The 288,358-nt window shown below is 39.0% G+C and overlaps 1 protein-coding gene and 3 long non-coding RNA genes across 5 annotated transcripts; 3 read left to right on the forward strand and 1 right to left on the reverse strand.

Moving 5' to 3' along the window:
- Window positions 1-540: 540 nt before the first annotated feature.
- ADCY8 (adenylate cyclase 8) lies at window positions 541-130,108 on the reverse strand. Of its 2 annotated transcripts, XM_065054417.1 has the most exons (18): window positions 128,038-130,105; window positions 98,222-98,371; window positions 77,713-77,843; window positions 74,981-75,092; window positions 63,760-63,887; window positions 51,004-51,162; window positions 46,714-46,984; window positions 40,736-40,933; window positions 34,037-34,137; window positions 29,276-29,477; window positions 25,810-25,899; window positions 24,320-24,492; window positions 20,516-20,597; window positions 15,683-15,841; window positions 11,927-12,073; window positions 4,788-4,880; window positions 2,391-2,505; window positions 541-1,100 (listed from the first exon to the last, which is right to left on the reverse strand). In XM_065054417.1, exons 1-18 carry the CDS (start codon window positions 128,965-128,967, stop codon window positions 613-615), a joined length of 3,729 nt encoding a protein of 1,242 aa, XP_064910489.1. In that variant the 5' UTR covers window positions 128,968-130,105; the 3' UTR covers window positions 541-612. The 2 variants fall into 2 exon arrangements, with proteins under 2 accessions (XP_064910489.1, XP_021154535.2); XM_021298860.2 differs by lacking the exon at window positions 40,736-40,933 and having other exon boundaries at window positions 128,038-130,108.
- Window positions 130,109-130,293: 185 nt separating this feature from the next.
- LOC135578710 (uncharacterized) lies at window positions 130,294-138,940 on the forward strand. The gene is made up of 2 exons (XR_010470808.1): window positions 130,294-130,551; window positions 133,014-138,940. It is a non-coding gene; the product is annotated as an uncharacterized LOC135578710 (long non-coding RNA).
- A 65,341-nt stretch (window positions 138,941-204,281) lies between these two features.
- On the forward strand, window positions 204,282-222,566 carry LOC135578855 (uncharacterized). Its single transcript, XR_010470999.1, has 3 exons — window positions 204,282-204,369; window positions 213,844-213,893; window positions 220,723-222,566. It is a non-coding gene; the product is annotated as an uncharacterized LOC135578855 (long non-coding RNA).
- A 53,657-nt stretch (window positions 222,567-276,223) lies between these two features.
- Window positions 276,224-281,880, forward strand: LOC110364965 (uncharacterized). The gene is made up of 3 exons (XR_010471000.1): window positions 276,224-276,378; window positions 276,772-276,847; window positions 277,111-281,880. It is a non-coding gene; the product is annotated as an uncharacterized LOC110364965 (long non-coding RNA).
- Window positions 281,881-288,358: the final 6,478 nt, after the last annotated feature.

A 288,358-nucleotide genomic window follows, 5' to 3' on the forward strand; every position in this document is an offset into this window, starting at 1 on the left:
CTACAGAGCAGTCACCCATTTGTGAAAAGGCCTGAGGCTATTTTAACAGCCCACAGCCAGTGGACTCAATGGAATCAGTGGGTTTAGGCTAAAATCAACCTAATCTATCTCCCAGATAGATACGTCTTAAAATCCTTTTGCTTCATCGACTAGCTTTTCCCTGGCTGTTATGGACACCAGGCAACTAGCTTACGTGCATATAACTGCTTGAAGGCAACCAAAGGTGAGAAGGACATACTCAATCTCCTTATGCCTTTTCTTTCACCCAAAAAGTGTGGATGGTATTGCCTCCTTTCCCTGTGATTAACTCCCTATATAAATTTGTGTTCTAAATCTCTTCAGTCAGGGGTTTATTCTTGACCCTTTCTACAGGTAACTGGCACAACAGAGTGGTGGCTTAAGGCTACTATGTCTGGAGTTCCAGAAGTTAATCACAGCTGAGGGGAGAGATGGGGGCACCATTAGTTAAAATGTAGGAATTAAAATCTCGTAGAAACATCACACCAGAAAATAATCACACTCGTTCTAAAAAAAATTAAATCGTTTTTATTTGTATATTTATTTTTATATATAAAAGAAATACAAAAAAAAAGAACACAAACAAAATGCTGATTATGGCAATTCAGTTTTGTCAGCCCCCTCTGCCTGGACTGCTGCCTCAGATCCACCGGGAGTGAGCAAAGTCCTCCGGTTGTAATGTCCTTTTATGATTCCAGAATTATTGTTCTCATTAAGGATTTGCTTCTGTTTTTGCCTGTTAAGAGACTGTACAAGTCCTAGTACAACAGCTGCTAATGAATACTGTCCAGTCAGTTTTCTTGGTTGTAAGATTAAAGGATTTGGTTGAACTCTTCCTAGAAGAAAATACGTTTTGATTTTTCCTTCCTGTTCACTGATACCTTTGACATAAATCTCTCCTCGGTAGTCGAAGGCAAATCCCCGGTCCTTCAGGATCAGATACGTTTCTTCAGGCACTTGTATTCTGCCACTAACACCTGTGCTGTCCATTCGACTTGCTAAATTAACTGTTTTGCCCCAGATATCATATTGGGGTTTCTTAGCACCGATAACTCCTGCTACAACAGAGCCATGGCTAATCCCTATTAAAAAAAATTGAGAAGAGGTAGCCAGTTAGAAAGAATGGCTGAAAACCATATTTGCACTCAAAAAGCAGGTGAAACCTGGTTCAGATACGCCTATCACTGAGCTTAAGGAAGAGACGTATATACAAAGAAAGTAAGAAAAAAAGGTCAGGACATTCATCACAGTGGAATCACAATACTTATGTATCATCTGTATTCAGCACACTATTGCCAAAGCTCCTGCAAACTGATTCTTATGTAGCAGGAAAGGTCTCTCTGAAGGATCTTTCTGTGTCTATAGTTATCGAAGGCAACCTTCTTAGTGCTATACAATCAATAATTTACATTCCTATGTTTCATGAAGTGAAAATGTTAGAGTATTCTAGGAAGTTATTGAAAGTCTATATCTTGTAAGATTATTGCATGAACTAAAGACAAGCAATAATAAAGAGGAAGCTTTTTTTTTTCTACATCAGTGATTTGAGAATATGTTTAGTGATAGTGAAAGGCACATATTTGGGAAAAGTATCTTAGTTTTTTACATTTTTTTAAAGAATATTTTTTTTTAAATTGGTAAGGGAAGTGGCTTCGAAACGCTGTTGCATTCATGCTCTATGAAATCTTTGCCAGTGGTCCATACCTACTTAGATTGGATGCATTTTGCCCAAGAAATCTTGGGAACTGAGAGTATCCTGTTTAAAACTGTTAGGAAGCCCAGATCACAGACAGTGATGCTGCGACCCTTCATGCTGTGGCTGACAAATATACTTCAGCTTTTCTTTATGGCAGGGTAGTACATAAAGAACACATTTCTTCTGGTTGGCTTTTTGGTTTTGGCCAGTGATCCAGTCAGCATGAGAAGCTGTGAGATTTGCTCCTACCATGCTGCATATATTCAGGCCACCTTTTCATGTCCCTTCTTACTACCAATCCAGGATTTCCCATCCAGGATTTCCCATCCAGGATAACAGGTTCTCCATCACAGCAATTCAGAGCTGCTGCCACTGGGACAGGTCAGGTCAGAACTGGCATTCAGTTTTTCTGCAAAACCAAAGTACTACTCTAAAGGTTTAGTAGAAACTAAACCTTAGAAATTCTGCAGTCCCCAAACCAGGGCCTATGATCTGCAAACAGAGCAATTCTTATTTCTAACTTTGCCTAGGATTAAGTCAGTTTGAAAAGAGGAGCTTCAGTATGTGAAGTATTTGAAATTGCACAGGTCATTGCAATGCTCCTGGGGTACACTTACAGAGCCGGATCCTTGCAGACAAAACCACATTTTAATTCTCATGTTTGAACTCTGCTTACCAATACGGAGTTCAAAGTTGTTGAATGAATGTTTGTTGATCTCCTGTATGCTTTCATTCAGAGCTATGGAGAAGTCGGCCAGAGCACACAAATGCCCCCATTTGTCTTCACATTGCTGAGGATTAAGTTATAAACCAACATGTTAGAAAGATTTTGCAATTTGCCCAGCTCCCACCCATCCCTACCAAGTGTCAAGTATCTTAATTTAGAAATCATAAGAACAGTCTCAGCATACTGAACCAAGTAGGGCATTATTAATGGTAATGCTTCCCATTTACATTATACTTGTATACCTGGATATATAGAACTTAGCATGAAGTACCAAAGAAAGTAATTTCCCGTCAATAGTTTGACAGGTAAACATGGGAATTAATAAGGCATGTGAAATCTATCTAAGCCTGAGCAAGAGAGTATAGAGAGGATTGAGTTAGCTTAGGTGCAAGAGACAAAAACTGGTGAGAACCAGGGATGAGCAGAAGAAGTGAAAGACATAACTCTCCTTTACTGAAACTGTCACGCAGGAAAAGCACCAATTCCAGTGCTGTCAGGGATGGAACACTGACAGGAACAACAGGGTAAGCCAGCCAACCTGGGAATGGTTATGTGGAGAGAAAAGGCTATTCTGTAGCTGATCAATCACCTCTTCTTATAGCAGTCAAGTCACTCCCTGCTCCTTCCCCTGGGTTCCCATTCCTGTAGGGAAATCCATATACAGATGGGGACCAGGAGTGGGTTTTGGTCTTCCCAGAACACCAGCAGGGCAGATGGTGGGGCAGAGACTCTCGAGGACAGGGAACTCCCTAATTGTTTCTCTGAGTGGACAGTGGAGTAAGGAACAGTTGTGGTTTTGGTGCGATAATGGTGTGGTATCATCTTATCTATTCTGAAACTAGTAATGCTTTTATCAAACAAATTTCCAGTCCATAGGAATGAAGCATTCCAAGGCTCTCCCTGGGCCATGCAGTCCAGTCTTTTGCAATTTTTGTCATCCATAGTTTTTAATCTGGAATATAAACATCTCTCTGGCATTACTCCATTCTGTTCATGCTGTGCTCACTCCTTGTCCTCAGCCTCAATCATTTCACAATGTGCCAACCTCCTTGGCAGCCCTCACCTCTTAGATGCTGACAAGGTGATAGACATGTATGTATGGAGATCAGTATATTTAAAACATCCATAACAATTCCATTAGGCTATTATAGTTCAAGAAAAATTAATCAGTCTTGGAAATGCAGTAAAGATTTTCTCCCTTTGAATTTTTACTCACATCAGGAGCTAAAAGAAGCAGTTAGGAGCTGTGTAACCAGCTACCTCCTTGTTGTTCAGTCTTTCTTTGCTCATCTCTGTACAGAAGCATTTTGAGTTGGAACAAACAAAATCTCATGCATGCCTAGTTTTGTGGATTTCTAGCTGTCATCATCACTCGTTACTCTGTAGGTGGGAGATGCTCAGCTAGTTATACTCCACATATTTTATAATGTATTCTAAACAAACAATGGAAATTTTCTAATTTATAAAGCTCACATTAATCTGGCTTTTGCTTTTCTGGCAGTTGCAATCTATGTGGGCAGATCTGATTCCCACTTTGTGGTTGATCTAGGACAGCACAACCTTTTTTGTGGTGCTCTTCCTTGGGGAGAGGCACCGACTGCCAAGCAAGACAGATTTCAGCAACAGCCAGATTCTTGCTGGATGTATTTGAGAGCCTCATCTTATTCCTTTGGAGAGCCACTTCAGGCATATCCTTGGGTGTAATTATGAATGGATTTCTCTCATCTGACTTATCTGAGGTTTATGGCAGTGACTGTGCATGTGTCCCCTGTGGCTGATTTTTCCCCCAGCTTGGTTTACATCTCTGTGATGAGGGCAGAGTGCAGATTTTCATGCTTTGTGATGTTCTTCAGTTGAACGGATGAGTCTGCTTTCTTTTTGATGTATAGTTTATCAGGCTGCCTGTAGATATACAGCTACATAATTAAAAAAAATGTTTAAATACAACCTTACACTTCCATACGTATTCTGTCAGTTAATAGATCCTCTCTCTTCATAGATTTTTGGAGGCTGTCAGCCAGATTCTGGTCTGAGTTACAGTGGTAACTTTAACTTCCGTCCAATGATATAGATAGACCTGCTCTAGATTCACATCAGTGTGACTGAAAGGAGATTCTTTTTCTAAGCCTGAATTTGAGGAAGGAATCCATATGGTTCTTGTTCTGAGCACAAGATGACATTTCAATTCATCAAGAAGTGCAACTGTTGTCTGTCAGAAGCCCCAAATGTCTATTTTATTTAGCAAAGGCAGCTCTACAAATAACAGAAAGATAACGCTAATGTTGTCTAATATGAACAGTGGAACATGCCAAAAGCTTTGTTTCTTAATGAAAACTATTGTCTTACCTGTTTTTCAGGTGATAATCCTGACACGGCCATGTATGTGCTGCCAATCGTTTTAATTTTTTCAATATCTTGAAATCTCTCTTCACCTAGTAACTAATACATATGTCAAAAAATGCTGTTACTTCTGTAATTCTTAATGCAAAATGCTTCTACAGATATCAAAATGAGTCATTATACTCATAGAATCCTCCAGTTGGATTCTGAGACATACTGAACAAAATTATCTACTCATAGAGCATTCAAGCTAAATTGTACTGTTCGGTAAATCACATAATGGATAATATAACACACGGATATTCCAGCATAACTCAAATTCAGATGAGTCCTCTGTTTTCTGAGGGATAGTCACTGAAAATTAGTGAAGACAGGCTCTCTATGTATCTATGGACAAATATAAGTAAACGTGATCACTTAAAAGTGTTCCTAAATCTCTTTTGGACGAGCTCAGTTTACAAATCAAGTGCTGATACAGCAACAATTCAGATGATGAAACCAGTGTGAAAGAGAATCCAGTTCACTTGCAATGCCCGTTTTAACCATCTTACACAGTCAATGGATGGAGACAGATGACTCCAAAGAACTTCTGTGAGAGTTTAAGTTCTCCTGTACTCTGTGATTTCATCTGCTACTGTCAGACCTAACACTGGTGTGTCCATTGGGTCATTCGGTCTGCACTTTTGTTATGTATTGTCCCCTTCTACAAAAAACACAGGGAACCAATGGGAAGTGGTAAACTCTCGTATCTATTTGGGGTAGCTATAGGTGCTAAGTAGGAATCAAGAATTTGTCAGACTGAGAACCTGCAAGAAGAATAAATTTAGTCTAGTGACTAATGCACTAGTGGAGCGGGAGTGACAGTGTGGTCCTTCTTCTAAGTCCATATTCACAGTTTAATTTTGGACTTTCCATGAAATAGAAGCCAAAGCTTTATATTCTTTGAGAGACATAAGCAGAGTTCAGGTTGTGAACTCTATCAGTAACAATAGTTTTATGTGGGCTATGGGCACAAATGACCCCATCACAGGCTTTAAAAATGTGTCTTGCTGATTTTAATACCGAAATACCCCAGTAAACTTCATGATGCTTCAGTGTGGTATCTAATAAATTTAGGTATCAATATGGTTAGGCAGTCCTGGGAGAAAACAAACAAACAAAAAAGCAGTTCATAGACACAAGGAATTTCAAACTTTCATCTCTAAAGCCTCAACTTAGTTGGGATTTGAACGAAAAAAATTCTTGCTGTGGTCAAGCAAAAATTTAATGAAGCATTTCCCCCTTCTTTTATACACTGCCAGGCATTCTTTTTCCATTTTGTGGGTTTGAGTTTCCTGTCAATTAAAAACTAAAGGGATTATTTCATTCAAAGAGAGAAACATACCAAAAGCATAACATGAAATATCCCCTGCCATTGAACAAACCACAGCGTACGTCAGCCGGAGCGCTGGGGTCTTGGAAGCTTTGCTGTTCGTGTGCAGATATCGCACCATCTGTCTCTAATGGGAGGCTGCACAGCATCGCGCACAGGGAACACAAAGCCATATGGTTAATGGCTCCCTTCCAAGTCAGGAAAGTCCAAAATCTTGACCTGCTTCTCATTTTTCTTCAAATTGCCAGAAAAGCCCATTATCTGCATTTCCCTCCTACAAGGGCAGCTCTTCCAACTGCTCTCTTAAAGAAAAAGATCATTTCTTGCGGCTCGGCTTTTGTGAGCAGTTTGAGAGCACCAGGTTTGTGGGCAAGGGGAGAAAATGCTTGTGGTTAAAAACAGGCTATATTTTCATTTCCAGATGGTTGCTGGAAGCAACAGCAAACAGCACAGTAATTTAAAATATGCGATAAATATCTGAAATTACTCTTTTTAAGAAAGAAAGAACCTGCTGGCTGTGAGGCAATTTAGAAGAAATAATCTCATGTTATCTTTTTTCTTCTCATTCATTATTGTTTCCAAATCTGTTTTTTCCAGCTTTATCCTGTCTGATAGATAGATTCTTTCCTTCTTCAAATAATGTTTTATTTACCAACTACTTTCTTCACAGTATGACAGGATGATGGATTTTGATATTGGGGAAAGATATTCCAACTCAGTCCTAAATGAGCTGCTATTTTTTATGACATTTTAAACAGGCTTACTAATTTACCAAGATAATTCAGGGAACATTTTCAAACACTTGAACGTGGTTGGTATCTGAGAAGCAACTAATGGCATGATGTCGACATTCATGTACTGCCAAGGTCATATGGAGGTAGCCCCTGGGATATACACATGCAATGAAACATGTACAAAGTAGTGCAAAAGAGAATGTTCCAGGACATGGAACACAATTGCAAAGTAATCAGCAAAGTCTGAAAGCAGGATCTTGTTTTCTGCCAAAAACCTCTACTTGTGGCAACACCATATATTAAATTTGTTGTCATAAACACTGTGTAAATCACTGCAGGATAAAGAAAATGGCAGGAAAAAAGAGCCCATGAACAAGAAAGCTCTTATTAAAGCACAAATCCCAACTGTAATATCACTATGATACATAAATGGTAGATTAAAAAGGCTAGAAAAAATATTACAATCCAGAAAAAAAAAAAATCCTTCAAGACTCATAATCTTCAAGAGAAATGTTCCAATATTATTTTTGGTGTGGCATCTCTAAGAACGGGAGTTTAACCCTGTATGTGTCTTAAGACTACACTAATATAAAAATGTGTAATTATGAAAATAGGTTTTTCAATGTTCATGTTTGTTTGTTGATGTATGAACTGTCATGTCAGCACCACTGTGCTTGAGTACAAAATAAGAAATCATATAGAACTGTATTTTATAATGATGCTAAATATATGTATATATCTGTATCTATAGCTATATCTATAGCTATATCTATCTATATCTTCTTTTCTCAGTCTAGCAACCAACACCTCTCATTCTGCCTCAGTTGTCAGGAAGCCTGGATAATTTGGAAACTGAGAGATTTGTGAGCCATCAGGGAAAAATAACCCTGAGCAAAGGCAGTGTTTTGAGAAAAGTCAATCACCTACTCTCCAAGATGAGTTTTTGGACAAGGTTCCCCTGGCTCCCTAAGAAAGACCCAGTCACAACCCGCATCCTCTACAGGCTCCTACCCTGTGCAGTTGTTGACAGGTTCTGTTCCATCACTCACTACTTTTTAATGGACTGCCTTTGACTCTCTAACACAGATCCACTAGCTGCAAACCAAAATAACATCTGGATTGTAAACTTTGTTTTGTAGTAACAAGGAAACTCCTCTAGAAAGAAGAAAGAAATAATCCAGATATTCTTGTCATGGGCAGATCACATTTTCCAAATCAGACTGATTTGTATCTTTACCACTGCTTTCCTTCAGAAACATCTTCCTGGCTCTATGGACACAACATTCCTACTACTATTATCTATGTAAGGAAAGGAAGGGACTCAAAGTATAGAATCTGATTCAAGATCAGGAACTCAATTCAGTTCTCTAAACACAGATGTCTCTTGTCATCTAGAGCATGCTTCCCTGAAAGATCTCCAATGACTTGCTCCAGAAGAGCATGAGTTTTTGATGGTATAGTATGGGACCTGACAATCCCATGTGGGTGTCTCAAATAACCTGGGATATCTCAGATGGCGCGAGGTAGTGATATCTCACACTCCTGTGCTAAGAGTTCTACACTTGGGTATCTCTACAGAGGTGTTCCCATGATCTTGAGGAGTAAAGTTTTCCCATGGCCAACAGATCTGCTGTGCTCTAAAGCTGTACATCTGCATTTGACTTCCAGAGCTGTAACGAGACAGCAGACAATCTTGGCAAGGAACGTCATGAAAAACAAGGAATAGTGACATTATGTTGTTTCATTTACATGGAAACATCATTTGCCCTGAAACACCGTATCTGAAATGACTTCTGGTTCCTTTTCCATGGGTAAGATTACTGACTTCAGTTGTTCTGTCTGGCCTATCACCTTTCAGACTGCTCAGACAGAATAAACTAATGGCATGACTATGCTGGAAGTAGGTTAGCAGTCAGCAGGGGATCACATAATTTCATTTACTGCCTGTACCAGGAACATATCTATTTTTCAACTAAACATGTCTGGGACGTAATACAGTCCCTAATTATGTCCTTTATTAATTACAGAGCAGGTGTTAGGGCCCTGAATATAGTATTGGGTTAGCATTTTGATGAAAACCTTGTCTTCAGTAATTGCCATGGCAGCAATGGAATTCTGTTGTGAAGATTATATGAACACGCATGACAAAATGTCTTAAATTAATTCATAGCAATAGGCTTTGCATTAAGTATGAACCATAATCATTTTAATTAGATCTGGAAAGAAAAACAGAACTATTAATCAAGAACTGTGCTGACAGCTGTGCAAGATCTCAGAGAAAAATGCAGGTATTTATACCTACAGAAAAAGCAATGAAGGAACTTAGAAGGTGACAGAGCTCTTCCCGTAAGAGAGTAGTTTTTTCTTCTACTAACATGCACAGGGATGCATCACCTGTGAATCCTATTTTCCATTAGTAATTTTCCTATCCGATCAATTACATGGATAAATTCCCCCTTTCATTGTCTCTCAGAGTTTGGTAATCTTAACCCTGGTCCAGTTTCTATGAGCTTCCACTCTGTAAACATTCCCCATGCAGAGGTCCAGGATAAGGAAGGATGACGGATGAAATTAAGATCCTTATCTAGGTTCATATTTACATTCTGATATGGGTACAGATATCTTTGTTTTAAAAAAAAAAGAAAAAAAAAGAAAAGCGGGAAAATCAATTACTCCTTTGTGTCTTTGTTTTCCACTTATGAAATTAAGATGACATAGCTTTTATCAGAGAAGCAAATTGAAAATAAATTCTTCAGAACTTGTGAGAGGCCTTTGGCACTTGCTGCTCAGGATGGAATGAAAAAAAGAATTTATTTTTCTTTTTTCTAATCTCTTTTTTCCAGTTATATGCCTGCCACTTTCATCTTTTCTTCTAGTACCTTCCTCTGAAGCCCCTGGAGTTACTTTCTCTTCAAAACAAAAAACCCAAACCAAAAGAAAAACTCTAGGCTAGATCCTCAAAGGCTGATAGAATTTTAAAGTAGGGCTAAGGTAGGATTTATTAAATAAAAAAAAAAAAAAAAAAAAAAGAAAGACAGCAATTCTAAAATCTTCATTCAGCTCTATTTTAAACCCTGGAGAGGTCTGAACTCTGCAGATGCTTGATTTATTTTTTTTAAACAAAACAAAACAAACCCCAAACATTTTCTGTATGCTTAATCTACGGACAGAATTCTAGTCCAGATGCAAAGAGTAAGTTTGCCTTCTTGTCTTCTCTAAAAAAGCTTTTGCATGCTGGCAATGCTTTTTGAGTTGAGACCCAAAGTGGTAAAAGATGTTCTCTTTTTTTCAAATCTAAGTGGAGTTTTTCCCTTCTCTGTTTTAGACAATTGTTCCATGGCAACACAGTTCATGTGGGATGCGAGATCCAGATCCAGCTCCTTTTGAGGAAACAAAGTAATTCTTTCGTTTCTCTTGAACTGCATATTAATTTTCTGCTGACAAAACACTAATCACTTCTCCAGTCAATACTCTACTACAATAGAAAAATTTCTTGGGATAAACAGAGCATGAGTTCCTTGGGTAGGATATTTTATATTTTCCCAAAGATTTCTCACTATCCATGTGCCCTCTCCCCTGGTGTCGAGATTAATGCTAATCTTTTCTTGCTCAGCAGAATTCTGAAAATAATGTCTTTTTCCTACTTTTTCTTTCAATATCTTCTCCATTAAACAGAGTCACAGACCTATGATACCGCTACCATCTGTGACTTTCTTCTCCCTTTTTTTATCTGGACCATTCCAGCCTGGCACACAGACCCAATCTCACTGTTAAGTACAGAGGTGGGTCAGATTCTGCTTCTACCACTTGGGGATCTCAGGAGGGCTACAGAGTCCTGAAAACTGCTTGCAGTGTAGACATTTAAATTCCTCACAAGGGATAATTTTGGCCTTATTTTTTCACCCTTCCTAGTTCTAAATTTTTTTCAAAGCTCTTTGATGATCTGTGCTTTGTCTCTTTTCTTAATTTATCTTGGACTCACTGCAGGACATGATAACACCTGTCTAAGCTTCCTTGCTAACTGGCTGGCGGACTCTGCAATACCAACCATGGACCTTGCTCCTGACTTCCTCTTCCACCTGGCAATATCTACATTGGGGATCTGACTTTTCCTGTTTATTTTATTCCTTCCTCATCTCCCTTTCTGAAATTAACTGGACAGGATACTTAAATTTGTTCTTTTTCCTTTTTATATCCTATTTTTTCTTTTTATTTTTTTTTTGCATTTCCCTTCACCTCTGCATTCCTCAGCACAATAAGCAAACTTACTTCATTTACCTCTGTATGATGTATTTGACCAGACAATCTCCTCAGTTAATATGTCAACACCTTTCATTCTCTATCCAACTTTTGATTCTAAGCTGTGTGCTTCCCATTCAACTTGATGCTATTTTACCTTTAATATTAATTGAGTCCATTTGAATAATGTCTTTGAAACAGTCTCTTTATCTTTTTGGATTTAGACCACTGCTTTCCAGGACTGTTGCAAATACCTTCACCCTTCTTTCTTCTACAAAATTAAGGCATGATCTACTTCTAGATACACTGGTGCAGATTGTAGGGTTTCTTTTGTTTGCTGGTTTGGTTTTTTGTTTGTTGGTTTTGTTTTGTTTTACTTTTGTTTTTGTTTTGTTTTTGTTTTGTTTTTGTTTTGTTTTTGTTTTGTTTTTGTTTTGTTTTTGTTTTGTTTTTGTTTTGTTTTTGTTTTGTTTTTGTTTTGGTTTTTGTTTTGTTTTTGTTTTGTTTTTGTTTTGGTTTTGTTTTGTTTTTGTTTTTCTTGTTGCTTTTGCTGTTGTTTTTTTAATGTGTGTTTATACTCAAGTAACTATTAATTTCAGTCTCTATCTCACTACATCATTCAGACTAAAGTTTGGCAAGACCAAGTACAAAATTTAAAATAGACAATTGTAATAGTAATTGAAGTAAAAAGATATTGGAAGCAGAATAGTTACTAAATTTGATAATTTAGGATGACATACTTGGTATTTGGGAACTCATTGTTTAAGTGCTATCATATTTTCTCTAGTAGCTGGTATTACCTCATCAAAGTCTGCAATGATTTCATTTAGCAAGCGCAAACATTCTACTCCTTGTTTATTCATCTCGGTCTGGGAATAGAAGTCAGCAAATCCAGGAATAGAAGCAAACATCACACCAACAGCATCATAGGACTGAGAGTATAATTCCTAAAAGAACAGAGAAGAAAAATGTGTTGAAGTGGTAATATAGGGATGAGAACATAATTAGCTGCAATTAAAATAGGTTTCTTATCTTTTTTCATGCGTATGAGGTTAGCCTTAGTATATTAAGTGTTAGCCAAATTCAACAGGAGAAAGCTGGCGGCTCTCACATTTTTATCATGGATTATATGCAGGGTTTGCCCTTTCCTTGAAAGCCTGTGTTTTCTGCTTCTGAGGTCAGAGTCTACACCAGCAAACCTAAAATAGAATTTTTCATTCTGATTTATATGGGGAACCACTTAAAGAAATGAAGGATTCATTTGCAGCTATGAATACCAGAGGATCAAACACTGTTAAGCAAGTAAAAGGAACCTAATGTTTATTATTTATTGTTTAAGTCTGTGTTGCAAATGTTTGTAGTTGACAATATTTTTCTAAATTTGTTGATTAACAGGGATCAGATGGGGCCATATAAAGCGTCTAATATGACATCTTCGTAGGAATTCCCCTCAGCACATTTTCAAATGGATAACTTATACTTCACAGTACTGCAGGTCTTTACAAGTGTTTTTTATTCACAGGTTTTCAGAGAGCCCCTGCTCTTGCTCTATGGTAAACTGTGGTTCTCCTAAGGGGACTATGGAGCCATTTGGTTTCCTGGCGCTGGGAAAGTTTCTGCTATTAGGGTTTGGAAGGAGGGAGAAACCTAAGTGAGGGTGATAAGTGAGCAGTTACTGGGCAGAAAGCAGCTTATAAAGAATTGGACGCAGGAGGCTAATAGGATAAAGTCTGTCCTGGGATAAGCTTCTACTTGTGTTATTCATATAATTCACTCTGGTACTAACTGACAGATTCATTTATGGATGGGGTCTTGTCACTACATATGTGAAAATGCAGTCAGTTCTTCACTGAATGCAAATAAAATTTTAGTAATAAAACTAACTTCAACTTTAGAAGAGCCTAGGACATAGTCCCCAACAACTCCTAGTGTGCTTTTCTAGTGACTAATTTACCAAAACCACATGCACTCTCTTTTGTTTAATTGTTTCTAGCTTTAGCCTCTGTGGTTTTACCCAATGGCAGATACTTCAATTTCTGTGACTTCTCTCATGACATTCTGACCTGGAGTAGTTGCTTCTCAATGTTCTTATCAGTGTGCTTTAGGAAATTTTAGTGCTTTGCTCTCATGGTAAAAGGAATTGATGCTAGACGCTGTATACCTACTGTGAACACCTCAGGTTCCTCTTCTTCCTTCATCCTGCTTCTCCCTAGAAAGCATCCTGAACTCCTGCCCTGTAATTTACTCTGCTGCTAATGTTGCTCCTTATCTAGACTCTTTTACAATGTGGCCTATAGTAAAAGTGGGAAAATTCTGCTGGTTTCCAAGGATACTGCAAAGCTTTGATTGAGAAAAAAACCATGACTGACTCCCTTCCTGACTTTACACTTTCTTTCACTGAAGAACATCTGCAGGGTCATGGAAACCATACTCTAAGGACACACTTATTCTCTTTCCTAAGTATAGAAAATGTAATACACACGTTAGTTCATGGATGCTTATGGAGGACTAGACAATATGTGCTAGGAGAAGCATATATGCATTCAGGCATACACTTTCCCCAGATCATGAGGACAGAAAACAACTGTCTGAGCCTTCAGCTGCTCTATTTTTGGTAAGAAGCATCAAAACAGAAATAATACATCTATGAGAAAATGCTTACAGTACATATTTGGGAATTCATTTTTTGAGAGCAGAGAAATTAACTTAATGGCCAGACATGAACGGCAGGATTGATTGTACTGAAATCTGGTAGATGTTACAGCCAGCCGGCTCACGCATAAATCATCCCCAAGTATAGTCACTCTGGAAATTACCTTACAAAAAGCAGGGGTGGTAGAATTCAATTCAGTGGCAAATTACTGGAGCATCAGCAGTGATCCATGGGGCATTTGTCTGCGTTCGAAGATTATTGCGCATGTGAGTGTATGTAAATGAATGTGTAAGAGAGGACATATATTCCCTGAAAATCCATAATGAGGATATGCCAAAATACACTCATGGTTGATATCAGGGTTGCTCCATTTGCCATGAGGCATTTTAACCTGGTTGCTTTCACACATACATTTTCTTATGTGCAGAGCAGTGTTTTTATGGCAGTTTATTACCCACAGAGTATAAAATTCCTCAAGAAGCTGATTTCTGAAGTGCTTTTCCTTGTAGCTTCTCACTATGTTGTCTTTCCCTAGGTGATATTTGAAATCACATCTTCAGAACACAATGCAGTCATTTTGCAGTCTAATTCTTCTAGCTATGTCTGTTTCCAAAATGTACAATCAGAAAAGGGTAGCTTTGATTCCCTTTTTTCTACCCGATAAATAGATATAGCAGTACCTGAATCTTGCAGCACTTGTGACCTCTTCATTTTAAAAGATAATTCCAACATTACGTAAGAAAATTCCAGTTTCATCACACAATAGCTTTTATTCACAGGTAATATGATACCATGCATTTGCCTAATTTCATGTAAAGAGCGAGTGCCTTACTGCTACTTTCAGAAACAAATTCTGGAATTTCTTTTATCCCTTCAGCAACATCTCTTCAAACTCCGTCTTAGGAATACTCAGAGATGCCATTATCCAGCCTTTCTTCGTGTATTACAAACACTTTTTAGGAACATACCCACAAACTATGTTTCTGCAATGGATGCTTTGTTAACTGCCCCAAAGGGGCAAATCGAGGGTAATATGAAATGGTAAAAATGTTCTCTTGGGTCTGGAGATACAAGGGGCTCAGGTCTGTTGCTTCCCATTGCACAGATTCCTCCTGTACTAACTGATGGGGCTGTAATAATGCTTCTACAATACTGGGCTGCCTTAAGTTTGCATAATCATTCTGTTAAATTCACATATCCTTTTTAAGAATACTAGATTTTCAAAGGCTCATGGATTGGAAAAGACCTCTGAAGGTCATCTAACACAGTTCCCACTAAAAGCAGGGCCAATTAGGTCAAGTTTCTCATGGCTTTGTTCATTTGAGGGTTGAATATCCCCAAGACTGGAGATTTCACAAGGTTTCTGAGCCTTGATGCAATACTGCTTTCCCAGGGATTTTTTTTTTTTTCCCTTGTATTTGGCTGAGATTTTTCTTCCTGCAACTTGTGTTGTTGCCTCTTGTCCTTCCACTTGCACATTGGAGAAGAGTTTGGCTCTGTCTTCTCTATAAACACCTGTTACGTAGTTGAAGAAAATGATAACATCCTCTTTCAGCCTTTTCCTCTTAAGTTGGAACAATCTCATTTTTCTCAGCCTCTCCTCATATGCTGTGTGCCCCAATTCCCTGGTCATCTTGGTTTCCCTCCACTAGACTTGCTCCAGTAGGTCCATGTGTCTCCTACTGGTGAGCCTGAACCTGGAAACACTGCTCCAGATGTGGTCGCAGAAGTGCAGAATGCTTTACTTTAAAACATGAATGTTTTTTAATGTGAAACAAATGCCAAATATTGGCAGTATTTGTGTAAAGAATCTTATTAGGAACTAAGTTCTAAGAATATCTTAGCAGATTTGGTTTTATTTTGCTAATTAGAAAAAAGTATCAGAAATAAAACTGATACATACTTCATTATCCCGATCCTTCTCCAGGAAGTGACGGGCAACGTGACTGGGTAAAATATTCCGTAGCATATTTTCATTGTGTTCTCTTAATTCCTTCATTTCATTGATTTCTTCTTTTGCTTGAACACGCCACAGAAAATCCAGCCTTGCTGTGTATTCAAGCTGTAGTTCCAGAAAGAAAAAAAAGGCAACAATAAAATCTGATAGGGTAAGAGTAGAGACTGTGTTGTCATCCTCGTCAGGCTGCTCCTGCCATGTAACTGCCTTCAGTGCTGCTTAAGCTCTTTGACTCTGAAGTAATTCGATTTCATTGCCAGAAAAAGAGGTTATTTCTTTGTCTTGTGTATGGTGTCTCATAGGAACCTTAGTTAGTGGCTAGAAAATTTCACAAAATTATTTTCCTTTTAAACAACTCTTTATTAGTTAGATAATAGAGTCAGACAGGAGATAAGGTATTGGAAGATATCGGTATCAGTATGAAATAAATATGTTACCCTCATATGCATTTTCAAATGAAATGGGTTTCATAAGAAAATAGTGTGAGGGTCATTCTAAACACTTTGCACAGATGAGTAGTTTATTTCTCAAGGATGAACATCTTTCAGCAAAACTATATATAACAGCCCCACACAGTCCCAAAGAAGACTTTCAAATTCGTGGCACAAAAATGAGGTATTGCTACTGCCTGGACATGAGCTATGTGTCATTTCAGTCCTTTAAATATAGTGAAAGACATGCTATCTGATACCCCCTCAAATACGCTGTCCCTGATGTGGATCCAGGGTCTGCATTGACAATTTAGAACATGCACAGTGGCCATGCCTGATTCCCTCAGCTACAAACCAAAGTCAAATGATTTTCAGTGCTGTATGTATACAGAAAAAAAAAAAAAAGGAAGATTCCTGCACAGCCTATATATGCATATATACGTATATTGTGTATTTATACAGATATACATATAAATACATATTCATATATACATAAACAACAAATGTCTGCAAGCTGAAGTGGGGAACATATTGAAACATCATGCTGTTTGCCTGAGAGGCATGTGTGTCAGCACATGGACAATACCAACCCTCCCAGAATTTTTGGTGCATTACACTAATAGATAGCTTTAATCAGTTTTTAAGGCAGGCTGATACTATGGCTTGCACAAGGGGCGACTTGTTAAGATACATCCTTGTTGAAAATGATGAATATATATCTGTGCGTAGTAAACTGAAAGAGCAAATATATTTGTGAGCCTTGAGATGCTTTAACCGGAGATAATAATCAAAGGCGCAGAAGAGAAGCATATTATACCAGCAAATAAATGAATTTTACAATTGGGAGAGACATCAAATATTTTACCAAAAGATGCTGAGGTTAAGGAATTGGTTGGGATATAAGCCATATATCAAGCTGAAATAAAGGGCAAACCAGCAGTGGGTGGGAGTGACTAAGAGTGGGTCAGGCATTGTTCAGTGACTCATTTTGTTCACACTTTTCATCATCAGTGGCCAATGGTGGTGGTTCACCAGAGAAACCAAAACGCCTTGCAAAGGGGATTACAGGTTGACTGTACTTCAGGGAGCTTTCCTCTTAAAAACCGAAAGAAACTCTGGCTTGACATAAGCTACCAAAGTTTGTATGCAATTTAGCAATGATTTACCTTTCTAGACAATCTTTTCTCTAGTTCTAATATTTTGATTTTCTGTCTTGTGGCTATTAATTCCCTAAATTAACTACACCAAAAAAACTGTCAGAAAAAAGTATTTTTAATCATTTTTTTTCAACATTTTTCATTTTCCTTCACCCTTTTGTGCTAGTAGACAGAGCCCATATCAGATCATAACTGGCTTTTATCTCTACCAGCTCACTGAGAAGGCAACATTGACTATAATTTCACAAGGAGTTCTAAAGGTATTTTTCAGGTTGGCTTGGAGCAGGAGCTGCTGGTGGATTCTGAGTTCTTTGATGTTTCACATATTTAAAGTACTACAGTAATAGCTTTGCAAAAAAGTACAGTTTTTCACAGCCAATTTTTTTTATGCTGCGGTACAGGAACAATTCACATCTATAAACCTAGCTCAGAATAGCAGCAGCTAATCTTTACATTTTAGATAATGCAATTCTGGTTATTTATAATCACATAGTAACAAAATATTTTTCTTTCAATATCAATAGACAACTGAGATGACACTGTCAGTTCAGATATAAAAGTGTGTGCTACATATGAGGTTTGAAAATAGAAAGTTTTGAGAAGATGCTTTACTAAGTTCTCATATTTGTTAAAACTAACAAAATTATAGGGTTGAGTTTTGAGTTTATTTTTTGACTGTGTAAAGAAATGTTCCTGGGCACAGTGATGCTAATAAAAATTACTGTCTGCAACATAAATCTTAAAATGTCCAGGTGTTCTTCCCTTGATATGTAGCTCTACAAACACTCTTATTTCCAGTAGTGAGTGAAGAAGATGAGGAAGATGTATTACACAGAAAGCCTAACGCTACCTATATCCTCTAAATGCTGTACAAGCCAATCTCTCTGCAGACAATTGCCACATGCAAGGAAAACACAAGGTAAGCATTTGAGGGACAAAGTATTTTTCCTTAAAGAACAAGAAAAGAGGATTTACATCCCAAAGGGGCACTTTCAACCACCAAAACCAGTCTAACTCCAGATAAAATAAGCAAATATCCTTTCTTCCCTTCACTAAAATCTGAATAGGAAAAAAAAAGTAGGAAAAAAATCTTCATGAAAATGGTTGTCGGGCATTGGAACAGGCTGCCCATGGAAGTGGTGGAGTCAGCATTCATGGAGGGGTTTAAAAGGCATTTAGATGAAGTTCTTATGGACATGGTTTAGTGCTAGAGTTTGGTTATGGTTGGACTCGATGATCCTGAGGGTCCCTTCCAGCTGTAATGATTCTATGATGCTGTGATTCTATGAATATAGAAAGGATAATGAAGAGACCTGAAGCATAATGCCAGAATTAGGTATCTTTCTTCCTCTCTTTTTCTTTTTCAACTGGATCAATCCCTTCTTTGCATTTCCTCATTACTCCCACTTTTCCCAAGCAAGAAGAAGGTTCAGGGGGTCATGTTTGTTGCAGATAAATTGCTGTGTAGGGATGTCAGTCCTTTCTCCATTTGATAAGGTTTTGAGGGATAGTTTATGTTTACACAGAATGTTCTGCTTCCATAATTTAAAAGATCAAGGAATAAATGAGTAGATTTTAAAAAAAAATAAGTCCAGCCTCAAAATTACCCACAACACTTCTGTCATGTCCTTTATGTCATGCAGTTCATGTCAACTTTAGTTTGCAGAAACACTGCTGTATAATATATTACTTGTGCTAAAAAGATGTGCTTCCAGATGAAATTTAATTTCTAATAGGGAATTAGCCATTTAGCCTGATGTCATGTAACAGTAACACAACTACTTTTAATTATGGGTTTAACACCAAAGACCCTCGACATCAGAGACCCTCATTGGCTGAACTACAAGTAAGATTTTAAGAAAGCTCTGAGTCTGATTATACAGTCTCACACAGCTTTTTGTCAAATCTAACTCGAAATTCTGTGTGCAAAAGTAGTGATTAACTTCAGATTATAATGGGTAAAGAACAGTAGTTAGTTGTTCCGAAATTAAAGGTCTATACGTCTGATCTTATAAAAGTCATCTTTTTTGTACATTCAAATAAAATGGAGCAAGTTGTTAGATATTCTACTACAGAATACTTTTGCAATTTGTGAGAAGCAAAGCTGTGCTGGAGGACAACTTTATTGGATTTACTGTGCTCTTCATCAGTTCAGACTACTGAAGCAAATTTTTTAATATTCTCTGGACAAAATTTGTATATATATTTTCAGTTTGTATTTAGACAGAGACATTCAGGTTAAATCTATAATAGGAAATTAAACAATACAAGTAAATGTTCCTGCTGTTGGATATTGTTAAATTGATATAGTGGTCCTACGAATCGTTTGGGAGAAGACGCAAGAGTTAGCACATCTCAGGGACCATTTCCAAGGGCAGTTTGAGTACAGCTACCCTGTTTTATGGAACAAGCAAGATAAATAGGATGGAAAAAGAATGTGTTGTGCTAACAGACCTCCAAGCTGGAAAATAGTCTTCAACATCCCAGATGAGGCTTATGTAGAAGACAGACTCAGAATTGTGATTCTGAAGAACATTGCCTGGATTCTGCCTAATCCTTGCTCTACTTCAATTCCTTTAGTGCTTTCTGTCTTAGTACGTACTCTCACTTGAGGCCATTTCCAACCTTTAGATTTGTATTTGCCTATGTTAAGAATCATTGGGAATACCGGTTATGATCTAGGTCCACATAATAGAATTCTTGCAAATGGACCATGACCCAAATAAGTTAGTGTTGGTGCTTAACCACAAATTTTCCTCATTTCCTCAAATATAGTGTTTTTCATCTATGAACTTAAAAAGCTATTTCATGGAAGTTTTATCATTTACTGTTTGTTATTCCCTTTCTTCATTTTGGTTTTATGCATACTCAATGCACTGAAGCAGTCAGACGTCACTAAAATTGCATATGTACCCAAGATAAAAGAAGTCCAGTTTGTTCCTTCAATTTCTATTAGAAAATGTAGCACAACTTGCATATTGCTGAATATAATATTGCACATGTTCTTTAAGAATGCTAGGCAGTGTCAGATGTGGTCTTTCTTTAATCAGATTCTACACATGGTTTATTAAATTGTTAAAGGTCATATGCTCAAGTGGATAAAAAGGCAGTTGGTATTTTGAAAGTAATTATTGTCACATCCTGCAATTGCAAGTGATATAGGGAATGGTTAAAGTAAATGTTTGCATTACCTGTTGACCATGATAAAATACGGCTAAAAGGAACATTGCCATCAGTAGTAAAGATGCCTCCTTTGTACCCAGGAAGTCTGTGCTGGAAAAAAAAAAAATAGAGTAAAATATAGTTATTGATTTTTCAGTATTGTAGTTATTCAGAATTTTCATTTCATTGTCACCTTGGTACTTTTTGTTGTTCTTTAAAAAAATGCCCTGTATTTGAAATTTTAACTTAGCAATAGTTAGTTCAAGAGAACAGGAGTGTAATTTGAGTGCTGACTGTTTGGAGACAAATTAATTAAATAGTTAAATTGTAGCCTACAGTAGGTACACAGAAGGTGATAAGCTTTTTCTTTCAAATGTGATATGCCAGCTGTGTGTCAAACCATTCTCTGTTCCTGGGAGCTTTGTAAACAACCATAAACACCACAGCTTCTGCAGAGTACAGGAGGTGAGATCTGCATGGGAAACGTTGAGACTGGAGCTGGAAAAGGGAAACTTCCAGATTGTTGAAGTAGAAACCCAATGAATGGGCCTAGAGATAAAAGATGGACACCAAGGCAGGTGCTGAAAGTTAAACATCCCCATATTGTGAGAAAGGTTTGGAGAAGATGACAGGCGAGTTAAGGAAGAGGATCAAAAAGGAAACAAAAAAGTGGCATACAGTAATTCAGACTGGTTTCACTGGGCCACAAAGAGGAGAGCAGAGAAGAAATGTCTACCTATGACAGGGGACGTAAAGGAAACTCTTGCAGATAGTAGGGAAGCAATGAAGATGAGCCAAGAAGGTACTGCGTGTATGAAACCTGATGTATAAAAGCACTGATATGCTGTGTGTGGAGAAAGAACAAAGGGTGACAAAATAAGGTGAAAGGGGTCCAGAGAAGTTAAAGTGGGTTTCAAATAGGGGAAGGAATAAGTTATGTGGAAAGGTGACAAAACTGAAGAAAGTGAGTATCTCTGTAATACCAGGGAGTTTAAAAAAACATATTTTCCAGGAGGAGAGACATAAATGGAGATGTAAGGCAAATCTTATAGTAAAACAAAAGGGAGAAAGAACTAAATTTGGATGCAAATGAAACATGGATACTTGACAATTATTTTATTGAAAGAAGGTGAGGAAAGATGAGGAAATGGTTAAGAGGTGTCTAAAGCTGGAAGTTGTGAAAAAAAGTAAACAAGGAGCAGAAATTGGAAGAGAATTTTAGAAACTCTTCTATCTGCCTTGAGATCTAAGAATAAAGTCCCTACCCCAAATCCATTTACTGCAGTAATTCTGGAAAAAGATCAGGTGATATTTGTCACAGGAGGACAGAGAAACTAGACATAAAGATTGGAGCTTGATGGAGACTAAACCAAATGGAAACTTTCTTGTAAGAGAGCTAACAGAACTGACTTTGTGGACCTTAATGAAGAATTTACTGTAAGGAAATATACCACTGTGAGATGAGTCATCAGTAGAGAGCAAAAGACAGGCAGGAAGCGTCTTTGTCATCTACAAATATTTTGGAATTCAAATGTTTCCCATTTTGAAGTTGTTTGAAACACAACCTCCCAAAGATTTCATTCCAGAAGGACCCCTTGTACGCTGGCTAAGGTCTCAGTTATGAAATAGTTCGTTTTTAACATATTTTGATAATGTAACTGTAGCCACAAATGTATCACAGTATCACAGTATGTTTGGGATTGGAAGGGACCTCAAAAAATCATCTAGTCCAGTCTCCCTGCCGGAGCAGGAACGCGTAGGTGAGGTCACACAGGAACATGTCCAGGTGGGTTTGAATGTCTCCAGAGAAGGAGACTCCACAACCTCCCTGGGCAGCCTGTTCCAGTGTCTGTCACCCTCACTGAGAAGAAGTTTCTTCTCAAATTTAAGTGGAACCTCTTGTGTTCCAGCTTGATCCCATTACCCCTTGTCCTATCATTGTTTGCCACTGAGAAGAGCCTGGCTCCATCCTCGTGGCACTCAGCCTTTATGTATTTATAAGCATTAATAAGGTCCCCCTTTAGTCTCCTCTTCTCCAAGCTAAAGAGACCCAGCTCCCTCAGCCTTTCTTCATAAGGGAGATGCTCCACTCCATTAATCATCTTTGTTGCCCTACACCGGACCCTCTCCAGCAGTTCCCTGTCCTTCTTGAACTGAGGGGCCCAGAACTGGACACAATATTCCAGATGTGGTCTCACCAGGGCGGAGTAGAGGGGCAGGAGAACCTCTCTCAATCTACTAAGCACTCCCCTTGTAATCTACCCCAGGATGCCATTGGCCTTCCTGGCCACAAGGGCACAGTGCTGGCTCATGGTCATCCTGTTGTCCACCAGGACCCCCAGGTCCCTTTCCCCTACACTGCTCCCTAATATGTAATTTCCCAACCTATACTGGAATCTGGGGTTGTTCTTGCCCAGATGCAGGACTCTACACTTTCCCTTGTTACATTTCATCAGGTTATTCCCCACCCAACTCTCCAGCCTGTCCAGGACCCGCTCGATGGCAGCACATATAAGCTAGACCAGTTTCTTAGGCAGTTGCAAAACTTTTTTTTCAAATAATTGGTATAGCTAAGAAAACAGATAAGTTTCTGGGCACACATTCTTGAACCTCATGCTCGCTAATATGGGAGCTGAAGTTCAGATGTTTGCCCCCAACATGGAACATCTCAGCTGAGTCTGCTACATCCTTGGCTGTTGGCTGTGCTAAAGGATATTCCTATCTCTTTCTTACTCTCTGTGATAAAAGTCACTGGAGAGTTTTACTGACATGGGGAACAGAAACTACTCTGAATTATCTAAGTTTTTCACACAAGAGAGTACATTTCTTTGCCATGCTTGATTAATGACAAAAACTAAAGAAAATGATAGCGATTTCTACTTCTAGCCACTTGGCTGAAGTATTGTTTACTGTCCTTCGTCATATTTGCTGGGCTCTGCTGTGAATAAGCTAAATGTTATATCTTTAGTCTGTAAGAGCATAAGTAACATTAGTAAAAGGAATTGCATCCCAAATCTTTAGTATGCTGCTATGGTAGGAAGCTAACAAGGAAAGATATGCATGCAGAGCCTTATTATGTGTAAAGATGTGGCTGTTGTGTGAACCAATTCCACTGCAAATCTTTTGTGTCATTCAGAGGATCTTAATCTGGCACACACTTACAAGCAGAAGCATCTGCAATGTTAAATTGGTACTAAAGACTGAAGAAGTGTTTTTCTGAATGAGCTAAATCACTGCTGTGCTAGATTCAGTTACTGAAACACTTAGTGCCGTCTGTCTCTGCTGCAAATTGCTGTGGCTCTTTTGTCCTCCTCTTCAACTCCTCTTTCTGGGAAGGAAGCCTGGAAGGAAGAATCTGATCTTGTAAGGCCCTCCTACAAAATGGGATCACCCCTGTATTCCTTGCATCTTTCATAACTATATGTTATAATTTGAAATTTATACAGTTAAAACCCTGCCCCTAAAAATAAATCAATTGTTCAGTCCTGTTCTCTTAAATTCAGGTGAGAGTTTAAATTGGTATCTCTTGATAGAGATAGAATAGAAGCAACCAATATATATGCGTTGTACTGCATACTTTTAGTAACTTGGGTAGACTAGTGGAGACATAAGAGATAAAACCTGCTCAATATTTAAAAGTCCTCGTGAAATGAGCGTTTTAATAAAAAATCCTGAGAAACAATCACATTATAAATCTTTTTTGATTAGTCATTGCCTCTTGCAGCCATCACTCCATATTTTACTATGGTGTTATTCAATAGTGTATACTGTGGCAAGACTTGACCCATTACTGTATTAAAAAGCAGTTCCTAAAAGGGGTTGTGAACACTTACTCTCCATTGTGGTTTAACTTGTCATATTGCAGAAAAAGGGAAGCATAAACGGTCTCAGTCAGCAGAGAATAGATTGCGATCATGATGAGAAGCACTGCCAGCTTCAGGACAGAGTTGAGACGAAGAAATACTGCACAAGTTACCATTGCCAGCACTCCAGTGAAGACAAAATACTGAAAAGAAAATAGCAATGGTTGCTTTTGGTGATCAGTGACTACCTATACACTCCATAAATATCTACATAAATCATTGAGTGATCAGAAGTATAAAAGAAATTGCTCTGGATTTCAGTGCTCAGCTGTTTTCTTAGGGTACAAGGCACTTTGAAAATAAAAGTTTTGCTAAAAAAGAATGTGAAATTGCAAATTATTGATTTTACATGGTACCTCCAAGTTAGCAGAAATTGTTCTCTGAACCTTAATATAATTTTCATTGTATTGGAAGAGAAGGGGCATCCTGTACAGTGAAAAGAGGAAAGGAGCGATGTGGCATGTAGTAGTTTGTTAATAAAAGTCAACTGAGAGAAAAAAAAATTATACTGTTTTTGATTCTCAACTTCCACAAGACATCATTAATCAAGATGTCAGAATCATATTCCTGCCTTAATACTTTTCCCCATGCTACTTGAAGAGAGCATAAAACCACATTTGATTTTTTTTTTTTTTTAATAGTGCAGGTCTAGATTAGTTGCATTTCTCTCTTAAAATGAGATGCCTAGAAGTTGTATTCATATCTCTTTTTCTAATCTCTTCATTGTCTCATTTTTCTCTATGATTAGTCATCTGTCAAATGTAATCCATGCAACTGATACTAAGATATAGAATGACAATCATGGCCATGAGCCATTTGGATTTAAAATAGCAACATCAACACCCACAGCCCAAATGTAGTTTAAATTAAGTCTTATCATAGAGCTTTAGGAGACATAGCATTCATTTTTTCTGAGTAGTTTTTCTTTAGTATAGTTCCTCTGTAAGAATGTCTGCATGATATCAGCAGTATCATGACACTGCCATATGACTTTCTAAGCAACATGCTTCTTTCATCTGCACATGGCCAACCCATTGATTTTGTTGCCTTCTGTCTCACCATAGAGTGGATTTTCTTTTCCCAAATACAAATTTGAAATAACTGTGGCAGAATCACTGCTGGTTTTGCTGTGTAAAAAGTACTAGTTTCCATTAGCTTCATATGAATTGTGTGTTTTATTTCAGTAGGTTCACTGAAATATTGCTGGATGTGTCTCTAGCATAAAGACACTGTATGAAGCTCAAAGGTTGAAACTTGGTTGTAATCCCCCAGTAAACCATGAAATTACTTCCTTCTGCAACCTGCCTCTTCTTTTTCTATCAGTATATGGGTAGATGCAAAGGTTCAGCTTCACAGTGTTGTTGAGGCACCACCAGTACATAGGGCATTGAGTCCAGGTAGTGGTTGCCACGTAACCTTTGTGGATCCATGCCTCAAATTCAAACAACCCTCAGAAATACCTCAGGGTAGGAACAGATGTCTGGAAAAGATGCAGATGAATTGAACGTCTGGTTCTTCAGGGCTACTGGTTTCTCCAAATCACACCACAGCTGTGAAGAAAGAAGAAAAAAAATCAGGACTGTATTGTTCACTGGTGACTGTGTGGCTGCCTGGATTCAGAGGTGGAACTGGCTGATCTGCTGCTCTCCATGCCAGCTCCACAACTGGCGATAAGGACTGAAAGGACAGCAAGAAGACACACTGTGGAGATGAAATGGAAAAGCTATTCCCGCTACAGACATTCAGCATTTGAATAGCTTTCCTATGCTCTCCTCTTGCCAAAGGGGAAAGATTAGGTCCTCCTCTGGGAATTTCAGAGGACTGTTGGACTCTTAAGAATTACACTCTCTAAATGATTATACTTTGCTATAAACTATAGAAAAATATTAAATTGGGAGCATAATTGTCTGCTAGCAGTTTTTTTCTGCGGCATTGCTATGGACAGTGTTATCCTTCTAGTGTGGGACAAAACCCCATGGCATCATGCAAAATTGGTTTGTAGTGTGGACCCTGTGATGCCTAGAATAGAAAGGAATGAAAATTCATTAATGATACAATTGTTTTGAGAGTGTAATACTGTCTTTTGCTGTTGTGACCTGAATTCATTGTAATGGTATTTCAAACCAACTGTACTAAATATAAACAAATCAGTAGTGTTGAGTTGCAACATACATCATGGTCTTAGAACACAGGAAAAAATAATTAATGGTTTCATATTTTGAAAGTTAAAGCAGATGGAGTCTCCTCTTACACATAATAATACAATCTGGATGTTTATATTAGGTCATTTCATCAACCTGGTGTGTACAAGCCAGTTCCCCTCTCTGTCTTACCAACAGAGTTAGAGAGTTTGTTTAATGAGGCCTGGTTTCTTATAAATAAATTCTAATGGATTTTGAACTTGGAACTCTCGTTTGTTCTTTCAGCAATTCAGTCATGTCTGCAATGCAGCAACATTTTCTAGGTTGTCTGTGCAGTCCTCTGTGACAACAGATAATTAATGGTACCTTCTGCAAGTTTGTGAGATGTACAGCACCTCTCTGCAGGACAAAGTGCCCTGGGAACCACTCTTGGTGTCTTTTTAAAAGAACTTCTGGATCAGAAACTTCATTCTCATTTTACAAGAGTAAGAATACGCTTGATATAAAGAACCAAAGAACCACAAGACTCATTTGACCCCCTGGTGAAAACAAAGCCTTATGGCCGTTGTTAGAAAGCATCTGAGACTTAGTCCCCTCCAAGTGGGTGAATTTGAATTCAGCAGAAGATATAACTTAAGGGTGAGCTGCATTACCTGTTTTTAAATACATGCAGGTCCCTCCTGAATGCTGCAGTCCACTATATGGAGCCTCACTGGCCGCTGTGGAACCTTTTTTTCAGTGGGGTACAGGAAGTAGTTAAAAGTAAACTATTAATACGGCAGGATTTTGACATATGAAATAATGAGGTTATATGTGGTTTCCTGTAGAGGTTAGGACTCAGTGACTCAAGTCATTGCCATTCTGAATATGTGACAATAAATATAATTGTTTAGTGCCTTATAGAAGCACATTGGTATCAGAGTAAAAAGAATTCTACTTTGACTGTTTTTGGATTAGCCATACCGTAAGATTGTAGTAGACAAAGTCTTAAAAAAATAATCCAGAGTCATGGAGAAATCTCATTATTGTCATATTCATAGCAAATTGTTAGGAGAGCCCTTTGGAGGTCATCCTAAAGAGCAAGATGAATTTCACTACAGTCTTTCCCAACAGATATTTGTCAAATTTGATTTAAAAACCACTAAATTCTACAATACTCCTTAGTGATCTACACTATAATATGGGGCTGTCCTTATCTTCAGGAAGTTTTCCTGTCGTTTACTGTATTTGTATTTTCTCTGTAAGGATAGCAATCAGTGGCTACATTCTTCTTTGTCTGGCTAGCTCTCCTGTCAGTGACTGCATAATATCACTAAAAAACCAAGATAGAAGCCAAATCCTAGCACATTTGCAATCCGAATTCAACCATGGAAGAATGAGAGCAATAGAATGTAATAAAATCTCATATCTGTTAGCAAAAGATGAGGCAAATCCTTGAAGTATCAGACTTCAGCATACTGAATGTAACGATATAATAATAATTATTATTACAGGATAATTGTTATTGCTGTTGTGTTGTTACAGTTTCTATTGCTATTACTGTCACTAGATGCTTTCTTGGACTCATCTAGAAGGAAATAAATTTTTACAAATAATAAAGTTCAGATTAAAAAGCACTGCTACATCCACAGCCAAAAGGTGCCCTACAAGATGGAAGAGTGATGAAAATGTTACTTTTAGTCTATCAGTGAGATATTTACCTTCTTCTTGGCTCAGGCCTGAACAGCTGCCAGGTTGTCTGATGTGATAATCTGCCTAATTCATGCAAAGCTGTCTCATATTTCTGAAGATATCCAGATAATCAAGGCCCTATTGCATTCATATTTGTTTTATATGTTTTACAAAGACCCTACTCTTATACCATGGCACATTGTACAGAGCCAGGCCCGCAATATTCAATTACCAATATCTTTTTCTAACCACAACTGCTAAGCAAAGCTTGGTACATGAATTTTTCTCACTTATATATAAGGTATAGGTATACTGATGATATAGATATACTGATATATATCAGTATATATCAGATAAATTAATAAACTTTGCTCTATATTCATCACACTTTAGGGTCTTATTGGACATATATATACTAGGAACCCAGACAGACTAAAATCAGTGTGGGCAGTAGAAAGAAGAAAATATCTTTATTGAGACCAGTATGATCAGAAGAATTGTTGGGGGATGTTTTTCTGTTTATCTGCACTGACCATAAAGCAAGCTGAGAGTAACTATGCCTATTTTTTTGGTACATACTTAAGGTGAACCTGGACCAAAGGTTTTTTTAAACCCTTTCATTTTTTTTTAAATGAGCAAGGCATGTTTAGAATTTATACTTCCTAACTTCTTTTTACATGCTGTGGTTACTGGCTCAGCTTTCTCTGCTCAGTCCTTTTTTAAAGGTGTTTGCTGGGTTCATTGACACTTCTCATCTTTTTTAGCAATATAATTAATAGGAGAACTGTGAGATGAAGAACTTGATATCTATAAGCATTACTTGGACTGACAGTTTTTAAGAAAGTGTGGTCCTCAAAGGGTAGATATATTGAACAGAAAGTAGCAAAAGGGTTTTAAAAATAGATGATACTCATAAGGAAGGAATAATTAGCTATTTCAGAAATATACAGTTTAAGCAACAGAGACTGAATTTCCTGAAGCTGTGGTACTTTGCCTTTTACATTTAAACCATAGCTGCCTTATAAACACATTAGTTAACAAGTCCTGCAGCAAGTTTAATAATTCATAAATCATCTTTCCCTGTACAAAATTCCCCAGTTCCGTATAAGCTTACAATATTGATGATGGCTCCAAGAAAATTAATCAGAATGGATGCAAATATGATGACATTCCTGGCCAGGTAGGTCTCATTAATCCAGCAGCAAGTTTTCCGGAGCATTAAGGGTAAACATTTGTAATCCTCTGCTGTGGTGATTAACACAAGAGCGGAGTGCAGCATGATCAAAATAGAAAACTGAATGACCATTGGTATCACCCTGGGAAGAAAACAAAAAGAGAACCCAGCATTAAACCTCAACACAACACGACTGCTAATAAAAATAAATGTCTAAACAGCTAAGACTAGGAAAAGCCAGTTGTAATAAATCTGAAACAAGGTACTCTATGATCCAAACATGTTTAAATAAAACATGTTATTTGGCATACCCTACAAATTTTGTTCTTGAGAATGTGACACTTAATTACGTATTTTTAAGTGCATACACAGGACAGACAGTTCACAGAATCACAGAATGGTTAGGGTTGAAAGGGACCTAGTCCACCACACCTGCTATAGCAGGTTCACCAGAGCAGATCACACAGGAATGTGTCCAGGGGGGTTTGAATGTCTCCAGAGAAGCAGACTCCACAAAACCTCTCAGCAGCCTGTTCCAGTGCTCTGGCACCCTCAGAGCAAAGAAGTTTCTCCTTATGTTTAGATGGAACCTCTTATGCTTCAGTCTGTGCCTCTTGCCCCTCATCTTATTGTTGTGCACCTCTGAAAGGAGTCTGGTCCTATCCTCTCGACTCTTGAGATATTTATGAGCATAAATAAGATTCCCTCTCAGCCTTCTCTTCTCCAGGCTGAACAGACCCAGCTCTCTTAGCCTTTCCTCATAATAAAGATGCTGGACCCTCTTGGGTAATTCCTTGTTCTTCTTAAACTGGGGAGCCTAGAACTAGACGCAGTACTCCAGATGTGGCCTCATGAGGGCAGAGTAGAGAGGGAGGAACAACCTCCCTTGACCCACTGGTCACACTTTTCTTAATGCATCCCAGACGCCATTGGCCTTCTTGGCCACAAGGGCACATTACTGGATCGTGGTCAACCTGTTGTCGACCAGAGCTTCCAGATCCTTCTCTGCAGTGCTGCTTTCCAGCAGGTCCATCCCTACCCTGTACTGGTGCCTGGGGTTATTTCTCCCCAGGTGCAGGACCCTACACTTGCCCTTGTTAAACTTCACCAGGTTCTTCTCTGCCCAGCCCTCCAGCCTGTCCAGGTCTTGCTGGATGTCAGCACAGCCTCTGGTGTGTCAGCCCTTCCTCCCAGTTTGGTATCATCAGCAAACTGGCTGAGGCTGCACTCAGTCTCTCAATCCAGGTCATTGATGAACAGGTTGAACAATTCAGTTCCTTTAGTAAACCATTAAAGACCATGATTTCTTCTAGTCCAACTTTCATTTTGTTTTTCTAAATTTATTCCTTTTTCTTGCTAAAATGTGGGACCTGGAGTCAATGGAGTTACTGACATGGCTGAGAAATATGGCAAATTGTTTTACTTTGCTGAGAAGAAAGCACTCAGCACTTCACAAGTCAAGATTTTGTACCTATTTTTGCCAGTCATATTCTTCCTGTGTCTCCTTACCCAAAGATCAAACCCATGCAAAATAAAAACATCTTCACTGCTCCTGCAGGTCTCTCCCCTCTTCATTCTGCTTTCCCAATGCCTTTTTGCTAGAAGGAGAATGATTGAACTTTAGGCTTTGAATTAGGTAATTAAAATTTCTAATAACCTAGTTGTATACATGCCAGTTCAATACAGTGGTTTAATCATATTGTCTCACAGAAAAAAACCTTGAAAGGGGACTATCAGTGTGCTCCAGGGAGACTTTGAACTTCCAGGTGCCTGAATGTAGGTTAGCTGTACCCTGCTCAAAAAGCCTTTCGTAAACATATCTTTTGTCTTATTGAAAACATGAAGTTTCAGATTTTACTATACAGCAGCATTTAAGGGTGCAAGTTGGAAACAGAAGTGAAAACAACACAGCTTTTCTTTCATCATTTTTCAGCAGGTCAGTCAGATCTACTCCCTGAATCTTGAATGGATAATAACTTGACCTAAATGAAATTCTTCTCAATTTCAGGCTATTTCAGTTTGCTTTTAGAAAAGCAAATTCTAAACTCATACAGATCTGAACTAAAATCTGTTTAGGATACAATTCGTCTCGTTGCACAGAAGTCTTAGATTTATTCAGGTCCACTGACTAGCCCATTCTCTAGTGGCTATACTTTGAACCCATGCTATACACACTGACAGATAATCGTGAGACTAATTCCTTGTTTCCCACACTACAGCAGTATTCTTCAACAGCCTTCTTGCTTTGCAAAGCCAAATAACTGAGATCCTCTTTGGAACTGATAGTTTCTATCTGTATCTCTGATATATATAGACAGTCTATATATGTAGATGTAGCCTACCAATTCTGCAGACCTAGCCTGACCCAGATCTAAGTCAAACTAAATTAAGGCCTTCAAAAAGATTAGGGTCAAGCTTCAAGAGGTCAAACATGAGGACACTAAACAGGAGTTGTTATTTTGGTCTGCCAGACTCTACATGTAAGGCCCAGTGCTACTGAGTTAAGGTACTATAAAGGGAACATCTAGGGACCTGAGTCCAATATATCAATCCAAAATGCAGCATAACCTGCTTAGGTGCCTGAGAAACCACTTGCATTTGTTTGTAATAAATATATAGGCAACAAAAATTCTTCCACTGTAGCTATTCAACTGAACATTGCTGTGTTTTTCTCTTGTCTAAGACTGTTTGAGATAAAAACAAAACTGAAGATTTCACACCGATGACCTCCTAGAGGATCAATCCAGTATCTGTGCTAAGATTTTGTTGGCAGCATGCTGACAGGATCAAGTACAGCAGAAGACATAGCCATGGTTAGAGGAATAGGAACAAACAGCTGTAATACTCTTCTGTCCATGGGCTTCTTCCAGAAGTAGAACAAATTTTTTAGGGGTTCCCTTATCGTCAAAATAAAGCGAATTTTGAAATGGAGTTTTTGCCTTATCTCTTTCTCGTGTATAGTCTTAAATCAAGAGTGGAGTCAGAAGGAAAATTTATGTAAAACACAAGTTGCAGAGGTTTGAATGAACAAGTTTGAAACCTGTTTTTATCCCCTCCCAAGAATAACCTAGTGAAAACTTCACAGAATTAAGAGCAGTTCAGCAGCTTGCTCTAGTACGAACCACCTCTCATGTGGGGGTATAGAAAGTTCATTGCAAGAAATTAATCAAACTCCCAGGCCTCTCAGATGGACAAGATGAATCACTGCAAGGTTGGCAACGTAACTTAATGGCTTCATAGAGGATAATTACAGCAGAAATATGACATTATTTTATGTGACTTAAAGTAAATTCCCCAACTCAATATTTCAAAGAATGAAAACTATTGGAAAGACTTTTGAATTCAGTGCCTACACTGTCAGAAAAATGTATGAATGGATCAGATATTTGTCCTGCAGGAGTCAGATATAAACTGAGATAAAATTCTGAAACTCCCATACACAGTAGATGCAATAATAGAAATATGATTCCCTTCTTTAACATACAAACTAAGGCAACCTATCTGGAAAACTCCCTGAAGATCCTTAGTAAGATACATTTTTGATTATTTAAATAATATGTTTCCTTCCACCAAATTCCTAGAAATCCCCAAAAGACTCCGGTCAGAAAATATTCAAACATGTACTTAAGCAAATACAAAATTCTGTCCTCATTCAACAGGGCTCTGAAGCATTCACTGAAAGACACTTAAATGTGTCGTTAGGAAATGCAGAAGTTACCATGAGGAGTGTAAATCTTCTTGTACATATGGAGAAAAAAAAATAACAGCTACCAGAAGTGAAGAATTTTGAATGTGTATTGGGAGAAGAAACTTTAAAAAGCAAACAAACAACTAGTATTGGAGTAACATAGCACATAGGAACAGCAGGTCTGTTAATGCTCAAGATACTTTCCCAGCTAAGAACTACAAAATACAAGGGACATGACTGCTGCAGAGTGCAGTTACCTGCCTGCATCTAACTACCATTTTGGTATTCTTAGACATAAACATGGTGAATCAGGTCTTCCAGAGATGATCCAAGAAATATTGCTGCATTATTGTAACACAGTGTCTTATTTCTTATATAAACACTGGATTTTTCAAGGTTATTCTACAGGCAGCCATAAGTTAAGGTTCATCTGAGTGTTAGAAACGACCCAAGAATTGTGTTCTTCTGGGCATTTCCATTTTAGCACATGTTTTGCCAAAAAACAAATGGGACCAGGGCCTGTTTTAGTGTCAGTCATGTTCTGCTGGCTCTGCTGTGATGCTAGAAAACTGTTCTTAATCCTTGTACACACTCTTGTGTTCTCACTATTAAACAGTAGACAAAAATGCCAATTGATGGGTTTGACTGTGTGAAATGTGGACACAGAGGTCTCAGCTGTGTCGCGTTTTCTTCTACCTTGATAGGAAGTTGTTGCTTGGTCAGCCCCATATAAAAGCAGGAGTGGGAAAAATTCTACCTGATCACCTCCTTGATTCTTCTTAATGGCACAAGGTTGTTTTCCCCAGCTAGGTAATATGTATCATCAGCAACAAAGCACAACAGTACAGTGTTCTTGTGTGGCATGTAAGAAACAAACCCAAGACAAATATTTCTGAATACTTTTGGAGAACAAGAAGATTGTATTGGTTCATTGCATGTCACTCCTTGAAGAGTTATCCTGCTGTTTCCCCAAAAGTTCATTGAGATATAGAGAGATACATTTCTTTATTTACCTGGAAGAAGGAAGTAAGCTTTGGATAGCGGTGATAAATACAAGAACAATAAATGCACACACCAAGTTTGATTTGAATACTTCATCCCGCATTTGAGAATACTAGAATAAAAAAGAAACAGAAGAGTAAATTAGCTGTTAACCCATAAAGACAGATGCATAAAGGACACCTTGGGGAAATCAGCAGAGCTAACAAATCGATAAACCTGAAGTGGTTTTTTGAAATGAAAGACAACAAATAAATCATTAATAAGCTGGTAAAATACTTTATCCAAGAGAGCAAAACTCTGTAATTTGCAATACAAAGTTGATTTACTTGGTTGCCTCTTCTTCAAAATTATTGGATTTAAAAATCTCCAGGTAGATACCAGGGACTTGTGCTGCTGACTAGAATACTAAATACTGAACAGCTTAACCAGAGGAACCATGGGTTTCCTCGCTTGAAGACAAACACTGAAGTCAGCTGTGACTCATGATGTTGGGGAGATTTCTCCATGCTTGTCAAGCTGAGACCATTCTGTTTTATTTTTCTTCCTTTAAAATTTATTTATTTATTTTCAAGAAAAGTATGTCGTTTGGGACATTCTGTGACTATTAGGGATGTGAGTCATGATCTCTGTATCCTGACTTATCCAGAGCCTCTGCAGAAACTTGGTAATATGGCCACTCTCCAAGGAGAAAATGAAGGTAGTATTATGTAAAAGACCATTCAAGGTACATTATTATTATTATTATTACAATTTATTGCAAAAGTAATTTTCTCCATGGTTTCAAACCCCTGAAAATGCTAGCTGGTTCCCCTTTTATTTGAGTTACCAAAAAAGGAGTAATGGATACATGGGTGTATCAGTTGAAGTGGAAATGTTACCCAAGTCCTCAGCTGCTATTTATCACTGCTCATTCAGTAAAACTCCCATTGTTTACAGCAGACAAAGATTGGTCTATAGACATATTTTTGTAAATCACTTTGTTCTATACTGATGCCACTACATTTTCTTCACACAATAAAAAAATCCCGCAGATGCCTGCCCTGGTCATTTTTCCTTCTCTGAACAAAAACTCCTACAGTTTTGAAGTAGCTAAGAGTTGCATGTGCAAAACAAAAGGAAACCAGAGTCAAAGAGACATCAGACTCTTACCCCTGCAATTTGGAAAAGAGGAAAATTACATGCGTAGAGAGCATTATAATTGAGAAATATGGAAAAAAAATTAGAAATGTATAAGGAACATGCATTAAGAGAGTTCATCTATGAATTCTTGCATTTTATAGCTAATCTGTTCTTAAAATAAGATTCTATCTAGACTTAGACCATATTCACTACATGAACCTTTGGCAGGGATGTCATCTCAGTTATAAACCTCTGGTCAAAACAATCTCAAGATCCTGAAATGATCCCAGTCACATTTATTATGAGTAAGAGAGGGGCTTATTTGTCAGCCAAAATCAGACATCTATCATTCCGAATCCTCCTTTGCAGTGATTTACCCTGTGTTTGCCCTTGGCAGAAGCTGTATGACTTTGATGTGATTTTTGATGGTGCTCGCAGGCAACTCCACTTCATTTTCCTGCTGGAAGCACAGAGGTACTGACCTTGATTTCGTGTGCAGCAAAACAGAACTGCATCAGTCTGCTTAAATAATGGACCAGGGCTTTTTTGGTTGTGGCATAAAAAGAACCAAAGGGAAAAAGAAAGGTATGTTCCTTAAAATATAACGTGAAATCCAAACTGTTCCTTAGGGAAATTATAGCAAAATAACTGAACGAAACACAAACATGGAATTGCCTTCTGTGTTGAGCATTATGTCAAAAGGATGAATGCTGTCCTCTAATCAGTAAAAACGTGATGAGAACTTGTTAGCATGTCTGAGGCAGCACAAACACCAATGATAAATGTCGCACTTCTGTAGCTGTCCACTCCTTAATGACTTGGAGAAGTAATTGAAGGATAGGCTAAACCTCAAGGCACTTCCATAAGTATGGGAAGGCATGTACCCAACTACAGCCACGCAGAGCGGTAGGAAGAATCATGATGTGACCTACTCTGCAAAGAAAACCTTTGCTGCGGCATCCTACAGACCTACTTGTGCTGGCGTGACTTGCTCGTCGTGTAGCGAGGGCTCACGCTGCTTCCCATGGGGCTGGAGATATTTACCTGTGCTGGTGGAGGGGACGCTTTACCCACTGGCTCCCCCAGCCAGCTGAAACTGAGCTTCTGTAAGAAAGGCCAGCTTTCCTCTGCCAAGTAATGCTGCTTATTCTCCATGGCTCTTTGAAAGGAGAGTACCATTAATAAAACGGGCTTTACATGTTGAACTCAAGAATGTGTTTGTGCACCAAGGAGGAAGATTTTTCATCTTATCCTCACTGTTGATCTTTCACTCAGATAGGATCTTATGGCTGAAAAGGGAGACCATGGCTTTTTCTCTTCAGAGCATTGGTGTTTGTGCCAAAGAAGACATATGAGGAAGCTTAAGGCAGGAGAAGAGATGAATGAACTCCTGAGAAGACCAAAGGGTAGAAACAGATGCAGTTGTTGACTAATGACAGAAAACAAGATGCCAAACAAGCCCAGAGTTTTCTCAGTGTTTTTTGAAGACCTTCTTGCCATGGGAAGTTTCTGGGCTGAAGGAAAGAGGTGAGGTCTATGTCTGCAAGGTTACAGCATGGAAGAAGGGCAAAATTTGTTTCTTACTAATTTATTTTCTATTTATCTCACCCATCAGAAATTCTGAAATAGAACTCAGATATGTAAATCTAATGTTTGACTTAAGAAAATCTGTACCGTGAAATGCAAAGCCTTTTTGATATTTTCAGTGTGCTCACCTCACAGAAAATGTATAGATGCTTCATCTGTAAGCCCAGTCTGATTTACTATCCCAATACACAGGAAGACTTAGAGTGTCTTCATACAAGTCTTTACATTGGAAACTTTCATTAACAAAAACCCTACCAGAAGATAAAATTCCCTGCTCTGTTACAGTTCTTTATCTTATATGAAAGTACATGGTACTGATATTTCTGAGTCACTGCTATTGAAGTAGAACATCATAATGATATCTTTTAATTATTGGAAATCATCTAAAGTAGTATCAGATTTTCCTTATGAGCTATTACATATTTGGAAACCCTTAGTGTATTTTTATGCTACTATTAGAAGTACTCTCCTGTGATGAGTCTTTTGCTCTATCTGCCTACATCCTATTTGTGAAAATAACCTCTAGCAAAATTGAGAGTGAACTTGTCTCTAAATGAGATATCAAGTGCTATTGAGTAAAATACAGGTTAATAATGACTAGTCCATTTAGGTAAAAAATCTACAAAATATACCAGGTGAGGATCATGCACAAATCCTCTTAAAAAATAAAACATTACAAAATTGATGTGGAAGTATACCTTCTGTCTCAGGAAGTTAACATATTCATTAATGCAACCATTACTGCTTTCTGTGGAATCTACATTTATGCTGTCACCAAGAGAGACACAGATTGGTGTGATAGGAGAGGAGTGGGAAGATGCACCAGTGGTTTAATGTGCTGTGATATACCAGTCTGTTTAAACCATTGTGGAGCTGTACTAGCTGCCATGGTAGTCTTGGGAATGATGATTCAAGATTTATTTTTTTTTTTTACCTTTTGAAACCCTAAAGAAAGCAAAACAGCACTGTCATTGCTAGCGTAAATCTGCTGTCTGCAATTGTTTTACAGTGAAACAAAGAAATGAAAAAACCCAGATTGTTTGAATAGAAGTCCAGTATGACATTTCAGATCTATTCAAGTCACTCCAAAAGATTTATGATCCCATGGGATAGTAGTCCTGTTACTAAAGCTGGAGGAAGAAATATTGTCTATTGTTCCTACGGTTACTCATTTCTCTGTGGCTTGAGGTACAGAGCTTTAACACAATTCTCATTGAACAAGATTAACGTAACACTTCTTGATCAGGAATTTATCTATGGGTAGTGGTTGTTCTGTCTAGAAAATAACTGTATAGTCTGGGGCGAGAAGTACTTACAAATGAAAGAAATAAGTGTTAGGCAGATGCCGGAGCTGCCTGAAAGTGAAGGAACAGGATTTTACACAGGAGAATTTACTTCAGATCTACCTCTGACTTGAAGCTGCCACTGGTCTGTACAGAAAGTGACTGGCATCAAACAGTACCAGCGGCGTGAGATGGGGGTCCACAGACACACTCTGTCTACTTGCTCAACACTGCGGGGAGCAGCTCAAGATGCTGATGCAGAAGGTCATGTAAGCAGTTGCAAAATGTTAATGACTAGAAGAAAGCATAACTCCAGACTGAAAGGTTAGGGGTACGGTGGGGAGAGCAGAGGGAAAAGGCTTCTGAAATAGCTTTATGAAGCTCCAATTTAAATGAGTTTGTTTTGGTTTCTTTCCTAAATGGGCAGGAAGGGAGAAAGTGATAGATGTATAAGATAACTTGGAGGAAAGAGTTACTTTCTGTAGGAAAACAGTTTACACATTATTTTTTTCAGACTGACTGTAGATTATGGTTTAACACTGAGGCTACTGGGGCAAACTTGTAATTACTGCACAGGCAAATGAGGAGGGAATGGACATTTCCCACGTTGTCCCACAAGAGGTTCCCCATGCCTATAATGAAGATGTGATTCATTTTCCTTAAGCCGCATAATCCCTTTACACCCTGGTGCATTCTTACTCCTTCTCTGAGCACACCCATAGTGTCCCAGCACCCTGAGCACAACCAAGGAGGTTGCTGACCAGTGACTAGCCAACTGTTGGAAGTGGATGAACCAGAGCAAGTAAAAAAGTGCTGATATTTTTTAAACATTTATTCTTCTGTAGCTCTAAAAATGAGCATGATTTAGAGGACAGACAGAAGATTCATACTACTTTACAAAAATGATTTTCTATTTGTATTGCCTGTGCTTACCAGCTGGGACTAACACCTAAGGAAATATTGAATGAAAGCACCATTTTCTCAGCATTGCAGTGCAGGCTGGTACTGGAAATATCATAAAGAGGAGAAAATGTACCAAAACGGCTCAAAATGTTGACTTTTAAATAGACTTTTTGTCATCCAGATGCAATTCAAAATGTTATTGATATTTAAAATCTGACCTATGTAATGTGATGGATTAGAGCATCTTTTTCTTCCCTGTGGCTTTAATTGTTTGTAAATGAAAATCTACCCTTTCTGTATAGATTCTCCTTGTGGCTGCTAATTGTGAAGTCTAAAATAAGAAGAAGGTCTGTATTCTGAACATGGGATCTGGTTTTGGGCAGTGTCCCTTTACTCCAACCCATGCTCAGGCCTCATTTTTATTAAATAGTAATGTAAGACTAAGTGAACCATTTACTAGATTTTCATTCATCAAGTTGTTTGTGCTCATGCCGTTTCTTCTTTTGCACAAGAAAATCCTAATATACCATCCCCCACCTTCTAGGTTAAATGCTATTTTGTCTAGACTTTTTCACTTTATCTTTTGACCTTGTGCCTTGAGAAGTTTAAAGATTACTCATGGATTTTTTGCCTTTGGGTGGTAATTCACAGGATATCAGAAATCTTGGATTTCTCTTCCTCTGGTTCCCTGACAGATTTGCTTGATGACTAGATTGAAATAAATATTATATCTTCGTATCTTCTGTTGCAGCAGTCATGGCTAATTCGATTTTGGGAATTCTACCTTGTGTCCCACAGTCATAAATATCTTCATGAAGAAATTGATTTTTTTTTTTTTTTTTTAATGAATCTTTCTTTTTCCTTCTACAGCATTGCTTGTGAAATAGGGGCTTAGATACACTTCAAACGGAATTCTTCTTTTCTAGTGGTTATATTTAAGGTCTCACCACTGATACCACCTGAGGACTAGTTTCCCATAAGTCAAGTTAAAAAGTGTATTTTCTAGTGGAGGTTAAAGTGAAGATGGAGAAGTGAGCCTCCATGCTTGCAATTCTCTGTTATTTGTCTTTCTTTTCAGTCTAAGTGCACATCCTGTTGCAAACCTACTGTTGCTGCATTGTAATAGTATATAAGTCAATAAAATCATTTGAGATCTGTGCAACCCCACCCCATGTCATCAGTTTGCAAGGAAAGTTGTCCCATTGGATTCGCTTACATCTGGATGTAGACTGAAATAAAAATTAGTGAGATCTTACTGCTGTTGAGAAGCAGTAAAGACATGAACAATATTTACCTCTTAGAAAGAAATGTTAAAAAAGGATGTTTAAAACAAGGAGTTGACAAACTAGTTTTGACTTGAAATAAACATGGCAGCTGTCTAGAGGACATCAGATGGGTTTTATGACTAAATGAAAGAAACATATCTATATAAATATAGATATATATGTTGAATAGAAGTGTCAGTTTATTAATATACTCAATCACCGTTTGTGCCAAAGCAACTTGTCGTCTGACAGAAAACTGCTTGTACTCTACAGCAAATGAAATGGGCAACAGGCTGTTGTTGTTTTCAGAAGCAGAGTTTGCTCAGTGTAGGCATTTTCCAATTGTAATCATTGCAGCACTATAACCCCTCCATCATGACATTGTTTATTATGACCTCTAGCTAGTCTCAACTTCTGAAAACTGAAACAGAATTAAGAAGAAAAACAAAACCAGGAAACAAACAATGCAGGCTAGAACCTACAGCTTCTCTACTTCAGCAGATATTTATTACAGTTTGAGTTGCGAATAATGCAGCTACCAAGACCCAGCTACCTTATGCTCCAGGCTGGAGTCTTTAAACATCAGTGAAAAAGGCTTGATATGCTCTCTTCTCAATTTATCGCCACTCCGTAAGTCGATGGTGTGCTCTATTCGCTTGTTAATTTCCTCAGGCCCAGACTGGACATGCAAAGCTTGTGCAAGATGGTTTGGAAGCAGATTTATTGAATTTCTTGTTAGGGCAGCCAGAGTCTAGGGGAAAGCACATGCAAAAAGAATAAACCTGCTGGTCCCCTTGGGTTAAAAATGCAATGTTTTAGATCATGTTGCATTGCAAATCAGTACAGCATTCCATGCAATTCATTCAATGAAATCTATTGAAGTGTAAAATAATGTCTGTTCCACTAAACACATACAGTACCTCAAGGTGAGTACGTTAATACCCTCTTTTATACAGACTAGGAGGTTTGCTGCTGCACTGAATGCTAAGAATACGTTCCCCTTTTCAGATTCTGCTAATTAATTATTAGAGCATGCATGAATGGAGTACACACCAAAATCACAGCAGGGTATCTAACTCATTGGTGTGTTTTAACAACTGAGAACATAAGCTACAGGAAACAGAAGTCAGAAAACAGAAGTAACAATGCTTTTCTTGATCTTAACGTTACTGGATGTGTGTAGTTAAGGAACAGATAGTTAGGCAGGAGTGAAGAAGATGAGATTTCTGATTACTTCAGCATTGGTTTTCAAATAATATATTCTTCTTCACTACTGGTATATTTCAGCCAGTCTAGATTACAGACAGGTTATATGATTTAATTTAACTGTAAGTCATATTAATATTTTAAATATTATCTCAAATGCATTATTCCTTTCGTGTTTTGTTAACTAATCAAAAGAAAAAAGAAAAAGAAAATACTTTTGCACAGCTTTGCAAAAGAAAGCTAGCAAAGATAGTACAAAGGGTGCTTCACCTTCAGGAAAGAGGTAGAGTTTGCTTTCATAAAGAGAATGAATCAATCCAGTTTCATGGTATCATTTCAAGACATAAACCACAGTGAAGCAGCACTTTACCACTTGAATGAGAAAATAAACTCTACTACTTGTGATATTCCCAAGGATTAAGAAATGTTAATGAATTGAAAGAATATAAACCTTCATACATCACAGCATAAGACATTTTAGAATGATTATGGATGAGAACACAGTTCTGTTTGAGAAAATTTATCTCATAGGTCATTGCTGGAAAGATCTTTTGCTATACCTTCTGCTGGGCACTGCTGGAAACAGGAGTTTGGGATGGATTTGTCACTAGATTTCTCTGGAGAGTCAGTTCTTTTGTATAATGAGATTATGTACAGCAAATGATATAGGGAGATTCCCTTTTTCATATTCGAAGTATGGTCAGCAATTATTTTCAATGAATCTTGGTTATCACATTAAAACACAGGAAGGGTCTCAAGTACCCACTGTCAAACCCTCGTTGACAACTTTCTTTGCAGTCCAAAAGCAAAGTCCAAGTACTCCATTGTCACAGACAGTATTTCGTTTTCTCGTAGTCCACCATTTGGTGAGTATCTGAAGACCCCAATAAACAGGCAGAAAAGGATTGAAGTCTTTTGTCTGTTGAAGTGAAAAGCAACTTTCTTGTTTGCTTTAGTAGAGAAAGAACTTAAAGAGAGAAGTTTTGGCAAGCCACTCTACTCATGTCTCCTCATTTTCCCATCAGAAAGTCTGTATTATCAACATTTAGAGAAAAAAAAAAAAGGGTCAGGCAAACTTTTCTTATACTCAGGTTTCAGATATCCCTGAATATATATCTCAGCTTTAGAGCTAAGATGGAAACTCTAAGGTTAGAGCCAAATTCCAGATCGACTGTATTAATACATAATAAGGTACTACTTTAGTTATTACTATGTCTTCTAAACTGAGCTCTGCAGAAAAGTAATTATCAGTTTGTGGTGGCTGAAATCTTACAAGAGGGTCTGAAGCCGCTGTTAAAGGACAAGATCAAGTCAGAAGCTGTCGTGTGCATTAATTCCTCAGAATTAGTCCATAGAACTATAGCTCCACTGGAAATGAGGGTAAAGAAAGTCCCTAATGTTTTAAGTGGTCATTGTGTTTCATCAACATGAGGAGAATTCTCTCAATTCATTCTATTCAGTGACTAAATTTTGCTTCAAATTATATTTTAAAATTTGATTAATATGAAGAACTGTCTTCTTGCTGAATGTATGAAGAGGTTTACAATTCATGGTAGAAGAAGTTGACATGAAATCACCACTATGGCAATGGTGCCAGTAGTATTGGTGCAAAAATGAACTCAGAAGTTGCATTTATTTTCAGAGGATAACAAGGATATTCATATTTGAGTTTAATGGAGTCACCTCACTCTCATACACATACTCAAGACCACTGATTTCCTGTAATTAGTGAAAACAATGAAAAATATCATGCAAATTATTGTCCCAATAATATGTTTTAACCGCATTTTGTCTCTGTATCCCTCTCTTTGCTCTGCATCTTTTGAGACCTTTTCATAACAAGATAAAAAAATATTGGTTCTCCCTATTACCTCATTTACACTTTTGTGAACAGCTGTATGGAAGATACAGTAGTGAATCCTACAATGGGCTTTTGACCTTTCCTGTTGCTCACAATGACCATTCGTCATACAGGAACACATACATTATTCTGTTAGGAAAAAACCCAGCCAAGCTTGTGTTTGACACTAAAAGATGGGATTAATTAAAACAAACAAATAATAAAACTCCAACTTTAGAGATATTTTATCGAGATTTAAAAAAAAAAAAAAGTGTAGGTGGCATTAGATTTTACTTCCTTTCCACAAACTTTTCACACAATGAGTCCAAGCATCCTGACCTTAATAAAGAGGTGAATACTTAATCAGTGTCAAGAAGGTTTCACATTATTTTTTTCACACTGCAAACACCAGGTCTTGGAGGGATATAGGAAAACACAGGGTCATATTTATAATGTGTCAGGATACAGGTTGGATTTATTTCAAGAGGAAGACACCTAAATGAAGGTGCCCAGGTGCTCGCTGTCTAAACATCTATTACTGGCAATATACATTGTGGATTTTTAAATTGCCCAATCATAGGCAGCTATTGTCAGCTGAGATGCCCTAGGGTGTCCTGGACAACAGTCTGGAGCAGGGAGATATTGCACAAGACCTAGAGGAGCCCCATGTGCTGCTGCTGGGTGGTGGGGCCCAGCTGTGGTGTGCAAGGTTATCTCAGGCTAAGAAGTTGAATCAAGCTCTTTACTCAGTGTGTTTTGGTGTAGGTGTTTAGCACTATTTGAGACATCAGAGTCTCTTGCCTGGCTTCTAACTGATAGTCCAGATGATTTTATAGGCCTCTTATAAACCCTTTCTCATATGGATGTTTCAGGCACCCTAGAGCACCACAAGCAGCTCTTTAGTAGGTGAGCTGTGTAGGAGATCAACACCTGGGACAGTCAGTAGATAGACAAATGCTGGTGCCTCGGTTTTGAACTGAGTTCCACCCTGTTGTTTATACTTGCCTGTCATTTGGCAGTCTTTAAGTATAATTTTTGTGATAACTGGTAAGGGTAATTCCAGGCACCATTAAAATACACTTATACAAGACATCGACATCTTAATATGCTTTTGTCCTAATTCATGTCTTTACAGGCCCATCAGGTGCTTCTAGGACCACACAAAGTGACCATATAATGCTTTCAGATACTTTTGCAAGGCCCGGTCCAACTTTATCAGCTACTAATTTTAGAGGAGGAGGCCTTCACTCTCTTAAGACAAGATAACTTCTATCTGACTTTTTTTGCTTTAGGAAAGAAGCCCAGACACTTGTTTCAATAACAGAAAGCTCCATCCATATTGGGCATGGGCTGAATCACAGAGCAGGCGCTTCCATCCTTGGCTTATCTCACCATTAGAGCTAAGGCACACGGTGCTAAATGTGCTGTAGGTTATTCTGCACCTTATTAATATCTACACAACTTCATTTCATTGACTTCAGCTGCCCAGAGAAAATGACTTTGAGGTAAGGAATATGAACTGTGACAAATTTGAATTTGGCAAGAGAAATCACCAGAGCCTTTGTCATTGCATATTCTTCCTAACATAACTACAGCTAAAAGAAAGACATGTGAGCAGAGTTGCTCAAATTTTGTTGTAACTTATATCAAATAAAGAAATAATTTAAATGCTATTGGCAATTTTTCAAACATATGGAGTGATTTATTGTTGGGTTGCTGCTACTTGGATCCTCAATGTCTGCTGCTACCAGTGACCTTTAGGCTGCATAATTAATGTTATTAAATGTTTGCTTTGTCCAAGGCTGACACACTTCTGGAAAAAGGCTACTACAGCCTAGTATAATTTAAATCTATCATCTCAGTGCTGAAATACTTTATAAGCAGTAGTGTTTGTTGTCTCAACTTTAAAATTGAAAATACATAATTGAATCACACATGGAATAGCAGACTTTTAAAATCTTATTTCCACTAAAAGCTTATTGTAAATCTCTGTAATATAAAACTATAGCTATTTCCAGCAGAACAAAAAGTTCTGAAAAAGCGGTGAGAAACTGTTCTAAAAATGGATTTTTATTACCCTAAGACAAGAATTTGCTTTAAAACAACTGTTTAGTTAGACCTATTTCAATAATTTTCATGGACTTTTTACTAGTTTATTGAGTGGAAGTTGTTCAATGATTAAATGAAAAACACTAGTCCTTTATTTCATTTGTCCTCTTTGTTAGTATCAAAGTCAGGTTTAGCTGAGAAAATGATCAATGAAATGATAGCCTGCTCTGCACAGATATTTTGGACTACAGAAATTAGATTTTCTGAAAGGGAAAGAAGAAGAAACAGAGAGAGATCAGAAGATGTTCACAGCAGCACACACCCATACCTCCATTCCTAATTAAATGAGAATATAGAGACAAGTCAACGAAATACAGAGAATACTAAAAGGCAGTGTACATGCAGATACACAGATGTACAGAACATATATAAAACAAGTGTTTTATATAACAACAAACTATGCCATGCTCTGGTTCAGTCTGAAGAGACACACCGCCATAATTGATTGTGAAGGCTTATCGCTTCTGAGCAGATTTATAAGCAGAAGATGGTTGACAAAGCAAGACCTCCACACAACAACACTTGAAGTTCAACAGACAGTGCAGACAAATAGGACTAAGAATGTGCAGTAGAATTAAGGATATATCATGTCATTACAGATCCCTCAGAAAAACAGAAGAAAACTCCAGCTGACCATCTTTCATAAAGACTCATCAGTCTTTAAAATGCTATGAAACATGTGGTGTCTGAGTGCATTTTAACCTTTCCATCTTTAATTCCTCTGAGCCAGCAGGCTTCACAAAGCAGTTTTTGTGACTGTACAAGAATCCCTGCTTCCCAGGATGCTAGCAATTAGCCATGCAGTGGTTTTGGAAAAGATCTGATCAGAAGCAGTTGTTCTCATTTCGTGTTTCTAACAAGCTACACACAACATTAGACTAACTCACCTGCTAGTGAAGCTTAATTATGTCTTAAATTTTTATTTTTTTTATAAAAAACCAAAACAGAACAAAAAAAAACAGAATAATGAAGAATGGGCAAACTCTTTTCACAAGGTGCTTTTTTTAAGGCAAACATTTTTTCTTTCGCTTGTACATCAATAACCTACACTATGCTTTTTGCTCTGGCAAAACATCCGTAACATTAGCTTTAATTTTAATTTATTTTTTTATGGACTAGTTCAATTAAAACTAAACTGTGTAGTATTTAATTTCAGTTGGGAAAAAAAAAAGGCAAAAACCTCTGGTCCCCTGGCATTTCCCCAGTTTGAATCCATGATTTATTTCTGCCCTGAAGCAACTTTTTTAATCCTCTGCTATTAAAGTATGTGTTAGAATAAAGGCTAAAGATGAATTTGTCTCCTCTGAGTTTTCCATCATTGAAATGCACTCAAGCATGCATTTGTATTTGATGACATTAAAGAAAGTTTGACTTACATTCTGTTTTCCCACTATGTTATCAAATGGAAGTTCAGGGCTCCATGATCCTTCTGTAAATGTTGCTCCACTGTTTCTCCTGTCAGAGGAGCTGACAGCCTCTTTCACAATATCTTCAGGCAAAGTCAACAGGCTCTCCTCAGGTTGCTTAATTAAATAAGTCTCAATGTTATGTTTCCTCAAGAATTCATTACGCTCTTTGCCGTGGCCTTCTTCAACTCTATAATCCCCATTCAGGCAGTCCAGAGTGGCTTTAGAGATGTGAATTCTCCTGAAGAAGTGAAATAAGCTGTAGTAAATATTGATTGTGCTCTAGTATACATAGGTAGGAAGTTTATAAACTCTGTATTCACTTTAAACATGATGGGTAAACATGAAGTTTTCTATTGTATATGATGATTTCTGTAAAGGAAATGAAATACTGTATTCAACAAAAATGAGCTTCATTTGAGGACAAATACTCTCAAGGCATGTTCACAACAATAGGATCTTGTGGATGCACAAAGTCCTGTCACAGGAAAAACACCTTGATATTCACACCTGATACTTTTGCTCACAGTAATAGTTTAATGGGAGACCTTACTGAGTAAAATACTGTTCAGAGTGAAAGAAAATCACCACTTCAGGTAAATATGGTGAGAGGAAAATTTATGGTATGCATTAGAGCAGTTTGCGTGAATGCGCTTTAATTTTCTTCAGTTACCTGAAGTAGCTGAGACTGAAATTAGCGGTCTGATTGTATCTGAAGTGAATTAGGGAAATAGGAAACTATATAAAAGCAGGTGGGGGTAATAATTTCTGGTAAGACTAAGTGATGATTCAAAGAGCTTTTGTGAAAGTGAAATTGAATCTAAGAGAAGATGTACAAAAAGCTCAAATTTTGTGAAAGCATCATAAGGGTTTGGAGGTCTTCCAACCAAACCTGGAGGTGTCTGGTATTTGGACTTAACCATAATTATTAGTGTTTGAGAAGGACAGAAAGAAGTTTAAGTGAAAAAAAAATAGGTTTTATTTCTATTTTTAGAAATTTTCAACTTCCTACATGTACACTACGTTGCAGACACCTCTAAAACATATCCACGTTTTTAGCCATGCTATGCTTTATATTGAAGCATCATAAATGTAGAAAGAGATTTTTCGTTAGGCACTTAGATAACTCAAGCAAATAAATGTAGTGACTACATTAAGATACTGTAAAATCATCTCATTTTTCAAATGTTTATGTATGGTACTTTCTGTCAGTCAGGCTTGCAGACAGATTCAGTCAGTTAAAATTCTAGATCATTTCTTAATGACACATGCTGAGGCATTTTTCTCAGGCACCACAAAATGACTTGTCTCCACTGAAGGAAGTGGTCCTAACATACCCCCTGTGAAATTTCTTCTGGAACTTTCTTTTGGATGTCATTACATAGTTAAAATGCATAAAACACTGCTGGAGTAGAAAGACTATAAGCACATGTGTGATGTATATGTATTGCTAGAAAATAAGATGCTAGTTGTCTTTAAGCATTGTAGAGTACCCAGGAGTATCAGAATTTAGCACAAACTGGGTCTGCATAGAATACTAAACATGAGTATATAAGTAAAAGATAGAAAAGTTTGTATCTCAGCCAGTTTTTAGTCTGTTTCAGCTTCCCTCTAAAGTCAATGTGGGTTTTGTGCAACATTTACTGTCTGAAGTCATGCTGTTATGATGTCCACAGAGGTTAGTACTCTTTTGTAGTCAGCATCAGTAAAACTGACAACAAAAAATCCCCCCAAAATTTCTCAAATATAAGCAACTATTGGCGTGGACTTTAAAACCAGATCAATTGACCTCTCAGAAAGAGAATGCATTTCTTGGCTCTTAGAAAACCAAATGGACTAAATTGATTTAAGTAAAATACTAATTGAGGAAAAAGAAGGAAGGAAAGAAGGAAGGAAGGAAGGAAAGAAGGAAGGAAGGAAGGAAAGAAGGAAGGAAAGAAGGAAGGAAGGAAGGAAGGAAGGAAGGAAGGAAGGAAGGAAGGAAGGAAAGAAGGACTATCTTTGTGTCATTTCCACTCATATAATTTGGGAAGATTGTTTTATAAAATCCTGAACTACGGATATTATAATGGAAATGATAACAGCTTCAACCAGAGTGTGGAGCTGAATATTGATGTAATACCCCTAAATGGACCAAATATTAATAAATACTTGGTAGATTAATGATATTTTCTATTTTCACCTTTTGTACAGCTTACTTAGAAAACTTAAAATCCATAGTGCCAAATATGTCTTTCTAATTTGATATGAATATAGTAAATTTGGAACCTGAGCCCTAAAATAAATCAATGTAGCCTAGCCTGCTGTTGAAAACATATCAGGCCCAAAGCTTTAGATCATACCTGTCATTGATACATCCTAGAATATTAATTATTATATAGACATGGTGAAGAAATTTTTTACAGTGAAGGTGATGAAACACTGACCCAGGTTGCCCAGAGAGGTGGTAGATGCTCCATCCCTGGAGACATCCCAGGCCAGGCTGGATGGGGCTCTGAGCAACCTGATCTGGGTAAAGATGTCCCTGTTCATGGCAGAGGGTTGGACTGGGTGAGCTTTGAAGGTCCCTTCCAACCCAAACTGTTCTATGATTCTGTGATTCTATGACCATTCAGAACTCCAGAGAAGTTTTGCTGAAAAAAACAGAGGAAAGCAGTGCAGCTCTGTGAATGGAAATGATCTCGGTATTGAGGATGGCAGAGGGATTTGAATGTTGGTGGCACGGAGAAATAAGGAGAGGCTGAAGTGAATTTATCTGCTCTATTAAATCTGCTCTGTGCACTAGGAAAGCCTGATGTAAATCACTGTTTTGAGGGACCTGGTGAATTGCTGTCACATACAGGCTTTGTTCTGTTGGCAAACTGACATGGAGGAGTGGAGGTCACTCTGCTGTGATAGACTGCAGCCTGGCCAGGCATTTAATCAACAGCAGCAAGGTGATGCATTCTCTGGGTTGTTCGTTAATAGCAGTATTACTTGCATGCATTAACAGCAATAAAGTAGACTGTTTGTAAGTGTGGGTGGTGAAACTTAGATGATTAATTTGCTCATGTTAACAAAGCAGCATGTGACCTTTCTTAGTTATCTGGGGTTATCATGTGGGATACACAGCAGGCAAAGAAAAATTTTGTACTGTTCTATAGGCTAGTGATGTATGCAGAGTACAGGAGTTGTTTTCAGAGCCCTCAGTTTTTCATTTTCTGCTGATTCTAGGAATATATATTAGTATCAAAGTCTACTGTGGAGAACAATGGAAGGGGCCTACATTTGCAAATACAATATGAAGCAAATATCTTTCTAACTTCCTGGGAACATGACAGCTCTGACAGATGGTGATGTGTATAGTGAGTACAGCACATGACTCTGATTTGATGACTTAAAACCTCTCTCACTCACGATGACAGCACCACTTAGGCTTTTTCCACATAAAGATATCCACTGATATTGCTTCTGTGTTCCATGGCCAAAAATTAAATTGTTGTAGGAGCTCTGTTGTAGGAGCTCTTTTGCTACATCTTTCATCAATGGAAGGTAGAACTGGAAGTGAACAGAGGATTCCTGAAATCACTACTGTTGATTCAAATTTAGGATTTGCAACTTCCAAACTACCATGAGATATAGGCCATGTCAGGCAGAAATAGCATTCAATCTTCCAGGTGAATCAGATACCTCACACAAAGGAAAAGTAGGCAGCTCAATGGAAAACCATATATTTTCACTTATAGATAGGCTGATATAAATGTCTCAAAACACCTACCAAAGATCAAATTATTTAAAAGACTTTCTAGAAAGCCTGCTGTGCATAACACCTTGTTATTAGAGTAATAATGTAAGAACACGTAATTCTTCCCAAACGTTGTGCATTATGGAATAAAATAAATTATGTTCTTGTGCCTCACAACCGCATTTGAATGGAAAAAATGAGAAAGTGAAGCCTGGAAAAACTCAGAAATGTTTAACACCTAACTGGGAAATTTGGGCTACCTCTGAGTATTGTATGGGCTGAATACAACCACTGACCTCTTCAGGAAATAATAGCTGTCAAAGAAAAAGAAAGATTTTTTTGTCTTTTCCAATGCTTCTGCAAGCTGACCATTTCTACCTTTCTTGACTGTAGCCTCACAAATCCTTGCAAACCACAAAACAGAAAAATAAATTCATATTTGATGAAATAATGTTAGGCAGTTAATCTGTTGACAAGATTAACAGTGTACTGTGTTGGCAATGTTTTCTGACTGTGTGATATACACGTTGCCTTACCCAGGAATTCCACCTGACTCGAGTTTGTTTGCAATATCCACGTCCCATGACCAGACATCAAACTGCCACTTTCTCAGGCCCAGCACTCCACACAGAACCGATCCCGAATGTATCCCTATTCTCATGTCAATATCGTGCTTCGTTCTTGACCTAACATATCTGTAAAATAAGAAAAAAAAAAAAAAGAAAGAAAGACAAAATAAGAAAAGAAAAAAAGAAGACTCATGAAAGTACATATATTGCACATTTTCATATCTTTTAGAAAATGTTACAATGTAAAACACAATGTCATTTGTTGTAAAGAACCACTTAGTCTGTAAAACAAAGAGATAACTTTCTAGGTAGCAATGTACATGACTCTAAAAGCCAGATTATCATTAAGTGCTTAATTGCATGCATGGTTCAGTGGCACATATTATTATTCCTATCAGACGGGTAGACAAAGATAGGAAAAGAAAAAGATGTCTGAGTGGAATATCTGGACTCATTGAGTCCTTTAGCTTGGAATTATAAAAGAGCACTCAACATTACAAAAAACATCCAATCTGCATATATTTTTATATTCTATTGTACTTTTTTGAATAATTTTCAATATTCAAAAAATGTTACTTTATTGACTGTAATTTTCCAGAGTTACTTTTTGTCCAAAGGTAAATTATTTTCAGATTATTTGGCTAGAACACCATTTGCTCTGTTATGATAATGGTGTGATCCTAAAATCAGTTTCTTCCATTGTGTGATGGCAAAGACCATTTTACCTCTTCAAAAATAAACACATGTGGGCATATTTGTTAACAGTCTCAAAAAAAGGACTTTGTTCCAGCACAGTTTTTAATTATCTTATCTATTGGTTATAAAGGGAATTCTATTGTGTTACAGTAGTACCTTTTCTCGTACAAGACAACATATATAATTTATAGCCACAGACACCTTAGTAGTACCTTAGATCTCTTCCAAATCAGTATTGGGATACTCCAGCAGATCAATGTGGGAAGCTCACAACTAAAATAATTGAGCTGTATCCACTGGGGTGAGAAAGAGAGCACTTTTCCAGTTCTGCCTGTGTGACAACAATTATTTGCACCAGAAGTACTCTTAGAGCTAGTGTTCATTAATATTTGAATAGCATGCTCAGAACAGGAAAAGCGTGTTGCTGCTGTTGGTCTGCAAACAAGGTTACTGTTTCTTTGTCAAGAGTCCTGGTTCTACGGTCACCAAAGTCAATAGCAGCACAGCAAGATCACACAACAGAGCAGGAAAAGAATAAACAGCTCTGTTTCACAACTCTGAAGCTAACTACCATTGCCTCAAATGCCTCAGTCATCACCTTGACAGGCCCTCTCCAGGGGAGAAAAGGGTAAATTGCTCACTGCACTCAACAGTTGGCCTTTCATTGTGGCATTGGGGCATCAATTCAGTTTGGGGAAAAAAAACAAACGAGTTTCAAAATGGAGAGCAACTGGTCATATAAACATGTGAGGAATTGAAAATAAGCAATTCATCTTTATTTCTCTTTCCTGCAACCATGGAGAAAACATATGGTATGTCCCAGTGCAGTTGTTTCCCCACTGCAGAAGATTTGTTCATATCAGGAAGCTAATATATTTCAAGTATCTAAAAGAAAGTGATTTAAAATTTAATAATAAAATTAAAAAAAAAGCCTTGGGAAGGAATTTATCTGTGTTATGAGACACTGATTTTAGAGTTTTCATCTACAAATTCTTTATTGGTTTGCAAGCAAGAGGGCTTGAAATATCAAAATTAAACAAACACCTGTCTCTGGAAGACAAGACATGGAAACAATTCCTCCACACTGAAGTGGTGCCTTAAATGTTGTGAGAACAGCTAAAAGAAGCAACCACACTGCAATTTGTAATATGTTTTGAAGATTTGTTATAAATATGCTACAAAAATAACTAAACTAGCACTTATAACTGTAAGAGGAATTATCATGCAACTCTCCACAGGATCGTTTCCCCAGTCTGCCTTTTTCTTTTGTTCAGACTAAGATAATTATTTCTCATTTTGTCTGATTTCCTTATCTTGAAATAAAAAGCTAGTTGGATCCGGAGGAATAATTAAGCAAAAAAACTTTTCATTGAAAAATGCACACAATATATTATCTCTCTCTCTATGTATAGATATACACACACACTATTAGACCAATTTAGATTTTTGAGTACTATTGTATTTAATTGCTAATAAATACTAGTATTTAACATTAGATAAATACTAGAATTGGGCAATCATCGATGGCATGAAATTTAATGAGTCCAAATACTAGATTATATACTGGGGTAACACCAGGCACAAGTGGGAGAGGAGTGGCTAGGGAGCAGAGAGGGATCTGGGGGTGCTCACTGACAGCAGCTCCATACAAGCGTGTGCCCTGGCAGCCGAGAGGGCAAACCCCATCCTGGGGCACATCAAACCCAGCATGACCAGCAGGTCAAAAGAGGGGATTATCCTGCTGTATTCAGCATTGGTGTGCCCTCACCTTGAGGCCTGTGTGCAGTTCCAGGCCCCACAATTTAAGAAGAATGTTAAAGTCCTTGAATGTGTCCAGAAAAGGGCAACAAAGCTGGTGAAAGGGCTGGAAAGAATATCCTTTGAGGAGGGGCTAAGGACTCTGGACTTGTCCAGTTTGGAGAAGAGGATGCTGAGGGGTGACCTCATTGCTCTCTACAGCTTCCTGAGGAGGGGAAGGGGAGAGGGAAGTGCTGAGCTCTTCTCCCTGGTATCCACTAACAGGATGTGTGGGAATGGTTCAAAGCAGTTCCAGAGGAGGTCTGGACTGGACATTAGGAAGCATTTCTTTACCAAGAGGGTGGTCAAACATCGGAAGAGGTTTCATGGAGAAGTGGTTGATGCCTCAAGTCTGTTAGTATTCAAAAGGCATTTGGTCAATGTCCCTAACAATATGCTTTGACTTTTGCTCAGCCCTGATTTTGTTAGGCAGTTGGACTAGATGATGGTTCTAGATCCCTTCCAGCTGAAATATTCTATTCTATTCTATTCTATTCTATTCTATTCTATTCTATTCTATTCTATTCTATTCTATTCTATTCTATTCTATTCTATTCTACTCTACTCTACTCTACTCTACTCTATTCCTATAACTTACGGCCTTGTATTTGTACCTTATACAGGAATGAACACACAGACATCTCATTGAAGAAACCAAGTACAAATGATGGTGCAACTAAGCTATGCATCCTTCTGTTTCAAGACTGTTCGCTATGGATTGTTGAATTTTAGCATTCTCTTTGTCTTAAAAATATGATGATGGCCTGAAAAGGCTTCAGCATCTTCAGTCAGCCACATAGGACTTCTACATTTGTTCAAAACTGCACATAACTGTGCTGTCCACGCTGCCTCCTACATGACACTGCAGACTCTAAACAAGGTCTCATCCCCCTTGATTCAGCTGTTGTCTTTCACAGCCTCCCAGCAACCTCTTCCCGTGTGCTGCTCAGGTGATACTTGATCTCAGCTCCTCACCTGCAGTCAGGGAGGATTTGGCTACCTGCCTGCATCCTTTGAGGGTTGATCCGTTTTTCTGTCAGCTGCAGTGCTGGTGCACCTGCAGAGCCCCCATCTTCACATCTTCCTCTTACTCGCCCTTTGCAGCAATGTGCTGGATATTTGGATAGTCAGGAAACTAATTGCATGAGGGGACCTGACTGAATTGAGCCACAGGTAGTCTAAGATATATTTAAACAGGCCCTATCCAGAACACGAATCAAAGCAAAACAGAGATCTAATGCTGCTCTCACTGCTTTATTATTTGCAAAGCAAGACTGAGATCAGAGCTGCTGAGAACATGTTTGTGGAGACATTAATTTTCACCAAACATTTGTTATAATGCTTTAAATTGAATAAAGAAGAGATGGTTGTAGTTGAAAAGTGAGGTGCTTGATTAGTATTTAAAAAACCCATGGAGTTATTATTTTTCTTAAAATTTGGAATGATGTGGAGTGAAACAGATTTTTGAATTACATAGAGAAAGGGACTTCACCATGGTCAAATCCATCTCTGTAGCAGCCAGACTGCCACATATCTTAAGAGGCTTTTTTAATATACTCCCATAGGAAAACAAACAAACCAACCAACAAACAAAACAAAAACAAACAAAACAAAACAAACCAAAACCAAAACAAACAACCCCCCCCAAACAAACAAATCACAGCTTCAAAACTCTGGAACATCTTCATCAATAGGGGTACTTCTCATTTATTCAGTAAAAAACTCATAAATAATAATAATAGTATTTGCTTCAAGTGTTTCACAGGCTCTCTGCAAATACTTTGACAAGGCACATGCATGAAGCTGCATTATTGGTGATCTATAAAGAAACCCTGTTTACCTCACAAACTGTCTGATATCTTATCCAAGATGAGACAGTTGTGACTGATGCTATTCATGCCATATCTCATTTCAGTCAAGTCGGTGATAAAAATTTTATTGATTTTAATTGGATCTTTGTGTTTCCTTCTGGCCAGCATTCTTTGATGGATATTTGATTTTTGTGCTGCTACTTGGAGGCTTTCCTATTTGCATGTAGAAGATGAACCAAAAGTCAAAAATCTGCTTTTCAGCCTTTTCTGTAGCTGCCAAAAATTGGAATGTCCTAGAATTCATGCCTTGCGGGTTCAGACAGTGACATGCATCTGTGCTCACCAGTTTAATTCTACAAGGCTCTGGTTACATTTTGAAATACTTAAAACTGCCCCAGATTTTTTTTTTCCTGGCCAACTAGCTCTCTCACATCCTATTCCCAGGTTCAGGAGTTCATGTATGTCATAGACAATTTCAGTAGGCAGTTTGAATGCAACTGCCTGGTTTTGGAGGTAAAAAGAGTTGAGAAGAAAGGGGTTAGCCAGTTGGTGTCACTTTTTCTTGGTGACAGCTGTTATTCCCTGAGGCTGTTTAATTTACCTATCAAGACACAACCATTATTATCCTCATGCAGATGTAATAGGAAAATGTATGTATTCTGTTTGAAGTAAATAAGGGTCATAGCTGAGCCTGCTTTGAGCAAAAGGTTGGACTAGTGATCTCCTGAAGGCCCCTCCAGCTTGAAGTGTCCTATGATCCTAAGGTTCAATTACCTGGAAAACTTTTTGGTTGGATGCAACAGATTTGTGGAATTTTCCTGAATGAGCTCAAATGTTTTTTGGTTCAGACATTAAAGAATAGTAGGTGAACTCAGGTAAATGACCTTTTCTAGTGTGATTCTGGGAACTATATCATGCTTGCACATGAGCCATCCATTATTTTTAAAAGCTAAGTAACAGGGTGCACTAAACTACTGAACAGTTCAAAGAATACAGCTAAGGTACGATGACTCACAGGATATAGCACTTTGTAGGTGGACTTTACACAGCGCTGAATTTACAATTTAAGGTAGATATTATCCCAAGAGATCAGTTTAAAAAACTCTGGTTGAGTTTACCTTAGTATTAGAGCTGGATTCCAATGTCAGCAGAAACTATTATCTGGAGAAGTTTCATATCATCAGACTTATCATTAATATAACTGACTTGCTCTGTGTTCAGATGGATACTATAGCTTATGGACGAAGTAAAGCCTCTGCTGTATTCCTGTTTCTATGTCTGTCTGCTCTGAGAGGCAGGAAAGTGAAATAGTATTACAGCACAAGGGACTACAAACAATATTATCACAAGTCTGCATTTTAATTTGAAAAGTATATTATAAAAAGCTATGCAATTATTTATACTCCTATGCCATCTGAGCAATGTAGCTTTGATTGTATTTGGTGGCACATTCAAAGAAAAGAGGTCTCAGAACTTATTAATCTTTACCCAGTTCAATTTATATGGACACTCAACAGCACAAACAGGGAAAAGAGACACTGTCCTGATGCTCTATTTGTTCACGGTCAGTGGCTGAAATGGGCACATGGAGGTGACAATGTGATCAAGTCTCAGTGTGAAACCTTTCACTCTGTGGCCTGTCTAAAAAGTTCTGGTTGAACTTGTGAATATCCTGCAGTGCCCCTTCCACCATCACACAGAAGGCAAGCAATAGGTTTTGGTTTTGTGAAGCATCATTTTGTCTTCTGTAAATCATAGCTTGTGTAACATAGGCTGAGTCTTGTACGATATACAAGAAATAATCTGTGGAAGAAATCCTGAACTGGATCAATTCTAGTTTTATATAATTATATAATTAGAGAACGATTCATTAATTGTAGAATATGAAAGCAATTCCTGGCTGTTTCACTGCTTAAGTAACTGCTTTAACAAGCATTGATCACTTCATATATATATATATATATATATGTATATATATGTTTATTTTTTAACATCCAACAGAAGAAGTTAAAAGCTGTTTTTCCTGCAAAAGGCACGAAAACTGCCAGGTCAGTCACTGAGATAATGTAAAATAGCAGTGGTGAGTTTTTGTTTCCGCTCGATGTTTTGTTTTTTGGTTTGGTTTGGTTTGGTTTGTTTTGGTTTGTTTGTTTGGTTTTTTGTTTGTTTGTGTGTTTTGTTTTTTTTTTCCCCCCTCTCTCATGAACTGGTGTTAATATTAGTAGTTAATTGCAGAATTTTAATGACAACAAACTGTTATCCAATGTCTGGAGTTTAGCTTGTATTTTATGCTGGGACTACCTTCTCTGTCATAATAATTACTCTTTCAGCTGGTATTTTAGTGGGACATAATCCAAGAGATGACCAAACAAATATACCAGCATAAAGGTTTGTTTGAATTTCCACTCTTATGTGGATTGTTGTTGGATTTCCGACGTTATACCATGTGAGTGAGACCTTAAGGAGACGGACCTCACAGAATCTCTCTCCCTGCTCTCTGTCCAGCCACAGGGATTTTAGCAATAAGGACATATGAGAAGGTGGTGGTGAAAGCAGCAGTCTTTAACCCTTGGAGGCACCTCCTGGCCCTTAGACTGCTGCTGTGTCCCAAGCTGAAGAGCTGAAGGGATGGTTACATTGTCCACCATGATACCCTGTGCCACATGGGCTGATACATTTTAGCCACTTGTGTTTGTTTATATTCCAGTAACTTGTGCCTGATGGAAGTATTTACTCTAGGAAGAAATTCAGTTTTGATCTGAAAACAGCGAGGGACAGAAAAGCCATCACTTCTCTTAGTAATACCATTGCCCATTTGTAAATACATATTTTTCTACCCATAACATTTTTTATGTGCTGCTACAAAATAGGTTCTCAGTCTTTTTTTTTTTTTTCTCAGCTAAAAACATCAAGCTTCTCAATTCTATTATTTTAAAGGCACTTCCGCCTCACAAGGTATTTTTGTGACTTTTCCCTGTACTCTTATAAATATGTTTAACAAGCTTTTTAATATGAGGCCACCACAAGATTCTTTATTCTCATCTCAGTCCTGACATTGATAGACTGTGCTCTATAATTTACACTTTCGAAGTACTCTCTCCTCTTGTTTATGATTATTTCATTTGCCTCTTTCCACAGTCCTTCCTCTGCTTCCACTTTTTGTCACCCTTCCTCCTCTCCTCCTTTACCTCATTTCCTCTCTGAACTTTCCTCACTATGCTCTACATAGGTATTCCTCTTCTCACAGCCCAACCTAAAGAATGGAAAAGCCCAATGAACAAGCATGTTAATTTCTATCTGGAGCATAATGTGAGATTTAGAAATTATCTCAGTTCAGCTTACTTTTATATTCTGTATCTTTCTGTTATGTATTTTATATCCATTTAACATAATTGAAGAAATGATTGTCTTTGATAGGACAAGAGGAAATGGCCGTGAATTGTGCCAGGGAAGGTTCAGATTGGATATAAGGAAAAATTTCTTCACTGCAAATGTTGTCAGGCATTGGAACAGGCTGTCCAGGGAAGTGATTGAGTCACCATCCCTGGAGGCGTTTAAAAGATGTGTAGATGAAGTTCTTAGGGACATGGTTTAGTGCGAGAGGTTATGGTTGGACCTGATGATCTTAAGGGTCTCTTCCAACCAAAATGATTCTATCATTCTCACCAAATCTATCCTCATTGTTTTGTTAGGTCTTAAGCTCATGTTCCATATATGACTGTCAGCAAATAGATAACCCCATCTTGAATTTATCGTATAGAGCATCCATAATCCCATCCAGCTGGCACTCCAGCACAGCCTTGGAATTTCAATAACATGCAATGAAATGCTGATGGCCACTTTATTCTTACAAATCTTTCCCTCCCTATATAGACATAAAGATAAAGATAAGATAGTTGCTCTTTCTTATAGGTAAGAACAACTGCAGATTTAGTTTGCCTCTGTGTTATTGCTGACACTCATTTAACTTGGATGATAACCACTAAAATGAGACATTATCATCAGATGACTAAACATTCCACTAGCATCTAATTTCTATCAACTGCCACTGTAGACAGACATTAATACAATAAAATACAGAAAGTTACACTGTATGTGAAAAGATATGAGAAACAGCTGAATAAATGAACCCTTGCAAAGATATTTTTCTTTTTATTTTAATTTGCATTTCTAACTGCAGATAAAGACAGTTTACAGAAAGATGGGTTTTGCAAGACAATCAGAGCCCAGATTCTTACTCGTACACAAATGTGATGGGGCAAAGTTCCTTGCTTTAGAGTAAATATCAGGCTTCATGGAACCTTCCTATGGCTGAAAGTTGTATTTCAATTGTACTCAATGGTTGCTGAGTCTGCTATGTGGAAAATTAACTCCATCTCTGTCAGACTCATTTTAGAGGGCAAAGTAAAAGAAGACAGAGTGGAATTACAAGAATAACTTTACTTTTATAAGATTTGTAACAAGACACAGTGATGACAAAAATCACTACAGAGAAAATAATGATCTTGGATTGTTTTGTTGCATTCTGAACAGTTCCTTACATCTGCAAAGAGATGAGCAGAGCAGCAAGACTCAAGTCTAGATCCTTGGTGTATGAGCTCAACATCAAGTTGTAGAGGCCTAGTTAATAATAAATTAACACTTTATGAATATGAGCTGTATTAAAACACTCAGAAGTCCCTTGTGAGTCAATCTGTCCATGTAGATTCATTTTATGTTTTGTGTAATGAATAGATTTGATGTTCTTGTTCAATTCCTGCTGACCATGCAGTCATCAAGAAGATTAGAGGGAAAAGCTAGTAATGGTACCCTGAGATGGCAGATTTTGGGGCAACACCTCACCAGAATCATTGGTACTGATCTTTGCAACATTACCAACTACCTGTTGTTGATAGAGAGAACATGAATCTTGCAGGACCTGGGTAGGAAATCTGTTCTACCTAATTTAAAGTTCTTTATACAATAATTACTTAAAGAGCTTAAGCCAGTATAAGAATCAGGGGGTGTAAATGTAACTAGATTGCTCTCCATTATTTAGGTGCCTAAATCCCAATTATAGGTGGGATGTTGTAACATAAATACTATTTTATATTTTAATGTCTGATGCTTAAACTATGCTAAGCACTAGAGCTAAAATATAGCTAAGATTTAAAAGCTAAGATATAGCTTTGTAGGAGGGAGAAGAAAAAACTGTTTACATAGGTTTTATAAGTAGTGAAATTTCTGAAAGTTTGTAAACATCCTCTGATTTGCAAGAAGGTTTTGAGTGCATCTATATAACTGTGAAGTCTAAGACTGTGAAGTCTAAATGATGGCTTCATGTATCTTGATTCATCTCCCTATTATTTTGGAAACACAAAATTATTATTTTGTGAAATGTTAAGATGAAGGTAAAAAAATGTTATAATCATCAAAATATCATTTTGATCTGGTTTTACATCTGGTGAATATTGCAGTGACCAATATAGTAGAAACTCAGTTTTCTAAAGAAGTGGATTTTTTTGGTGTTTGTTTTTGTTTTATTTTTTTTTTCTCCTCATTTTAATTGTGAGAGATATCTACTAATTTAAGTTCTAATTAACAGACTGTAGATAACTTCAAATTCTCGCAGAAATGTGGAGTGAAATGTAATCAACAGAATGGCCTTCTATGAGGCATGACTGGCTGGGTAAATAAGGGAACAGCAACGGATGGTATCTACCTTGACTTCAGCAAGGCTCTTGGCACTGTCTCTCATAACATCCTCATAGGTAAGCTCAGGAAATGTGGGTTAGATGAGTGGACAGCGAGATGGATTGAGAACTGGCTGGATGGAAGAATTCAGAGGGATGTGATCAACAGCACAGAGTCCAGTTGGAGGCCTGTAGCTACTGGTGTTCCTCACGGGTCAGTACTGGGTCCAGTTTTATTCAACCTATTTGTCAGTAACTTGGATGAAGGAACAGAGTGGACCTTCAGCAAGTTTCCTGATGATACAAAACTGGAAGGAGTGGCTGACACACCAGAAGGCTGTGCTGCCATTCAGCGTGGTCTGGACAGGCTGGAGAGTTGGACGGGGAGGGACATAAGTTCAACAAAGGCAAGTGTAGGGTCCTGCACCTGGGGAGGAACAACCCCACGTACCAGTACAGGTTTGGGGCTGACCTGCTGGAAAGCAGCACTGCAAAGAAGGACCTGGGAGTCCTGGTGGACAAAAAGTTAACCATGAGTCAACAATGTCCCTGTGGCCAAGAAGACCAATGGTGTCTTGGGGTGCATTTGGAAGAGTGTGACCAGCAGGTCGAGGAGGTTGTTCCTCCCTCTCTACTCTGCCCTCATGAGGCCGCATGTTGAGTTCTGGGCTCCTCAGTTTGAGAATGACAAGAAACTACTAGGAGAGTCCAGCAGAGATCTACAAAGATGATTATGGGACAGTTTCTTATGAGGAGACACTGAGAGAGCTGGGTCTGTTCAGCCTGGAGAAGAGAAGGCTGAGAGGGAATCTTATTTATGCTCATAAATATCTGAAGAGTGGGTGTCAAGAAGATGGGGCTAGACTCTTTTCAGTGCTGTCCAATGACAGGATAAGGAACTATGGGCACAAACTGAAATACAAGAAGTTCAAGCTGAATATGAGGAGAAACCTCTTTATTTTGGGGGCGACAGAGCCCTGGAACAGGCTGCCCAGAGAGGCTGTGGAGTCTCCTTCTCTGGAGACAATCAAAACCAGCCTGGACACATTCCTGTGTGATCTGCTCTGGTGAACCTGCTTTAGCAGGTGGGTTGGACTAGATATTTTCCAGAGGTCTTTTCCAACCCCAACCATTCTGTGGTTCTGTGATTCTGTGATCAGTAATACCGCATGGAAGAACTGATCCTCCCTGCAAACTCTGTGAGCGCACATCAAGATAAGTAACATAAGGCTCCTATAGTCTGAACAGAAAAGCCTGGAGAAAACGTCATGCTCACTGAATGGCCAGAAATTCAGATACTGGGATTATCAAATAAATTGGAGGTGGTCTGAACTGAATTAGCCTGGGATGACCAAAGTTCTAATGGATTTTAATTTCACAGTTCCCACAAAATATAACTGTCACTTAAGATGGTAAAACCACGGTACTATTTCTACTGGATTACCACCTTTGAGACCCAGTTTATAAAAAGGCACTGGGGTGTTAGAGATTTCACATGTGTAACGAGATTCAGATAAATATACTATCTTAGAAGAAAAAAGACTTACAATGGGTTCACTGCAGATTATATTACCAAGCAAATGCAAATGATTTGATGTATGTCTCCAAGAATTTGTAACAATGCTGGTAGCTTTTTTCATCTGTGTATGTTCTCTAATTCATGTTTCACTTTCACTGTGGGGATTCCAGAAGCAAAATATTGATTAATTTTTGCAAGATTTAGTCTGCGATAATTGAATCCAACCTTCTTAGGGATCATTGTCGCATAATCATTATTCAGTTACATTTTCCATTAATTAATTTTTGTCAAATTCTTTCTCTATTAAGATGCAGTAATGCAGCTGCAGTACACATTAACTGTCTGATCTAGGTAATGAGAGACACTCAGATTAAAGGAGGAAAGCAGTCTGGAAAAGAAGCAGACAAAGAGATGATTGGACAGCAAAACATCCATGGAAAGAGGAGAGTGCTTCCATTAAACAACACTGTTTTAGGGAAGACAGGAACAGAAGAAGGATTTGGAGAAAGGGTACAGAGCAACATTGATACAGAGGATAAAAAGATGGAGAAAACCTCTTTTGAAGAATTAGACATTGGCCACTGTTACAGTAAATCAGTGGATAAGCTCTATACATGGACTGCTGAAACATTGTTATTATTAATCCTGATTGCATCAAATTACAATAATCTATCAGCAAAACAACTATATTTACATCATATGAACACATCCTTTAATTAAAACATTTAAGCAACAATCTAATTTAACAAGGAAAATTTACTCATCTGGCAAACCTTAGTGCTTATGAGTTTGTGAGGTAGTTTCCAAGCTAAAGTATTGACACATATGTTTATTTAGTGTTCATATTGTCGTGTTTTTTGGGTTTTTTTAATTATTATTAATGGGATTATAGGAAGCAATTCAGTATCCTTCTCCTCAGCCTCCTCTTTAAAATGACAACAGTACAAATTGAGAGCTGTTAAGAGCTGCGAAACCTGTCACTCGTAATGCACACACAGCTATTGTTTTACATGCTCTGAAGCAGCACAGGTTAATAAAATGCATTTACTATCTGTTCCCATGCATCACGTGGATGGAAAAAATCCTGCCCTTTTCACAGCAATAATCCCGAGGTCTCTGAACCACCGTAGGAATTACTTGTCTAGTAATAGCATTCTGAGATAAGAAGTTCAGGACACAGTCAGAAACAATGAAACAAGAAGAAGAAGGGGGAAAAAAAAGGCATTACCTGATAGTTTTGATCATGCTGAGCCCCATTTCAACACAGCAGTGTGCATGGTCCTCACGAGGTTCTGGAAGCCCTGACACACAGTAGTAACAGTCCCCCAGGATCTTTATTCTGAGACAATGATGTTCCTATATGTAAAAGTACCAAAGAGGAAGAAAATATTTGCAGTTTTGTTTTCATAATTTTAAGATGAATGTTAAAGTCATTAAAAAAGGACTAAAAAAGAAAAATAAAAGTTTTGTGCTGGGTGTTTCCTGCTTGTGATTAGCACAATCTTGATTTATTTCACTTTTTCAATAAAGTACATTTACATTTTCAGTAAAAGAAAATATATAGTGATTTTCGTATTATGTTAGTCAGAGTTGTTCTTGCTGATGGTGAGAAAGGTTTTGTCAGAGTTAGTCTGGAAGCTAGGCCAAGGATTCAGAAACACCAGCTGAGATAATGAATAACTCATTTTAGACTATATTGCTCCAGGGCATTCTTTCTGTCCCCTTTTTACACTGGAAAGAAATTAAAAACCTCTTCCCTCCCACTGATAATTCCTTCCCACCTAAAGTTTCCACTGCCACACTCAAGCATTTCCAACAGCTATGGGAGCTGATCAAGTATCTGCATGCCAAGGATATCAAAGAAGGTGCCTTTTATTAGGCTTGCACTGTGCGGAAATTTCATTTATTTGACATCCAGCTAGAGACATCCTTTAGCCTATGAGAAAATACTGAATTTAATTTCTTAAATACATATTAGCAATATCGTTATAGATTGACACAGCATATCACTCTGCGACTGGATCATTATTTTGGAAGATTCATTTCTGTTGAGCAGAAGTGCCCGAGTTACTGAAACTTTTGCAGTTCCCAGGTAAGCAAAACAAATCAGCCCGAGATTAGCTGTAAACTTGACCTATGTATTTTGCTGGCTTGGCCCTCACAAGAGACAATCAGTGCACAGGCATAGAGACCATAATAATTTGAGGACAGAGCTGCAAGTGTCTTTGGGCAAAAGGTATTACAAGTTGAGTCATGGAAGCATTTTTATGGTGGAGAATCATTGAAATAATAAGTACAGTGTTAACACCTAATCAGCAAAGGCTGTGATGGCAGAACATTAAAAGGAAGACCAGTCACTACTGGAGGACAGGATAAAGATTTGCAAAACCAGTTCAGTAGATGGCTGAAAAATTTGGCCTATGGTATTTATCTCAGCTTTTCTCTTTCTCTCTGGCAACCTGTGATGGAGGCTGTACTAATTAAGGGAGCAAGGATACACTGAACCCACTGGGGAAGAGAAAACTCTAAGTAGGACATAGGAACAAATGTGAACACTGACTGTGCCTCAGGAATTGAGTACTGGCCAAATGAATGGGACTCTAGCTTACTGTTCAAGATTTTGCCTAGGAAGACGGAAGCTTTGTAGTCAACCTCAGACAAGTCCTTACAAATCCCAGAGTGGCAAAGGGAACCTACACACTTGTACCCAAAGCTTTTGCAGTAGTCAAGTGAAGTTTTAAGCATGCCAGTGAGGGAAAAATCTGCTCTGGGCACAGGGCCAAAGTAAGCTGATTCACCCTGAAATCTTCTTAAACCATCAGCAGGAGCTGACTGTGTTTGAAGCTTTGACTAAGTCTTCAGCTAATACCATTGCTGGCTCTCAATGCCTCGTTGCCCAAGTTTCACAAGGAAATTCTAGACTAAAGTCAGGCTTCCAAAATGTCTAAATTAATATGTAACTCTCCACATTCCTTGTCCCTTTCTCTTCAACCCCCCTGCAGACCCGCAGAAGTGAACATCAGGTATTTTTCATACTGTTGCAAATGAAATAGTACATCCTAAAATCTACCAAAATATTAGTTTTTGACATGCTTCCTCCTCAACTGAAAGAATTAGAGATTTTATTTTGCCATACTTTCCATCTACTTTTTTTTTTTTGTAGATTTTCCATCTTTTAATGGGCTTCCTTAAGCTTCTCTTTGTGTTCCCTGGTTAGACAAAAGGCAGAGATAAAGGTACTATAAAACAGACTCTGAAGTTCTTTGGCTTTTCTAATAGCGTCATTCAATTGATTCATATTCTAATTGCCAAAGTAAAAGGAGAATTTGCAATGCCATATTGGTCTGAGGTGGAGTAAAGCAAAAGGCAGAACTTTAACTCCATTCAGACTCACTACAAATACACCACAACTGAAAATCTCATAGTAAAATACAGGAAAAAAGGGAAAACCAGTCAATTTACAGGAAAGGAAGAAAGGGAAGGGAAGGGAAGGGAAGGGAAGGGAAGGGAAGGGAAGGGAAGGGAAGGGAAGGGAAGGGAAGGGAAGGGAAGGGAAGGGAAGGGAAGGGAAGGGAAGGGAAGGGAAGGGAAGGGAAGGGAAGGGAAGGGAAGGGAAGGAAAGGAAAGGAAAGGAAAGGAAAGGAAAGGAAAGGAAAGGAAAGGAAAGGAAAGGAAAGGAAAGGAAAGGAAAGGAAAGGAAAGGAAAGGAAAGGAAAGGAAAGGGAAAAGAAAGGAAGAAACATGCCTCAAGTAGTATTTTATTATCATATTTTCATATTATATTTTCATATCATATTATCATATTTTAGTACTATAATTTACTTTTTACGTTTATCAAGTGGTCTTGCACCTGTCATTACCTTCCTATCTGACGATGTGAGAATCCCCTATTAAGTGAGCATCTAATTCAGCACAGTTACAGAACGTAGTCTGCAAAAGAAAACAACCTCAGCTGTTTAGTTCTTAATGATTCATTTATACTGGCTGAAGTGCTGATTCCATTAAAGTCAGATGAGACCTCTGTCACCTGGCTGCATGTCTGATCTTTTGCTGAAAATCAGAACAAAGCAGACCACTTCAAAAAGATGTGATTTTGATAATAATAAGAAGGAAGGATCTTAATGCATAACAAGAGCTGCTAATGAGGGTTCAATGTAAGCAAACCTGTGTGTCTGTGTGTGTGACACAGGAAATCCTTTCAGTTGCACAGGAATTTGTACTTTTTCTTGTCATGATACATCATCTTTACACTCATTTCCCAAAGCTCAGTAAGTCATCTATAGGGTGAGATATCCAAGTGGAGATAACTATATATAGGTGTCCATATGTCAGTCAAGGTTGCCATTACAAAGGAAAGCCAGGTAACACAGTCAGTGAAGCTGAGGGACTGATTCAGCTCACAGACAGAGCAGCTGGCTGGGATTCAGTTCAGTTCTCAACACAAAAAATCTTACAGTGCGTTGGTAAGACCGCTGAGTACATGAGGCACCCATGCAGGACTAATAGACACGACATAAGGTATAATGTGTGTCCCTCTGGAATGGTGCAAGGACCGGGCAGGGTGTCTCTATTAGCACCAGAAGCCACAGGGAGCATTTCAATAACTCCGCATCTTCTTTATTTTTCCTCTTAGTCAAATAATTATGACTGTTAAACATGGACTGTATCACAGTCTGACTATATTGCCCTTAGCCTTCTATTCTTCCCTTATTATTCCCATCATACCTATTTCAAAAGTAAACTGTGAATTTCTCATCACTGTAAAAGTTTCAGCTAGAAGAAGATGATTCGACAACTGCCTGAAAGGACAGAGGACTAATGGTATTTGCCTTTGGCAGAGGAGGGTTGTGTGGGCTCCTGAGATTCCCTCTGATAACTGTAGTTTAATCACATCTACAGTTTAGACTAGGTGCTTTGTCAGGCTGTTTTTATTAGTACGTTAAGGTTAGATTCATAGCTAATGTGGGCAGCCATGCTGTAGTTGTAAATAGGAGATGGAGTTTTGTAAGGGCTTACCTATTTCTCAGTGGTATAAAATGGTAAAAATAGCAGTCAAGATTTTCCTCACACTCTAGAGCTCAAGCCCACTTCGTAAAACCATCTCGCCACAATGATATATAACAGGTGCAAGTTGATGTTAAATGAAAATGAATGAAAAATATAAACATGCATGAAGAAACTGTAAAATAAGTAAATTATTTAAATAATATAAAATAGCCATAGAGGAATTTTGATGCAGCAGGTAGTACACTACAGTGTTAAATCCTTACACTGTCATGAGGCTGTTATGATTGCCTGTTTATTTTATTAATTCATCTTCTCATAAGCAATTCCAGAAGTTGTCCTTGGGCATGTGAATGAGAGCTGATATTATACAGACATTCATATCAGTATCCATCACCCTCACATCCCTCCCCATACTTACTCATTAATGACATTTACTGAAGGTATCAATTAATTTCTCAGCATGTCACAAATAGGAGCTTTTTTTTTCTCTTTATTTGCAGCTTCTCATTTGCTACAAGTGAAAGATTAAGGGGCCTGATTCTACCTAGATCAATTTAAATCAGTAGAAATTTTGCCTGGGGATATTGAGCAAACTCAAACACTCAGTTATTACTAATAATAATTCTAGATTAATTCAGTAGCAGTTGATTAAAAATCTTTTTCCAAATCACCTTAATCCAGAGCAAAAGAAAATATGCAGATTTTTCATAAATAATTACCTTATACGTGTGAATTATTTATATTTAAGCCTATTAAATACACTCAGTGACTGGAAAGGAAGCTGAAGAAATGAGTTGCTGAAATATCAAGTTACTGAAAGACACAGTCAGAAATTTCATTAGTGTTTGTTATTTCCTTGGCTTAAATTTATGACAAAAGGAAAAAAAAAAAGCAACTGCGTGTTAGAAATTATGCCACTTTTTCAATTCTGCCTGTGGTGAATTGATCACTTCACCTGTTTTTGAAGGGAATCCCATAGGCCAGTGAACAGCCCACAGAAAAGTCCACACTTACAATTTTTATGATTTTATGCTAAAAATTTAGAACACTGTGGATGAGAAATTACTGGGGCTGAACTGCAGAACAAAGAGATCATAGACATAAATCTCCTTTTAAAAGGCAGCCAGAGCAGGGGGTGGCACAGACTTGGCCTTTGTGTACAATAGCTCAGTTCCTGAAACACTTGCCAAAGGTATAGGAAACTCAGATAAAAGGCTTTTCCCAGCATGAGTGAGGTCTAGGCCAAAGCTCTTAATCAGCAGGCTGTTTTGGGGTTTTGGCTGGAGAGAGATGCATCCAAATTCCTCTTATTGCAGCTCTGTTGCTTTGGAAAACAGAGCTGGGACCTTGACAGTGCCAGTTGAAGGGACGTTCTCAAGTCTGGTGATAGGGGCAGAAAGCAGGATGCGATTTGGGTCACAGTTGCAAGGACTGCTTCTGTTTTTTATACACAGAAAGGGAAAATGTGGCAATATTTCATTCTCTGCCTGGGCCAAGTAATACTTAAATATAACCCCATATTAAATTGTTTTTATTTAGTTTAACAGATCACATAAGGAATGCTTTCTTCTTTCTAGAATAGCTATAACAGGGTGGTTAGGACTTCTCCAGGCTGAAATAAAAGATGAGTTTGAGGCCTCCCATGTTGCAGAAGGAACTGAGGCACCTTCTTGCCTGAGTTTTCTAGGTATATTATATCAACACTTGTGCTCCTTGACATTCTGTGGAAGAAAAACAGCTGTGGCTGTTGTGTGTGGTGAACAACCGTCCTCACCAGCTGCTGTTAAATAGTAGATTATGCCATAAGTGTTTTTAGTGTTTTTAGGCACAGAAATCCCTGTTAGAAAGATTCAAGGTGTGTTATTTTCCTGCTAAGGCAGGAGCAGTTCTGCATGGAAATTCTGCCCCTTAGGAATTTCTAGGACTGCATATACATAAAACATGAGGTAGACATTTCTCAAGAATATACTTGTGAAGCTAAATCTCATTCAAATTCCAATTTAGGCCATAAAGTTTTTTTGTTTTGTTTTGTTCGTTTGTTTGTTTTTCCTTAGGTTTGGATTTACATAACTCTTGGTTCCTAAATCACTGAGAAATTCTGAATCTGAAATTTAATTTAATCTCTCATTTTCATCTGGCATTTTTCATAAAATGCCTGCAGACTATCACTTCTAAAAGTATTTTGTGGACTGGGCTTTTATTTGACTGTGGAGGTCTTTTGATGTTTTACTGGGCTCTTCAGTAACTGAAATATTAATACTATAACTTTAGTAAGAACATTTTTTAACAGTGTTGTTTATTCACTAATACTAGGCAATTAATTATTGACACTGATGAGGAGGGAAAACAGCCTAGAATTAAACACTGCAAAAAGAGCATTCACTTCCTCACATTACTATAAGTTTGTACAATGTCCTTAGAATTAACTAAATATCACATATGCACACTTATAATCCAGTTAAGTCTGCTTCTTAACACAGTACCTCAAGCATATACTTATGAATAAATTCTCACCTTTATTTACTGGCATGTATGTTTAAGCAAAGAGGGTTTTTTAGGGAGCCTCTAGAGTCCTGTGGCTTATGTTCTTGAAGATTACTTCACAAAAGAACAAAGCACTGCTGGCTCAGAGGTTAAATGTGGCAGGGCACAACAAAACACTGCAACAAGAGTGTATTTACTGAGGAGACAAAACAGCCTTTAACACGCTCTTCTTGCAGGTGCAGGTAATGTACTGGGGCAATACCATGACGTGTTTTTGTGAAGCTTTCTAGTTAGGCTGGTTTCCATCCCTGGAAATGCTGGTCACAACTAAGACTGGCAATAAATACACCGTTAGAGGAATTTCTGGCAGGTTGTCTGCCGTCTCCCAAGAAAGAAGTTAACCAAGGTTGCAGAAAGAGACCACCTCTCTTAGAAAATAAAAAATAAAAAAAATTAGACACTTCTTTAATTGTTGAAAGCAACCTGTGATTCACATTACAAAAATGACTCTCTTGCAAACACCAGGCTAGTGACAGAAAGAGAAAAAAACACTCATATTAAAGCATGAATTTTCCATTCATTGAGTAAGAAGCACTAGTATTCTGGTTATCACATGAGAGCTGATGAGACTGTAAAGAGGTGAAGTGTCTTACAGGCCAGCCATTGTGTTCTTACATTAAAACTACGGATTTTAATCTTTCAGAGAAGATTTCTGTGCATCAGTGCATCACATTAAAGATGGGCCCAGACTCAAACCTAGGGCTCCCTGTGTGTTCATCTTTGTGTGTGTGTCTAAATTAAAATGTTGTGGTTTGGTTTCACCTTTAGGTCTCAGTGATGCAGGACTACATTTCAGCTGCTGTTGCGACAAACCTTACAGATGTCTGCTCCTCTCGTTTTACTCTTTCCTCTTTGTCATATCTGAAACTGAATCTACACACAGTGTTGGTACATTTAGAAATAAAACAAACAATTTGAATCATAGTGTCGGCTGACATCTAGTACTGCTGAGAAGGCAGGGGAGAACGAACAACAAAAATAACTATTATTTCATCAAATCAGGACCTTTTTTAGGGTTAAGTATCTTATCAAATGCCATCTTATTTCCCTTCTCTCCTCAAAATTTTTGCAAAAAGAAAATATTAGTATCAATTTCTGTTTAGGCCTTTCAGTAGATTGATATATAAGGAAATATTTTTTTTTATTCTTCCTTTCCTCTTATTACTTTTATATTTAGTAAGTATCAGTCTTTCACAAATATCAAGAGTGATTAGAAAGGGGATGTATCCGTATATAACATAATATTTCTTATATGAAATATGGAACTGAGTTCTAATTTTTATTCAGAGTGTTCTGTGGTAATGATACCGATATTATGGAATTTTCTGTTATTAATTATATGCATCAACATATGCCATAATACTTGAAGAAACCAACTGAAGATTCAGAAAAACCCCCGAGCTCTTGTTGCTTCTGCATTGCACAAGAAAAAGGAAAGCTGAATACGAGAAACAAGAAACTAAGCTAGATTACATTATTTAGTATGTTGTGCCGTAGTGTCTTCTTTAATATTATATGATTTATATAAGAAGATAGATCAGATCAAACAATCCTTTATATGAGATTATACAATAGTATTTTATGTAGAAGTAAATAGGGATTTATAAGGGTTTTCCTTAAAAACTAAAGAAACTGCCTCAAGCTTTCTGCAGTTGACCTCTGATGATAATTCTTAGCAAAACCCAAGAGTTTGAGCAACAGTGTCTATTTTAAAGAGTTATGATGACTCTAGTTAAGCTGATTAAGAACTAGATAAGTGATAGATCTGGAATCTAGATGTGGATGTGTAATCCTCATTAGTGGAAGATCCCTCTAGGGAGGTTTCAAAAGGGCCACTTTCCAAAAAGACTGTCAAGGACTTACAGGCAATTATGAATCCATTGCTAATAACATTTGCAGAAGGAATAAGACTGAACAAAACAATATGTTTCAGTACAATAATGTCTTCACTGTACATTCAGAAACATGTGATCAAGGAAAGAGGGTACAGGAGGAACAGTGATGATCTGTCTCTACCACACTAGTTGGGGTTGGTCCAGAAAGTCTGCTTTCAGTGCTAGTACCTATGTCTTTAAAGAAATTCTGTAAAATGTGAGGGGTCCAAAATAATTTTACAAAGAAAAAAGCTTTACAATGTGCTTGATCTATTTCTTTTATTAAGAGCAAACCTGAAAAGTGGCTTGATCAAAGCACACAAATCTATTCCTGGAGAAAATCAGTGGCTACAAGGTAGCTCTCTTGTCTGGGAAAAATAGGTCACAGCAGGAATCAAGGGACGTAATTCAAAGTCAGAAAGAATCAAATGAGAATCAAGCCATGCCGAATTAACAGTGAGAATGCTAAGGCACTGGAGTACACTCCCATGATACACAAGTATTTCTCCATATCTTGGAAACTTCAGGTGAAAATGGGGCATTTTTCCAAAAGAGAAACCTTTACCAGGTGTGAAAGCTTCACACAGTATCAGCTGGGTATGTTGATGGCTCCATGTAAACCACAAGTCCTTAAAATTCTGGTCAGTGTCCACTTCCAAAATTTCCCGAAGGCAAACATTAAGTCCAACACAGGATTTAGACCCTTATATTTTGGGCAACTGGTCCCTTCTTGGGTTAGACAGAAACACCAAAAGCCAAGTAGAGCTCCTGTTCCTCTGTAGGGCTGTTGGGCATCTCTATCATCAGAACATCAGGCAGGTGTCATGACATCCAAGTATCAGAAGCCAAAACCAAGGAACACAATCAAAATGCCTTTCTTTGTAATTAATTCTAATTAGTCATAGTTAAATGACTCTAATATTTGTTGTCTAATCTGTTCAATTTCTTTGGTGATTCTTCCCTGCATCTTCCACCTTTCAGTGGATTGTTTTAAACAACTGGATTAGTCTAGTCAACGATGTGTGGAAGATAAAAGCAAATTCACAGACTAGGAAAGAAGATGCACAAAAGAGCCTGAAGTCTTGAGTTTAGTGACTGGAACATTCACCTGAGGGGTGACTGTCCTGATGATGAAGTTTTGCGTGCAGAGTTCTTTCATCTCAAACTCTGAAAATTTCTGAGTAAGAAATTAACTTCTTGGCTATGTTAGATAAACTGGCATATTTGTTACTGTTTCTTTAAAATAAATGCACCTACATTTTTGGGATATCCACTCCTATGTGCGCACATTCAGTGTTCTTCACGAAGATTTTTCAGTTTAGGACTGTGACAGAAGGATTTCTAGAGTACGACATGTGTGACAAATCACAGAGAAGGGGGAAACTCCTGGGCCTTTAAAGATGTAAAATTTTCAGTTCCTATAAAATATTAAAACCAAGCAGGGAGTTTTTTTCAGGGTAAAGTGGCAAGTGAGAGGAAATTCTCTGGATTACACTTTTAGATGTAAATGCCTTCTTTGTTTTTAACTCCTTTATTGGATCTAGTAATTCTATACAAAATATCTATTGGTTAAATATAGTTTATTGAATGTCAAAAATATGCTTAATTTTCATGAAAAAAATAATCTCTTCTACCAAGAATGTTAGGAAAAACTGAAATGTAAAGCAAGGCTATAATTTACACTGTGTACATATTCTGCCTAAAATACTTCTGTGACATTCATACATTTAATTTGGTTTAAAATATGTACCTTCAGTTCGGGTAGTTATTTTAGTCAAGATATACAGCAGCAAACATTACTCCTATAAGCTTTCTAAAAGGCAGGACTGAGGTAATTTCTTTCACCCTGCTTGCTTGTTAATGTAGATCAGAGTTAATGGGATTATTTTGTTTGAGAAACAAATATTGTAGGTTGACCTTATTGCATTTACCAATTTACCAGTGTCCGGGCAATGGCATACAGGTTATGGCATCACTTTGTACATGAGAAATCACATTGATATTTGAGATAAAAATAGCTGACTCCAAAGAGCTTTGAATAATTACAGAAGTCTTGCCTGTCTTGACTTGAATTTACAAGCTGAGAAGACACCAAGAGTTTTACTGATGCTTGTGTCATATTTGCACAAATACTCCATAGCCCTGCATAAAAATGCATAAAAATCAGTGAGGGATGCAGATTTGTACATCAGAGCAAGTCACTATAGGCTCTTTTTATAGTAAATAGAGAGCAAAGTCAATGACATTCAGACTGTAATTCCTGTTTTCCCATAGTAGGTGCCTACATTCGGTTGTATAAATTATAAGCTAAACTCCATTAAATGTACTTCAATGCCTACACGAGCAACTTTATTAGCCAGCTCAAGTGTTGACAGCTAAAGATAGTCACATAAAATGAAACTTTGGCCAAAGAAGAGAAGAAAATGTAAGCCTAGTAAAACTGATCATATGTTCTGCTTGTATTTCTGTGCTTTGCTCTTCTTCTAAGCACTACTAATCAAGTAGCAAATAATTTGCCTAAGGTAACAAATTCCCCAGCAGTTTTTAATTAATTTTGTTGCTGAGTTAAATAGAATCCAATCCAAAGATTGCAAACCAACCATTGCAATGACTGTGGTGACTGTTTAGAAGTCCTTTCAATGAACAGGTCTTTTAACCTTCCTCAGTTCTTAAAATAAAAGTATAAATAAAACTATAGTCTTTAAAAAAAAATCATTATCCAGCAAGGACCAGAACTACAAAACTTCCTTAGAAACTGTGGTATGTGATCTGTTTTCATGCCATTCTTGGTCTAGCACTGCAGAAACATGAAGTTGGAATGACTATCTGAGCTTTCACTGGCTATTGGAAGCCATCCTTTTTGAAAAAAACTTGTCAGTGTCTTCCAACCTCTATATCTGTATAGATGCCCAATGGGGAAAATCTGGATGAATATTGCTCAAAGTAATCATAAGATATTTCCCGAAGCTCAAAAGTACAGAGTTGACTTCATATCTTTTTGCAAATTAATTGTGTTTAACTCACATGTGCTAGTCGATCAAATCTGGCAAAGAGTTCATTCAGCATTCGGACCAGTTCCTGGGCTGACAGAGTTGTGGAGAGGTTGGTGAATCCTTTAACATCTGCAAAAAGAATACTAAAAAAAAAAAATAAGATGTATTAATATTGAAGCCTATTTCCTTTGCTGACTGAATATGTTAATTTACCTTATAGTAATTTGCTACTGAAGGATCATTTTGAAGTCATGCTACCTTAGGGCTACACTTCTGGAGATTCTAGTGTACTGAATACAAATATCGAAGGAACCAAAGAAATACCACCAAGTATGAGAAAGGGTTTTGTGAAAAATATATGTTATGTAATTTTGGATTTTCAAATCATTCAGGAAGATATAGTTAAGCCTTAATAAGTGCAGTTGTCGTCATTTATCAGTGAGAAGATGGAAGCGTTGTGCACCCATAATATAGAGGGCTGCATAAACAGATAGATTTGGCACTCAGCTGTCTGTTATAGCATCTGACAGTACTCTTTGAGGATGGGTTTATATATAGCTGTTGTTTACAGTGGGTTTGACCTCAGTGATTTCAATTTTTAGTGCTATTTCAGGCTTTACTTAACTATGTGCCATACAAGATCCAAATCCTAAGACAACAGATTCATGACAGTCTTGATATATACCAGGCTCAGGCCAGCTTTATTGCATCTAACTTTAGGGACTTGACAGAAGTACCTGAGCTAGACATACAATACTCTCTATTTAAGTTATGGATCTTTGTTTGGACAATACCTTGTTCTTTCCATTGACTTCACAGGGAGTGCAGTGTGCTTAAACTTTGAATTTAGGTGCATCAGACTGGGTGTCTGAAGTTATGGTAGGATCTTAATCAAACAAACTAGTTGCAAACAGAGCTCTAATTGATTTTTCAGCAGCCAGTGAATTTTATAGCTATGCAAGTTTGGCTGTTCATTATGCCCACAACGAGCACATGTGAATATAGAGAAACACACACACACACACAAGTAAAGCACATGTTGTGCAAGCTACCATCTTGACTAACAGCTCAGTACTTAGCAGATGAAGAAAGGAAAGCATCGTCTACTTTAAAATTTAGTAACATTCAAAAAGACACATATTGTGCTGGCACAGACTGGAAATAGTCCAAATGAACCTCATTAACACTTCACAGTCAACTAATAACTGGTGTTACAATCTGAATAGCTGAAGATCTTTTATTTGTGTTGAATGAGATCATTATTTGACAACGTCCAAGAATCATCAAAGTAACCGATAATAAGTATAGTAATGATGAGGTGCTCATTGCAGGGAGGTTGGACTAGATGACCTTTAAAGGTCCTTTCTAAGCCAAACCATTCTATGATTCTATGACAATAAAATATGAGCAATGATAATTCAACTCATTTTCAAAAGTGTGGCCTGGTAAGAGTATGGGTGAGGATAAAGTAAGAGTCTCATAAACTGGGTAAGATTTTTACTAGTGAGAAAAAACCAAAATTGGAATGCAAAGCACCAAACTACCTGAAAATAAATTAATATTAATGATAGCTTAACTTGACAGAAATATGATTTCAAATGACTAATTTCTACAGTTTTCATTATCGAAGCAACAAAAAACCCTAACAATACTAATTTTAGGGATTCATATTCAATCGGTTTAGGCAGTGTTCAGTGCTCAACACTTAGGAAAAAATAGGGTGAAATGCAGTTTTGAAAAGATCTGGTCCCTAGCATTTGTACTCCAAAGCACAGAGAATTTTAATTATAAATCTCTTTAAAGTTTTTACCCCTGACTAAACCCCTTTTCTATTTAACCAGAAGGGCCATCTTCTCCCTATTTCGATTCTTCCACAGCAACACTTAATCTGAGAATTAAAAAGAGTAATGGAAGACTTTTTAATCTAGTGCAATTCAAACTTTTTGTGAGGGTCCTTGATACCTTTCAACAAATTTAATAAGGCTACAGGAGAAACAGATAATCAATTTGCTCTTTTGCAGAAGTTCAAATGATGTTTCTCAAACTTGTCCAGACAAATTTATATTTGGGTTTCATCAAAAGGCAAAAGACATGTTTTCCTAGCAAACCATGTCTCATCATATCCAAGGATGCTTGTCATTTGTTAGTCATTTGTCCTTGTGGTTTGTGACAAACTTATGTAAAATTTTATTGGCTTAGCTAAATATTCTGATGATCAGGAACCACAATAAAATCAGAGATTCTGTAACATCATGGAGGACTTATTAGCATGAGTAGCAGCTCGTAGGATAACTATCACCTTCCCACTGACTAATTTCAAGAGAGATAAACTTTAGATAGAGGAATAAAAAAGGAAATGGAATTAGGAAAATTATAACAAGGATGATTGAATGAAAATGGCTACTAAACAGAGAAGCCACATGACATGTCCATGTCTTTGCAGATTGTTGTGGCAGAATATGTGTTCACATGCAGACAGGGCTCCCCTTTCTATGCAACCCTGACCACTTAAATAAAGTGAAAAAATATATAAATGGTCCAGCCCCCAGTGTTCAGTTCAAATGGGTCTTGCCATGGCAAAGACATCCAGTCATCCTGATGAGTAAAGAAGCCACTAAAGTGCTTATCTGCTCAGCACTTAAACAGGGGTATGCTAATTTTCTAATTTATGAATGGATAAAGCAACAGAAGGGAAACTCTCAAACAAAAGACACTTCACAGCATCTGAGACATTAAACGTTAAAGAGAAGCTCCTCCACTCACCTGACATTCTCATAACGATGAATGTAGATCTTATGAAACTGATGTTGCAAATGTTCGCCTTCTACGGTGCTCATATCATTGATCATTTCCAGGACTACAAACCGTGGTAAGACAGAAAGCACCAGCCGTTCCTGAAATGAAGAGGAAACCAAAGTGTCAGTATGAGTCTGAATTAGTCCTTCACAGGAAACGGATTGAGCGCTGCCCTATTTAGGGATCTGTATAACTGGCAGTTTAAGATGTGACCATCCCCTCTGAAATATCTAGCTCAGACCACTTGTGATAACTCACATTATCAACTTGAGTCCAGAATATGGACCCTTCTCTCTTCCCTTCCTAGACATTCTTACTTCTAATGCTTTAAGCTTACTTGTTGATTATTTAAAGATCCATCCTACTTATTGCCTCTGTTACAAGCTTCTGTCTAAAGTTGACTTATGAACATACCAAGAACTGCATTTCAAGCAATGGTCACTTGATTAACAGATAGAGGTCAGAGGAATTTTAAAATCCTCTACAGCAAGTAGAATCAGATTTTAATTGTTGCTTATCTCTCAGAAATTACATACTGTGTGTTAGCGCTCATAAACTGTATAATTATTAATAAAGCTGGAGAATAAATCAAGCAAAAAATGCGCAAAGGAACCTGACTTCACTTAGTGAAAAAGATAGCATTTAGATGAAGCACTTCAATATCACAAACTGTTGAGATGACTCTGACATTCCCCAGTCACTTTAAAATGTAGTTCCTGTTAACTATTGTGATGATATTAACATACAAAATAGTCCATGGCTACATCTTTCCCAGCTTGAAAATCATGTAAGCTTGAAAACTCTATATGTAATCTCAGAAATAAGCATTGTATGATTCCAGGATGACTCATTTGTCTTGTGGCCCACTTCACCTCTTTTTTGAAGATCCCCCCAGGACAAACTGTGGGCTGAGCTGTTCTGCTGACCCAGAGCTGGCTGTTCTTTTTCCCAAAGGCCTTGTATGACCTCCCTGTCCCATAATGGATTACTCTGTTTGTGTCATACAGTAAGGACTGTACAACAGCAAATACCAAAACAGTCCATGGAATATATAGCCTTCTCCTATGTCTAAAAGCATGTGGAAGTGGGGAGAATGGGTTGCCCTGCAGATGACAGCCCGCTCCTGGCCATCTTTTAGGCCCTAAGGAAGCAGATATGTTTTCACTCGTTCACTGTATGGACATTCATGGCAGAGTGCCTGTTGAGAAAGAATAAACCAATTCATTGGGATATTTGTATAGGTTGATGTGGACAGTTGGTTACTGGTGGTGGTAGGAATTTCCATTGCAAGTGTCCTTGTGTCAGTGTCTTTAGCTAGGTCAGCAGAGACTTCTCACATGACTGTTCTGCTCAGTTCTTATAGCCTGGCTGGCCCATGATCATGTGTGACAATCCCAGTCCTACATAATTTACCACTGTTTGTATATTTTGGCCACATACTAAGCATTTCTTAAATATTTAAGCTACTTACAAAAGACTAGTTCCTAGACAATTTCTGCAAGGACAGTTTCTGTTGGGTATTTAAAGAAATCACCTAGCAAAGGTCCTGGATGGGGCACTCCACCCAGAATATTGGTTAGCACACTTAAACATAAATGGAACTAGACAGAGCAGAAGGTGAATCTGGGAGTTTCTAGAACTGACCAAAATTCCCAGCTCCTATAAGGGTCCATCAGTGTTTAATTGTGGAGGTTAAGTCAACCTCCTGCTTTCACACTGGTTTCAGGTTAGTTCATTGTATCCAAATAGCCTGTTATCTCATTTATACAGAGTACTAACCAAGAAGCTGCTGGATCACACAGAGAACTGGCAACGTAAGTCTAATATGTGAGCAAACACACACCCCTCAGGTGTTAGGTCACAATTATGAAAATCAATTATTTAGTTATACTTGCAATTCGAGTTCCTTAGCTGTGTTACACAGTTCTACTGAGAAGGGTTTACTCTTCTGATCACGTGTAATAGTTCCAGTCATGTGAAGTCAGCTTAGGCTCATCCTTTGCTACTGGAGGAAGGTGCAAGAACTCCCTGAGCGGACATTTGCAGATTGTACATCCAGGACTGAGGGCTAGCATGTCTCTTGACTGACTGATGTAGGTAAGGAAGAATACAAATTAATTTAAATAAAGCTATTCAAGCTGACCCTCTCTACTAGGAAGAATGGAGAACACATTCAGCATTTCTAATTAGATTTGTCTGTGTCTCAGCAACATTCAAGCTGAATAAACATCTGAAACAAATTGATGTGACATACATGCACATGTTTATTAATAAGGTATGTTATTAATGTACATTACTAGAGTATTAATGTATATTAGTTTATTATTAGTGTGTACACACAGTACATCAATGTATATTTGTGTTCATACACATATAGTGCTAGTGTATAAGTATATATATATATATATATATATATATATATGTACAAAAAACTGCCGTTTTCCAGACCCTGTCATAGTATAAAGACTAACAGCATTCAAGTAGAGCCAGGCAAGCCCTTGAAAGTTTATTGAATTCTTTCATGAATGCCCTAGATCATTCCCTGAGAGATTTTACAGTGTCCTCATTTCAGTGGCTCATCATTTTGACAGCTTTGGCAGATTTTGCTAGTATTCCACCCAAATCTGTTTCTCTGAAAATTAAGCTTTCTTTTTATCCTTTCAAAGTGGGTATGGATAATCATTGCTTGCCACCTTCTCTGTAACAATATTTCTGTACTGAAATACTGTTATTGTGTCCTCTTGCCCTCAGCCTTTCTTTTCTAGATTAAGTAGATTTGTCCAGTATTGGAATATATCACTCCAAATCACTCTGAGGCAAAGCTGGCAGTTTTTCACTGAACTGGCTTCAAATTATTAACCATCTTGTGCTTTACAGGATTGCAAAGAGTGAAATCTTCTTGAACTAAAGAAGAGAATGCCATTTCTGTAAGCTACTTATCACCAAATTTCAGTTTACATTTTGGGGAATAGGATAGGTCTAGGGAAAGTCAGATGTGAACTTCCAAATCAGGCACATATGAAGACTGTAAAGAGCTGGAAGACACCAATGAAGAAAGTCGTCCCAGGCAATGCCGATGGAGGAAATACAGTGCAGTGTGCATCTCTTCTTGTAATTTCGAAAGACTTTAGTGACACTACCATGGTGAAATCACTTATAAACTGCCAAGTCATACAGGGGCAGAAGTGGTTCCAGACCAACTCTTCTTTTTCATACTTAGGAAAGGCAGCTATTTCCATAAACCCTTTCTCCATCTCCTTCACCCCACCCATCACACTTTAAGAAAGGCCCTTTGCAAGTTTGGGAACTGAGATCAGTGTTGAACCCAGACATGAATTGGCATCAAAAAGATATCAAGAAATCAGTTTCAGAAAAGAAAATGTCCAAAGGTTTCAAAATCTCTTCAAAATCCAAAAATATGAATGTGGAATAAAATAAGTAATTAAATATAAAGTCCTATAAATATTTGATAAGAAAAAACATGAGTCCTGGAAATAGATTTATAAGTTTTAAGATGTTCAGATATTTTAATAGATTGCAGCTTTTTTAAAGCTAAGTCTTACTCAAGCTTTAAAACTGTACGGAAACAAATGTTTCATTACCACTGCTGTCAATAAATTCTTAACTAAGCTCAATTCCAGAGGAGCCCTGGTACAGGACAAAACCCATATTATAAAATCTGATTACTAGTAGGAAGTTATCACAAACATGGTAAGTAGATGTGTTTTGTTCATGACAGTTGCTGGGCAGGCTTGATACAATCTTTACATTAATCTCTGATTTTTTCTGTGGTTGTCTTTTTTTGGTCAGCTGAACCACCCTGATCTTACTTTGTGTAATGTTCCAGACAGGAAGCTGAAAAGTTTATTTCGTCATCAATGCTTTGCAATGGTCACTCTCTTTGATTCATATTGTCTTAACTTGGTCTGAAGATCTTAACTTATACATCATTTGCATTTCCTATGCATATTTCTCAGTTATTCATTACATCAGGAGCTGTCTTTTTCTCTGTACCTCACCTCTCAGACCTTACAAAAGTTTTGGTCTCCTAAAGGTCTGTTTTGGTTCACTATCTGGAGAAATATGAGGATAAAAGTCAATTTTAGGTTTGTTTATACGAATATGGTTAATTCTTGTATCAGCTATAAGGAGAGCACTATCCCTGTGGAGTACCATAGAGTAAATACAAGTAAAAATGCACTCTACGGGCAATACAATGCTTCTTGGCACTGAAATCCTAAATCTTACAAAAGGGAAGGCTTTTGATTCAGGTTGTCCTATCACCAAAATGGTATCTTTTAACAGATTTCTTTCTGGCTGCAGTTGCTTACTCTCATGGTTGTTTTAGCACACTTCAGTGAGATATTTAAGGATGAAGACTGTACCACTTTTCCTAAGTGCCAAAGTGTGTAGCACCCAGGAGTCCTGGCTTCAGTTCCTCTCTGATCTATCAGTTTTCTTGTGGAAGATTAAACATGTTATGCACACTTTCAATGGGATTTGATGCCAGAATGATTAGACGCTGTGGATGAACTATAGCTATTAATGAAACTTCTGAAAAAATGAATGAGCCTCTCCCAGTATTTGTAGGAAGCAAGATAGCTTTTCACATAACTTTTACAGTGAAAATCATAAATAATTCCTACTCTGAGCAGCCTTAGCAGTTGGTAAACAATCCTCAGCTACAATGAAAATGCATTGTGGATAGACACTTTCATTAGTCTAGATGGCAGCCCCAGCTGAGGTGAACTGTACATTTACTTAAGAATGCAAAACACATTCTGTTAACAGCTTCTGCTGGTGTGGCAGTGGGCAACACTGCACCCTGAGACGGCAGCTTTCTCCTGGGCTCCTGCCTGCTAACAGGGAAGATGACAGACTAGAGACTCTACTAATCTTTAATCCACCTTGTCCACAAACATTTACTAAAGCAAGGGCTGCCTTCATGAGGGGAGAAAAAAAATGCTGCAAGGCAGTGACAGCTGACACAGAGAAGGCAGTGAGATATCATACAGCAAACTCATCCTTTATTCTGGTGAAAAAAAATATCTCACACCTTCCATTTCCCCATACGTGGTGTACTAATTTTAGCACGTTTACATTGTCCTGACTTTCTTCCACCCTTCCCACCTGGGAATCCTCTTATCCTCCCTTCTTCTTCTGATGTGTAAATGCTGGATGTGGGGTTTGTGGTAACAAGAAGAAAAACAGTCTCTCAGGAGGTCTTTTCCACTCCTGAAAACCCAAGTTATCACAGGAATGTCTATCCCCAAGGTAGCTCCACTCTCAAACAAATGTCCCATGGCATCATAAAATGGCATGTTTGGTAACGGATGGTGATTGATATTCCAGGAACCGGAAATATATCTGATATTTGATGTCCTTCAGCCTCCTATAACTGAAGGCACTTAGGTTATATATTCTCTTATTCCTTCACTATTAAGATACATTTCTCAATATGACTGTATAATAAATCCACTCTTTGAATTAAGGAGATCAGTCTTTCAGGGAGCCATATGATTAAAGTGTTCGATGAGAGCCTGTGAAGATACTTTCACAATAGCACAAAACCTTTTCACTTTAAAAAGAAATATGTTATTTCCTACCTTATCCTTGTAGCAGATAAATAGGAAGACAAATTCAACAAGAAAAGAAGATAAAAGAAGGAAAGCAAACATGAATCTTGGTTATTATTAAGCTGCTTATGAAATATATGATAAGAGAAGATAAAAAGTGTCATTTCTTCAAAGATATGTGGCTAAAATTAAGAAAGTACTTTTTTTTTTTTTACAACAGGAAAATCTCACTTTCCTTGTTTGCATTCTCTTAAGAAGGTATCAAGCAATGGCTCTAGAACATTTATTTAAAAAAAAAAAAATAGTCCACTTGGCACATGTTCATTAAGCCGTGAAAAATGTCCCCAGCACATTTGACGTCTTAACCTTCATGCTACTCATTTAGGTAAGGCAAATGTTCTTGACTGCACATTAGATCTGGCACTGACCTGTAAAAACAGAGGTTAATTAGTACGTCTCTGCTGCAGTCCTCCTCTATTATTACTGCAGCATGTGAAGAGATCTCGTCGGGATCACTATTGAAAGCATATATACAGTTCATGTCACTTCTCTGTATTATGTACGTCGTACTGCGGAGCAAGACTACAAGGAAAAGAATGTCTAAGTGTGTATGTGTGTCTGTCTATATATAATTTTATAGGGTAGTTCAGCCACTGGTCAGTTCTCTGGTACTGAAATATTCAAAGAACAGAAAATTCTTCCCTCTATGTGCATCAGCTGCCTTTTTCTGTTCCAAGCTGCTCTTACTCTGCCAGACTGACAAGGTAGTAAGGATGCTGAACCAGGTCATTTCCACAAACTGGGCACTGAGAGATGGACTCTGATATAGAATGTGTCTGTCCTTTTCCTACAGCTGATGTTAATGTTCTATGGACCAGGATACATCCCGCTTGACAGGCCTTTCACATCACTTTGCTTCAATCCAGCAGTTAAGAAAGTCCCCTTTATATAAAGATCCTTCCTACATAACTTCCCTTTAAACTATAAACTATTATTCCTATTTCACAGATTTAGGTACTTTGTCACATAAGAACAGTGCAAATGTGGGAAGGTCATGTGCAAAAGAGCAGTATCAGATCACAGAGAAAAAATTGCAAATTTTTAATAGTCTTCTGTACCTCACTATTCGTATGACTAGAGTCCTCACATTTCTAGCCATACTCTCCTAGAAGGTATTTTCAGAGGGAGACGGGAAGACATGAGAAAAAAATCATTACCTTTTCAGAGAAAGGCCTAATAAGGAAGTGTCATGAGCTCTAAGGTGAAGGAAACTACATTATCCAGCTTTGTTGAAAGCTTGCTGGTTGAGCAATTGGCTAAGCGGAGACAATTCAAAGCTGAGCAGCAGTAGTGATAAGTGGTTTGAAAAGAAACAGAGATATATTTGTTCAAGAGAAAGTCTGTAGAACAAAGAAGATAGTAACAAAAGTATTTGTAAAAGAGCTGATGATCTATTCTCCTATTAACCATCCTTGACATGAACCAGCCCTAGTCTTTAAAATGTAACAGTCACATTTTAGAGTAAATAAATGAAAAAAAGAACCTTTAACCCAAAGAATACCCAAGTAAAAGAATAGTAGAAATCACTAAATGTCACAAACTGATGGTAGAATTCAGATCTGGATTCAGACACCTGATTTTGGCAGCTACAGTGCAGGTATGCCTGAGCTTCTATTTCATCCAGGGAGTCTGGAGAGGCACTCAACAGATCAAATCTAAATGACTACTTTGGTGTCACTACAAGTCTCTTCAGGCTCCATTGTCTGTTTGGACTAGATCTCAGCTGACTGTAGCAGAACCTCAGAGGTTATAAGAGCATGTACTCACCCAGTTTAGGTGCTGTCTAAATATGTAGCTGACTACTACCCAATCTACTCCTTCAGGAAAATGTAGGAACCGTGCAATAAATCCTGCAGTAATAATGCAAATTAACTTCATGCGTCACATATGTCTGTTTGAAGTCCCAAGACTGTACCATTGATACTTTCTCTAATGCCCATTTCTTGTTTTATGCAGCTGCAATAGTCATTCTTTGTTGAACAGCTTCCCTGTGGTCTCCATGAACTGATCCCTTGTGTCCCTCATACTGAAATCAGGAGGAATCAACAGTGCTTACAGCTGCATGAATGTAGCTAAGCACAGTGATGGAAAAGTGGGACGTGTCCCTGATGAGTAAGTAACAACCTTTGGAACATTTTTTTGTGAAGAGTCAATTAACCAGTGCACGAGGTCCCAGTCTTGTGAATAAAAACTGAACTGAAGACCTTTGCACTGGTCCTGATCAAAGAAAACAAAACACCACAAGCACAAAACATCATCAAACAACCTGGGGCCTGCAGGAGGTTGCCAGTAGGAAGGTCAAATTCACCAAGGTTTCCCTGCAGACCATGTGAGGCATCATCCCTACAAGGTCTGCTGTCTGCATAAGCTCCCTGCACCGTCTCCCCTTAGTTTGTACATGGCAAACGACAAAATGCTGCCTGTACTGCCCCAGGATTTTCCTTTGTTTCTCAACCTGTTTATCAGGGTTGACTTTCCTGTGGGGTGAAAAGCCCCCTCTTGAATGACGCTTCAATTCAGGTTTTGTTTTCCTCATCTACACATACTTTCAGATGGGTGAACTCACACCCTAATCCTAACCCTAAACCTATACCTTATGTGAGGAAGTCTTTGAATTGGGGAATAAATTGGATATGACTGTTCCCAAGATGCTTCTGCAGAACTGAAGTAGACATCCCCCAGAAAGGTTTATCCTGGCAGGGACTCTAGAGAAACTGCTCCACACTTCCCATCTTGTTTTTTAAGAATCATTTTGCCAGAACCATCAAGCTTGGTTTTAACAACATGACCAATTACTATGATAGAGGCTTTATTGTCTTAAGCACTGAACTTAAGGAGGCTGAGAAAAAGGCTGTTCAGGGCAGAGATTTTAGCCTTTCCAGGACTCATGAGCTTGTTGCATTTCAGGGAAGTAGAAAAAATGGTTTTGTTTTCTACTGAAAAAGTTACAATGCTCCGAATAGTTGTAATTATTGTAGATGCCACTCTAGAAAATGGCAATTAGCACTTCTCATTATGATGAACAGCTCTAAAGATAAATTCATTCATTCTTACTTAGTGCACAATGGACAGTATATTTGCAGCTGTTTTTTCTTGTGCATTATTGAGGCAGTGGCAAGTAATTAAAAACATGGAAGGAACTGCAATATCTAATACATTCAGACTCGTGGGGTTATGAGTTCGCTGTATGCTTTTACTACTTGCTGCTGTAATATGTGATACAAGCTATATCATCTTTCTTCCATTTGAATTCAGGCAATTACCATTCCAATTCATCCCATCCTTGGCTGCATGTTCTATTTAGGCATCTGCTGTTCTCAAAGAGAAACAAGGCCATATCACACAGGAGGTTTTGGAGTCTCCTTTTGTTTAGCTATTGGCCATGAAACATAACTAGAGCCTTATCCAAACTGATAGCCCAGTGTTTATGAGAGTCATGTCTTTTTATTGTGGTGCCCAAATAGTTGTTAACGGAGATATTTTGTAAAGCTTTTGCTAATGCAAGAAGGAAAATGCTTCTTGCACACAATTCTTGTAGGAAGCATATTTGTCCAATTATTTCCTCAATATTATTGTCGAGAACAGCATGAGACAATATATGTAGCATATACTGAAGAGAAGGACTGTAAGATACTGTTGGTCCTTTGCTTTGTTTGGATGATGAATGGTTTAAAGATTCAAGTACCTGAAGCCACATCACAAAATCTTGGCAGGGATGATGATTACCGGTTGATTGCCAGGTGCCTTTCTCATCGGCCAGTTGGCTATGTAAGAATGTCATAATCATAATGCCTGCTTGCCCTGTGCTCCCTGAGCAGTAGATTGATTCCAGGGCTGCCAGTTTGTATTTTCCTGCCTTCCCAGTGTCATTTTGGCTTCATAAGCACTTAGCTCAGCCTTTAGCATGCTGGGAAGTGGTGGAACAACTTTCCCTGTCGATTCTTTTTTGCATGGTACCTGTTACCACTGCTGCATGTATCTTTTGAGTGAAAAATTGTATTCCTTCATAACACACTTGCAAAAATATTTATTAAATGATTTTTAAAGTGACATGATTAATCATGAAACTAAGCGCGGGTGATGCCTACACTGTTTGGTACCAGCACAATGAATCAGCTCACTGTGAAGCCACATGAGCGCCAGTTACTTGCACAGGAGTGGGTGGGAGCACGTGTCTGGGGATAAGAGCTGCAGGGAGTAAGTCTGTGTTCCCTGCCAGCTGTGGCCAGCTGTTCAATCTGCTGGGCTAGATCACAAAACAGTCTCCTCACACTGCTTTGTCATCTGAGCTGTCTTTTAGCTTAGGCAATAGGATCTTCAGGTCTCAAATTCAGTGCCAGTGTCTGCATTGAGTACAAGCAATGGTTTAATAAACCAGGAACTTCTGGATCCTAAAACACATGATCTTTTACCTCCTGAATGAAAATCATGTTAGACTTACATTCCATTGTAAAACCCAACCATGCAACAAAGACATGGACAAATAGTAAGAGTTACAAAACGACTTGTATTACCACCCTGCCTTGTTGATATGAATGCTTATGTTTACGAGTGATGCTGCCCAGCCCTGTAGTAATCCATCAGACATTTCGAACAAATAGAAAGACAATTTTTACAATTTTGTAAATTTGTTCCTTCCAAATCTCATGAGCATTTTAATTTTTTTTTTTTTTATTTTGTGTTAAATTGTTGTAGAACAGTAAAATATCCAGAGCAAAAACATTTATATAATAATAAGACACATATCTCAATAAAAATTGCACTGTGTTCTAGTATATTGGCTTCTACAAATTCTAGTTAGTTTGGACTGGAAGGATGAAGACATACCTTAAGAAAAGAAGATAGACACACCTACTGGAGACTGATTCCATAATGGTACGCTCTTAAGCCATTCTTTATTTTACAGGAATAGAAAATGAGAGTAAAACAGCTCCTATGATTTAATTTTTTTCTAAAATATCTGAATGGCCCCATCTGACATCAATGTCTGTAGTACTCAATGCACTTTTACTTTTCTAGGACCACTTTGACCCATCTGCTGTTGAATCTTCATGTAATTGTTCTGCCCTGTTTCTACATTCTATTAATTTAGATGTTTGTTTTTCCATTTTGTTACTTTTTTGCTGGTTTAGAAACTACTAATCAACTTCAGCAAAATATACATTTCTCAACAGTACCAATTTTGCAGCTAATGACATGGAAAATGGAAGAAAGCAAGCTTACTTGCCACTTATTTTTCAGCTTTATATGACTAAATCGCTGCATAACAATGAGGAAAAAAGCTAGGAGGTCATCTATTCTGCTCAAAACGAGGAATACACCTTGTTAGAGTCTTACAAGACTACAATATTAAAGAGTACAACCTGAATAAAACTAGCCATGGGAACTTTGTATAGGTGGGAGTAATGGTCTCTTTCAGAAAATCAAATCCCTTTTAATATGCTTGTAGGTGGGTACTTAAATACTTCAATACTGATAGCGTGAAAGACCTTCAGCCTATTCATAAAAGTGAATAAAAAAATTTATCTTACCTTGAATTATCTCAGCAATGGCATCAGTGCCTTGACCCTGGCCAGCTTAGAATTGGTACTGCTCATGGTCAGATAATTTCAAGCCATTATCTGGACCACAGAGTCTCTTTAGTGATTGTGAAGCTTGTAAGGATTTTAGAGTTCTCCTACAGTTATTTCAGGGTAGTCAGGAAAGTTGGTATAAACTGACTATAGTACTCTCAAAGTTCTGATACTGAACAAGAAAGAAAAATGACTTTTACAATGAGTAAGTATATTCAGAGGTCAGGAAAGGTACTAGCCCGATGAATCTGGAGCCTGGAGTTCTTTATTTGAGCAGAGATGACTGTACCACAGAACAGCTGGCAGGAGTGTCTCATCACTATAAGGGATTGAAACTATTTCATTCCCTGTACTCATTTCACCTTTGTTCACTTCCCCGAGATAATCAGCAAGGGTCACTAGGCAGTGGCAGCTCTGATAATAGCTTTTTTTTTATTATTAGATGCCTCTCTTTAGCAGGGAGCTGTGAACATGGGAGGCACAGGCCACCGAAACCTGATCAACAACCTATCAGACCCATTCACTATCGACCAGCACAGCATTTGAATAGCTTAGTTTAGAGATATAAAAAACCCCGAAAACAAAACACTCAGGTTTTCAGAAAGTAGTTTTACCACTAGTGTATCCAAAAGCCATCTACTGGGGAAGGGAAGCAGAGCTTACCTTCTCACAAATCTATTCTAGGGAAAGCTCCAATGCCTGAAGTCCTGACATTCTTGGGGATAATTTTTCCCCTGTATAAATTGCAGTTCAGGATCTGATTCCCATCTTTCTGTCACTGGCTATAAGTCTCACTCTTCTGTTTGAGTTTATGTGATTACCCCAGATTTGCAGGGAATGGGAGAGAAGGCAGAGGTTGACTTTTATCTTGATTTTACCTTATATTTCTATTTGAAAGCAAAATGTGGGGATTGTGCTTTGATGATAGGAAACACATCAGCAGCAAATGTGAAGCATCTAAAATCTGACAGGTAAAATGCTGTTTCCTACTGCAAGTGGGTTGAGCAGATGGGGTGTTTTTAGACAAGCAGATGTAGAAAATGAACATGCTGGTCCTGTGATGTCTTCCCTGGTACCTATAAAAAAATATGTGCATATAAATATTCGCTTCTCCCCACCCCAATGAGGCGGAAAAGCCTATCAATAGACTTAGGAAGCATGTTATATACTGAATAACAATACAGATATGGATAATGAAGAAGAATATAAAGTTTTCATATTCCTTTTCTTGTTGGATTAACCAGTATGTTATACTTTGAGTTTGATCCTGTAAGTACCAAAGGAGCAAAGCCATGAAAAAATTTCTTTTGGAATCATGGTTCTTTTGAGAAAGGCACCGAAATGAAAGAAAGTCTGGATAACTGTGGAGCCATTCTGAGCATCTCACATTCAACAGATTGTTTGCTATAAAGAAAAAAAGCTGTCTAAAATGCAAAACCTAACCAGAGGTTTACACAGAACTTTTAATTGTGGGGGTGTTGTTTGCCCTTTAAAAATAAAGCCTCAATTATTGTAATAATAATTTTTATTTATGAAGCATTTGAAACTACTTTTATAATGAAAAAGGAATGTCACATGATCTCTAAAATTCAGATTACTTTTTTTTTTAAAAACCAAATCTGGACTTTATCCTCTTACCAATCTAGAGGGATTTTCATATTCTTAGCAACAATATGTAAAAAAAAAAGATGACTTCACAGTGTTTAACCCTCTTAAAGTGTCCTTTCTAATCCCAGTCCAATCTGCTCTTACTGTAGAGGTTACAAAGTACTGATGGTTGATTAAAATCTAGATTTGTAAGATCTCGATAAAACCTACACAACATGTAAGCTTCTTTAAAATCAAACAAACAAACAAAAAACAAACCAAACCAAACAAAAAAAAACCCCACAAAAGCCAACCAACAACAACAACAACAAAACAACACAGCAAAACCAAACCCAAACAAAACCAGCACAGAATTAAGTTATTTGTAAAGAGCTTTTTAAAGCTGGGGGAAATAGAGATCGTTGCAGAGGAAAGTGTGAAAAAATCCTCTGGAAGTAGATGTAGAAGGGAAACAAATGTTCAAACAGAACAGTTTCCTAAAGGAAAAGGAGATCAAGACAGGATTATAGTTTTTCCACAGATAACAGGCAGAAGGGATTACATATGCCAACAGCAGACTGAGAGGTGTCTTCTCCTTCTACATCCCTTATACCCACACTGGAACAAAAAAGAATATGTGCTCATACCCAAAAAAAATGCAACCCACTTCTCACCCGGACAAATGGTTCTTTAGCATGGTTGAGTTCAAATCCTTTGTGGAAGTCAAATGAAATAATATCCAAACTGTTTTAACTTTCAAAATGAACTTTAATTGAATTTGTGGAATCCCCTATGAGAAAGAGATTAGCTGGGAAGGTGATGTCCAGTTAGCATGGACGAAATGTCTGCTAGGGTGTTCTCACAGAGGATTCTTCTCATTAGATGATTTAATGAAGAAAAGGTTTTTCTTGTTCCCAGTGATCTGACCAAACCTATAAATCGGCCTGCAGTTGCCTGTCTTCGTCCCACCTTGATGGGAAGCATTCCATTAAGCCTGGTGCCTAAGGCGTGATGCCAGCCTGGACCTTCTTGCTGGAGTAATCCTTGCAAGACTAGAGACAGACACTGGTTATTCCCTGCCAGCTATCCTAGTTGCTCCTTCTTCTACCCTTCAGCTATTTCCTCTTCCAGTGTGCTAGACACCCAAGAAAATATTCATGAGGTTTAGGGAAGACAATGAGAAGTTTTATTTCCATATAAGAGGACTTTCTCTTGATGATGCCTGCAGAGAAAGGGCTCTGCTTGCTAAAGACTGTGTTGGAGAGTGATGTAAACAACACAGGTGAAGAGACTGATGCTTTGTGCTTTTACTACCTTCTAGAACTGAAACTGCACAAATGTAACCCTAAAGTAGAATAATTTTCTCTATTTGGCTTCTCATGGCTTAAAAACTGGAGGATTTCTTTATGATTTGAGTTTAGTCCCTCCCAACAACTCAGTGCAGCAGTGCCAGTACAGCTTTGCTGGTGAACTCTGCACACCAGGTAGGGAGTTTTCTTTTCATGGATGATGCAGAACCTGCTACAGTGACAAGAAGAATGAACACCTCACCAGAAGATTAATATAAACAGCACACAGATCTAGACAGATTTCATCTGTCACCTCAAACAACTTCAGAGAAGATTCTTCTTTCATAAGATGCCAATTACATGTTTTAAATCTACCAGAAGTAATGAAAATAAAATGTTTCAGAGAGGCTATATGTATTGGGGTTTTTTGAACTGTATCAAAAATATCATGGTCAGCAGGACAAGGGAAGTGATCCTTCCCCTGTACTCTGCATTGGTGAGGCCACACCTGGAGTATTGTGTTCAGTTCTGGGCCCCTCAGTTCAGGAAAGACATTGAAGTGCTGGAGCGGGTCCAGAGAAGAGCAACAAGACTGGTGAAGGGACTTGAACACAAGACCTATGGGGAGAGGCTGAGGGAGCTGGGGTTGTTTAGTCTGGAGAAGAGGAGGCTTAGAGGTGACCTCATCACTCTCTAGACCTACCTGAAGGGAAGTTCTAGCCAGGTGGGGATTGGTCTCTTCTCCCAGGCAGTCAGCAATAGGACAAGGGGGCATGGGCTTAAACTCTGCCAGGGGAAATTTAGGCTGGATATTAGAAAGAAATTCTTTATGGAGAGAGTGGTCAGGCATTGGAATGGCTGCCCAGGGAGGTGGTGGACTCACCATCCCTGGAGGTTTTTAAACTGAGATTGGACATGGCACTTAGTGACTTCTGTGATTCTGTGATTTTGTGGACACTACTCCAGTCAACAGGTTATTAATGTAAAAATAGAGTCCAACAACTCTGCTTAGCTTGAAGGCAGCCTCCCACGCAGATTTCCCTATTCCTTTATCCAGGTTTAATTAGTCTCATTGGCCTAGAGAGGCCTTGAATGGAGAGTAGAAGTGTGTCTGTGACAGGAGAAGTTTCTTAATTCTAAGTGAAATTACCTTTCTATGAATAGCAGTCCTGAAACATTGCAACCTTATTACAAGAAAATAAGTAAGTACTGGACTGATTTTTAAAACCATCTAGCTACTTAAATTCTGTGATGTCCCCTTCCTAGTAATTTTAAATCTCTGTCTCCAGCTTCAGTCATAAGAAATATTATAAGTCAAATATTAACCTACTTGCACAATATTTTTTTTCAGATATGTATAACTTAACATATTTATGTATGGTAGAGGAAAAGGCAGAGTGACAAAGCTATTTGGGATACTCTTTGTAATTAAATGGTAATATTTTAAGGTTTAAAATGTTAGACAAATTTCAACTGAATATGAATTGTTGGAGAAAGAGCAGGTAAGGACACCAGAGATATATTATCAATTCAGTTCTTCATAAAGTCATCATTTCAAGATGTGTTTGGATTTAATATGTCATTCATTTAAAACTTAGGGATTTTGTATGACAAGAAACAAAAATGAAAATGAAATTTACAGAAGATTCCTTCTCTTCATTAAGGCAACTTCACAGCATTTTCACAATGAGGGAAATTACATACTAATTGTTTTTAAAAGTTTTCTAATAAGAAAGAAAGAAAGTTATACTTTCTATTTTCTTTGCCCAGATTTGATGAAAGCAGAACTACCTGGTATGTCCTTACAGTAAAATAAAGGTAAAAAGGAAGACAATGCTTTTGAAGTGGTTATTAACATAGTACAGAACTAGGTGCCAGACTTTTTGAAACACATAGGTATCAAACAAAAAAAATTACCTAAAATTTCAGATGGGTAGGGGAAAGTCAAGATATTGTTGGGATGAAATGGACTTAAGAAAACTCATGTTTGTTGTTTATTTGTAATTACAATGTGTTGAAAACAAAATTGGAGGACATTTTATGGCTGCCATTTTTGGTTGGCTGATATAACTACACATTTTAAGCACAAGCAGTTAACTACATTTAATAAGAAAATATTTAAATTAATTATTTTCTTGATAATTGGTAAACTGAAACTGCTTTTATGACAAATTATTTTGTTTATGCTGCCTTCTCTATCTTGGTTCTCTGATATTTCTGTCTTCCTATGACAGTTTTCCTGCTACTGATGAGAGTATATTCTCATTTAACTAAGTCAAGCTCTGAAATGTTCAAAATCTTCATCAAAATTTGAATTTTGTAATGAAAATTGGAAAATAAATAGATACAGATGCTCTGTCAGTTTCACAGAGTGCTGGGATTTCCAAATCGCATCACACAGACAATACCTTACAGTGAGTGCATAAACATCATTAGCAATGACTGCTAGAGTATTTCTCCTTTGTAACCACAGTCACGTTTTAAAAATATGACTAAAACTCCTTACTTTCTGAAATACTTCTGAAAATTTTGTTTTAAACTCTTGTTGAGAGTAAATGGTGATGGGGGATGAAGGATGAAATAAAAGATGTAGGAGTTGTATTGTACAGAGTTTTGGAAAAATGGAAACTTGAACTTCCGTCACTTAAAAGCCTAAAAAAACTTTGGCCAGTCTTCTTGAAGTATTTTCTGTCATTCAGGCCTGTACTTCACCCTCTTCCTTCCTGTGCAGTAAGTGAATTAATTGCAATTATTGTAAAAGCTGAACTTGCACCTGAGGGCATTTTCCGTGGACAATGAACTGATAGAGATAATTCAGATTCACATATATTCAGCTGAGACCATAACATGGCACACAAAGATTTCTACAAATCAAAATGGCTGTGACTGTTAAACTGAAAAACCCCACAGAAACAGTGAAACAGAGCAAGGAGTCCTTAAACTCTGAAAATCCCACAAAAGGAAGAGATCATGGACTGAAGGAAAATAATGACGCCTGGAAAATAATTTGTCGTATCTAACTGTCCAAATTTAAGGTCATAGTAGCACAAACAACAACAACAAAGAGTTTTTTCCACTAGTGGGATTTTTGTGGCTTCACCTATTCTCATCACACTCCACAAAAAGACATGGTGGCAAATGAATGAATGAAACTGCTTTCACTGAAAAAAGTTCAGCTTGTCTATATGCATTTTCTCAGGAAATAGGGAACCATCTCTTCCTTTTCATGGCAAGAGACAAGCTGATATGGTAGAAACTTCATATTTGTATTCCAGAAAATATGCAAATATTCATTAGTCAATTCTTAAAAATCTCTGAAGCCCAAACAGATTCTTACTTATCAGTATTATTGTCTCCTTGTGCTGCCCCACATGTCGGATGCTACCTCTTACTCATCTCTAAAATAGAGATTATAAAATGTTTGATTCAAAATTGGATGGCTTTCCATCCAATTTTGGCATGAAAAGTCATTTTAGGCATTACACAATACTGAATGATGATCAGAATAACATTTGTAGTTATTAGAGTGATAGATTATTAGTGATGACAAATCTAAGGGATACTGAGAAATTGGAAGGGTCATTTTAAGAGTGCACAAACTTGATTTCTTAGTTTTGACAATGCACAGAAATGAACAAAAGTATATCTGAAGCATTTGTATAACCTTGATAAAAAATTGGAATATTTTTCTGCAATTACTTATGGAAGAGCATACCATTCCTTGTTGCTTGTTTTAAACTATGTTGGGTTTTCTTATTTTAATTTTATTGATGTTCTGATTTAAACAATGTACAAAATCAAACCCTGTGGGACCTATTTGGCAAGCTATCATGCTTTGTATGACATGTCATGTGTATGACATGTCATGTGTATGACATGTCAATAGAATTAACCACTGTAATTATCTGTTATTTACAGTGTGAGAAGTGGAAGCTGTGTGAGGTGGAAACAAACCTTAAGAGACAACAAGTTAAGACAGTTTATGAAAAGTGGAGGAGAAATAAATCAAAGTGCAACAGAATGGAGAATACCTAGAGTTATTATATGGAAGAATTACACAAATAATTATTCTTCTATTTTCTCTGCAAATTTTGAGCTTTTCAGCCGTATTTTTAGAAATCTTCAGAAGCCACATCACTACTATTGGCCAGCACACATTTTCCTGCCCTTTTCCATCCCTTTCTTATACCAGAGTTATTGTCTAGAAAGTCATAGAATTAATTTATGAAACCTCATGAGGATTTAATGCTTACTTCTTAAAATGTGGTATGCATTAACAAGTAATATGATTTTTACATTCATGTGAACTACAGATCCCCTGTATCATGAAATATATGTCTTCAAGACAGAAAAATGGTAGCAGTCACTAAATTAATGCCTGTCGATACTGATCAAGTGACCTTGAACAAGCTGCTCAAGAAAAGCAGTCACCTAAAATATGACATTGCCAGTAGAAAATGAAAGACTGAGGGAAACAATCTCCCCATTCATCAAAACAGTACATTATTGGAATATTTTGTCATTGTAATTGCTCCAAATACAAATAAAAAGCTGAAAAGTATATTATGTGTACTATATATGTATATTTATAGGTGTGTGTAACAACACAAAGTTCAACAAAACTAATGAGAAGTATTAAAAATGTTTTGTTCCTAAATTTTAGGTTAGTTTATCATTAAATTGGGTTTTAGAGGACATCTTCCATTTGGTGTCCTGATGTCTGTATTTTTCTCTTGTGGGCATTTTTCTTGGCCTGAATGCATTTTCCCGTATGCATTTCCATTTGTGCAATGCTTATGACACACTGCTTTGGTTACAGGTGAGTCTTAGCTGCAGTGATGTAACTCTCCAGGAAGTTCTGCCTTCAGGGGACAGCATAGCCCTGATGCTCTGCAAGGCACTGGGCCAAGACAAAATGGACAGTTCAACATCTATTGATTAGAAAAAAATATTTCAGATGCAATCCTTACTTCCCCTCTTACAAAAAAAAAAAAAAAAAAAAAATCTGATTTTTTCAAACCTACCCAAATGGAAACAATTTATCTTCATTTTTTCTAGCAAGAAATAAAATTTCAGCAAAATTGAATTTCTCAAAAAAAATGTTGTCTTCTTAGAAATTTCATTTTCCATGAGAAAATAAAATAATTCTAATGGAAAATCCTCAGAGACATCTGGAACAGGAGAATCTTTTGATGTTGCTTTACAAAGTTTTTTATAACAAATTCTACAAAGCAATGATCAAAGTAAAGCTTACAAAATACTAGTTTATAAAGAATAGAGAAGAAAAATAATGGAAATCAAAACCAAACCCAAACCCAAACTCACAAAAAAACACCCACAAAAGCCATAAAAATGTGATCCTGCAGTTAAAATGATAACAAAGCATCGTAAATAGCATCCCTCAAAGGTTCTTCAGTCTCTGAAGAGATGTTCTGGCATAGGTAACTTGCATTACTCAGCACAGTCATGCATTTGTACTGAGTCATTAGTCAGTAAAGTCTGACATATGTCTTCCTAGATCTCTATATAAGAGCATGGCTTTTGAGATGTCAATGAAATAAAATTGAGAAGCAATACTCATATCTATACAAATGGACAAAATCAATAGCTAAGTAAATTTGAGAACGAAATAACAACGTGTTATATATGTATATTTATATATATAGAGAGAGAGCAGGTGAACCTTCTGATATTTCAGTGGGAATGTAAAATATGCACAGTATGTTACATTTCATTTCTGCTGCCTTGGTACAAAATAATAAACAGCAAAGTTCTTTCTATTCTATGCCTCTTATACTAGATTGGAAAAGTTGATGTATCTAAGAACAACCATAGCTGCTTGGATGGATAGTTGATCTCACCCAGTGTTCTACTGGGCACAGCAGCCAAGAGATTTTTAGGGACGAGTTTAAGAACATAGCAAGAACAGAGTAATATCTCTCTGCAGTGGCTTTCCAGCTCCAAAATTTCAGCTGTGAGCTAGATGTGATATTTTAATATCTTCCTTGCCTACAGTTGACTCCTATGAACATTATTAGTTTTCACTTGACTGATACAATCTTCAGTATCCACAACACTTTGAAACATTAAGTTGCCCAGTTTAACCTCTTTTGTGTAAAGACCCATTTTTGAACACCGGCCAGCTGCTGTTTCATTTGATGGCCTCTTCTTCTTGTATGGGAAAAGACAATGAACAGCCATTCTCTAACCATCCTGTTCCCCAGTGAAAATCTTTAGGTTGTTGCATCAGATTGATACACACCAAGAAAAGAACATCATGAAACCCACTTAACCTGCACAAATCAGGTGATATCACACGAGGCTACAGAAGCCCAGTCTTGTCCAATTATCAATTCCACTTAATAGAAAAATAGGATAGTTCCCCCAATACCTGTCGTTGATTTTCTGTCTCTAGTCTCAGTCTGGCTTCTACACATCTTCGGGTCTCCAGGAAGGCTTGACGTTGTGCTCTGTCTGATAGGTAGCTAATGAAGATTCCCGCGGTGTTCATACACATAAATAACACTGCCTGAGCCGCTATCTGCAAGGAACAACAAAGAGGATTTGATCAGAGAGGAAAACCAAACATAGCTATTTAAAAATAAAAAGAGAGAGAATGACTGCTAACTAAATGGTTAGGAAAGTTTGTATGAAATAATCTCTTGGATCTTAATTAGAGGCATCAAACGTGTAAAATTCTCTCTGCCTTGAGGAAGAAATATGCAGTATTTAGGGGCATTAAACTCTAGCTGAACCACAAACCATGTTTCCAAGAACTGACTCACAGGGCTCTAGTCAAGAATAATTACAAACATAATTAACAATTTGTTTTTGCACTGCCTCTTCTGTAAAAGCAACTTTGTGATTTGTTCCATGGCTTAGTTTGAGAACAAAGCCACATTAAGGAAAACAAGTGTGTCAGTTAGCTAAGGATTAATATCAGTGATAATAGTTATTCTGTTATTATTGACCAAATTAAATCAATTCATTTTCAGCTGATGCTGAAGCACAAGCTTGCACAATCTGAAACCTGAACCATTCAGAGGGGAAGCTGAAAGGATAACCAAATACTTGCACAGCCTGTGCCTGTGTACACAGACCTTTTCTTCACTAATATCTACATAAGACCTGCACTTTTTCCTTGTACAAAGTGAGTCACAGCTTCTTCCTTTGCAATATGAACTTAAAAGAGGAAAATGGGAGTGGATCCTTGGACGCTGTAAATTCCAGTCACTTATTTGTCTTTCATTGATTCCTCTTTATGATCTGCACATTTATAAGGCAGAGAACATCAACACCATTGAAGTGAGGATTGTTCGGGAAACCGAGTAAGAAATATATAATATTTGCATTCACTAGAGACACAACACAGGCCAGCAATTTCAGCAACTTTATCCAATACTTCATACCTCCTGTATATTACAAATTAATGTGAACTCCAGTCAGTTCCTACTTAAAATCATAGCATAATTTATATTGGAAAAGACCTTTAAAATCATCAAGTCCAACCATAAGAAGTCCAGCTGTAAGCCTAACACTGCCAAGTCCACCACCAAACCATAGCCCTAAGCATCACATCTACACCTCTTTTAAACACCTCCAGGGATGGTGACTCAACTGCTTCGCTGGGCAAGCCTGTTCCAATGCCTGACAACTACTTTGGTGAACAAATATTTCCTAATATCCAAACTAAACGTTCCCTGGTGGAACTTGAGTCTATTTCCTCTTGTCCTGTCACTTGTTACTTGAGAGAACAGACCAACCACCTCCATGCTACAACCTCCTTTCAGGTAGTTGCAGACAGCGATAAGGTCTCCCCTCAGACTCCATTTTTCCAGGCTGAACAGCCCCAGTTCCCTCAGCCACTCCTCATAAGACTTGAGCTTCAGACCCTTCACCAGTTTTGTTGCTCTTCTTTGGACATATCAAATTATTCATTCTTTTAACTTGTGAGAGGGTCAAGAGTGAAAAATAAGTCCAGAAGCCACTAAGATTCCTCAGCTTCAACATTTAGGGCCGAATGGCTCTGACTCCTACCTTATCTAGAGAAGCCATCAGGGTGCAGTGAATCATCTGAAAGTCTGCAAACTGCAGCTCCCTATCTTCCTGCCAAGGTCCTGTCACAGACACCCTGCTATGAGATCCCACTGAGTGCACCTTGTCTTGCAGGATCACATCTCTCTCCCAGTGGCAGGAGAGCAGGAGGGGGTTACATTACCCTGCAGCCACATCACCTGCCCAACAAAGCTGCCCATGCTCTGCCAGCTGTGGACCATAATGCTATAGGTGATACATAAAGGATCATGAAAACATCAGAACAGCCACCCCAGGACAGATAGTGTCCATCATTCAGGATCCTATTTCTGAGAGCAGACAACAGAGTGCTCAGGTAGAAAGATAAAACAGTAGACTACTAGAAAAAAAACAATCATCCAGATATATTTTGTCAAAACAGTCTTGAACACTTCAGAAACTTGTGGTTGCATAACACTGTGGGCTAGAGGTTCCATTTTTGTATAATCAGTCTCCCTAAAATCAGTGTTGCTTGTCCTAAGAGAGAAAATGTTTAGAAGAATTCCCTAGTCTTGTTGTTTTGCTGTGCCTCAGATCTGCAGGTCTTGCTCCTCACATTCATGTGGGTTTGAAAGTAAGATTTGATATCAAACCAAATGTATCTGGCAGAAACTTCAGCTTCATATATTCCCATATTTCTGAGTCTGGAGTATTGTTCTATGATAGTACAGGGAATTCCTTTACAATTTATATGCCATGATTAAATAAGAATGCATATCCTGGCTCCAACTAAAGTTTTGTTTAATCTTTGCCAGTAATAGATGTCTAGGCAAAGCTTGTGAGAAATAGGGTATGATTAGCATGATCCTTGCATCTTCCTGGCTTCCAGGATCCTGTTGTTTACAGCACCTTTGAGCTGGAAATGTCATACTCTGTCTGCTTAACCTTTTCTGACACCTTTCTGAAGCTAATTGTACCTTTGACCCTTATGGCATACAATGAGAGATTTCTGCAATTTAAATAGGCACTTTATTATAAAAAATGTTTATTTTGTTTACTTTAATTAATGGTTTTATAATTTCTCTGAATGCGATATCATGATTATGTTATGGGAATCAGTGACTAATCATTCCCAACTCATCTTCTGCTTGCCATTCCTGGTTTTACTGACTTAGAGGATTAGCCCTCTCATCTTTTATTTTTTTTTTTTAAGAAAGGAATTTGAGACTATTTAGTCTCACTGCATTTGTTCCTATTCCACCTCTTCTTTTCCCTTGTTAACTACCTTACTCTGTTTCACTGGAGACACATTGCCCCGGACCTTCAGAGCTTCCCACAGAGACTTTCTGCCATTGCTCCAAGATAAAACAGAGAATGCAGTAATTCAGCCCATGAGATAACTCCTTTCTGGTGCAGGCTACTAAGAGGCATGTGATGAGCTGACGTGAGATAAGACCAGTTCAGAATTACATTGTTCAGCAGGACAACTGAAGTCAGCTGTGGGTGGCTGGAGGAGTCAACGTTTCATACCTTTTTGACTGATGTGAAGATAATCAATGCTCACACACTAGGAAAGCCAGAGTATAGAGTGAAAAGAAAGAAAAAGAAAAAGAAAAAGAAAAAGAAAAAGAAAAAGAAAAAGAAAAAGAAAAAGAAAAAGAAAAAGAAAAAGAAAAAGAAAAAGAAAAAGAAAAAGAAAAAGAAAAAGAAAAAGAAAGAAAAAGAAAAGCCTTTCACAATATTTGAAATGTGCATTTCAGCAGTGAAAACAGTGGCAGGATGCTGTAGTTTTCTTGTAAATTTAATTGCAAGTTCCTCATGAACCCAGTTCAGTCACCCGTCTATGCAGATACTCAGGACTAGTGCCACTCACTTCAGCAGATCTCCTTAGAGAAAATGCAGTAGAATTTGCCCTTCAATTAGATTTCATGAGCATGTAATTTGATTTGGAGAAAGCGAATTATGGAAAACATGTAACAGGTAAAACAACAGCTTACTCTGAGGCAGAATCTGCTTTTCTTACACATAGTAGTCTGATTGAAACCAATCTAAAGAGTAAAGCACTATGCCTTGCGATGATATTAATCTGTGGCTCTTGTTAATAAAAGAATAAATAAAGACAGATAATACTTGAGTCTCTCATTGCCAATCCTTTTTTCTACTCTTTACTGTGGCCAATTCCAGAGTCTTGCAGGTTTTTCTACTCCCTATTAAGGACACAAGCTAGGGAAGACTGATTTTATATGACATACAGAGTTTCATGTCTTTTTGACTGAAAATAATCAATGCTCACACAGCAAGAAAGCGGAGGTATAACGTGAAAAAAAAGAAAATATTTTCACAACATTTATAATCTTTTTAGTCTATTTGTACCTTGCACAACACTCAAATAAACAACTATAGCAGACACAGCAAGGGATCTTAAAAAGCCATGAGTGTGTTTTCATATTGAATAGGGCTTTGTGGAGGTCTGCTTCTTGAATATTTAAAAAATACAAACAAGAAAGTACCCATATCCATCCTGATTGGGAATATCTGTGTAACAGGATCAGCACTGTCCCCACTGAACCTGCAGTTGCACATAATCACATAATAGGATAAAAAGAGCTAAAGAAAGTTACTTGACAAGATCATGCAGGTAGCTAGAAGCAGCTGTTAAAATTTTTGCTCCAAAACTCTGCTTTCCATATTTCTCATAGGATGTGATTAAGAGCTTAGTTCACAGAGAAATCATCTGTCAAATAAATTTACATTTAGAAAGTGTTTGTCATGCAGGCAACTTGGAGCCCATTGTAAAATTGTTATGAAAACTAGCCAAAAACAACAGCAATGAAAGGAGAGGATGCATAAGTCAGAGAAGAAAGCTAAGTTTTAATTTGACAGTACACACTGATTCAAAAAATTTCATTTTTATCTGTCACTCGTATAAAAAATGCTTTGCCCAGACAGCTGAAACCAAGATAATATTTTGAGTGGATTTGAGGACCACCAGATCTCAGACAAAGAAACAATTAAAAGGCACTGGACACAGCTGGTCAGGAAGAAGTATCAATCAAAGTACGCACAGCATAGGAATGTAAGAGAACAGGAAAAGAAGAATTCATTTGAAAGGCAGTGAAGTAACTCACAAGTCCGTTGCAAAGTGGTAGGTGAACCACAGTTGCAGACAGCTTACCAAGACAGAATTTAATCTAGTTCAGGAGACAGGAATTTCAGAAAGTAAAGGTGAGTTAGTGAGAGCTGAGCTGGACTACGCATAATAACAGGGATTTGTAGGCATTTCTGCTAATAAGAGCACCTAATTGATTTTGCCTTGTTTTGGAGTTTATACAGATTCCTGTGAGTTTATGAACAACTGGGAGCGAGTTAGAGATGGATTTGCAAATGCCAGAAGTTTTAAAACTTCAAAAATCTTAACTGAAGTGTGTTTTATTTTTGCCACGAGTTTCTTCTTTGAAAAGGTCAATTGTCTGTCAGGAAAATTATATAAAGCCATAAGGCCAGCTGTAGAGTCTCCTAATTCAGTGCTTTCTAAGACCTGCAAGTAATAAACATTTATAGACTGTGTAGTGATAGAGTTCAGCACTTCTGAAGAACCCATAACCTAAGGAAAAGTGAATACTTTGGAACATTCAACAAACCAAACATATTGAAAATACGTTGATTGATAGCTAGTCCTGAAAGGTAGTATCTGCCACAGACAGTCTCTGTCATGAATAGTTGAACAATGTATCATATATTCACATGGAAAGCACAGTAAAGTTGGAGGAGAGAAAGACAAAAAAGTTTAGAAACAATTTTGAAAACCAGGAGGACACTGAGCTTGTGTGTTACCACCTCATGAACAGAAAGAAACCCTAGGGTGCTCTGCAGGAATAAAACTTATTCTCCTGTTCAGCAGGTAATTCTGTTCTGCTGTGCAGAAACAGAGCAGCGCTGGGGCTGATCTCGCCAAAACACATCTGAAAAGTAGAAAAGTGGTTTCCAATGTAATCTGTAGTTGGACATTCTCAAAGCAGATCAGTCCTAAAGAGCAGCAGTTCCATTAGTTCCTGAAACGAGGCTGCGGAAAATAATTACATTATTTTCATATTTTGCTTTCTAATTTTGATTTGGCTTCAACAGTGGATTAGAGTAGTTCTTGTCTGGTCTTGGGAAAACTGGGAATGTAAAGATGTTATATTTCTTTAAGAGTGTTTTCAGCATGTGCCACATAAAGAACTGGTTGCTATGGTAATTATTATTGGGTAATTAGGTTTGGAGAAGCATTTTGATTCATCATTAGTTTTTTAACTAAAAATAGCAGCTCACCACAATGTTGTTTTTTGTAACTAAAATGTCTCAGAAATCCCATTGCCCTCTCTCCCTTCTCCATCACCCCCTTGCTTAGGTTACTTCAAAGAAAAATAACTTATGCTTTTATAAGAACTTGTCACCAGGAATGAACTGAGAATTGCATGAGAAGTGTGGGGATTTGAGACTTTGTATAGAATAGGAACATCTGGCAGCACAGACTCTACCACTCTCTCACTGCTGGGCTAGAGAAAGCCTCTGTCTCCAGCTGAGACCATGATTTTATGAATCAAAGCTCCTGGCAGCGAAACAATTAAATACCTGTATCTCTGTACTGCCTCTTGCCCACCTTGATCCCTCAGCACAGCTTCCCCTTAGTCATGCCAGATCAATTATTTGTGGGACCATACTGTGAACTATATCAGGGAACTTGGCCAACTTAAAAAAACAAACTTTTGGTGCTGGCAGTGATTTTCCTATCTAGAGTAGTTGTCTGATTGAGTTCACAGCACAGCCTCCACAGGGAGAGGAAGCACGTGAATGTTCATAGTTGGTACTGCTGCCAACTCATTAAACTGAAATCGTTGCTGCCTTATTGTTAAATCACCTTGTAAGAAGTTTTTTTATTCCCCACATTTACTCCTTCTGACTTCTCCTGGCTCTAGCTGTTAAATGCCAATGGTCACGATAGAGGTTTCTCTGTTTGTTTTAAATTGTGAGTGCTTCTTCATTAACATTTATTGGAAAGCAATCTGGCACACAAAGGTGCCCAAACTACTGCCATTACTTTTCAGAAAGCTTATCTGTCCCTAATCCTCTATATTGTCTAACCTATATGTAAAATGGTTCTTTAGCTCTTACTCATAGCTGGAGCAAGCACTAACTCTTTTATCTCTTCTACATATACATAGCTTATCTAAAGACAGGAATATACCATACATCTGAGAAGGTAGGGGTGGAGACAGGTATATTGTTCATTCATGGTAAATGTAGTCAAGTACAGATTATGATGGCTAAGAGCGGTGCTTTACCCCACCCACCCCCGATTTACTAAATGTGAAAGGAGCCATTTGTATCAGTTTCACCTCCTGATTTTGTGTTTAGAACCAAATTTTGTGGTTCAGCTGTGCACAGCTCCCATGGGAACATTGGCTGATTCTTCAAAAACTTGGATCTTATTTATCTTATTTATTTAGGAGAGATGAGATCTTTTAAGATACCTGGTCTTAATCCATCCATAGTAGGCATTAGAGGAATTCACTATATACTTAGGGACACAGTCTAACATGTTGCTTAATGTGCATGAAATCTGCAGCCTGCAAGGCAGGTTGACCCTATCAAAACACAGGGTGTACCCCAAGGAATTATTAATTACCACCAAAGAGAGTAACTGGTGTCAGACACGGTTTTTTCCATCCTATTGCAGAATATCCTAACATACCTATTGCTTCTGAACTGCTAATGATTTAGAAAACAAAGACCATTTTCCCTCTGAACAATGACACGTTTACATATAGTCAACTGCTCTATCTCATTACACATTTCAGAAATGTTTATCTTTAATATTCAGAACAGGAGTTTAATTTGCTCTTAGAAGAATAGCTGTCCTCTTCTTGCTCTTTCTCTCACTGAATCCATTAGAAAAGTAGAAAATTGGTTGTCTGATTAAGTTGTTCATAGATAGCTCGAACCATGCAATTTGGTAAGTCAAGCTACCAACTATGGCAATAGTCTTGCAACATGGTGTGATACAAGAGATCTTTCAGGTAAATCATGTCATATCAGACAAATAAGGGCTGACATAGCTTGAGTGATGCACAGAGGCAGTCAAGCAAATATATAACCCTGCTAGTGCCGTCAAGGAGCCCTAAATGGCAAATATTTTCCAGCAAATCTCTAACGCCCTTTGAGTTTGTCTAAAATTTAGGATTCAGACAATCTTTATTTTAAAAAAATCTATTCGGGGACTTTGATTAATCCTTTTTTGGTGCTTTTCTTTTTATAGATGTTAAAATGACTAGGCATGTCTGGGACAATGTCAGAAGTGGGTCATAGCCCATGCATACAGGCAAATGGACAGAGGCAGGTAAATGATCTTCAGTTTTTAGTGACTGTTTTCCACGGTTACAGGGCATTCTGCTGAATTCTCTGACCCTCATCAAGGAACTGATCCCGAACTACACCATGAAATCTGGTGATTGCTTCTCCTGTTCAGTCAGAAGCACTCTGCTTTTTTGTCATCATTTTGCACACAGGATGCTATCATGGATACCTGAAATATTCCTATTTAGAATGAATAATCTTATCCTTTGACAAGAATAACCTTCCCCATTCAGTGTTTTCTGTGTGCTGGTTGTGTACCTTCTGCCTGTACTCTGAGACATCTGCATTGCAGGGTAATTACAAGGAGACATCTAAAGACAAACATTCCAGATGTCATCATTTTATTGTCCAAAAACTTCATCTCATTTGGTGTGTTCAGGTAAATGTGAAAGACTCAGACAGGAATCTCCGTTTTCTTCTCCAAATATACGTAACCTTGAAATCATAGAGCATGTTCTACAGAATTATTTTAAATTACCTATGCTGTCAAATCAGGAATGTATCTTGCAACAATACACAAAAACCAGCAAAAACAAGGCACAGCACAAAAGCATGTGCAAAAGACAACATGCTGGAAGCAGCCCATGGCAATCAGGTTAGGTTAGGAAAGGGCTGAAATGATGTTCACTGCTCACAAGGGAGTGTAAAGCAGGTGTGGAATTTCCCTTTCTGTACTTCCATATTTCAGCCTCATGAAGCTCAGTCTGACACTGAAATATTCCCTACCCTTTTTTATGTGGAGACTGAACTCCCCTACAAGCTGCACATTAACTGTTCAAAATAAATATCAAAGTAATTATGTTCAATAGAAGCCACATTCCATTTAAAGCCACTAGAGAAATAAGTTACTCCTAATAAAAATTACAGCAATTAAACAAATATTTGTAATGAAATAATCTGAAACAGGGAACCACACTCACAACATCCTAGATGTTAAGAATTAGAAAAAATTTCTGGGATTTTGTTTGAAGTAACCCTTACCAAATACTAACTTTTCCATTAACATTACATACATTGATGTCTGAATTGTAAATAACTGTCTCCCAATACAGATGCACCAGTGTTTGGGGACCAGGCACCAGACATCATAGATAACTTCTCAGTGACAAAGCCTTCTATCTAACATCCAGTCTGGAAATGTCTGAGAGCATCACTGGGCCTGGACACCATAAAATTAGGATCTCCAAACTGAAAGTCACTTTTGTAAATGTTCCTCAAATTATCTCAGTAGTTCTTCCTAGGTCAATGCAATATAGCCATGGCAGAACAACTCCCTGTACTCCCCTTCATAGATTATACAACTGATTAGGAGTAATGGTAGGGGAAAAAAAGATTCAACAAAGCTGCTATGCAGCATTGGGCAGAGTTTAACTACATTTTAAGGAAAACAGAATTAGGTAGTCTGCATTTCTGCTAAATGAGATTGGGGTGCTGTTGTGCACAGCTGTTTTTATTGCTCTAGATAGTGGCTCTTATCCAAAGTAGGATGTCAAAACTGAGAAAGCAATAATTATGTTTGTAGAGCTAACAGCAGTTTATCTTTTCTGACACACTTCATCGCTGTTTTCGTCTGATAAAATGCATGCATACCCCAGCAATTACCTGCAGTATGTACTCCATGTCTCTTCCCAATTGAACTGGCAATCGTTGTGATTTGTGTACACGTGACCCTGCTTTGGTGCATTCTGCAGAGTTATAACAGCAGTCTGCACAATAGAAGCTTTTAACTTTTCTTCCCAGCTATGCTAAGCCCAGTGATGTGTGTTTTCCTCTGAATTATCAGCTTGTGGCCATAGATGGAGGAAAGAAGCAAGACTTTGCGAATAATTTTTTCCTCTGGTATTGCAATGAAAAAAGAAAGTAATAGCAAAACATAATAATCTTAAATTACTCTTGGATTTTTTATCAAAAAATAAAGGCAGCCGTATGAAAGCCACTACAGTTTGAGTGAGAGTAAGAGTAATATCTATTAGAAAGTAAATTGATTTAATTGAAATACTACTGAAAATACTGTCAATGAAAAACAGACAAGAGATATCATAGCGTTGAGTGTCCTTTTCCAAACAACCCTTGTCCTTCAAAGCCTGCTTCTACTCTGATGGCAAGCTCTGCTGATCAACTGTTAGTCTTTATCTGTTACACCTGCTGGTAAACAAACCAACCACCACAGCTGTACTTTTTTTAAAATGAAAAAAAGCCAAAACAGTGCTGGGAACAAAGGCTTTACACTTTATTATCAACATTTTTAACCACAGACCAATGGCAGGGCTAAATTTTTCACACAGTTGCGTGTGTACGTGGTTGTCATTTTGCACAGATGTCATTAGAGACAAAGTTTGCCCATTAAATCTACACTGGATTAAAGTGTGAGACCACGAGAGCAGACTTACAGATCCCACATTAGGCTGTGGGTTTGCTAGCCCAGAAATAATAAGGAAAATATCTCCTCTCTCCAAATTTCCCATTATGTCTGCTCTGCTTCAGTTTTAAATTATTTTTGGAAAAGTGACCTGAAAACTTCAGTGGAAGCAATTTAATATTCCCTGTGTTTATTTTTCCCTCGGTTTCTCATTTTGTTGTTGGTTATGATGATCCCCTGAAAATCAAGAAAAGACAGAATCAACAATTACATTTTTAGAACCCTTTCCTAGCAAAATATTTTTTAAAAAAAGGTTAACAAAAAACCTGAACACCTACTTTCTTGTCTATCCCTGATGCTAGCATTGGGGTGTAAACATAGCAGATCATAGCACCTGAGGCCTGCCTACGCTTTAGAGAAATCTTGGGCAGCATAGATGTAGTGGATTGTAGTCTAAATTCAGAGTACACAGAATTTCAGGTATCTTTAACCACACTGAAAGCCACTGCTGATAACACCTCGGGAGACCACAGGAAATGGCGAGCCCATGAAGATATAGATAGTTGGGGATGGGGTAATAGGGTCCAGGAGCCTTTGTCCTGCAAAGCTGAGCTGAACACAGATTAGGCACAGTGGAAGACATGAATAACTCTTTTCCAAGGTTAAATTGGATTTTTATTGACAACTATCTAACGTAACTCAATATTCTCTTTAAGTCTGATTTATCTCAAATTTTTAAACTCTTATTTAGGAACTATCCTGGAGAGAAGATAGGGAAGGGACATGGGAGCAAGTGGAAATGTACCAGAAGTAAACCATGGGAGGTTGCAACACTCCAGACCAACTGGATTAAAACTTCATCTCAGAGAGTTAGGCGAGGACAAACATTTTCCTTTGTGAAACCTGTGGGTGTTGTTTTGCTATTAGTCACGGTGGATGCTTCAGTGTGGTGAGCTAGAAGAAGTCAGACTGACATCAAAAATACAGAGAGTGCTGTGGGAAAAAGTTGACTCAGTCCTTTGGCTGGCAGAAAACGCCACAGACAAATAATGAAGGATTAGGTTTCTTCTGTCGCTTCACTAGCAGAGGAGATATATAGCACAGGATTCATTCTGCATTGGCACTGGTGTGACCTAGGACTAACTCCTTTGAAGGCAGTGGTTTATTCTGGTATAAAACAAGGATGGGATTAACATCAAACCCTGGTATTTACCATGGGCCAAATTATCTTTGTCTGACAATACAAGTCATGCCTTTGTTTTCACTGCTTGTGTAAGCAAGAGAAAATGAAACTGGACTGTTCATGGAATATTAAATAAATGGTACAAGACTAAATGACTTCTGTCTCTGATGTTGAGTGATGAATCCTGTTGATACCAGTGAGAGCTGCTGGAGAGTATTAAATCTTGATGGACATAAAATAACAGCAGAAGCCGTCAGATTATTTACATTAGCATAGCTGTGTTTCAGTTCGTTGAAGGTTTGATGCAATGCACAGCCAGGAATGCTGTCCATATTTTTGCAGTTCAGGTTGTTTAAAGGCACCCACTCAGTCTTAACCTGCTCATACAGAAACATACAGGATTCAAAGGGAAATTTGCTTGAGCCAAGCAGTATTTGGTCTTAGTGAGAATTTAGTTCATGTATATACTAATGCTATTCAGATCAATTTAGCAGCAGTCATGATACATAAACGTTGCTCTCTTTAGGGCACTCAGCAGATGAGTGAGTGTTTGAAAAGAAATTGTGTGTGGCCTTGGACATGCTGGGCTACGAATACCATGGCTGACAATGCTGTGCTCTGTGGCACGAAGAATGTGCCATAATAAGTCAAAAATTAGCCAACATAGTGGATTTCTTGATGGAATTTCAGGCAGTGGGGAGAACACGGTTTCTGAGCCTTAAAAAAGAGAACCAGGGACAAACTGTTTTAGCAGCTGTCCTGCCTGATTGGTTGATTTTTTTTTAGAACCAGACAGCGTTAATAGTTAAATTCATGAAAGGGCTCAAGGAGAAAGGACACAGTTAATGACAGGGTGAGACATTTTCTAGTGTTTAATGCTCGATCCAAAGCCTGTTCTGTTTGATGGAGATATGTCTGCTGACTCTTAAGGCTTTTTAAGCAGTTTTCTCCAACAATTTTTCTTTGTTAGCTAACAGAACACAAGTGAAACGAAGCATTTCAGGTATCCTAGGAAATCACTTCTGTCTTCTTCTTGATAACAATTTGAACTCTTTTTTCCCGTAGAAGGATGAAATCCATTCATAGAATGTGAATTTTGCCACCCAGCCAGTCAGCGTTGGCTAGATACACCCTTTCCCAAGTGCACATAAAAGTTTCAAACTGCAAAAACATTAGCTTTTCTATTCTTTAAGGAAAAAGAAAAAGGCCCTGGCCAGGCCCCACTGTTCAAATTATTTTCTCTTTGTTCAGATAGGGCAGTGCTGAAAGCAATTAAAATTGTGTCTACAGACAGCACTTCAAACATGCTAGTTGTAAACATCAAGTTGACATCTGATGGCTGACACTGTACAGTAACCACACGTGTAACCTATATTAAATTCTGGGTTAAAACAAGAACAAGCTCAAATGACTTCTTCATGTTGCCCTCTTCACGAACATCCATATCCATTTGTTAAAGTCAACTCAATTATGTGAACATAAAACTAACATAACCTTGCAATAAGTGCACAATGTAGTTGTATCATAGATAACTTTGTCATGCATTCTTGCCTTCTAACATGTTCCTATGTATTATTTCCACAAAAAGTTTATAAAAAAGAGAAACAGTCACACCTGTTATTTTTTAAGGAGAAAAATATTAATAAAAAAGGAAAACCCAACAGAGGACATGCTTCATAATATGGTATTAAATATATATATATAAATTTGGGATCAATATCTGGAGAAAGACAAGACAAATTTGGATAACCCAAAAAGTTTTATGAAGGGCTATGTTAGCAAGATTCTTTAATGAAAACCAAAATGTGTGTGTGTTTTAAAATTTTCAGTTCTCAGCAGATGCTAAAAAAAACCCAAACCACATTTTTTTCTCTTCCTGTAGTTAGTAGCAAAGTGGTGCAACTGATGCATTTCTGGGCAGCTCGGCCTTGTATGTGTGCAAACGCCTTTCTAAGCCTCATACAACTCTGGTGGCACCCAGAAAAGAAAATGTGGTTGCCTAGAGATATTTAGGATTCAGAAGACACCTGTAGCATGGGGGCAGCCTTTGGTAACTCTCAACTCCTTGTTTCCACTGAGTTCAGCTGGAAACTGAAACAGAAGAGTTACTTCCACTCAAAGTTGGAAAATCCCTCCTCTGGGAGATGGAGGCTCCTGCTGACCTCAATATTAAAAAAAAAAACTTCTTTGCTGGATCACAAGTGCAGACATTGCTGATCTGCAGGATTTGTAGTTGTGAGAGGTGGTAGCTCAGCAGCCAGTCCAGTCCAGGGCTCCTGGGAACACAGCAATACCACTAGATTTGGCTGGGATCATCCAGACATCCCTAGAAAAATTTATCCTAGTCCAAAAACTGTCAATGTGAGTAACATCAAAATGATTATAATGATAAAAAACCCCAGGATGACCTACCTCTGCCTACCTCCTATACTTTCATTAAGAAGATGAGAACCTGTATTTCACATGTGTTTTATACCATTGTCTACTCTGAACAGAAAACCCAGCATGAATTCGCAAAGTATTCATCTTTCAAAGACATTCCTGTATCTGGCAGGAGTAGAAATGGTTGTTTAAAAATCTTTCATTAAAGGCTTCTGTATAGTTGCTCTGAACTGCTGATACTTATTTTGTAGTCTGGAAATAAAGGCATTTTGCTGAAAGACTGAATTGCCCTTCCCGACAGGAAAAACGTGACTAAAATATCCTGGCAAGGTCAGAGTTTATTGCCCTTGAAGAGAACATTAGCCACCATGTTCCCTGAATTACAATCATGTGCTGCTAAGGCCTTTGTCTTTATTGGAGAAGGAAGGGAACATTTTATGTCTGTTCAAAAGTAAAAGCTCAATTCCCTCCTTTCTGGCAGAGTGGGATGCTCAGCCCTAGGAAAGGTGCTTTGCTACTCTAGTGACACAAAACAGCCTCAGATCTAATAGATCCATTGTGGATGTTATACATGTAGAAACTTTGCAAGAGACAAACTATCCCATGAGGCTTCCCACTGTATAGGCTTGATATGAATGTAAAGGAAGAATCAGGATCCTTCCATCTCCCAATAATGTTCCAGCTACTCAGTAAGCATGAAGTAATCACTACAATTACTTATGGCACTGTATGCCCATATTGTTTCCATTATTTTAATGTGTACTATATATCTAAGAACAGTTCTAAAGCCAGCTATAGTCCCACAGATTTCTGAGACAATATCAATTTCTTTAAATGCACACAGGTACTTTCATACTTTGCTTAGAACGGAGACAGGTAAATTCTTATTATATATGATCAGATAAATCCTTATTCTTTTTAATTAGTTGGCATATGCATCACAAATATATATAAAAAATGGAATACACAATAAAGATGATGATCTCAATATATTTTTCTATTTTTATATATATAATACATATATTTATATATGCTTATAAATAAAGCAAAACAGATCAGATTTACAACACAGAAGGCAGAGGATTGAAAGTCAAATAAAATGGACTGATGATGACCTGAAAAATATTTTCTGCTGGGTAAAAATGGCCCCTCCTTACTCAGCAGATTCACTCTTTACTGTTTCTTTTCCTCCAACAGGACTTTGTTAACAATACAGTCCTTTCACAAGTTGTTAGCCTCTTGGAAGAGACAATTAGATTCTCTTATTTTCTTTCACTATCGGCAATATTATTGGGTAATGGTTCATACAAGGTGTCCTTAGCAAACCACAAATATAAATCCTTGAACCTGTGACATTTCAGGCTACCTAAATGAAGCTATTTCAGACTAACCCATCAGCTTCAGTGTAGCAGTCATGAGAAATATAAAAATGTTTGCTTCTTTGGAAAGTGGGGGTTGAGAACACTTTGCATCTTAGCCAGAATTAGGAGCCAGTATCATTTAATTATAGAAAGTAGGGCATGAAAGGACCTTGACAGGTCATTTGACCCATGCTTCAGGTCCTGGATATTTTTAAATCACTCCTAAAAAAATGCCTCTCTAAACTGTTTGATCATGCCTCAGGGTAAAACCTCACAAGAAAAATTATGTTACTTAAGTCATAGTTGGTAGGTTATTGTTACCAGGTTTCTCCTACTATCTAATGTAAATATTCCTTATAATAACCTAAGTTCATAATCTCTTGATAGCTATAGAAGAAAAAACACCTGATTTCTTCCTTTCTGTAGCAACCTCTTCCATATTTGAAGGCTGTCACAGTCTCCCTTCAATCTCCCTTCACTCTGGCAGCTCATGGCCTGGATGGGTGTTCTCTGTGATGGATAAAGAACTGGTGGGATGACAGGGCCCAAAGAGTTGTGGTGAATGGAGTCACATCCAGTTGGTGGCCAATCACAAGTGGTGTTCCCCGGGGATCAATATTGGGGCCAGTTCTGTATAATCTCTTTATCAATGATCTGGTTGAGGGGACTGAGTGAACCCTCAGTAAGTTTGCACATGACACCAAACTGGGTGGGAGTGTTGATCTCCTGGAGGGTAGGAAGGTCATATAGAGGTTTTGTTGGATTGTTGGGCTGGGGCCAATTGTATGAGTTTTAACAAGGCCAAGTGCCGGATCCTGCACTTGGGTCACAACAAACCCAGGCAGCACTACAAGTTCGGGGAAGAGTGGCTGGAAAGTGCCTGGGAGAAAAGGATCTGGGGGTGTTGATTGACAGCAGCTGAACATGAGCCAGCAGTATGCCCAGGTGGCCAAAAAGGCCACCAGCATCCTGGGCTGTATCAGGAATAGTGTGACCAGCAGGACTAGAGAAGTAATTGTGCCACTGTACTGGGTGCTGGTGAGTTCGCCCCTTGAATCCTGTGTTCAGTTTTGGGCCCCTCATCATAAGAAGGTCATTGAAATACTAGAGAGAGTTCAGAGAAGGGCGATGAAGCTGGTGAGGGGTCTGGAGCACAAGTCTGATGAGGAGCAGCTGAGGGAACTGGGGCTGTTCAGCCTGGAGAAAAGGAGGCTGAGGGGGACCTTATCGTTGTCTACAACTACCTGAAAGGAACCACCACTATAAAATCTCACTACAAGAAGCAGTGAAAATGAGCAGGATCCACTGCAACTGAAAACACTTATGTTCAGAGATTTTCAGTCCTTTGTTGGGAGAAAGTTTCTGTTTGTTTTTTTTTTACAAGAAGGATAGAATCAGTTGCTCAAAATATTGTCCTAGCATTGGTAGGCTGCCTAAGGGTAAACCTGTCTCTAGCTTTCTTTGGCAGCTAGACCTGTTGAGAAAGCCCTAGTGAGGCCACGGTTCACACACTGTATATCAGATATGTCCTAGCACTTATGTAGCAATCTGACTATCTGGAACTGAATGGATGGTACTGGTGGAGGAGCTCTTTCTGCTGATGGAAAGAAAGGACATTTATTACTGATAGTCTTCAAACTCTTCTACCTGTCATATTGCACATTTCACAGAATTGTTCCCCTAAAGAAGTACAGACTGTGAGTGTGCCTGATGTTTGCTGTAAGCTCGTGCTCCAGGACTGCCTGATGTTACCAGATGGGGATGGGGAAAGAAAGGATGCTGCTTGAGCTTTGGACCATATGATGGTGATAAGCCCATAGAACAACTCTCACAACGAAGTGATGTGCCATGCCAGGTGATGATGTGGTGGACTCCGTAGTGTTAGGTTTGCAGTTGAACCCAATGGTCTTGAGAGTCTTTTCCAGACTAAATGATTCTATGACACAGGCCTGCAGTTAAGTCCCACAGTAGGACTCAAGGCTGGAATGGAGTGAAGTGAGAACAGAAGGCACGTCACGTCACTTAAGCCAGATCTGGCACTGCAGTCACAGGAGCTGTGCACTGCTCTGGCTGTGTGTTTGCTTCAGGCTGGGTTCAGAGAAGTAATTTCTGCCCTCCAGGTCCTCAGCAGATCTTCAGATTTGTCTGCTTGAAACAATATCTGTACTGCTATCATAGAGTCACAGCATAAGTGAGTTTGGAAGAAACTTCTGGAGACTGCACAGTCAAATCTACTTCCTCATAGCAGGATCACTTAAAGCAAGTTGCTTGGGGTCTTGTCCAATCAGATTTTGAATATTTGCAAGGGTGACAACTCCACAACATCTATGGACAACCTGTTACAGTGTTCAAACCCCCCTAGGGTAAAAAAGGTATTTTTATGTTCAAATGGAACTTACTGTGTTTCATTTTAACCCCATTGACTCTCATCTTGTCATTAGGCACCGCTGAGAAGAGTTTGGCTCTGTCTTCTTTACTAGCCTCAGTAACGTATTTATACATATTAATCAGATTACTTCCCCCTCACACACACATCCTGAACCTTCTCATCTCCAGGCTGAACAGTTTCAGCTCTCTCAGCCTTTCCTCATTTGTCAGGTGGCCTTTCATTGCCCTTCTCTGGACTCACTCCAGCATGTCCATGTGTCCTGTATTGGGTAGCCCGTCACTGGGCACAGCAGTTGAGATGAGTTTCACTAGGGCTGAGCAGAGGAGGAGGATGACCTTCTTCCCTCTGCTGGGAATGTTCTGTCAAATGCAGCCCAGGATGTTGTTGGTCTTCACTTTGCTGGTTCACAATCAATTTGGTGTCCACCAGGACCCCTAAAGCCTTCTCTGCAGAGCTGCTTTCCAGCCAGGCAGCTGCCAGTCTGTCCTTGTTCATGGGGTAACTCCTTCCCAGGTGCAGGACTTTACACTTCCCTTCTACTGAACTCCACGACGTTCCTGTCAGCCCATTTCTCCAGTTCTCTGAGGTCTCTCTGGTCAGCAGCATGATCATCCAATGTACCAGACACTCCTCCCAGTTTTGTGTTGTCTGCATCCTGTAAGATTGCTTAACTCTATTGAGATGGTGGGAGCTAGTGGGACTTAAGGAGTCCAACAAGATACTCTTACAACCACTTAAGTTATTTAAGTAGTCCTTTAGCTTGTGGAGTGTTGAAAATCTCACTTGCTACCTCCTTGTACTTTTAAGTCCCTAGATCAAATTGAAAAATAGGCTTAAGGCCAGATGACTATCCTGGAAATAATTGCTATGACCAGCTATCCTTCCATGTTTTGTAGACCACAGGGCTCATACAAGGTCTTCGTGTTTATCATTTGGATTTTTAATCCATTCTTTATTTGTTGAATGCTCTAGAATTTTCTTATTTTGTCTGAGATTCTATCCATTGTCATTATTTGGTAAAGGCCACTAAACTCTGACTAAGCACCTTGTAAGTTCTTAACAAATCTGCAACAGCTGAATCCATATTGATGTTAGCCAGAAGATGACAGTCTCATTTCCAGATCATAGTTTGAGTTTTTAGTTATAGTAATTAGAATAAAAAGTCTCTTAATTAATGGTGTGTGTATTTTGCGTTTTTAAATTGCACCTATAAACTCCCTTTAGATATACACAGATGTTAGGAACATAGTAAATATTATTTTGACTTGCAAATGTAATTACTGAACCTGAAAGCAAGTTACAAAAAAAAAGAAGAAAACATGAAATTCCACAGCATTGCCTTTGCTGAGTATTTGTATCTATCTAATACCAATATATGTAAATCTATAAAGTGGTTTGAATATTTAAAAATTTAAATGTGAGATATTATTAAATTTTATTAGATATGTTGGTTGCTTTTGGATTTTAAAAAATCAACTATGTTGATTACAGAAGCCTTTTGTTGCAGAAGAAAACCAGAAATGGTCTCAAATACTCTTCCTTCTTATAAATAATTCATAGAGCTCTTTAATAAATGACACTTGGATAGACCATTTGTGAATTCAATAAGGAAGTTAGAGTATTCTGGTGCCATGGAAAGCAATCTGGCCAACAAAAGCTTTGTTAGCTGCTTGAAGAGGAAAGAACAGCTACCTTAACAATCTTTGTACTAAGTTTTATGGCCTCAGACTGTCAAATACCTTAAACTTATGCATATCTTTAGGCATATGAGTGCTTATCTTGACTTTAAAATAACTGACATAATGTTAACATGCATTCTTTCACCCTTCTCCAAAGTCACATTAACTCTGAGAGCCCCTTTTTAAAGCTTGTAAATTTCATCATGTTGATTGTTGATGGGATTTGAAGTAACTGAATGCTTACAATACATATTCTACTATGGAAGAATAGCAAAGAGGAGTGTCTGTCATCAGGTAATGTACATAACTATCCCTTAAGAATAAGGAGGCACAAATACATTTTTATAGGAAAGAAAGCGGTAAGTAGTTGGAAAAATCATTTCTAAGCATGAAGAGTTATTAAGATTTTAAGAAGGTTATTGGAGGCCCTATCATCCTGTACTATCACATAGAAAATGGAACACCTCACGTATTCTGCCATTTCTACTGCCCTCTCAGGTAGCTAATGAAACAGAGCAGACAAAAGCAAATACATTAGAACACATGAAACACATATAATAAATTCTTCTTCTCTTACCATTATTGTCAACAAGCTGCTATTACTCTAGGGACTGGGGAGAACATGGGAACTATCACAGCATCAGTCAGAGTGGCATTTAGCTACATTCTGGAAATGTCAAAACCATTTTTACAGTAACATCCTTGGGTAAGATACATATGAAATAAGTTCTGCCTAAGTCTCAAGGAACAATTTTCACTAGTTATTCTCAAGGACCTTCAGATCTTGGAAGAATCTCATATAAAGCTCACCAACCATTTTGAGATACACTGCTCCCTCAATGCTCCAAGTATAGGCTACTATATGTGCTTAACACCTTTATTAGGCAAACCAGGTACACACCTCCCACGCAGCTTCATTGTGATTCAGAGGAGGACAGACAGGCAGGGAGGCTGCATCCATGCAGTGAACTAAACAGCATTGAGGAACGTCTTTGGAATGCATTCACTTAAGCTGCTAAACCACCAGAACAGTCCCAGGTGCTGTTCTGGCCTTGATCAACCAACCTTCCCTTCACAATTCCAACATGTGGTTTAGGAGTCATCATAGATGTGGTTTTCACAGAATCATAGAATAGTTTGGGTTGGAAGGGACCTTCAGAGGTTATCTCATCCAACCTCCCTGCCATGAACAGGGACATCTTCAACTAGATTAGGTTGCTCAGAGCCCTGTCCAGTCTGGCTTCGAATATCTTCGGGGATGGGGCATCTACCACCTCTCTGGGCAACCTGGGCCAATGTTTCACGACCCTCATTTTCAAAAATTTCTTCCTCATGTTTAACCTGAATCTCCCCTCTTTCAGTTTATGACCATCACCCCTTGTCCTGTTGTAACAAGCCCTGCTAAAAAGTCTGTCCTTGTCTTTCTGTTGGCCCCTTTTAAGTACTGAAAGACCGCAATAAGGCCTCCCTGGAGAAGGAGGTCTTTCAGTACTCTTCAGGCTAAACAACTCAAGTGTTTCAGCCTGTCCTCATAGGAAAAGTGTTCCATCCTTCTGACAATTTTTGTGGCCTCCTCTGGAACATCTCCAACAGGTCCACATCTTTCCTGTGTTAGAGGGCTCCAGAACTGGATGCAGGACTCCAGGTGGGATCTCACCAGAACAGAGTAGAAGGGTAGAATCACCTCCCTCTACCTGCTGGCCATGCTGTTTTTGATGCAGCCCACTGGGCTGCAAGTGCACATTGCTGGCTCATGTCCAATTTTTCATCCATCAGTAAGCCCAACTCCTCCTCTGCAGGGCTGCTCTCCATCCCTTTGTTCCTCAGCCTGTATTGATATGGTGGTTGCACCAACCAAGGTGCAGGACCTTGCATGTAGCCTTGTTGAACCTCATGAGGGTCACATGGGCCTACTTCTCGAGCTTGTCCAGGTCCCTTTGGATGGCATCCTGTCCTTCAAGTGTGTCAACTATACCACTCAGCTTAGTGTCAACCTCACATGTTGGATGCAGGCACCCCATTTGGAAGGGGTTAATATAGACTTGGGGAGAGGGATGGACTGAATGCTGAAATGTCCTAACTTTGACTTTGGGCAGAAGAGCTCAACATGAGATGCACATTCCCTCTACATTAAATGTATTCATTTTTTAACAAAAACCATGTGTGTCTGACAGAAGTCAATAGAGTATTCCTCTTTTGATGCATCATAGATAGTGATGGGCATGTTTTGCACAAAAATCTCAGAGCAATTAAATGTATTAGTCATATATTACAGCAACTGAGAAAGGCAAATTTTCAAATCAAATGAAGCACAGAAACATAAAATGATTTGTGTGGGTCAGCACAGGCTGATGATAAATTTAGTGATGAAATGGGAACAACCCTCATTCCCAGTCCCTACCTGAAATCTGTGGTGATTATCACTCCTTCCTCTAAAAGAGTATACGTATCTGGCACATTAAATTAGATCCATACTGAGCACATGTGAGATGATTTCTATGTTAATTATGACCCTATCTAGTATGCTTATGAAGATTATTAATACTAATAAGCATTAGAGATACTTTCATATGTGACAGGGAATTAGAGGATAAAAGAACATGCGTATCTAGGTCTGTGCAGTTATTAGAATAACTGCTATTAGATCTAAAATCCTTACTTCAGAGTTATAAAACACCAGCACACAGAATTATATCATGTAGTTTTTCTATTTTGATTGATTTTCCTCATTATTATTTTTTCTTATTTGCATTGTGATGATATTCTGGACTGATGGATGAGGCTCCTACTGTGGTAGACCTAAAGCAGACAGCACAGAATAGAGTAGCTCCCAGGTAAACGAAACAGCAGAGTTTGAACAAAGCAGAAATAATAACATGTATGGAGATCGGTTCCCTCAAAAAAAACCCACAACAAACCAAAAAACCCAAAACAAACAAACAAACAAACAAACAAAATCAACAAAAAAACAAACAGCAACAACAACAAAACATGAACGAAGCCTGATTTTCCCAATTAGCTTTCCGCCACTGCTAAATGCTTGATTTTAGTTAAGAGGGATTTCTGCATTTTATTTTTAAGGAACTGTGCTGTTAAAACAAAGTGAAGACACAAAAATTCCAAACTGTAAAATAACTACTAAATCAAAATTTAAAAAAGAAAATTGAGTAGGTCAGAGCATTAAACAATTAAACTCATTTACATAGGCTTTCATTTATACCAGGGACTACTGTTCTCTAGATTAAAACGAAGAGCAGAATGCAAAAGTATATAAGTATATATATATATATATTTTTTATGCTGATACACTTCAGATGTTTCTCAGGCTGCAGCAATGGTTAATTAGTGAACTCGGCAGCCTTCCTCTCTCCTTTAGGGCTAACTGCATGAAACCTTGCAGCAGAAGCAGCTGGCAAATGGAACAGCAGCACTTCTTAAAATAGTTGCTAATAAACAAAACTCACATGATGAAATATTACTCTGTTAGCCAATGGCTGCCTGGCTTTGCAGTTTTCCCTGTGTTTTCCTGATATTTTTGTTCTACATCAGGCAGCACTACAGAGGTATCTCTGCAGACCTGGGTGTTTGGAGAGGTAAGAGTGACGGACCTCACTCTAATAGATTCCTGAAGGAGCTGGATGTCCATGTTTGTGTCTCTTTCAGAAGAAATGTGGTTTCAGATAAATGCTTTCCCTGCAGAAGGTCCTGAGAAGTGATCTTTTTGGTTCACCTGAAAATCCTAATGTCTGTGGGATTCCTTATATTACACTCTGTGGGATTTAATTCAGGTCCCTAAATCAAGCTGTTGTGAGTCTCTGAGTCAGTCAAGTCCTAATAAGCTCCCTCAGTAAGACCCTTAGTTCTAAGAAATACAAAGTACTCAGTACTTTTCGTGTTTGATCCCTTTTGACCAATCAAGTCTCTTTTGTCCCTGGTTTGAATGAGTGAGGCTGGTACCAAAATGCTTGAGATTCCCTGCACTGTTAACTCAGCAATTTGCATTCACCTCCCTCCTTGGGACAGATTGCCGCTCTACAGGCCTTTCTGCACTGGGGGTGGGTATGAGCTGCACTGCACCAAGAACAGAGCAAGTGAAACCAAGTTTGTGTCTGAAGGAAAAGCTTGATGAAGAAAGAAAGTCTCAGAAGCCACAAAGCAAAGTCTTTATGCACCTCATTTGCAGACACATGACTACTAGAATTTAAGCCAGAAGCCCATGTTGAATGACAGCATGCTTTTACAGTTCCTTACGCAACACGCAGAAAGAATCTCATGTTTCAGATTGAATATAAAATAGCCAGTGTGATGAATGATAAGAGAGCTAGGTAGGAGGGAACCATGAAAGATAGAAAATATGTCTTAAATCTTATTTTTCCTCTGGATTTAGGGATTGATTGTGAACTCTTCCCTCTACATTTGGGCTTCTCAGCCCCAAGCACCCTTCCCCTTCACCCCTAAGGGCACTACCTATATATTTTTGTTCAAAGGCTGACAGAGACTGCCATTGACTTTTAAAATAGCTATAAATCTTCTATATAACAGCTCAATGACTGGAGTCTCACCCTTCCTTCAGTTTCTCCTGTCTCCCTAGGAAATTCCCTCCCTGTAGGCTGTGTTTGCTTTTGAGGAGCTGGAGGGGCAGCAGATAAGGAGGGAGAAGAATTCTCTGTGGAATCTGCACCACACTTCATCTGGTCAGACAGAGAGGACCTGACTGTACAGCCTGCTGGCTGGGATGTGTGCTTAAGGGAATGATTTAATAGCATGATATAAAACACTAAAATGTTCAGCAAGGACACCACCATGGATGAATTCTTTAATCAGTTGGTTAGAGTCAAGATTGTTCTTTCACTCTTTTTTTTTTGGCCCATTGGATCTTAACCTTTTATCTTCCAAAAATAATAGCTGTGCTAGGAATGGGGGAAGGTTTGCTTTGGAAACTCTCTGGTGAGGTAAAAGAGGTGGATTTCAATCCCCTCTGGGGAATAAAAAGGATTTAAACCTCTGTCTGTCACATCCCAGGAACATCTTCATCACCACATTTGTTACACAGAGGAGGAGCATAGTCTCCTTCTCATCTGGCTTTGACATCAGGCAGACACTTTGTAGTACAACTGTAAAATGTGTTCCCACTAGAACAGTGTTTGCATTCTGGCTGGGCTGAGTGGTGACTTTGAGCCACTGAGACCCTTCATGGGATGCTCAGAAACAAAAGTGGAGTTAAGTGCAAGGCAGCTGCACTAAAGAAAATTGATGTTAACAAGACACCTGAAGATATGGGGTTCAAGGCAGCAGCTGAATTAAGATTGTTTGGTTTGGAGTTTCTATCAGCCTAAACATCCCTTTAAACCTTAATTCCTTTCTGTTTACTAAAATTCATCTTTTGCATGAAACACCCTTTGCATGAAGCAACCTAGTTTTTCTTGTGCTTTGCCAGATATTCTGGATTAAGGAAAACAGAGGAAGAAGTCCTTCCACTCCCCAGCTTCTCTGCCCTCTGGAACAAGAAGAATCCATTAAACTGCTCTAGTTTTGCCCTCTTCTATTTCCTGTTCAGATCACATCATTGACAGGGTTGAGAAGTGCAGTAAGAGGATGGACTGGAGATGCTTATCCCCTGCAGTCTTCTGTGCACGCTAATAAGGATCATTCCAGCATGATCTGCTGTTAACTGTCAGCTGTAAGTGTGCTGCTCTGGTGTGATTATTTTGCATTAGATGCTGCTATTTTAGAGCATGTGCGTCTTTCTAGGCCATGAGAAACAACAAGTAAGCAATAAACAAAACCTTAAAAACAACCCAGAACTGTCCTGACAGTAGAAAAAATGTCATATAGATCTAACAAAGTAACTTTCACTGAGAACAAGTGTACTAACTGTTGTAGACTGGAACTCACTGATAATAGCAGGTTTCATTCATGTTTCTGCCATTTTGGAGGAACTCTCTGAAGGCAATTAATCATCAAATTGTAAATATAACTAATGTATTTGCCTTACTTAGCACAACAATGATGCAGCTGCTTCAGAGAAAAGTGTATGCAATTCCAATCTAATTATGCTGTGACCCACTGATACTGGTCAGGTGATATTACAGGATATAAAAAGAAACCAGATCATAATCCAGTCTAAAATCACACAAACAGGTTATAAGTCACAACTGTGGCAGAAGCACTAATAGTAAGTAATGCTATGGAAGCAACCATATGGATAAAAGTGGAGTGTTTGGATACAGATGAAATATGCATATAAAAGCTATCTGTTGCCATTGTATAATTATGCTGATTTATCTCTATAGGTTTTCTTGTGACTTCATGAATCCTGCCTTTTCCTCTACTAGTAGTAAGCCACCCTGAGAGACGGTTTGATGGAAAAAAACAAGGAAGCAAAATCACCGTATTAATTCACAGAATTACCAAAACTTGGAAAGACAGATGCTAAAAGAGGGAAAAGAATGAGTTTCCCTAGTCTTGGTATTACTCGCTTAAAGGTTATTTCTAAAATTATTTTTTAAAGTTTGATTTTATATGCCCAAGTTAGGACTTGATCCTTCAAGGCATCCATTATACAGGTAACTTACAAGAGTGGGCTTACTGACTCCAGTGGAATTTACTCACATGAGGGAAGAGTGCACAGGCAGAGGATTAAAATCCAGAGTGTGTTTGTAGCTTATGTAATTCCAAGACTGTCAAAATTCATTTCTATATTATCATCTGCCTACGTTACATAACACTAAGAAGCCTGAGTTGTTTGTTCCTCCTCATATGCTGGAAAAACATATATGATCTTAGAAATTTTTGATTGTATACCATATTATCACCAAGGAAAAAGTAAGAATGAAAGCAATATAAATGAAGCATACATTTTGGGGAATGTCAGAGGCAAACACCACCCCCCACATGGTACCTAACCAGGCACACAAATCAATGCCCTTGTTTACCAGTAAGATCTTGCATTTCTTATATGTTTCCTGACAGAACATTTAGTGAAGTCAGTATCAGTGTTACCTTTACCTAAACCATGATACCAGGATCTTTTTTCCAGGCTCTCACTTAGCCAAGCAACAACACATTGCTCAGCATTTCAGGCTGGGGTCAGCTGGATTTAAGGGTGGTCATATCTCCCCAGAAGCATCAAGCACTCTGCAGGATTGAAAACAGCTGCAGGATTGAAAACAGTGAGTCTACATTTGTTTTTTTTTGTCTTTGTTGGTATTTTTTTTGTTTTGTTTTGTTTTGTTTTTAAATCTAATTTCAGAGCAGTCTTTCTCCTTCACCTTTACCTAGGATGCTAGTTCAAGTTAATTTTAGAGATGCAAGGGAAGACTAAATCCATGATAATGCATACTTTGTCAACTTCAACAAAAAAGCTGAATCAGGCAGCAGTACTGCACGTCTGTGTTCAGCATTGCTAATGATTTAAACTGCTTGTGAATGTATTTATTAATGAAAACTAAGATTAATTAAGAGATCAAGGGAAAACAGATTCCAGCACTTGATTTTCCTATTGTGTAAACTATTGCAATATTACGAGTTTAGATAGAGTTGTAAATTATTTACACCTGTGTGACTGAGAAGAAAATCAGAACCATTATCCCTGTGGATACTAATGGGTACCGTAATAAACTGACTCCAGGGCAGACAATTCTTTCTGCTCAGAATTGAAATCACTGTTTTCTGTGCATGAAATCCTGGTCTTATAAAAGTCAGTGGAAAACCCATTATCTGTACCATGATCAGAGTTTTACCCACTGTCTTGTTTAGGTCATTTTCGGTTGGTTGGTTTGTGGGGTTTGTTTTTGTTGTTGTTGGGGCTTTTTCATTTGTTTTGGTTGGTTGGTTTAGTTGGTTTTTGTTGTTGCTGTTGTTGTTTTTTTGTTTTTCTGTTTTCATTGTATGCTTTAAGTCCTGGTTTTCATCCAGTGGAAGCAATTCTCTGCATCTTGAGGCACAGCAAGATGGTCACAGGTATTGCTACATAATCAAATAGTTCTTTTAGTTTTGTAAGGCTTTTCTGAAGGGGAGATGCAGCATTCTACCAGGGAAAAGAGAGTGCTTTGTCTGCAAGATCAAGAAATCTGTGTTGTCTCAAAGATTTCCTATATGACCTTGATGACACAGTCATTTAGATTCTTTGCGTTCACCTGCAAAGTAATAGTTATATACTCTTCATCAGCCATAAAAGCTTTCATTCTCTAACACTTGAAAGTGCTCTGCAGTTCTCTGGGAAAAAAAAAAAAAAACAAATAAAAAACAAAACCAAAACCAAAAGTGGTGCAAGAGTACAAAGTAACTGGGTAGGTCTGCACCTCTCCTCAGGCTCCGGGGCCGGCTCCGCCAGAGCAGAGCGGTCGCAGCGCCTGAGGCCGGGAGGCGCAGAGCGGGCGCAGCTCCGTGCGCGGGGGCGCAGCCGTGCGCGGGAGGGGGCGGGCAGGTTCCCAGCGGGGCCGCTGGGGGGCGCCTCGGGGCCGCGCAGCGCCGCGGCGGATTCAGCACCACGGTGGCGGACAGCGCCCGGGCGGCCGCGTTCCGCGACCGCGCACCTGTCCGCGGGATGGGGGAAACAGCGCTGCCTGCGACGGGTTCGAAGCCTCTGTGCGGGAGGCAGAGGGTCTCCGGACCCCTCCGGGCTCCCCCTTGCATGGGGGTGGGAGCAAAGGATGGGGCCGGGAGAAAGGATCCGACTTCCCGAGTTGAAGGGGCCAAAGCGGCACACAATTAGGCGACGTGAAGTGGGCTCTGGGAAGGCGGGAGCCAATGTAACACACCACCGCCATGCGGATCGTGTTAAGGAGATTTATATGTGTAGTTCATGAAGGCAATCATCTGGCTGGTGATGTCTCATTGTGCACTGCTCAAAGGCAGTTCATTCACACAACTGGCAAGGTACTGGGCTGCAAAATGAAGATATTAGTATATCTCCTGAGAAGTGTCTTTGTCAGGAATGTCTGTGAGAAATGTGTGTGTGTATGTGGACCAGCTAAACAGATGTGATACCTGTACATAATGAGATAGCAGCACATTACTCATAGTTCCAGGATAGGTCACAGAAGTAAATTAAAAAATCAGCATAACTCACACAGCTTTTGACCCAGCACTAATATCACCAGCAGCACACGGGAGTGAGACACAGTGCACAGCTGTGGTTCATTCATCAGCATGCTACCACGAACTGGGTAACGACTCTGCGCAGTCTAATTGTCTCACATCCATAGCATTCAGCCAAGCACAACACACTGGGGCAGGTTTTCCCACAACAGGGTGAGCCTGTGAAGTGGGGTCAGGCAACCCACCCCTAACAAGGAGGGAGATGGACAGGGAAGGCAGAGATTTTAGAAAGGCCAGGGTCTGAGGGAGTTAGATGTGTCCCAATGACCATCATCATCAAAACTTCCAGGTGCAAGATCAGTCACTTCACAGCTGTGAATCCTGGCATTCATGTAAACAACATGCCACCAGCACCACATTCCTCTGCACCCTCCCTCCTCTGGGGATTATCTGTCAGCACCTCCACCGCCTTCTCCCTGACTCCTGGAGCAAATTATAATCTGCTGTAAAATATTGGCACCACAAAGCTGTGACAATTTGGGAAGGGGGGGGAAAGGGAGGAGCAAGAATCTCCAGGATTACCTTTCCGTAGAAAGGAAATGTTATCTTGCCTTGCAGGGATATAGGGAGTTTGGTGCATTCTCACTTTTGTGTGGAAGAAGCCAGGTGAATGTGAAGTTGGATTAGTCTGGTCAGGTTAGTTTTTAACTCCTGAGACCCATATCTTTCCTGGTGCCTCTCAGCAGTTTACGCTGCACCACCACTCCCACATGTAACCAGCACTCTGTCCTAGACATCACTTGTAAGGATGCAGCACGACAACTTTTGCCCCCTAATCACCAGCAGAAAAGGCTTCTTGGTGCCCTCCAAAGACAGGCTAAAACCTCTCTCCAAACCTCCAATGGAAACTTTCCCCTGATTTCACTGAGACATTGCTTTTGGTATGTTTTGCTCCTGTTTTCCCATAGCCCAGATCAAGCTGTGCTGCACGTGGGAAAACACCAGTCCTCCCAGCAGATTGAGAGTTAAAAGGCATGAACAAGTAAAATGAGAGATGAACAGAGGGAGAGTTTGGACAAGCCGAGTCATATCATGCCATGGACTACTGCTGGAAATAAGGGAGAGTAATGATAAATGACACATCCTCCCCACTTGCCACAGGATCTCCCATCCTCAAAGCTATTCTAGGGGACAACAGTGAGTGAATGTACAATGAGAGGGACACGAAGTGTCCCTATCCTCAGCTTGAAGGGGCTGGGAGTAAGGAGCAGGAGAGGAGAAGGTTGCATTTTGCCTATGGTGTCCCCACCAAGTAACCAACTTCTGAGCACCTGACTAAAAGGAAGAGGATCTCTTGGGACACCCCACACCTCCTTTCACCCAGAGTGATGGGGAAACAGTACCTGGTTAAGGGAAGTCACAGCCAACCTGGGGATAACCAGCTGCATGATGAGCTGCAGGACAGAGGTCACCAGCCCAGCCAGGATAGCCCAGGTGAGTGGCAGCGGGAGCATGCTGTAGGTTGCAAAAAGCGTGAAGAGCACATAGCCAATGCCGTCCCCAAGGAGGCCACAGCCCAGGCCAGCCGCCAGGATCTGCGTGGCCATGGCCACCCAAGTGACCACACCGCTGTACTGCAGGTAGGTGTATGAGGTCGTGTCCTTCCTGACCACCACTAAGGCACAGATTACCACTTCGATGCCAGTGAAGAAGCCTAAGAGAATGCCCTTAATGGGGTCCATGGGAGCAGAGGCCAGAGTCAGGTGAAGGAACAGCAGGGTCAGCTTGGTCAGCACGTCCAGGATGTTCACGACCACCTCGGATTTGCGTCGCTGGCCCAAGAAGTAGCGCTGGTAAAGGCGCTCCAAGTCCCGTGACTTAAAGGAGTTGCGGAGAGTAGGGAAGATCACCCCACGGTACGTATAGCCCCAGTTGAGGAAGAAGTCGGAGTTGCTGGGGGCACAGTCCAGGGGCAGGAAGCCCAAGTCCCCACTGCTGCTCGTGCCCTCCGGGAAGACTTTGGTGCCTCCGTTGTTGTGGCGGTCACTGCCCAAACTCCGGCCGGCCGACTGTCGCCGGAGGTGGTGGTGGTGCGGCGGGTGGGGGTGGTGGTTGGGGCAGCAGGTCTCCTCGGAGCTGAAGCCCTTGCCCCCACCGCCGCTGCTGCTGCCGCCGCTGCTGCTGCTGTGCTCCTGGATGAAGCGCTGCTCGGTGATGTGGCGCACGGCTGTCTGCCACAGCAGGCGCTGGGGTCTGCCGCTGCCGGGGGGGGTCCTGTTGATGGTGTAAAGTTCATCGCTGTCGCTCAGGCACCGCACCTCCGAGAGCTCCATGGCGGTGACTGGCGGGGGGCAGAACACTGGCGGGCGGGGGAGGGGGGGGACTGTCTTTGGGGAGGGGAGCAGGGGGAGGGATGGAGCGGCAGGAGAGGAGGGAGGGGATGGAGAAGGGTGGGTGACGGCGGCGGGTTGGCGGTGTGGGGATCACATTTATAGGCAGGTCCCTGGGTCCGATGGTTTGGCTGGCGGCGAGGTCGGTTTGCCGCTGGGGTCCGTGGGACGGCCGCACCGGCTCAGCTCAAGCTACCCTCGCACCGCGCCCGCGCCCGCTCCCGCGGCGCCTCGCGGAGCCGCATCCCGCGGAGCCCGGCTGCGGTGCATCCCCGGTGCTCCGGCAGGCTGGGTGCGCGCCCTCCTCGGGGCGGTGAGCAGGGAGGGAGCCGAGCCGCGCGTCCGGACAGGAGAAGGGAGGAGCGCAGCATCTACGGGCGCAGTCCCGCTGCCCGGCGGGCGATCCTCGCCCCCATCCGGAGGCGAGGGGCGCGGAGAGGTGGGGGGAGCCGCCTTGCAGGGCCGTTCACAGAGGGCAGCTCCTCTCTCCGGGGATCCCGTGGCTTCGCTCCGAGGTCTGATGCCTGGGAGTTGCTGTAATTCCCGAGGCTGCGATCAGCGGGAGCCCTGAGAGCTGGGACGGAAGGGGAGAGGCAGCCGGGTCGCGGGCATCCTCGGTCACGGCGCCGGAGCCGCCGGCCGGGGGTTGCCCGCCCGCATCCCCCCGGCGGCGGGACATGCCCTGGCTCACGGGGCGCCTCTGCCCGGGGGAGGCTCGGGGCTGCCATCCATCGCAGACGCTCGGCTTGCTTGGTAAAGAGAAAAAGGGAGGGAAAGAAAGAAAGGGAAAAATTAAAAAAAAAAAAGGAAAAAAAAGTCCCACGGAAAAAAACAAGCCTAAAAAAGCGAAAGCGCAGGGAACGAAAATCCTGCCCTAAACTCAGAGCTCTGGGAAGACCGCTGGGAGCATCCCAACTTCTCCGTGGGTCAGGGCAGGGAGGGCTCCGGCCCTGTGGCTTCTCCCGGCAGCAAGGAGGAGGAGCGGGAGGAAGGGGCGAGGGGCAGGCGGCTGCAGGGCTGCGGGGAGCCGGCGGTGGGAGCTGCCCCAGGAGCGGCGGGGACCAGCACGGCGGAGCCGCCGCCGCCGGAGTGATGCTGCGGGCGGGCGGCCCGGGAGGAGGCAGAGCCCGGCGCGGTCAGCTGATGCCCACGACGTCGGCGGGGCTGCCCGCAACCCCCCTGCCCGGTTAAAGCAGCCGCAGCCGCGGCGCCGGGAGGGGAACAGAGAGCGGCGGCTCAGGGCGGGGCCGGGACAGGCTCTCTGGTCCCAGGAGGTTGCTCTGCTTGTCACTTCGGTTTCTCCAAGCTGCGCTTCTGTAGGTGCCACGGACTGTCCCGCTGCGCCTAGCAGTTCGTCCATCTGTCATGTCAAGTGAGACCTGATGCTGAAGTCTGGCATCTCTCTGCCTGAGGACAAGGCAGAGCCGCCACAGGCCTTGCTGGGGAGGCAGCGTTCCTGCCCAGCATGGGGGAGCCTTGGGAACCAAGTCCACCTCTTCACAGGAGAGCTCAGACCCTCTGAGAAAGGTGCTGTGTATTTGATTGCTCCTACCCTGTCAGCATTTATATTAAAGCCATTGAATGAAGAACAGAAACCATCCTGTGTACAGATACTATAGTTAGAGCTATTTCTCACTCCCCCATGTTAGCAGATGAAATTGTCCCTGCTTGTGGAATCTGTCCGTGCTAGCAAACCTGGGTGCTTTGTGCACAGTGGCACAGACTGGAGAAAAGGGGTAGGATGTATCTGTCTTTACCTGTCCCGCCCCTCCCCTGTCCAGAATCAACCTTAAAGTGGGTGAAAGGCAGTTTTGGAGCTGAAACCCTCTCACTAGAAGCAGCTGAAACAGAAATTGTCTATACGTTAGACTGTTGCAAACCAAGGGAGAGGTGTTTTCTTTGTATTTCAAAAGACAAGAGTGAAGTCTGCTGAATTCCTTCAGATAAATGTGCAGCTGCCTTTGGTCAGCAGTGAGGATGTGTGTGTGGACAGAGGCACTGCCTGAAAGGGAGCTGTGCTACCCCATTCAGAGCTCTGGCTTCTATTGAGAGACCAGATGCTTGGACATGGCATGTGATGTCTGACCTTCATCAGGCCTGAGCCTTCATGAGCACTCCTCTGACTGCCATTATTTAATTCAACTTTTATTATTATTGTAAGGAAAGCAAGGAGATTTCGGAAGGATTTCACTGATTGTTTCAGTATTTGCTCTACAATGGATTTGGGAACTGCAGCCAAGCTTGTGTCCCATGTGTGAAGCAGGTTTTGTACAAATATAAGCAGAGGAAATTCTTGTTCTTGATAGCCCAGATAAGGAATGAGTGGTGCTTTTGTGAACAGGGATGGGTCTTTCCTGTGGTTCAGCCTGACCTTCCTAATCTGGAAAGGGTTAATACTAGTTTCACAATAATAATAGAGACACACATCCTTGCTCCTAGATAAATCTCATGGAAATTGCAGCACTACTTGAAGATTAAAATGTTGCTATAAGTGGGGAAGTTTTATACAAAGACTTGCATATTTCTTTTATAAAATAAATTATAATTATTTGTGGTATTCACAGTATCACAGTATCACAGTATGTTTGGGATTGGAAGGGACCTCAAAAGACCATCTAGTCCAATCCCCCTGCTGGAGCAGGAATGCCTAGGTGAGGTCGCACAGGAACGTGTCCAGGCGGGTTTTGAATGTCTCCAGAGAAGGAGACTCCACAACCTCCCTGAGCAGCCTGTTCCAGTGTCTGTCACCCTTACTGAGAAGAAGTTTTTTCTCAAATTTAAGTGGAACCTCTTGTGTTCCAGCTTGATCCCATTACCCCTTGTCCTATCATTGTTTGCCACTGAGAAGAGCCTGGCTCCATCCACATGGCACTCACCCTTTATATATTTATAAACATTAATGAGGTCCCCTCTTAGTCTCCTCTTCTCCAAACTAAAGAGACCCAGCTCCCTCAGCCTTTCTTCATAAGGGAGGTGCTCCACTCCCTTAATCATCTTTGTTGCCCTACGCTGGACCCTCTCCAGCAGTTCCCTGTCCTTCTGTAACTGAGGGGCCCAGAACTGGACACAATATTCCAGATGTGGTCTCACCAGGGCGGAGGAGAGGGGAAGGAGAACCTCTCTCGATCTGCTAACCATCCCCCTTCTAATACACCCCAGGGTGCCATTGGCCTTCCTGGCCACAAGGGCACAGTGCTGGCTTATGGTCATCCTGTTGTCCACCAGGACCCCCAGGTCCCTTTCCCCTACACAGGTCTCTAATATGTAATTTCCCAACCTATACTGGAACCTGGGGTTGTTCCTGCCCAGATGCAGGACTCTACACTTTCCCTTGTTAAATTTCATTAGGTTATTCCCCGCCCAACTCTCCAGCCTGTCCAGGTCCCGCTGGATAGCAGCACAGCCTTCTGGCGTGTCAGCCACTCCTCCCGGCTTAGAGTCATCAGCAAACTTGCTGATAGTACACTCTATTCCCTCGTCCAAATCGTTAATGAATATATTGAATAATATTGGCCCCAGTACTGACCCCTGAGGCACTCCACTAGATACTGGCCTCCAACTAGACTCTGCACCATTGACTACCACTCTCTGGCTTCTCTCCTTAAGCCAGTTTGCAACCCACCTCGCTACTCTATTGTCTAGATCACACCTCCTCAACTTAGCTGTGAGGATGCTGTGGGAGACCGTGTCAAAGGCTTTACTGAAGTCAAGGTAGACCACATCCACCGCTCTGCCATCATCCATCCACCTTGTTACATTCTCATAAAAGGCTATGAGGTTGGTCAAGCATGACTTACCCTTGGTAAAGCCATGCTGACTGCCCCTAATAACCCTCTTATCCTTGATATGCCTTGAGATGGCACCAAGGATAAGCTGTTCCATTACTTTCCCAGGGACAGAGGTGAGGCTGACCGGTCTATAATTACCCGGGACCTCCTTCTTGCCCTTTTTGAAGACTGGAGTGACATTTGCGTTCCTCCAATCCTCAGGCACCTCTCCCATTTCCCAAGACTTGGCAAAGATGATGGAGAGTGGTCCAGCAATGACTTCAGCCAGCTCCCTCAGCACCTGTGGATGCATCCCATCTGGACCCATTTATTTATGGATGTCCAGACTATTTAATTGCTCCCTAACCTAGTCCTCATCAACTAAAGCAAACTCTTCCATTGACCTGGCTTCATCCGGGGTCTACTTGCTATTCTGTTCCTGCCACACAAGATGCTGAACTCCACCATCTCGTGGTCACTGCAACTCAGGCAGCCCTCAACCTTTACTGCTTCGACCAGACCCTCCTTGTTAGTGAGGATGAGATCCAGCAGTGCACCTCTCCTAGTCGGCTCCTCCACCATCTGCATGAGGAAGTTATCATCAATGCACTGGAGGAACCTCCTGGATTGTGGCTGGCTGGCTGAATGGTCCTTCCAGCAAACATCAGGGAAGTTAAAATCACCCGCAACAACCAGGGCCTGTGACTGTGACTCTCAACTGCCCATAGAAGGCCTCATCAACTTCCTCAGCCTGATCTGGTGGCCTGTAACAGACACCCACAACAGTGTCACCCCTACCAGCCTGCCCCTTGATCCTGACCCATACACTCTCAACTCGCTCGTCATCCACTCCTGGGCAGAATTTAGTACATTGTAGTTACTCTCTCACGTAGAGAGCAACTCCAGCACCACGCCTGGCTGGCCTGTCTTTCCTGAAAAAGGCATAGCCATCCATGACCACATTCCAGTCATGTGAACTGTCCCACCATGTTTCTGTAATTGCCACCAGATCATAATCTCCCAGCCGAACACAGGATTCTAACTCCTCCTGCTTATTACCCCAGAGCACAGCAAGAAAGCATCTTGCTCATTCAGATTGCTAAACACAGGTCATACTAAATCAGAGGGAAATGAGACAATATATAATGCAGTTTAAGAAGATACTAATTCAAAAGAGATAAGATGAAGTCAAGATAGGAAGCTCTCAGTCCTCTAATGTTGCTGTAATCATTGAATCACAGTGCTGGAAGGGTCCTTGGGCCTCACGGCAGAGTGAGCTCCACCTTCACCACTGTTGCTGTGATGAAGGTCCTGTACCTCTCCAGGCAGCCTATTTCTATGCTTCTCCATCCTTATAATTTTCATACCTAACCTGAATTTTCCTTGCAGCATTCACTAAGCATATCCCTTCTTGTCCTGTTCACCATGGACAGGGAGAACAGATTCTCTTGGCAGTAGTCTATTCATATTTAATGAATGTCTCTTCCATCTGTTCCTCCTTCCCTTCTCATTTCCTAGGCTAAACAACCTAATTTCTGTCATTTTTTCCCCCATAGGTCACATTTTCTCAGTCTCTGATTGCTCTTTTTGTTTTGTTCTGGATTCTGTACACTTGTTTCATGTTTTATTTTCTTCTTTTTTTTTTTTTTTTTTTCCCTCTCTGTGAGATGCTCACAACCCAACTCAGTTCTACAGTGGAAAGATTACTAACTGTGTCTTATGATCTGCACTCCTATTTATACATCCCGTGAGATGTCTGCCTTCCTTCCATCACAGGCATATCCACAACTGATGACCTACTGAAACTTCTTTGCTGTCCTCAAGGCCTGGGCAGGTGTTATTTGCTCCATATGTGCATAACAGCCTACATAAAGTATCTTGCATTTGGCCTCACTAAAAGGCACAGTAGTTTTTCCATCTTGTACACCCAACTTTCTTAGAACATGATGAATACTAAACTTGCCCTCCTCCATGCCAGCGGTCGTCCCCAGCCTCTTTGCCATCCATGTGTTTGGTGAGCCTACTCTCTCTTCAGTGGTGATGGCAAAGTAGTGCAGCCTAGTTCGCACGTAAGTTCATAGAATCATAGAATGTCCTGGGTTGGAAGGGACCCACAAGGATCATCGAGTCCAACTCCTCTCCCTGCATATGACAACCCCACAGTTCATACCATGTGGCTGAGGGTGTTGTCCAGTCTCTTCTTGAACACTGTCAGGCTTGGGGCTGTGACACCTCCCTGGGGAGCCTGTTTCAGTGTCCAGCACCCTCTGGGTGAAGAACCTTTTCCTAATGTCCGCTGGCACATCTTCCTACCATTCCCTTGGGTTCTATCACTGGTCGTCACAGAGAAGAGATTGGCATCTACCCTTCCTTCTTCCCTTGTGAGGAAATTGTAGACTGTGATGAGGTCTCCCCTCAGTCTCCTCCAAGCTGAACAGACCTAGTCACTATAGCTGCTCTTCATACATCTTCCCATCACCAACTTTGTGGCCCTCTTCTGACTAACTTTGTCTCCCTCATGAGGGAGAGCAAGCAGGGAAGGCACCTCTTTGAAGGAGGGGCATCCCACTGTCTGAGTGGGAGACTTATACATATGGGTACTTATACACTTATTTTAAGTTCCCACATCGGTCATATGTCAAATTTAAAAAAAAAAAAAAAACAACAAACAAACCATAACACAAAATGAAGTCCAGGTTTATTATCCATTACTAAAAACCTTGTCATTTTTTGTATTGGGTTTTTGTGGCTTTTGGTAGTGTGGTGACTTTTGTGGGAAGCTACTAGAAGCTTCCTCTAAGTTTGATCAAGCCAAAGCCAGCCAGCTCCAAGATGGACCCACCAATGGCCAAAGCTGAGCCAATGGGGGTAGCACCTCTGTGATAGCAAATTTAAGAGGAAAAAGTTGCTGCACAACTGCAACACGAGTTGGAGAGAGGAGCGAGAATATGTGAGAGAAACTGCCTGGCAGACACCAAGGTCAGTGAAGAAGGAGGAGGGGGTGTTCTCAACCTCAGAAGCAGTGGACATCTTTGTGCAAGGCTGCCAAGGGAGGACAAGATCTTTCTGAGTGTAGAGACCCACTGCAGCAATGCTCTGCGCTCTGCAGAGCAAGGAGAAACACCAAGCACTGTGAGGAGCCGAAGAGCAATGAGGCTGCCCAAGCCCTGGTTGCCACTGAAGGGTGAATGAGTTGGGGGTCCAACAAAGTAATTTCACACATACCTCCTAGTCCTGTGGGTCCTGATAGGGCTCAGTTGACCCTAGATTAATACTGTGCATTTTTCAATCTTTGTTGCTATTGGATTGTTTTTTTAATAGAGCTAAATGACTTGGCAGTGTCACAAAATCACTAAAAGCCATTTAAAAATAATACTGTCACTAGAAGGCTTTTGAAGGATGAAATTAAGCAGAATTCATTCCTCTTCTGTCACCTGAAAGTTTATGTCACACTCCTCCTTCCCCCTCTCTACCCACAGAAGTAACATTTATGTACAGTTTAATGTTATGATATTTTATCATGCAAATAATGATCTCATTCACCATGGTGGGACTATTTATGTCCTCAGGATTGTAAACCTGTTACTGTGCTCTGCCAAGCACTCCAGGGTTGTCCAGTAAAGGTAGCCTCAATATCTAACTCATTCTGAAGGAATGCTTGTGCTACTATAGATCATCTTTATTTAAATACAGATTTCACAGAATTATTTAAAAAAGGAAAAATCAGCATATAGTCTGTCTATCCCTTCATACACACATGAAATGTGAATCTTCAGGAATGATGGAAATGACAGAACATGAGCAAATTAGCTTTCATTCCCCCATGCATATTTTGGTTCTTTTGTTTTCCCGTAACTTTAGACATTCTAATAATAATGGAAAAAAGGAACTTCTGCTATTGATCAAGTGTCCTTTTTTTGAAACCTATCTATCATTTTTCTCAAATGAATGTGTATCTTGGTATGATGTCTGCATGAAAGTAAGCAAAGAGCATAAGAGAATGGATTAAAAACTGTAACACTAGCTAGTAAAAGCACTCAGACTGATTAATGAAAGTCATGGTAAAAGGAAAGTAAGGTTTCATGGACTGAAAGATCAAAGAGAATGAGGATGAGGACACATAGTTTAACAGATGATGGAAAAAATAAATCAACATTTGCTGGGGTTTGCAGTTGGTTTTTCTCAGTAAAGTGAAAAGATCAATGGAATATTTTAAAGTTTGTAGGCAGTGAAGTTAAGCTATTGCATACCTTAATGATGCTATATCACAAGGGAAAGAAATGGAAAAAGAAAGGAAAAAAAAGAATGAAAACAAGAAAGAAAGGTCAGTTATATTATAAAGAGGTGGTAAGTAATGTCAATTTAAATGTCTATATTTTAAAATAGCATTTTTATTTTTTTTAAACTTTTTTTTTTTTTTAATTTTCACTTTCAGTTTTTCTTTGTTTTCTGTGCACGCAAAACTTTTCCATGTTGTGAAGCTAAAGTCCCCTTGTATGAAGATGAATTCATTATTCTCTCTCCCTCCCTTCACAGGTACACATACTCACATAAAAGGGTGTAAAGATGGTCATGTGGATTTTATGGAGGGAGATAAGTGGCTGGAAATTAATAATTCACCTTTTAACACATGGGTGGAGCTGTGTTTTCCCCCTTTCTCTTCCAGGTCTTCTTCCTTATCCTCTCAGACATCACTCCAGTTTTTAAAATGAATTAACAGCTGTGACCATTGCATTTCTTTTACTTATGACTTTGTGGGCACTCGTACTGACCAGGAATATATTAGTTGGACTGGTTTGTACTGAAAAATATTGGTTTGTCTATTCACTCAATTGTTGCAGTTTCCCTGAAAATTAACCTTCAGAAAGACATTAATATGATGGAAATTTTCAACTCCTAGGAAAAAAACAAACAAACAAAACATGAAAAACAAAAAAATCCCCAACATTTTAAAAAACAGTGAATTTAAGGTTTTCATTTTCAAATATTTCTTTCAAATTTTCTTTGTGGATTACAAGCTTTTTTTTCAGAATCATAGATGAAATGTGATGGAGCTCTTAAAGCAAAGAAGATTGATTAGAAAATGAGACAATTCTTCTTTGGGAAATGAGGGTCTTTATCCTAATTCAAAATCAAATATGATTTCAATAATTTAAAAAAAGACTTCCCAAAACAAAGCTTTTTTTGGGGATCTCCAAGTGACCCAGATGTTTCTCTCCACCCTTTTACCCTCTTTCAACCAGGTTTCAGGGAGTAGCTCTCTCTTTCCTCTTCTCTCTCCTCTACACACTCCATCATTCTCCTGTAATGCTGTTAATGCTGGTGAATCCTTGAGGCACCCACATTGCTGAATGAATAATACTTTTTACAAAGCAGTGGATAGTTCTTGATGCTTTATGGGATTCCTTTGAAGAAGAGATTTATTCTTCTTTTAATATAAAAGACCTTTGACTTGCATGTTAATTGCAACAAAAGTTAAAAGGAAATGAGCTATTAAATTCACCTCTCAATGCACTACAAGTGAAATTTTCATAATCTACAACAGGCAGACTATTCACAAGCATTTTATTATTGATTTACTATCTGAAGCAGCAAGTGGTAGGAACGAAGGCCTTATGAGTGAAGTTACAATTGAAACTAATACTAGAAAGAAGACCTGAATTTAAGACACTCAAAAGAAGCTAAAAACCTCCAAAAGCACACGTAAGGCTATTCTGCATAACTTTTTCACTTGGAATAATAATCCTTAGCTCTATGTAGAGGTTTTCACAAGCAGATCTCAAAGTGTTTTTCTTGTTACAGGATGGAGATGTTTCCTGTGGATGTATACAATAAATCTAATTAGACTGCAAATAGAAAGCCATTATATTGTATGAGATTTTAAATCTATTCAGATAAGTATCCTGCCGTTACGGCAGCAAGACATATCCTAAGAGGAAATCCCCCTGTCAGACAGATCAAAGAGAGGAAAGTCTGGTAGGGTTGTGTATGCATGTGGTTATGTGCGTATATTAAACCTTGGAAAAGGAACAAACCTAGAAACATTCATGTTTCCAAGGGAAAGGAAATTCCTTTTTGTTTCTTCTCCTTCTTCTTCTGTCTGGGGGAAAATAATTCTGTTCAATTTTTAAATAAAATATGAAGCCAGATTTTCATCTCATGGGAACTCATTTCTTTGCAGCCCTGTTGCTTTCAGAATCAGGGAACCTGGAAGCCTTGGGACTGTGGTTACACTTCCCTGCTTACAGGGATGCTGGGGTTGCAAGGATGGTAAGAGCTACAGAAATATCCGGAGTCTGGGCCAAAAAAGACTTGCACTATGTCAGCTGCAGAGACCGAGCTCTGTTCTCAAGCAGCTCTTTACAGAGCTGACAGGATACCCAGCAGGTTTTTGCAAGTACCTGGAGTATGTTTCTGAAACATTGCTTCATCAGATGCTTTGCATATGCAAATGTGTAGGACTCTGTGTTTTGCTGGTCTGCAGATAAGCACAAGGTTTGATTCAGCTGGATTCCTAGGCAGTACTTTTCCCCAGCTATAAAACTCTTGCCCCCTCCAACTCCCTTATCCTCCATATGAAGATTTCTTCCATTAGAAAATTGAGAGAATGTAAAATAACCTTTTAAGTGACTCGTCGTACCACAGCTCTGATGCCTGGTGTGCTGATATTAACAGTGATTTATTTCAAACTGAGCTCCCATCATAACTGAAGCATGTTAATCTGCTCATTGCCAGTCAAGCTGGGTAGGTGTTCTTAGACAAAATGTTTAGGAGGAATCGTTGACTCATAGCAATCTTTAGTCATTCTCTGAAATGATACTATTAATGTGTGTGCGATCAGCAGAGTACTTGTTTCTCCATGCTATTATCTTGTTTTAACATTCAGTAACATCTTCCTTGGCATAGGGGGAGGATAACAGATTCATGTTTGAGCAATCTATTTGATATTGCATTTCTCTAAATCACCAAAACCTGTCATTTTCTAGTGTTGTAGGATTTGCAGTAGCAGATTAAATCTGGTCTCCTTTTGATAGCAATGGCAGGTTGTTGGTGCTACAGAAGAAGATTTAAAATTGGCCTGTAGGTGGTCTACCCTACACATGAGATTAATCTGATTTTCTCTTACAAGACTAGAAAAGGTAATGTCAGCCTTAAAGGCTGTATGTACTCTAGTTTCAACATTATGATGTTACTAAGAGCCAAGGAGAATATCATCTCATTGCCAGGTAACACAGCAATGTATAAAACACCCAAAAGCCTTTTCTAGGAAACAGGCATGGAGAATCGCTATGACACCTATAGGGCTTTAAAGCCATGTTAAATAGCTTCATATGCAAATCAAGCCACAGGTGCCTTTATTATGGTTAATATTACTTATAATGGAAACTTGAATAATTTACACAGAGGCTGGCTGTGGCTGCTCTCAATTGTATGGGGAAGCAAATACAATTTTTTTGTTCTGGAATCATAATGGGAGACAAAATATCTTAAATTCCAGTGCTTTGTAAGGAGGAAACTCTACATTACACTATGCTCTGCTCTAATTTTTTTGGCATCTCTCTAATCAAGATGTTTCCAGTGGATGTTTTCATCAAGCAGCAGCTCAGACATTTTGTTTTAGCAGTAAAGAAACACTATGGCACTACTGCCTACTGGTCCCAAGTGTTACTTGAATATGGTTCACAGCAAAATATATGAGAGATGTGTCCAAGATGAAGGCCCAGTGTGTTTGATTGGTCCAGGTTTTTGCATATACTTTTTTCTTTGAATTACAGTCTTGACTTGTGGCTACAACTCCATTGCATAATTCTCTCTAAAAACAGACAAACAAACAAACAAATTGTGTCTACAAACAACATTTCTAATTCCAATTTTCAGCCAGGAATGGGACACAACACTCAGATATAGTGAAGAGCTGTAAGGAATTATAGATAACATGAGAGCAGTTGTGACCACTGCAGTAAGCAATGGCCCTCACATAGCAGTTGACTTCTTTTGAGATTTCTGCAGAAATTATGGCAGGGAAGTATTTAAATACTTAATGGGCAAGACAATAGCTTTCCTCATTTTTATAGAAGCTGACAGAGTCTTAGTGAAAGGCTGGGAAAGTAGTGAAGCTTTAGTGCCACAAATTCAGAATAGAAAATTGAAGTATTTTCTCCAGCTTTGAACTGAGAGTTGTCCAAAACCACTCCAGCAGTAAATGTACTCCTGATCTTTCATATATATTTTGTATATTTTTACCACCTAAAATCAGGAGCTCTTAACAAACATCCTGGTGGACCATTGTGTCTGTGATCATACATCACTGACTTTTTTTGACTTGCAGTATCATTGAGTTATTTACTCTTTAAAATATCTACTAGGGGTAAAAGCATGGATGATGGAATAAGTGCTGTTCTTACTAAGTATCAGGCCAAACAGGACAACCAGGTAGTTGAAGGGCACAACCAGATTTAAAATGTTTTTGGGTAATTCAAGTTATGATCTAGAAAAACAAAGAAAAAAACAGAAGATGCAGTTCACTAGGAGCAAGTGCAAGGTACTGTGTATAGCAAGAAATAATTGGTTACACTAGCATGTGATGGGGAACAGCTGCTTAAATAGCAGTTCTGCAAGAAATGATCAGGGGGTAGTTGAAATTGAGCCAACAATGTCATGCTGTTGCAGGAAAATCAAACATTGCAGTGCATAAGCAGAAGGGTAGTCTTTGAGGGCTTATGAAATAATCCTTCCACTTTGTTCAATACTGGTAATGCTGTAGCTGGCCTCTGTTCAGAGTTGCAAAGGTACAGTGTGGGCTGGGCACTCTCTGGGGATGGGCACAGGGGATGGTCCCCTGGTGGGGCCATACAGCCCCAGCCCAGGTCATCAGGTACCTCTGTGGGGACAGAGATAGGCTGAGGCTGAGACACCATGGGCAGGACTGGGGGAGGCCCTGGGTGAGGTGCACCAGGGTCAGTAAAGAGCTATTGGTGCCCTCAGGGGCAGGACACCAGTTCTGGGAAGGTCACATCAAGAAATACGGGACCTTCCAGAAGCAGTTAAGAGAGTGCGATCCGAGATGCAGGAAATGGAGCCAGAAAGTTTGGAAGGACCACTTGTTTGGCTGTGTTCAGGTGTTGCCTTCAAATGCTGTTTCCTAATAAAAATAATCACTACACTCAAAATAGTAAAAAAGTAAAGCAACACAAAGCAAGTATTAATGTTTTATAACTGTAGAGGATGCTGCTATTTAGATATTTTAATCTGACTGATACATATTTGACTAAAGAAAGGAGGCATTCAAACTGTGTTAGTAATTTTCTAGAGAGTGTGGTGTATGCTACTTAGATGTGATGACACTTGTCATCACCATATGTAAACTTTATGCATAATGTATTCTTGACTCATATTCACCTTTGCATTTCAAAACTTCATTTACTCTGTGTTAATTTAAATGATACATACAGCAGTACAGGAAGGGGACAAGTTAAGAATTTCCTTTAAAAAACCTGTCACATTCTAGCAGATCAGTTTTAACAATTTCTGTAGCACAGGGAGGAGTTATTTCTTTTATCTTTGTTGGGCTATTAACTGTTGAGATGTAGCTATTCATCTTCCATTATTTCAATAGCTCAGTCATAGATACTTATACATTTACTCTCATAATGCTTTGAATTTTTGCAGGCCTCAGTATTTTGTATGAGCTGAACACACAAGACCATGTTCTCATTTCATTGAGACTCTCTTGACTCAGCAAAGAGACAGGTTGGCAGAAGTCCAGCTACTTCTGTCCAGTCCTGTGTTTGATGTAGGGCCAGACCCAACATAGTGGCCCATCCCTGGAAGGAGACGAATCCCCAGAAGTCAAGATTCACCATTTGGGGTGCACTGTGTGTTGTGATATCCTATTTCTTACTGGATCTTAGCGCAGCGGTGTAGCAGAATGAACGACTGTTCAGCTGGACCTCCATTTACTACTTCTCATTTGCTGGAATGGTTCCTTGGGAATGGCAGAACAAAGGCTGCTGAATGACAGTGCTGAATCCTTTAGCTGTTCTCTACTCATTCATTCCCAATCCAGCTCCACTGACACCTGTGCTGGTCTTCTCAGTACAAAAATACTTGCAAGCATCTTGCTTTGCTGCAGTCTCCTGGGAAGCACTATTTTCACTCAAAGAGTCAATCTATTCCACCTTGCCAGCTTTTCTCCCAATTTATTTTTATATAGCCATGGGGTATTAGTGTTATGCTGAACTCCAGATGCCTGAAGCTATAAAATTCTGACATTGATATAATTGAATGATTCATGCCATTACTGACACTATGCTCTGAAACTCATTTACTTGGACACTGTGGAATGGGACTTCCATGCAGGCAATGCTTGTAATCAAACAAAAGGTCATTTCAAATATAGATAGGTCATTGCAAAGCTTTTGCTGCCTCTTTGCAAAGTAGGAAGGAGAGTCAATTTTCCCACATATTTTAAAGTGTGACATGAGGGAATGCCTAGAACTTATTGTCATAGATGGAAAGGGTAGTGTCTCAAACATTGTGGCAAAACCAGTTCCGCAACATCCTGCCACAGGAGGTGGGACAAGGAGAATGAGATGAAACAATTCATGACAAGGTGAATTGTGATTTACATATCAAGGGCAAGCTAATAAGCCACAAACAAAGGCCAGCTGACTGATATTGTAGGCAGGAGACATGTTGAAGGGCACGTAGCCCTGTATCCTGAAAGGCCCAGCATGGCACTGAGGGAAAAGACCCCAGAGCACTCCAGGCCCTTCGAGGTGGCCCAAGACCCTTTGGGACTTTTCCATCTTTCGCAATGACCTCCCAGTGATGCCTGCACAACTGACCAAAGATTATGCAAGCAGGCGATCCAGAGGTCTATAAAACTCCACCTGTACAAGCACTGGTGGTGCGCACCCACCATTCTGAGGACCACTCCGCGCAGCAATGTCACTTCAGGAACTGAACAAGACACTGGAGGATGCTGCATATCGCTGGATCCGAGACTACAAACTCCATCACACATAAAGCGTAGCCATAAGGATCGTGAAATCTTTCTCTCTCTCTCTTTTCTTTCTTTCTGATACTTCTATTATTTTTCTTTCCTTCTTATAAGTACTATACTAACATAAGATTTACAGCCCCACATGTGTAGCAAACTTTTTATGTTTACCAGTTAAACCTAAAATAAGGTAAAACCTTCTGCCACCAAATCATTTGCCAGTTAGGTCAAACTGCAAAATTAAAGCCTTTTATTCACAGACCTTAAGTATTGCCTATGCTCTTTTCCAACCAAGGGGACCTACGAACCTGAGTTACCTCTCACCCCACCCATACCTCTGGGTGGGACACGACACTTATGCATCTGTGTTTCAGCCTGGCTCCTGGCTATGCACATACTGAGAACACTCAAGGCATAACCCACTGGGGTAAATCGTAATCTAGGATGTAACTTCCATTTTGCCTCTTCCTCTTTAATGTAGAACGATGTTTCCAACAGAGGATGTATACTGAGGTATCCAGGATAATGTGGTGGATGCAAGATTTCCTTGCCATTGGTTTTGGAAGCTGGTGGTCTGGTGAGACCAAAGCAGACAGGGAAATTCTTGCTCCATGGTCTCCTCAGTTATAGTGAGTCTAGAAAAAGAAAGAGAACAGCAGTGATAGCTGGGAAGAAGGCAGCGCTGCCAGCTTTGAAAGAGCTTTGTCCTTTGGGAAGTGCCAGCGTTAAAAGAGTCATGAGAAAAGAAAGTAGCATGCAATTGTGCCATGTTACATGAAGTGAAGAAAATAGCTCAAGGAAAAGCTCCAGACTTTTCCTAGGAGAGGAATTTGAGGAAGAGGTGGTTTGAACCACTGAAAGAGCAAGTAAATCATAAAGAAATATCAAAGAAGTATATGATAAATATGGCCCAAGGCAGGAGCCTGAGACAGCACCAAAGAACAGGGCTGATGTTTTACTCAGTGTTTTTAATAGCATAGTAAGGCATTTTTGACCAAAGATTTGGTCACCACCCTACCAGAAAACTCTACCAAAAAAAGGTTTTTTGCCATTTTTTGTCAAAAGGAGAAAAGATTTCAAAGATATTCCTAGCATTCACTCTGCTGCTTGACACAGAGGATTCAACCACCTAAGTACTTGAGTCATGTCACATATTTAGTCAGGGTTATCAAGATAATTTTGATAATATCTTATCTGAAACCACTTCCCTCTCTGAATCCTTTGGATGTAGGAAAACCTGCTGGGCACCCTCACAAATTTTCCATTTATATTAGAGTAGCTGCCTCAGAAAAACAGAATGACCTTTATATTTTTTTCCCCCCTAAAAGTACAGTGAAGCCAGAGGAATGTTGGATGGGTCGGAGATAGTACAATTTGTATGGTTCATGACATTAAACTTGGTAAAAACAACAGGGATGATATATACCTGTAATGTCTTCCCGAAAACACACACTTTGACATCAGAGATGTCAAACAGCACACACTTTGACACCAGAGGTGTCAAACAGCAATTTGGAAGCCTGGAGCTGTATTGTACGAGGCCTTTGATTTCACTGCAATGAAGAGGGTGAAATGCAAATATTTCTAAAGCAGACTAATAATCACTGTAGTTGGATGAGCAGTAAATGTGCAGAATGATCTAGGCTGAAAACAGGTGGTTTCAGCAGAGCTGTGGGTTTCTAAAAACACCAGGCAGAGTTTCAAGTCAGCAGATTAGAAACAGAAAAGATCATTATCCATGTCACAGTTAAATTCTCCCATTAATTGAGGAGACCTGGTGGCTAGGATCTCAGCTGCCGAGGCAGAGGACACACTTGAGAGACCCTTTTGCTAAATGAGGTCTGAACTTATATAGCTCCTCAGCAGCTTGATGAGTCAGAGGTGAAAGCTACACTTAAGTGCTGGGAAGTGGGCTATGAGGATTAATTGAGTGTCCAGGGAGAATGGAGTGAGTTTCTTGCATTTCTGTCTCATACTTTTAAAGAAAAAAAGGGTGATATTTCTCTGAATAAGAGGAATGGAACTGCCAGTAGGGTAAGAAGCCCCTCCATGTTAAGAGGAGTAATTAGAGGAGGAAGATTTCCTGCCCTTAATGAAGGCCTGGGAACACAGAAGAAAGTGTTTGAGTGAAGAAGTGCTGCACAAAGAGGGCAGGAGCAAGAGAATATCTTGGATGAACGTTCCATGACACATAACTAGGAGGAGAACTTTGTTCTTCTACGGAATGCTTTCTTGCTCCTCTCTCTCCTGGGATCTGTCAGAGCTGTTTGGAGATGTGTCCGTGAATGAGCTGTTTGGTCAGGAACATCCTTTACGTGACTTTGCGTCTTTCTGGGTGTCTTGTTGATGGTAGCTGATGGGCGGTGACATGCTGATGTGCCATCCACCATGGCAGAAACATCTCAGGGCCTCTCAGCACAGCTTCCAACTGCATTTGCAGTTTGCCTATCAGGCTGTCTAGTGGGCAGGGACAGAGAAACCCAGACAAAACAAAGACTAGTTAAGAAATCATGAAGTTCACTACTGTGAAGGATTAAGGATACTGAGACAACTGAACTTGAAGTGGCAGAAAAACTAGGGCAGCCCAAACTACTCAAACATTTCTCTGCAGCTGCTGATCCAAAGATTCTCCTCTTTATTCAGTAATGATGTGCAGCCTGAGCTCTCAGGGGTAAGACCGGAAGTCCTGTTATCAGCCTCCATGACTGAACTTGGAAACAGAGTCCAACAAGTATATCCAAGGATGAAACTCAGACTGGCAGAGACATGGGCTGAAATGTGTCTCCAGGCTTTTACCAGCTGTGGCAGCAGTTAATGCAGTGACTTTAACAGGTCTGTTTTGACTGAGATCTAGAGACTTTTCTGACTCAGCTACAGTAAAAAAATAATCTATGATCTTTATTGCCTTTCTTTGAATAAAAGAGTTTCTGTTTCCAGTTGCCAAAGACAAAATCAATCCCACACACATCCTCCTGAAGACAATGAAACTTAACATGTATTGTTGTACAGCTTCATTCCCGATTGCCTGTCATATATTCAAGTCAGAGATAAGACTGAAAGTTTTGTTATTCGGTAACCTCCTCCAGCTCTCTGCTTATACAGGATTGACTCCTTGTTCTGTTTTGCGCAGTTTTCAATGACTAAAATGAAGCGCTGCCTACCACAGGCGTGTTTCTCTCCAGCTAACAGGCATTGCCATTAGTCTATTGCTTTAAGGTCAATCTACAGGTATTTTTGCTCTGTGCCATTCTATACCTTCTATTTCTCATCCTCCACCATAAAATAACTTTTATTCTTTCATCTCCAGAACTGATATTTTTGTCTCCTGTGTATTTACCTATCTTTGATCAATCAATACACGATCTCATCAGTTTTCTTACTGGTTTAAGTAGTACAACCCCCCATCTTTTTTTTTATTTGTTTGTTTCTTTAACTTGTTTCACTAGGTGTATTCCCTGGCTTTGAGCCCCACACATTCTTCAATATCTTAAAACTGTGTTAAAGACCAAATCCCTTGAGCATTAGAATACGCAGGATAGATTACATTATTTCAATGACAGGGCTACCAAAAGACCTTCCAATTTAGACGCACTCTTTGCCTTTTCAGCAGTCTCCTCCGTATGCAGTAGAGCAGGTGGAAGGAGTTTCAAGGTTGGAAAAAGAACAGACTGTATGTATACAACATTACATGTATAATTCTCTTACCTCCAAAACAGAGGTTTCTTCAGATAACTTTACGTCTAACTTAACTGCCAAAGATAAGAATGAAAGCTGAATACATCTGATTAGAATCAATAATGTTTTTAATGGTAGGTTGTCTCTCAGATGCATTGGCAGCATCTAGAAAGAGAAGTCAGTAATTCAAGAAAATGTTTTATCAAAGATATACTGTGTCTCTATCTCATTGTTGTGGCTCTATTTCTTTGTTTTTCTGATTAAAGTCACAGTAGGTCCAGAAGTAACAGACCAGGAGAGGTCACTTCTTCAGGACAACTCTGTGAACTCCTGTAGCTGAGGCAACGTGCATTTCCAAAATGTGAAGTTTTACTAACCCATGAGGGGTGTCCAGGTTAAGATGCCTTTTTTGTTGTGCATATAATTTAAAAATTCCACCTCAGTGAGGATGACAGGAACCCCACCACTGTGCTATGCTTCAGTAGTCCCTCAGACTCTTCCTGTGTGTGGAGGCTGTTGTGACAAATTTTTCGTGTTCTGTTATTGTCTAATTTAGGATTTAACAAATGCTAGAACAAAACATGTTGTTTGTTCTCCTTCCCAGGGGCAGTGGTTTCTCAATATTGGACATTTCAGCTCATGCACATCAGGAAAACTGATGATGAGTCCCCACACTTGTGTTGTATGTTAACAACAGCTTAGCTTTCCACATCTTCTCCTGCCAGGCAGACTTCTAAAGCCTTTTCTTCTTCACATTTGGGAATACTTAAGCTAACCTTGATTTGCTATTGTGTTATGAAAAAGATTTTTCTTCTCTCAGGTCATGTGAATAGCAGAATAACACATGTTGGCACTGAGTAGTTGCAAAAATATGCTGACCCATAGGTGCTAAATAATTTTATTCCTTCAGATATGTGTTCCTGGCTTTCTGTAGTCTCAGAGTGAGTATTTTCTGTCAGAAGTTTTGAAAGTTTTCAGTGCAACCCTTTAGAAAATGGGATTTTGGAGAACAATCATGAAGCTTCTTGCACACTATTTACACCCTGTATATGCTATTTGATACCTTCATCAGTGTCTGTGATCCCACTATCTACTTCAAGTTATAAATATTTAGCCAGATCCCGTATCTGCCATAGGTTCATGAGATGAATAATGCCTACAACATCAGTCAAATGTGGTTCACTGTCAGGGAGTGATGAGGGCTGACTGCTCCCTAAGGAAGAAAGGGCCAGGACCCGAGGGCAATCCTTGTGCAGGCAGTGCCACCACTAATGGGGCACAGTCCCTCAGGTTCTTAACACAGTGGACAGTGTACAGGGTCCACTGTCAGCCCTAGACATGGCAAAGGATGAACCAGGGCCAGGGTCCATGCAGAGGTTTTAGTCATGAGTAGAAGGTTATGCAGCAAGGGACAGGACAGGAAATTGGGCTACAAGATTTGCCTCCCAAGTCCATCCAATGGAAAACACTGAAGATAGGGCTAGGGACAAGGTACAGCAGATATCTGAGAGGTTTGGTCCATCAGGGAGTTAGGGTCAATGACAAACTAGAGGCTGGTGATTCTACAACAGAGTAAGCACTGAAGGTGCAGGGACTGAAGTTCCAGGGCTGAACTGAAATGGTCATCCCCAGGCCCATGGGGAGAGGGTGAAGGTGGAGGCCCCAGCTAAGACTGGTAAGTGACATTCAGGCCTATTAGTGCCCTTGGGGCTCTGACTCTCATCTACTGAGGATGGTAATCAACCAAGGTTAGAACACCTAAATCTTACCTGTGTGTGCATGTGGTAGTTGCCCAAGTTCTGTTAGAGCTCATATGCACCTAGGGCTAAATATAGACCATAGGTCATTAGCCACACACAAGTATATCTGAAAATCTACAGGGAGATGACTGGAGACCATGTGCATATCCCTAAAGTGCTGGAGGCCAGGTGGGAATCCTTCAGGCAACTTAGCTGGCCCCAGGCATCCCTGTCAGACTGCCATGTTGTCCATGTTGAGCTGAACAGTTCATAACATTCAATTCAGATGCCTATAGCCAGTATCTAGGCCCATTTTAGACACCATGGAGGAGTTGTCTGACAAACTCAATGTGGAGATGAGAACAGTCTGATATAATAGTGTGTTTTGTTTTGTTTTGGTTTGGTTTTAAATATTTTTAAACTTCTTGTGCTCAGCTTTGAAAGTTCCTATCTCATAATGATTTTAGAAGATAATTCATGTTCTTCCTTTTCCCTCTCCTTTCACACATGGACAAATGATCCACTAAACTCAAAGTAGGACAAGCATTTTATAAGAACATGGACAGTATGTGGGGAAGATGACCATATTTGTCCAGGAAACTCATTGATCCAATCTTCCTCCTTCCTCCCCTATTATATGCACTCTAGCTCCATGTTACAGCCCTAATCTTCATCTTCAAAATCAGCTTGTGTTACACCAGCAGCACATCCTTGACTATAGAAACTGGGATGCTGACAGAAAAACATGTCCAGAAAGGAGAGCAGTGCACTTAAACTGTAATCATCGTGAGTCACTACAGCAACTTCTTAGCACCAAGGGAAGTATCTTGACTTGTGTTCCGTTTTCAGTAAAAAGCTAGAATATTCTGAAGAAATCAGACGCTATAAAAAAAAAATGATTTCCTTGGTAGGCCAAATTTTTGTAGTTTTGATGTAAATTTTTCAGCTAGCACTTGTATTAGTTTTGTTCAAGACATGTTTCTTTCAAAATTTTGACATCAAGAAAAAGTAAAGATGGGATTAAAAAAAACCCACAGTCTAATCACTAGAAGCACAATTATGTGAAAGCTTAATCCATGCAGAGGTTTCATTTGATATTTCCTTGACAAATGTTTTTGTGGAGCATGACTGGTTTTGGTCCCTCTTTGTTAAAGCCTATTTGAGACACAGGGAAAAAGAACAAAATCTTGTTAGGAACTATAAAGTATGCCATTAGGGGATTGTTTGTTGAGGAGACAACTGTGTCAGTGAAGCCTGGAATTTTAGAATCTCTTCCTGAAACACCTTGAAAGATGAACATGTATGAAAAAAGATCTGTAATAATGAATGGGAAGCATTTGATATAGCTTATTGGGTTTTGAGGTTCAAGACCGGAAAATGTCAAAAACCAGTTATAAACAGTTTACAACACTTGGTAAGTGATAAAAATTGATCATAAATTTTGGGGCTTGCTTTTGATGAAGCTATACTCCTAGCTCATCATGTCTGATGCCGTGGGTTCAAGGTAGATGAATAAAAACAACTTGAATTTACACTGTGCAATCTGTAAGCCGTACACTGGCATAGACAACAAAGTTTCACCCAAATCTCTGCCAAAAGGCTGGGAAAACCCTTTGTAACTTCTGCCATTAAAAATCTAATAAGAAATAGAAGCAGCCATAGTCCAGATTGTAGGTCATTAGTTTTAATGGTCTCTTCAGTTAAGATCTTTCAGGATAAAAATAAGTCTAGAAGAACATCAGATCTTTACCTGGGAAACACAAGGAACTAATTGGACTGAAATAGCTGCATGGCAAGACACACAGCTTTGACGTGAGATGGCTCCTTCCCATCACAGAGCAGCCCCTCCTGTTCACCGCTATCCAGAGTTCCTGCTCTGATCCCCCTGCGCAGTCAACATCTGTGACAAAGCACAAAGCCTGGGAACAGCTAGCACTGAAATCAAATAATCTGGGGGTAGGGAGGGTGTGCTTTTGCATTATTTCTTCTGCCTTCATTCTTACCTCTTTGTGGAAACACTGGTGCTGTTTTTTCCCATTCTTCTTTGAAAGGGACTGAAAAGCTTATTAGTTTTGTACATGCCAACTCCTCTTTTCCTTTTATTTATTTATTTTATTTTTTTTTCCAGAATTTCTATTCTTAACCTCTCCAGCTGCAGAATGAAAAAGTTGTCAGACTCCTACTCACCTTTTACCAGTCAGAAGTACATGTCCGGTTGTTTTCCGTCATTAGTGTCTTAAAGCAGTTTGGAAGTTGGAAACATTGCAATAAGGAGTTGTGGCTTTTCTCCCAGAGGAGCTTAAAGGCAGTGCTAATGTACTTGAACCAGATTTTAATTCATCACACTTGAACTGCTACCTGAGGCTGCAAAAGCCAGTGAGTAAATGAGTTAGGTTTGTTCCTGAGGAACTCTCCTTCCATCTCCACAGGGAGAATGGACCAGCCTCTTTACAACCATTCAGATGACTTCTAGCTGTTTTGAAGAAAAAAACCCTCTTCCATATGGCACTCTAATTGCACAATAAAAGTGATTTAATTGAAAATAATTACTTTGTTTTAGAAGCACCATAATTATTTCAGCCCAGAGCCAGCTTTTGGAACAGCGTCTTGTCAAAGAGTTCATAGCTGATGGAGGTGTCTGCTTCCTTTTTAACTATTGTATCTATCCTTCAGTTTACCTACTTGGTATTGTTTATATTGCTACAAGGAACTACAAAGGGCTGTTGGTAAGAGCAGTCAAAAATAAAACAAGGGCAGAGATAAAATATCTTCAAAGAAAATATCAGAAGGCCTTAAAAGAACAGAGGAGGATCAGGGGAAAAGCATATTTATCTGGTTGCAGCCAAGTACATTGGCATGTGTTTTTTTTTCCAGTGTTGGAGTCTAAGATCAAAAAATAAATGAACTCCTACTAGCCACTTCTATAGACAGCTTGGGGGTAAGCAAGAGCTGGCATAGGGAAGTAAGGCAGCAAAAAAGCTTTTTAAAGATGTTGCAGGAGTGAGACCGAGAGAGCCAGAGAAGGACTGGGAAGCTCAGGGCAATGAGCCTGGCTGTTCAACAGGAGCATCCTAAATTTGTGGGGAGATTGTGCACTTTAGTTACACTTGATGAAGCTTTGCTCTTGGGCTAACCCTCTCCTCCAGCAGCTGTTTGAGTAAATAAGCAATCTTTCATTTTGACAAAGGTCTTTTGCATCACTTTCCTCAGCAGCTGGTGAAAAGCTTCCTGGAGTTTCTTGGAGGTGTAAGAGTGGCTGAGAGAGTAAGAGTGAGTTCCCGAGCAGCTGTACCTTGACAGAAGTGAAAGAAAGACTGCCGAATGCCTGACAGTAGTGTTTGAAAGGGACTAAAGCAATGTGAAGCAGAATTTAGTTTGTTTCATGATGGAGATTTTTATTTTGGGATAGCTTTAGTGCTAGAGTTATTCCAAAAATAGGTCTGGCAAATAGCTTATGCCTTTTAGACCTAGTCATAAGACAGTCTAAAGTAAGCAATTCTGATGCTGAAACATGTACTCACAGAGCCTTTGGGATTATTTTAATGATCCAGGTGTGACTTCACATTACCAGCTGTACTGATGCAGCTTTCACCTGTAGACCAGTTTGTGTTTCTGCTGTCACTCAGTACATCCAAGCTATGCTTTTATATCACTTCAGAGGCATGATCTCAGGCACTCAGTTATCCTGGTGTAATGTGAATTGTTAAGGTCATTCTGTTATTAATTAATTGGTTGTGCCACATTAAAATAGCCTCCCTGAAGTCCTCTGCATTACAGTTTAATGTGGGCTTCTCCACAGACCTAGCAGTTTGAAGCAATTTAAATGACACCAACGTGCTGGGTTGATAGTCATTCTTGATATTGCATCAGGGAAAGATTTCAACAACATTTCAGCTGTGTTTGGATGTCCGTTGGAAATACTCTCTCTGAAATACCAAATAAAATTCATGTGTCATAAAGAGAATAAGTAGAACAGTGAAGATCCTTTGTCTATGTCTGATGAGCTCAAACGAGCCCACAGCGTTAGCAGAAGAATGATCAGAAGCAACAGAATTAGTGCTTTTTAAAAGCATGGCTGGGAGTCTGGGAAGCCACCTGTAGGGAACCTCTAAATGCTTGGCCTCACTAAGAACTGACCATATTGTTTTTAATAATCTCCCAGTGTAAACTTGGGGAAGTTTATTCACAAACATAGTTGTAATTTCCATGGGCAACTAATCATTGCTATTGTACTCATGTGCAGCTGCAGCTGGCTGCAGTTAAAAATGGAATGCTGGATTATTTTTTTTTCTTCTGTAGTTTTTTTTGGTAATTAAGGTTCTGATAGTCGGAGCATTATTGTGAGAGTGAGAAGCATGAAAGCTTTCCAAAGCTCACCTTGTGATTAAGCTTTTAATCTGAAAAACTTGGCTCAGGGTCTGCTGTTGGGCAGGATTATTCCCTGAGTCGTCCACTGCTTTCATTCTTCTTTTGACAGTCCTTTCAGGATCCCAGAGTGCTGGTACGAATGACTGCTTCCCTTGGCAAACAGCACTTGAAGCCTTCTTTCTGCATCCCATTCACCTGATTTCCTTAATCAGCCTCTCCTTATGAACACCACTTGTTTTCCTGATCATTGGGAACTCTTTGTCCTTTAGTTAGGGTATAAAGAACATGAGAACATAAATAAAAAAATACTCACCATGAGATTAGTTTAACACTGGAAGAAGGGCCAACAGAGATGGTGGAAGCTCCATCCATGGGGATGTTCAGAAGTTGACTGAGCCCTAAATTAGGCTCTGAGCTGCCTCACCCAAAATTGAAACTAGCCTTCCTTTGAGCAGGGGGTGGGACTAGACATTTCCAGGAGTCCTTTCTAACATATGTTTTTCTGTTATTGTGGTTTTAGCCTAGGGTGTTTTTTCCATTTAGTACTGAAATGCAGAAAAGGTCATTGAAACATTTAATCTGAACCCTTGCAAAGTTTTGGTTATGGAAGTTCGGAAGTTCGGAAGTCCCGAACTGAGTCCGAGAAGAAATTTATGTCTCAAACACCTCTTTGTACATTTAGAGGTTGTCCTTTGAGGCCTACAACCCTTTACGTATGTACCAAGTTCTTGTAAGGTGGGTGGAAAATATTGCCAAGCCAGACAGAGGCACATTTGAAGCCCATATCACCAAGAAGTGTGTGCAGCTCTTGGGCATGAACTGAGCTGATGCTGCCTCAGCACAGCATAAATTCAGCTGTGTGTTGCTGGGAAAGAGCTTTTCCTTTCCTCAGAAGCCACCGAAGACCAGTGCTGTGTCAGGTTCTGCATATGTGCCCTTGTTGCAAGAGTGAGCTACTCAGTTGAATCGAGTGAAACTGATTGGATAAGGTAAAAAGAGGCACTTTTCTGTCTAAAGGTGGGGGTGCCCAGGAATGGAAGCTGTTATATTACCTAGTAGCTTTGGAAATCTCAAAATGTATTTTATAAGTTAGTAAGAAAGTAGTGGAATTAAGATTGTGAAGTCCATAAGTACATGGACCAAGCCTGTAGGTTTTTGAACTCTGTGGACACCTTTCCAAACTGTAAGTGTTTACACCCAGCTGGGACTCTCAGAGAGGATGTTTCCTGGTTTTCATTCCCTAGTGGAACAACAGTGGTGCCCATCTTGGTCCTCTTTGGCTCCCTTTAGGTAGAAGTCGAATGATTAGAGAATTTGGCACAGAACCAGAGAAGTTCAGCTTGGATTTTCTCCTCCGCCTTAAAGGTTTGGAAGTTACTAACCAGTTGACCCTGCTAAATAAGGACATTCTCCCCATTCTTCCAAAGAGGGGCCTCTGGGCCTAGAAAAACCACACAAATGAGGACATAATTGTGCTATTGTGGTTACAGAACATAACTGGGAGATAGAAAAACTTGGTTCTGCTCCTAATTCCTAAAAATTACTTCTGTGTTTTATTACTTATGTTTCTTTAGTAACAATTGTTAGGTAAAATACAGGAAAGTCTACTAAAATTGAATACTAAGTGATTCAGAATGCAAATAAAACACATGGTTATATTTTGCTTAGTATGTAGGCTGCTCAAAAAGCATGAATTAAAAGCTATGTGAATCCTAGAGTTGAGACATTAAGATTCTGCTTCAGTTCTTTCCAAGATTTTTATTAAAAAATGACTTGAAATAAATGAAGATCAGAAAACTTAATTTACATATGAAATGAGGTCTGCTTGGAATGCTCTGATATTTGAGCTGCTGACAAGATAGTTCATTACAAAAAAAAAAAAAGCAGCAAGGTTTAGAGAAAAAAAGAATATATTTTTGTTATTTCAACTAATATTCTTGGAAAAAATAAACAACTTCTAAGGCAAACAAAGCCTTTTGCAGAACTCTAGACAGTTATGGCTACAAAAACATTATTCAGAATTAAACAATAATAATGAAATTTTAATTGTAATAGCCTGAAAAGGTCAACTGACATTTTTTGGAAAAAACAGATGAAACAGCTACCAAACTGTCTAAACTTCTCAATAGCAAAAGAAAGGTATTACAATTTTGATTTTTTATTTATTTTATTTTGAAATGTCAGAGAGACTTGTGCAGTTTCAGAAATCAGAGGAGACTTTCTATATTTGTTTGTTTGACTATAGTGAACATTACTGAATAATCTTGAGAATGAGTACAAACAAATCAGGAATCTGATTATGAAATAGAGATGCCACATGTGATGTGGGGAAAGAGATAAGATCCAGATATCTGAGAGTAACAGAGCAGGAATTTGCTAACTTTCATCCTTTTGTTACATGGGATAATTGGACAAAGTAAACCCATTATTTTCAAAAATTATCTGCAATGTTGAATGTATAGTTTCAAGTGATTCTTAAGTAAGATACAGTTTTCAGCTGAAGACCCTACCTAATGTGAGTGCTTGAATCATCTTGGAATTTGATCTTACATGTCATGTCTAAACTGTGGAACACAGACACTGTGGCATCAGAAATAAGTGGTTTTTTTTTAAAAAAAGATGTTTGGAATCACAGAATCACAGAATCGACTGGGTTGGAAAAGACCTCAGAGATCATCAAGTCCAACCCTTGGTTCAACTCCAGTCCATTGACTAGATCATGGCACTAAGTGCCGTGTCCAGTCTCGGTTTAAAAACCTCCAGGGATGGTGAGTCCAGCACCTCCCTGGGCAGCCATTCCAATGCCTGATCACTCTCTCTGGAAATAATTTCTTTCTAATATCCAGCCTAAATTTCCCCTGGCAGAGTTGAAGCCCATGGCCCCTTGTTTGACCCATGGCTTTTCTCAGTGTTCTGAAAAGTCCAGAACGCTCATAGCCATATTCCCTCTGAGCTCAGTGGTAATACTCATTTTGAGATACATTAATACATTGACTTGTATTATATATGGTATAGAGACATGGTAGAATTCCATTTGTATTTTTATAGTATTTGGGAAACAAAAAGATTGCTTTGTCTAAATGTGTTCATCATGGACAAAGTGAACATACATACACCACCACCTCCCCCCAACAAACTAACAAAACTTTATTTCATTCAGTGTTAGTTTGCATTGTCGAATTTGTGATAGCGTCAGAGGTGTTTGGGATGCCTGGTGTTCCCTCAGTGATGATGGATTTGTGATACTAATCCCTGAAGAATAGCCCAGGGCATTCTTTATTATTTTCCTTTCTATTTCATACATTTTATTAAGCATCGAGCTCTGTTTTTCCAGTGCAGGCTTCCATTTGATTAAAAGCAAATGATTCTCTCAGTCAGGTTTGTCTGGCTGGAAGTAATTTCCTATGCCTATGCAAGAAGGTCTGTCAAACTGTGAACTGTCCTCATCCCTGACATGTTTATGTTGGCAAGGTCACAGAGAGACACGTAAATTGTTTGGTTTGAATAAAAGCAATCAGAACATTTAAATCACAAGCAGATCATAACCCAGTGACACAGCAATGGAAATATCTCAAAGTACTGCCCACATTTTTCAAATGAGGTGCTGTTATAGTATTGATTAATGGGCAGTGATATTTTAACAAAAGAGAAGATTGAAAATATCTCCGGCTGGCAGTGGTTCGGGGATGCTTGAGGGCAGCTGGGACACATCCCAGCTACATCTACCCTAATAAACTACCTGTGTTCAAAATCATCCTTTGATACTCTGGCTGACCAGCTCAGAACAGCCCGTGCCCATACTGTTAGTATTTCTTGCTCTATAAAGGGTGGTTGTGTACAGACTAGTTACTGAGAGTAGTTTCTGCCATTTGCTCAGTCCTGGGGGTACTGCTAAATGTCCCAGACCAAAACTGTGACAGTCTGAAGAACATACCGTGTTTCCCTGAAAGTAAGACCTACCCCAAAAATAAGCCCTAGCATGATTTTTCAGTATTTTTGAGGATGCTTGAGATATAAGCCCTACTCCAAAAATAAGCCTTAGTTACAGTTCATAAAAAAGTCAATTTAAGTAGTGTTCATGGAGCTATATGTGTAAAAAAGTAAAAATAATTGGCAATAGAATGTAGCAGGACAGATGCAGTTTGGAAAGTTATGATGATGTTCCAAAAAATGGTGACATGACTATATTTGAATAAAAGTTGATTTTTGTTTATGAATATTGGTCAATGTAGATTGTTGTACATGGAAAAAGGAAACAGAGTTACAAGAAATTAATTACAGAATTTTGTGTTTGGAGAGTTATGATGATGTTCCAGAATGTGATGACATGACTATATTTGAATAAATGTTGATTTTTTTGTTCAAGAATAAATGTAGACCTTTTTTTTTTTTTTTTCCTCATGGAAAAACAAAACAACCCCTGAAAATAAGCCCTAACACATCTTTTGGAGCAAAAATTAATATAAGACCCTGTCTTATTTTCGGGGAAACAGGGTAGCAATAATTACAGTTTGGGTCTAGTACCCATTGATGTTGTCTCATTTTATTAAAATTATTAGGACAGCAGTTATAGGCTTTGAGTGTCTTACTATGTCCAACAAACTCCACTTTCTTTGGTCTCCAGGTTCATTACAGCTAAAAGACATTTAACTGAGTGATTTAATATAAGGCAGGAGCTGAGGTGGTCCCATTTTCCCTCATGGAAATAAATGGGGTACATCACATCTAAGATAAATAGGAAATATTGCTTTTCTTGAGATACCTGTCTCTCTCCAAGAATACATGGGAGATTTAGATTGACAGGTGTCTGCCATGGGTACCTCTGGCTAGTGCCTGCAGTTAGACAGGATGAATCTGGGGCTTTATGTTTCCTTTCTTTCCCATGTCAGCTGGGAAATATAGGGACACAGTGAAGTTTGATGCTCAGGAAGTCATGGTCCAGCATATTTTAAGTGCTCAAACAGTTTAAGCAGGTGTGCTCAGTGGAAGCAGTCACCATTCAGCATTTTGGCTATCAGACTCAATTTTAAAATATACACTTCTAATCTAAAAATAGGATGCAAACCCAGACACCATCCAGACCAGCAGCAAGATCAATCTAACCTCAGACTGGCAAAGAAAATTGAGTGTTTGTACAAACTGCTGACTTATCAAGTGGAGTTTATTGTTAACATTTCAAGACATACATACAAAAAGCTGAAAGCCAAGTAAGATTTTAATAATTTTAATCATTTTTTTACATGACTCTTGCTACAGAGGCACAATGAACTAAAAGGAGTATGACTGTGACAGCACAAAGCTGAACTGAAGCTAACAATAACCTCTTGACTTTTTGTTTACTTTTCCTTGTTTTAGCAATCATTTTGGTTCTTCTAGTTCAAGAGGCCTACATATTTTAGGACCAAAAAGCGATGGAGAGAAAAGGCATGTGCCTGATAGTCTGACAGGAAAACACTGATAATAATGCCAATACAATCACTGCTCATACTGGAGTCCACTGCTTTCATCTTCTAGGTGGGTGAAGAGACAGGGCAAGGCTAAACGCCTTTTCCAATGAGAAAAGTGTCTGGACTGTCAGAGATCCCTGTTAGCTGGAGGAAGATTAAACCTCTTCAGTCCTCTGCTCCCAAAGTGACTTTGATTTAGAGGAGAGGGCAGGCAGGAGCAGAACTAAGTGATGCCTGTTACTTTGCCTTGGAGAAGTGAGGAGTAGGAGTGGGGTAAGCACTAGAGCAGCTTATTCCTGATTTAGTGGTCTGTAGACACCCTGCATGATGGCTCATCCCTTTATTTTCCTGCCTGGCATCCAGGAGTCGGGAGACAGACAGTAGGAAAACACTAGATTGCTTTAAGCAGCAAGGTATTTTGAAACTGAAGGAAAAGTAATAGTATTGAGACTTGAATTCATTTTCTGATCTTAGATATATAAAGCACCCTTCTATATTCAGAAGGTCCCTTTTATTACAAAAAGAGAAGAGAAAAAAATAATTCTAGGAATTAGGGCTTCAGGAAATACAAGATATAGTGAGACTGGCAGATAATCACTGCAGTTGTTAACCTTGCACCCACATTGCAGGCTTTTACCTATCATGTATGAGGAAAAACAGCGGCAGTTCAGCCACGTCCACTAAGGCAGATACAAAGCCCATGGACTTGTACTTCTTTCTGATTTGTGGAAGCTCTTCTGCAGTGAAAACTAGGGATGAAGTCTCTGGTATCTTTTAATCCCCCTATTGAATTTAAAGTCATCTTGGATTTCATACCTTGGTTTTCTTCAGCGAGCAATCAAATAGAATATCCCTTCACAAAGCCCTGCTGGCATGGCTCTGGGTCTTTTGAACCCTCCAAAATGAGATTCTCCATTTGCAGTATCCTTTTATAATTTTCTGTGGAGGTTTTGGAAAATCTCTTCCTCGAATAATAAGTCAAGATAAAAACTGCAAGTGTTGAGTCTGGTCATTGTAAAATTACTGGTACAAATGCAAGGTTTAGTTTATTACTAGCTAGAAGAGAAATTGTTGTGAGAGGGAATCCAGAGCTACCTGTATTTTCCAAACTCGTTGCATGTAGAGATAATTTCCATTTCATTTCAGTATCAAATCCAGTATTGTCCCTGTTCTATCTCTTTAGGGAGTTTGGAAAAAATAATTTCTTCTTCTCACAGCCTTTCTTTCTCTCTCTTCCACCTGGGACCTTCTCTGTGCCAGACCTTTTCTCATGCTTGAAATAAACTCTCCATTCCTCTGGCTGACACATTGCCTTAAACCTCCCTGCCACTTGCTTTGCATCTATCTTTCCCTTGCTATTTGCTCTCAGTACATGATTTGCTGCCAGAAGGGCCAGGGTTCTGGACCATCCACTAAAATAAGAAAACAAAACAAAAGAAAACACAACAAAACCAAACTCACAATTTACAAATAGCTGAACTTTTATTCCAGCTTCATTCTGTGTGCCCATCTGTTAATTTAAGAGAAGAGCCCTCTGAGAGAAGAAGGATCCCTGTAGGGACAGCTGCTTCCACAGCCCTGACAACCTCAGGAGGTCACGGAAGGACACCCCAAAAAGATATTTAGCGAGCTGTCTCCTGCAAAGAGCTGATGAGACTTTTAATTCCCAGGGTCCTCACTTCCTCAGGACCTGATAGTTTATTGTGTACTGTAGCGAAATAAGGGGCAGACTGTTTGGTATTTACCCAGATGCTGACAGAGGCCACTTGGCCCACTCAAAGTGCAACCCACACAAAGGGCTGAGGCAGCTGGGGGTTCTGCCCCAACAATGGTCCCTTTTCTGGGGTCCCAAAGGGTACAACCTATCCTAAAAAACAAAGAAAGAAAGAAAGAAAAAAAAACACATACAAACAAAACAAAAATGAAAGGGAAAGAATGAAAATTACAACAATACGCAAGGCCATGCTCATCTATCTTCTATTGCTCTATTTGAGGACTAATTATTGTTTCAGAACTTTTTGGTTTTCTTTGATTTCACTCTTTATTGCAAAGCACACTTACAAGAAGCTAGACCTTAGTGTTTGGAGTGTTTACCCACTCTCCCAAAGTCCTCATTTCTTGTTAGTCACCTCCTCATTGATTGCTGTGGAATAGTGATCAGGAAGGCTCAGGCTGAAGATAATGACTTCAGGTGGAATATATGCTGCAAAGCCTGAGTAATATTAAGTATTCATGTAAATAACTTTCTTAACAAACAGGAGCCAGGTTGGGGCCAGCCTGGGGGAAGGTGTGGTGGAAACAAGGACCTTCCACAGGTCATGCAACTGCAGGAGCTGATAGAGCTAGGAGAAATAGACCCTTCAGTGATATCCCATCTGTGTGGAAAACTGCCTTAACATCTCTTTCAACGTGCTTTTTTAAAACACTGCCTGTACCATTGACTATGGTTGCCCATTGCTCTTGTGCAAGGTACAAAAAGGAAGAAACATCCCACGTTCCCCATGGAACCTGAGGAGTTCTGTGCTAAGTCACTAAGACAAGAGAGGAAGAAAACCCCTGTTGACACTACTACACTACTACTACAATTTCAAACACTGAGACAGCTTGGACTGTTTGTCCTCTGCAAACAGAGGAGCTCCAGGCTAGAAGGAAGGACTGTGTGGGTACATCAGGTGTAGATAATTGCAGGGAGCTCTGTCTCAGTGAGCTGTTCACCTTTCCTGCTGTATCCCCATGGCTGGGCCGAGGGCAATGGGCAGGGGCCACAAGGAATGGGAATCTGGTCCTCTCTCCACACAGCTGTGAGCAACCCCTTCAGTGGTGTGTGTCACTGTACAGGGTGTACATGACCAGGCACTGACCAGGGGGCTGCAGGGGTCTCTGTGAGGAGAAGCTGGGCTGATCCATGCTGGATACAGCTGATTCCAATGGCCACACTTCAGGACACAGCTGAGCCCCTCAACCAAGCTGGGGGCTCCAGGGGGAAAACAGGTTTCTGAAAGGGTCAAAGGCAGCCCAGGCAGAGGAGGAGGAAGCTAAGGAGGCAGCAGCAGCAGAACAAAAAAGAACCCAGAGAAGTTTGTGGGTACACCAACCTTTCTTCAAGTCAAGGGTCTCTGTGTCTATAAGCTCATCTCTCTCTTTTTGTTTTGGTAACAGAATCTAGTGCTTGAATGAAGGGAAATAGAGATCTAAAAAGTCTGACTCACTGTCTGAGATTGACATCTTGCTTCCTCCTTACTTGTTGAAGACAACTATATCTGGTGGGTGACCCAGGCAACCTTAAGAGTGAAGTAATTATAGCAGGGATTAATTGCTTTTTTAATTTTTCGTTTCTTTGTTTTCTATTATTTCAGAGGAAAGTTAGACAAACTTAAAAAGCGTATTTAGCTTTCAGCTGGCTGCAGTTAGGTGTGATGTATCCTTCCCTCAGCTCCTGCCATATTCAATAAGGATAACCAGGAAGATCTTTTGCCTGGGACGGAAGGCAATACTCACACCATCTGGCTATTTTAAATGCAATGCAGGGGACCAATATGAGATATTACATATAGACAGTACATAGATGCCTACAAGGGACACTTGCAGAGCCCTTATTTAGCTGCCAGTGACATACAAGGATCCACAGAAATATGCCCCATGTGTATCAGCATTTCTGAAAGAAGCAACACAGTGCTGTGCACAGGGCCTTGACAAGGCATCTGGTTTTAAAATGGGAACATTCTGTAGAACTCTGGAGTCTTTAAGTGTCTTAAAGATGTCTGAATGATTTGCAAAACAGATCCATCCAGGTAAGATGTTAAATCTCACAGAAGGTAAAGGGTAAACTCATTTGAATGCTATAATAGCTCTCCCTTGACACCTCTTTATCTTTAAAGGTCTAGATACCACTGTGAATCTTGTCTGATAGGCTTACAGCCACACAGGGAGTTAGGTGTGATAGTGCTTCACCAGCAGCTAAAAATAAGAGTGCAGCTTTATTTTCTCGACCTTCTCTGAGTTACTGTTTGTCTCCTCCATTTAAATTTAAAGAGAAAACTACTATTTGCCCTATCCTTGAACTGGTTTAACACAAAAACAGTCCTCAAAAGTTGATACCTTCATAGAAAATGGCAGCATGAGCCTTGGTGTCCAGGCAGCCCAAGCAGACTGTGTGCTCATTTTCTGCATCCGGTGGTGCAGAGAAGAATAACAGGGATACCAGTCTCCCAGGCTGAATGACCTGATGCCCATTTACAGCTGGGAAAATCCAGGATAAATGAGCACACTGTTGCCAATAGCCATTGCTTTGTTCCTAATATGTGAATGTGCCAAGCCTAACAGCACCATCAAGAAGTTAATTCATGGATGCAGACAACAGATGCTGAAGCATTCTCTGCCCCACCAAAACCTGTTTATTTCTTACCAAAGGTAAAGCCTATGCTGGGCAGAAGGGGAGACTCATGAGAAAGAAGCTCCCAGCAGGCATGGTTTAAGACAAAGCTCCTGGTTCAGAGAGCGCTCAGCTCTTGCCAACAACACAGCACAGTTTCTCCAGGCCTTCCTATGGTGGATTTTTTTTTTCTGGTGTGTGTTTTTTTGTTTGTTTGTTTGTTTGTGTTTTTGTGTGTTTTAGTTTTGTTTGTTTGTTTTTTATTGTTGTTTTGGGGGATTTGTTTTTTGTTTGTTTCTTTTTGGTTATTTGTTTGGTTGATTTTGATAAGCATAATTTTAACACCTGCCTGCTCAGAATCAGAAGGTGGTCTGGTGGACTCTGACAAATTGTAGCTTCATTACAACCCACTGAGCAGCGTGTTTTGCAAAGGCAGAAGCTTGGAACAGGAGCACAAGGAAAGACATGGCCACCTCCAGGATAAGCATGTGCAGACTGTGCAGCTATCAAGGATCATAAAATCATTTTGGCTGGAAGAGACCCTCAAGATCATAGAGTTCAAGCATAACCTAAATCTGACATTAAACCATATGCCTAAGAATATGTCTTTTAAACACCTCCAGGGATGGTGACTTCACCACTTCCTTGAGCAGCCTGTTCCAGTGCTTCACAACCCTTTCTTGGAAGAAATTTTTCCTGATATCCAATCTGAACCTTCCCTGGCACAACTTGTGGCCATTTCCTCTCATCACTTGCTACTTGGGAGAAGAGACCAACCCCCTCCATGCTACAACCTCCTTTCAAATAGTTGTAGGGAACAAGAAGGTCTCCTCTCAGCCTCCTTTTCTCCAAGGTAAACAAACCCAGCTCCCTCATCTGCTCCTCATAAGACTTGTGCTCCAGACCCTTCATCAGCTTCGTAGCCCTCCTCTGAATTCTCTCCAGGAAGGCACAGGAGAGAGACATACATCCTAGCAGTGACCAGATTTAGCTTGGTTTTTCTTTCTGTATCTCTAGGGTGTGAATAATGACCTCTTCATCTGGGCAAGATTGCTTCAGGTCCGCTGCAGCTGAGAGAAGTTGAAAACTTCGCTTTTTCCCTCACCCATGCATATTTGTACTTTCTCATATGTTCCCACCTCCAGACTTCTCCTCCATGAAGAATCCACCATGCTGCAGAAGGCAGGTCAGGGCAGCACAAGGAAAGCACTGAGAAGAGCCTGTTCGCTGCCTGCACTGCCAAAAGCACATCCCAGCTGCACTGTCTGAAGGCAAGTGGCCACATGTGCCACCACCTCACCCTTGGCAGCCGGTAGATGTTTTCTATTTTTGGCCACATGCTCCAGCTGTTCCCCTTGCAGCTTCATTGCACCTCTAACCCAGTACTGAACTGAAGAATAGGAAAGGATTAGCAATATGTGCTGACCCTGAGGGCTGCACTGGCAGTTGCCTTCAGAAAGTAGTATGCAAATGCTCAGTGACACTGCCTGGGTATCTCTTTAAAACTGTAATATTTTTAGTCCTTGATTCTCCTCAGTTTAAATAGCTTCAATTTGATCTTTTCCACTCAGTCCTTCCTTTATGTGTGCCAGCACTGAATTCACAGCTTCTGCTTGTGCCACCATGTCTATCACTATAGGAAAGTAGGACCTCTAAGTAGGCCTTTGCTGATGTATAAACATATATGTTGTTTTATGAAATCCACACACATTTTCTCTTGATAAATGTCAAGAAATACCAACAGGTAATTTATTTTTAAATCCTGAAGTGGTACTTTCCTGGTGTCCAGTTACTGGTCCTGGATGAACTTCCTCAGATCCAGATCTGTGAGTTTCATCTGATTGAACAGTTATTCACTATTTTATGAATCAAAGAACAGAGCAGATGAGCACCATGCCCTGCCCTCAGTTGGCAGAAAGCAGTTGAGTGCAGCTGAAATCTGTTCAGTTAATTGATAAAAACACAGCTGGGGACCAAGTTGGGTGAACCTTTTTGAGTGCTCTGAGACTCTCAAGATCATGGAGTCTAACCATAAAGAAGTGGGAGGTTAAAAAATATTGACTATTACAGGGATTTTCAGCTGGGGTTTTTCCTTACCTGAGATTGGAACTAATTAGGAACTAGTCAGAAACATATACTGGGACTGGTTTTACTGTAAATACTTGTATTCTCAGGGCTAGAGAGTTCTGCTGCTGTATGGAAGATGTGGGGAACCAGGTAAGTGGAGAAGCATTATATAAAAATTGGGTAAAGCTGTAGTCTCTGATGATTCAGGGAGAGACCAGTTGTTCATTTTCCTTTAGCAGAAAAGTAGAACTTTTAATGTCAAGACTGATGAGGCAACTGTGAGTAGCTGAAGCAAGTGTTATTGTGTTTAAGATCCTGGGAAAGTAAATATGGAAAAAGGGGGGCAAAATCACCCTCGTCTGTAAGGAAAATTTATTATTAACATTGGAGCATCCCAAGTCGTCTTAAGTGGTCCTAAATAACTGTCGAGGAGGTATCAGTTGCTCTTCTTGTTACATCCCAATGGGGAGGTTGGGAAGTGATGAAGTTGTCAGCAGGGCCATGTAGAAGACAGGGTCTCTTCTGGCCATAACACAGGAGAAGCTTGCATGGATGGGTTGACACTCTTTAATCCCATGTGAGGCAGCAGATCTAGATCTACTGACAGTGATATGCTAAGGTTCTTTGTCTCCTCTTTATTAATGCTTGTTGCTGTGGTCCCAGCTGTGTTTACAAATTACTAAAACCTGTTTTGTCCTAAAAGGACACAAGCCTTCAGAAGTTTCCTTCATTTGTGGCTCATAACCTAGAAAATCCATTGACTACATGTATCTATACTTTCGAATGCACTTCCAAGGGGAACCACAGCCACTGAATAATTTGTCAAATGCTTCTGTAAGAATTGCCACCCTTGAACTCTATTTTGTAGGCAAGAAAGATAGCAAAATGGAATTGGAATTTCTATGCCTCATGTGAGCAGCAACTGTTTGATACATTAGCAATTGAGGAATTCAGCAAGAGATGTTAGAAACTGCAAAACTTTCCCATGAGACTTTTTTGAGCATAGCTGTTGACAGGGTATACTTTTCCCTTATGAAATCTAGATCACTCCCTTGCTTTTCATATTTCTTCATTACAATGAGCTAAGCAAGAGACGGTGAATCTGGATTTCTGAATTCTGTTCCTACCTCTACAACTCACCTATCACATATTCTAGAAAAAGATCCTGCCTTTCCCAAAGTGCTCATTATTTCTGTTTTCCTGGATACTTGGGTCCTGGATCTAGGATAGTTTTGTCACTGTAATTAAGTTAATGCAAAATAGAGTAATTGCCTACCTCTTTTGTAAATTCCTTTTTGTTTCCTAATAGAGAATCAAGTGTGTGTTTGTATGTGTGTGTGGACAAAGCACGGATTGCAATCAATATCTTCTACAATATCTGCAATTCATTAAGCTGTTACTACTGATAGCAGATAGCTATTCATACAACATATTCAGTTATTAATTCACTCAGATAATTCATTTATTTATTGGAACAATAGCTGGGAAAACAACCTCAGCTGCTCGCTCAGAAGTAGAGATAACTTCTAGGTAAGGGTTCACATCCCTCAGATGCTCCTTTGCTTCACGAGATGTAAATATTTAAGTCCTGTAGTCTTCATGTGCATATGGCTGCCACTCTTTCTCGAATGTGGCCTGAGTTACACAACCTGTGGCTAATATTAATATGTACTTGAGTCCTTGTACACATTCAGAAAACTTCTGGTGCTGTAGGTTCATCAGCTGTTGCAAATTCAATGGGAGACTTCTGGTGTCCAGAGCCTATTGGTCCATCACAAACTTTCATATAAAAGTCTTCTAAGTAGACTCTCTCTGGCCTGTTGTTTTCTGGTAAGTATTTCCATCCACACCTACAGAATTTGTTCATTGAAATAGAAAGAGCTTTTATGGCCCATCTTCCTCTGACCATGAAATATTTCTCTAGGCCACTGCACTGAATATACAAATGCAATTTCATGTTGTGCTTCACCTCGTAAAAAGCCAAGTTGCTGCAAGAAAAGAAGATCTCCTTCCTCCTCCCCTGGATCAAATGTAATGTTTTTCTCCAGAGTGACCTTAATCCTTTTGTTGACCTGAAGGAAAATGAAAACTTTTCTTTTTTTAATTAACTATTTTTCTTGTAAATCAATGAGATGGCACAATCAACAGATTGAAGTCAGCAAGGACTATGTGAGTTAACATTTGAGATTCTTGGGGAAAGGAGTACCACAGAGTTGGATTACATTAACTCTAATGTTAAATTTCTCCAATAAAAACCTAGATGACAAGTCCTTGAGCTTTTTCACACCACTGCACTGATCAGCAAATGAATGTGATCATCAAAACATTCTGCAAAGTGCCATTTTCATACATTGCCTCTACTATGCATTCATGGATTCCTAAAGCTATACAAATGTGACTGGGCACCTCGAGAGTGGATTGAGTCACAAATGTTCAATGCATATAGCAAAGCTAAGATCAAGTTTCTTCACTATTTACAAGGTAAAAGCATTATGGCCTCACTAATTTCTACAGAGATCAACTTGATTTTTACATTTGAATGAGAGAGGTGAAACAAATCCACAAAGAAGCAAATATAAAAGGACAAAGATAAGGATAAAAATCAAAATTCCATAACTCTGGTGTCTGACAACCCCTGTAAGGTCAGAGAGGACACAAATGCAAAAATGCTTGCTGAGCTTTTAATGGTCATTTTACAATTAACCACTCAGATAAGACTGTTAAATTCCAAGCTGAATATGCATCATTCTGATGGAAAATCAGAATGCAGGGGGTGGGGGAAGAGAAAATAAAATAATTACTTTTATTTTTTTTTTTTTATGGGAATAGGGCTTTAAGCAGAATCCTACTGGAGAGATATTTTTTCAGCAGAAAGTTAAGATTTTATTGCTTCCATGCATTTATTCTAACCCTGAGGACTCTTTTGCTCGCACTCCATTTTAAATCTATCCCCAGTACAACCAGTTCAGTAGAGTAGTTCACATTTCTGGAGTATCCTGTTTCTGAAGGCTACATCACAGTACTGAGGAGCTCAGATGACCCCAGAGCAACATGGTAGCCCTCTTGAAGATTTATTTAATACTGATGCTAGAAGGTTACTCTGCACATCTGAAGGCCAGCTCGGTACTGGCTGATGTCAAGTAGTCATTCACAGGAGCAGAAGCAAAGGACAGGACTCAGTTACTATAATCCAAAAGAAAGATTTTATGGAAAGAGGAGGGACACATGCAAGACTTGTTGCTGGCTCTGTTGAAGCCATTCTGCAGCTCACAGCTCATCTCAGATGCCCGGGTTCCAGACACCCCTTTACTGTGCTGTGGATGGGTATTTATAGTTCAAAGGGACTGGAAATGCAAGCAGCACAATCTTGACACATCTGCCTTCTGCCTATCAGCCCAGTGGAGAAATTTAATACTTCCTTTGCCTGAGATGTTTAGGTTGTTTTCTTTGTTTCTCTGCTAAAAGCATAGCTTGAAGGGATTTTGATAGCAGCTGTGAGCAATCAGCATTTTAGTAGACTAGACCCTGGGATGTGCTGTTCCACACCTTCCCAGTAAAAGAAGAGCTCAGAGAATGATGACTCCTGAGGTGATCTTGTCCAGCATCACATGAAATCTATAGCAGAGGGAAGAGAAAAATTCAGTTCTTCAATTCAACCTGTCATCCTATTAAACCTGCCTTTCTGTTGCCCAAAGAATCATAGCATCATTTAGGTTGGAAGAGACCCTCAAGATCCTCAAGTCCAATCGTAACCTGACTCTGGCACTATACCATGTCCCTAAGGATCTCATCTATATGTCTTTTAAACACCTCTGGGGATGGTGACTCCACCACTTCCCTAGGCAGCCAGTTCCAGTGTTTCACAACCCTTTCTGGGGAAGAAATTTTTACTGATATCCAATCTGAACCTCCACTGTCACGACTTGTGGCCATTTCCTCTTGTCCTATCACTTGCTACTTGGGAGAAGAGACCAACACCCTCCACGCTACAACCTCCTTTCAGGTAGTTGTAGAGAGCAATGTGGTGTCCCTTTAACTTCCTTTTATCCAGGCTAAAGAGCCCCAGCTCCCTCAACCACTCCTCAACAGACTCGTGCACCAGATCCTTCACCAGCTTTGTTGCTCTTCTCTGAACTCTCTACAGCACCTCAATGTCTTTCCCATTGTGAGGGGCCCAACACTGAACACAGGATTTGAGGTGTGGTCTCACCAGTGCCAAGTACAGGGGGACGGTCACTTCCCTGGTCCTGCTGGCCACATTATTCCTGATACAAGCCAGGATGCTGTTGGCTTTTTTGGCCACCTGGGCACATTGCTGGCTCATACTCAGCTGTTAATCTGCACTCCCAGATCCTTTTCTTCAAGGCAGCTTTCCATCCACTATTCCCCAAGCCCATAGCATCTAATAGGGTTGTTGTGACCCAAGTGCAGGACCCAGCACTTGGCTTTGTTAAACCTCATACAGCTGACCTCAGCTCAATGATCCAGCTGGTCCGGATCCCTCTGTAGAGCCTTTCTACCCTCCAGCAGATCAACTTTCCCATCCTACTTGGTGTCATCTTCAAACTTAATGAGGGTGAACTCAATCCCCTCGTCCTGACCATTGATAGAGATTAACCGGAACTGGCCTCAATACTGAGCCCTGGGGAACAGCACTCGTGACTGGATTTGACTCCATTCACCACTACTCTTTGGGCCTGTCCGTCTACCCAGCAAAGAGCAGACCAGTCCAGACCATGAGCAGCCAGTTTCTCCAGGAGAATGCTCTGGGAAACAGTGTCTTTACTGAAGTCTAACTACATGACATCTACAGTCTTTCCCTCATCTACTACGTGGGTCACCTCATAGAAGGAGATCAGGTTGGTCAAGCAGGACCTGCCTTTCATAAACCCATGCTGACTGGGCTTGGTCAAGTAAAGGAGGTTCTTGTAACAAGCCCAACAAATTCCTCTCCTGTATGAGTTTGGCTCAATCCAAGGACAAGGAACCAAAAAATGCATAATCAGGTATTTAAATATGATATTTTAATGCTTATACAGAAATCACCATTCATCAGTCCTCATTGGAGTTATTTCTGTACATAAAAGGAAAAGACTGAGTTATCCTAGTTTAAGCACTTCTACCTTAAGCACAGATAAGTACAAACTATATCAAGGGTAAATTTATGTCCCACAGAAAAAGTTTATAGGTAGCTCAGGGTATAGACTTCTTGTATCCAGTGCTCCAATGTTCCACCTCACGTACAGAGATTAATGCCTAAGCAAAAAGAACATCAGCTGTGCAGAAGGTTAAATTGAGACACATAAGAAATTATTATGTTTTCATACTTAATTTAGAAACATGAATTGCTAAAGGCCTTTGGATGTGGTTTCCAGTTTTACTTATTCTGTCTGCTTGTCCCACAATCACAAATTTCTGCTAGTACATAATGTTATGTACTTTTTAGAGGATGCTACTATATAAAAATGCATCTATAAAAATGTACATAGAGTTGCAACTCAATATAGGAAAGAGTAAAAATAGCACAACTTCACCTTTCTGTGAGGCTAAATTTGAGGAGGTTTAGGAGAGATGATTTAACTACACTACTTTCTATAGAAAATGCCAATAAATACTGTGACATCTCTGTGAAGGTGACTCTTTTACCTGATTTGAAGACAGGCAAAATTAAGTGCTGCTTTCCTGATCTTATGGACTCCATGCTATAGACACTGAGTAGAACCAGACAGCGTGTCATGTGTCAGTACTATTGGTTAGACTGACTCAGGTCCAGTCTCTGTGCCATGGCACGGTGCAAATTCTCAGGTCAGCACTGATAGACTGCCCCTGCCCAAGTTCCTGAATATCCTGAAAGAGGGAACACTCAAAGATGAACATCTCTGCTACACTCATGGCCAACATGGATGAGAAATCAACAGGTCATGGCAGATATATTTACCATGTTGAACTGTGTACAGCCATCACGAAAACAGTCTCTTTACATAGGATTCAGGTTTCTTCTCACATGGTCTTCATTGTTTCCCATTTACTTCTTTTTATTTCATCATTGAGAAAGAGAAATGATGAAAGCAAAGCTTTCTTCAGTAGTTGTTTATGGCAACAGAAAGAGAAATGCCATTTGCAGGTTACTTCAAATCATAGAATAACAGAATAATTTAGGTGGGAAATGACTATATGTCCCTCTTATATGTCAAATACTCCATTCTCTTGACCATCTTGATGGACTCCTGCTCAACCTGTTACTCTTTGCCAATGTCTGGGGAGCCCAAAGTGGGCTCCCTTCAGTTTAGTGTCACCCACAAACTTGCAGGGAACACATTCCATCTCCCCAGGTTCGTTCTTTATGAAGAGACAAAACAATATTTCCCCCAGTATCAAACCCTGAGGAGCACTGCTGGTGACCAGAGGTTTGTAGAAACCTTACTAGGTGATCATCCTTCAGTTAGTTCCTGTTGTTGAAACTCTATCTGGGATCACTGATCATTCATAGGAACAAACTGCACTTCCCAAGGTGAAATTTCCATAGTCCCAGTCAAGCCCTGGAGACTCCAGTGAGCTGATTGTCTGAATCCTTCACATTTTCATTATTACATATTCTTCAACAAAAACAGTAATGCAATCTGTGAAATCTAATAGCAGTGTACAAAAAGGATGGAATTTCCAATCTGGGAGAAAGAGGTCTCATTTTAATTCTGGCAGCAAATATTAAAAATAGAATTAAATATGAAAGAAAAAAACGTAGGAAAATGTGATTATACATGTACACAACAGACCTGGAAAAGGTATAATATCTCTATCTAATTTTTGTTATGCTTCTCCAGTGAATGGCACATGAAAATGGCAGTGTTCTTTGCAAACCTTTTGGTCAAAGTGCATCTATCCTTTTTTTCTACCAAAATGCTACTTACAGACTATGAATTTAAGCAGTGAGAAGCACAGCAATAAAAGGTAGTAAATCAATGTATATAGTGGCTTATTACAGACATAAACTCTGCTTTTAGAGAGACAAAGTGAATTCAGTAGACCATTGACCTGTGGCAGAGTCCTTAGAAAATAAAACCATCCAGACATGGTTTATTTTACTTTATTCAAAGCTTATTTTTTATCAAATGAGATCTTGGCCTTGAGCCATACACATTCGTTCCCTGGACCTCCTCACATCTATAACTGCTGCTCACACCTTTACTGAAGAAAGGAACTCACCACTTCAATGTTTTAAATGAAGTATTCCAGCAGAGGCAATACTACACGACATTCTCATGTGTTCCAATGATTTAACAAGGACGTGAACAGCAATGGCCAGTGGCAGTGTGGGAACTAAGCAGAAGAGGTTGTCAGAACCAAACAAATGAGATTTGTAGTGGTTTTGTTGTTGTTGTTTTTTTTTTTTTTAAATGACTATATTTTTTCCTACTGCAGGTAAGAAAATTGCAAGACAGGAAATGTACTTTGGAAAGCAATTACTTCTGCAGGCAAGAAAATATCAATGCAATGTGCAGGTACTGCAGATTTCTTTCCCAACCAAAGTTTTGATCTGTTTCCAGTGTTAGTTACATATTCCTTCAGATCACACATTAGAAAAGGTAGAGGAAAAAAAAAAGTTTTAAAATTGGCTTAACCACAGAGATAAGAGTACTAAACTGAATCTGCATACATACATTATTTAAAGTTCAAATTTAATATTTCATAATACTTAAAACAAAATAAGTTTAAATATTTTGTAAACATCTGGATTGGATATCACAGAATCACAGAATGTTAGGGATTGGAAGGGATCTCGTTATCCCAGGAAAACTTCAGCTAGTACTTAAAAAAATGAGGTGACATCTACAGGGAGAAAAATAAGGAAGAATGGGGAGAAAAATAAGGAAGACATGATCCTTGCTTTTAAATTTCTTCCTCTGGAGGTAATCACACCATCTTACTGTAGGCATCTGTATCTAGGTGCCAAGTTAGAACTTCTTTCCTTGGATCTCAGTAGCTCTACGGAGATGAACTGACTCGTTGATGGTGGTCAATACATGTCTTAGGCTTTAGCTCTGCATTTTTTGTTGGAATAGATTACTTTTCTCTCTTTGTGTATACAGATTGAAAACAAGGGGATTTGCTTCCTGGTGTGGATCACTGAGTTTGATGTCTAATGTGAGGTGCTGTGAATACACCTATTTATATGGATGGGGCTCATCTGACCTACTGTGAACATCCACATGTGGCCTGGTCACATCTACTGCTTGCACAGTCAGTGAGAGAAACATGGTACAACACATCTCACCCTAAAAGGAGGAGTCTGAAAGTGAGCATGGAAATATTGGTCCAAAAGTGCTCTGTCTCTCCACTGACTAAATCAGGAATTTAAGTTATTTTAAAATCAGAGATATTTTTTAATGGTCTGCACAGTTAAATGAGATGAAGTCGACCTTACATATCTAGTATTAAACTCCTCACCTTTTGTTAGCTGGTTTACAGACAGGCTCTGATTTAATCAGAAACATAGTTTCCCAAACAGTTATTTATCAACTGTGATCTTTTCAATAGCGAACAACATCTTTGCTAAACAACCTTTTCTGCTTCCACTGTGAGAACAAGATTTAGATATTGCAAATCTGTTAACAGCTCATTGATCAATATATATATATATTAGCTTTTTTTTTCAGACAATTTTATATAATCTGGAAACATTCCAGGGTGATTTCTAAAATAACTGTATGAGAGCTTCATTGATCTGCGGAACATAAACCTAAATAATGACTGAAGTAACCCACACATTCTGTTAAAGTAAAATTCTCAAATTTGGATATCTAAATGAAGGCACAACATCCATATTCAGATGTCTAAATGATTTATGGAAGTGCTTAGCAAATTCAGCTTTTTAAATTTGAATGCAACACGATCCAGCTGCCTAAACACAGGCATTTGAGACATGCTATCAAGACATCAGCATGACCCCAGCTCATATGCCACAAGGTTTATGAGAAATCCTGCTCTCCCAGCTGGATACTGGAAGCCAATACCACCAGTTACAGGATGGGAAGCTGACCTTGGCCCATGGAGGCAACACAAAACAGAGGAAGATTTCCAGATAACACCTGGAAATCACGTCTCTCTCTGTAAATGACATGCTGCAAGCAACCAAGTCAGAAAACTTTAACCTCAGCTCTTGGAGTAATGCACTTAATGCCTTAATGTAAGGCACTTTGGAGCTCTGTGTGGTCTCTTATACTAATGGAGATTGCTGGTAACATTTAATATCTTTAGTAAAACATCCAGTCTCTGTGGGATCGCAATTATGCATAAAGTGGCTGGAGAATGAACAAACATGACACACACTGCAGGGAAGTGAGAACAGCTTAAGTTTGTTAGAGGTAATGGGAGAAAAGGCTGCAGGTAGAGCAATGCACTGTGCTTTGCTACCAGGAATATTTAACTTAGCTGTGTTATCTCTCACCACACAGGGAGGGTGTCAAGACACTTTGCCAAAAGGGAAAATTTCAGTAGTGTTACTGCTATCACTATAGTACAGAGTAATAATTATTTCACAGCAGATGATCAGATTATGAGGTAGTTTCGACTTGGGAATTACAAAGAAACATTATCTTTGCAGTCACTTGTGAGGTTACTAGTTGCTAGCTAGTAACAGGAATTCTAAATAACCAGAGATAATAAAGAGCTGGACCATTGTTTTGGGGTCCATGAGTAACCACTGATTCAAGAGTCCAGCTCACATTCAGGATGCTCACTCTCTGTCCAGCTCTAAGCATACTGGGTAATTAAACATTTTTGGAAGTCTCAGAACTGGTGTTTGCAGTTGTCTATTATTTTACCTCATCACCTAACTTAGGCAAATCTTTAAAAATATACTCAAAATGGGTTCTTGTTGAACCTGTTATATTTAAATAGTTATGTGATGTTATGACCTCACCAATACCACTCCTTTTCAGGAAATTAACGTTTAGTTTTCAGGTTTTCCATTCACACTATTCCTTTTGATTCTGTTTGTCACCCATTTCTTGATCCCTCACAACTCTCAACAATGATGCTTCATCTGATGAACATCACTTAGGAGGACGAATCTACCTTACATGATTAAAGATTCTGCAACCTATCCACTAACAACATTTAGTAAGGTACCCTGAAGGCCTCAATACCTGCCAGTCAGTGCAGTGGCTTTGCTAGTTCCCAGGGATATTTGGGTTCTTGAAGAGAAATGCCAAATAAGCCCGGAGAGTGCAATGTCTTCTGGACACACTTGACTTAATGTCGCTACTGTAGTCCTAGTGCAGGTGTGACATTTGCATGTGCAGAACATGTGTGGTCTAGCCTGTCCTCAGTATGTCAGACCTACTAGTCATGAACTCTACAGCAGATTTTACCAACAGGAATGAGAGACCCCTAAAGATTCACTCTGACACAGGTCACTTACAACCATGGCACTGAGTAGCACCCGATGTCCCTCTTCCCCTATGGATCTTGGTGTTTAGCCTGTTCCTGCTCTCAACATATTTATCAAAGACCCTTCAAAATTCTAAGTGTTCAGTCTTAACATATATGTTGCCATAGTGATATTTCATTTATCCACTACACTAACGATATACAGAAAATTCCAAGCGAGTAGGGTGATGTAATTTTCTTCTGCAGGGGTCAGACTGGCTGGTCCCTCTCTTGAGATGCCCCCCAGACATTTGTTATTCTGGCTGAAGTTGTTTATATGTGACATTTACCACCATCTTCTGCTTTGGAACAGTGGGTATTTTGAAGACAGACTGCGTATTTTTGTGGATTTTTTTTTCCATACTTATGCTCCCTTAGAACTCTCAGGTGTGTCATTTGGCTGTGATGAATTTTATCACTCTATAAGTTATTATTTCTTCTTCTGACATTTCAATATCCAAAAATATTTCCTTTTCCATGCCATGAAAGAACAAGTTCGAGGTATTTACCCAGCAGTCTTCTTCGTGAAAATTATATAAAAGATCTGCTAAGCCTCTCATCAGTGTGCTTATATTCCTTCATAGATCCCCTTAGCCCCTGATGATTCAGTGGAATTATTGATCTCTTGCAGACTTCCTGGTTTTCATTTGTTTTCACACCATCAACTATTTATTCTTTGGAATCTGTCTTGTCCTTCCTAATTTTCTTCTCACTTAATGGCTGTTTGCTTAATCTATCTTCCTGTTTATTGGCTTCATTAGGGTCAGAAAATAACAGATTTTTGTTTGACTAATTTTGCTATTTAGAAGCTGCCATTTAATCATGTCAAATAATTTCTCGCCTCCCTTCTGTTCCTCCTTTTCCCTTTTGTTTGTGCTTCCTAATTCCATTTCAGACTTGATTTGTAGGATTTTTTTTCATAACTGACTTTGCCAGTTGCTTTTTTTTTTTTTTAACTGTCGAATATTTTGTTCAATTTTCCAGGTTTTTTTTAGTCTTCCTTGTAAAGTTTTGTACCATGTTGCTCCTTTTGGGACCCTTGCTGTGTCCTTGAGTGGAAAGGAACTAGACAATGTTGGTAGTTACTGTAGAGGCTCAGTTCTTTGACTCATGTTATCTAAGACAGTGTCCCCCACAAGTGACTTCCCTCAGCCACATAGCCTGAGAGTGAGGACACCAACCAACCCCTCTTTGGGGTTTTAAACCACATCTTTTGGCTACAGGACTATGAACTGGAATGATTTAGTAAGCATTATCCTTCTAAAAAGATGAGGCAGGTAGGTAAGAGATAACATCTTATATAGATTACTGGAGGTCTTCAAGTCCTCTCATACCCGCACTTCTTGAGTTATTTTCTATATACTACCTCAGATGAGGACAGAAACCTGGAAGACTGAGGATGCCACTTGCAGGTCTCCATGTTCCACATCCCCTTCTGTCAGCCCACGTTTAAAACAGGCTCTCTACCTGCTGCCTCAACAGTTTGTAATTTGCTACATGGATATCAAACACTAGATGGTCTTTTGAGGTCCCTTCCAATCCCTAACTTTCTGTGATTCTGTGACACCAAGACTGTGCTGACAGTCTCTGCATTCACTGAGGAAGTCTGTCTCTCCATTTTGAGCCACAGTTAGGTTTGGTGGAAACTAGGAGATGGCATTTCCTAAGACATATTAAAAAAATAAGTTCTGACCTCATGGGTCACTTAGGAAATACACTGCTCACCAGGGACTTTAAGGATAGTCTAAATATGGTGACGACATTGCTGTTTCAATCCACTGAATTCTTAAAACTATGCTTCTCCTTTCTTGAGCTTGAAAAAGTTAATGGTCTTTTCCCTTCTGTCTTGAAAAGGGAAAATATGTGGTGATAGATTCTCCTAATGGTCATTCAGAATGACATGTTTGCTTGCAGTAATTTGTGCAAATTGGAAATCCACTTTTCTCTCCAGGAAATGAAATTATTCCCGGTGTTGACACATTTCCCTGGACAGCTGAAATAAATGGACAGTTCACATTTCTTGGAACCATGCTGCAGGCTGCCTGCGAACTTATCCGTTATTACTTACAGGTAGTCAATCAGTTGTGAACAAGTATCACACAAGGTGAAGTCTTTGACACGTAGTAGAGGCGTATCTGCCTGTGCTCTTAGAAAGCTGATGTGAATTGCTGCAGAGAAAGCTAACCTTAAGCTAATGGAGCAATCCCCTTCTACTCCAGGCACAGAAAGACCACATATCTAGATTCACCTCCATCACTGTGTGTTTGCCTTGTGAAGTAATTTTACCTGCTGTGTGCAGAACATAAGTTAATTTCACTCTTACAAATTTCCTGACTCACCTGCTTCTCCCTTCCAGTTTAATTATATTTTTCAGTCTCACATCATTTATCTCTAAAGGTATGCTTCATTATCATGAGTGCAAAATATTTGTAATTGATTATATCATATGTAAAACAGAAGACAGAAGTTAATCGTGCATGGAATTTTATTATTATAAACCCAACATGTGTCTATAAAGTTGTTCATTTTCAGTCCTTGGTTACTTATTATTTTTATGCAGACTATGTGGAGAATTTCCAGCTGCAGGTGGTAAATGTGTCAGGTACTGCAAACACTAAGTTTTTTGTTTTGTTTCTGTGTTTTGCTTGTTTTGTTTGTTTTTTGGTTGGTTGGGTTGGACTTGTGGGGGTTTTTTGTTTTTGTTTTTTTATAATAAGGTTAATAATTCTGTTTCATGCGGTTTCATTTGCATCTGATCAATGTATCATGAATTTAGCAACTTCTTGACATGCTTTAAAATCCCATTTTTTCTGAATAGGAACAATGAAAAGAAGGAGCTATGAAATATGTGAATTCAATATCTTTTCAGTGACATGAATATTATAATTTTTTATATTGTATATCACCAGTTTTTTAGTCTCGAATGACAATCTTTTTGACGATCAAAATACCAAAACCCAATTTTGTTGTGTGCTAATTCTAATAATGAAATATGAACTTGACTGTCATTGTAGGCTTTCCATGAGGAAGCATCAATAATTCTGACTGAATATATTCAGTATATTAGAAAAGCTATTCTAAATTATGCATAGTATAAGTATAATTAAAACATTACCCAAAGGCTTTTTATCATTACTTTCAGACTCATCTCTTTCCTCGCAGTCTCTGCCCTTCTGAGGTAATTTCACATCTACCAGCATAACAAGCTATTGATATTCTTGGACTTTTGCTGGGATTTCAGTAGCCATTCAGCACTGACTCCATTCTCAGGACTCTTAGCTGAGTGTCATAGATGATGTTGGCATTGACATGTAGGTAGTGATTCTTAGGAGGGACTATAGACAGAACAAGGAAGATCCTAAATCCCGCCTTTGTGGTCAGTCAAACTATGGGTATCTTTGTGTTGTTTTGTTTTGTGGTTTTAGATAAGGTAGCAAAGATAGCATGCTTTGAAAGGTATATGGTAGCTCAGTCATTCTGAACGGCGGCTCCAAGGCCACAAGGATGTGGATTCTCTGACCGTGGATATGTACTTTGTGTGGTTCCTGATGCAGCCCATAAAAAACAGTGAGATACATAAAAACACTGGATACAATAGAGAGAGGTGAACAGGTTTGATTCCCCCTGCTTTGCTCATCCAGAAGTTTAAAGCTCAATGCAGGAGCCTGTGAGTGAAGCTCCATGGCGTGTACTATGCAAATATTCAGTGTAGCTCCTTGAATTGTCTTTAAATGAGCAAAGAAGAGACTGGTAGCATTTCTGTTCCTCAATACATAGACAAAGACATTTGTGCATATCAGTACAACATATATCCATCCTTTAAGAATTTATTACTCCCACACTTAATGAACTGCTGCTTGCTATATTAAAAATTATATTTATCCTTATCTTACTCAGGGGAACAGACAGGAAATAAAAACGAGGGAGACCTCCTTATGTATCTGATCCAATTAGAGTTCCCCTTTTTACGTGCTGCAGTGCATAGATCCTGCCCTTCTGGTCACCAACGCCTAAAACTGAAAACAGGAAAACACAACCAGCTCTTTAGAAATCACAGGCAGGTTCACCATGATGTGCCAATCGAGCGTGGAAGAGGACAGGCAATGTCAGGAAGATATAGCTCTGCACAGCCAACCAGACTCAAAAGGGGAAATCTGTTGCATCTTTCAAAGGGAACTGTAGCTTGTTTTTGTGCCTATAGGAGGAATATAATTAGGACCTGTGACCATGAGACAAATGTCTTTTCTGGGACTGTTTTTAGCATGGGTCAAGGTCCTGCTGGTTTTTGCTCAGGACTAAGCCCAGAACCTCAGATTAGTGCTATGAAAATAATTAAAAAAAAAAATTAAAAGTGTGCATTAGTCTTTCCCACATTTATTTTTTCCCCTGTTTAATTTACATGTGATTATTAAAAGTATATAAGGGAAGCCTTTATACTCTGAGTTTAAGTAAATAAAAATTACTCAGGGAAAGGTATTCCACTTTTGCTGGTACTCCACTTGTGCCAGGATTTCTAATAAGTGATGGAATCAGTGTCATGCATAGACTGCAGTGAGAACTACATTTTATTAAAAAACAACCAACAAACAACAGCAACAAAGCAACAAACAAACAAACCAACCAAAACAAACAGACAACCTTAAATTTACAAATAAGCTAGTTTTTCATGGTCTATTTTCCCTTGGGAAATTCACATTCTTTGTTAAAAATGCATTTTAAAAGAGAAATAGTGCAGATATTATTCCAACACAAATCAAAACAGGAAAATAGCAAAATATTAAATCCCTATGCATCTAAGAAATCCAAGACAGTTACAGTTTTTCTCTCTAGCCCTTCAGTAATAAGCGTAATCACAATGCTTAATTTCCAGAAAAATAATATTTCACTTACAGGTGTTTTGCAGAACTAAGCATGGGATGTTCTTCCTGACTGCCAGTATTTTTCAGTTAACTGTCTTCTCATCTGCCTACCTTCCTTCCTGCCTGCCTTCATGCCTTCTTTTCTTCCTTCCTTTTTTCCTTCCCTTCCTTCCTCATTTTCTTCCATCTATCATCCATCCATCTATCACTGTATCTTTGAGGAACACCCGGTAAATATCAAGTACCATACAATTTATGAGGAGGTTGCTGATATATCAGTAATGAGAACTTCTTCTAGTCTAAGGAGAAAACAGAGAGAACTTTGAAACATGACACATGAGATTGTGGCAGGCCTGCAGAGTAGGTTATCTGCTCATAAATCATGTCTCTGAGCATATTACACCATAGCAATGGAAGGTGGACTGGGACTACAACCACTCTAGTCCTCCCTTTCCTATTCCCACTCCTGGGAATATTGTAAGTACTGAAAAAATTTATATTAATGTCCTGGTTTTGTCAAAAAACAAGTTTCTCTTTTAGTGAATTTGCCTGTCAGCTAAAGCTTCATATTAGCTGCATTTTCCTGGAGAACCAGATACATATTTTAGTAAACATAGCAATGGAATGCTAACTTATTGATAAGGGCAGATTCACATCTCACGAGAGGGGCAACGAGAAACAGGTGACCAAGAAACTGACCAACTGCGTATAACATTCCATTCACATTAATACTTCATATAAAAGTGGGAAATCACAAGGATATCGGCCCTCTTTTTCCCTCTTCTTCCTTTCTGCTTATGGCTGACATTAGGAGAGGACCTTGCCAGTTGTCCCTGCAAACTGAGGCCTAGTGACAGACTGAATCCAGCTCCAGTTGGCTGCAGAGTCCAATCCAGGACTTTGGTTGCCGGCTCTGCAGTTGTTGAGACTTTCAGGATTGGTTTTGTATATTTTGTATTATTTTCTCTGTTCTTATTAGTAGCATTAGTAAAACATTTTTAATTTTTCCAACTCTCTTCTCTTTGCCCTTCTTTCTCTCCCAATCGCCTGTGCTTAGTGGGAGGGGCAAAAGGGGGAAGAGCGGGAAGAGGAGGTTAACAATACATCTGCCAGGGTTTTATTGTCACCCCGCAATCTAAACCCTCGACAACTAATTTCAGAGATTTCTTTGCCAGGTTGCTCTGTGATCAAAATTCAGCTAGTCTGAACCTGGGTTGAAGAAGGGTGTTACTTGTGGTAGAATTCTGGATAAAAATGTTTAACTTCAACAGAGTTTCACTTTAATTGTTCTAAAGTCTTTCTAACACCAAACTGAAAGGGACACGCTAAGAGTAACTCATGGAGCATACAGAATTTGAAGCGCCATTTCTCATTCTTTCATTTTGTTCTATGTAATTTATTAGAAAAAAGTGATTTGGATGGAGAAACCAAGGCATGTCAAGTTACCCAACTAGCCCAAGGCCACATGGGACTTGGTGAAAGAATAAAACAAAACAACCAAACAAAATAAGTCCAGATCTAAAAAATGATCCCATGCCCCAAGTTTCATCTCACATGTCTGTAATCCACACTAAAGGCCATTTATGAGCCTCTGGGTGTGTTCGCAATTATTTTGTGCTATATGAGAAGTCTTATTTGCTTATGAAGATGTGATAGCAGGAGGGAACATTTCTTCAGAACAAACGTGGTACTCAACACGCTGATGTGTCCTTTGCTGTGATTTGTGCGATGGTACTGTGTGGACATGTATTTGTAATGCAACCTTTACTGTTAGCAACTGACCTTTCTTCCCGATCAGACCCTGTGCTTTTTAGTCTTTATATGAAGTGAGGAAAAGAAAAATCCTCAAATGCCTTTTCAAGCAGAGACTAAGAAACTAGCAAAGGACTCTGCAATGATGAGGAAAATCTGAAAATTTGTAATGTCAAAGAAAACTGGTTTACTATAAAGTAGATTTTGGGAGAAAATACAGTGTGGGAAGAATAGAAAAATGTTGAAGAGACTAGAAAAATAAAAATTTGGGGAAAAAGAAAAAAAAAAACAAACGGGAGTAACAGCCTCAGTTATGAAAAATAACATACAGAATTTCAGATATAGAAAGCAGATTAATTAGATCAAGATTTTACAATGAAAGGCACTTTTTCTTGGCCAGAAAACTGTTCATAATTTATTGCAAGATGACTCAGTGGAGAGGCTGTTCTTTATCATATATCTCCCCTGTGTCTTTGAAAGTCTGTCCCAGCAGGAATGGGTTAGTAGGATTAAAAATTTGAGCAAAATATTCCACCGTGTTTTTAGTAAAGTAAACTGCCTCATAGCCTGTACCATGCCCACACTCAGTTTAATGAAGATTTATTGGTGTTCGGCATTATGTCCTTTTGGAAACAAACAAAAACAAACAAACAAACAAACAGACTGTTAAAGAAGCTTGTCATAACAGTAGAGGTGTGACATAGCAATACTTTATAATACAGCCTCTTTGAGGTGATTTGTGTGAATAAAGTCTAATCCATCAGACTGTCTCTAAACCTGCCAGCTGCCCTGCTTGTGAAACATAAGATTTACCACAATGTCAGAAATAGCATTTGTCAACTCATTTATCCACTAATGGACTAGGGCCAGCGCCAAATACTTTACAATAAGATGAAATAGCTCTCACAGGAGACATCTATATGATAATCTGCCTGAGTAATGCTCTTATCCTCAATCTTAATAGTTACTGTTTGTCTTGAGCTTTGTATCATGAGGATTCATCTGTCTTTCTTCATCTTAGCTCTTTTCTTTACCTTAGCTATTCTGCATCTTATTTATAAAAATATACACTCCCTTCTTACCTCTGGCTGCATTCTTGGCTTTGAATGCTGTCAGTGGAAACATGTTGCATGTTGAAATGGTGCATTGGGAGGGGCGGGGGGGAAAGGGAAATAATTCTATTGGCTTTTGCCCCTGCCACTTTTAAAAGGGAACATTTGAGAGTCTTCTCTTGACTTCCAAAATGTCACTTTTTCTCACAGTGCGACAGATGCTGGTGTGATTTGCTGTTATGTGGGGCACCCTGTGCCCATGGCTGACCCCTGAAAAAGGTGAGTGGGAGCACAACTCCCTGTTCTGTCTATCCCAAGCAGCTTTTTTTTCTTAAAGACTACTGAATTTTAAGGAACTGGATAAACTTTGTAGCTTAGCAACTCCATTCATGTAAAGCCATGCATTTGAGGCACCATGCCAAATCTGGTTTTCTATACAAACAGAAGACAGAGCCTGTCTTACACGGGGTTTATTATCTGACTGGTCTAGATGGAAACAGAGCTGGGAAAGGTAATGAAACAGATAAACATTATGATCTGAGAGAAGTTTGGCAAAACACCATGTTTGCATGACAGATGACCTTTTATTTTGTCATTTGGCTGTCATTTTTAACATTTTAGGGCAGGAGTAAGTGCACGAAAAATAAAAATGAGAATGTGGATGTTAAAGGTTGAGTGAAGGAAAGGGGTATGGGGTAAGCAAGTGAACATCACTGTTAAGCGGGAAGAAAGTCAGATGGCAGTGAGCAATGTCCACAGCTGAGGTGAGGGTGGCATTGATGAGACACTGTCGCTGCTGACTCGTCCCATTGACCATTATGGTCCCCAGTTCACTCAGGTGGGACTGTAAGAGATCATACTCTTCCCTGCAAATTCTTGCTTTTCTCATCACTGGATCAGGTGGGGGGTACAGCCAAGGAGAGAAGGGAGGAAATATTCCTGACTGGATCGTTGTTCTCTTTCCCTTCTACAGTCTGATTTCTTTTCTGTGCCAGCTCTGCTGTGTATGTGATGCTACAGGAGGTACTCTCATCAGTGTAAACTTTACACCTTTTCTCCAAAGATCACAATGAGCCTCTAATTTTAACATTAATCTCTCTCCAACAATGTGAACAAAATAGATGCATGATGGAGGGTTTTTTTTAGCCTCCTCACTATGGCTTGCTGCCACAAACTTTTCTGATGTTCTCTGCAATGACAGCTGATCTCTGATTCTCTCTCTCAAATGACTGCAGGCTCGTAGAAGAAAACACAGGGTTTTTTATTTTCCCCAAGGAAAAGACAAAGGTTGATCCATGTGTTTAAAGATACAGAGTTACCAATTACAAGTGACTTTTTTTTTCTTTTAAATTAAGACAAGAGTCTTAATTATCTTCTAAAGCACATTAGCGCAACTGCTTAATTTCAATAATTTAATGCAAGTGTAACAGAGCTGAAAATAAGACCCAGTAACTTGGTGTAGCAGCACACATGGGAATTATTTAAGCACAGGCTGATGATATGAGTAATGTTCCATTCTGACAGCCTGCTCCCATGCCTCCCTCAACTTTGCTTCCAGTCTTAGAGCCCATGAAGCACAACAGTATGCTAAGCAATGAAGAGTTCCCAAAAATAAACCCAATCTCTTGGACAGATCCCTTCACTGTTATGCTTTCTTCCTGGCCCTTTATCTGTTACAACATCAGTTTTGGGTTTTTTTTGGTTTGTTTGTTTTGACTGTAAAATTAAAATACCAAAGAAATTCCAGAGCCCTGAAATATTTCAGCTTGGAAACACATCCAGGATATTTCACAGGTAGTATAACTTTGATATATGTGTATCTCCTTTCTGTACATTAGCAGACTATTTTACATCTTGACTGATGGATCGTATGGTCCTTAACAGAAAAAGAGATAGCGTATTCTGGATATTCTCAGTTTCAGGGAATCACGGGAGATGTGGATTGGCAGAGAAAGGTGGAATTATGCAGTGGGATTATAGTTATCATGAGGTAGTCTAGTAACATTTTGAAATACAGATCTTTCAATTATTGCATCTTTGGGCAATTTTTAATCTATGATTTTAAAGATTTATTGGAAAATAAATACTAACTCCCTTGAAAAAAAAAAGGCTTGTTGAAAATCCAATTTTCTATCAGCTCTTCCAACCAAACAGCTGAAACACAACACTTTCAGCCAGACCCTCTTGCTCTACCCTTTTGTGGTGACTAGATCTCCAATCTCGACCACTGCTCTGTAAGGAACTGCACAGCCCTAATAAGAAAGGTACACTGCAGAAATGCACTGCAAATCCTGGAGGCAGCCAGGCTTATCACTGATTCTCTGTGGATAGAGGGGTCCTTGTCTGTGGATCAGCCCTAGTCTTGAGACAGTGAATTTGCAAATTCAGTTTCATTTAAATGTGTATATTTTACAGAAGAGACTGGACTTTAAAGCTCGTTTCCACACAGCCAAGCTGGTGAATTACATTTTCAATAGTCAGGAGGAGTGAGGTAATTAAGTAAAACCTTTTGAATGCCTGTTCTGTATACCTATTCATTTTAGGTACTAAAAGAGCCTGTCCATACAGGTGAAACATTCTCTGAAGTCAGGGAACAAATCAAGGGCTGAGATCTGATCAGGAGCCCCTCTGGCAACACCCCCTCTCAGAGCGAGTCAGGTCAGGCCATAAATCATTTGCTCATTCGGTGCTCACCACTTTTTCCTCCCACCACCCTATTGTGTCTGTGTTTCATTGCCGTTTCTCAGCACTTTTTGCTCTTCCTACAAATCATGCTAATTTACCAAAATAATAAGATAAAATATGCTTCAGACAACGTGCAGAAAGGCTTGTGTGCTCCCACAGACTGTCTCTGCTATTCACAAAAATAGGAGAGTATGGTTTATGTGTCTCCAGGTTCGTCACTCATATTAATCTGCAATAATAAAAAATAAAAGTAAAATATATTCTTTCATCAGTCATTTAAATGCCATGATCAATTGCTTTAATAAAGAAAAGAAGAAACCAAAAGGCTTTTTATTTGGAGCGGCGTCAAAACAAGAGCTTTCTTCCTCTCTTTGAAGTTAACGGTGTTTATTCCTTTTCCTTTTTTTGAATGAACAGCCACTGCGTTTCTGTGTCGTGCTGTCATTTACATGAATGGCTCTGAACTTAGGAAACTGAAGTGCCTGTAAGTAAAGGATCAGCTGCTGTGACAAGACTAATCATTTCATTAATGGTACAAGCTCTGCAAGGCCATGCCTGGGGCTCTGAAACCATGGAAAGATTCCCAAGATAGTCGGACATTACAAATATAGGGCTGAAACCACAGGCAGTCAAGCATACATATTGAAGCAAGTGGATACTCTGTTTGGATGAGGACTATATCTGATTCCAGTGCCCGTTAACCTGCCCTGACATGAGGTTCGGTGTGTGAATGAGGGGACAGACATTTGTTGCGGGAAATGTCTGTTTAGGTAGTATCGGTCTAAAGGTGAGGAACTCAAGTATATTCAGTCTTGCTCCTTAATTTGTATTTCCGATGAAACTCCTTGTTGCTTATTAGTTGTTTCTTCTGTTCAGCTTTCTACTTGATGAACTTAATAGGATGGGTTGTTAAGAAGATCTCATTTCTTTTCACTGAACAGTTTTGTTTTCTCTGCAACATTATCTTGTCACTTCTCAGCTCTGTCAAGCTGTACACCTGGGGAGAGCTGTTTTGCCAGACCAAACACAAAAAAACCCATACATTCAATACGAGTTTTTCTCAAAAATACTGGTATTTTAGATATACTTACTAGGGGGAGTTGTGTGCAGTCAAATCATAGTTCTAATTGTTTTCTTTGCTATTTTAGAGGTGTACATCAAATATTGCATAGTTTACAGTAAAAGCCAAAGATGCACTTAGTATAAGGCTAAAAGGTAGGGCAGTCCTTTTCATTTCAGGCATAGTATTTCATCTAGTTATCTCTGCACTGAGTCCAGTAACCTGTGTCTGGCAAAAATGTTTCTTTCAAAAAGGCATCAAAACTTGATTTGAAGATATCAAAATGTGATATCGTGGCTGAATTTGTGCCACAAATGAGACAGGTCTGATGGTGAAGGAAGATAGAATAACATGCTTGAACACCCCTGCTGGCTTTCCTGTTATGTGATGTGTTAGATGACCAACATGGAAGTATAGCTGAGAATAGAAAGATGATTGCTTTTATGATTTGGAATCTGGTAACCTCTAACTCGTTCTGCAATGCTAGTTCAAGCCTCCTATATGTTAACTGTCTGCAGAATTTTGCACATATTAGTCTTGGCTTATACTTTCTCTGGATGGTGAACAGGTCAAGGTCTCTTGATCTCTCTGGTGACCAATATTAGAACCCAAGGAAATGACAGGAAAATGTTGCAGGGAAGGTTTAGGTTGGACATTAGGAAAAGGTTCTTCACCCAAAGGGTGGTGCAGCACTGGAACTGGCTCCCCAGGAAGGTGTCACAGCTCCAAGCCTGACAGTGTTCAGTAAGTACTTGGACAACACCTTCAGACACATGGCATGAATTTTGAGGTTTCTATGCAGAGACAGAAGTTGGACTTGATGATCCTTATGGGTCCCTTCCAACTCAGGAAGGGTCAAAACAGGTTTTTTTTGCATGTGGTTGCCCACATGTAGTTGGCAGGGTTAATATTCTCTGCCTATCCATCCACGCTGAGGTCTTTCTCAACAGGAAGAAAGGCTTCACTCCATTGTACTGCAAGCATTGTAGGTCACTGGAGACTGGACTACTGCAGCTGATACCAGCTAAATTCATGGCAGCAGTGTCTTTCGCAGCTGCTTCTCAGCTCAACCATGCCAAGGAGCCTGTATGCACCTGATGCTTTGAGATCAGTGGAGTTGCAGTGCCACCCTGAATACTTGGCAGTTCTTCCTGCCATAGGCCTGTTGTCTTGATTCACAATGCTGTAGCTTGTTCAGAAGCAATCTCATACCTCATTAGACCCCCTCAAGGTGTTACTTCAGCAGCTGTGACTTGAAGGTAGAGGTAGAGTCTTTAATATTAGAGTCAAACCTGTCATTCTTTACTGCACCAGCATTTGCATGCAGTTTTCTGCACAATAATTGCAAGATGAAAGGGCAACAGATGGCAACAGGAAGGCTCAGGGAAATGCCAGTGGAAACATCTGCACCTTCTCACCAGCTACAGTTCATTTACTTATCCACCAGAACTTTGTGGCTACTAGTGAAGGAATCCCTAGTTATTCTTTTCTGGAAAATCTTCATAGCTGTTGTCTGTAACTTGAAACTCTACATATGCAGGATTCAAGAAATAAAGCTTGTATTTTCTTGATATAATTCAGTGTTTGCCTCTGTAGTCTCTTTGGCATGGACCTGCAGGTCCTGGCATGCCACCTCCTTGAATTTCCATCTGCAGAAGTTGTCTATGGCACGTTTATAATTTCATAGGCAAGTCTTCCTCTTTCTGACTTCACAATGTCAGCTGTTTTCTGTCAAAGATTTTGTTATATAAAGAGAACTTAGTAAGTATGTACTGTCACAGTTACAGCAGATCCATGAAAAATGTTGAATTCTTGGACATGAAAACATCTGAAGAAGAATAAGCATTAAATCTTATCATTTTGGGACCTGCCTAGGAATGCAGCATTGCTATCTGCTACCTTGTTCAGTTTTATTTAACCTGCCATACTAGTAAGAGTAGCAAAACACATATGATCTGGCTGAATGCCCAGAAATATGTAAGAGATGACAAGAGGTTGACAAAAAAATGAAACAAAACAACAACCAAAAAAGCATGTATGTCATCCGTCCTAATCATGTCACTGTGGCCTTCACTGGTGATAAATCATGTAATGTTTTTGATTGCCTTCTTTTCCATAAAGATCTAGATTATTTTCCTTTATGTAAGAAACTAGCTGGCCTCAGAAAAAGGATTGGAATGTTAATCTGCAATATCCTTTTCTCTATTTAAGATGTACTCACTACAGTATTGGCTTGACACTTCCTATAACGCTACAGTGCCCATTAACAACCGTGTCATTCTTACAGACTCTCTTTGCAGTATCAGTTATAGCTATGGTATATTTCAAGTCCTTTTGGTGTTAACAACATAGCACAGATGGCTATACATATGCTGTTAAATGTGTCCACTCTGGGGAATAATCCCTAGCTGCTTGGTTAAGCACTACAGAGTAGTTTTATTTCAGCGTTTGCGACTGGCCCCTCTAGAGTGAAGTCGTGATATCTTCATTAGAAAATTATTGGAATAACTCCAGAATCTATAGGTCCCTATGGCCAAATGATATAATTATCATTTGTTATGTATCTTTTCAATTTAGCGTATTAAAAAAAAAGGCAGGACCTGTGCTGAATCCTGTGAGAATTGTGTGGTTATGGTATAAAACCAAAGCTTGTCTCTTTCTTTTTTTTCCTGGAGTGTGACATAAGAACATACAGTGATGCTGGAGGATGGAACACCTACTCAGATAGTGTTAGAGGACTGTGTGTTCAGTGACAAAAATCCCAGTCTCATCCTTACTACCTGTTAAGAGAGGTTTCTTTGGATAAGTGCTCCTAACCAAGTGTGTTTTGTTTCAGAGGGGTTTTGTTGATTCACTCTAAAGGAGAGCCTACCACCTGTTATGAAGTGTTGATCAGAACTTGGGACTGAACCTGGCAGATTATTGGGCAGCAGACTTCAAAATCCCTGACACAGTAAGCTCCATCACTGAGCACATAGCTGGTGGAGACCTTGCATTGTAACTTACCTCTAACATCTCAGGTCAAGTATCTGCTTCTGTGTCTGGCTTGGATGTCAATAGGAATAAATGGAATTGGAGACACAAAGGAAGCATCCATGGCGCTGCCTTGCAGCTTGGACGGGGTGATTATCCCAAGCTACGGCCTTGCTGTCAAAACAGCAGCAACATTTAAACCAAAAGTCTGATGCAGAGGGAAAATCCCATAAAACATGGTCGTATGCCATATAAGTTGCTAGGTAAAGGGCTAAAGTTGAAAAAAAAAATAAAGAAAAAAATCTTTCTGGAGCCCTTTTTTTAAGAGATATCTCAAGTATGTGCCTCCAAAACTCTATTTTAAGCAATGCTAACAACATCCCAGGAAAGGAACTGTTGGGGAAAATGATCAGAGAGAGATTAAGAAAGTGGTGTAGATGGACACTAGAATAGACACAAACGATTGTGTCGTGGCTCAGTGCTCACACATCGTGGCATGGGTGTTATGAATCTACGACCTGCAACTAGTAGCCCTACAGACAGTTTCAGTGTATCATTCAACATAACCAAAGCACGCAGTATCTCTTTTGGGAGTTTTGAACTATTGGCTAATCAACCTCATTTTTAAAAATATTTGCCAAATTTCCAATTTCAATTTGTGTGGCTGAAGCTTGTAGTCATTAATTCTTGTTATGCTGTTCTCCGCTAGATGAAAGAACTCTATTTTCTCCTCATTAACACAAACATTTTGTAATCAATTCATCTCTCAGTCATCTTTTGATAAGCAGAACAGATTCAATACTTCAGGTCTCCCACAGGGAGGCATGTACTTCAGCCCTCTAATTATTTTTGTAACAACTTTTTGTATCTGTTCCAGTTTTCCCCAGTGTAGCTATTACGTCTGGATACTGTGATCCTCTCTTGTTTTTTCCTGTGATGTATAAAAAAGTAGCAAATAAATAAGTAAATAAACAAACAAATAAATAAAGGGTCTTTCTGTTCCTCCGCCCTCACTAGCTGGTTCAAAATCCTGCTAATATATATTATCTATGGTACTCAATTTGGAGTTCACGCTGAGTCTTTCTACACTCCAAGGCCTGAATCGTAGTCAGAATCACTGACTTTTCAGGATATAATTCTACCCTCCTACACTCTGGCTTTCATTCCTTTTCCTAGGTTCGCATTTGCATGTAGTGAGATTTCTTCTTGTCTGTTCTGATGGGTGCTGGTAAGCCAGGGATATAGATTGCTCCATATGACAGCCTCAGCCTCACTGTTATATATGATTCAGGCAAGCTTTAGAGCACCTGCAAACTATACTATAATTTTAAAAGAGACAATTAACAACAGGAAGAGGAATTATGCAGGAGTCAGTGGAAAGGGCAAGGAAACATATCTTTCCCCCTTTCTGCTTCATTAGAGTGTGTGATAGACAGAGGAATAGCAGTCACCTCAGGTTTCTCCACAGTTGTCCCCTTATTAATACAGACCTTCTTTCAGGATGAATTCTTCTGCCTCTTTCCGCCTCTCCAGACTTTTACCATGTCTTGCAAAAGTCTGATTATTAGCAAGGAAACAAGGCACTGTGTTGGTCACAGCCAATAAATCAGTGAGGTTCACAGGATAAGCAAAAAAAATCTGTGGATGAACCTGGAGTTTTTTAATGTACAATAGGAATGGAAAATCTTTGACAGATTCAGGTCTTGTCATGGCAGAAGAAGGTATTCATTAAAAAGGTTATAAGGGACCACCGGGATGCAGCTTTATGAGAATATGTGAATTAAAACAATGGCTTCTTTTCATTCTATGGAAAATACAAAACCAAATAAATAAGTAAAAAGCAAAGGTCATTTATTTCATTTTCATGCTCTTAATGTTCAGGGAAAAATCTTGGAGTTTGATGCTTTATTCTCATGCTGTCACAAATATATTCTAATGGCATTTTAGGTTTAACTGCAGTGCAGCAGGAATTCTCCTACCTACATGTGTTCAACAACAAATACAAAAGAGGCCCGACCCACAGCAAAAACACACTCCCAGCAATATTTGACTCTTATATTTACAGCAGAATTTCATTCAAAGCAAGCAAACACACAAGGCTGAATCTAATTTTCTCACATCACTAGGAGAGCATAATGCTCCAGTGCCCCCATTTTGAGAAAAACAAATTTGAAAGATTTTCTAGAACAGATCAGCCCACATATTTAAATGTTACAATTGAATAATGGAATAGTTAAGCCAGTTCAGCTGCAAATGTGTAATAAGCTTTATAGACAGGGGGTATGCTCACACAAGTACATTCACAAGCACAAATTATCTTCTATGTAGGCCAAAGTTTACTTACATAGATTTATGGTTGATCTGAAATGTTTCTCTAGGGCTCTTTGCTATCAACAGAGAGGAAAGAAACAGACAAATTGAATCTCTTACCACGCCTGTTTCCTCTCTGCATGCACCTCCAAATCTTTTCTTCGCTTTATGCTAGTAGTTACTTGTGTCACTGACATTAACTCCAGCTCATCCCAGAGTACTAAGAGCAGAATAATTCTGCCTATAAGACCTCCTACCCTTTCCAGGCTGAAGCAGGCAGTACAATTCCAATAATTAACCTTGTCTACGTAAAATCCTTAGGCCAGGTTGGCTATGAAAACACTGCCATGAGGACATGGAACTTACTAACATAATATGAAGAGCTGACACAAAAAAGGACTGTGGGCTTAACAGTTTGTATTTTTTTCCCAGCTATACTAGCTGGTATGATAAAAGATACCACATCTTCCTTCAAAAACCTTGGCTCTTCTATCCACCCTTAGATAAAATAACAGCATGATCAATAATTACTCCCCAGTGAATTTTCTCCATCATTTGAACATCTCTGTTGCCAGGTTTTCATCCATGTTTCATATGAGAGAACTGTTCTTTGTTATACTCATTCCAGAAAAGATATAAGATGCTTTGAAAGGTGTAGCTGAAGGAAAGTCATAATAACACTGGTCCAAAAGTTTCTTACAATACATGTTTTCTGCGGACTGGCATCACCAGAGAACTTCTGCAGGATTTAATAAACTGGCTAACAATCTCCTTGAAAGCATATCTAGTTAGGTTTAATGCTGTCTGTTAGGACTGTCTTTAATTTTGCCCAGTTTTCTATTCACAACAAATGTTTTGTTATTATAGAGCAGAAGCTGGATCTTGTTTGTTTTTATCTAGAAGACAGAGAAAGGAAATAAAAAGAAGCAGAAGGAATGCTAATTCCTATTTCTGATTCCTGTTTCCTATTGTATATGTTGTATTTATTGTATTTGCGAAATATCTCAAGCTTTTGTAGTTTTAAAGCAGGTTGAGAAGAGAAATGCTTTTCTAACTCAGATCTTGCAACAGGGTTAAAAAAGAGTTTTTTATTAAATCCTTGATTTTGCTTCACACTTTCTATATGACCTTTGAAAGCTGTTGTAGGGTACAGAGTTTGAATGAGTAGCGACAATTTTGTCTTGCACCAATATCAGAGAGGCTGAGGTCCATCTTCGATAGTGTGCCACAGGGGTGCTCAGCTGAGGTCCTTGACCTCTGAAGAGCTTTTTGGGTGAATGATTGTGCTCTTGTAAAGGAAACTTAAAGAAAAATAGTGTGTACCTAAAGAAAAGTCTTAATTTCTCAGATATGGGGAACTATATCAGGAATATCTACTTAGTTCTATTTGGAAATATTGCTCATTTTCTGTGTGAATGAAACATAGCATGCTTTTTTGGTGCTAGATCAGTCAGATCATGTTCAAGTCACAAGATGTCCAGAAATAACATCACCCTCCAGCAAAAAAACCCTAACACTGCAGAAATAAAAGAACCCCATAGATAAGTTTGCATACCAGGTGCTGTAAAATACTTAAAACACTCAAAAGTGGCTAGACAGTACCATGAATATTACTTTCTACAGTATTACTAATGCTAACACTTTCACTTCCAGACCCAGTTATCATTATGTTGGACACTATTCATACCATTAGCAGTTGTTCAGAAATCTCTCGCTAATTCAATTTTTCTTCTCTGTCTCCTTCTTTTCTAAGTACCATGTCATAGTGTTTGAGCATGATGTCAGCAGAAGATTGGACAGCTGATTCAAGATCGACCTAATTTTTTGCTTGGGCAGCAATGATTTTACCAATATAAGCATCCTTCAAGATATGTCATTCTTGTATTATGAGTTAGGACAATATCAATGAATGAAAGAGAAATAATAATACCTGATGTAAACAGGTATACATGTCTGGAAGTAAGTAAGAATTTGTGGACAACCTCTGACATTTCAAAAAGTGATTGTTTTCTGTTCATGAGAGAACATGTTCTGCTGCACACTAGAGGATATTTTGCCCTTCTTGTTCACGATCCAGAAAGTCTATTTAAGTTTAATTCACTCATACTGAAATTCTGGAAAAGTTTGAAGGGAATTATCTTCAGGTGTTTTTTCATAATCTATTTTTCCTAGTAAAGTTTGTGGGATTTGTTCCAAATAAAAAAGCTCAGTGGAAGTCATCTAGCTGTCTCTTCTGAACTGCTTGGGTGCTTGACTATTTCCTACCTAGCACATACCTTCGTGGCTGCTCTTCTCATTCAGTAATAAGGAAAAAGCAAAGAAGAGAAGAGCAGGAATATGTGCTGCCTACTCTCACTTTTGAGTCTAATTGCCAATAGAGAGAGATTTGTTATAAAACAGCAATAGCTTTTCTGCGAAGTTGAAAAGAAAAAAAAAATGCTTTAAAAGTGCAGGCAGAGCCTTAATACTTTGATTAGATTAGATTAGATTCTTTTCTCTCTGTATGAATAATGAATCAAAAGGCAAGCAAGAGGTAGGGAAGTTGGCAAGCCCTGTTAGACACAACAGCAGCAGCTGTCTCACAAAACTGCAGCCAAGCCGATGGAGCACGACTTTCTCTAATGGACCATGTTTGTGAAAGGAAAGATTCTTTGGAGCTGAACAAAAAAGGAAGAAAGGCTTGAAATTAACTTGAGTAAGCTCTAAAACCAGAGGGTGAGATCTAGGCTTTAAAATGTGTGCATCAAGAGGAAAATATAAACTGGCGAATCCTCCCATCTGGGATGAAGTCCTCCTACTACTCTCCCTCTAACCCTCATCAGTAACTGGCTGGACTGGATTCCTTTGGTGCTGGTTACAGCCTGATCTGGTGCAGGACCACTGTCCACCCACACCAGTGAGTCCCATCCATGGCAATCACAAGCAAATATGTAACGGATGCTTTGCCGAAAACAGCCTGCAAGATTTAATGCGTTCACTCATGCAGCCTACAAGGCACACAACTCTACTCATCCTATCAAAGCAAGCGTAAGACCTGGAAAAAAAAATGTCCTAGAGCCTTCAAAATGTTAATGGCTGAAGGAGGCAGATGACAGAGGGCATGACTGCATTTACACGGGTGTTATTCTACTGAAAAAAGTCTTTCCCTGTCACTACATGACTCAATTTCTTTTGCCTCCAATCGTAATCTCCGTCTTTCAGACCATAAAAGCATAAGAACAGAGCTAATAGTTATGATTCTTGCAGCCTGAAAGTATTTTCAGCTGAGGGGACTTCCTGAAGCTGACATGGTTTTCCATTTAGGAAAGCCTTATATTTGTCTCTTTCAGCCTTTTCCAGTCACTCATCTTTAGCAAGGAGTTCCACAAATCTATTACCTGTACCAGGAAGAATTTCCCTTTGTTTATTTTGAACCTGAGCCCTATGAAATTAAATATGAAATTAAATCATATTCAGTTTGCCCCTCTCCGCTTATTTGTTGGCCTATTCAAAAAGCTTTTAGACGCACCAAAGTTCTGCTACTCTTATTTTCTAATGCACGTTTCCACAGATCAATTTTCAAAAGTTGCTAGTTGACTTCAGGATCTAAACCAACATGGTTTTTGGTGGAGTTTAGCACTTATATCACTTCAGACCCAGACAGTTCAGCTTAGCAAGCTAGCTGAGCCTTGAAGTAGCTATCTGTAGAAAAGCTGTGCAGCAGAGCATTAGATTAACACTTTCATTCCTTTTTCCATCCACATGTATAGCAGGGCATAGGAATGCAGCACCTTTGAAGGCACGCACATGCTGGTTTGTGTTCATTGTCTGCATTCCTTTTGTTTCGGTCCCTGGCTGTGTGTCAGAGGATGCACAGAGCTGCCATCACGCTTCTCAACCTGGAACTCCACTACATTTTTGAGTCCTCACAGGCAGGTGAAATTAAAACAGCTCTTGTACTTTGACCTGGGATGAAGGTGAGACCTGAGAGAGCTGAGCTTGTTAACCTCGCTTTGGCCATAGTTAATTCCAGCAGGTCTGGGACGAGAAGCAGGTGGTAACTGCTACTGTGGGTTCACTGACCACAGACATGGGTGCAAGTGCTTTCAGGCTGGCTGTCCTGTCAGGAGACTTGTGGCGCTTGAATAACACAGTTCTTTATATGTTTACTGGAGGTGAGGCTGCAAACGGCCTTTCCAAAGGCTACCTCTCTTTCCATAATATGCTGTCCTTGTTGTCTGTCTGTTTAGTCAGACCCTCTTTATATATTTTTTTCTGGAGAAGAGTCATATTGAGGAATATTCCTCCTTTTGGTAGTGATAAACAGCCAAAATATTTAGTTAATAGGCTGAACTAATGAGAAGTAACATGATGAAAAGATGCTTATGGAATTCCTGCACATGAGAAGTTTCTTTCTGTTGCTGCCAGCGAGGAAAGAAACAGTGACATGAAATAGTTCTTACAACTTCATAGTTACCTGGTCTGACATAGAACAGCTTGAAGAAAGGCCATTTTATCTCATTCACGGCAATTGGAGGAAAGACCATTTTATCTAAATTATTTGCTCCTCAAACCAAAGCAAAAATACCTGTCCAGTTTGGAAAAGAGGGTGAAATTTTCTCCCAGTATATCCAGATCCCTTAAAGACATCAAAACATTGCTCAGTTCAGCCTGGTGATGCCTTTCACAGTGTGAAACTCTGGAGGGATTGTTAAGGAATCTTAAAATGAAAAAATGTTAAAAAGAAAGGCAGCAGAACACAGGCCTTGATCCTGCATTCATGAAACTTTATAGCAAAACCCCAGGTCTGTTCCCCGTGATGAAAGCTGATTAGCTTTTCTACAAACAGCACTGTCTTTCTCATTATATTTACAAAGGAAGGTGGATTTTGGGCTAACCTCTAAAAACCCTGCAACGTTTCAAGGTTAGAAGTGCGTGACCGCTGAAAAAAAAAATGACCACTAAGAGATTTACACGCTGAGAAACATTTATCTATGATGAACGGTAATTATATAACTGATTACTCAGATGTCAGCTGCAACCAGGGGACATCGCAGGAATAAGGCTCTCATCATACCAGGCACTCTGCTGGCAGCGGTGTGCTCCATGCCAAAGTAAATGAAGTATCAAAAAGGGAAATAAAAACATCCCGAAGTGACTTGTGTTCCTCACAGCCATAGAAAAGGATGCTGGCAACACTGGTCTCTTAATCCTTCCTCATACTTTCTCTGCTTTGAATAGATCTACTTCGTATTTGATTACAATTCTTGTCTACCAGCTTTATTATTAATTTATTATCATTTATCTATTATTGATATTAATATTAATTATTGATAAATATTAATTAATTGTATATTCTCAGTGAAAAATTATAGTAAGTAAACATGCAACTTGAATGCCTAACAAAAAACTTTTGTGAATGGAATAGTAAGCCCAAATAAGTGAATATTAGGAAGCAACTGTTAAAAAAACTATTTAGCATGGAACCATAAACTGCATTAATTTTTTATTTGTTACAGAGTTTACTCACATAGCAATTCCTTTGATTAATTTTTTACTGTGGTTGGTTCCATATAGCAGTCCCTATGCTTTTCATGTGGTAATCCAATGCAGCTCAAAGGTCTTCTACTGCAATCAGCTGCTCATGAACAATTTACTTATTGGTTATTTTGCAGGATTATACACATTATTTTGAGAAAAAGAATAGCCGTTTCTTATTTTATTAGTTATAAATTGCTCTACTGGTCAAGTTCTGGAGGCTCTAATATGTGAGCCATATGAGTAATTTTGTTTTTCCTTTTATATTTTCTCTTTCTTCAGTTATATACAGCTTTCAACTCCATTCCTTAAATTCTTGAGTCCTGCCACTATTACCCTGTACGAGCCTCAGGTGAATGTAGTTAATTTAGCGCTCCCTAAGGGGATTTTCCCTGACATCCTGAAAAAACACACTCCTCTTTATACATATGTACAGCATATGTACGTTAGTACAACATGGAAGTGATGCTACAGGCTCCTTGAATAGTCCAGCAAGAGGTTAGAAGATACATTCTTCATTTTTTCCTAAATATCTTCTATGACACATCCAGGGAGTACAATACTTGATAGAAGTGTTTTGTGTTATGGTCACTGGGTGGTGAGTCAACATTAACAGTTATTTCAGTTCTAAATGACTTTTATTCTGCATCAGTATGATCTGAATTAGGTCCATGGACCTTATTATGGTTCTTGTTCTGTTGATAAATGTTGTAGGTAAAGTAGGCAAGGTAGGATACTCTATGTATTTTCTTGTGCAAGGTGAATCAATTTAGCCCATATCAACAAATAATATAAGCATCAAAATGTTTTGTATTCTTATATGTTTAGAAGTTGGCAGAACTGAAACCCAGATCCCAATAATATTCTCATTTATTCCTTTTTGTACACAACCTTTTAAACAAGATAAAAGGTTCAATTCAACCTTAAGGCATGAGCATAGGTATCCACTCTCCCCTCTTCATCCTCAGTGACTTATTTTTTTAAACTAGAATAAACTGAAAATTATAGAGAGCTGCTTATAAAATGAAAAGAGGTGAACAAGCCCAAGAGATCCTTCAAGGCAGTCACAAGCAACCTTTGATCGGATATTTGAGCAACAGAAAAGATTTGGCTAGATGAGGCTTCAGTCTTCAAAGCTGTGATCCAAAGACATTCCCAAGCCTCTCAAACACATGCATTTTCTCTTAATTGCTGGTATATATTCCTTTTTGCTCTCTTACACCTTTCCCTAAAACAAAACCCCACAATTGATTTTGTATAACCACCTCGAGAACAATCAATAGTTCCTGATGTAATGTAATGCAGCACTTTGTTAAGCTTGCAAATGGAATAACGATTATATGGGGCCAAGTGCTGGTTCCAGGACTGGTTTGCCCCTTTCAGATATGGGCGGAGAAGGTTTCCCTCGCATGCTAATGTGTTGTGTTGCAACAGGGTTCAATAGATTCAGGCTTGATCTTGATTAGTATTTAACGGGATATTGTTGGAAAGTGTTAGCTGAGGCATTTCAACCCTACAGACAAGTGAGGAAACTAAAATATATATTTGCTGGACAGATTCCATTAGAAATGCACTAATACCTGTAAAAGCACATCGTTGCTGGTCTCTATGGTGCTTTAAAATGCATTCCTTAATTGAGCCTAATTTGCATTTAATTCTAGAAAATAATTACTTTGATGCCACTGCCCACCCCAAACAGACCCCAGCTTCCCAGCAGGCTGTATGAGGTAGACTGAGGTTTCATTGCCTCTCCGGCTCATCACAAGCCTTGCTCAAAAGGCAGTTCATGGCAAAACAGAGTCTCCTCTCTGCAAGATGCTTCAGGGCCAGCCACAATGATGGGAATCCGGAGGTTGTGGAAGATATGGGCTGACAGGTAGCTGGGGGAGAAAGGTGCTGCCAAGCCTAAAGATGGCACAGAAGTTGAAGCAGAGGCTGAATTGGGAAAGTAAAAGTGGCAGATCTTAAGCAAGCTTGCCCGTGATTGATACTGAAGGTGTCTCTCATTGTGAAGCACCCAGCCCCTCTTCATGTACATGCCATGCTCCCTCCTTGTATGCTCTGTTTAGCAATGAAGTCACTGACCTTTTTGTTGTCCTCATGGTGCTTCCAAGGGCTGAGTATAGGTTGTTTTTATCTCCCAAAATGCTGGCAGCCCTCTTCTCAGTATTAACTATTCTGGGTTTATATCAATTTTATAAGTCCACTTCTGGAGGCAAGGAATCAGTGGAAAATGATATAAGGTATCAGAAATTGGTATTTGCAGGTTACTGTGAAACAAAATGAACTGAAAGCTTAGATTTCTGCACCAAAAAGAGCCACGCAGGAAATGTCCTTCCTAAGGGCAGGGGCAGCTTGACCTATGTTACTGGATAACAGTTTTCTAACACCTAATGAATTATTTTCCAAGATTCACACCATTTTGGACTTCCTCATTGTCTAAAGCTTTATCTCTTGAAGATACTGTACACAAGAACTGCTTCAGAAGTTCAAGGTCCTGCTGGCTTTTTCCTGATTTTCAGTTTTTGGATTTGTCTAGGGGGAGGCATAAAAAGGCAAATAATAGATTTCTCAGCTATTTTAAAGGAGACGTTAAGGAGGGAAGCAAGGATTAAAATACATTATCTCCATGAAAAGAGAAACAAATGAGGGAATTCAGGGTAAAAGTAAAAAAAAAGAAGCTGTAAACATGCTCCAGAGCTGTCATGCAAAGGTAAAAAAGAAGTGTTTCCAATTATGTAAGCTAGAGCTAGAAAAATTGCCAGGGAATGTATGAACCCAGAATAAAAAAAAATAATAAACAAAAAATAAAAAATAAAATAAAAAAAGGTCGTTTTTTTGTGGCGTTTTCACCAGGAGGTGGGGCTGTTAAGCACTGAATTTATTCGGTGCAGCACTGAAAAACTGTGGGGAAAATGAAAAATCTGTTTGTCTTCCTTTTCCCTCTGAAACTCATTGTGATAATGTGAATGAAAAGCATGAACTTTCAAGATATTTTAAGCATTGATTTCATATTCTGATGCAAAAATGGAAATAACTTTTAAATTATTGTGCAATGGTTTAAATGAACTGCCTCTAGGAGTGAATTAAGTACCACTGCCTAATTAAAACATACATTAATTTGGGAGACTGGAAAGCTCAGGAGGTTTGTAATTATTGCTATTCCCAAGTTTCTATTGAGTCTATTTCTAGGATAGCTCTGCAATTCAGTTACAAGGATTAAGTCACAAAAAGAAATCACGGGATTCTGCAATGTGGCTAATTGCATAATAAAAAGATAAACACATTTGAGGTCACTTGATTCTAATTCTGACAAGCTGCCACAAGTGATGAAACAGCTTTTCTAAAGAGCCTGAGCTGGGGCAAGTGCTTATTTCTGGTGCTTCCATGACTTCTGCTTTCACCACCTCTGAGGGAGATCTTCAGATCCCTTGGGATGGGAAGGTGCAGCCAAAGGAATGAAAGACACAGCACGGCAGGGAAACGGGTGCAGGCCTGAGCCCTCACCTTATGACCTAGTCATCGAGCCAAGATGTCTCAATGGCAGGTCCAGTTGCCTCTATTCATTGTCAGAATTGCTTTGTAATGTTGAAGATGCACTCCTCCATTTTATAAGATGTGTGTGATGGGCATATAATTACTGGGACAGACTTGCAGTTAGGATGATTTAATGGGTTCTTTCACCACCAGGCTGTGTTGCAAGCTCTCAATACAGCAGGAAATGTGATTATCACACGGTGCTGATCTGCTTCTGCACCTGCAGAGAAAGCATTTCTGACAGACATCATCAGAGATGGTCAGTCCTTTCCTTGTCCTCACAAGTAGCCTGGGTACAGCCCAACCTCAAACAGACATAGAGAACGGACCTTACGTTCATGCAGTAGATCTTAACAGATACCCATTTAGCCATCGGAAGTGTCCATGCCTGGTCACAGGACTTAGTTGGAGCACATAACACCAGCCACATCAGAGGTGGCCCCAACCTTTTCACAATCCAAAGTCACTGTCACAAGTTAACTAGCTCAGAAAAGACCATCAAGACATCCGCAGTTACCAGAGAGGGTACAATCACCAGGCAGGGGAAGTCAAGAATTATTTCCAGCCACTGGTGCTATTGAGTTCAGGAGTAATGACTGATCATTGCGTCCTGCGGCAGTCACAGCTTCTGCCAGCTCATCCAAATGCTTCCTCCCACTCACAACACAGCACTTCCCTCTCCTCCGAAATGACTCACGCTCTGTTCACTTTCATCTACAGCCCGGTGCCTGTCAGGCGCTAGGAATAAAGCACAGCCAAAATGTGGCCTTGGGTGTCGTGGTGAGTTCTATCAGCAGCATATGGAGGGCAATGAAGTCCCAGTTCTTACTCGGTCTCCTCTGTGGCTTCATCTAGATATCAAGTAAGATGGAAACTCATGAACAAAATGGATTTTGTGATAGTCAGCTGCCCTGCATTGTGCCTGACCTGAAAACATCAAAATTTTCAACCCTAAAAGAATTCAAAGGCCACTTAGCACATGTTTTTGTTCAATAGTTTCAAAGGTTAATAATAAATTTATTCAAATAAGGGTGGATACCTTGTTCCTGTTCATAAGTAAAGAGGGCTAACCAGACAGTGTGAGTTTGTTTTCCATATCCATATCAAAACAGGCATCAAGTGCTGGCCTGCTATTATAAAACTTCCAGAAGGCCCAACAGAGGGATATAACAGATAAAACAGCTTGCTCTGTTCAGTGATTTTAATATTGGAAGTATTATGAATTATGAGACTGTGCAGAAGTCATGTTTCAACTCTTGGGACGACAAATCACCAACTTAACTCTTTAGCGGGCAAATATTTCCTTTGTGATCTCAGATTTGTAATTTCACACCATTTTTAAATACACCATCTGTATCAAGATACCTTATACACCCATCTACAATAATATGCTAGTAGAGTCACATGGATGCTTGAAAATATTTAATGTTAACATATGGAAAGCATCAACACTACAGAATCTCAGTGGACCTCTGTGAGGTTCCACTCCCTGCTGCCTAGGCATAGAGTGCAGTCTGCATAGGGCAGCAACAGAGCAAGGTCAGGACCCACTGCTACAAAGGGGATTACTGAGGTTACACTCCTTGTCCTAGTGAATATTTAAATATTATATATAAACTAGATCAGATATTAAAGGAAGGAGTGAAAGGTTAAGAGGTCCTTAACTCAAAGCTCCCTAAAAAAATTATGGTGCTACCTCAGAGGGATGTGGCATGATATTCAAGCCCTCTCAGTTAGAGGATGTCTGATATAAGTGCATTAGTTCATTGTTAAATAGACAAAACACCTAGCTTGCTTCCACCCTCCCTTTTTGGGTTGGAGTTTTTAATTACTCAACCTTTCCGGAGCTTTTGAAATGACAGTAGCTGTTTAGGTGTACACTGGCTGAAACCTGCAGATGACTTCAAAGTGCCAGCATCTCACTGACAGACAAGAATATCTTGGAAGACCTTGAGCAGAAAAATGTAGCTTTCTGTTCAGCAATATTAAATTTTTATTGTAAAACACTCACACTAGGCTGGTGGGAGGGCAAAGTTATCAGCTGTTCTGAGGAGGAGAGATATTGCAGTGTGATATAAATGCTGTAAATGAGAGTTTTACTGTGGATTCAGTGAAGCCAGCATTTCATCCTACGTCGCTGAACTCTTCAAGTTAGAAATCTTGCATATAGCACATACTCAGCTGACCATTGTGCATTTCTCTCCTCCTGACCTGTAACAAGGCAAAATAATTGACCTATGATTTCCTTGATGAGCACTAGTTACACATTTTTTTTCTCTTTTGCTTTTGGCTTATGGTGAAACTACTGCAAATACATCCAGAACCTATTTTAGTTTCCATAAATATTATTTTTTTTTGCCCTAGCTAGCAGCGACTTTCTAGTCCTGAAACTTTGCTTTACTTCTGACTGAAATTTCACACTCATTTAATATTAAAATTTGATAAACTGGAAACATTAAAACTGCATTATCAAATAGTTTGAGGCTACAATTTAATCCGCTATAAAGCAGACTCATTCAAGTAGGGAATGTCTTGTGGTAGTTTTACTGTCTGTGTTTAATATACTCTTTTGTTTCTTAAAAGTTACTTACAGCTTAAATAATTAACCTCAGTTTATGCCTGAAATGACAATAATCTTCTTTGCATACAGATGTGGCTGAGCTGATTCAATTGTGAGATCCTCTGGGCAAAACTGCTGTTTCTTCTGTCTTACACATGACTAAGAAAATTAACAGGTAAATGCAGTAATACAGTGAATCTCATTCAGGCAAAATAAGGGGTATAAGATAAAAATATTTGCATCCTGATTTTGATTTGAATCCACCATTTTTTATGTTGGAAATAAAAGAAGAAAATACATGAATTGTCACATATGGAACCTTCATATGCAAATATTTATAAGCTTTATTCAACACATAGCTTGGTTCCTTCAGTGAGAGGTTATGATATTGTAACTTCTAGCACCTTTGACTCACTAATGCAATATGACAGTAGAGGTCCATGAGTTCTCTCATGGTCACAATTCTATTTCCTGCCAGGGTGTTTCAAACACCAACATTTCCAAACATAGATCATCAGTTTGGGGGGACAAAATCTGACCAGGATGCTGTTGTCTCCCTTGTGCCAAAAAGCACAGTTCTCTTTCAAGCAAATTCTGTCCCCAGCTTGAAGTTGACTGTCACATCAGAGCTCATGAAAAAGCAAACAAACACCGATCTACAATGAGTTATGCTGTGTGCTGAAAGCACAAATGGGAAGGTGACAACCCTAGCCAAAAGAAAATAAAAGTACTAAAAAGACAGCAGATTGATTTTAAACATTTTGACAGGGTACTAGTAATGAAGAAAAAATGATGGACACCATAAAAGTAGCAAAAAATGTGCTTGTGACCAGAAGTCAAAGATCTGTTTACTTTTCTTGTGCCAGACTGCTCTTGCAGTGCTGTTTGCTTTTATGATGATCATTTATTATTTCAAAAGTTTTGTAAATGTTGCCAATATGGGAAACAGCATGATGTGGCAAAAACTGGCACAAGGACACACTCAGATCTTGATCCCAGTTTCTCAAATTTCAAATGAGCTCAGATTTGAAGTTTCATTTGGAGCTCCTCTCTGAAGACAGCACATCTTTGCTCATACCGTCAATCTATTTCTTTGTTCTCCCTACAGAATGGGCTATTTTCAGTGGTAGTTTGCTTTAACAAATTAATCTGTGCTGCAACACAATTCAGAGGTGTTTCTGTTCCATTGGGATATATAACAACTACTGAACCCATAACGATTAAATAAATCCCCAATAAAATCAAAGTAAATGCTCCCTTTTTCTTGAATTATTTCATTGATTATTTTCAAAATCAGCTAAACCTGGATAGCACCTTTTTAATTTCTAACTTTTCAGCATTTTCATATAACTGGAATTTATTTTCTTCTGCTTCTTATGAAACATAGTTGAGAATCTCTCTGTAGAGGGAAGTAGGGAAATTTTTGGCTTCTTTAACCATGAGAAGTCCATCTCAGAATCTTTCCTGGGCTGAAAGGTTCATTGAAACAGGGCTTGTTTTGTTACATGAAGAAAGGGAAAATGGCTTTTATTTTTACAGCTGTTGCATGGCTGGTGCATATGTCTGTATTGATATCAGCAGATATTATATTCTGGTTCTATCAGTCGAGGATGAATAAATGTTTAGTGGATGATGGGCATGAAATCCATGTGTTATGTAAATGTTAGTACAACATAACCCAAAGAGCATTATAGATGGTGATACAGTGCTGGCTGTATGTATCTGTCTGCCCTGTTTTCCCAAGGCATAATTTAGGAAGATATCTCTTCACTATTCACTCCTTCCAAATGTATTTTTAGCTGTAGAAATTACACCACTTTAGTTCACCTGTTCACCTAGTTCATCTATTCTGTCTCATTCACAGATATGTAACACAGGAGCCATGCCATTCCCTTCTTCAGAGTTTTATTAGATTTACAGAGGCAAAACCAAGAATTTGGCCCTATATAGGATAAGATACAGAGTACACTAATTGCTGAATAGATAATCCTGTCTTCAGTTTAGTTTTTCTCATGTAGACACAAAGAAATGTTACCCTCCATTCTTTGCAAGCCTTGCTATATTTCTCCATTTACAAGAGAAGCTTTTTTTCTTCTTTACTTTCTCTGTTTAGAGTGACAGAAGCCTTCAATTCTTTTTAAAGAACTAGAGATCATTAAACACTATGGAAATGGAAAACAAAATGCCACAGAAAAAAACCCTTAAAACCTGGGGAGGTGGAGGAGGCTATTCCCACCTTATGCAATCTGGACTTGGTGTCTTATATAGAAAAGAGAAAAATGTCTTTGAAAAAGGCAAACATGAGGAGGAAGAAGCAGTAGAAATCAGACTTGGCCAGCCTGAACAGCAAAACTGAGTTTTGTAGGTGTTCAGGCTTTTCTATACCAAAAATGCAACTTGCAAAATAGGCCCTGGTCCCTGCTCTGTCCCCACCCCTGTCACTTCTCTTTCATCCACCCCTGCCCAAAAAGAGCAAACAGAGACACCAACTGTTTCACAGAAACACAGAATGTTAGGTATTGGATGGGACCTTGAAAAATCATCTAGTTCAATCGCCCTGCTGGAGCAGGAGCACCTGGATGAGGTTACATGTTTCATAATAGTAGCACATTTTATTGTAGTATAGTAGAAGACAGGAGATACAAGGCAGAGGAGGAGATTGGACTTGGAGAAAAAACTAAGGGGACCAGGAGGACTTTTCTGAGTTGACTTTCAGTAGTTCTAGTTTGTAACGGGAACAGCAAAGACATCAGGAGATGTTTGACGAGTTCCTTTCTCCTGGCAAGGTACCTGGATCTACTTAAATTCTTCTCCACCCTATTGTTTATGCAGTTTAGTTTTGTGCAATTTAATTTGCACACCTTCATGTAGTCCTCAAATCTGATTCTTTTTACAACGAAGCTCCTTTGCATTTCCTTAGCTCTATAAAGGGGACTTAATATTTCATATTTGCATTGTTTTTAAGGACTTCTGCCCCATCAGAGTACTGAAAAAAGAGCTTACTGAATCTGAAAATCTACCTGCATCCACTGTATCTGGTTTACTTTAGTCCCAAGGAAATCTCTAGCATTTGTTTGTTATTGTTCTCCAAAGAATACATAGCTGTAGTGTCTTCCGTGGAAAAGCTCCTGGGTTACTAGAAGAGCCTGAAGTCACCTCTCAGTTGAGATGGTTGCAGAAGCACTTCCACATCCACTTCATTGCAGTGTGGCTGGTCTGGGATCACATCCCTGAATCACAGAGTCCACATATGAGCACATGAGAGTGTGTGACCTGGCTTTCAATGATTTAGAAAGAAAAATGTGTGATCAGTGTCCTGCAATTTTAGAACACAAAAAAACTTTTACACGCATACGACAGGCCAGAAAAGAACTTGTGAAGCAGCTCTTGTGAACTTAATCATAAGCACTGTCTGGATTAGGAATCTCTTTATTCCTACAAAGCAACTGTTTGCATCCAGCTTGCAGGTGTCTCCCTGTCAATTAGAGCGATCCATTGCCTGGAGAGTTCACCATCTGTGTACCTGAGCGCTACAAAGGAGACAGTGGAGGAAGTTCTCGTGCTTTGGACCTGATTATCATTGCTGCTTGGGGAGCAAAGAAGTGAAGGATGTTGCACTTAGAGTCAGCATGAGTTTGTAGGAGTTCCCTCCTCATTACTGTTTCTCAGATCACAAGACTATGTTGTTCTTAGTCTGCACTTTATTAAGCCAGGTTTTTTCTTCCAGCTCTCTTTTGTTTCTGGTTTCTTTTTATTATTTTTTTCTTGCTGTTGTTTTGTTTTGTTTTGTTGTTCCACATACTTATGTTGAATTTTAGTAACCTCTGAAACAGAGTAAGATATGCTTTATACCTTCTCAGCAATGTTCCCTTGCTTGTTCAATCCTTCAAATGAATTTCTTAGTTATTTTTTTTCTTTCCTCAGGGGAATATCCTGTTCTGTATTTTGCTCAAAAAGAAGCAAAGAATGATTTTTCTATTTTTTTTCCTATTTTTTTCTTTTTCTTTAAATAAAGTCAGGACATATAAGGAATTAAACAGGGCAGAAAAACATATGCTTTTGACACTAGGGAGGTACAGATGGTAGAAGCACTTTACCAGTAATAGAATAGCAGCAAAGCACCAATGGTGCTGTACTGGAAATGCTGTACTGGAAATATTCTGTTTTATAAGTAAATAAAAATTATGCCATGCAGATATGACATAGCTAATGCATGTGCTGTTGTGACTTATAAGAAATGCATATAAAGGAATGTGAATACAAAATGAAAGGAAAAATTTCTGAGAGGGAAATCACTTATTTTAATGCAGAAATCTTACCTAATATTCCTAAATTCAACAACTAAGTTTCAAGAAATATTTTAATATCTCAAATGAGAAACTTTATAGTCCCATTCTTCAAGGACAGAAGAACATATCTGGGGTGCCAAAACCATCTTTTATTACTTCAATCAATATTGTGAAACATTTTAATCTATAAAAATGTAATTGGATATGATTACACTTTTTTCCTGTAATCTAAATAAAGCAAGGATGTTTATGTCTGCTTGGCAATTAAATGGTTTCTTCTAACTTTTAATTCACCTAAAGCCTTAACTCGTCTCTTTCTCGTGCATCTGATATAGTTTGATCCTACAAAGTCCTCTTAGTCTAACTAAGTACTAACTGTACTGCCTTACATGTTACTCACGTGTTCTAATCTCATACTTTTACTCATTCTGTCTGCAATGGTTGTGATATACTGTTTCCCATACTACTTTTTATATAATACTATTATTTAAACCTAGGAATTAGGATCAAGTTATGGACATGTAGGACCTTCCATTGGCATGGCTCTGTCAGTGAACAATCATATCCCCCAGACCAGAATAACTATTTCAGCCAAAGCTTTTTGTGTAAGTCTTAAAATCTTTAATTTATCTTCTCCATGGCTAATTTAACCCACTTAGCCTAGTCAGGACTTAACAAACTACAAAACCTTAATAATTTTACTAAATTTAACACATCACCCAAACTTCAGAAATGAGGGCAGGAGATTCTTCCAAGATGCAGGTGTGTGAGATCATGAGCACCCTATCTTGCCTGCATGGCTGATCAGAGCTTGGCTTTGCTGGAACTGATTAAATGGAAAATAATTGAAACAGAGGGACTGAGAAAAGGCAAGAGTAAGCAGTTCTAACATAAAATTGCAGGGTAAAAACTATTTAATTTAAATATTACATTGCTTCTGCCTAAAACTAAGCCAACTCTGTGAATGTCCAGCAGCTAACATCTGTCTAATCAGGTTTATGAATATATATATTTCCGTGAACTAAAAAAGACAACTACTGGTATAGGTTACCTTGCTAATGGAGATGTTTTGTGCTGTTGGACCAAAGTACAACATTGGTAGCAGAGCAGTGTATAAACCAGGAGAAGTTTGCTGTTGTAATACACAGCTCTGCTTGGGCCACTAAAGCACTTGGAAGCAGGTTCTTCCTGCTGTTGGCTGATCTGTTTGTATCTTTATTATTCTTCAAAAAGCCCGGAGATTTCATGGTTTAATCTGAGACAGACAATGTGGTCTGATCAAAACTCGTTATTATTCTGACCACTAATGTTGTGTGGCTTGAAGAAGAAAGATTTCTTCCCTTTGGTTACATCATTTAAAGCCCTTTCTATTTTTAAAAAAGTGTAGGTCATACAGGAGATAAAATCTTTGATATTGCAAATCTGAGTATTAACTGTCCTCAGAAGCTATTGCATCGCCTGCAGTGAAAGCATTTGATAATTTCCAGTCACTTCATAGTTATCCACCAGATAGTCCTTTTAACAATCACGAAGGAGATCTACACTTAGTACTAAAGGCACTATTATCTCTCCTGAACAAAAATTACCGGAACTCAGAGCATCTGAGCGGGGAATCTGCTGCTACTTTGAGTCATACAGTTCTAGGTGTTATTTAGTTACAATGTAGTAGTTATCAATAATCTTTCATTGGCTTCAAATTTGCTTCAGTGGGAAGAATCAGAACATGCCTTTTCAACACAGTTCACATGAAAGGTTAATAAAAAAATCTATTTCCTCACTGAAACCTAGAAAAGCATTGAGGTTTCAGGATAATCACCACTGTCCCTTTGTGAATGTTAGGTCTGCTCTAACACATATAGTCAGAGGTATTAGAGTCCAAAAGTCCCCCCGGAAATCACTTTCCACGGGCCTCTGTTCTTATTATATCTTCTTCCCTTTGGAGGGACTTGATGTCCCCAGAAGAGATTGAACTCTCCATGGCCTTTAAATCCAGAAACAGCAACATTTTCTGGCCATTAAATGGACTGTGGCTCAGGGAAAAGGCTCCTCTAAGTCATACTTGTATTCTGTGAATCCCAAAGCAGATCAACAAGGTCATAGATATCACCTAGAACATTAGGCATATTCAGAGAAAGAGCTTAAAGGAGAATCAAAGACCACTTGTTACTGACATATCGAGGTACTGATCTGTACAAGAATGATTTTTAAGTTAAGATGTGATAAATGGCAAAATAATCTTTATACACTTAGAGTGTATGACATGCTCAATAAATACATAGATAAAAAAATAGATTGCAGTAATAAATAAATAAATAAATAAGTAGATGGATATAGTGCAGTAATTACTGATTTTGAAAGTGGCACAATCTTATTTTCCACAGGATCCATAAACAGTGAAATCTGTGCACTGATGGTGTCAAAGCAGCTATGTGTTGTGCCAGCCATCTGCGTAAGTATGACTGGCTGTGAGGAAGGTTTTGTGCCTTTTAAAAATGAAACTTGTCTTTGCCTTTGCCTTAACACAATAGGAAGGACATGGAAGGCACCAATAGTTTCTCAATGACATGCAATGTTAAAACATTCTCAAGAACGATAAAGAAGAATTAAGGGAGAAGCAGACTGCAGTGGACAAAGGTCATGGTTACAGTTACAGGTTGTCTATGAATGGATGCTTCTAAGATTAGAATTCTAATATTTCTCCTAAGATTTAGTAATGCACAGTTCTGTCCCTTCCTGGCTGGTGCAACCTGTTTCTCAGGGAATAACACAGAAATCAACTGCCCCAGCCAGATGAGACTCCAGATTTGATGTCATAGACCCCTTCAGACAAAGCACCTTTGAGGTTTCCTATATCGGTATTTAACAGAAGTGCTGTCATACCAGTGAAAATGCCAACGTCACACATTTTATAAACATTTTTAGATATTCCTTTCTCTATGAGATAGAACCACATTTTGTCTATTAATTAAGTATGTTACCCTTTAGTGGCCATATATAACTTACAGGTAAGGTGTGTGAGGCATCTGTCAATAACAGAGCAAAAAATGGGTCTGACTCTCGTTTTCTTCCTCTAACCTCCAACCATGAACCTGCTTATTAGCAGGGAAGGTTTAGGTGGGAAAATGAGAGGGACTGATCTTGAAGCTTCATTTTCCTCCCCTACTTTGATTTCTTAGACTGCTTAGATTCCAGGTATGCACGGCTCTAGCAACAACCATGTCTTTCCATAATCCTTATTCCTTCCACTCTGTGCAACTGAGATTGGGACTCATTGTGCTGCACCTTGTTGAACCACACACATCCTTGACTAACTTTGGTGTCTTGTGACTTATTTAAATGTAAATTGCCTATAACAAATGGACATCCATTTGGTTTAATTCCCCATAAGTAGAACTGTTACCTGAGAGATTTTGAGACAGTGTGCAATACTGTCTACCAGACTGCAACTAGACAGGAAAACTCAGAGAGAGGCTGCAAGGATCATTAGAGGGTTTATTTTTTTCATTTTATTTTTTTTTTTTTTTTTTTTAGTGGAGGATTTAGAAAACTGAATTTGGGTTGTTTAAAGGAAAAAAGTTGACAGCATATTTAATCAAAGCCCAGGACTACCAAGGTGATCAATATTTCTGATGCCACAGTTCTTCTTAATCTAGGAGATAAAAGTTAATAAGAATCAGTGGTTAAAAGCTGATGCCAAACAATATAATTTTAGATACAAACCTTAACTGTTGGTCTCTCCTTTCATGCTATTAATTCTCTAGACTCAGTCTTTGTTTGGAAAATGATGGTCTCGATACAGGAATTCCGTGGTGAAAAGGTGTTTCTTCTGTTGGCCAGGAGCTTAGTTCAGATTGGTGTTTTGTCCTTAAAATTCACAGCTCTGTGAAATGAGGCTTAAATCCTTTTGTAGACACCCCAAGGAAAAGAGAAGCCCAAACCAGGAGACATGGGCCAAATATGGAAGTGGAAATGGAGAGGGAGTGAAGTGACGTACCTGATGTCAAACTGTGGGTGGCAAAATCAAAAATAAACCCAGGCTTCCTGATTCTCAGTGTGTTTCTATATTTGTTTGGCCACGGAAGTTACTATTGCAGTAACCAGGGCTTGTCAGAAAAGTGTTTTTCTTTTTTTAAAACCATTGATTTTTTAGAAATAGCAAGCAAACACCTGAAGGCTATTTCAAAAGCTCTGGCAGGAACTCAGAAGTTATCATATCGTGGGATTTGCAGTTTGCTTTTAGCTTTTTTTTTCCTGATCAGGATGCCCACTTTGCCTACTGTGCTTTTGTTCTCCTGTTCTTATTGAGCTACTTCAGTATGTTAGGAGAGTCACACATCCAGAGGTACCATATGGAAGATGTATACTGGTCAGTGAGCCTTCATATAAATGGAGAATAAAGGAAGAGAAGCAAAATCAGGGAACAACTTGGCAAGGTTTCAATCAAAATGATGACTTCCACCCACCAATATTCAGATTTCTTCTGAATAAGTTCATTTTTCAGTTGTATTTTTTTTAAAGTGTTTTTTTCATGCAGAATGGCTATTTTAAAAATGTATGAATGTAACAAAAAATTCCTTTCTTCAGTTTCAAAAGAAAAAGATTCAATCAGCTATTCTAATGACAGACAGTAGTAATAAGGAATCAGAACTTCAGTGTGTTTTCACCCAAAACACAGATGTTTATCAGACAGGTGTCTGAACATTTTTGATGGGCGTATTTTCATTATACAAAGCCTCATAAAAAAAATCATATTTTCATCTTTGAACATTTCTAGCTACCTACTTGTGTTGAAATACTGTTTCTTTTCCTAGTATTTTTACTAGCCATCATATAGTTAAGATCAAGATGAACAGAAATATGTAATTCAAATAAACTTTCCTTAAATTTTTTCAGCATAATTTAGTTTAAGAATGGAGAATACTTCTTGTTTCATGGAAATGGAGATATTTTAAATCAAGATATCACTGTGAGCAAACTCTTTTAATTGCCAAGTCCTTATGTTATCGTATAAAATTATATGTTTTTCATAAAATATAAAACCCATATAAATTATATTGTAATTATATAACACTTATGGTATAACATATATTATAGAATATATTTCTAATTATTATTAAAGATACATAAATATATAATTCATAATAGCTAATGGTTTAGATCTTAGTTATATAATAGTTTCATATGTTATGTTTATTAAATGATATTCACATTAAAGATTAGCAGACCATTAATGAAGCATATCTTCATAAATTTCTTTGATGTTATTGTCAGACAGGGAACTCATAACTTTATTCAGTCTGAAAAAACATTGCACTCAAGTTCCCATGTAAAGAAAGCTATTAATGACTATTTTGATTCAGGTTTCTGTGACAACATATTGCTGTGCAGGATCAGGTGGAGTTTTACAATGGTAAGTTGGTTTAAGAATTTAATTCCGCATGTAATAGGATAAATGTACCGTCAGGAACTGGCTTGAACCTGTGTAGGAATTAATAGGCAAGGTGCAATCCTTCTGCTTCAGCAGTTTGTGCAGAAGCAGCTCAGCTTGCAGGGCACAAACAGCTGCATCCGTTCCCTTTTCTGTCTGGGAGAGCCCTGAGGCTGGGGCCCAGCATGAGGTTGCTCTGGGGTGTTCTGTAACAAAAGATGTTGGGGTACAACTCTGGGTATGTGGGTGCCACAGTATAAAAAGGACATAAAGCTACTGGAGAGTGTCCAGAAGAGGGCCATGAAGTTGGTGAAGGGTTTGGAGAAGCTGTATGAGGAGCAGCTAAAGTCACTTGGTTTTTTCAACCTGGAGAAGAGGAGACTGAGGGGAGACCTCATTGTGGTCTACAGGTTCCTTACAAGTGGAGGAGAAGGGGTAAGCGTCAACATCTTTTCTCTGGTGACCAATGACAGAACCCGAGGGAATGTCAGGAAGATGTGTCAGGGGAGTTTCAGGTTGGAGATTGGGAAAAGGTTCTTCACCCAGAGGGTGCTGGACACTGGAACAGACTCCCCAGGGAGGTATCACGGCCCCAAGCCTGACAGTGTTCAAGAAAAGACTGGACAACATCCTCAGACACACAGTGTTAGCTGTGGGGTTGTCATATGCAGAGACAGGAGATGGACTTAATGATGCTTGTGGGTCCCTTCCAACTCAGGACGTTCTATGATTCTATGATTAGTATAGTATAAAAGTAGAAGTGATACTCTTCTAGAGAGACACACTGGTAGGATAAGGGGAGCTTTCATACCTTCTTCTCTGGCTTCTTTTCACACCAACTCCTTTTTACCACTTTGTCTGATGCTGTGGCTCTCCAGAATTTTGATTCTGGTAAGACAGAAAGGATGCTAAACTGCAGAGAAATGCAATCATCTATGGAAGCAACTGAATTTATTTTAGTTCTTTACATTTCCTTTGCTACCTGGATGGTTTATTAGATTAATTGCATGACTTCATTCTTTGCTTGCTTTCTTAAATACATCCTCTCCTCAAACGCCTTTCTCCCATAGAATATTAGCAGCTTCCTGTGGTGGATGTAGTTATTGAGGAAATTAACAAGGAGAGAATAAAGAGGCTGAAAGCAGTAATTGTTCAGAGGATAATTGCTTTTATGACAGCATATTTCATGGTCCAGATCTCATGGTCCAAATTTACAATTAGCAATAGAGTTATTCTGTGACCAGAAATTCACTTAGGTCACCTTGCTATTTCTCTCACACGTTCTTTCTCTCTTATCTACTTCGATGTTTATATTTTGGGGGTAAGGTTGTCAAGGGCTGACAGAGACAGCCATATTGGAAACGGGCAATGAGAGGTCATCGCGATACTGAGGCTAAACTCAGTTGGTGGGATTCAGGAACACGCACACCCTAACACAGTGCTAGGAAAAGGAGAGGAGGCCAAAGTACAGATACCCTTCTTACTTCAGTGGATCTCCATCTCACATATATCATGCTTCTGTACTGTATCCATCGCAAAGAGTCTACTATCTTGACTAAGACCTTTGCAACATCAAAGTGCAATAAGTGTGACCTTTTGGATTAATTCAGGGTCGTATTAAGCTCACAAAGTAAGCTGTGAAAGATTGTTTAAACTGTTATCCAAAGACTTAATGTTTCTGAAGGGTTAAAACTAAACTAATTACCTTTAAAAAAAAAAAAAAAAGGCTTATTTTTAAGAAAAACAAACAAACAAACACAAACCAAACTAAAATCTTTTCCCTGACAATTTAGTTTCATAGCCATGAATAAGGTAAAATTGAGGTTATTATTCACAAAATTATCATTTATATAAGAAACATGCATTTATCCGAACACTCTTCTTGTGAGTATTAAACAGCTTTTTATATATTATTCTCTCTGACAGCTCAGGCCTGTGGCATTCTTTCTTACCTGATATGGACCTTAAACAGACATTAAGGCATTATGACAGTTCATTGGTCTGGAAGAGAGAACAGGTTAAGGTATCCCTTTTACAGCAACATATCACTACAGGAATACCTTTTGATATCAGTCTGGTCTCACACATTACTAAAACCAGTGGTTTGCAATATTGGAGGGCAAAGGGAAACTTTTTATGGATTGTGAAGCTTTTCTGCTTCCTGGGTAGGACTCATTTTACTTAAGTTTAATTATCTAACAGTTAAGTAATAGAATCTGTGAAGGAGACAAACATTAGACAACAATTCACCTAATCTCAAACTTGTTTTAGGATGGTATCAGTAATATTTTAGGATGTGCCTGTTGATCTACAAATATTAAAAGAACCGAAAAGAATAGCTTATACTAAATGCTTCCTTTTTTAAGCTAGACATAGACCTGTCCATATCATGTTTTTCACCTATTTTTTTTATAACCCTGCATTTTTGGACTTTTCTGATGAGAGAAGTAGTATGATGTAAAATTTTCTTCCAATTAAGTGATTTTATTTTATTTTATTTTTTTTTAACCTAAAAAAAACCCACAACCAAACAAAAAACAAAAACAAACAATCAAACAAAAGTTCCTATGAAATATATGTCAGGAGTGCTGAATCTGGTAGCCTGATAGCTATGAGACTATTACATCTCCATGCCTCCAGGTCCACCCCAGAGCAAAACCAAGCATGTGTTCCCATTAAGCATACATACATAGAAGATGTATATACAACATATGTATACATGAGTGATCACGTAGATCAACACAGACACACAAACACAGCACTCAGACACAAACAGTATAGAATCACAGAGTGGTTTGGGTTGGAAGGAACCTTCAAAGCTCATCTAGTCCCCTGCAACATCTTCATCTTCAACTAGATCAGGTCGCTCAGAGCCCCGTCCAGCCTGGCCATGACTATTTCCAGGGATGGTGCATCTACCACCTCTATGGGCAACCTGGGCCAGTGTTTTACCACCCTCATTGTAAAAAAATTCTTCCTCAAGTCTAGCACTAATGGCCTCATCCTATTCCCTTCTCCAGCTGATCAGGATGAAGGTCTGTCAGTGATAAACCTATTTGTATGTGCAATCTGGATCTTTCCAACTGCTGTGACCAGACCCTTATTCTAGCCAGCAGCTGCCCCTGGATCCCAGTCTGCCCAGCTGCTGACACTTGGGCATATAAGCCTGCAGTGCTGCTGCCCTGCTCCAGTTGCATGTGTATGTGAATATAAACACATGCAGAAACACACTCTATTGAGCCAACCAGCAACAGACAGTCTACCTAATAGCTGGCCCTTGAATCTGCCTATCTCCAGTTGCCTGTGCAAAGATGCACACGTGCAAATGGATGTCTCCAGTGAACCTCAGACCTTACAGTGTTGCCAGTAGTTGGCTTGGACCACATGGTTCCTCTGGTAGCCCGCTGGCAGACCTTCTAGTATCTTGGTCTGTCCCAGACTTAGGGCCACTTCAATACCTACCTATTAAGCTTCTTACCTACTCTCCACCAAGTCCTGCCTAATACTGTCAGTTATGCACTGACATACACATCCACACTCTATGCTTGTGCTTCAGTTCCTCCAGCTGATGGCATCCAGAAATATGGACCCATTCCAGCTGCTGGCTGTTGTGGTTCTGGGCAACTTTGAGTGTGTGCAGATGAGTCGTGTATCACATAGCCTTAACATATCCATCTATGTTACTTTTCCCAGTATGTTTTACAGATTCTATATAAAACAATAACTTAATTAAGAAATATCTGTTTCTGGCCTGAAATGTGTGATCTATGACATCTGTTCAACAGAGTGTGGCTCCTTCTATAGCCAAAGTGTGTAATGTTCTAAAAACGCAGGCTATTGGCTAAATACCGAAAGGCCAGATATGACCTAGACAACATGAGTAAGATAACTTGAAAACAAATCCTGTGATTCTAGGTGGCTTCCAGTAAGTTTTACTTTAATTTCACATCTCTTTTTGATATTAAATCCGTATTTTTAAGAGCACCAAGCTGAATTAAAAGCCAGTATCAGATCACTGAGTACAGAACTGTTGTCTTGTGAAAATATGGATCTTCAAAAGTATGATGTAATTCAGCTGTGAAAAAAAATAAGTTGTTTACCTTAATTTTAACAACGCTGTTTTTTTTTTTTCACATTTTCTGGCGTTGTTTCTCAATGCAAGTACAATGCTGAGATTCAATAAAGGCCCAATTTCATAGCTTTAAATAGAATAGGTCTTGCCTAGTTCTGAAACTATCATTTATTTGCTAGGTAAACTATGTGCTAGTGTAACAGATGAACATAATGCTCCAGCAGTACAATTAAAACATTTGAATATGTCTTTATCAGCTCTTTACAGCTCTATAGTAAATAATATTCATAGGCTCCATTGTGATTTTTCTCTCTGATTAAGAGACAGTGCTAAACACTGAGCAATGAATGACAGAAGAAAGTACTGTTTTATGCTAATTGATTTTTAAAGTAGCCCATGAGCTAGAAACAATTCAGAATTACTGAAAATAAAGTCTCACAGAGGTTAAGTTCGTGGAGATTTTCAGTTAAAAACATGAATTGTGGATTTTTTCCTCACTGAAGTGCTGTAATTACTGTAAATGTGAAGCAATACACAGAATCTAATGGCTGATCTTATCTTTTAGAACTTAATAGACTTTTCATAAAAACATAGTACATGAATTTTCATGTATAAGAGGACCGATGTGATTAATATAAAGCAAACTGAATAAGCCAGATATGATCAATATAGCTGAAGTGCAAAAGCTCCAGAAAACTGGTTAATGTGAAGGCAACAGATCTTTCAAGGGAAACTCTAAGGGAGACTCTAAGAGCTATAGAGGAATAGTGCAACATCCAGTAGAACCCTAATGAAGAGAAGAAATAATGGACACAAGAATAAATATTGGGTGTGTGCCAATGTAGCCTTTGGAAAAGAATTCATAACTTACCTGCTGGGGTGTTTTGAAGAATTAATAAGTGTATGGATTTGTTAATATATTTGGATTTCCAAATTGTATTCAATACAAATCCAAAGAAAAGCATTGAGGAAACTCACCACATACTCTTACCAAAATTGAGCTGCTCCAATGTAAAATAGAAGTTCTTTGTATGGTGGAGTAATTTTTCATTTGCTGGAGAAAGAGTGATAGTGGTAAGCATCAGACTCCAAGTATAGGTAGGTCAATAGTGGAGTTGCCCTGTCTGTCCTGGGAAAGGATGTGAATAATGAGTCAACAAAGGTTGCTGATGAAACTAAGTAATTTATGCTAGGAATGACAGGGCAGCTATTGCCTTCTGAAAGATATCACAACACTGAATAACTAAGCAATAAAATGACAGATGACATTCAATGTAGATAAATTTGAAGTGATGCTCAAGCAGTCATACAGTCCAAAATTTACATAGAAAATGATTGGTTTTGAGTGGATTCTTATCAGCCAAGAACAGGACCTGGGGTTACAGTATAAAATTCTGTAAAAATATTAGCTTAATGATAAGCTGTATCAACAAAGCAAATTGAATATTCAGAATTAGAGAAAACAAAATAAAGAACATAATTACACCACTGTACAGGTCCACAGTGGGTCCACATCTTCTGTAGGGTATGACAAAAAAAGAGTTTCACAGAAGAACAAAAAGGATATCAAAGGTCTGGAACAGGTTCTGTACTCATGGAAGGTCAGCTTTTTCAATCTGCAAACACACAGTCCAGGAAGATATTAATGAGACCTATAAACCATAGGTGTCCTAAAGAAGATGGATGGGGATCAGCTGTTTGCTGTCTTTTCCAGTACAATACCCAACCACCTAATGGAAATGAACCTAAAAGGAAACGAAAGAGTGACAAATTGAAAAGAATTATAAAAGAGCAGCTTTCACATGGGATGAAGGATCTGCCCAGGATACTGTTCACAAGGACAGCTGTCGGGTTCTGGAAGTTGCTGAGTCATAAACTGCTGGAAGCAATGAGAGTATTTTCAGGAAGTATTACTATTTACTGCCTGATACCATCTCCCAGATACTCTCTGTTGGTCACTGTCAGAGACAGAACAGTAGAATAACTAATTCTGACACAATATGCCTATTTTTCCGTTATTATCATCAGATCCAACCTCATACATGCTGTGGTTAAGGGCAGAGCATGAAGAAGTCTTGTTTTCTTTGTAGAAAATGCATTATAGTGATTTAAAAACAGGTGAAGTATCCAAGGGACTTACCTGAAAAGACACTGAGAAGCTTCAAAAATTATTAACATGTATGGACTTTTGGAGGGTGTTAAATCATTGAAGTATTTTCCTCCTATGCAAAAAAAAAACCCAAACCAAACCAAAACAAAAAAAACTTAACAAAGCAGAAGTATTGAAAATAATGGGAGATTCATATCAATGAAACAGGTTTCTCCAATGTTCTGTCAGGTGAGTAAGAATTGGTGCAAAAACTTATTGCATGTCTGTCGTGCTTCTGCAGTTGTTGGTAAGGACTCAATTCAGTCACCTGAAGGTGAGTGCTCAGTGCTATTTGAAATGGCTCATGGTATCTGAGACATCCTCAAGGGTTTGGCAGACACAACACAAAAGTTAAGTCAGCCCTTTCTAGAGCAGAAACTTGGAATCAGACAAAGACTGTGGCACAGCAAATGACACTGGACACCAATGTTTAGCTGCAAAGTAACTGCCTGTGTACCTGCACCTAAGAGAGGTGACGTGACTTAGCCCAAAACATCAGTAAAACAACATTATCTCTGTTCTTACTTCATGAGTTAAGAGAACATACAAATGGATGGTCACTTATGTTCTGTTTTCTCTGTTTCTTTTAGGCTCCCACATTGGTCATATGTCCAAAACAAACAATCAAACAGAAAACAACAACAACAAAAACAAACAAACAAAAACCCACAAAACAAATCAAACAACCCCCCTAAACAAACAAACAAACAAAAACCAGCCACAAAATGAAATCCAGGCTTATTGTCCATTACCAACCAACCTTTTTCACTCCTCCTTGTACATTCTTTTTCTAAATACCATCTGATTCTATTTCTGTAATGAGATAGAATGTGCACAACGCATTTGTTAGGCAAAGGAGTTATAGCTCTGTATCAGTTCTTTAATGAAGTATACAGGCACGAACATTAATTTTTTATTTGCTAATAGAATAACAACTTCAAAGATAAAACAATAATGAGAACTTGTCTTTAATTAAATGTTTCACCAAATGGAACAGTAGGGGAAAGAATCTTAGAGAGCCATCATTAAATTTAATGAAACTGAGCATCTGAACTCAACTCCACCCAAGCAGCAGCAGCAAAATGCAGCTGTGTAACTGCCAACAGTCAAGGTGTAAAAATAGAAGATAGTTATTTCTCTTCTGAAGTGAACCATATTTTACTGTCTCTCTTTTTTTTCCAATAAAGCCTTGTTGCGTTACATGCTAACATGTCAACAACATGCAGCTACTGCAGGCCCTGACAGAGGTGACACATTTTCCCAGCCAATGGTGACTCTTCCAAAAAAAAAGGTGTTGCAGTAAGAAAATCTTGAGAGGAACCAGCTGTTGTGTATCTTCATTTCTGCCTCCCATACACCAAATGCTTTGCTTGCTCCAATGGAAATATCATGGAAATCTGTCATCACTGTGTTGCCAATCCAAGGGAACTTCACTTCCTTTTTCCTAAAATTGTGACTGGCCACTGGATAGTTCGATTCCAGAAGGAACACCAGTTTTGCTGTCAACACAGCAGCTGCAGGTGCAGGGATCAGTATCTTCCCAATGAGAAATAATGTGACAACCAGAACTGTTGTTTACACTGACATTTACAACCATAGTGACACTTTTCTAACGCTGTACTCATACTATAGCCAACTGTAATCCTCACCTGGGGACCGATTTGAGAGGAGCAGTATGGGAAGGAATGGGAAAAATCCTTCTTGGTTTTTATGTGTTAGTTCACTTCCCTCTGTAGAAGATGGATAATAAAATTCACAAGCCATTTCGCATTGCTGTCAAGGACTGTGCAAGGACAAAATAGTTCTATACATAGTGGGACAATCAAATGTGACTTGAAGCAGGTTGAGGTTAGACAAAGTACCATATTATCCCCCAATATCTTCCATATGCATTAGAGTACAGTGATAATAACGCATTCACTGTCCTATTTTCTTAATCCTCTTGCTTGTGGAGCTGTGGCGTGGGTGGAAATCAAGATTAAAAGATACGAGTCTAGATAACTGTGCATAGCTAAGCCCTGAAAATATTAATTTTTGTCTTTGAACTGTGCTAGTCATGGTGGGGAGTAAATTAATGCAGGATTAGAAACATTATTTTATACAAGATGTGATACAGGGCCAAACTGAAGAGCCCTGTTCCCTGTTAATTAAACCACGCAGTTCATATTGTACAAAAATACTGATTTAAGGAGCAGAACTGCAAATTAGAAAATATTTTGGTCTGCTTATGTTTCATTTTAATTAACTGAAGATATACTAATTTGACAAGTGTTTCACAACACAGAACTTGTAAAGGGAGAGTTGAAGGTTATGCTTCATCTGTAGGCTATATTTTAAGTACAACTGCATTAAAAAAATCTTAAATACCTACTCCAGCCTTAAAATATAAGACATTTAAAATACTTTACTGTAGGCTCTTTGTCAAATAAATGGTTTTGCTTGGCATAAAATGGTTGGTTAAGTATCATTGAACCTAACCACTATGTATTTCAACAAACAAAACTGATCATTTCATTCATTTCAGTCTGAATTCTAGAAACAATACCCATGCAGAGAATCAGTATTTTAGAGGGGGGTCATCCCATGCTAAGCTAGGTGTCTGTTTAATATAAAATATGACACAGTCTTCAAAGGTAAAAATCTCATTTCAGTGGTAAAAGAAGAAGCCTAAGTGATGAACTTAAGGTTTAAGCATTTCATTTTCTTCAGCAATAAACTGAAAAAATAAAATCCAGATGAATCCTACTTTTTAGGTTATTGTTATCAATTCTGTTTAGGCAAATAACTTTTTCTTGCTGAAGAATCAAAGTAGGAGTGATTCATTTCAAGTCGGGTTTTCTGCAGAATCCAGTGAGTTTTGGGTATCCTTGGAATTGACAGTGTAGATGTTTCTGTTCTGGAAGTCTAAAATCCTGTTTCCATTTCATACTGTGATATCAGAATCTACCAAGCGTTAAAGATATTATATGAATAATAGAAAACATAAAATTGGGGATGAGGCATGGGATAACTTAAGTAGTTGAGTACAACACCTCGGTATCTTCAACAACTAGGTGAGAAATACAAAGATAAAGACTTTCTTCTATTTTCTATCTTACACTTATTAAGAGCCAATTTTCCTTCCATTTGATTTGCTTCCACTCTGTGTATCTGTTGCTCTCCTTTCCTTCAACAGTAGTACTAAAAATCACTAATTAGCCCCATTACTCATGCTTCTCAGGTTGATTCTTCTTGGAGAAAAGTGCTTCTCCCATAGTAAGGCTCTGCTTCCCAAAAAGTTTAAACAATCCATTAGAACTAGGTTGTCTCACTTATCTCTGGGAGGATCACTTTATCTTCTGTGGTTTGCAGTGTCATGACTGAGAACTGATTCTACAAAAAAATGGTCTTCACGACATGTCTGAGAGAGATACAGTAGAAGAAAGGCAATATCTTATGTCTGGTCAATCTCACACATAGTTTTGAGAAAAGAAAGGTCATGGGCTTAATGAAATATCCAACCGGTAGCTGACTATGTTGAAGAGAGGAATAGGAATATGAAGTGATAAGTTACCAGAGAATGTTGCTGCTAAACAAGGACCTGCTTGTGAATCTTCGAAGGTTTTCCAGAGTGCCCTTTCTGCTTTTCCATTGTACAATAAAATCAAGTGAACATTTTCAGGTTTGAGTAGTGGGAAACAATAATATTTTTGTAGACTTGGAAGGCATCACATTTTGATTACCTTTGGGTGAATTGCTTGCTCTTTTTAATGCCATAAATTGCACTAGATATCACAGTGTTCACATACTGATAATTGTTCCTTGAGCAGGGACATCCCTGAACATTTCTGCAGGGAATATAGTTTTTGAAATGCAATTCTTTGAGCAGCTATGTGATTAAGATTAGGGAACTGAGCTTGTAAAAAAATGACAAAGTCTTCATCTGAAGACAAAGTTTACTTTCCACAAATTTTTCTATATAATTTTGCTCTTTAAGGAATCACTTTCAGTTAAATACATCAGGACACACAACTCTTTTCACAATGAGTACTAATTTAAACTCCTTTTTTTTTTTCTTAATACATAAGGCTAGTAGCACAGGCAATGATACAAAAGTCTGTAAAAAATTATGAACTTCATTAAGTGATGTCAAGTCTTCCTGGAGAACAAGTCTTATACAGAAAGTTTGAGGTCTGACTAAAGATTTGATCAAAGTTTGATAGCTGTGACAGGAGGTGAAGTATTCAAACCCTTCTCACAGTCTTTTGAAGCAGAATCTCTTGATCAAGTCAGTCAGTGGAGCCAAGGAGCTGGAAAATCCATTTCTCTTGACAGTAGACCAGAAATTAGAAAGAAAATTGAGTAGGAGTTTTAGAAGAAGAGCTACAGAAGAATTATAATAGAAAAAAAGAGCAGACTTAGAAGCTCTGCCTGATCCCAGTACCAGATGTAACTATTCCTCTACTAATAAGAACAACAAAGTTGTGTGGCGGAGCAACATCAGGGATATACGAGGAACTGGCATTTCTATCAGCTTCTGGATCTTAGTTTTCTTGATTTTTTCAGACAATCTTCTAAGGCTTCCAGCATGTCTCTCAGAAGGTATCCCTGTCTTATTTTTCCTATCTTGAATCAGTGGAAAACTGTCATGGTAAGAGCCTTTACAGTTAGTGGCAGATGGGGAGTATTGAGTTTGTCTATATTTGGGATTATTTTGGAAAATAAAAAATCCAAACCCACCTATTCTTTATTAAAATATTCTAGATCCGCTTTTCTGAATTCATGCACATGTGCATTCTTTGATTATGAAACAATTATTTTTTTCTAGTATCACCATAACTAAATGTTGAAAATGGCTCATAGTAGGTCAGACTAAGAACAGAATGAATGTGCCATTCTGAGTGAATGTTAGTCTCATCCAAAACTAAATTTTCTGTGTTTACAAACTATAAATTTGTCAACAGAGTTCCCTTTGGATACCTAACCACTGGCTGTGGGAATGTTAGGACTACATCTACAGTATCACGATATAACTGTGGACATGTCATGTCCAAATTTCTAGAGTGGTTTACTTTTGAGTTACTTTTGACTAAAAAGGGGTAGTTCCTTAGAGTCACCAGTAGCTGAGAAGACTATATTCCCAATACAAGTTTATTCACACCGTTTTCATGTATATGTCTATTAGGCTGCCCAAGTTAGGACTAAGCTCACAAGGTTCCCTATATAATCAACAGAGAGAAAAGCACGTCGGCAACTTGGTTTCAGAGGTGCAAACTAGGCCATGTTGCCCTCTAGAGGAACCAGTCTTCTAAAGGAAAGAAAAAAAGGCCTCCTGACCAGAGATTTTTTTTGTCTTACTGAATTGCACAAAAGCGACTGGTTGCTACATGCAACTCAGCAATCATGACATCACGATTGAGTCTGCCACCCTCTCTAAAACTAAAAAGGACAGCTTTTGGCGCTTGAACGAACGTCTGAATCACTCAGAATCAGATTCATGTCTCTGAAAAAACTTATTGGGAAGAGAATCTGTCTTACCAGGTTGGTGACAACTGATCTGTGGTCTCTAAAATGCACAGATGCCAGGCTCCCCGTAGTGGCATTTCTATGATTTGGGGTATCTGCTTGCACACAACTTATGAACTGCAATTTGATTTCAATGAACGATCCACATTCCTGTTTGTTCCTACACCTTGTGCTCCTTACGTGGAAAAGGAGAAGCATAGCATTTACAGCTCTGTCTTAAAATTACCTCATTTAAAAGGTTATTATTCAGTGAACGTTTGGTCTGGTCTTGGTCCTTATTCCTATCGGATTTCCACAGAGAAGAATAAAAAACCACAATATTAAAAGAACCATACTTGTACTCTCCATTGCTCAATGCATTTTGCTGTCACGTGCTGTACACAGATAGTTTTTTACAAAAAGTGGCAGACCACATATGGGATCTAAAGTTAGATGTTAAGTCAAACTTTGGCAGACAGTGTGAGTGTCCATATAGCAGGGAATTATATATGAATGATGCAGGTGCATGTCACAGCATAGCTATAGATGAGAGCTGAACCCACTGATGGGTAACAGTCATGGTTTGAATAGTGGCTGCTAAAGAGCGATATTGTGTTTGGCTTGGAGAACAATAGCCAGGCATATGCAGCCCAGATTGATAAGATAAATGAACTCTGGTAGCAATTCCCTCAGTTTTGATCTCAGTCTCAACTCCCTCATGTTTTCTGGTAACTTTTGACTGATGTAAAAAGAGATGCTAATCAAATTGCCATGTTCTTCCAGGATTAGCCCCTCTTCGTGACAGACAAACACCCTTGAGACATTTATTCATATCCACCTGCCCTGCACAGAGCTGCTGGATAATGAAGTGGCCTTTGCCCAGTTCCTTTAAACCTTCAGCAAATTCGCTGAAGGTGGAAGGCTGATTGCAACTTGGAGCCTTTGGAAAACCATTAGATAGCATTGACTCTAAAATGTTTTTCAACTTTCAATTGGAAAAGGGGAATCACAGGTAAAAAGATGAAAAGTAATAGTCACTAAAGAAAAAGTAGAGTGTTTGCAACGCTAGAAGAGGACACAGGGCATCAATGCATGAGACTTGGAGAAGCTGAGCAGTAGGATAAGTGGTGGCAGGAGCACAAAGCCAGAAATAAGAAGAAAAGACAGCTGGGGGAAAAAGAGGTACAAAGAATGAGCTGGAAGAGGTGATTTTTACATTGTGAATGTCCTTCATCAGAACTGGCAAGCGGAGAGATGCCAATGCTATATTTTGATAGCTAGATAAAAATTATATCAAGTGTAACAAATAGACTCCTCATTCAACTTAGCTACCTGGGGAGACAGAAGAAGACATTGAATAACTAACACCTTACAGGTAACAATCAAGAGCTGAATAGCTTTATATTGACAAATTAATGATGCAACATACCAGCCCCAAGGAGAAGGACTTGCCAATATAAAAATGGCCAATCACTGTTCATAAGAATGATTGGAATGAGAAGCAAAGAAGAGAAAATAAAATAGGTAAACAATGTTCACAGTGAGGGAAATTTTCCTTATGTATTATTAGTCTAGTTGCATACTGTTATTTTGAGTGAAATATATGCTGAAAGCGACCTAATTTACAGAATAGTTAAAAAAAACAATCTGAAGCAGTGGATTCCTGTATTATTCAAAGAACAAAACCAACTTCAAAAGGAAGGCAGTAAGCCTTCTAAAAGGTGAGAAAGTCAGACAGTGATATACAGAGTGCACAAGAATGAAGAGGAAGGAAGGAAAGAGTGATCTTTGTGGCTGGAGGGTTCTTCCAACTCCAGACATAATTAATGAAAAGAAGAAAGATGTTCCTGAGAGAAATGTAGATCCATATATGAGATATCATATAACAAGTTGCAGTTGAAAGGAGCTTCAAGCAGATATTTTCACTGTTAAACTTAAATCACTTGGAAAAAAAAAAAAAAAAAGAGAAAAAAGAAGAAGAGAAAGGCATTTTATTCATTATAATGGACAGGATTGTACGCATAGAACTTTTCAAAGCAGTGTAAATATTTAAGCAGCTGCAATGGAAAACTTTTATATTTTCTGAGAATGAAAGTGTGTTCCTGGAATCATATATCCTTGAGTCTCTGACCAGAATAAAACCTGAGCTTTTCCATTCAAACCCTCTGCACAAAAGACTTTCAAATCTTCCCTGTCATCCACCCACCCTCATTTACAATTTCCATTTCTCCTTCACTGAACAGATAACCAGTAGAATGTTTGAGTGGTTAAAACTAAACTCTCCATTCCCATAGAATTCCTGACAGTTGGAACACAGATTTTGGCAGACCAGATAATGTCAAGACAACGTCCGTAAAGGGCTTTTTGAATATAAGGAACTTACTGTGGTTGGATTTACCCCCATGAGTCTCAACTGAGACTCATGTCATTGAACTCTGAGACCAAATTTCTTCTTGGGTCTAGGCCTCAGTTTCCAGTTTTAAACTTCTGAAAACATCCTACTTATCGCATGTATTTTTCCTGCCTTATCAACATTTAAAACCAGAATGGGAGGATGCTGGGAGGGCTACTACGTTATCCAGCAGCTGTATGAAAGGCAGGTGGATTTGAAAAAATGTCTTAAGTGTGTTAATGCAGATAAAAACGCTAGTTATTCTAATTCCCTGACCAGAAAGAATAATGACATTGTTATAGTTCTATTAAATAATCTTTCATTCAAAATAATAAATACATAAATAATAGGGAAAAGGTTCACCAGGAGAGAAATTTATTTCTGCTCTGGAACTCTCCCATGAGCTCTGGCTCATATATTTCGGCCTAGGCCAGTAAACCTGAGGCAGAAATATCTTAGGCTTGTGACAATATCATCACCTAATCTCCCGATTGCAATTGTAAAATTACAAAATTGCCACCAAGTTAGATAAAAGAATAATAACGACCAGAAACATTACTCACTGTAATAGAGTAAGGCTGTGGCATGCTCAAATTCAGGTAATATCTTTGAAATTTCCAAAAGCATTTGCCAATCCACAAGGCAATTGCATTGATGTCAAATATTAAACCAGAGATTACTAAAGAAGAGTTATCAATATATCACCAGATTTCAAAATGTTTAATAGAACGAAGAAGAGATTTTAGTACAAATGCTAGGGGAGCCAAAGCACCTCTTCTGAAACCCACATATGTATGCAAAAGCAGGTATAGATTTGATATTTCAAATGATTTGTGAAAATGGAGTAGGCATAGATAATTTACCTGGCCTAAGAGTGGAAACTTGAAATGAGGCTAATTCATAGCAGCACCAGAAACCCATGGGAACACAAGAATGCAAAAGAAGATTTGGGGAACACTGCAGGAAATACCCTATATATGTCTGTCATAAATAATACTTTGTGAGTCTTTAATGGTAAAGCCTAACTAAAAAGCATGTTATATTAAAAAAGCAAAGAGTAATTTTGAGGAACCAATTTTACTTGAATATGAATTATATTTATGCATGTAAAACCAGCAAAACCAGCCATCCTTCTTTTTGTGGTTTGGACCAGGAGGAGATGCAAAGACAAGCATCAGAAACAACGCAGTATTAGAGATGTCACTTCTGAGCAAGTGCCAATAGTACCTCAGCTCTGTATCAGAGAAAAGAGCAATACGGTAATCAAGCAAAGTTACATTAATATTACATCATGCCGAATAATAAAATTACTTCGGTGATGCGAATTCCAAATAGAATACCAAAGAAAACATGAAGGCCAAAATTTCTCCTGATTCTATTAATATACAGATAATTTCAACTAAAACTTGTGGATGCATCAGCTTACCAGCACTAAATCTGATACAGACTATTTAGGCAGAAACAGAAAATTAAGGCAGAAGGAAAAATAGTGAGCCTAAGCAATGGATTATGAAATTTTGCATCAGGGCTGCTGACTGCCAGGAAAGTTCTACCTTTTTTCCAGGGGTCCTGTAGGTTACTCTTTGCTCAGTGAAATATCTACTTGGAATGATGATCCAAAGTAAATTAACAGGATAAGTTCTCTTAGCATGCATGACTAGTGGGTCCACAAGCTGGATAAGTAGAAAGGTAGCTACTGAAAGGCCAAGGAAGATGCACAATTGTATAAACTGAAAATAACTAAAATGAGCATTCACCCAAAGTTTCACTTTGTGGAAGAATCAATAAAGGCAAAACTGGGATGCTTGGCACTAAAGACATGCTAGAGCTAGTAATTGGAAGCCATTTAATTAGGAGGGCAACTGCCTTACTGTATATTCTTTATATTAATGATAGATGTATGTAGCTGAGCAGGTCAAAGGTGGTAAAAAGCATCTGTGTGGCCTGAAAGAAGCTTTTCCAGAGTTGCAAATAACAACATAGGTGCCTTGGAACTGAAAACAGTAGTGGGGAGATGTGGCAGATCACATCCATTGCCTTGTTCCTCTGCTAGGAATAAGTAGAATAGTGGAGCTAAAATTACAGCAGAACAATTGTTTTCTTGTTACCGTAGAATGATATTCAGGACCCAAGAGCTACGTCTTCTGGGACAAGGAACAGGCAATGAAGCAGTGTACTACCTAATGATAAAAAAATTCATACTTTCTTTCGACAAGTTTTTGAGCTGCCTACACTATCTGAGCTCTTTAGGTGGTGCCCAGACAAGGGAGAAATATGAATATTGTTACATTCGAACAATTCACTGTGTAGCAAGGACCTGGAAAGCAGCAATGTTAACTGCAACCACTTCTGTGTAAATGGGCAACCAACACCTCACCGTGATGCAGTGAGGCAAAGTCTAAGCAGCCACGACAAGTGGCTTTCCTGTCAGGTCCACTTGCACCAGCAGGAGGAAGACACCATCCACGTGGAAAGGGATGTGTGCTGTCAGGGAGAAGTTCAGCTAGAACATTCACCTATGGATCAACTATACCCCAATAGAAATATTTTTTTAAAAAGTCACATGTTCTTGGCTACTAACCATCATTTGTCCATGCTGTTGAAGTGCAATAACTACAGGCTGAATAGAGAGGGCTGGAGATGTGTAACGGTTCTTCCTAAAGTAATGAGGAGGACGAAAACAAGTTTTGCTTCTGTGCAAACTTTAGCTTCTCCAGTAGCTTTCATGATAGTTTCCAGCTTTCATAAAAGCTGTGACAAGCAGGGAAAGCAAAAGAAATAGATAATATCCAGGTACTGTGTACCAAACAGACCACAGAGCAAAGCAGAAGAATTTTGGCTAATTACTTGTTTCACTGCTTCAGTATTGAAAGCTGTTATTCTGTTTTCTGCAAAGTAAGCAATTTGTCTGACAGTGTCAGAACAAGCATCACAGACAAAGCAGAGAGGCTTTTCCACCAGGCATGCTATCCCAGCCTGTTTTGTTTCAGACAGCAAACTGCAGTTTACTGGCAGGCACTTTGTACAATTTACCCAGCAATGAGAATTCACTCACAGCACATCATCACTTCCCTGCAGCCAGTCAAATATCAGCACTGAATTAGCTGTTGGAATGATAAAGACTCTCTTAAAGAAAGCTGTGAGCATCAAAGAAAATCTGTGGCAAGCTATACCTGGATGTACAAACATTGTCATAAAAGGCATTATCTACCAACAGCTTTGTACTATATCTAATATCAAGATGCTGTTATATGCTGGTGCTCACAATTCCATCAGTAACAGAAATGACAATGGAAAAAGTTCAGGAGAAAAGAAAGATACACAGAGGCAAGCTAAATATCTTCCAGATGTACACCCTGGTGGACCTCAAGAACAGACTGTTATCTCAGAAGAAAATGCAGCATGCAAGAGAATTCTGTAACAAGGCTGTGAACGGGCATTTAATTCACTCAGCTCCTCACTATTGCAGATACCACTAGAAAACAGATGTAGTGGTGGTAAACTATGCACCCCATTAAACCTCAGTTAGAGGACATGAGCACACCCAGGAGAGGCTGATTATAGATATGAGAAGGCAATTAAAATATTTAATTTACAGCAGAACAAAAGCAAGAGTCTCTTCGGAATCACAAAGGTTCTACTTGACACCAGCATCAAACTGCCACCACTCTACAGAAAGGTTTCTGAGCTGTGCTGGGGTGTGAAAGGACAGCCTTTCCAGAAACTTCCTGCGCTGTCAAGGAAGTCAAAAGTGACATAATAAAAATAAGAATTGGTGTTAATGTTTGGTAATCTGCACACACACACTACAAATCCTATTATCTGAAGTGCATATAAGGAGCAATGCATTGGGATAGAGTTTCCTAATGCATTGGAAGACAAATTGTGGTTGCAGAGAAGGATACAGAGAAGTGTTTTCAGTGTATTACAACAGTATTTTGAGAACAAAGGTTGAGGCTGCAATGTTTTGGTAGTCTTGTTTCCACTCTCTCTCAGCTCGAATACTGAGCAGATGGAATGCAAAATATTTCAACTAGTAGCAGCTACCATTAAAGTGACTAAACATTTTGAGAGAAACCCAATGATTTTTACAATGACTGTGCTTTAAAAGCTAATGACTTCTTGCATTATTTGAGGTACATAGGCTCATTTTAAAATGGTTTTCAGCTCGCGTCTTTTAATCTGGGATTGTGAAGAATATGCATCACATTGTGGGTTCCATGCCAGGTTTCTGGTGAGGCCATTGATACATTTGTCACCAGACTCCCCTTACTGGAGCCATGTCAAGCAGCTCTGGGACTCATAGAGAAGCAATCAAAAGTGACAGGGAAACTGACAGCTCTGACAAGTGGCTGTAGAATACACTGCATTGTACTTTCCTGCAGGAAAATGACCTAGACCTTACTGTTAATTCTAAATATCCCTTGGCAGCATGTGCTTCTCCACAGTGTATTATATTATTATAATGTCAAAAAGGTTAGCGGAAAGCAGAGCTACTTCCAACGCACAACTGAGTTGCTCCTTGTTCCTACCATGTCCCAGGAAAAGAGTTCAGAGATGATGGTCACTGTGCAGAGCATAAGCACCAGTCAGCTTTCTCCCTTCTCCTCATGTAATGTTTAACTGCCTTCCTCAATACATTGCTGAATTTTCTCTGAAGTCAGGATCAAAAAAAAAAATCCTTCTTTTGTGTTGTGTGAATGACCTCAGACAGAAAAAATGCACATCAGCTAGTAATAAAAAAGAAAACCTCACATACGAGGAAGGAGCACAAATGTAAAGAAAGATAAGTAAAAACTCGAACAAAAGATAAAAGTACCATTTTGAGATTTTCCTCTTTTTCCCTGCTTTTGAATCTAAAACAAGCTTATGTAAGACCACGAGGGTGTTTGTTTATGTGTGGAGGTGTCTTTGACTTCATGTTAAGCTCTTTCCAAAAAAATAATCTAAATTTGATATCTGGAACCTTTGATTTGATGGCCTTCATATCTACTTGTTTTTTCTCTTTCAGTCTTTCCACAGGGATGCTTTCACTGGCATCACTAAGCTTTGATTTAGGTTATTAAATAATATTTTGCTCTCCAATCTATCTACTGACATTTTATTCTTTCTGTGGAGATAAAACTTTGATTATTGTCAAGTGGATCTGAAGGCTTTTTCCGCCTTATGGTGTTTGTCACACAAAGGAAGGAATGTGAAGAAATGAAGATGTTCTTACTGACATAGGCATTTTCTCTGATAAAAAAATGTAACTAAATGCAAGTGCATCATTGTTTGCACTAGTTAAACATCCAGTGAACATGAGGCTTCACTGGTTTACATTTAATTGGCATTAAGTGAAACTACTTTTCCCCAAGCCATCTGTTTTACCTGTGATGGTAACTGGTAAGTGATATCCCAGTCTTTACCTCAACCCATGAGCTTTTCCATCCTGTTTTCTCCCCTCTCCTGCTGAGGGGGATGAGTGAGTGGCTGAGTGGGAGTTTGGCCCCTCACCAGGGCTGGCCCACCACGGTCGACTGGAAAGCTCTAATGAAGATTCCCTGAAGCAATCTATGAGTTCTTACACTGAAATTCATGCCACAAGCCTTCTGTTTATATTGGCTACATCTTTCAGAAAAACAGGCCCATTTTTTCCTACATAGCCTTTTCTGGCCATTTTTTTCTATAGAAATCTAAACCCATAAATTGATATTACAGCCTCTCTTGAAACCCCTGGCTGTGGTGTGCTTCCCACTATCTTGCTGAGTGTCAGAATAGTCTTCTGGTTGTCAGTCTTCATTGGAAGAAACTCCCCAAGGCCACTGAATTTCCATTTCCCAAAATAACTTGCGCAGTTTAAATGCACACCCTCTGGATACTCAGCAGTGACATATGCCTGAGCTGGATACTTCTTAGTCCCTAAACACCACACCTGGAGATATTAAGTGCTCTGACTGTAGCCAATTACAGTCACCCTGAAAATCGTTCTTAATTCAAGCCAGAGGAAGGTGAAAAAAAGGATACATTTACTAAGCCCAAACCAGACACATCTGCAAAGCTTTACTGAAGTGAAAAGAAGAAAACAAACACGTTCACCTGCCTAGAGATAATATCTAACCATTTCTTTCACCCTGTATACCTTGGCTGATACACAATTGGGCTCTCTTCCTCTTTGCTGCTGAAAATTTCAGGTCTCACCCACAACTGAAAAATAAGATTGCCTGCGCAAAACCAGTCCAAACGTTTAAGGCATACCTTCTTTTATAGTTCTGATCTATCTGTTGGGATCATTGACACTTTCTATATGCCATGTCTCTGATCCAGGCAGAAAAAGGATTACCTATTCTCATCAGACTTGCTTGAACATGCTGATATCCATGGGCCTGGCATAGTTTTACTTGCATTGCGAGAGGGTTAATTAATCTTTTTATTGTATAAACTTCTAACAAGTCTTTAATGCACAGCGAAGCATGATGCCCTTTTCTAGTGAGTGGGGAAATTTCACACCTCAGACTGATGGCTTTTCAGAGTTGGCTCTGGTATGTCACATACAAAATCTAGACCAACAGTTTTTAAAGAGACAGACACAAGAGCTAAATGCAGATCATAACTGTTATTTGCCTGAGACCAGATGTTAAGGTCATCAAGGACTTTGTGTGTTAAAGGTTTTGGCCTTTTTCAAAGATAACATGACAGCCTTCCAGAGAAAAAGAAAAGAGTGCACTGATGAATCGGAGAATCACAGAATCATAGAACAGTTTGTGTAGGAAGGGACTTTCAAAAGTCATCTAGTCCAATCCCCTGTAATGAACAGGGACATTTTCAACCAGAGCAGGTTGCTCAGAGCCTCATCCAGCCTGGTCTTGAGTGTCTCCAGGGATGCAGTATCTAACACTTCTCTGGGCAACATGTGCCAGTATTTTGCCACCCTCATCCTGACAAATTTCTTCTTCATGTCTAGCCGGAACATCCCCTCCTTTAGTTTACAACCATGACCCCTTTGTCCTATTGCAACAGGCCCTGGTAAAAAGTCTCTCCCCATCTTTTTTATAGGCCCTTTTTAAGCACTGGAAGGCAGCAAAAAAGTTCCCCCACAGTCTTCTCCAGGCTGAACAACCTCAGTTCTCTCAGCCTATCCTCACAGCAGAGCTGTTCCAGCCCTCTGGTCACTTTTGTGGCCTCCTCTGGAGCATCTCCAACAGGTCCATGTCTTTCCTGTGCTGAAGGCTCCAGAGCTGGGTGCAGTAATGATGACTGTAGCGTACAGCATGAGCAGCCTCTAGTGAACTTGTACTTATCATAAAGCTTCATATGGAACCTTAAAGGTACTGGGGCTGCAGACAGAAAGTAATACTACTTTATTTCTAAGAGCAGTTGGGACTGAACAGGTTTTGCTGCCAGGCCGATGGTTAGAGCCCAGTCTGTTGTGTTACCACAGTGATCACAACATTTGCTTTATCTAAAGCATCTGTTCAGAATGACGTTTTCCCAGGCTGTATGTACTATTAATATATTATTTAACAAACACTTGAAGGGGTGTGATGGTGTCAGGAACGTTTTGGATAACAACTCTTATTGCTCCCACTCTGCTATCACTTCATTTGTTTCCCGCAAGGGTACTTCTCAACTCTCAGTTTGATCCCGGATGTCTATGAAATGAAGGAAAAAGTATGAAAAAAGCATATACCTTTTTCTTGTTTGTATTTAATTAGGGATAAGTAGATGGCTCAAACTCAGAAAATAAATCTTCCTCAAACCAGAGCAGCTTTGCTTTTCCTTTGGAATCATTCTAATTTTAGTGAAACCTCAAATCAATTATGCTTTTTTTTTTTTTTTAATAGCTTCATTAAAAATCAACATAAAGAACTTTACTGACTTTACACTTCATTCCCATGAGCCTCTGCACTATGCATTGTCACCACAACACTGGCAAAATCAAGCTTGTTCAACAAAACACCTTTATCGGCTACTTCTTTTGGAATGTAGTAAACTGTCTTGAGAAATAACTTGTCTCTCTTCATTGATTACTGAAGAAGATAAAGTTGGATGCTGGAATTGTGCATGACTAAAGCTGGAAAACGATTCTCACCTGTCTAAAATGTGAAAATGTGTGTGAAAAAATGCATCCTCAGCACCTGTAATTTTTTAATATATTCATAGTGCTGCTTACGTGCCTATGGTATCACCCTCCCTCTTTCCTTTTGTCAAGCAGTGTTCCTAAAAAGAGACAAAGTCCCTGTCCTTGAGAGTTTACATATCTAAATAATCAATGCAGATTTCTAATAGAAGAACAGGAAGAAATCACAGGTTTCTTGTGTGGAGGTTACAAATGAGGAAGCTTTTTAGAAAGGAAAGACTTGAAACCTGCAGAAAACGCTAGATAGACAAGTAAGACAAGAAAAACAGCCTGCAAGTTTCTAGAAGAAGAGGGTATTGCTTAAAGCCCCAGAAAGATGTGGTAAAAAGACATTAGGAAAAAAAGAAGAAGCTCCAGGGAAAGGTGAGGACCAAGGAACACAAAATCCTACTTTTTCTGCATTGGAGAGCAGTTCCTTTGCAGGAAAAAAGTTGAACGCCCATAGGTACGTCACCTTTTTCACACTTCATTTCATTCTAATCCCAAATGAAATGCAGCTGAAACAGCTTATTTATTACTGCACTTGAGACCTGTAAATTTTTTTAAGTTTTCCCTTCAGAAACTTTAAAGTTATGAATGAAGGATCAAAAAAGGACTTCAGTGTAAAAACTTCCCTGTCCTTTATCTGCTGTAAAGATTGGTTAAAAATAATATTCCTTTTTTTCCTCTTTAATCTAAGTAATGGCCCTTCTCTTGTCATTAGCTTCTTGAGTCCTGTGTTCCTCTATGAGTCCTTTTTTTTTTTTTTTTTTCCCCTCTTATGGATAACCTCAGTGTTATTACTATAATTTATTTTGCCACTTTTCCAAGCTTCCCTTGGCTTTCCTTATTTCTGATTTACACCAGACCTGGCATCTGTCTTATTTGGACAAGATCTGTCTTACATTGTGTTATTTACACAAGATTCCCATATGTTTTTTGAAAAGGCTTCTTTAGCCTCAGAAAATGTGCTCATTTTTCTGCTTAATGATGTGGGCTTCGTTTTTTCTCTTGGTATTCATTGTCTCTGCTATTATTCCTTATATACTTTCTATGTCAAATTTGTAGAGTAACGTGTTCCTTTTTGTATTACATTCTTCAGCATGCTGTTAACCTTTTCTATCAGCATTTAGAGTTTGCCCTTTCACAGTTCGTTGTCACAACATTTGCCTTCTGGGAGATACTCTTGGCCATAATATCAAATCTAATTTTGTCCTGATGCTCAATGGAATCCGTGTAACCTTTTAGATGGCTATAATAAATATGATTTTACCAGGACTGAATGCAGGGAAGTAAACTCTGTATTTCACAGTCATTGCGATTACTAACAAATGTTCCTTCCAGTTTGACTCCGTTTTGGTTAAGGTGATGATTTGCAGGGCTTTGGTCTACCTAGGAGATGACTTCTGAATTTGCGTAATATCGTGACTTCTGAAATTGCTCCATCTTGCTTTGTTTTCAACAAAGCAGCTCAAATCAAACAAGTACAAGAACATCTTTGAATGTAATTCCCATATAGATGCAAATATGGAGACCAAGAGGAGTATCTAATAGCTCGCTTTAATACAGATGAAGAGAAGTGCAGACACAGGTATTTATTTATGAAATAAACCAGGTAAAAGCAGAAAACAGACATAACCTCTCTTCAGTCTTGCATTTATACCTTACAGAAGGTAGAGAGGTAAGTTACTAGCGTACAGATAAATAGACATAGATGTGTACCTAACATGCATGTTTTAGCCTGAAATACAAGCCATAAACAGCTTTTTGGAGTGTATTCTTTTTTCCTCCTGAGCCACACATGAGTGAAACAGTCATGTAGACTTTTGTATGGTTTTCTTTTGTTTGTTTGTTTGTTTGTTTGTTTGGCTGTTTGTTTTTTGTCTAGAAAAGTCTTCGTATTGAATATGTTGGGAAATTAAGTAATTAAGCCCAGCATTAGCTCCAGCGGGAAAGGCGGGGGGGAGGGAGGTGTGGTGCTGACAGGAAAATATGATCACCAAGCTATTTACAGGAATTGAAATTTGAAGCTCACATCAGAAATATGTCCAGGAATAGTAAAGAGAAGGGTTTTTCAGCTGTTACCATTACCCTGAATGGGTACAATGGAAAAATTAAAAACAAACCAAGGGAAAGTACATAAATATTCACACCTGCTGCCCCCCTCAAAACCCTGGGAATCCAGGTGGATTCTCTCACAGAAATGAAGTGACCTCCTGGGCAGTGAAATTCAGTAGCAATATTGTAAAAATGAGAGACGCTTGGATTGTGTTACAGCATCTGCAGCTACTGAGCCCTCGATGTCTGCTGGAGCGTCTGGGGTGCCCAAAAAATCCCTATGGCAGGAGGGTACACAGAGGACACTGTCATTTTGCTGTATTCTGCATCCACTTGTGAGCATTTTACTTCACTGTAATACCAAGAACAGAAAAGGTATTTAACAGATGCCAGAAAATGTGAATTCAATAATGGTATATTGCAACATCCTCAGATGTAAAGTAGATTTATGAGGTACAGACATATATTTAGTTCAAGTAATAATGATGAACATAATAGCCCTTTTCTGATATGAATGACATAAGGAAGAAAGGGGTAAATTGTTTTTTGTGGTTTTCATGTTCAGAATCAGAAACTCCTGAGCGTGAGTGATAAAAAGAGCTCACTGAGGCTTATACAGAAGAAATTTTAAATTAGAAAATATATTTCAACTCCTACACATTTTTAGCAGTTTTTTGAACAGTTTCAAAATCCTTGGAGAAAACACTAGCCATTTGGGGGGAAAAAAAAGGAAAAAAAAAAAAAAAGTGTTATATTTAAAAATATATTATTTTAACTTGCAACTGTTACCAGCAAGAATCGCAGGCAAAAAAGACCACAAAGTCTCACTTCTGTTCTTCTTACATCAAGACTGACTCTTTTTTTTTTTTTTTTTAATAATAGGAAAGAAAGTTGGCTCTTAAATTCAAATTAAACAGTAAATTTCACCCACATACTCCTTGGGCGGCATGATGAGAATTTAATCAACAGTAAAGTTCTCCCTAACCTTTCCAAGACCACATTTATTTACAAAATAAACCATGCAGATCACGTGGAGAAGTACTGTCTGGGAAAAGAACATTTTATTATCTTCTTATTTGGTTTCTTTTGCTGTCACAGCATCACAGCAATGCTAAATATTATTTTCCATTTTGTTGGCAGAACTTCACAACCCAGAATTTGTCTTCATCAACTTTGAGGGTCATCCTCATGCCTCTTTTTAAACTCTTTCCTCTGTTCTTACAGGGAATAAACCCATGAGCATATAAGGATGTGCATCAAGAGAATATTTCTTCAAATACCACCCACCTGAGCATGCCCTGGAGCCATGTCCAAGACACTACTTGGAGGATGCCTGTGGACAGCATATAGGTGGAATATATAGACTCAGAGACATTAACATATTTAGGAACCTGACTCTTATTGAAGTGAAGCTGTTACATACCCTGAACATAGACATCAGTCCATGCTGAATACAAACTCTGTGAAGATGTAGATATCTCCCCATTCTTCCCAATACATTATACATCTCCTCTTGTGCTGTCCTTATGGGCCTGGTAGTAGATAGAAAAGTGCTATAGGGTCTTTTCTAAAAGGGTAAGGGGGTGATAGACCTTATACAGTGCAGGTATGAATGGTCAAAGCCACGATTTTCCTGCACATGACAATTCACATTCAGAGAGTTGTACCAAGTAGCAAACATGGTTTAAGGAAGCTGGAGACGTGGCCACCTGCACTGTAGGCCGCCTCTCCTCCTATACTGAAACAGCACCCAGATCTCTGCTGAGGTGCCACTAGGACTATTCATTTATGGGGAAACTGACCCAGTAACTCCAGTGTTGCCACTGCTAATAACAAAAAAGATTAAAGGCTTCAAACTAATGCCCCAAGATCAATGTACTGGGCTTTGTCAGACTTGCTGTGTTTGGGCTTGTCCAGGCCCTTCCTTGATCTTTGTTTTAGATTACAGCAACTGCCCGGTGAGCAGGTAACTATAACCTAACTTGTCTTGTTTTACTTTGTATAACTGTCGTGTAAAGCCTATTGCTGAAATAATTCGAATATAGTATCTGTAAATGACAGGTAGTGTTACCAAATACTTAATCCCTTCAGAATGAATGATGTGGTAGAGAGTGCAAGTGTGAAGAGATAACACAGGCTTTGAAAGTCTAAGCAAAGAGTTATGCCAGGGGCTCTATAGTTATCAAAAACTCAGCAATGTTCAGCTACAGAACGTTAAAGAAATGAAACTTCAGGAGCTGAGCAAGAAAAGCTTTTAGGGATAGTAAAGTTAATTAAGATCAAATATTCAATATATGTAAAATATGACAATAAAGTAATTTTAGGCATAATGTGCAACTGTAGAGCAATAAAGAAAGAGAGGGTCTAGAATACGTTAGAAGCATAAAAATTGCCTTAATTGGACTCGAGTAAGAGAGTAAATAAACTCCCAGCATCCGCATTGCAAGCCCCTGGCAAGGAACTTCGGGTGCTGAGGATTTGGTACAATCCACCCCACTTCCCATTTCTCAAGAAAAAATGCTGCCATTGACTTTAGGATCCAGAAGAACAACGAATTTTGAAAAAAAAAAATATCACAGAAAAGGGATAAGTGTTAGGAAAATGTGTATAAGAATTTTAATGATATTATATTAATACTTTCCTAGATTTATTAGATAATTTGTCCTGTGACTGTCAGTATCAATGGTCAAGTAACAAGTGCTTGCTCTATTTTGGTTAGATTGTTAAGATTTTAATTAAGCTGACAATGAATTCTCAGATTTGCTTATCAGATGTGTTTCCATTTTTCCATAACAAGGTTTCCTGGAATCACAGAATTGTAGAAAGGTCTGGGTTGGAAGGGACCTTAGAGATCATCTAGTTCCAACCCCCTGCCATGGGCAGGGACACCTTCCACTAGACCAGGTTGCTCAAAGCCCTGTCCAACCTGGCCTTGAGCAATTCCAGGGATGGGGCATCCACAACTGCTCTAGGCAGCCTGTTCCAGTGCCTCACCACCCTAATGATGAAGAATTTCTTCCTTATATCTAATCTAAATCTGCCCTCTTTCAGTTTAAAGCCATTGCTCCATGTCCCATCACTACATGCCCTTATAAGAAATCCCTCTCCAGCTTTCTCATAAATCCCCTTTAGGCCCCGGAAGGTCACTATAAGGTCTACATGGAGCCTTCTCTTCTCTAGCTGATCAAACTCAACTTTCTCAAACTGTCTTCACAGGACAGTTGCTCCAACCCTCTGATCATCTTTGTGGCCTCTTCTGGACTCACTACAATGAGTCTATGTCCTCCTCATGTTGAGGAGTGAGGTCTCACCAGAGCAGAGTAGAGGGGTAGAAACACCTTTCTTAACCTGCTGGTCACACTTCTTCTGATGCAGCCCAGGATATGGTTGGTTTTCTGGACTGCAAGCACACATTGCCAGCTCATTTTGAGCTTCTTATCAACCAGCACCTCCAAGTCCTTCTCCTCAGGGCTGCTCTCAAGCCATTCTCCACCCAGCCCGTATTCGTGCTGGGGATTACCCTGACCCACGTGTAGGACCTTGCACTAGACCTTGTTGAACCGTGTAAGGTTCACACAGGCCCACTTCTCAAGGCTACCAAGGTTTCCAGTATAACAGCAGAAGTTTACAGAGTTAAACTTCTGTAAAACATCATGTGAGCATGTATTCTCACTAAAGACAGAAAACAAAACCACTTTGTTATTTGCCTTCTGAAAGCCATTCAAAAGCTGAATGTCAAGCTCTTAAAAAACATAAACCACAAGGAATACAGTGGTTTGGTATGATAGCTGAAATGTAGATGTGTAAAATGCACATTGAACAATGTCTCTTCTGGCTAGGAACCTAGACCTCACCTGCGAAAAATAATTATTAAAAAAAAAAAAAAAAATTACATCCTTTCTTTTAACTAAACAAGTTACAATAGAAGAGTGCTTAGACTTTGACAAGGTCAAAAGATCCTTGAAATTATGAGTGCTGGCTTCAAAGTACAACTTTTGTTAGGTAATGCTTTCTCCCACCAATGCTCCTAAAATTCACATGAATTTCAGAGGGAAAACTTGCAAGGTGACAAGGAGGTTCTATAAATCTCTGCAAACCTTCAGATAAGTCCACAGATGCCTATTAATGAAGGCACACAGCGTACAGAAAGTAAAGGTTAACAATGTTGGTTAACAAAGGCTTTGGCCATATCTCGGTTTGCCATCTTGTTTGGAATAATTATGGTTCCCATTACAATCATCGTTTCAGATGGCATTGGTGGTGAGTTAGGAATCTGACTGTGCGTACAACATCAGTCTTCCAACTAAATCAGTGAAAGATATTCAATAAAGTACAGATGGTCTTGTAAATACTGACAAGCAAGTACATCTTAATACTAATTAATCAAAAACAGAAGTTATGAAAAATAACTTAATCACTAATCATTTCACCTGTCTGGCAAATGAAGCCTTGAAAATTGTTGGCATTTTTACATCCTGGAGCTGTGCCACTACAACACGGGTGACTTCAGCCTGTGAAGCCTAGAATAATCAGTCTTTGTTTAGCAAAGTATGAGGAGTAGGCTTGGTGTCCATGTTCTGCTCCTAGCAGGCAGTCTGTGGACAACCACAACACTGTTTTTTTGCAGCTAACCTGCCACATGTCTATAAGAACATGCCTTTGAGTGGCATCTGCAAGTTCTGGGAGCTTGTTAGATAAGTCTAATTTTGAAGATGGACAAAATAAAGAAGAAGTTAAAATTTGAACACAGCTATCTAATAATATCAGTAGTCAGAGAAAGAGACAGACATAGACTTCTTGGAGAAGAAAAGTGAACGCTGAAATATTATTTTTTGTCAGTTAAGTTCAGAGACAAAAAGTTCTCCCTGTAGGAAACATGAAATCATCAGCTCAGGAATGGTTAAAATGATGTCATGAAAACAAGAAAATGAACTCTCCATTATGTCAGGTAACAGACAAGTTGGATACCATAGCAAGTGAGAAGGCATGGGGAGCAGAGAGCACTCTCCCTTATCATTTCGAAGACTCTGCTCTCTCAAGATAGCTAGTCCACAGGCCACACAAGCTGCCCATGAATACAAATGACTGTTGGCTCTATCAAGATGTTGGATAAATGCTGAAAATTTACTTCACAGAATCACAGAATGGTTGGGATTGGAAGGGACCTCTGGAGATCATCTAGTCCAACCCACTGCTAAAGCAGGTTCCCCAGAGCAGATCACACAGGAATGTGTCCAGGTGGGTTTGAATGTCTCCAGAGAAGGAGACTCCACAACCTCTCTGAGCAGCCTGTTTCAGTGCTTTGGCACCCTCAAAGTAAAGAAGTTTTTCCTCATATTCAGATGGAACCTTCTGTACTTCAGTCTGTGCCCATTGCCCCTTATTCTATTGCTGGACACCACTGAAAGGAGTCAGGTCCCACCCTCTTGACACCCGCTTGCAATGGATTTCACTTGATTTTGTTTTTCCACCTGTAAGGAAAGACAAGTGACATCAGAAATCCTGGGAGGCAGACAGATTTTTTTTAAAGGAAGTAGCTGAGTCATCCTTAGCATTAGAGGGGAAAAAAACAGGGAACACTGTTAGTAACCTCACTCTTTGTTTTCCTTGTACCTACAAATATCCATCATGATTTCAGCTGATTCCTCCACTTGCTGTCTAGTCTGGTTATCACTGGACTGGAAGAACAAAGTGCTGAGTACTCCCTTTACCATTTTGTCTCAGGCCATTTAGTTCCTCATAACATCAGGGTAGAAGTTTGGCTGATCCTGAATTTAGACCAGCTCTTAGCAAATGAAGGTTCCTTTCTGAATGGGTACTATTCTGGTACTGTTCTGGACAGGGGAAAAGGAGATCATTAGAACCGACAAACAAATGTGACTCTTTCCTTTCTGTGGCAAGTTTTGATTTCTCTATTATAATAGGTTCTCTATTATAAACCATTTAATGATGTATCTCAAAACCATTGAGATGGGTATCCCAGCTGGGGGTTTCACAAACAGCTTCCCTCTATCTGTGCATCTCTGCAACACCCATCAGTACTGCACTGGGTATATAATCATATGTCCTCCACAGACTTGCTTATGTCAGGGCAATGCTCAGTATATCACCTGTGACTGGTTTCTATTTTTGTGAAGCTTCAGTAGCTTAGTGGAGTGAAATGCTCCAAGGAACCTGCTCCAAGGATCATGATAATGCTAAAATCAGGTTTATTTGCTTTCTATAGCTTTCAAAACAGGTTCAACACAAAACACTCTCTTCCAGAAAACCATCAGACCATTCAATCAGCTCTGTAATCAGAAGTCCATTGGTTTGTTCCTGACTGTGGACACCCTTCTATTCACTGGAAAAGATACAAATCATCCAGTAGACTGATTTCAGACTGAGATTTATTGATTTTAGCATCCTCATTGGGAAAAGTGGCGTAGAAAGATTTTCCACGAACAACACAGTATAAAAATGGTGAAAGATATGCTTCAGAATGGCACAAATTTATTTTTTAAAATGTGCATGGTGTCAGGTTAGCAGTTCATCTACATACAGTGGCTATGTACCTCACTTTGCAGTAGAAAAGTCACTCTTTATTTCCATTTGTGGTTATAAGGGAAGAACAAGGTAAATTCCGTCAATGTCTCTAGTGAAAAGCACAGATATTTTAAATTTTCACTTACTTTTTATACCTCATGTGACCTGTACATTAATCTCCTTAAGCCTGGTTTCTTCAGGTGTTTTTTACTTGCAGCTGCAGAATTCAATGAAACCACCTTTTGCAGTCCAGCTGTTTGCTAACCCTGTAAAAGACTCTTATAATCAGAAGAATTTTCAAAGGTACAAGAAATTGGCATTCTTTACATTTGTTTTCAAGCTATTGAGTCCTGAGATAATTATTTGGATCATATTTTCAAGCTTTTTCCATCATTAGGAAGGGTAGGTTATTTTTTATTATTTTTTAATGACAGCTGAGATTTCTAATGAATTACAAAAAAAAAAAAAAAAAACACCAAATGTTTTAAATGTAGCAATAACATTTCAAGAGTTGGCAAAATCATTCTTTTTCTTTTCTTTTTCCTCATTATCTGCCAATTGAGGATGTATAATACAGAGTTCTGTATCAAATCCTACAATCTTCAATCTTTATTTGTTTCCAGTTCAACACTATTTTTCCCAGGAAAAGATGTAAAACAGGACTTCATAATTCAGCCTTTTGTATCTATCTGCAAATACCAAAAAACTGATGATATGTAGGAAAAGAGCACACAATCTTTATCTTCACATCCCATAAAAAAGATTCCATGTGCAAAATCAGGACAGAATTATTTTAGTTCTGCATTATTTTAGTTCTTTTCAGCACTAAAAAAACAAACCTGCCAGGAGAATCTATTAATGCATTTTGGTATTAATGTATTTAAACGGGCTGGATGCAGCACAAATCAGACTACCAATGGAAAGACTCTCAAACACTTAAATGGCCATTCACACAATCTCTTGGTGTTTTTTTTTTTTACCATTTTGATCTACAGAAACTTATTCTACTTTCATTTTTTTCCTGTAAAATTTTGTTGAAGCCAAAATGTTGGAGTAAATATCGATAAATCCTCTATTCTGATTTGCACATCATCTGGACAGAAATACACACTTGTTTGAAAAATAGTGTTCTGCTTTGAAAAAATAAGTTAACAAAAACATTACAGAGATCCATGCCCTTTAAAAATTTCATCATGAAATATTCTCACTTTACTGATAAATTTAGTTGTAATTAGTGTTATGTTTCTGAAAGTCTGACAAAAATATTGATTGTAGACTTCCACAACTCTATTGGGGAGCTTCTTTTTATCACCTTACCATCAACATCAAAAGTTCATAAGACATGGGCAGTTTATTTGTGTCCTCAGTGATTTTCTTTTTAACAAGCTTCTGCAATATTTATCTAATTGGAAAGCAGACACATGTTCTTCTGTTGTTCTGCTCAATACATTGATCATTTCCACGCTGAATAACCTTTAGTAAGCAGGATATTAAGGTGATGCCATAGTCTCTTTGAGGTCCTGCAAAATAGAGTCTACTGTGGAAAAAAAGGGTGTTTTGAAATAGTTGCTTTCCAAATTAAGCTGCTTCTAGATGTAGCAACGATAATGAGGAGTTCTTCATCAATGAAATAGACGTTATTCTGATTTTCTCTTGTCTTTCCATATTACCATTTACTGCTACCTTTCATGCTCTCTTCTAATCACAGAATTATAATTAAAGTTGGGGAAGTTGTGGACACACTAATCTAAATTTCAATTCCATATAGGATTTACAGGTTGAAGTAATAATTTGATCAGAAAAATCCAGCTGGCATTTCAAAATTCATGCTCATTCACATCTCAGTATTAAGTGGAAAGATTTTTTTTAATGAGCCAACACCTGAAGGCAGAGGTCTTGGTTTTTGAGAAGTAGTGGCAACTGTTTTAGGACAAGCGTAGTGAAACCAGGATAACAAGAAGTCCCAGACCCACAAGTGTTGTAGTTAAAAATTAAAACAAACAAACAAACAAAACCCCCCAACAATAACTACATTTCCAAGTATCCTCTGCTAATTTGATGAAATCACACAAGTCTGAGTGTCTTTGATGCTTTTATTTTAGTTGTACAGAATTAAATGAAGCACTTTGCCATATACTCTGTCTTTTTTTGTGTGTGAATGGAGAGAAGGACACCTGGTTTGGAACCAATATTGTGTGATCACACAACTATGTAAAGAGAAGAGCAGAATTGAGGTACACAACCCACTTTAAAGTCCTAAAATTCTTCTTAAATAGTTATTTTATGAGGAATATAATTCAATTTTAAACTGTCATCTTCTAATTTACATTCACTGGCTTCCTCCAGATTAGTTCTATATCTGCTACAGTCTAAAGCATATATTGGGATCATCATCAATCCTGCTCTCAGGTTCTCTTGTCTCCAGTGTCTCTTTGGCCTTGATTCTGTGCAGAGATATATTCTTACCTGCTCAGGTGGCATTTCCAGATTACCAGTGATGCTGTCAGGATGAAAAACAGTTGTTCCATCCTCAAACTACGATTACTGAATACTCTGATATAAAATAACTAGAGTCTGTTTGGATTTTTTGGATGATGTTTATACCTTTGTCGCTGGTCCATCACCCATGGTCTCATGCCTGCTTATTTCCTGACTAAGCTCTCTGCACAACTCTCTTATGTGCCAAATAAAAAAATGAAGCATGCGTGTATTCATTCTCCTCCTCCTGTAACTTCTCTGAAATTCTCCATCATCATTCATGCTTGCCATCTTTGAAAGCAAAATCATCTCCAATATCTCTTTTCCTTCAGCTTGTCACCAGATGCTATTGCTCTTTTTTTATTTATTTTTTTTTCCACCCACTTTCATCTCTGTTTCTTGGACAAATCTGTCTCTTATCTTTTCTTGAGAAGCTTAGCATCCTTTTAGCAAAATTTCTTAACAAAATAAGACTCTATGGTTGCGTATCATACCTGCTGCTCTGTCAGCCTTCTCTCCTTGTGCATCACTCTGGTAGCTTTCTTTTACTCTTCAAAGTCTTCCTTTAAACTCGCTTCCTCCATTAGGCTGACATGGCTTAACTGGTCACAGAAACAGGTGCATTAGAAGGGCTCCTTAAGAAGTACTTGAACACCTTCTGGGGATGAGACATACAAAGTGCTAGATTTGGATTACAGTTCAAAATGATACGAAGATTGCAATCAATCCATTGTGGCCTTTTGGAAAGAAGGGAATCACAGTATCACAGTATGTTTGGGATTGGAAGGGACCTCAAAAGATCATCTAGTCCAATCCCCGTGCTGGAGCAGGAACGCCTAAGTGAGGTCGCACAGGAACATGTCCAGGTGGGTTTTGAGTGTCTCCAGAGAAGGAGACTCCACAACCTCCCTGGGCAGCCTATTCCAGTGTCTGTCACCCTTACTGAGAAGAAGTTTTTACTCAAATTTAAGTGGAACCTCTTGTGTTCCAGCTTGATCCCATTACCCCTTGTCCTATCATTGTTTGCCACCGAGAAGAGCCTGGCTCCATCCTCGTGGCACTCAGCCTTTATATATTTATAAACATTAATAAGGTCCCCCCTTAGTCTCCTCTTCTCCAAACTAAAGAGACCCAGCTCCCTCAGCCTTTCTTCAAAAGGAAGGTGCTCCACTCCCTTAATCATCTTCGTTGCCCTACGCTGGACCCTCTCCAGTAGTTCCCTGTCCTTCTGGAACTGAGGGGCCCAGAACTGGACACAATATTCCAGATGTGGTCTCACCAGGGCGGAGGAGAGGGGAAGGAGGACCTCTCTCGATCTACTAACCACCCCCCTTGTAATCCACCCCAGGATGCCATTGGCCTTCCTGGCCACAAGGGCACAGTGCTGGCTCATGGTCATCCTGTTGTCCACCAGGACCCCCAGGTCCCTTTCCCCTACACTGCTCTCTAATATGTAATTTCCCAACCTGTACTGGAATGTTACTGACTGGAAGAAATGGCTATAATCGAATAGGGATTGTATAAGAATGGCAGAAGGAATGTATAGGAGCTTGGACATGTCTGTCATGTCTGCCTAATCTCCCTTTCAGAGGAAAAAATAAGTCCTGAAGAAACTCAGCCTCTGCTTGGTGAAAGCTGTGAACATACAAATTGTTTACAGTAACAGCTTGCTTGAACTGGTATGCAGAATTTTGAGTCTAGTAGCTTCAGGCAATAATTTTTAGAGGCAAGAAAATTGATATAAAAAATAAGATAGTGCTAGAGCAGGGTTATCAGGCTTCTCAAAATATTTATAAATGTTTTACATGCACATCCCTGCAGAGCCAAGATGAAAAAGGTGAAACAGATTAACAGCCAGGTGACAAACTACACTATCATCTGCCTTCGAGACTGCTGAACTGAGAGTTATAATTCACTGCCCTCTTTAAAACTGCAAGCCTCAAGGTTGGATGAGCTTTCCTCCTATAACTGATCTCCATCATCAATCAGAATATGCCTTTCATGGCTGACGACCCAAGACCATGCTCCAATATGCTGCACACTGTAGGTTTTGCACAGTTATGGCCTAGACTGCACACATGGGACCTGCAAGGACTTCTGTCTAGCACAGCTAATAAGTCGGTCTTTTTTCCTCACTGTGGCTGGTTACTACTGAGAATAGAGGCAGGTACTCGTTGAATAGACAGGATGGGTTACTACAGCTGGCTGATGTGAATGCATTAGCGTTGCTCTGCTGCAGTTTGGTCTCAGTGTGCACAGGAACCCAAGGTAATAGCAGATGGGGTTATGTGCACACAGCCACCAAGGGCGGAGATGTTTCACTGTTTTTAATGTCATTAGGAAACTAATAGAAAGGGCTGCAGAGCCCAACCTGCTGTGTATATTTACCATGAGGACTAGGCTTTCTGATTAGCTAATACAGCCTAGATTGCATGTGTTTCCACTTGAATTGGAACAGGAAGACTTCTATTATGCTGTCAAAGTATTTTTTTACAAAATATTCCCTTCTGGTTTTAATTGGTCTTCTTCATCATGCACATACTATCAGTTCACCCTGTTTGTATTGCACCTACTGTTATGCAAAATTATTTCATGGATGGAGTGAATCCTGAATAAAATATGCATGAAATTAACTGTCTTCTTTCTCTCGTTAACAGTAATAGCACTTACAGCAAATGATTCCCCATCCAGTAAGATTATTAAAAAAAAAAAAACAAAACCAACCTATTTTATTAGCAGGCTCTACTTCCTCCACAATTTTTGTAAAACTGACATATGAGTATATGAATAAATGGCTTGCTGTCCGTGTGTTCATTGATATGACTACTTACTCTGGCATGCTGATGTGATTTACTAATTGCAACCATTTCAGTGTTTCTTTTCCACAATAATATGCCCTTCAGAAAGAGACAGTCAATTGCATCTTTTGTGGTTCCTTCAATAAGGAATGATGGAAGGACAGCCAAACCTGGACAATCTACAGAGAAAGAGTTTCTCGTTCCATTTTGCTCCAAATTTCTGTTAACATAATTGAAACAGTTCGAAAGCTGAAAATATTGTCTCAAACTTCAATTTTTTTGTGGCAGGCTAAGCTTTACATTCAGACTAAAAGTTAGGTGGGAAAAATCAAACCATCCACATGGTAAAATCTAGCTAGAGTGACAATATGCAAAGGGGAATACAAAGGCTTCAGAAGGAGAGTCATGCCCATACCCCACACAAAGAAGGCAAAAAATTGGAATGGCTTGTGTCAGGCATGATTTGAACCATGGGTATTCCCTAACTGTGCCTGCGTATCAAATGTGCCCCTTGGTAGACAAGCAAGGTGCAAGAGGTGATGTCCACCTGATAGGATCCTGAAGGAACCTGGAGACATATTTCTGTTCTTGGGTCTGCCCTTAGTATTACTAATTGTACTATCACAAAGCCTAGGAGACTTGTTTTTTGTTCTGGAGTCGCTTGGGCAATTGATCACAAGTATGTAATTTCTAAGGAATGCATAACATAAGTAGAAGAGTGGATGAACAGACCTAGAGCAACGGGGAGCGCCAAGCGAGAAAATTCTGTTTGGCGTGTTTTATCATTTGTCGTTGGCTTGGAACAGAAGTTTTTACTGGCATTTGGTTTTGTGGAGCACCAGCTCTGTCATACATTTGAGCATATGGAACTTAGTAGGCACTGCTGTCATATGACGATCCTTTCAGAATTTAAATAGGTGGCACTAGAAAGACGGCGAACAACAAAGTGCTGATTAATTAAACAAGTCAAGTGAAGCTATTTGTTTTATGAAAAGTTCACTACTGTCAAAATTTAAAATACAGGGTTCTCCAGTGTTTTTAGGGCTAAAAATGTGTCTACACGTGTGTCAATAATATGGTGTAGAACAAAAGCTTTTACATCTCATAGAAATTCATTAATGGAGATGTTTATTGGAAGCTGATACTAAGGTTTCACAAACAACCTCAGACCTGTTAATGGGAAAAATGTTAGCATTTTGTTTTTATTTTAGTGAGAAAAAGACAGAAGAGAGTTTCATTTGCGAGAGCTTGCTCTTTCAGAACAGACAGCCGGTCCTTTGTTCCCAGCACTGCTCAGTGGCCGGCTGCTGCATCAGATATTAATTTTGAGATGTTCATGCACTTCTGGTAGAAGAAACAACTAGCTTGGAAATGATCAAATCCTGTATGGTGCTGAGTGCTACTCTACAAAAGCTTACCACTGTCAGGTTAAAGTCAATGAGAGGTAAAAGCAGTAAAGCAGGTGTGTTTTGAGGCCTAATCATAAAATCTTGAGCCCCAAAGAGTTAAGTCAAATTTCCAGCTTTGAGATTGATTCAGTCCCTGCATTCTGGTGAACAAATTTCACTGGTTTGTTGCATCTTACCCATGAGCGACAATCCTGACTGACTAACGTAGTTAAACTGAATGGAATATCTGTGTTTTGCCAAAGCAACACAAAATTCAGGATGAAGACCATGACTCAACATTTTGGTTTTGATTCCCCTCTCTAAAATGTGCAAAATAACACCTACTTCAGCAGATGCTACTGAGTTTAGTAACTAGTGTGTTGTATTCAAAGTGCTGAACAGAAGCAGAGGTTTTATGTCTGTCATAATTTTTTTATTATTACGGATAAATATTTAAATAATAAACTTCCATATTAAATGAGAATTAAGCACAATGTTAGAACAATCAGCAATGGCACCAGTTCCCAAATCATTATCTTAGTCTGTGAACCAAAACTCACCTACTGGAGTTCCTCATAGTTAAGGCAATTACTTGTATGTCTTCAAGGCTCAGTGCATTCACACTTGGTGCAGAAGTTTTAGGAGCAGCATCAGAGCTTTCCTTCTCTTTTGGTCTCAGGTTCCTTTGGCAACAAGGTGTCTGCATCATAGTGAGGTTCGTGGGAAAGGGGAATGCCCTGCATTCTTCTATGTGTTATGATGGCTGAATTTATGTGTATATGTGTCCATTTATGCATATATATGTCCATTAGAATATACTGTGACATTGCCATACTACCTTGGCTTCACTGGCCAGCCAGCTAGCAATCTTAACACTCCAGTCTTAGTGAGGAAGATTTTTAATGTAAGAAGAGACACCTGACCTGAAAGAACAGACAATAATATTGCATTGCTAGTGAAAATAAGACATCTGGTAAAGCCTTGAACCTGCAAGGAGATATTAGGTCCATAGCGGATATGATCCTGAGTACTCTTATTGATGTCAGTACTCAAAGTTATTTTGGGTCATTAATATTATGCATGGATATTACTTTTCAATTACCTATTCTCAGCTATATTGTATGTAGCCTTATTAAGCTCTTGTGTGTTTTGGGCTTGTCTGTTGTTTGGCACCTTTATTTTATCACATGATATCACATTTATTTCTGCGATGTAACATTATAATGTAAAATCAGTTACTCAAGTGAACCTGTTAATTAATTATTAGTATAGGCAGCAAAATAAAATTGGCTGCAGGAAGTGCTCTCTGTGACAGAAAATTAGTTTAGTGCCTCTCCCATTAGCTGTTTTTCACAGCTAGTCGATGGCTAAGTGCTCGTTTGTCCTTGGAAATAAGTGTGACAAAAGAGGTTAGAACACAGCAGTTCTTCTTTGAGGAAGCTTTTGCCTAATAAGAATGCCTAATGAGAAAAAATATCAAATGAATCCATGTGAGATGATGATTAGCAATATGAAGCAAAATGGCACCCTATAAAAATGTGTCAGGCAAAAATCTCAAGTTCATGAAAATAGTTACTTGTGATTTTTCTAGAAGATTAATGAAAAATCTGTCTTTAGAGATCGAGTTCTCCCAGCCCCACCTGCTCCTTTTTTTCTTTTACAGTAAGTCTGCTTTAGACAAAAAAGAATCTGAAATAGGACATTTTATAAAGTTTATAGACAGAAGAATTATGAATCTATGAACTTGCCTTACACATGAAAATTTACAGCTTTGTTAAATGAAAATAAGCCTGTAAATGGCAAAAAGGGTGACGTTGGTGATCTAACTTTTTATCTTGTATAAATACGGTTGAGTTTGTGGGATAGGGTTGTGTGTATACATACACAGATAGGAAATGTATATGCAAGAAAGATGCATCAAATGCCTTGTGCTGCACAGGAATTCTGGTAGTAAAACTTGTTTTCATGGTTAGTTGCTTGATTATTCCCCAGTTCACAGACATGAGTATTCTTGCCACAGACCTTCAATCAACATCTTCTTATGAATCCGTTGTCACATCTTCAAATGAGCAAAGGAAGAAAGATAAACACATCAGCTGAAAGAAGCAAAACTACATTACCAGTTTATGGAAAATGCAAGGAGAAAACATGAAGGAAAACAAAACACAGACAGGTCACACCATTTGCCAAAGTGCTTCCAGCTGCCAGCAGCTACATAGGGATCACTGTGCTGTGTTGCTTTACACCAGATATCTTCTACTTTTTCCCTAATTGTAGTTAATTCTCTTTTGTCTCCTTGTTTACTTTATTTGACTTAATTGTTTTTTTATTTGACTTATGTTTTAAGTCCTGCTATGACTTCTAATATTTATTTCATTCTTTCTATACTTTGTTTCCTCTGTTATGAGGTTTTCAATAGTAAAGATTTATTTCATAATGTTAAATATTTTTCAGAAAGGAAAATGATTTATATAAGCCATTGTTCATTTTTTCACAAGTAACTTTTCAAAATGCCTTTTAAATGGCCATCTGTCTAACATAGTTGATCCTGCTTGATTTAAACTCCGTGTCTGTTGTTGAACAAGTAGAGACTTGAATACAAAACATCACCAGAACAGAATAAAGCAGTGTATCAACTTTGATAAACAAAGCAAAATACTTGAAAGGCAAGTGAGTTCTTAAATGTTCTAACACAGCTATATTTTTATGAGCCAGGGAATATGTTTACAAAAATGAGAGACCTAAATTAATGACAGACCAATAAATCATAATCTGCCATTCTGCCTAAATTCATTTCAGTAAAATTACTGTGCAGAGACATGGGATCAGTCAGGTCCATGAAATCAAATTAGATGCTACATTTTTTGACACATTGGATGCATTAATTAAGATTAACTATTGCTTTTAATTATGGTACTTGAATTCTTCGAGGCAAATCATTGACTTGTATTGTAAAACTTACTTTAACTTCAACTGAAAAGTGGCTATGTAAGATACACCTAGAAAAGAAATATGCAAAACATGCAAAAGATCTGAACGTCTTTACATCCTACTTTCATGAAATATTACAATTTGAGTGGTAAAAAGTGTGATTTGTCACCTGATTTCTTCAGACAGGTAATAAATACAATGTTAGCTGATGGTTACCTTAAGTGTACAAGATGACATTGCTTTAATTTTTGTGAAATGTGAAAAAGAGAAGCAATGGACATGAGCTACAGGAAAATTTGGTTTATCGTAAGGAAAAAAATCCCCACCATGCCGGTGCTCAACAGTGGAATAGCAAACCAGAGAAGGTGTTAAACTCCATCCTTGGAGATATTCAAAACTCAACTGGACAGGCCATGAGCCTTGTCATTTGCAGCTTTGAGGACTAAGGTAACCTTGGCCCAATTTAACCTTGGAGCTCCCCCTGATTTCAATAGGAAGTTGAACTACACAACCTCCTGAGGTCTCTTCCAAACCAGATTATTCTATGATTTCTGGTCTCAGTCAAATCAATAAAATTTTTTCCTGTAGACAGGGCTATACTTGCAGATATTTACTTTTTCAGTATGGATTTTCAACTATTATTACTGGCATAATGTGTATTTGCAGAAAAGTGCCATATCACAAATATACTCCTTTGTACACTCTATATACACATAGAAAACAAGTTTTGAATCAGTAACCAATTACTGGAAACTTTGGTGAGTTTTTGCAAAGCCTTAACTTGTCAGGCTATGATTTTCATCCTTGCATGAGATTCAATAAGCGAAGCAACACACTATATTAAAAGTAAAGTCAATGGCCATGTCCTAAGAGTTGCTCATTCATAATTTACCTAGTGCCATGCAGAGTTCATCTGTAAATATGACCAGTCATCCTCATGTTACAAAACATCTGAGCTGATTTTCTGAAATATGTGTGAATAAGTGACACTTTGACTGCAGCTTGCAGCTTGTAGAATATTTCTAAGGATGTTGTCCAGAAAATATATGAATATAAATATATATGGATATATGTATTTATGGATATACAGATATACAAGCTGGAGAAATGGGTTGACAGAAGCCTCATGAGGTTCAAGAGGGGAAACACGAAGTCCTGCACCTGGAGAGGAATAATCCCATGCACCAATATATGCTCGGGATTGCCCAGCTATAAAACTATTCTCTGATTCTTTGATAAAGCACCTTTGTGGAAAAGGACCTGGAGAACCTGATGGACACCAAGTTGAACATCAGTCAACAATGTTTCCCTGCAGCACTAATAGTGTCCTCAGCTGCATTAGGAAAAATATTGCCAGCAAGTCAACAAACGTGATCCTTCCCCTCTACTCAGCACTGGTGAGAGCACACCTAGAGTTCTGTGTGGAGTTCTGGGCTTCTCAGTACAAGAGGGACATGGACATGGTGGAGAGAGTCCAGCAAAGTGCCACAAAGATGATGAAACGACTGGGAAGATGTCATATGAGCAAAGGTGGAGACAACTGTCCTTTCCATCCTTGAGAAAAGAAGGCTTAGGGGACACCTTATCACCATGTTCCAGTATTTAAAGCATGGCTACAAAGAAGACTGAGACTCCCTTTTTACAAGGAGTCACATGGAAAAGACAAGGGGTTTTGAGTGCAAGTGAATCCTGGGAACATTCTGGTTGGACACAAGAGTAAAATTTTTCAAGATGAGAACAATCAGCCATTGGAATAATCCCCCCAGGGAAGTGGTGGATTCCCCAGCATTAGACACTTTGAAGATTTCACTGGATAGGGTGCTGGACCATCCTGTCTAGACCATGCTTTTGCCAAGAAAGGATGGAGCAGTTGATCTTTGAGGTCCCTTCCAACCTGGTACTCTATGATTCTATGAGTGGTGCTATGAAAAATATCAAATCAGTGTGTGCAGGAGTACTGGTGACACTGATGAGCTTTCTTTGTTCATCAGTGCACTTCAAGGTGCAAAACTCTGTTTTATTCTCACCCTCTGGAAGGGACTTTGCAATTAAAGTGGTACTTACAAACAAGAAGATTGAGAGGAAAATGGCCATAACTAGAAATCCAGTATAACTTTGAGAGCCTTGAAACTTTAAAGCTTTTTTTTTTTTTTTTTCCACTACCAGCTTTTCATTGTCTACGAAGCTTTACCAGCCAGGCAAATTCACAAAGGAAGTCTAGAATGTTCCATAATTCTTTAATTAATCTTTAGTTAATGCTGAATAGGTATGCTTACATGCTTATGAGTAGTTTCTTAAAGCAAATTGGAATAGTACAGTCTATTTTTTGGGAAGTCTCATGAAGATATACTGTTGATCTATCCAGATATTAATTAATTCAGGATGTGGTAGGGTCTTCCTCCATCTTCCATCATTTGCATTGCTTTACTTCTTAATACTGTCACATTGTGGTGTTTCAAATCTGGCAGTGTGATTAAGAAGTAGGAGTATTTCTCTTGTAGGTAATATTTTTTTATAAGTCTCATTTAGTCTCTACCTTAATTAAATTGTAAGTCTGACTCAACAGCTTTCCAAATATATCTTCTATACAGGAATGTGGGCTGTTTCTGTAGCATAATGAAGAGAATGCAATGGGTGACGGTTTTACTGCTCCTTTTATTTCAGTTGTTCCAAGCAGATACCACCTGTGTGTATATTTTATCTTTTATAGGGGCATTGGCCCTTACTTTCCACTCAGTGAAAGACCATGTGCAGTGCAAGCCAAAGTCCAATGAAAAGGCCATCATCAGCTATGTTTCATCACCCTTGTGCCATGGTATGAAATAAATTTGATGGTAACTCATTTTGGATATGACACGTGTCTGTGGGTGAGGACAAATAAAGTAATGGAGTGAAATCAAGCTATACCTTGGCCTGGCCTGCCCTCCACACACTTACCAGGTCCCCTGGCTTCTCCTGAATATCCTGTCAAACCTGAGGCTTCAGACTCCTCCTAGTTGACTACGCAGATCTAACTATATCAGAACTAGCTATTCAGGCTCCCATTGCAACTGATGAAGATACAGTCAACATCACCGATAGAATTTAGGAATCAATTGATCTGATCACATGTTAACATTTACTTTAAGATTAGTTTAATTGAGACATGCTTTTTATTCTATTTTATTTTTTTTTAACTGAAAACAATTGTAAAGGGTGATTAGATTGTGGACTTGCTCAGAGGTCCATGGTCATATTTTTGGCACCTGCATTTTACCAGATAAATCCCATCCCAAATGTAGGAGGCTTCAAGCTGTGTGGCATAGTTATCAATGGAATCCATTAAATAACAGTCATTGCCTCCCTTACTCCACTTCACTTGTCCACTTTCATTAACTCACCAACAAAATACAATATTTCATAATTGGCCAATTAATCAAACCTCAGGAACAACTTGGCATGATCCACTATTGGTCAGTTTAACTCTTCCCTCAGGGAGGTACTATCTGGAAAGAAAAATGAACTATCAAAGACATAACAGGAATCAATAATAAAAAGCATGGTTGCACTTAACCTTTTCTCCCAGCAACACACACACATTCATAAATATATATGTAATATGTATTACATATATATATTCTCTCAGTAATTGTCTTTGTAATGATACCAAAATAATTCTAACATAAAGCATACCTCCTGCCTTTTTTCAATAACACATCAAGATGTCTGGATTAACTGTTATTTCAGTGATTTCAAGACTAGATAAAGTAAAATATTTGATTGATAACAAAAAATTGAACAGCACATCAAACAGAATTACAATGTTCCAATCCTCACACTTATTGTCATCCCAGTCAATACAGCACACACTGTGAATGTATTAAGAAAGCCAGATGCATTGATCATTGCCAGCCTGATAAAGAAACATAATACTGTTGACATTAAAGTAAATTACAGATACGGTAAGACAGATTATAATTATTAGAAAATTAATTTTGGATTTTGCACTCCAAAATATTGCAAACTCCACATCCTATTACCTGCTGTTTTGCATTACCAGAGATAAAATATCAAGCTAAAGGATTTGGTGTAATACACAATTTTTTTTTCCAGACTTAAAAACCAAACCACACCAACCAACCAAAACAAAACAACAACAACAAAAAAAACAAAACCAAACAAAAACAAAAAACAAAAACCACCTTCCACTCCTTCATGAAAGGAAGTGAACAACCACTTTTCATTTGACCTTTTGAAGTCAATTTATAATGATAACCAAATGCAACAGCACCTGGTTGATGCACAAAGACTTCAGGTCTTCCCGGACACTATTAGAAATTATACACAAGCAGAACAAACAATATGACGACAGCAGATTTCATGTTATCTAACCCAAGTAGGACTGGTTAGAAGATACATTTAAATAGTTACACATTAGTTTTAAGTCTCATTTGAGCCAGCAGAAATTAATAGATATGTGTGTCTGTGTGTCTGTGCATGTGTACTAAAGAACATACAATTAAAACATGCTCTGGAAATGTCAAAACATCTTGTTCTAGCATGGCCCAACATTGATCAGCTTCCTTGACAGCTGGAGAGCCTCACAGGCATTTCAATTTGAATGCTTCAGGCTTCTCACCTCTCCTGTGGTTCTGACTTTCCAGATGGACAACAATTGCAGGATATGCTATTATCTTATCACTGCATGGTTCAAATAAAGCAGGTCATTGTACTGTACTCTACTGTGAATTTTATTCAACAAGACTCTGACCAACAGTAGAAATCGGGGATAAGAGCAGTGACCATCAACATCCATGAAGGCAGAAATTCAGAGATCTGCAGATTATTAATGAGTTGACACAGAATATTTCAGCTCAGTGTGAGAAGCCAAATACGTCAACTCAAGTTGACACAAGCCAAAACAGAGACAGGACAAAAATATGAAAATTAAAATTTTCAATGAAGTGGACAACATCTTCCATGTAAAAACAACCAAACAATCACTACAAATTTCCCTACTATCACTTCTGATAGCCACTGACCTGTCCTTCCCTTACTTCAGAGAGTGATCTCTCTCTTATTTTTCCTGGAAGCCAGCATTTGCCTGGCTCAACACTAAACCCACTATGTATTAACAACAACAAAACAACAACAACTTCAATCTAGAAATTTAATCTCCTATGAAAATTTCAAAAATGATATCTAGAACATCACACAGTATGTGACCATGGGAGTACTTTGTTCATGTCTTTCGTTTGATTGGCTGTGGAGTTCCTGCCCTTGGTTTTGTGGTTAATGGTTAAAACTGTTTTATACTGGATTATAGTTGATTGTACTAAACAGAAAAAAAGTTCATTGTACTTGTTAATAAGAATCTTGTCTCCTGACTCAAGATCCTTTAAATTGATCAAACTCCAACCTTTCAATACAAATATACACTATACAAGTGATTTCCTCCTCTTTAGCCTGGATGCTGGAGAGCCTTGGTGGTTTGGGTGACAGCCTAAAACCTCTTTCAGGGAAGAAGTTGAGCCATACCAAGGAAATAACAGAGAAGTTTTCAAAGTACACCACTGTGCCTTGTCCCCAAGTTCTGGAATGGAGTAAGACGTTTGTTATACATAGAGAGTCAATAGGACTAAATATTGTATGTAAACAATACAGGGGTATTTGGAATAGGTGAGACCTCAGAGGGAAAACTAGTTGCTAGGCAAGATAAATATGCCTCTGGTTTTTACAGTAGGGCAACACCATATTCTCTTGATGTCAATGACACAGGCTGAACATAGCAAGAGTTTGCTATTCTTTGGAAATGTACCTCTTTCACCACCATGAACTATGGATTTTAACTTGGATTCAATTTTATCTATTTCTAGTTTGGGTATGAGGGTGAGGAAATGGAGGGGGCTTTGAAGTCCGCTTTTTTTGTTTGTTTCTGCATGTTTTATGGAATCACAGAATCACTTAGGTTGGAAAATACCCTTAAGATCACTGAGTCCAACTGTTTACCTAGTACTTCCAAGTCCACTACTAAACCATGTCCCTAAGAACCTCATCTATGTATCTTTTAAATACCTCCAGGGATGGTGACTCTACCACTTTCCTGGGCAGCCTGTTCCAATGCCTGACAACCCTTTAGTGAAGAAGTTTTTTCTAATATCCAAACCAAACTTCCCCTGGTGCAACTTGAGACCATTTCCTCTTGTCCTATCACTTATTACTTGGGAAAAGAGGCCAACACCCTCCATGCTACAACCTCCTTTCAGGTACTTGTAGAGAGTGATAGGGTCTTTCCTAGGCTTCCTTTTCTCCAGGCTGAACAGCCCCCATTCCTTCAGCTGCTCCTCAAAAGGCTTGTTCTCCAGACCCTTCACCAGCTTTGCTGCCCTTCTTTGAACTCTTTCCAGCACCTCAATGTCTTTCTTGTAGTGAAGGGCCCAAAACTGAACACAAGATTCGAGGTGCAGCCTCACCAGTTCTGAATACAGGGGGACAGTCACTGCCCCGGTCCTATTTGCCATGCTATTCTTCATACAAACCAGGATGCTGTTGGCTTTTTTGGCCACCTGGGCACACTGCTGGCTCATGTTCAGCCACTGTTGACCAACACCCCCAGGTCCTCTTCCACTAGGCTTTTTTCCAGCCACTCTTCCCGCTGCCTGTAGCATTGCATGGGGTTGTTGTGACCCAAGTGCAGAACTCGGCACTTGGCTTGTTGAAACTCAGACAACTGGCCTCAGCCTATCAATCCAGCCAGTCCAGATCCCTCTGTATGACCTTCCTACCCTCCAGCACATCAACACTCCCACCCCATTTCATGTCATCTGCAAACTTACTGAGGGTGCACTCAATCCCCTCATCCAAATCATTGATAAAGAGATTAAACAGAACTGGCCCCAATACTCAGCCCTAGGGAACACCACTTGTGATTGGCCACCAACTGGATTTGACTCAATTCACCACAACTCTTGGGGTCTGGCTATCCAGCCAGTTCTTTACCCAGTGAAGAGTAGATCCATCCAAGCCATGAACAGCCAGTTTTTCCAGGAGAATGTTGTGGGAAACAGTGTCAAAGGCTTTACTGAAATCCAACAATCACAGCCTTTCTCTCATCCACTGAGCAGGTCACTTTGTCATAGAAGGTAATCAGATAAGTCAAGCAGGACCTGTCTTTCATAAACCTTTGTTGACTGGGTCTGAGCTTGATTGTCCTGTACGCTCCATGTGATGGCACTCAAGATGATCTGCTCCATAATCTTCCCTGGCGCTGAGGTCAGACTGACCAGCCTGTATTTCCCAAGATCATCCTTCCAGCCCTTCTTGTAGATGGGCATCACATTCGCTAAACTCCAGTCAAATGTGACCACCCCAGTTAGCCAGGACTGCTGATAAATAATTGAAAGTGGCTTGGTGAGCTCCCTTAGTACCCTTGGGTGGGTTCCATCTGGCCCCATAGACTTGTGCATGTCTAAGTATTGTAGGAGGTTGTTATCAATTTCCCCTTGGTTTACTGGGGCTTCATTCTGCTCCTTGTCTCTGTCTTCCGGCTCAGGGAGTTGTGTACCTGGCACACAACTGGTTCTACTGTTGAAGATTGAGGCAAAGAAGGCATTAAGTACGGAGATGGATGGAGATTCTTTTGTTACTCATCTATAGAAACATTTTTTGTTGTCTTTTACAGCAGTAGCCAGATGCAGCCCTAGTTGGGCTTTGGCCCTTCTAATTTTCTCTCTGCATAATTTCACAGGATCCTTGTAGTCCTCAAGAGTTAGTTGCCCCTTCTTCCAAAGGTCATAAACTCTCCTTTAATTCCTGAGTTCCAGCCCAAAGCTCTCTGTCCAGCCAGGCTGGTCTTTTTCCTCTTCTGCTCATCTTTTGGCACATGTGGACAGCCTGCTCCTGTGCCTTTAAGATTTCCTTCTTGAAGAATGGCCATCCTTCCTGGACTCCTTTGCCCTTCAGAGCTGGTTCCTTTCCTACTTCTTCTTTTTCCATTTGATGCTGTTTGCTGAAACAGTGCCATGAAATACTGACACACTGTGGAGGCACCAGCTCTGATGAGAGACAGACCCGAGGTCATTCTGTGTCCCCAGTGGTGGATGTTCCTTGGTCCCAACCTCAGTACAGAGCTGTCTTTGAATCTATCTTTACCCTTAATAAAAACTGTCAGGATTTTAGCTCACAGAAAACCTCAGTATAGCAGCATTGTGCAGTCCGTATCCTCACTGCTGGAAAAGACAGCTCTTCTCACAGTGTGAAGAAAATTTATTTCTTCCTACTCTGTCCCATATGACAAATTTTCAAGTTCTCCTGTTTCATAGTAGGAATCACTGCCTCAGTAGGAAGCAAATTACAAACCCCATCTCATTTCAGATAGTCTATCAATATTGATTTGTAGATGAAATCAGAGAGATAAAGGTAAAAACTTCAGAGCTCTTTGTCATTCCGAAGGTCTCCCATTTCTCCTCTTGCTATAGTAAACTTTTAAAGAATTATTTAAATAAATTGTTTGTATAGCTTAGTCATTGTTTAACCTTGTGTTTGTCCTCCAAATATACTAAACATGTATTACTTCTTCCATTTATATTCCTTTTTTTTAGCACCTTGTAGGCTGCATTATACAGATGAAATAACCATAAAGCAGTGATTTTCAGAGGTTTACCAACAACAAATAAATATTTATGTGTACACCATAATGAAGACTTTCCATTGAGTCCAAATACATGTACATAGCAGATATTTATATATAACTTTCATATTAAAGTCCTAATAGAGATAAGACCGTTTCACACTGTTTTTCTTTTAATACACTGAGCTTGAAGGTCAATGCTCTTTTATTTTACCTTTGAAGATTTATATTTGTGTTGGCTTTTTTTCTTTGCATTTACAGTGCTCGGTCACAAAGATGCTTTAGAGCACCAACCTTCTACCTCAGGAGACCTGGCTCAAGTCCTAATCTAGATCAAACACAGAGAGGTTAGTGGTCTCGTCATGCTCTCTAGTGGCTGCTTCTCTGCTGAGCAGCTGCCATGCTCCAGGGAGGACCAGCTGGAGAGGCAGCGATGCCGCAAGCCTACACAGCCTGAAGCACAAAAGGAAAAACCGGAGGGTTGGATCTAGCCACTTCTAAACCATGTCTTAATTTCTCAGCTCAAAGAACCAGAGAACAAATCTCTTTATGACAATCATACCACTTTTTTTTAGAAAAATTTAATCTCTTTCCCATAATTTGAAATCCAGAATTAAGAATGGACAAACTGACAAAAAAAATCTAGCTAACAAATCCTAAACCTTACCTAAAAACTGCAATGAAAAGAACTATTGAGGGTAGTGGAAAGGCCTGGCTGACTTCCGTAGGTTTTGAACCATGGGGCTGAACATACTTGTGGTTCTCACTGGCACTAATTTTATAAAATATTTTTATAAACTGTTTTGCAAACTGATATGAGGCCCTACCAGGGACAGTTTTTTTCATACATTTTAGAATTAGAGATTTGCTGCTGAGTAGATCCTTGCAGTACAGAAATAACCCACAAAAGTTTATAAGGAAATTGGAACAGAAAGCTTTAAAAATCTCAGAGAAAGCTCTAGTTCAAGTTCTGAGTGACAATGCAGATCAGAACTATTTTCTGAGTCAAAAGAAAAACCAAAACATGCAGTGGAATAAAACTGAGATTCAGCAAAAACAAATGAGTCACCCTTTTTATCATACCTCTAGCAGAGACAAAATAAACTACTGTCTTAAGGACGTGATAGTTTTGCTTTGCAGGTTTCAGTTTAATGCTAAAATTTCATGTCAGCAATGCAGAGTGGCATCCTGATAGAGTGATTTGATTACGACTCCTGGGCAGTGAGTCCTGGACAGTGGCATGACCTCACTTCTCCTACCTGCTCTAGCAGCCTGTCCACACACTTCTTTTAATTCTCAGACACAGATACCCTTCAGCTTTCCACCCTTCACCATTTCCACCGAAGGCATATGGCTACTGGGAGAGCACCCCTTCTCTGTGACCGAATGGGATTGTTGACTTGCTTCCTACACAGTGGGGGTGATACTGGTGGGCTTTTAGGAGAGAAAAATAAGAGTGATACTATCCATTTGTGGGATGTAAGTGGTCAAGGGAAACAAAAACCCTTGTAGAAGTTTTACACGAGGTACACAGATGGCTTCGGGGGTGTGGCAGACTCTATTGATGCTAAAAGGATGAAGGAAGCCAAAAAAGACTTTTGACAGATGCTCCCAAGCTATGGCGTATTTAAAGAAGATTGTATTAACTTTATAAATGTTAGAAATCTTGCCTCACTTCAAGTTTTTTCAGTAGCTGTGTTCCCAGATAAATAAGACATGCGATATTTCCTTCAAGATAAAAAAGATGTAAAGAGCTAATGAATACTGTTTTCAACTTTGAAACAACTTCAAGTAGAAGACATTTGAAGCTCATTCTCCAAGGGAACTACCACACAGACTGCTAAGGCCTAAACACAAACCAAAGGAAGCTTCAACCATTTACAAAGATAATAGTCCTGACTAGGAACAGACGTGTCTTCTAAAACTCACAACTAATGAGGACAAATGCTTCAGAGGCCTAAAAGAGCATAAAGTCTGAATCAATAACAGTGTGGGATGATGGATGACTGCCGCGATGACCACCAAGTAGGTGTATAGGGTGGCTGTTGTCCTAAGATACTCTTCCTTTTAAAAGAATTTGTTGTGGATACATAGTTCATAATTTCAGGAGAGCTTGGACAAAGGTGGTGGAGCAGCTACTCTGAGTCAGATTTGCTAGAAGTTGCAAGAGGGTTTAGCTAAGGCCCAGTTAAGAAAGGCTACCTTATGGGATCGTGCCTCGATCTCACAAGCAGGGATATAGTAAGGGGACTGGAAGTGTGGTTACCTTAGAAACTGGAATAACAATTTCACTAAATTATTAATGTCTGAAAACTAAGAAAAGACAATATTTCTAGTTATTAGTAAACTATGATCTCTTTTATGAGAGGAAGACAGTTTTAGTAATGAGCAAATTGAGATTTTTTTCCTTAGTCTTTGCTATAATAAGGGAAGGGCTCCAAGAAGGACCAAAATAGCAGTTAGAAACTTTTGCTTTTAACTGGCACAAACTAAATGTGTTTTCTGCCTACATATATCTTCTTTTTCACTTACCTCCTGGATTTTGCCTCCTAATCCTTCTTCCCTTAGTTCAGTTTATTTGACATGGGCTTTTACAGTCTTGGCTATAGGAACAATTTCCAGTGTCACTGAAACGGGTTAACTTCTGTCCTTTTGGCTTTTGACTGGGTTCTTTCTCTTCCAGCAAGGCGCTTTGGGAAGCAGTTCTGCCTTGGAGAGCCCTACATACTGTGAAAGAGGGAGACCATGAAAGTCTTTGAAGTTGTAAAAGGGCTTTGTTAAATTTGGGTGGGTTTTCTTGCTAAATGTTTAAAACTCTAGTTAACTTTAGAAGACAAGAAATGCTGTATCAGACCCTCAGGTGTCTCCCCAAACAGAAGGGTATTCTTTTTGGATATAGTATGTAGCTGGAAAACTTGACTTCTCTTTGCTCACTACATCTAAAATGATTTTAGAAGATTTTGCACTGTGGAAAACTAAAGGAGGAGTTCTCTGCAGTTTTTCTTTTCAAGACCAAATACACAACACCTAGGGCAAAAGAATTGTCTCTGAAGTCACACCTTGATCACTACCTACCTCACTGACAAAGCTAAAAATAATAGGATTGGCATAAAAGTACTTTTGGGCCAGATGTATAGGACCAAGATCCCTAGAAAAAAAAGAAAATAACAGAGGAAGTATGTTTCTGCCTGAGAAACATTGGGCTGATCATCAACAAAGAAGTCCAAATATTTGCTTGGAAGTATTTTCACAGCTTGATAATGTCATGCTGGGAAGTCCACACTCCCAAGTCTTTCTATCCAAAAGCAGGCTTGGTGCATGAGTGTGCATCTGGCTGCCAGTGAGTCACCTGGAAGATGTGTCATTTGATGAGAGTATTGAGGAAAAGGGCAATTGCAGTTTATACTCTTCAGGATTACTGTAATGCCATCATTTGGGCAAATACTTCAAAATGTTGTGCCTGAAGCAGCGGATTGCTACATTGCTCACTGGTTATTTCTATTGCTTACTTGCCTGCTGGATGCGTGTTTACTAAAGCTAATTAGAGTGGACTATGTTATTTACAGTGTTAGGCTCTAAAAGGAGAAATCTTACTGTACAATCTCTTTTCCTCAAGTGTGTTTGAGCAGAGATTACTTTAGGGGATCTGAAAGGAGCCAGCAGGGACAAACTCAGCAATTATTCTAACACATTCAAGCATTCCTATCCCCTAAGTGGCAGCATGAAGTATTCCCATGCTGGTTACTTGATACTGGATTACACAGAGGGGAGGTTTATTTCTGTATGTACCATATCACTTTGGGCTACAGTTTGTTTCAGTCCACTGGGTTTCATGTTTAATTTCAATGTGAGTACCATATGTAACAGAAATCAGAACTTGAAAAGGTCACAGTTTTTCTATCTTGTCCTTTCTAGCCCCTCCCATTTAAACTTTAGGAACCAATTCCTCTCCGACAGCAATTTTTAAAACTGTGTTTGTGTTTTCATATGATTTCTACCAAGGTTAGTAAGAGGTGAATTAAATCAGGAAAAGCCAAAGCCTTTAGTAACCCTAAGGTTTCACTCAGGGAAGCCTTGGCAGTGAAGGGAGTCAGGAAATATTAGAAGCATACTCAGTCCTGCTTTGTAGACAAATCAATCAATGCTTCATTTCATAAGCTTCAGTCAGATCTCTTCAATACATGCCTGATGTGGTGATATCATTCATGCCCAAACCCTGTTGAAGATGATGGAGAACTTTATGTTCTCCAGAAAGGTCTTTTATCAAATAATAGCACACATTTTTCACCAGGGCTGCACAAGGAAGCATAGAAACAAACAAAAGAGGTTGGAAGGATTTGACAACTCTAGTGGCTCTAGTGCTGCAGTGTCAGTGGAAATTCAGTTGGATCTAAACAATAATAAAGAAATAGAACTGTATAAAACAATTCAGGATATTCCCATTCCCAGCCCACATGTTCAGTCCCAAATTCAAATGCCATGGATTGTACTCAGCACAAGGAGGAAAATCTGAGAGCGGAGGTAGGGATAAAATAATAATTTGCCTTCTTCATACCTTCATTTTGACAACCCAGATTTCTGTTCCAAATTTACTCTTTGCTGCGGAGGTTGTAGCACAGAACAACATATCTAAGGGAGAAAAAAAATCTGCCACCAGGACCATGCAAGAGAGGAAAGCTAGACTTTGATAAATAGGAATTTGCTCATGTTTGTGCTTTCAGCACTCTACTCCAGTGAGTTCAGCATCACGGGAGCCTGTTTTAGCAGGTTCTCACATTCTGCCTGGTGATATTAGGTGTGTGTAGGTGGAAGACCAGAAAATTTTGGAAGCTTTTCATTTTGAGCTGTCATGGAAGCCAGTAAAGCAACTTTTGTTGATTAAGATTCAGCTTCTTTTTTTGAAGAAGGATTTGGTTTATTTTACTTGATCTGCTTATAGATATTATCATATTTGTTAGACTATGCAACTGAATCTGGAGCAGCTTTCAACATACATAGCACTGATTTGCAACAGAAAGGTTAAAAATTTATCAACATTCATTCAGTTGTCCCAGAACATTTAGTAGGCTCGATTAAGGTAATATTCTGGAGGCATCTTGCTTCCCTTCCCAGTCCTGGAGAGCTGCCTTTTAAACATGAATTATGGTAGCTGACTGTGCAGAAAAAGATGGGGTAAGGCACGAATCACATACCAGGCTGTGGAAATACTCCTCCTGATAAGTAAATTATATAAATACATAATATAAATTTGTATGTATTGATATATTTGGGAAAACAGTCTTACAGATGCTTTATGCAATAGCCTGTACCTAGCAACCTGTTTATGAGTGAGGGGGCATCAGGGCCTTGCCTGATGTGTTAAAAACAGGTTGGAGTGCCATCTATTTACTTTTGCAGTGATGTACTATGAGCATTGCAGTAATTATTTCCTTCTAATGTGTGTGGGGAATATTCTGAACTTGCATCAAATTTAACAAAGAAGTAACAAAAAGAATTGCTCATTTGAGGACCATTCTAATCAATTCATACCAAAGACAGAGAGAAAGCAAAAAGTCTGAATCAGGATTGTTTGTCAAGTTTGGCTACACCTGGAGGCCCAATGTGACTTTCAGATCTACTTGAACAACACAAGAGTTTAGAAAATTTGAGCTCACCCTCTCCCAGCTGTTGCTCTATGGACATTGCTCATCATGTGTTCCTGAGTCTCACTTGACTATTCAACCAACCGCAACTTCCCGCAGCTGAAAAAGCTTCTTTGTAAGAATATTTCTGTGGATTTTTTTTCAGTGGCTGTCCAGCTCTGACACAGCTGCTGAGTGTGACACACATTGTTGCTGGCAGCAGTACAAATTAGTGCTCCGGTGACAGACACCCCGTGACAGAAATGCCTTTGCAAGTTAGGATGCTCAGAGAGTGATAAGCCTGGGGAAAGCACAGCCTGGAGAGAGGGAGCTGCAGCAAGCTGGGAGAGGCAAGGACAACTGGAAAACGCGAAAAGAAACATCAAAGAAGAAATATGAAGCTGAGGTTTGAAAAGGTAAATTTCAAAGCCGTTTCCATCTGGCTGCACTGATTGCATTGGAGCAAAGCAAATTGAGAGCAAGCTGTTTCCAAAGGGTAATGAGACTTGCAAAGGCATGAGGCAGGCCAGGGACATGGTGCCAGTTTGTTGTCAATGCAGAGCCTTGCCTGAAATCCCTGCCTAGGAGGAAGAGAGATAAGGAGACTCGGGTAATAAGAGGGTTAATACTCGCATGCATAATTCCATCATCAACAAATTATCATACTCCTTCTTCCAAGACCTGATTGGCAGGGATATATAGATGTGGAGTCCTCTGTCCAACAGGAGAGATGGCAAATGTACATCTAGAGTCTGGGTTGTGCCTTAGAGTAAGGGATTAGATCCTCTCCTCCTCTGTATGTCAGCTCTGAATGTAAATATTCTTAAGATGTGAGCTTAAGCCTTAAAACCCTGACACAGAGCTACCTTGGAAATAACAGTCTGTGTCTCTAAGTGCTCACTGACCTTGGCATTTAAGCAGAAAGTTTTGCTTCTTATCTATAACACATGGCTACTGATGCTGACTTCAGCTTCAAAGGTGGCGACACCACAGTGTTGGCAAAACCCTGCCTTTGGGATCAATTGGGGATTTTAGGGTCCTTCAGGAAAGAAACCTTCATACTAGTGAAGTTTCCATACAAAATAATATATTTGCCGGACTATTTGTCACTCACTACTAAAGAGCTCTGTATCAAACCTTTTAGTGTAGGAGGCAGCTACTTTAAAGTGAGTAAAACGGTTGTTTACTCTCCAGAATCTGATTTTATTACTATTTGTCATTTTGCTTGATGAAGCTCTAAAGGACAAAATCTAGGTGTTCATACACATTTGGACAACGTTTATCATACTAAGGGTATGGTGAAGAGAGGAGACAAAGGTAACAGATGGGGAGAAGTGATGCTTGCACAAAGAAAAAGAAATTGAATGAAGCAGTATTGAAAGCCAAGTGTTAACAAATGAAAAGGCATCTTCCCTGGCTGCAGTGAAAGCTGAGCTGACAGTGATTCAGCACCTGAAGGGCTGTGCTTGGCTATCACAGGCATGTGTTCCGTGGAAATCAACTGTGAAAGTTCCATTGGGCAAGCTGCAATTTAAGTTTAGTTTATAATCTCAGGACTACATTTTAGAAACTCTCCTCATGGGGATACAGAGAAAACCAGGAGCCATGCAAAGAGATCATGGCCTCTTTTTTTTCTTTTTTATGAAGGGCTTTTTTAACTGAATATCAGGAACTCCATGGCAGCTCATCAACAGGCTGAGACCAGCCCACGTCACTACCATCTGTTTTTGAGCAGCGCACCCATGCCAAACTGGTACTTTTTCCCAATAGTAGGCTACTGGGAAAAAAATGAAGGCTTCTAGTTTTCCTCCTGGGGAAAAAGATTGTTTTATTCCCCTCTCAAGACTGCAAAACTGGTGCTGGTCCTACACTATGAGCTCCTTGGTGCAGGGATTTGTCTTCTACATGTCAAAATCTTCCCAAATCCAAAACCTAGCCTTTAATAGTCAAACCCCAGATTCAGGCCAAAGTCTACCATTCATGCCTTTCTGCATAGACTACATGAAAGATTGTATAAGATGGGATAAGGGCACTTTTAAATATCTCTAAAAGCACAGTTGATAACTGAAACCATGAGTGTTAGAAGCAAAAATAGTAGAAAGGTAACTGTCCTCACAACATGCCAGAGGCTGCTTTTGATTTATCACTGTATATCAAAACCATCTTTAACCAGAAGTTTTCTCCACGCTTTAAGCAGAGATGTTTTCTACTCCTTTAAAGCACTAAAGCTGCTGTCCACATACAAGCCCTTCTGTTTTCAGTAACGTCAGTTTTGTGATGCTTGTTGTATTTTGCTGAACGTCAGGAGCAATGATCACTCGGTGTTCAGCTGTATTCCTGTGTAGTGATCTCCACGTGATTCTGTATTCCCTCCATTTAGCCCTCGTACCTCCTGAATTGAAGGCAGTGATTCAGACACAACTTCCCCAAAGACACCAGTGCACTGAGCCTCAAAAGGAGCTGCAAGCCCATTGACCTTTCGAAGCTACAAGGCAACATGACAGCACGTCCTCCCTCCAGCCATGTGCTCTGGGCACGGATCTGATGGAAAAGGGATTTTGTATGCAGAAGAGTTTATAAATATGAGGATTCACATTTCCTGACTGGTGACAAATCAGAGTGTGCCAGCACTGCAGATAACTGAGTTGCTGAGGACAAAAAAATCTCTGGTTTTAATTGTTGCTCACCCTGCTGAAGTTTGGTGTGTTTTTTTCCCCTAAATTTCATTGAACAACATGTCAGCATGTTCTGCTGACTCATTGTATCCACAGAGGGAAGACCTTCATCCCCCTTAAGGAATTCTGCTGACTCACTGGAGTGGGTAAGGAAGATGCTGCAAGTCCAGAAGGAAGCCATAGAGGCAGGCAACTTAGGATAGAGAAGTTCATCAAATGATTTTATTTTTCTGTCATTTTTTGCCCAGTATACACCACCACATCATGGGAAAGGGATGTGATATGAAGCCAGCATGGCTAGACTGCAACAGAGACTTTAGCCTGTTTATACAGCTGACTTCGATTATAGACCTGTGATATGTTGTCAGCTGAGCCTCCAGTTTTGGTGTTTTGGATCCTAAGACTGGGTCAGGCTACCGTGGAGGAGACACAACATTTAAAGAGCGGACGGAGCTCTATAATTTGCTACATATTGTTCTCTTTGGGGTCCTTAGTTGGCATTTCCACTTTAGGATACAATTTCCTTAGTGGAAACGGTCTCCTCAGAAATAATACTGCATTGTTCAATGACTTTCTTGACCTCACACAAAAATGCCCATGGTCAGTTGTGTTGGCTGCTGTGCCTGTCTGAGGGAGAAGTTCTGGCTTTAAGAATTCAGCACTGTCACAGCAAATGGGAAAGGTACCCAGACTGTGAGAAGCAAATGCTCTAAATATAACTGTATACATACATTTGTGTCTGTATCTACAAGTAGACACACATACATGTTGCATACATTTATATATAACTGGTATATAAATTTTATTCCAATTGTATATATTTACTTCAACTTTACATAAATAAGGTTAAGATTACATATAAAAGACTATAAATAGATCTGTCAGGGGTATACGTATCTTTTCTATATAAAATATAGAAAAAATAAGTTTCCATGTAGCAAATATGTGTTTCCCAGATGCCTTTACCAGCATGTCTTGAAATAAGCACAAGCAACAGCATACTTTAAAAATGTATAAACATGATATTGCTAGCAACAAGGCTGGCTGGACCATTGTGTCTACAACATGTGCAAGTGAGCAAACCAGCAGCAAAGGGGTGGATATTTTGTGAATCACTGGGAGCTTTAGCTGTTGCAGAGTTGGAGAGAGAAAAAAATCCAATGACTATAAAAAACCTATATTCATTCCATCCATGTGTTCATTCATGCAATGTTCGCGGTTGCATCTTTCAGAAACAGAGGTGCTCGGCTATGGCTGTTTTCATGAGCATTTCAACATCAATCACAGCAGCAGGACTAGAACTGTTAAAAATGAATCCAGGAAAACACAGGTGACTGGTGAACAAGCCAAGTAGAAAGTAATAGGTTCTGACAGGAAAGCCCACGGCTGCTTTCACAGATACCAGAAAGTGATGTGACTTCCCTGCAACTTGCACCATGCTTTTTGCCCTGGTAATAGCCTTGTTCAATGCCAGACTGCAGGAGATGGCCTCTGGACCATAAAGAAATAGATGTGGGAAGCTGGCTACTCCCAGACTGCAGGTGAGGGATGAAGCAGGACTTTCCTTGATTTTCTATAGCTTAGCAACAAGGCAAAATGTGCATTTCTGTGCTTACAGATAGGCACTGCCTCCCCTGCCTCTGAGGTGTAGACTGCAATGGGAGAAGTGGGGCGCCGTGGCCTTTGTGTAGCTTTTTCTTTGTGGAGAGAGAAGGGTTTCTGAATTATAACTTTTAAAAGAAGGGGATGATCCCCTAACCTTCTTGTACTTTTTTTTATCTTTCCCCTTCATAGCACTAAGGATCCCAAATATTAAGAGCATTATGTAATTAGCAGCTCATGACAGTTTTAATTAAGTACCTCTTTCATCGAAGTACAGGTTTTTCTTATGCATCAGTCTTTGGTCTCTTGATATATTTCATGTTACGCAAAATATCATTTGAAGGAAAAGAGTTCATGCAGTATTAATGTCTGGAGTCTGATTGACTGCACTGATTTCAAAGGGCTTTTGGAGTATCCATCTGAGGGCACAAATGAGCTCTTTCAATTTCTAAAACTTATTCCCACTAAGTCAACCAGAGTTCAGTGCTCTCAACTTCCTGCACACTGTGCTTAGCAGTTTGCAGTATTGGCCCCCAGTTCTACAGTTTATCATTATCTAGGGACAGGAGGAGGGTTAAACAAGAAGATCTCAGAAATTCTGCTTATGAATAAAACATTCAAAGCTATTCTTCTGCACTTAAAATAAAACAGCAAATTTTCACCTCATCTGTGTAAAATTTTTCTATTAACGTCTGGGTCTGTATTTTCTGGAGACTATTTCAGTGCATCTATTATAAATATTTATGCGATAAGAAAAAAATGTTGGAACTCCTTCAAGGAAATTAGATGAGAATGCATCCACACATTTCAAAAATAAATGCATAAAGTAAGTGTTCAAACTATGTTATTATTAAATCACTATATCCAGCGAGTTTACTGGGAGATTGTTGCAGTGAGAATAGATTAGTGTATTGTTACCTGGATGTGAGTCCAAAATTAGATTTCATCAACGAAACAGAAGTTTTAAGTGAAAAAGCAACACTAAGAGTAGCCTCTCAGGTGCATTTATAAATCTATCAGTAAGGCACCTTGCAAATAACCTAGTTAATTTAAAAGACTAGCTGTACACTTGGTGAAATATAATCTCCTGAAAACCCATTGTAATATCTCAATTTAAAATGGAGTAAAATTTAAAATCCTTTTGCATAACACAGTGCACACAGAAGTTAAAGAACTGCTTAAAAGAATGAAGTTAAGGTGATTTAAAAACCAAACCAAACCAAACCAAACCAAAAATCCCCAAAAAAACAACAAAAAAACCCCTCCCAAAAACACAGGTATGTGTGGACTATTTTATGTAAGCAAACTTCTTTTCATGTAAGTTTTACCTGTGTCAAAGAAAAACTTGTTAGTTTTGCTAGCAGAAAACTGATGATAATGGTCCATAAATAATTTCTTTGAATTATTTTGTCTTCCCTGCACTCTTTTCTCTGTAAATAAAGACAAATCTGGATGCAAAGAGCCAAAGCCTGCCTTCAGATGTGGGTGTGCATCTCACTTAAATGTCAGGTAGAGTCAGGTGCTCAAAGCAGAGGAAAGAATATAGCATCATGACAAGAGTAACACCAGAGAGAGGAGGCTTGCAGGGGAAAAGGTCTGTGGGTATTTTTAAGGGATAATATTAAGATCAGATTTGAAGCTGAAAAACAGATTGTAAAAAATCCTTCCCTTTCAAGGAAGAATTGTCTGGTGCTTAACTTTTGTTTCTGATTTTTTTAATGATTTGCTGATCAAGACCAAGCAAACTGTCCTGGCAACAGCTCGAGGAAGCCAAACCAGCATCAGTGAGTTTAATGTTAATGTTAATTCTTCTTCAGAAAGTCGATGATCCCCTCTCAGTTTCTTGATTTTATACTTTCCTCTAAAGTTCTTTCTCCTGCTGTCAGCTTCAAACCACATGGACATCAATATAATACTAATACTAATACTAATACTAATACTAATACTAATACTAATACTAATACTAATACTAATACTAATACTAATACTAATAAATTTAGTGCTCTGGGACACAAAGAGTGGTATCCTTTGTTTTCTGTTTAATGTTCAGTACTTGAATTGAGGAAAGTTTAACATGTTATTACCAGCTGACATTAATTGTCAGTGCCACCTAAATAAAAACAAGTACCAGAGCAACTAGAATCTTGAATTTGAATCTCCTTGAATCTTTGCTTTTTCTCAGAAAGCAATTTATTGGGACTGATGTTGTATCTTCGCTTAGATAACTTCGGCTAATAAGAGTCCAGCTGTAACATCCCCCTCTGAGCTACCAAACCCTCATTAGTGTTTCATATGATTTACATATTATTGTGATCTTAATCTTGACAGACACAAAGCAGAAGTTACAGCTATGCTATCCACAGCAGAGGCAAAGAGAATCAACTGTTTATTTTAAGCAGATTAAAGACCTCATTCTCACAGCTATTTAAATTAAGAGTATCTGCACAACGTCTACGTAGGATATATAAAGATACTTATATTCCATACACTCAATGTTTGTTTTTATAATGCCTCTCTTAGAGAGGGAATGTTCTCCCCACTTACAGGTAGGCAGACCTGATGAATGAGTTGTCTCCGTTGCTCCAAAATATCATAGCAAAAGTGGGCTCCAAACGCTGTGCTACCATTCTGCTCAAGAACTTAAGATTGAGCAGTATTCAAAGTCTGCAATGAGTATAAAACTGAACAAGGATATCTTGCTTTTTATTTGTCTTTTGGCAAGTTTATTGTGTACCCATGGGTATCCATTACACAGATGAAAGGCTTCAAATGCACTCTCAGAACCCAGGTGCATACTTTAAATACCGTAAAACCAAAAGGAAACATCCTTCACAGTGCTGTTAGAGGGTGACCACATGCAATATGATAATTTTGGAGGTGACTGCCCTGCAGCAGTTACTATGTATGGTTTCTTTTCAGAACATCTGCCAGCTGCTGTTTTACAAAAAGTAAATGTGCATTTTTACAGAATTGTACAATCATAATTAAAAAAAAAAAATGAGGGCATAGTATGTTTTGGATGTTGAGCATGAATTGGTACTTTATCGCATTTTTGGTTACTGTGTTGCAATTGTTTCACCTCTTACTTTCTGTCCATTGGAGAGGATGCCACAACAGACAGAGCCTGTTCAATGACCTAGCGAGACTGGGCTGCTACTCAGTGAGATGTTCACTTGCTGTTAGTGGGAGAGTCAATCAAGAAATGAATTAACAGACTCTATTTCCCAAAGCTCAGGTAACTTTGCATCAACATAAATGTTTGTAAAGTCCTCCAGCATTACGAAACACTACAGCAAGCCTGATAAGAATTTGAGTTTCCCATCTTCAGAGGAGAGGCAGTAGAAGTAATAACAGCTTTTTTTAAAAATTTAACTGGACCTTGGGAGGCGGGACTTGATTAAGGATAAGGATGGATGGAAATTCCCTTTTGCTTTTTAACAAGACCTTAACTTGTCCGAGGATGTTTACTATCAACTATCTTTGACTGAACCAAAGAAGACAATGCTTCTGGTTTTGTGAATATTTAGCTTCTGAAACCTGATGAGATTCTTAGGAACACAGCACTGGAAATAACCTCGTCAGTCACTGGTGAGTATTCCTCCCAGGCCAGTCCAGAGTGGGACCCAATATTGCAGTTAATCAAGTTGTATAATCTCATTCACAAACAGGTTAAAAGTGATCAGGTTTTGGGTGTTGGGGAAGGAGTGGAGGGAGGTCATCCCCGTTCTTACGAATAGATTTTAGTCTGATTTTCTGTATAATACAGACTAAACAACTTCTCTAAATAAAATAGCCATCGTATTACAATTTGGTGTTTCCTATAGGCAGATATCCAATCCTGATTTAAAGAAATCCAGACTGATTAAGAGCCCACCTCTTTCCTGAATAAACATTTCCAAAAGTTAATTACAAAAACCAACCAGCCAAACACAAACAGAAAATTGTATGCCTGATTTTTTGCCTCATTTCATCTCATTTCAGCTTCCAGCCTTGGGATTTCCTCTTGCCATTTTTGAACACCAGAGATGAGTGGCATCAGAAACCTCTTTACTCTGAGGTACTTATACATAGTGCTCAGGTCACCTCTTAATCATCTCTTCAAGTAAAGAATAGATTGAATGGCTTGAATTACCACAAAATGCATTATTTCCATATCTATAGCCATTATTTTACCTTTTATAGTGCTTTTCAAAGTATTTACACACTTATCTTTTCCCATAGTTCTTCTTAAGGGCAAATTCTAGATCTATCTATCTTATTTTATTTAACACCACTATTTGGAGGTTAAATAATTCCCTCTTTCTTTCTGTATAAATCAAGAAATTTGCAGAAAAGTGCCACTTCCAGCGTCCCCTGCACTCCCGTGGTCTCAGATTGCCAGCACATGTGAACAAGACCCCTTACATAAGATGACAGCCAAGCAACCACGTAAGTCTGATTTGTTGCAAATATAAACTGCCAGAGACATCCTCCATGTCAGAAAACATTTTATGTAGAACACTGCATGGAAGAATCAAATAAAGCAAAACAATAGCATTACATAAAGCAAAGGTAAGGTTTGGCCTTCAGACCCTTCAAAAAGAAGTTCATCATGTTGTTATAGAAGAAAACCTGCCATATGGAATCTACCTCCAGCCATTATAAACTTGTTTGGAAGTAAAATTCTTTGGAAAACAAACCATAACTACCCTGGGTTAGGGTTTTGTCTGTTTGATTCAAAATACTGCCTAATGTTAGCAATACCTGCTTTGTTATGTCCTCTGAGTTTTCTGAGACAATGTAGCATTTAAGCTGATAGAATGCTTCAGCAAAGAGAGATGATCGTCTTGACAAATTACAATCATAGAGCATTAACGTGGGCCATTAGTACAAGACCTCTTTCCCGTTGTAACTTTGTTCCTTCTTTTGATGTGCACCTTAGGTAGATCCAAGGAATTTCAAGTTTTGTTTTGTTTTTTTTTGTAAATGCAGAAAGTATAAGCTGTGATTGTTACAGATGCTTGCAGTGAGACACTTGACATCAGATTAATTTTGCCTGATTGCAAGTGTTTGTAATGCATGTCCATCTGAGCTGGTCACACCAGGACCACTTTGTAGTCAGTGGAAGAAATCAGCATTCTTAAGGCACATCTAACCCAGTTTACTTATTTACTCCAGGATAGGTGCTGATACCTCACCACTGACTTAAGATTTTTGAATGCAGTCAGATGTTATGACTGGTTATTTGATATTTGTGCCAATGTATGTAGGGGTCATATCTTCCTCATGTTGCCATTTAGCTTCTTACTGACTTCAGAAGACCAAATACAGGTCAACAGTTACTTCATTGTCCCAGAGTGTTCTGTCACTACAAACATCATACTTCTACCTTGCCACCTCTCTGGTTTGAAGACTCCAGGTCAGAGTCACTGATTTGACTCTTTCTGCTATTGCTTGAGGAGCCTGAGGACACACACATTTTCTGTTGTCACAGCAGCTACTGTCTTCCTTGCCACGTCTGTCTTAAATATTGTGACAAACTGATTAAGACCATTTTTGGCCTGATTCTGTTGCCAAGGTCAGTCTCTCAAGCTAAAAGTGTGGAAGACAAAATGCTACTCTTCACAACTGTTGAAAGTACACAGGTTGGCCACAGCTAGGTGGACACCTAATCTGCCACCCTGGTTTCCCCTGAAATAGCCTTTAGGGTCTACAGGTGTATTTTGTCACGCCAACTCTTGCCATAGAGCTGAACTTTATATCTGTGCCATGGAGACTTAGAAGCCTTTGTTTGCTTGAAACATAAAAACTGGGATTAAGTTTGCTTTCTTCAAAGTGGCAGAGACTGGTTCTTCCTTGATCTGTGAAGGCATCTTTCCTCCTCCTTACTACTTAAATTATAGAGAAAATATGTGCCAGCCAAGCAAGACATCTCACTAAGTGCCTTTGTTCTGGGTAGTTGTAATGGCTACAAACTAAAAAAAATCCTGTAAATAAAACTGTTTTTCAGCCAGGGAAGACTGATTGATAAAGGTCACTAAATGCTTCCCTGCTGGAGTGTGAAATCAATGAAAAGTTTAATCTGGTATGATCTGGCAATTTGTCAGATTTAGAAGAGGCCATGTGAGCTAAGGATGTAGGACACAGTAATGAAACAAGGAGAGAAGAAATAAACCCCCAACTCAGAATCCAAAAGCCACCACTCCCAGGCCAGAAAGAGAGAAGAGAAAGGCTGAACTACCTGTTCAGTTGAAAAATATCTATTTGAGTTTTTCCTCCACCATCATACTTATTTTTTTAATGTCTTCTGCTAACTCAGATCAGTTGAGCATGATGGACTAAAATCACTGAGAGATGGATATTTTGCTGCTTGCTTACTTTCCACAGGATGGTGGACAGGTTGGGATTTCCAAGCCACAGGATGTTACCAGGGGATGCGCAGACTCAAAGACTGTGAGGAGTTCTGAAAAATTTTTAAAATAATGGAAATCCTTTGTCCTCCACTAGAACCTATTCCATCTGATTTGTGAAAAGAACAGGTTACCGATGAAGCAATGAAAAATTACTCTTCCAAAGCTGGTGCCACACATTAGAAAGGACATGTCCAGCTAGTAGCTGGGTTATGTGAACCAGAATTGGGTAGTGCCTTTGAGATAGCTGCCATGTACTGAAATTTAGGGAAAAATGTGAAATCAGTGAACTGAAAAGTTACTAAACAATCAGACTGACCCACACAGGTGTACACACAGAACAGGACAGCAAAAAAAAGCTTTGCTTGCCATTTCTTAATGTTAAAGATAAGCCAGGCTAAGTAGCAAAGAATGACATTATGCACTGCAAGCCAGGTGGAAACTGATGACAAAGTTTGATGCAAAAGTATAAAAAAAGTATAAAAAAAAAAAGCAAACAAAAAACATAACTTTAACACTAAAAAATATGTTACTTGTGATAAAATAAATTACTCTTCTCTGTAAATGTTTAAGTTCTTTGGGGATTACTTTTAGTCTGTTGTTTGGTTGATTGTTTTTTTTTCCTGAGAAATTAGACCGTGAATTTCTCAGTCTCTATATATGTGAATGCATGTCTGTTATCCCCAAATAACATTTGAACTACTTAGCCAACTTCAACAAAGTTAACAGAGACATAGGAATCTCAAAGAAAATTAAGTTCTTTTGACTTTTATGAAAATAGGCCACCAGGCTGAGGGTAGACACTTGTTAAGTTCTTTATCTAGGAGAAGTTTTGCAGCAATATTAGGCCCAGGGACGTAGCACGTAGGAGAGAAAAGACCTTATAAATATTCCAGCTACCAAGAAAACTTCAAATGAACCTTGAAATAATCCACAAACTATACAATTCATATGGACTCATAAGTTCCAGCACACATAGAGATGTTTTTGTTGGTCGTGGTTTTTCATCCATAGAGGACACGGGGTATCCAAGTCTTAGTGAAGAACAGTTGTTAAATAACTCTGACTTATTGGATGTGGGCACAGAGGCTGATTCCAAGACACCTGAAGACTTGAGTTTGGGGTAAGTTTTCTCGTTACCTCACTATATTTATTTCTTGCACTATAAATTTCAGTTACAGGTTCATACTCTGATTAATTCTAGTTTTAGAAATATAATATAATTTTGTTTACTGCCTATGAAAGTAATAACATCTCATAGGAGATTCATTTACACTTAATAATTTTTAATGGCCCAACTTCATCACTGCACAGTAAAGCAGGGTCCTTGAGGAGATTACTTTTACATTGAGGTGATTTATTTGGAAGTAGAATGAGAACTGATAGTCCGAGACATTCTATGAACCTACTAATCTGTTCACTATGAAATTAGCAAAAAGCCTCCCATTGTCTTCACTGGCCTTTGGATCAGCTTCTCAGATGATGATATGCACAACATGAGACTGCTTTGTGCCTTTTTAATTTTTTCCAGAAATTTAGCCAAGATTCACTTTTTTCCAGCTTCTAAATTAGATGATGAGACTTCATAAACTGTTTACATAATTTTTCTTTATAAATTGAAAATACCACAGTAGATCTGTCCACCCAATTCCTGACCTGTTACTGTAAAAAAACCCAAAACAAAGCAAACAACAACCACGCAACACATGCCTTATTAAAGCTCATGTAGTTTTGACACCACCTTTTGAAAAGACAGTTCAATATGCCAGCTTTTTATGGCATTGTTCCCATACATTTTTTTTTTATTGTATGAACAGGGAAACTTTTGGTAAACTGGATATAATACTGTGTTACAATAGCTATCATACTATGATTTTAAATAACAACACAAACATATTACTGTTACAGAGTATGTTCATTGAAAGCTATCTAGATTTATTTTCAGGACTATTTAATTCAGTATCATGTAATTGGGATTGTTAATGAAAGCATGGAGAGATGATTAATAATTAGATGTTATTGTTTGAATATGAAAGAGACATGAATGTCCTTTTCACACCATTCTGGATTTAATTTGCGTATTTAAATGCTTTTCTGGAATTACAGCAATGCTAAGTTTTACTCTTTGGGTTATGTTAAGTTTTGTTCTTTGAGTCATTCCCACAAATATTTTAGTATGTTTGCTAAAGTTAATTCACTATTCTTTCATAATGACACCTACCAGCCAAAAAATAATTGTCATCCCCATCAAATTGTTTGTCTCTTATTTTACCATGCTTTGTAAAATTGTCCAAGTACTTCACTGGAGATTAACATACTAGAATAAAATCTATGGCAATATACCCACTACTGATGTATATAAATCTTGCTTTAAAATGTTAACAATAGCAACAGGAAATAAAACCTGATTGTGAACAAATTTCTCTAAGAAATTGTGTTTGGATTCCAGCATATATTGTGGCACTTTGTATCTTTTTTAACTATTGAAAATAATTAGACCTATTTGACTGTCCTATTTGATTAGTCCTATTTTGCTGAAAAGTACAGTTTAAGAACATAAGTTATTTGGACAGTATTTAAGAATGGAAACAATGTGTGTGCTGATGACTTTTTAAGATTAAAATTTAGATATTTAATAGAGTCTGGCTATCTTTATTCCTCTCTAGAAAAGGAAAACTGGACCAGTCACAGCATGAAGTCTCCATCTCAAAGCCCAAGGAAGAAGGAAAACTTGAGCACTTGTATTCATTTGTACTAAAAATGACATACATGTAATTCATACACAATTCATGTATTGTTGCCACAGCTGGAAGAGTATAAAAGGACTTTAGTGTAAATGAGTTATAGGGATCTTGTAGTTTAAAAAGAGATAGTTTAAGAAAGAGAATGTGTTATTTCCTCTCATTGTTTATAGCATTTTATAATGTGTATATCATTAAATTTTCTGTTACAGCCCAGACTCTAAACATGGATTGTAAAGCTAACAATAGTCTTAAAGCAAAGTTGCATCAATTATACAACAAGGGGAACTTGAGTCTAAACCACAGAGACTTATTGATTGGATGTTTTCCAGAACTTCTTGTAAGAACACCCATCAGCAAGATTTTTTTCTTTTCTGAATATGAGGTCATGAAAATAAGTTTTAACTAGCTGTCACTGCTAGAACAGTAGCACAGAAATGGAGGACAGGCAGGTCAAGCACTAGCAATTAGCTGGTCTGATCCCCCATTTATGTAGGTTCACACTCCTCACATGAAACCCATAGAAACAGGCAACCATGCTTCATCCGACATCATCAACACTTCCAGAAGATGGAAGAACACTTAATGGCATGTGAAGGTTTCCAAGTTATATTTAATATATACAGATATAATGGAATATGCTTCTAGTGTCATTCCATTAGGCCATTTATCTGTCTCAAGTAAAAGTGCTAGAACATAAAGATAAATAGTTGTGGAGGGTGCAGATCACATCTTTGAAGGAGATCTAAGATCTGATTGTAAAAACAAAGAGCTCAAAGTCTCAATTTATGGTGCAGATGCAATAGATTTTGTACAGGCTGCCCAACTTATTTTCATGCATTTTTAGGGAAGAAGTTACTCTCCTTTCTAACAAGTAACTATTGCAATGCCATCTGTAAAATCTAGACATCATGGGGCATGATGCAGAAAGGTGGTGACCCACCATGAACTTCATCAAATAGAATTGTTCCACTTCATAAAAAACAGGGAGCCATAGGAGATGAATTACAACCTTGTAGACCTGAATATGCATCCTTTCCTTGATGCTGATATTTCTTCTCCATTTCAGAGCTGAGGGAGTTTTCCTCAGTGGCAGATGACCCCAATTTTTACCCTTACCCAAGGAGAAGACAATGATGTGGTTTCCTGGAAGCTACATTTTGGGGACTCCAAAGCCCTTTAGAACCATAAAGAAATTCTCTGAGGGTGAAATTTATTCCTACAAAGATTTGCTGATTGCGATTCAGGCAATAACAACAAACTAATAGCAAATAGGAGGGTGAAGGGCAGTATTCACCACAAAATGTAACACAAGGAGCAGACAAATATTTCTCAGGCCTAAACAGTCACAAGTAGTCTTGCATCTCATTTCTTTTATCTCCAGAATTCAGAAAGCAGATCTGTGTCTGAAAATCGCTGAAGGGGTTGGACTTCAGGGTTTATCTTCCAGGTTGAATGGGAGAGCAACACATTAGGAGGCAGTGTTATTACGTGCTTTTCTCTGTTGCTGAGTCTTTTTCATAATAATATATATATATTATTATTATTTTTTAAATCTGAAGATACTTTCTGCTACACTCCTGAAAAAATTTGAATCCATGTCCATCCCTGCTCTACAGGGATATACCTGGCAGCCAACAGGTACAGCCAGCTGCCTGTGCTGCTGGTTGATAGGCATAGGGACCACTCTGATCACTGCAGCAACGATTGCCTGTGATTCTGCCAACGCACAGAGGCACCAAGTGTTAACCACCAGAAAATGCCAAGGTCACATTGTCACTCCTGCCCTGAGCCCCTTGGACCCTGTCTACTACCTGTACCTATGTGAGGCTCACAAACAAAGCACAGGTGGTCATACAAAACTGTTCCGATTACAGATATTGCAACCAAAGTTTTATGCGGTAATCAAAATTCCACTTGAATTCCAAGGACAAAATAAATCCTCTGAACTTGTTTACAAATAGATTAACAGTAACAGATCTCTCTAATGGCTTCTCTCTATATGAGGAACAGTGCTCAATTTTTAAAAGTTTTTAGTTTACAAATGCATTTTTGAGAATTTGTTTAACACAGTAGTACCTGATCCAAATAGCTACTGGCATGAGTGAAGAGACTCTGTTTTCCATAGTCTTTCCATCAGACCTGTGGAGACACACTTATTCAGAGTAATCCAGATGTTACCTCTAAGAACAGCTGCTCTGTTTGATCATGTGCTCCTATCACTCAGAGATACGAATTGAAATGGGCTGACACCTACAAAGTTTTTTGTGTTGTTTGCAAAGCCTGTTGTTCCTTTAAAGACTACATAGGTCAGGTGGCCTGAGTGGGAGAGGCTCGGCATCAGCTCTTGGGCTGGAATAATTGCTTCCACTCTCAACTGGGCACAGATGGAAAGCAGTAATTGACATGATTAGCCACACAAATGTGGAGTGGGGCTATTGATATCAAGGCACCAAAGTAATCAAAAAAGACTTTGTGTTCTTGTCATCTAAGAAAAATATTTGCATTCAGATGAGATGGAGTGATCAAAAGATTATCTAGCACCATGAATTATGGCTCTAGTCCACTGCAATAGGAGACATTTCTCTGTTTCTCTCTTTCTCTCCCTTACCACTAATGCTAGACTGCTCTGTATCATACATTTCTCACTGGTTACTCTTCCATTGCACCCTATATTGAACATTTCCAACTGCTGTGACCTGTCTTAATCTGAAATAACAAACTGCTGTTTGATTTGTTGTGTTTTAGAGTAGCTGCTGCACAGAGATCCACCATAATGCTAAGGATCAATTAAAGTAAGACTGATGACTAAGTAAAACAAAAAAAGCCTCCGCATGAAACACACAGAAAGCATATGATAAGGTGAGTGTGTAAATGTGATGCCATGTATGGAGAATTTTTTTTCGAGTATTGTTTTTATTCAGGCAAACCCATTGAGCTATTTGGAGCAACAGCTTTTAGCCTATCATCAAATGTCGTGTTTCTTTCTTCATCTGATTTCATATATATAAAAAAAAATCACTGTGAGTTTTCATAATGGAAATGTATTTCCTGACAACAGGAAGCAGCCCCCGAGCACCACCTGTAACATTCAGATTTTTGCATTAAAAAAGCCTTCCCTGGATAGAAAATACAGCAAATCACAGATACGTTTTTCTGTGGGAGTTAACCCTTGCCTGTGTAATAGTTCTGCTCAGTAATTTGTGATGGATTTTTGAAAGATGACATAGGAATGCAACCTATTATTGGTGTTTCACTGCAAGTGGACAGTCAACCTTATTCCAACTAATTTTTGATGCACACAATATTTCCCCATAGTTTGTGTGGGAGAAGTTTCCTCTGTCTCTCTTATTTCAGTTATTCATTCTCCTTCCAAAGTGAGTGGTGACCCTCTGGCTTTGTGACATTTTTGGTTTGTGACTTTCTTTGCTGTCAGACTTCCAGAGGGAGGTGTTACCCACTCCCAGGCCTTTTCTTCACTCATGGGTAGAGCAGCACTTTCTATTTGGCACAGGCAAAGCATAATTATGTTATGTGGGAGAAGGAACAATTTGGTAAACACTGTGAAAAAAACTTGCAAAGTTGTTGCTATTACAATAGGTTTCTTTAGAAAAAACTTCAACTTCCTTAAGCAAAGATGGGTCAGACTCACTTCCTGTGCAGCAAAGGTACATCATATTTCCACCACATGTACTAATTCCTTTATAAAGACAAGCAAATCAGAGTGTGAATTGAAAACTTCTAGAAATACCTTAGTAAGCTTCAATGTCCTCAGCAATGTATGGGTAAAAGTAGAGGACTGGACATGTTTCCTTAAGATGCCTTCACAAAGCCATGAACTGTCCTCATTGTCTTCGTCAATGTGGCCATTACTGATATCTGAGGGCAAGCATGAGATCCTGAAAGCAAGGAGCACTAGCACTGTCTTAATGAATTATTTTGTTGCTTTGACCGAAATAGGAAACCTCTTCACCTTTGACCTATTTCCTATTTCCTCTAAAAGTATTTTTGCAACCCCTGGCCTCTGAATGGGATAGAGAGCAACTAGTGAATCTGGTAAAACACAAATGTTTGGAAAACCTTCTTTCAGTGTTAGCTTGCTGTCACTAGAAAGTATCTTAAAATTTGTGGGGGAAATGCATAGGTACACAGAATGGAGAAGAACACTTCAAAATACATGGCAGAAAAGTGTTTGTGGAGAACTTATCTTCTGTCCCTGTTGAAGCCAGCAGATAGTATGTGTGTGTTACCTGAATATGGTTACCTTGCCCAGCACAGAATCAAAAGGTATGCTATAACATACATGATTTTAGTCTTTAGTGATGGATTTGTCTGGCAAATAAACTTCTGTTTTCTGATACATAGCGTTAATAAGAGACCTGACACTCTCTCTCCAGATGTTGCTGCTGAAATGTATCATTTAAATTTGGAATGGCAAACTTTCCTCCTATCTAATTAATATTAAAATGCAATAATTTACCTGTTGAGCTGACAGTACCTATCTTTGCAATCTGTTGCAACAAGTAGTCAAGGTGTCAGCCCTTAAACTCTGTTTTCAGCTAGGCTGTCTCAAAACAACAAACATGTTAGGATGGAAACTTACACCGCAGGATGTGTTCAGAAGCTGCAAATGTAAAGATGAGCATGGGCAGCTACAACAGCTGCAGCTAATTCCCTCCTGTTTTTCAGGGACTAATAAAGCAGAAGTAGCTTAATGGCAAAAATAACTGTAGTGATAAATATCAACAGCTTCAGCTCTTGCATCATAATCCAGGGGCCAAGTGAGAGGGTGTCTGAAGGCTGGCTGACACCTGGCACATCACATAGCCCTGTGGGATGTCACTATAATTTACTGTTAGAATTCATCAATATTTCTGCCTCCCTAGAATGTGTTTCCTAGCAGAAAATCTTCAGACTAATCTTGCTGAAGGCATTCTTTTCTAGGGGTTCACAGATGGCACAGACCATAAAATTCTTGAGTTTAAATATACATGGACCCATCAACTCTCTAATTTATTCTGGCATCATGTATCTCACCTCTTTTTGAGGATTAAATTAATTCCATAAGTTAAGTTTGCCTAAAGCTTATCTGTCATTTTTAAAGCTGTGTTTTGCTCACCTATAGTAAAAGAGATTGACAAATTGAACACAGGTGAATAGTTGGGGAAATGGAGAATTTATTTTTAAAGCAGATTAAAAGAGGATGGTTTGGGCAACCTGGAAAAATGATGACTGAGAGGGAGAAGCTCACATTTGGGGATAAATGATAGAGAGTAGGACAAAGTCAAAAAACTATCTGGGAATAAATCTTTATAAACTGAAAATTAGAAGAAGGACTCTAACAGCAAGAAAAGTTCCGTAAGGTGGTCCCAGACAGTCATGGAGAAGAGAAACTTGAACTGTTTCAGTGGAAGTCGTTAAAACATGGAAACTTGGAGTGTGATTTGTTAAAGGCGATATTGTAGGATAGGAAAAGGATGAGATAAGAGCTGGAAATTAAACAGTGAGATATGAGGATAAGATAATTTGTTTGCCTTCCCAAAAAAGAGGATGAAAGGAGACAGATCATGGTGAGTTTGTTATGCTTTCTTCATAACAGTATTTAATTAGTTCACTGCATACTTCCTGGGGTCTACTGTTGCCTGCAGGCAATAGGAAGAAACAGTATTTTCTTTCTTGATGCTTAACTTTGCTTTTGGGAGACAGTGAAAATTGGTTTTCTTCTGAAGTTTCAGAGATTAGCTACAGCTGGAAAAGGTCCCCTGGGCAGAGTATTTTGGTGTATCAGTAACAGCTAGAAACTTTTCAACGCACTGTTAGTGGTGTCTGAATCACATGTTCCTGGTTAAACTGACCTCTCAGCTTCAGAATGGAAAAACCTTTCCTCTAACCAGCATGACAAGGACCTTAGGTTTTTTTGCTTTCCACCAGGTTCACGGCATGATCCACTTTCTGAAATTCTCTGCTATTTACAGCTCTCATGCAGCTGCAGAGACCTGGGATATTGCTGATGATCCCCTTCTTTCCCCAGGTCACAGACTTTGGGTCTCAGGTTTGTTGTGGGGGTGGAGAAACAGTCTGTCCTTTATTGTAGGCAGAGGTTGGGAATAGTTTGTGTGGACCTCTCGAAGGCTACTGGCTATTGCATTGTAATTTGTAGCTCTGTAGACCCCCTCAGGATCCCTGATGGTCTCACCCAGATCTGTGGTCTGAAGTTATTCACTTACATGTGTTCATTCAGGATGAACCTTCAGGACCCGAACTTAGACAGGTAATGTACAACTAAAGAGTGGTAATGAATTCAACCAATCAGAGACTTTTATCACTATTTTGTACAGAAAAAGGCCTTGTCAACATTTTCCATTGTAGCAAAGCAGGACATTGATCAGACATGTACAGGACAAAAGGTAAGAGACTTCTTGACCTCCTGATGAGGAA

This window comes from Columba livia, chromosome 2 (assembly GCF_036013475.1).
Source record: "Columba livia isolate bColLiv1 breed racing homer chromosome 2, bColLiv1.pat.W.v2, whole genome shotgun sequence".
NCBI classification, from domain to species: Eukaryota; Metazoa; Chordata; class Aves; order Columbiformes; family Columbidae; genus Columba; species Columba livia.

Coding starts and splice junctions, on each gene's coding strand:
- ADCY8 (XM_065054417.1), bottom strand. CDS start 128,967: ATGGAGCTCTCGGAGGTGCGGTGCCTGAGCGACAGCGATGAACTTTAC. Junction 20,598..24,319: donor AAGTTAAACCACAATGGAGA/GTAAGTGTTCAC, acceptor TTTTTTTTCCAG/CACAGACTTCCTGGGTACAA. Junction 15,842..20,515: donor TATTTTATCATGGTCAACAG/GTAATGCAAACA, acceptor CTGGAACTACAG/CTTGAATACACAGCAAGGCT.